We start from the raw sequence: 279,315 nt of genomic DNA, 5'->3' as shown, positions 1-279,315 counted from the left end.
ATTTTAAATAAATATGTAGTTCAATTATATTATTTATAATTAATATATGATATACTACATGTATTATTTACACGTAAGTGTATACATATATTACTTTGATAAGAAAAAAAGGGAAGGAAGGAAGAGAAACTGCAGGAAACAGAGTACTATTATTGAAACTGCCTTTGCAAAAACTGTAACTGAGGAAATTATGACAGTGAAAGAGATCAGACCTCACCGACTCCATCTTACATCTAACCTTTAAGGTGTCCTTGTTCATTCCTGGGCGTAGGCCGAACTAACCTTGGGAAGGAATTTAGTTTATAGTTTAACTCTGATACAAAATTGATAATAGCCCTTTCTCCCTCCCGCGGCCCCCCACTAAAAAAAAAAAAAAAAAAACCTTCTTACCTGGGAACCAGTCGGCCTTTGCAGGACTAACAAATTAGCTGCAAGATTACAAGATTAGAAATTACAATTCAGGGGCCATGCAGCCTCCAGCTGCAAGAGTCTGAACCTCCCCAAATTGCTCCCAGGAATAACATCACTGTTTTAAAACCTAAGATCACTGTTTGATATGTTTTGCAGACCCTGCATTCAGATGCACCAGCTTATGATACAGGAGCAGGGCAGGAAAGTGCTGGGCAGAGAAAGGCGGGTCCCTGGCTAGGGCTCCACCCTGGGGCCTGTGCCCATGGACCTAGGTGAGGATAGGCACTCCTGCCTTCCCACCCAAATGTTATATTCACCCCTAGAGGTTGCCATGGGGTCGGAGCCCCACAGCCTGCCCCTCTGCATGCTCCCCCTAGAGGTTGTGAAGCAGTGAGCCACTCCCGCTGTGGCATGCCCTGCAAGGGGGATAGGGGAACTTTCCTCGTTTCACTTACAGCACCCAGACCAGTAATCTGGCCCAGCCAGTTCTGCGATCCCACCCAGGAACAGAAGATAGCAAGAAAAACTCACTTAGAGCCCCCTATGATTCCATATCCAATTTGACCAGTCAACACTCCCCACTTCCCAAGCCCCTACCCGCCAAATTATTGTTAAAAATTTCAATCCCCCGAGACTGATTTGAGTAATAAAACTGCAGTCTCACCCACAGCTGGCTCTGCATGAATTACTCTTTCTCCATTGCAATTCCCCTGTCTTGATAAATCAGCTCTGTCTAGGCGGCAGGCAAGGTGAACCCGTTGGGCAGTTACACTGTCTGCTCCCACACTTTCCACTTGAGGTCCTGTGTGATTCCTTTTCTCCACAACTGCCTTGCCTCAAGAAAAAAGTTATTCTACTCTGATTAGTGATCCTTCGCTCTATCACTAGCTAATCTTTTGTCTCCTTCCAACCAACTACCCCCAAACAAGCTTCCATTCTGGCTTTCCTTGTCTGATGAAAGATCCTGAGTCCCAAACCAGGAAGTCACTTTAGATTCACTGCCCTCCATACGTGTCAATGAGACCAGGTCATGATCAGTCTATTTTCTACTACCTGCCTGCTCTTATTCTTACTGCCACTCTTTTTGTTCCAGCTATCATAATCTCTGGCCTAGATATCCACAATAGCCTACTAAGTGATTTTCCCACAGTGGCAGCTCCAAAGGGGTTGGGAGTGAGTGAGTTGATCTTCATTATTCATCTCATCCCCCAAAACATTTGACGTAATTAATATGTGCTCGCTTTCTAAAGACAGCTTTCAAATATGTCTTCCAACACCTACTGCCCCCGGGCTTCACCAGCCAAATTGGCCCCTTAAACCACTCTTTTATAAAAATGTACTGTCTCAGCTGGGCGCGGTGACTCACACCTGTAATCCCAGCACTTTGGGAGGCTGAAGTGGGCGAATCACCTGAGGTCAGGAGTTCGATACCAGCCTGGCCAACATAGTGAAACCTCATCTGTACTAAAAATACAAAAATTAGCCAGGTGTGGTGGCATGCGCCTATAATCCCAGCTACTCGGGAGGCTGAGGCAGGAGAATTGCTTGAACTCAGGAGGCGGAGGTTGCAGTGAGCCAAGATTGCACCACTGCACTCCAACCTGGGCGACAAAGCAAGCAAAAAAAAAATACTGTCTCCCTGTTGCTGCTGGTATCCTTTTCCCCCTCCTTCAAACCATCCATCCTCTCTAAAAGCTGCTCAAGTGATCCTTTATTTTAATTAATTAATTAACTAGTTTTTGTTGACACTGGGTCTCACTTTGTTGCCAGACTCAAACTCCTGGCCTCAAGGGGTCTGCCCACCTTGGCCTTCCAAGGTGCTGGGATTACAGGTGCGATCAAATTACTTTTTATCGTCGTTGTAGTTGTTGTTGTTCTTGTTGTTTTTGAGACAGGGTTTTGCTCTCTGACCCAAGCTGGAGTACAGTGGCACAATCATGGCTCACTGCAACCTCAACTTGAGTAATCTTTTAAACCACAAATCGGAGGAGACTACTTCTCTACTTTAAAATCCTCCCATAACTTAAGGAAAAAGTGTGTCAATACAAGGACCTTCAAGATCTGGCCTATAGCAACTCACGAGCTATATTTCTCTACCCACATTCACTACCTCACAAGCTTCATAAGGAACTGCTGATAGTTGCCTCAAAGTGCCAAGAGGCAAGAAGTAAGAAGAGGAAGGAACAGATAAAGAAGGGGAGGGGAGGGATGAAGAAGAAAAGGGGGAGAAGTGGGGAAAGAGGGAAGGAATAGAGGGGTAAGGAGAAGAGGAAAAAGGAGGAATAGGGGTAGGAGGAAGGGAATGGAAGAAAGGTAGTGGAAAAGGATTGAGAAACTAAATCAAATAAGCATAGATTCCAAATAATGGTGAATAGGGCCAATGTGCAGTGCATTCCTATTGTAAATCAAAAATAAAATACCAAGGTTCCTCAACCATTTGAATGTGCTTTCTCCTCGGCCAGGGCGCTCTTTAAAAATGTATCCTGAGTGACTTTCTGGCCATGACAGGAAGTAGGGGTCAAACATGCCTCATTATATTTCTCCAGCTTTAACATCAACACAGACCTTTAAATCTGATAAGAAGCATTTACATTCTATTCTCTCTGAACCTGCAGGCTTCATCTGCATGATTAAACTTTAGTCTCCACAACCTCTTATCTTAACCCAAACATTCCTTTCTATTGATCCTAGGTCTTTAAACTCAACCAATTGTCAACCAGAAATTTTTTCAATCTACCTATAAGCTGGAAGCCCCCTCCCACCCCCACTCCGAGTTGTCCCACCTTTCTGGGCCAAACCCATGTATTTCTTACATGTATTTGACTGAAGTCCCTTGTCTCCCTAAAATGTATAAAACCAAGCTGCACCCCAGCCACCTTGGGCACTTGTTTTCAGGATCTCCTGAGGACTGTATCACAGGCCATGGTCACTCCTATTTGGCTCAGAATAAATCTCATCAAATGTTTTCCAGAGTTTGACTCTTTGTTGACACTATATAGTCCAGCAGTTCAGATTCTGGTTTCTACCCAGGTACCTTTGGCTGCTTATTTTTCACATTTTTATTCTTAAAAAAAAAAAAAACCCCTTACATACATAGGAAGCGGAGGTCACTTTTTATTTTTGTTGAATTAATTTTTAAACATTTAATTGTAGGTTCTCTTCAGAAAGTGTGAACTAAGCTCTATTACTCACACATTCATTCAACAAATGTTTATTGAGCAGCCTTTCAGTGCCAGGAACTGTGTTGGACAGCAGGGATACAAACATCACTCTATTTCAGGTTCCACTGCCTGTCAGATGCTTCTGTCTTAACACCTCAGCTCCACTATACTCACACAAACATCAGCATTCCCTTTGTCTAGATCCCAACACATATATTTTTTTAACCATCCATCTCAGCAAGAAAAAGTAATACAGGCCCCCAACAAATCCTTTAATAAGTTTCCTTTTATGCCCTAAATTCAATCTAGTTACCTGTATCTGCAAACATACTCCTGAGTCTCCAATACTCAAACTGTCACTCGTAAGTTGCCTGCCCTTCTCCTCCACCCTTCCCTTCTTCCTCTTTTTCCATAGCTCACTGCTACTTCCCAGAGCTCCTTAAGTTTACTCCTACATACTGCTAGCAGCTCTTTTCTCCCCATTCCCACATCATGGCTTAAAATATCACAAAATGTTCTATTTAACAAGATTTAACGACTTGATTGATGAAAACTTAATGTGGGGACTTTCAGTTTACAATCCTACATATAAGGAGCTTAAAAGTCACCACTCCATGTTAACAATAAGTAAAAACCTGAACAAACTGAAAATCAACAATTAGTCTTAAATCCTTTAGAGAAGTGAGGCCACAGGACACACAGCTGCTGCCAGAAGTGGGGAGAGAGGCAAATACAGATAATGACAAGTTTCCAGACCAAAATTCCATGAGCAGAAGCCTCCCTGGGAACCGTTACCTAGGTAGAAAAACCTGAACTGTCAGAGGTATTTGAACCAGAGCAACTCCATCTTTAGTAGGGGCTGGGTAGAATAAGGCTGAGACCTGCTGGGCTGCATTCCCAGACAATTAAGGCATTCTAAGTTACAGGATGAGATACAAGGTCAGCACAAGATACAGGTCATAAAGACCTTGCTGATAAAACAGGTGGCATTAAAGAAGCCGGTTAAGACTCACCAAAACAAAGATGGTGATGAGAGTGACCTCTGGTTGCCCTCACTGCTACACTCCAACCAGCACCATGACAGTTTACAAATGCCATGGCAATGTCAGGAAGTTACTCTATAAGGTCTAAACAGGGGATGCATGAATAATCCACCCCTTGTTTAGCATATCATCAAGAAATAACCATAAAAATGGGCAACCAGTTCCCCTTGGGACTGCTCTGTCTATGGAGTAGCCGTTCTTTTATTACTTTACTTTCCTAATATCTTGCTTTCACTTTATGGACTTGTCCTGAATTTTTTCTTGCAACCACCAAAGGGACTATACTGCAGAAACACCTAACCCAAAGACTAACTTTGGGTAAGTGGTGGGGTCTAGTAACATCTTTTTGACAAACCTCGAAGGGACAATACTGAAGAAACAACCCGACGAAAAGGAAATAAACTGCAGCACTGATTGTCCCATTTTGGGTTAGTGGTGGGGTACCCAGGTAAAGGACGCGATTGGGTTAGAGGCCCAATTTAGAGGAGTTAAAGTCTCTCGTAAGACAGAGTGGGTTAGAGGCCCCTCTTAATAAAAGGCAAGGACACTTGACCAACCTTGGGTTAGAGGCCCAACTTAGGAGAATTAGGGTCCCTTCTAAGACTTAGGGGGTTAGAGGCTCCTCTCAGTAAATTCCCTTTTGGCTAAGAATGAGTTTGGCACTACAGGATGTTAACTGCTATTATCTTTGGAATAATCTGCTTTGCACCCTTTGCTGTGGGTGACAGGATTAGGCATGTACAGGATAGTGGGATATGGGGAACTTTTTTCTCCCCAAAAACGAGAAAGTTGAGAGCTGATGGGACTGCTGGAAAATATGCCTTCACAACTGAAAAGCGCCCATCTGAACTTTTGATTCAGTGTGGCTGCAAGGGGTGGGTCTTTTGCTTTACCTCCCTGAGTTCTTCACCTTCCCCACCCTGCCACAGGCAATGCTTTTCTTTCTCTCTTTTCTATTTCCTATCTTTTCTATTACTCAGGGTGACCATCTTGCTCAGAGACCACAAGTTGAAACTCCTGGTCAGAGGTTGGATTAATGATAATGGGGCCCAACCAGGGGCAAGTTTGGGCCTTGCCAGTTTGATATTGCACAGTGGCTAATGTCTATGTTTTGTCATATGTATTTTGCTCTGGCCAGAACAGAAAATGATAATTTTCCTTTGTGTTGCAGCTTGGCCCCCAGGGCTATGGTGCAGGAAGCTGGGTCACTAGGTTGAATCAGGGAAAGGAAACCCAGAAGCCTGGCATGCTGGCAAAAGGGCGAGAATTTCTTATGAGTCAGACTTCTGGTCTCTCTCTCTCTCCCCCCGCTCCCCCATGCAAACCAGTTGAAAGAATGGTAAAAATCACTGTTTATTTCCTGTGTAATGTTTGATTAATGGATAAAAAGGATTTATGAGGATTTGTGAGGCTAGTCTTAAGCTGTAGCAAATCTGGCATTCTTTGTATGTCTTTCTGTATTGTTCTGTCATAAAAGAGGAGTACCTTAGGATGGAACATGGCCCTAGGACCCCAGAGCCCACTATTCAAGATGGCCCAGAAAACTGGTTACAAACTTTGCTGCAGTTCCCTGAAAAAAACTGGATGAGGTTTCCCTCTTGCCTTTTATGTCCTTGGAAGCTTGACATTATAACCACGTGGCCATGCTTTCTCTTTTTACAATGGTAGCCCAGGTTCAGGTTTTAATTCCTGGCTTGCAGAATGAGTCCTTTATCTTCTGTCTGTCTGTATAATTATATGTGTTATGTGTGTGTAATATAAAAGAGCATTAATTAATTGGTTTAATAATAATAAGAGCTTAAATTAAATATTTTGTCAGAAAAGTAAAAGTATAATGCCTTTTATTTAGTTCATGTGACTTAATCTTTGGGAAATAAAGATATTTTTAAAGATTATTGGTAAAATAAAAATATCTTCAAAAATGTAAGCATTTGGTCTAAATTAAGCAGGTTAGACATTAAGTTTGCTAAATGCTTTAAGTCCATAAACTGCTTCTTTGACTTTTGAAAATTGTTCAATTTACCTAACTTGGACATTAGATTCTAGATAAGGCCTGGGGACAAGTTGAATTAGCCATGCTCCCTAGCTATGCAAAAAAATTATAAAGAAAAGACATTTTATAAAACAAAGGATGTTGTATGGTAAATTCTTGTCCTAAAGTAAAACGAACAGTTGTTTAACAAGAGCAATGTTTAGGACAAGTCAGAAAGTCCAAGCGTGTCATAGATGGTCTGTATAAGTCATGAAAGAATTTGCAAAGGGAATTTATGCAAGAAATGTGCAATTTAAAGGTGATTAGCCCTCCTAAATACTTCATAAAATGCCACTATGACTCTTAACTGTACAACTTGCCTGTTTTACAGCTAGGTAAGGCCTGGGACACATGAAGTTAGAGACTAGAAAGAGTCATACCTTATCTGCACTTCTATCTGAGTCCTAGGCTCCACATCTAGTACATAATTAAAATCCTAAACTTACCAAGGTTTTCATCGAAAGTAAAAATTGCCAAAAGTTAACACTGTAACATGTAATTAAGACTATTAAAGAAACAGTTCTACATGTAAGGCTTGTAAGGAAAGTGAATTGTGTTTTTGGTAAAAAAAAAAAAATTATAAAAAGTCATGGAAATGTGGATTTTTTTTTTTTTGCCAAAAGGGTTAAAGGATTGTTTTAAGTTATGATACAGCTAAAGGTTTAAGCAAGTTGTGGAAGGTTCATGAAAAACTAATTGTAAAAGAGATTCTGTATGTGGACATTGCCTAAAATTAAAGGAGTATTATTCAGTTTTTCTGTAAATTTAGCATTGGAATAAAAGCACAACAGGTTTTTCTTAGAGCAAAAACATGCTTATGATCTGCTCTTAAACAAAAATTTGAAAAGGGTATTAAAAGGTTTCTGAAAATCTTACCTTATGGTCAAACTGATTAAGATTGATTATATTTGTCTATAAAGTTTTATTAAGAATTGGGTTTGCATCATTCTCAGCAAACTAACACAGGAAAAGAAAACCAAACACCAAATATTCTCACTCATAAGTGGGAGTTGAAAAATGACAATGGACACAGGGAAGGAAACATAACATACCGGGGTCTGTCAGGGGGTGGGAGGCAAGGGAAGGCTAGGATTAGGACAAATACATAATGCTCGCAGGGCTTAAAACCTAGATGACAGGTTGATGGGTGCAGCAAAGCACCATGGCATATATATACCTATGTAACAAACCTGCATCTTCTGCACATGTATCCCAGAACTTAAAGTATGTTAAAAAACAATATAAAGTAAAATAAAATAAAATAAAACTGGATTTGACATCAATAATGCACTAATGCAATAGTGACATTTGGCTTATTTGGTGTAAAACTTATACAGGAAGCATTGTCAAATATGAAATGGTATTTGGCTTTCTTTGAGCTGTAATTCTATAAATGTGTTTTTGACATATGTTATAAAATTATGGAAAACTATAATTCTGATATGACCTTGTATATGTTATTAATAATTATATTTGTTACATAAAATCATTTTACATCACAGAGGTAATCAAATTTCTTTGTGAATTGTGTTATTGTATTTTATTTTATTTTTATTTTTTAAATATTCATTAAGTTCTGTGGTACATGTACAGAATGTGCAGTTTTGTTACATAGGTATACACATGCCATGGTGGTTTGCTGCACCCATCAACCCGTCATCTACTTTACGTATTTCTTCTACTGCTATCCCTCCCCTGGCCCCCCATGCCTGGACATGCCCCAGTGTGTGATGTTCCCCTCCCTGTGTCCATGTGTTCCCATTTTTCAAATCCCACTTACAAGTGAGAACATGCAGTGTTTGATTTACTGTTCTTCTGTTAGTTTGCTGAGAAAGATGGTTTCCAGCTTCATCCATGTCCCCGCAAAGGACATGAACGCATCCTTTTTTATGGCTGCATAGTATTCCATAGTGTATATGTGCCACATTTTCTATATCCAGTCTATCATTGATGGGCATTTGGATTGGTTCCAGGTCTTTGCTATTGTGAATACTGCTGCAATAAACGTACGTGTTCATGTTTCTTTATATTAGAATGATTTATAATCCTTTGGGTATATACCCAGTAATGGGATTGCTGGGTCAAATGGTATTTCTGATTCCAGATCCTTGAGGAGTAACCACACTGTCTTCCATAATGGTTGAACTAATTTACACTCCCACCAACAGTATAAGAGTGTTCATATTTCTCCACATCCTCTCCAGCATCTCTTGTTTCCTGACTTTTTAATGATTGCCATTCTAACTGGCAGGAGATAGTATCTCATTGTGGTTTTGATTTGCATTTCTCTAATGACCAGTGATGATGAGCTTTTTTCATATGTAAGTAGGCTGCATAAATATCTTCTTTTGAGAAATGTCTGTTCATATCCTTTGCCCACGTTTAGATGGGGTTGTTTTTTTTCTTGTAAATATGTTTAAGTTTCTTGTAGATTCTAGATATTAGACCTTTGTCAGATAGATAGATTGCAAAAATTTTCTCCCATTCTGTAGGTTGCCTGTTCATTCTGATGATAGTTGCTCTTGCTGTGCAGAAACTCTTTAGTTTAATTAGATCCCTTATGTCAATTTAGGCTTTTGTTGCCATTGCTTTTGTTGTTTTAGTCATGAAGTCTTTACCCATGCCTATATCCTGAATGGTATTGCTTAGGTTCTCTTCTAGGGTTTTTATGGTTTTAGGTCTGATGTTTAAGTCTATATTTCACATTGAGTTAATTTTTGTATAAGGTGTAAGGAAGGGGTCCAGTTTCAGTTTTCTGCATATGGCTAGCCAGTTTTCCCAACACGATTTATTAAATAGGGAATCCTATCCCCATGGCTTGTTTTTGTCAGGTGTGTCAAAGATCAGATGGTTGTAGATGTGTGGTGGTATTTCTGAGGCCTCTGTTCTGTTCCATTGGTCTACATATCTGTTTTGGTACCAGTACCATGCTGTTTTGGTTACTGTAACCTTGTAGTACAGTTTGAAGTCAGGTAGTGTGAGGCCTCCAGCTTTGTTCTTTTTGCTTAGGATTATCTTGGCTATGCAGGCTCTTTTTTGGTTCCATATGAAATTTAAAGAAGTTTCTTCCAATTCTGTGAAGAAAGTCATTGGTAGCTTGATGGGGATAGCATTGAATCTATAAAATACTTTGGGCAGTATGGCCATTTTCATGATATTGATTCTTCCCATCCATGAGCATGGAATGTTTTTCCATTTATTTGTGTCCTCTCTTATTTCCTTGAGCAGTGGTTTGTAGTTCTCTTTGAAGAGGCCCTTCACATCCCTTGTAAGTTGTGTTCCTAGGTATTTTCTGTTTGTAGCAATTGTGAATGAGACTTCACTCATGATTTGGCTCTCTGTTTGTCTGTTATCGGTGTATAGGAATGCCTGTGATTTTTGCCCATTGATTTTGTATCCTGAGACTTTGTTGAAGCTGTTTATCAGCTTAAGGAGATTTTGGACTGAGACCATGGAGTTTTCTAAATATACAAGCATGTCATCTGCAAAGAGAGACAATTTGACTTCCTCTCTTCCTATTTGAATGCGCTTTATTTCTTTCCCTTGCCCAATTGCCCTGGCCAGAACTTCCAACACTATGTTGAATAGGAGAGCTGTGAGAGAGGGCATCCGTGTCTTGTGCTCATTTTCAAAGGGAATGCTTACAGCTTTTGCTCCTTCAGTATGATATTGGCTATGGGTTTGTCATACATAGCTCTTATTAGTTTGAGATATGTCCCCTCATTACCTAGTTTATTGAGAGTTTTTAGCATGAAGGGGTGTTGAATTTTGTTGAAGGTCTTTTCTGCATCTATTGAGATAATCCTGTTGTTTTTGTCATTGGTTCTGTTTATGTGATGGATTACATTTATTGATTTGCTTATGTTGAACCAGCCTTGCATCACATGTATGAAGCCAACCTGATCATGGTGGACAAGCTTTTTATGTCTTACTGGATTTGGTTTGCCAGTATTTTATTGAGGATTTTTGCATCAATGTTCATCAGGGATATTGGCCTGAAATTTTCTTTTATTGTTGTGTTTCTGCCTGGTTTTGGTAGCAGGATGATGGTGGCCTCATAAAATGAGTTAGGGAGGAGTCCCTCTTCTTCTATTGTTTGGAATAGTTTCAAAAGAAACGGCATCAAATCCTCTTTGTACCTCTGGTAGAATTTGGCTGTGAATCCGTCTGCTGCTGGACTTTTTTTGGTTGGTAGGCTATTAATTACTGCCTCAATTTCAGAACTTGTTATTGGTCTATTCAGGGATTCAACTTCTTCCTGGTTTAGACTTAGGAGTTTGTGTGTGTCCAGGAATTTGTCCATTTCTTCTAGATTTTCTAGTTCATTTGCATAGAGGTGTTTATAGTATTCTCTGATGGTAGTTTGTATTTCTGCAGGATCAGTGGTGATATCCCCTTTATTATTTTTTATTCCGTGTCTTTGTTTCTTCTCTCTTTTCTTCTTTGTTAGTCTGGCTAGTGGTCTATCTATGTTGTTAATCTTTTCAAAAAACCAGTTCCTGGAGTCATTGATTTTTTGAAGGTTTTTTCCTGTCTCTATATCCTTCCGTTCTGCTCTGATCTTAGTTATTTCTTGTCTTCTGCTAGCTTTTGAATTTGTTTGCTATTGCTTCTCTAGTTCTTTTAATTGTGATGTTAGGGTGTCGATTTTAGATCTCTCCTGCTTTCTTTTGTGGGCATTTCGTGCTATAAATTTCCCTCTACACACTGCTTTAAATGTGTCCCCAAGATTCTGGTACATTGTGCCTTTATTCTCATTGGTTTCAAAGAACATCTTTATTTCAGCCTTCATTTCATTATTTACCCAGTAGTCATTCAGGAGCAGTTTTTTCCGTTTCTATATAGTTGTGCGGTTTTGAGTGAGTTCCTTATCCTGAGTTCTAATTTTATTACACTGTGGTATGAGAGACTGTTTGCTATGATTTCCGTTCTTTTGCATTTGCTGAGGAGTGTTTTACTTCCAATTACGTGGTCAATTTTAGAATAAGTGCAATGAGTTGCTGAGAAGAATGTGTAGTCTGTTGATTTGGGGTGGAGAGTTCTGTAGATGTCTATTAGGTCCGCTTGGTGCAGAGCTGAGTTCATTTCCTAGACATCCCTGTTAACTTTCTGTCTCATTGATCTGTCTAATGTTGACAGTGGGGTGTTAAAGTCACCCACTATTATTGTGTGGGAGTCTAAGTCTCTTTGTAGGTCTCTAAGAACTTGCTTCATGAATCTGGGAGCTCCTGTTTTTGGTGCATGTATATTTGGGATAGTTAGCTCTTTTTGTTGCATTGATCCCTTTACCATTATGTAATGCCCTTCTTTGTCTCTGTTGATTTTTGTTGGTTTAAAGTCTGTTTTATCAGAGACTAGGATTCGAACCTTTGCTGTTTTTTTGCTTTACATTTGCTTGGTAAATATTCCTCCATCCTTTTTTTGAGCCTATATGTGTCTTTGCATGTGAGATGGGACTCCTGAATACAGCACACTGATGGGTCTTGACTCTTTATCCAATTTGCCCATCTGTGTCTTTTCATTGGGGCATTTAGCCCATTTACATTTAAGGTTAATATTATGTGTGAATTTGATCCTGTCCTTATGATGCTAGCTGGTTATTTTGCCCGTTAGTTGATGCAGTTTCTTCATGTGTTGATGGTCTTTACAATTTGGTATGTTTTTGCAGTGGCTGGTACTGATTGTTTCTTTCCATATATAGTGCTTCCTTCAGGATCTCTTGTAAGGCAGGCCTGGCGATGACAAAAATCTCTCAGCATTTGCTTGTCTGTCAAGGATTTTATTTCTCCTTCACTTATGAAGCTTAGTTTGGCTGGATAAGAAATTCTGCATTGAAAATTATTTTCTTCAGAATGTTGAATATTGGCCCCCACTCTCTTCTGGCTTGTAGGGTTTCTGTAGAGAGATCCACTGTTAGTCTGATGGACTTCCCTTTGTGGGTAACCCGACCATTCTCTCTGACTGCCCTTAACATTTTTTCCTACATTTCAACCTTGGTGAATCTGATAGTTATGTGTCTTGGGTCTGCTCTTCTCAAGGAGCATCCTTGTGGTGTTCTCTGCATTTCCTGAATTTGAATGTTGGCCTGCCTTACTAGTTTGGGGAAGCTCTCCTGGATAAAGTCCTGAAGAGTGTTTTCCAACTTGGTTCCATTCTCCCTGTCACTTTCAGGTCCACCAATCAAACATGGATTTGTTCTTTTCAAATAGTCCCATATTTTGGGGGGGCTTTGTTCACTCCTTTTCATTCCTTTTTCTCTAATCTTGTCTTCTCACTTTAATCATTAAGTTGATCTTCAATCTCTGATATCCTTTCTTCCTCTTAATTGATGTGGCTATTGATACTTGTGTATGCTTCATGAAGTTCTCATGCTGTGTTTTTTTTTTTCTTTTTATCTCAATCAGGTCATTTACTTTCTTCCCTAAACTAGTTATTCTAGTTAGCAATTCCTCTAACCTTTTTTCAAGGTTCTTAGCTTCCTTGCATTGGGTTATAACATGCTCCTTTTGCTCAGAGGAATTTGTTATTAACCACCTTCTGAAGTCTACTTCTGTCTATTCATCAGACTCATTCTTTGTCCAGTTTTGTTCCCTTGCTGGCAAGGAGTTTTGATCCCTGGTGGAGAAGAAGTGTTCTGGTTTTTGGAATTTTCAGCCTTTTTGTGCTGGTTTCTTCCCATCTGCATGGATTCATCTACCTTTGGTCTTTGATGTTGGTGATCTTCAGATGGAGACTCTGAGTGGACATCCTTTTGGTTGATGTTGATGCTATCCCTTTCTGTTTGTTAGTTTTCCTTCTAACAGTTGGGTCCCTCTGCTGCAGGTCTGGTGGAGTTTGCTGGAGGTCCACTCCAGACTGTTTTTCCCTGGGTATCACCAGCGGAGGCTGCAGAACAGCAAATATTGCTGCCCATTCTTTCCTCTGGAAGCTTCATCCCAGAGGGGCACCTGCCAGATGCCAGCCAGAGCTCTCCGATATGAGGTGTCTGTCAGCCCCTACTGGGAGGTGTCTCCCAATCAGGATACACAGGCATCAGGGACCCACTTGAGAAGGCAGTCAGAGCTCAAATGCTTTGCTAGGAGATCCACTGCTCTCTTCAGAGCCAGCAGGCAGGGACGTTTAAGTCTGCTGAAGCTGTGCCCACAACTGCCTCTTCCCCCACATGTTCTGTCCCAGGGAGATGGGGGTTTTATCTATAAGTCCCTGACTGGGGCTGTTGCTTTTTTTTCAGAGATGCCCTGCCCAGAGAGGAGGAATGTAGAGAGGCAGTCTGGCCACAGCGACCTTGCTGAGCTACAGTGGGCTCCACCCAATTTGAACTTCCCAGCAGCTTTGTTTACACATACTCAAACCTCAGCAATGGTGGACACCCCTCCCACCACCAAGCTTGAGCATCCCAGGTTGACCTCAGACTGCTGAACTGGCAGTGAGAATGTAAATCCAATGGGTCTTAGCTTGCTGGGCTCCATAGGGGTGGGACCTACTGAGCCAGACTACTTGGCTCCCTGGCTTCAGCCCCCTTTCCAGGGGAGTGGATGGTTCTGTCTCACTGGCATTCCTGGTGCCACTGGGGTATGGAAAAAACCTCCTGTAGCCAGCTCGATGTCTTCCCAAACCACCACCCAGTTTTGTGCTTGAAACCCAGAGCCCTCATGGTGTAGGCACCAGAGGGAATCTCCTGGTCTGTGAGTTACAAAGACTGTGGAAAAGTGCAGTATCTGGGCCAGAGTGCATTGTTCCTCACAGCACAGTTCCTCACAGCTTCCCTTGGGTAGGGGAGAGTATTCCCCGATGCCTTGCAATTCCCAGGTGAGGCATCGCCCCACCCTGCTTCTGCTCACCCCCTGTGGGCTGCAGCCACTGTCTAACCAGTCCCAATGAGATGAACCAGGTACCTTAGTTGGAAATGCAGAAATCACCAGCCTTAAGCGTCAGTCTCACTTGGAGCTGCAGACCAGAGCTGTTCCTATTCAGCCATCTTGCCAACAAATCCTGTGAATCGTGTTTTTAACTGTGGCTGTATTAAGACATTTTGTCATCCACAAATGATTGTCTTGTTTTGGTCCTCTTTAGAAGGTGGTTTATAGTCAGCTATAGAACTCTAACAGGTGTTCTTAAATGCAGGTTTCTGATAATTTTGGAAATTGTGACATTAGAATAGAGGAAAAAACTTTCAGGACTCTCATGGAAAGCTGAAATATTCATGAATATCAAACAGAAATTAACTGCATGGACTAAACTGAGGAAGTTTTTAACTGTGCTTAAAATGTTGCTGGTTCTTTGTTTTGTTTTTCAGAGTCAAGAAAACTTATTTTGAGCTATTTACAACTTTAAGCAATTGAGTAAAGTATTCCTGTAAAAAAAAATTGGAACATTTTGTTTCTCTCTACCTAATTTCTCCACAACTTGGAAACTATTTATGAATATTCTTAATTTATGGCAATATAGTTATTTGCATAAGTGCAATAGAAATCTGTTTTCATTTGTAATGAACACAATTGGACAAACTGCTTATTTTTGCAAAGGCTTTGACTGGAATGGTCTGCTTTCCTTTAAGAAATCAATTTTGACTTGTAGAACCAATAAAAGCCCCTTGGGGAACTGGCCTCATATGTTGCATTTTAGGAGTCCCTGTACAGGGTTTCTGACCTATAGTAAGTAAAGAGTGTCACTTTCTCAGAAGCCCAGAAGCCCCAAGTTATCCTGTAACATGAAGATGAGAGGAATTTACTCAACTCATAGGTATTTAAGGACTCAAAGCCATGGCAGGACTTGGCTCTAAAAAAAGTCTTATCTAAGATTTTTTCTATGGAACAGAGTCCCATCAAAGCCAGTTAAAAAGTCTTTGTGAAAAATTATTATTCTTGCTGCACTTTAGACAAATAATCAGGCCTTGTATAATAAAGCACCTCAGTCTTACCATAATTTGTTTTTACCAAAAATGAGAAACTGGAAAGAGAAATATTATGTTTCAAGTACTATGGTACACTTGTTATTAAATTATAGCCTCATTAGTTTTGTTTAAGTTTGTTTCGGCAATTTAGGCTAACCCTGCTTATTCCAATGAATGAACCAGTGATCTCTGGCTGCTACTCAGAAGAAACAAGAGGGTTGGGTAATGTAAAAATCCGGATCAATATTCTAATCCTGGGCACATAATGGAATCATCTAGCAACCCCATATCAGCTTGGTGTCAACAGTTGCCCAGTTCATGGAAAACCTTCTAATTTAGTTTACTTGAAATAATTTTACTTATTTCTCTTTACTGTTGTGATATATATTGCTGTTGTAGTCTTTGTATAGGAATGCAGGATAAGCTTACTCAACATTTTCTTACACTGAATACTTATTAGATAGCACCTTTTGTCAAAACTCAGAGTTATGACTGGCCCTCACCATACTGATGCTTTCTGACTGAGCTCTCTACCCTGAACACAAGAGACCCTAATATTCAGGTAGGAATATCATTGCCCCTATTCAGCCTGAAGAAGTTACAGATAATGGATCTTCATCCCTCTGCAACTCTTAGAATTATGGATTCTCTTATAAAAGGGAGGGGAGAAATGTCAGAAGTGTTTGAACCAGAGCATCTCCATCTTGAGTAGAGACTGGGTAAAATAAGGCTGAGACCTACTGGGCTGCATTTCCAGGTGGTTAAGGCATTCTAAGTCATAGGAGGAAATATGAGGTTGGCACAAGATACAGTCATAATGACCTTTCTGATAAAACAGGTTGCAGTAAGGAAGCCAGCTAAAACTCATCAAAACAAAGATGGTGATGAGAGTGACCTCTGGTCGCCCTCACTGCTACACTCCCACCAGCACCATGAGAGTTTACAAATGCCATGGCAATGTCAGGAAGTTACCCTATAAGGTCTAAAAAGGAGATGCATGAATAATCCATGCCTTGTTTAGTATATCATCAAGAAATAATGATAAAAATGGGTACTGAGCAGCCTTCAGGGCTGCCCTGTCTATGGAGTAGCCATTCTTTTATTCCTTTACTTTCCTAATATCTTGCTTTCATTTTACGGACTTGCCATGAATTTTTTCTTGTGAGAGATCCAAGAACTCTTTCTTGTGGTTTGCATCAGAACTGCTTTCCTGTAACAGAACTATAATTGATGAGTTGCTGGAAGCTCTAAGTGGACAAGACTGAGAGTTAAAAACTCCAAGGAGACCAGGCATGGAGTGGAGAAGGGGCACCATTTTGTGCCCTCCAGGAACTCTACCAGCTCTGCCTCACAGTGAACATTAGAGAAAAATGCCATCTAGCTTCTGACAGGGGGAGTGAAAAAATCACTATTTTGAAACACATCAGAGTACTCCATTTTTGTTTTACTTAATAGAAGACGAAACTACAATTGACCCTCAGACAACATGGATTTGAACTGCACAGATCTACTTATATGTGGATTTTTTTTGGTAAGTATTACATATTGGAAGAATTTTTGGAGATTTGTGACAATTTGAAAAAACTTGCAGATGAACTTTATAGCCGAGAACTATAAAAAAAATTAAGAAAAAAGTATGTCATACACTATGGGAGGCCAAGGTGGGTGGATGACCTGAGATCAGGAGTTCAAGACTAGCCTGGCCAACATGGCAAAACCCCATCTCTACTGAAAATAAAATAAAATAAAATTAGCCAGGCATGGTGGCATGTGCCTGTATTCCCAGCTACTGGAGAGGCTGAGGCAGGAGGAGCACTTGAACCCAGGAGGCAGAGGTTGCAGTGAGCTGAGATAGCACCACTGCACTCCAGCCTGGGTGACAGAGTGAGTCTCCAAAAAAACAAAATGGTAAGTCATGAATGCACAAAATATTAATATATGTAGATACTAGTCTATTTTATCATTTGCTACCATAAAATATTCACAAATCTATTATTAAAGGTTCAAATTTATCAAAATTTACAAACATAAACCATACATGACACCATTCGCAGTTGAGAGAAATGTAAACAAATGTGAAGATACAGAATCAAATCATATCTGCATAAAATTAACTGTGTTACAATACTGTACTACTGTAATAATTTCATAGTCACCTCCTGTTGTCTTTCCAGTGGGCTCAAGTGTTTTATCACTTAAAATGCCCTGTGACACTAATTATCTCTGCATAAGCAGTTTATCTCTCCAGAAAATTGGATAACAAAGTAAAAAGTGATCTGTCAGAGTTCTCACTAATTTTTTTATCGTGCTTAGTGCAGTATTGTGTAACCACCCGACAAGTTCTTCCTGCCCACTGCACAAAGACCACAGCACTACAATAAAGAAAGAGTTTAATTGACATGCCACATCAGAAACTGAGTTATTACCCAAATCAATCTCCTGGAAGTCTCCTAGGTTAGGGGTTTTTCCAAGGCAGTTTGGGGGAAGGGGTGGAGGTGGCTAGGAAATGGTTGCCTGCTACTAATTGGTTGGAGTGCAATTACAGGGGTGTGGGAAATGATCTTTCTTCAGGCTAAATTTCTTCTGGGTAGGGCCACAAGAGCCATCATTTGGTGGGTCCAGGTGGAGCCATGGGTTTCAGACATACACAAAGCCTGAAAAGGTATCTCAAAAGGCCAATCTTAGATTCTACGTTAGTGATGTTATCTTGTGACCTCTGGAATAATGACTTGCAATCTTTTACGTCTACACCTTAGCAGAATTCAGGCTCCTTTCCTCCTCCTAGCCTAGTGGTCTCTCATTAGGTTTACAAAGGCAGTTGAGTTTCAGGGAAGGGCAATTATCATTTATACTATAACCTAAATGTTTTCCAAAGCTAGCTTGGCAGCTTGAAGGCTAAAGGCCAGAGGAGGGTTGGCTAGATCAGATCTCCCCCACTTCCATAATTTTCTCACTGATATAATTTTTACAAAGGCAGTTTTAATTGTAAACCTTGAATAATACCATGGGACCTATACAAAGTGCCAATAGCGATGCTGGAAGTGCTCTCAAGAAACATAGAAAAATAATTACATTAGAAGAAAAAGTGGAATTGTTTGATGTATACCATAGATTGAGGTTTGAAGCTGTGGTTGCCTACCATTTCAAGATTAATAAATCCAGTGTAAAGACCACAGTAAAAATAAAAAGAAAAGAAATTTCATGAAGCTGTTGCTGGAGCTATGCCAGCATGCATGAAATCCTTGCACTTTTTGCAAAATACCTTTTTATATTGTATTGAAAATACAGTTTTTATTTGGGTGCAGTGTTGCTATAAGCATTGCATTCCTACAGACTTCGATATGATCTAACAACTTAAAGCAAAAGGAAGGTGAAAGATCTAAAGCTGAAGAATTTAATGCCAATAAAAAATGGCTTGATAAACTTAGAAAGAAGTTTGCCTTCTAAAATGTTAAGATAACAGGAGAAGCAGCTTCTGACAATCAACAGACACAGAGGTCCCAGACATTAAGAAAATCATTGAGGAGAAAGGATATCTGCCTGAACAACTTTTAATGCAATGAATGTGCCCTATTCTGGGGGAAAAAGCCACAAATGATATTTATTAGTAAGAAAGAGAACCACCACCAGGATTTAAGGCAGGAAGAGATAAGCTAACTCTACTGTTTTGTGCAAATGCAGTTGGGCTTATGATCAGAACTGCCCTTATCTATAAAGCTGCTAATCCTGAGTAATGAAGGGAAAGATAAACAGCAGCTGCCAGTCTTTTGGTTGTACAACAAGTAGTCCTGGACAATGAGAACACTTTTTCTAGATTGGTTCTATTGATGCTTTGTCCCTGAATTCAGAGGTATCTTGCCAGTAAAGGACTTTTTAAAAAAGTTATTTTGATATTGGACAATGCTTCTGGCCACCAAGAACCTCATGAGTTCCACACCAAAGGCATCAAGGTGGTCTACTTGCCCCCAAACACGACATCTCTAATTCAGCCTCTAGATCATAAGATTATAAGGACCTTTAAGGGTCATTACACATGGTACTCTATGGAAAGGTTTGCCAATGCTACAGAAGAGAACCCCTATAGAGAAACCATCCAGAAAGTCTGGAAGAATTACACCATAGAAGATGTTATTGTTGCTATAGAAAGAGCCATGAAAGCCATCAAGCCCAACACAATATATATCTGCTGGAAAACAATGTGTCCAGATGTTGTGCATGACCTCAGGATTTATGACAGAGCCAATCAAGAAAATCATGAAAGAGACTGTGGACATGGCAAAAAAAATGATGGGGAGTGAAAGTTTTCAAGACGTGTATCATACGGAAATTCAAGAGCTAATAGATACCACCCACACCAGATGACAATTTGATGGAGATGAGTGCTTTAGAACCAGTTCCAGATTGTGAGGAAGAAGACTTAGAAGAACCTGTGGAAGAAAACAAACTGACATTAGACAATCTGGCACACAGGTTCTGATTACTTGAGACAGTTTTGACTTCTTTTACAATATGTACTCTTCATTATATGGGCACTGAAACTAAAGCAAACAATAGAAGAAGGATTGGCACCATAGAGAAACATTTTTAGAGAAATGAAAAAGCAAAAATGTCAGTTGTTTGGCTCTGTATCCCCGCCCAAATCTCATCTCAAATTGTAATCCCCATATATCAAGGGAGGGACCTGAGGTGATTGGATCATGGGGGCGGTATCCCCCATGCTGAGTTCTCATAAGGTCTTGAAACCGCCTTTGCAAAATTATAACTGAGGAAATTATGACAGTGAGAGAGATCAGACCTAACAGACTCCATCTTGCTTCTAACCTTTAAGCTGTCCTTGTTCATTCCAAGGCATAGACCGAACTAACTTTTGGAAGGAATTCAGTTCATAGTTTGACTCAACAAAATTGATAATTGCCCTTTCCCCCCAGAAAAAACTCTTCTTGCCTGAGAACCAGTCTGCCTTTGCAGGACTAACAAATTGGCTACAAGATTAGAAATTACAGTTTAGGGTTCATGCAGCCTCTGGCCCCAAGAATCTGAACCTTTCCAAATTGATCCTGGGGATAACATCACTATTGTAAAACCAAGAATCAGTGCTTCAGTATTTTGCAGACCTTACACACGATAAATCAGCTGACACCACTCAGAACAGTAACTTGGCTCCACCAGTTCTGCCATCCCACGCAGGAACAGAAAACAGCAAGAAAAACTCACTTCGACTCCCCTGTGATTCCATCTCCAACCTGACCAATCAGCACTCCCTACTTCCCCAGCCCCTACTCACCAAATTATCTTTAAAAACTCTGATCCTCGAATGCTCAGGGAGACTGATTTGAGTAATAATAAAACTCCAGTCTCTCACACAGCCAGTTCTGTATGAGTTACTCTTTCTCAATTGCTATTCTCCTGTCTTGATAAACTGGCTCTGTCCAAGCAGTGGGCTAGGCGAACCCATTGGGCAATTACAATCTGATCGTTTTAAAAGAGGCAGTATTCCCTGCATGCTCTCTCTCTCTCCTGCCATCATGCAAGACATGCCTTGCTTCCCCTTCACCTTCAGCCATGATTGTAAGTTTCCTGAGGCCTTCCTAGACATGCAGAACTGTGAGTCAAATTCAATCTCTTTTCTTCATAAATTATCCAGCCTCAAGTAGTATCTTTATAGCAATGTGAGAAGAGACTAATACAGTCAGGCAGAAATTATGATGTGTTTCTCTAAAGTTAAACAGGATATACCTGCCTCTCTTGCTTCACCTTTCATCTCCTCCACCTCTTTCATCTCTGCCACATCTGAGACAGCAAGACCAACCTCTCTTCTTTCTCCTCCCCCTCAGCCTAGTCACTGTGAAGACCTTTATGATGATCCACTTCCACTAAATGAATAGTAAATTTATTTTATCTTCTTTATGATTTTCTTAATAATATTTTCTTTCCTCTAGCTTTTTTATTGTAAGTATACAGTTTATAGCATATATATATACATAAAATATATGAAATATATGTTAATCAACTGTTTATGTTATCAGTAAGACTTCTCATCAACAGTAGGCTGAGTAGTTAAGTTTTGGGGGAGTAAAACGTTATACATCAGTTTTTTGCTGTCCAGATGGTCAGCACTCCTAATCTCCACATTATTCAAGGATTAATTTTTCTTTTCTTTTTATTTTTTTTACCAGAGCCTAACCTGCTAGGGTATTATCAGGGCCTTTTCTATCTGGAAAAAGGGGAATGCTCAACTCCAGCCCACTCTAGCCATCTTGCCCCACCTAAAGGGATAACCTAACTGAGAAGCTCTGTTGAAGTTCATAGTCCAGGAGCACAAGCTCACCAAAGACTGAGAGATAGTTATAGAACTGTAGAATTTCCCATCTTCCACACCTTATTTACACATTGTTAAAGTGAACTAAATAAAGCCTGAGAAGGACTCTGTGCTTCTATATTTGAGTCCTTGTGGACAAACTGCAACCTAACTCAATAGGTAGACAAGATTGAAAATCTAACTTAGGAGTATGCTCCTGTAACAACGGCTGAATCTTGGCCAATCCCAGCAGCCATACTTCAACCACTCATACACTGCTGAGTGTTCAAAGTGTATTCAAATAAGGCAAAATGCTAACCTGTAATCAATCCAGCTGTTTCTGTTCCTCACTTCCTATTTCTATATGTTACTTTATTTTTTTTGTCTATAAATTTGTTCTGACCACAAGGCATCCCCGGAGTTTCTGAATCTATGGTGATTCTGGGGACTGCCCAATTTGCAAATCATTCACAACTTAATTAAGAGCCGTTAAATTTAATTAAGCTGAAGTTTTTCTTTTAACAACATTTAATAAAGGCATATTTCCTGCAGTTCCTTTTACCCAGTACATCATGTCTCCACATTTCAACAAAAAATTAGAAGGCATACTAAAACGCAAGAAAAAAAAAACAGTTTGAATAAACTGAACAGATATGGAAACCAGAGGCAGATAGGGTAGGAATGTTGGAATTATCAGACCAGAAAATTTAAAATTATGATTAATATGCTATGGACTTTAATGGGAAAAAAAGCAGATGACATGCAAGAAAAGACAAATAATGTAAACAGGGAGATGAAAATTCTAAGAATTTAAAAATGCTAGAAAGCCAAGCCTAGTGGTACATGCCTGTAATCCCAGCTACTCAGGAGGCTGAGGAAGGAGGATTGCTTGAGGCAAGGAATTTAACACTGTAGTGCACTATGATTCTGCCTGTGAATAGCCACTGCACTCCAGCCTGGGCAACATAGCAATATCCCATCTCTAGTTTTTTTTAATGCTAGAGATAAAAAACACTGTAAAATAATTGAGCCCACAAAAAAAATTGCGGACTCATTATTAGAAAACACAGCTGAGGTAAAAACCCCTGAGCTTGAGGATATGACAATAAAAACTTCCAAAACTTAAAAGCAAAGCTGAAAAGACTGAAAAAAAACCTCAAAAGTCCAAGAATTGTAAGACTACTACAAAAGGTGTAACATGCATGTAATACAAATACCAGAAGGAGAATACATTGAGAAAAAAAAACAGATGATATATTTGAAGCAATATGACTGAAAGTTGCCCCTCTCTCCCAATTAATGTCAGATAGCAAACCATAGATCTATAAAGTTCAGAAAACAAGAAGCAGGATAAATGCCAAAAACTACTGTCAGGCAAACTATATTTAAACTTCAAAATATCAAAAATAAAGAAAAAAATATTGAAAGATGCCAGAAGAAAAACATACCTCGCCATGGAGGTACAAAAATAAAAGTTACATATGGCTTCTTCCCAGAAGCCATGCAAGCAAGAGTGTGGAGTGAAATATTTAGAGTTTTTGAGAAAAAAATACATCAACCTAGAATTCTGTTAAGAATTAAACATGACAATTTTAACATTGCTGTTACATCAGAAATAAACTTATGTGATGATCTGGTAAAAGAATTAATAAATACAGAAACATTGAGTGATACAAAACCAACATGTAAAAATCAGTTGAATTTCTATTTAATAACAATGAATTTTCCAGAAAGGAAATAAAGAACACAATCTCATTTACAATAACATCAAAATAATAAAATACTGAGGAATAAACTTAACCAAGGAAATAACTTACACACTGAAAACTGTAGACACTGATAAAATAAATTGAAGCAGACACCAACAAATGGAATTTTAAAAATACATACTTTAAGTTCTGGTATACATGTGGAGAACGTGCAGGTTTGTTACATAGGTATGTATACACGTGGCATGGTGGTTTGCTACACTCATCAACCCGTCATCTACATTAGGTATTTCTCCTAATGCTATCCCTCCCACAGTCCCCATCCCCCCACAGGCCCCGGTGTGTGATGCCCCTGCCTTGTGTCTATGTGTTCTCATTGCTCAGTTCACACTTATGAGTGAAAACATGTGGTGTTTGATTTTCTGTTCTTGTGTTAGTTTGCTGAGAATGATGGTTTCCAGCTTCATCCATGTCCCTGCAAAGGACATGAACTCATCCCTTTTTATGGCTGCATAGTATACCAAGGTGTATATATGCTAAATTTTCTTCATTCAGTCTATCTTTGATGGGCATTTGGGTTGGTTCCAAGACTTCACTATTGTGAACAGTGCCACAATAAACATATAGGTGCATGTGTCTTTATTGCAGAATGATTTATAATCCTTTGGATATATACCCAGTAATGGGATTGCTGGGTCAAATGGTATTTCTGGTTCTAGATCATTGATGGATTGCCACACTGTCTTCCACAATGGTTGGAATAACTTAGACTCCCACCAACAATGTAAAAGTGTTCCTATTTCTCCACATCCTCTCCAGCATCTGTTGTTTCCTGACTTTTTAATGATTGCCATTCTAACTGGCATAAGATGGTATCTCATTGTGCTTTTGATTTGAAATTCTCTAATGACCAATGTGATGAGCTTTTTTTCATATGTTAGTTGACTGCATAAGTATCTTCTTTTGAGAAGTGTCTGTTCATGTCCTTCAACCACTTTTTGATGGGAATGTTTTCTTTTCTTGTAAATTTGTTTAAATTCTTTGTAGATTCTGAAGGTTGGCCCTTTGTCAGATGGATAGATTGCAAAAATTTTCTCCAGTTCTGTAGGTAGCCTGTTCACTCTGATGATAGTCTCTTTTCCTGTGCAGAAGCTCTTTAGTTTAATTAGATACCATTTGTCAATTTTGGCTCTTGTTGCCATTGCTTTTGGTGTTTCAGTCATGAAGTCTTTGCCCATGCCTATGTCTTGAATGGTATTGCTTAGGTTTTCTTCTAGTGTTTTTATGGTTTTAGGTCTTACATCCAAGTCTTTAATCCATCTTGAGTTAATTTTTGTATAAGGTGTAAGGAAGGGGTCCAGTTTCAGTTTTCTGCATATGGCTAGCCAGTTTTCCCAACACAATTTATTAAATAGGGAATCCATTCCCCATTGCTTGTTTTTGTCGGGATTGTCAAAGATCAGACTGTAGTAGATGTGTGGTGTTATTTCTGAGGCCTCTGTTGTGTTCCATTGGTCTATATATCTGTTTTCGTACAAGTGCCATGCTGTTTTGGTCACCATGGCCTTGTAGTATAGTTTGAAATCAGGTAGCGTGATGCCTCCAGGTTTGTTCTTTTTGCTTAGGACTGTCTTGTCTATGTGGGCACTTTTTTGGTTCCATATGAAATTTAAAGTAGTTTTTTCCAATTCTGTGCGGAAAATCAATGGTAGCTTGATGGGGACAGCACTGAATCTATAAATTACTTTGGACAGTATGGCCATTTTCACAATATTGATTCTTTCTATCCATGACTATGGAATGTTTTTCCATTTGTTTTTGTTCTCTCTTATTTCCTTGAGCAGTGGTTTGTAGTTCTCCTTCAGGAGGCCCTTCACATCACTTGTAAGTTGTATTCCTAGGTATTTTTTCTCTTGGTAGCAATTGTGAATAGGAGTTTACTCATGATTTGGCTCTCTGTTTGTCTGTTATTGGTGTATAGGAATGTTTGCGGTTTTTGCACATTAATTTTGTGTCCTCAGACTTTACTGAAGTTGCTTATCAGCTTAAGAAGATTTTGGACTGAGATGATGGGGTTTTCTAAATATACAATCATGTCATCAGCAAACAGGGACAATTTGACTTCCTTTTTTCCTAATTGAACTCATTTATTTCTTTCTCTTGACTGATGGCCCTGGCCAGAACTTCCAATATTATTTTGAATAGGAGTGGTGAGAGAAGGCATCCCTGTCTTGTGCCGCTTTTCAAAAGGGATGCTTCCAGTTTTTGCCCATTCAGTATGATATTGGCTGTGGGATTGTCATAAATAGCTCTTATTATTTTGAGATATGTTTCTTCAATATCTAGTTTATTGAGAGTTTTAGCATGAAGTGGTGTTGAATTTTGTCAAAGGCTTTTTCTGCATCTATTGAGAAAATAATGTGTTTTTTTCATTGGTTCTGTTTATGGGATGGATTATGTTTATTGATTGACATATGTTGAACCAGCCTTGCATCCCAGGGATGAAGCCCACTTGATCATGGTGGATAAGCTTTTTGATGTGCTGCTGGATTCCGTTTGCCAGTATTTTATTGAGGATTTTCACACTGATGTTCATCAAGGATATTGGCCTGAAATTTTCCTTTTTGTTGTGTCTCTGCCTGGCTTTGGTATCAGGATCATGCTGGCCTCGTAAAAGGAGTTAGGGAGGATTCCCTTTTTCTATTGTTTGGAATAGCTTCAGAAGGAATGGTACCAGCTCCTCTTTGTACCTCTGGTAGAATTCGGCTGTGAATCCACCCTGTCTTGGACCTTTTTTGATTGGTAGGCTATTAATTACTGCTACAATTTCAGAGCCTGCTATTGGTCTATTCAGAGATTCAACTTCTTCCTGGTTTAGTCTTGGGATGGTGTATGTGTCCAGGAATTCATCCATTTATTCTAGGTTTTCTAGTTTATTTGCGTAGAGGTGTTTATAGTATTCTCTGATGGTAATTTGTATTTCTGTGGGACCAGTGCTGATATCCCCTTTATTAATTTTTATTGCATCTATTTAATTCTTCTCTGTTCTCTTCTTTATTAATCTGGCTAGTGGTCTAACTATTTTATTGGTCTTTTCAAAAATCCAGCTCCTGATGTCATTGAATATTTGAAGGGTTTTTCATGTCTCTATTTCCTTCAGTTCTCCTCTGATCTTAGTCATTTCTTGTTTTATGCTAGCTTTTGAATTTGTTTGCTCTTGCCTCTCTATTGCTTTTAATTTTGATGTTAGGGTATCAATTTTAGATCTTTCCTCCTTTCTTTTGTGGGCATTTAGTGCTCTAAATTTTCCTCTACATGTACTTTAAATATATCCCAGAGATTCTGGTACACTTGTGTCTTTGTTCTCATTAGTTTCAAAGAACATCTTTATTTCTGCCTTCATTTTGTTATTTACCCAGTAGTCATTCAGGAGCAGGTTGTTCAGTTTCCATGTAGCTGTGCAGTGTGGAATGAGTTTCTGAATCTTGAGTTCTAATTTGATTGCACTGTGGTTTGAGAGACTGTTATGATTTCTGTTGTTTTCCATTTGCTGAGGAGTGCTTACTTCCAATTTTGTGGTCAATTTGAGAATGAGTGTGATGTGGTGCTGAAAAGAATGTATATTCTGTTGATTTAGGATGGAGAGTTCAGTAGATGTCTATTAGGTTTGCTTGGTCCGGGGCTGAGTTCAAGTCCTGAATATCCTTTTTAATTTTCTTTTTCATTGATCTGCCTTATATTGACCGTGGGGTGTTAAAGTCTCCCACTATTATTGTGTGGGAGTCTAAGCCTCCTTGTTGGTCTCTAAGAACTACGCAAATAAACTAGTAAATGTAGAAGAAATGGATAAATTTCTGGACACATACAACCTCCCAAGACTAAATCAGGAAGAAATTGAATCCCTGAATAGACCAATAAGTAGTTCTGAAATTGGGTCCATTCCAAGATGGCCAAATAGGAGCAGCTCCAGTGTGCAGCCCCCAGCGTGATCAACGCAGAAGATGGGTGATTTCTGCATTTCCAGCTGAGGTACTTGATTCATCTCATTGGGACTGGTTGGACAGTGGGTGCAGCCCATGGAGGGCAAGCCGAAGCAGGGTGGGGCATCACCTCACCTGGGAAGTGCAAGTGGTCAGGAGATTTCCCTTTCCTAGCCATGGGAAGCTATGACAGGCTGTACCTGGAAAAACGGGACACTCCCACTCAAATACTACACTTTTCCAACAGTCTTAGCAAACAGCACACTAGGAGATTATATCCCGCCTCCAGCTCAGCGGGTCACATGCCCATGGAGCCTTGCTCACTGCTAGGGCAGCAGTCTGAGATCGACCTGCGAGGCAGCAACCTGGCAGGGGACGGGCGTCTGCCATTGCTGAAGCTTGAGTAGGTAAACAAAGCTACCGGGAAGCTCAAACTGGGCGGAGCACACCACAGCACTGAAAGACATTCTGCCTCTATAGACTCCACCTCTGGGGGCAGGGCATAGCTGAACAAAAGGCAGCAGAAACTTCTGCAGACTTAAACGTCCCTGTCTGAGAGCTCTGAAGAGAGCAGTGGTTCTCCCAGCATGGTGTTTGAGCTCTGAGAGTGGACAGACTGCCCCCCGAAGTGGGTCCCTGACACCTATGTAGCCTAACTGGGAGACACCTCCCAGTAGGGGGTCCACTGCCACCTCATACAGGTGGGTGCCCCCCTGGGACAAAGCTTCCAGAGGAAGGATCAGGCAGCAATATTTGCTATTCTGCAATATTTGCTGTACTGCAGCCTCCACTGGTGACACCCAGGCAAACAGGGTCTGGAGTGGACCTCCAGCAAACTCCAACAGACCTGCAGCTGAGGAACTTGACAGTTAGAAGGAAAACTAAGAAATAGAAAGAAGAGCATCAACATCAACAAAAAAGGACATCTACAGCAAATCCCTATCTGTAGATCACCAACATCAAAGACCAAAGGTAGAAGAAACCACAAAGATGGGGATAAACCAGAGCAGAAAAGCTAAAAATTCTAAAAACGAGAGTGCCTCTTTTCCTCCCAAGGATCACAGCTGTTCACCAGGAATGGAACAAAGCTGGACTGAGAATGACTTTGACAACTTGACAGAAGTAGGCTTCAGAAGATTGGTAATAACAAACTACTCCTAGCTAAAGGAAAATGTTCAAACCTGTGGCAAGGAAGCTAAAAACCTTGAAAAAAAGATTAGATGAGTGGCTAACCAGAATAAACAGTGTAGAGAAGACCTTAAATGACCTGATGGAGCTGAACACCATGGAATGAGAACTATGTGATGCATGTACAAGCTTAAATAGCCGATTTGATCAAGTGGAAGAAAGTATCAGTGATTGAAGTTCAAATTAATGAAATAAAGCAAGAGGAGAAGTTTAGAGAAAAAAGAGTAAAAAGAAACGAACAAAGCCTCCAACAAATATGGGACTATGTGAAAAGACCAAATCTACGTTTGATTGGTGTACCTGAAAGTGATGGGGAGAATGAAACCAAGGTGGAAAACACTCTGCAGGATATTATGGAGAAGAACTTCCCCAATCTAGCAAGGCGGGCCAACATTCAAATTCAGGGAATACAGAGAACACCACAAAGACAGACATTCCTCGAGAAGAGCAACCCAAGACACATAATTGTCAGATTCACCAAGGTTGAAATGAAGGAAAAAATATTAAGGGCAGCCAGAGAGAAAGGTCGGGTTACTCACAAAGGGAAGCCCATCAGACTGATAGTGGATCTCTCAGCAGAAACTCCACAAGCAAGAAGAGAGTGGGGGCCAATATTCAACTTTCTTAAGAAAAGAATTTTCAACCCAGAATTTCATATCCAGCCAAACTATGCTACATAAGTGAAGGAGAAATAAAATCCTTTACAGACAAGCAAATGCTGAGAGATTTTGTCACCACCAGGCCTGCCTTACAAGAGCTCCGGAAGGAAGCACTAAACATGGAAAGGAACAACTGGTAGGAGCCACTGCAAAAACATGTCAAAATAGCAAACATGATGCTATTAAGAAACTGCATCGGGAAGGAGCCAAGACGGCCGAATAGGAACAGCTCCAGTCTACAGCTCCCAGCGTGAGTGACACAGAGGACGGGTGATTTCTGCATTTCCATCTGAAGTACCGGGTTCATCTCACTAGGGAGTGCCAGACAGTGGGTGCAGGTCAGTGGGTGTGAGCACCTTGTGCAAGATGAACCAGGGTGAGGTATTGCCTCACTCGGGAAGTGCAAGGGGTCAGGGAGTCTCCTTTCCTAGTAAAAGAAAGGGGTGACAGACGGCACCTGGAAAATCGGGTCACTCCCACCCAAATACTGCGCTTTTCTGATGGGCTTAAAAAATGGCACACCGGGAGATTATATCCTGCACCTGGCTCGGAGGGTCCTACCCCACGGAGTCTCGCTGATTGCTAGCACAGCAGTCTGAGATCAAACTGCAAGGCAGCAGTGAGGCTGGGGGAGGGGCGCCCGCCATTGCCCAGGCTTGCTTAGGTGAACAAAGCAGCGGGGAAGCTCCAACTGGGTGGAGCCCACCACAGCTCAAGGAGGCCTGCCTGACTCTGTAGGTTCCATCTCTGGGGGCAGGGCACAGACAAACAAAAAGACAGTAGTAACCTCTGCAGACTTAAATGTCCCTGTCTGACAGCTTTGAAGAGAGCAGTGGTTCTCCCAGCACACAGCTGGAGATCTGAGAACGGGCAGACTGCCTCCTCAAGTGGGTCCCTGACCCCTGAACCCAGAGCAGCCTAACTGGGAGGCACCCCCCAGCAGGGGCAGACTGACACCTCACACGGCTGGGTACTCCAACAGACCTGCAGCTGAGGGTCCTGTCTGTTAGAAGGAAAACTAACAAACAGAAAGGACATCCACACAAAAAACCCACCTGTACATCACCATCATCAAAGACCAAAAGTAGATAAAACCACAAAGATGGGGAAAAAACAGAGCAGAAAAATTGGAAACTCTAAAAAGCGGAGTGCCTCTCCTCCTCCAAAGAAACGCAGATCCTCACCAGCAATGGAACAAAGCTGGGCGGAGAATGACTTTGACGAGCTGAGAGAAGAAGGCTTCAGATGATCAAATTACTCCGAGCTACGGGTGGACATTCAAACCAAAGGCAAAGAAGTTGAAAACTTTGAAAAAAGTTTAGAACAATGTATAACTAGAATAACCAATACAGAGAAGAGCTTAAAGGAGCGGATGGAGCTGAAAACCAAGGCTCGAGAACTACGTGAATAATGCAGAAGCCTCAGGAGCCATTGTGATCAACTGGAAGAAAGAGTATCAGTGATGGAAGAAGAAATGAATGAAATGAAGCAAGAAGGGAAGTTTAGAGAAAAAAGAATTAAAAAAAACGGGCAAAGCCTCCAATAAATATGGGACTATGTGAAAAGACCAAATCTACGTCTGATTGGTGTACCTGAAAGTGACGGGTAGAATGGAACCAAGTTGGAAAACACTCTGCAGGATATTATCCAGGAGAACTTCCCCAATCTAGCAAGACAGGCCAACATAGAGATTCAGGAAATACAGAGAATGCCACAGAGATACTCCTTGAGAAGAGCAACTCCAAGACACATAATTGTCAGATTCACCAAAGTTGAAATGAAGGAAAAAATGTTAAGGGCAGCCAGAGAGAAAGGTCGGGTTACCCACAAAGGGAAGCCCATCAGACTAACAGTGGATCTCTCAGCAGAAACTCTACAAGCCAGAAGAGAGTGGGGGCCAATATTCAACATTCTTAAAGAGAAGAATTTTCAACCCAGAATTTCATATCCAGCCAAACTAAGCTTCATAAGCGAAGGAGAAATAAAATCCTTTACAGACAAGCAAATGCTGAGAGATTTTGTCACCACTAGGCCTGCCCTAAAAGAGCTCCTGAAGGAAGCGCTAAACATGGGAAGGAACAACCGGTACCAGCTGCTGCAAAATCATACCAAAATGTAAAGACCATCGAGACTAGGAAGAAACTGCAGCAACTAACGAGCAAAATAACCAGCTAACATCATAACGACAGGATCGAATTCACACATAACAATATTAACTTTAAATGTAAATGGACTAAATGCTCCAATTAAAATACACAGACTGGAAATTGGATAAAGAGTCAAGACCCATCAGTGTGCTGTATTCAGGAAACCCATCTCAGGTGCAGAGACACAAATAGGCTCAAAATAAAACGATGGAGGAAGATCTACCAAGCAAATGGAAAACAAAAAAAGGCAGGGGTTGCAATCCTAGTCTCTGATAAAACAGAATTGAAACCAACAAAGATCAAAAGAGACAAAGAAGGCTATTACATAATGGTAAAGGGATCAATTCAAGAAGAAGAGCTAACTATCCTAAATATATATGCACCCAATACAGGAGCACCCAGATTCATAAAGCAAGTCCTGAGTGACCTACAAAGAGACTTAGACTCCCACACATTAATAATGGGAGACTTTAACACCCCACTGTCAACATTAGACAGATCAACGAGACAGAAAGTCAACAAGGATACCCAGGAATTGAACTCAGCTCTGCACCAAGCAGACCTAATAGACATCTACAGAACTCTCTACCCCAAATCAACAGAATATACATTTTTTTCAGCACCACACCACACCTATTCCAAAATTGACCACATAGTTGGAAGTAAAGCTCTCCTCATCAAATGTAAAAGAACAGAAATTATAACAAACTGTCTCTCAGACCACAGTGCAATCAAACTAGAACTCAGGATTAAGAATCTCACTCAAAACCGCTCAACTACATGGACACTGAAGAACCTGCTCCTGAATGACTACTGGGTACATAGCGAAATGAAGGCAGAAATAAAGATGTTCTCTGAAACCAACGAGAACAAAGACACAACATACCAGAATCTCTGGGACGCTTTCAAACCAGTGTGCAGAGGAAAATTTATAGCACTAAATGCCCACATGAGAAAGCAGGAAAGATGCAAAACTGACACCCTAACATCACAATTAAAAGAACTAGAAAAGCAAGAGCAAACACATTCAAAAGCTAGCAGAAGGCAAGAAATAATTAAAATCAGAGCAGAACTGAAGGAAATAGAGACACAAAAAACCCTTCAAAAAATTAATGAATCCAGGAGCTGGTTTTTTGAAAGGATCAACAAAATTGATAGACCGCTAGCAAGACTAATAAAGAGAAAAAGAGAGAAGAATCAAATAGACACAATAAAAAATGATAAAGCGGATATTACCACCGATCCTACAGAAATACAAACTACCATCAGAGAATACTACAAACACCTCTATGCAAATAAACTAGAAAATCTAGAAATGGATAAATTCCTCGACACATACACCCTCCCAAGACTAAACCAGGAAGAAGCTGAATCTTTGAATAGACCAATAACAGGAGCTGAAATTGTGGCAATAATCAATAGCTTACCAATGAAAAAGAGTCCAGGACCAGATGGATTCACAGCCGAATTCTGCCAGAGGTACAAGGAGGAACTGGTACCATCCCTTCTGAAACTATTCCAATCAATAGAAAAAGAGGGAATCCTCCCTAACTCATTTTATGAGGCCAGCATCATCCTGATACCAAAGCCTGGCAGAGACACAACCAAAAAGAGAATTTTAGACCAATATCCCTGATGAACATTGATGCAAAAATCCTCAATAAAATACTGGCAAACCAAATCCAGCAGCATATCAAAAAGCTTATCCACCATGATCAAGTGGGCTTCATCCCTGGGATGCAAGGCTGGTTCAATATATGCAAATCAATAAATGTAATCCAGCATATAAATAGAACCAAAGACAAAAACCATATGATTATCTCAATAGATGCAGAAAAGGCCTTTGACAAAATTCTACAACCCTTCATGCTAAAAACTCTCAATAAATTAGGTATTGATGGGACGTATCTCAAAATAATAAGAGCTATCTATGACAAACCCACAGCCAATATCATACTGAATGGGCAAAAACTGGAAGCATTCCCTTTGAAAACTGGCACAAGACAGGGATGCCCTCTCTCACCACTCCTATTCAACATAGTGTTTGAAGTTATGGCCAGGGCAATTATTCAGGAGAAGGAAATAAAGGGTATTCAATTAGGAAAAGAGGAAGTCAAATTGTCCCTGTTTGCAGATGACATGATTGTATATCTAGAAAACCCCATCGTCTCAGCCCAAAATCTCCTTAAGCTGATAAGCAACTTCAGCAATGTCTCAGGATACAAAACCAATGTACAAAAATCACAAGCATTCTTATACACCAACAACAGACATACAGAGAGCCAAATCATGAGTGAACTCCCATTCACAATTGCTTCAAAGATAATAAAATACCTAGGAATCCAACTTACAAGGGATGTGAAGGACCTCTTCAAGGAGAACTACAAACCACTGCTCAAGGAAATAAAAGAGGATACAAACAAATGGAAGAACATTCCATGCTCATGGGCAGGAAGAATCAATATGGTGAAAATGGCCATAGTGCCCAAGGTAATTTATAGATTCAATGCCATCCCCATCAAGCTACCAATGACTTTCTTCACAGAATTGGAAAAAACTACTTTAAAGTTCATATGGAACCAAAACAGAGCCCGCATCGCCAAGTCGATCCTAAGCCAAAAGAACAGAGCTGGAGGCATCACGCTACCTGACTTCAAACTATACTACAAGGCTACAGTAACCAAAACAGCATGGGACTGGTACCAAAACAGAGATATAGACAAATGGAACAGAACAGAGCCCTCAGAAACAACGCCTCATATCTACAACTATCTGATCTTTGACAAACCTGACAAAAACAAGCAATGGGGAAAAGACTCCCTATTTAATAAATGGTGCTGGGAAAACTGGCTAGCCATATGTAGAAAGCTGAAACTGGATCCCTTCCTTACACTTTACACAGAAATCAATTCAAGATGGATTAAAGACTTAAATGTTAGACCTAAAACCATAAAAACCTTGGAAGAAAACCTAGGCATTACCATTCAGGACACAGGCATGGGCAAGGACTTCATGTCTAAAACACCAAAAGCATTGGCAACAAAAGCCAAAATTGACAAATGGGATCTAATTAAACTCAAGAGCTTCTGCACAGCAAAAGAAACTACCATCAGAGTGAACAGGCAACCTACAAAATGGGAGAAAATTTTCGCAACCTACTCATCTGACAAAGGGCTAATATCCAGAATCTACAATGAACTCAAACAAATTTACAAGAAAAAACAAACAACCCCATCAAAAAGTGGGCAAAGGACATGAACAGACACTTCTCAAAAGAAGACATTTATGCAGCCAAAAGACACATGAAAAAATGCTCATCATCACTGGCCATCAGAGAAATGCCAATCGAAACCACAATGAGATATCATCTCACACCAGTTAGAATGGCAATCATTAAAAAGTCAGGAAACAACAGGTGCTGGAGAGGATGTGGAGAAATAGGAACACTTTTACACTGTTGGTGGGACTGGAAACTAGTTCAACCATTGTGGAAGTCAGTGTTGCGATTCCTCAGGGATCTAGAACTAGAAATACCATTTGACCCAGCCATCCCATTACTGGGTATATACCCAAAGGACTATAAATCATGCTGCTATAAAGACACCTGCACACATATGTTTATTGCAGCATTATTCACAATAGCAAAGACTTGGAACCAACCCAAATGTCCAACAGTGATAGACTGGATTAAGAAAATGTGGCACATATACACCATGGAATACTATGCAGCCATAAAAAATGATGAGTTCATGTCCTTTTGCAGGGACATGGACGAAACTGGAAATCATCATTCTCAGTAAACTATTGCAAAAACAAAAAACCAAACACTGCATATTCTCACTCATAGGTGGGAATTGAACAATGAGAACACATGGACACAGGAAGGGGAACATCACACTCTGGGGACTGTTGTGGGGTGTGGGGAGGGGAGAGGGATAGCATTGGGAGATATACCTAATGCTAGATGACGGGTTTGTTGGTGCAGCGCACCAGCATGGCACATGTATACATATGTAACTAACCTGTACATTGTGCACATGTACCCTAAGACTTAAAGTGTAATAATAATAAAAAAAAGAAACTGCATCAATTAACAGGCAAAATAACCAGCTAATATCATAATGACAGGATCAAATTCATACCTAACAATATTAACCTTAAATGTAAATAGGCTAAATGCCCCAATGAAAAGACACAGATGGGCAAATTGGATAAAGAGTCAAGACCCATTGGTGTGCTGTATTCAGGAGACCCATCTCACATGCAGAGACACACATAGGCTCAAAATAAGGGGATGGAGGATGATCCACCAAGCAAATGGAAAGCAAAAAGAAAAGCAGGGGTTGCAATCCTAGTCTCTGATAAAACAGACTAAACCATCAAAGATCAACAGAGACAAGGATGGCCATTACATAATGGTAAAGGGAACAATTCAACAAGAAGAGCTAATTATACTAAATGTATATGCACCCAATACAGGAGCACCCGACTCATAAAGCAAGTCCCCAGAGACCTACAAAGAGACTAACACTCCCACACAATAATAATGGGAGACTTTAACACCCCACTGTCAATATTAGACAGATCAACAAGACAGAAGTTTAAGAAGGATATCCAGAACTTGAACTCAGCTCTGCACCAAACAGACCTAATAGACATCTACAGACCTCTCCACCCCAAATCAACAGAATATATACATTCTACTCAGCACTACATCGGACTTATTCCAAAATTGACCACATTGTTGGAAGTAAAGCACACTTGAGCAAATGTAAAAGAACATAAATCACAACAAACTATCTCTCAGACCACAGTGCAATCAAATTAGAATTCAGGATTAAGAAACTCACTGAAAACCAAAGAACTATATGGAAGCTGAACAACCTGCTCCTGAATTACTACTAGGTACATAATGAAATAAAGGGAGAAATAAAGATGTTCTTTGCAAACAGTGAGAACAAAGACACAACGTACCAGAATCACAGGGACACGTTTAAAGCAGTGTGTAGAGGGAAATTTATAGCACTTAATGCCGACAGGAAAAAGCAGGAAAGATCTAAAATCAACACCCAAACATCACAATTAAAAGAAGTAGAGAAGCAAGAGCAAACAAATTCAAAAGCTGGCAGAAGAGAAGAAATAACTAAGATCAGAGCAGAACTGAAGGAGATAGATACACAAATAGCCCTTCAAAAAAATCAATGAATCCATGAGCTGTTTTTTTGAAAAGATCAACAAAATAGATAGACTGCTAGCAAGACTAATAAAGAAGAAAAGAGAGAAGAATCAAATAGACGCAATAAAAAGTGATAAAGGGGATATCACCACCGATCCCACAGAAATACAAACTACCATCAGAAAATACTATAAACACCTCTATGCAAGTAAACTAGAAAATCCAGAAGAAATTGATGAATTCCTGGACACATCTACCCTCAAAAAACTAAACCTGAAAGAAGTGGAATCTCTGCATAGACCAATAACAGGCTCTGAAATTGAGGCAATAATTAATAGCCTACCAGCCAAAAAGAGTTCAGGACCAGACAGATTCACAGCCAAATTCTACCAGGGGTACAAAGAGGAGCTGGTACCATTTCTTCTGAAACTGGTCCAATCAATAGGAAAAGAGGGAATCCTCCCTAACTCTTTTTATTAGGCCAGCATCATCCTGATACCAAAGCCTGGCACAGACACAACAAAAAAAGAGAACTTTAAACCAATATCCCTGGTGAACATGGATGCAAAAATCTTCAATAAAATACTGGCAAACCAAATCCAGCAGCACATCAAAAAGCTTATCCACCACAATCAAATCAGCTTCATCCTTGGGATGCAAGGCTGGTTCAACATACGAAAATCAATAAATGTAATCCATCACATAAACAGAACCAAAAACAAAAAAACCACATGATTATCTTAATAGATGCAGAAAAGGCATTCAACAAAATTCAACAGCTCTTCATGCTAAAAACTCTCAATAAAGTAGGTATTGATGGAACGTATCTCAAAATAATGAGTTATTTATGACAAACCCGCAGCCAATATCATACTGAATGGGGAAAAACTGGAAGCCTTCCCTTTGAAAACTGGCACAAGACAAGGATGCCCTCTCTCACCACTCCTATTCAACATAGTGTTTGAAGTTATGGCCAGGGCAATCAGGCAAACGAAAGAAATAAAGTGTATGCAATTAGGAAAAGAGGAAGTCAAATTGTCCCTGTTTGCAGATGACATGATTGTATATTTAGAAAACCCCATCATCTCAGCCCAAAATGTCCTTAAGGTGATAAGGAACTTCAGCAAAGTCTCAGGATACAAAATCAATGTGCAAAAATCACAAGCATTCCTATACACCAATAACAGACAAACAGAGAGCCAAATCATGAGTGAACTCCCATTCACAATTGCTTCAAAGAGAATAAAATACCTAGGAATCCAACTTACAAGGGATGTGAAGGACCTCTTCAAGGAGAACCACAAACCACTGCTCAATGAAATAAAAGAGGACACAAACAAATGGAGGAAAATTCCATGCTCATGGATAGGAAGAATCAATATCATGAAAATGGCCATACTACCCAAGGTAAGTTATAGATTCAACGCCATCTAGTTATAGATTCAAGCTACTAATGACTTGGAATAAACTACTTTAAAGTTCATATAGAACCAAAAAAAAAAGTCCACATTGGCAAGACAATCCTAAGCAAAAAGAACAAACCTGGAAGCATCACGCTACCTGACTTCAAACTATACTACACGGTTACAGTAACCAAAACAGCATCGTACTGGTACCAAAAGAGATATAGACCAATGGAACAGAACAGAGCCCTCAGAAATAACACCACACACCTAAAACCATCTGATCTTCAACACACCTATCAAAAACAAGAAATTGGGAAATGATTCCCTATTCAACAAATGGTGCTGGGAAGACTGGCTAGCCATATGTAGAAAGCTGAAACTGGATCCCTTCCTTACATCTTATACAAAAATTAATTCAAGATGGATTAAAGACTTAAATATAGTCCTGAAACCATAAAAACCCTAGAATAAAACCTAGGCAATACCATTCAGGACGCAGACATGGGCAAGTATTTCATGACTGAAACACCAAAGCAATGGCAACAAAAGCCAAAATAGACAAATAGGATCTAATGAAACTAAAGAGCTTCTGCACAGCAAAAGAAACTACCATCAGAGCGAACAGGCAACCTACAGAATGGGAGAAATTTTTTGCAATCTACCCATCTGATAAAGGGCTAATATCCAGAATCTACAAAGAACTCAAACAAATTTACAAGAAAAAATCAAACAACCCTATCAAAAAGTGGGCAAACGATATGCACAGACACTTCTCAAAAGAAGACATTTATGCAGCCAACAGACACATGAAAAAATGCTCATCATCACTGGTCATCAGAGGAATGCAAATCAAACCACAATGAAATACCATCTCACACCAATTAGAATGGTGATCATTAAAAAGTTAGGAAACAACAGATGCTGGGGAGGATGTGGAGAAATAGGAACGCTTTTACACTGTTGGTGGAAGTGTAAATTAGTTCAACCATTATTGAAGACAGTGTGGTGATACCTCAAGGATAGAAATAGAAATACCGTATGACCCAGCGATCCCATTACTGTGTATATACCCAAAGGATTATGAATCATGCTACTATAAAGAGACATACACACCTATGTTTATTGTGGCACTACTCACAATAGCAAAGATTTGGAGCCAACCCAAATGTCCATCAATGATAGACTGGATTAAGAAAATGTGGCAAATATACACCATGGAATACTATGCAGCCATAAAATGATGAATTCGTGTCCTTTGCAGGGACATGGATGAAGCTGGAAACCATCATTCTGAGCAAACTATCACAAGGACAGAAAACAAAACACTGCATGTTCTCACTCACAGGTGGGAATTGAAAAAAGAGAACACTTGGACACAGGGAGGGGAACATCACACAACGGGGCTTGTCATGGCGTGGGGGTCTAGGGGAGAGATAGCATTAGGAGAAATACCCAATGTAAATGACGTGTTAATGGGAGCAGCAAACCAGCATGGCATATGTATACCTATGTAACAAACCTGCACACTGTGCTCAAGTACCCTAGAACTTAAAGTATAATAATAATTTAAAAAGTTCTGAAATTGAAGCAGTAATTAATAGCCTACCAACCAAACAAAGCCCAGGAGCAGAAGAAATTTAAGCCAAATTCTACCAATAACAAGTACAAAATCTAAGCCATAATATAAAGTCTTCTACTAAAGAGAAGCTTGGGACATGATGGTTTCACAGCAGAATTCTACCAAACATTTAAAGAAGAGCTAAGAGCAATCAATTCGAATTATTCCAAAAAATAAAAAAGAAAGGAATACTTTCAAACTTCTGTTAGGCCAGTATTATCTTGATACCCAAACCAGGTAAAGATACATCAAAAAAGAAAACTATAGGCCAATATCTCTGATGAATATTGATGCAAAAATTCTCAACAAAATATTAGTGAACGGAATTCAACAATACATTAAACAGATTATTCGTTGTGACCAAGTGGGATTTCTTCTTGGGATGCAAGAATGATTCAACACATGCAAATCAATCAACGTGATATATCGTATCAGCAGAATAAAGGACAAAAAGCATATGATAGTTTCAACTGATGCAAAAATATCTTTTGATAAAATTCAACATCCTTTCATGATAAAATTTTTCAAAAAACTGGGTATAGAAGAAACATACCTCAACATAATAAAAGCAATGTTTGATGGACCCACAGATAGTATCATGTTGAATGGAAAAAAGCTGAAAGCCTTTCCTTTAAGATCTGGAACAAGACAAGGATGCCCACTGTCAGCCCTGTTATTCAACATAGTACTGGAAGTCCTAGCTATAGCAGTCAGACAAGAGAAATATAAATGGCATCCAAATTAGAAAGGAAGAAATCAAATTATACTTGTTTGCAGATAGTATAATCTTGTATTTGGTAAAACCTGAAGGCACCATCAAAAAATTCTTAGAACAGATAAACAAATTCTGTAAAGTTGCAGGATACAAAATCAACATACAAAAATTGGTAGCATTTCTATATGAAAACAATAAACAATCTGAAAAAGAAATTTATAAATTAGTCCCATTTACAATAGCCACATAAAATTAAATACCTAGGAATTAACCAAAGATGTGAAAGATCTCTAAAATAAAAACTATAAAACAGGCTGGGCACGGTGGCTCATGCCTGTAATCCCAGCACTTTGGGAGGCCGAAGCAGGTGGATCATGAGGTCAGGAGTTCAAGACCAGCCTGGCCAACATCATGAAACCTTGTCTCTACTAAAAATACAAAAATTAGCTGGGCATGATGGCATGCACTTGTAATTCCAGCTACTTGGGAGGCTGAGGCAGGAGAATTGCTTGAACTGGGACCTGGAGGTTGCAGTGAGCTGAGATCATGCCACTGCACTCCAGCCTGGGCTACAGAGTGAGACTCTGCCTCAACAAACAAACAAACAAACAAAAAACTTAAAACACTGATGAAAGAAATTGAAGAAGACACCAAAAAATGGAAAGATGTTTCATATTTATGGATTGGAAGAACTAATATTGTTAAAATGTCCATAATACCCAAAACAGTCTACAGATTCAATGCAATCCCTATCAAATTACCAATGACAGTCTCCATTGAAATAGAAAAAACAATTCTAAAATTTATATATAACCTCAAAAGACCCAGAATAGCCAAAGCCATCCTAAGCAAAAAGAACAAAACTAGAGAAATCACATTACCTGACTTTTTTTTTATCTCCAAAAAAGTTTATTAGCATGATTAAAAACATTTTTTTGAATAATAACAGAAACAATTTCTAAACATGAAAGAATATCAGCGGCTATACCTTAAAACCAGTATTCAGAATTGAATGGACAGCTTTATTGCCAGTCTTCAAAAAACAATCCATTGATTGGTCACTGCACAGCTGTAGCCACACAGACTAAGGGAACAGAATAGAGGACACTGATACAGACACAGACTAATGGAACAGAATACAAGACACAGAAAAAAATTCTCACATTTACACTGAACTCATTTTTGACAAAGGCTCAAATAATATACACTGGGAAAAAGACAATTTCTTCAATAAATTATGCTATAAAAACTAAATATGAATATGCAGAAGAATGAAACAAGGCCCCTATTTCTCACTATATACAAAAACCAAATCAAAATAAATTAAAAAGTTTAGGATCTTGAACTATAAAATTACTACAAGGAAACATCAGAAAAACTTTATAGGATATTGGTCTGGGCAAAAATTTCTTGATTAATACCTCACAAATACATGCAACTGAAGCAAAAATGGACAAGTGGGATCACATCAAGTTAAAAAGCTTCTGAACAAGAAAGGAAATTACCAACAAAATGAAGAGATACCCCACAGATTTGGAGAAAATATTTGCTAACTACCTATCTGACAGGGGATTAATAACCAGAATATAGAAAAGCTCAAATAACTCTACAGGAAAAAAATCTAGCAAGCCAATTAAAAAGTGGGCAAAAGATTCAAATAGACATTTCTCAAAAAATAACATGCAAATGGCAAAAAGGCATATTAAAATGTGCTCAACATCATTGATTAGAGATATGCAAATCAAAACTACAATGAGATATTATCCCACCTGACTTCAAAATGGCTTACATCTGGTGGCTTACAAGATGGCCGAAAAAGAACAGCTGTGGTCTACAGCTCCCAGCGAGATTGATGCAGAAGATAGGTGATTTCTGCATTTCCAACTGAGGTGCCTGGTTCATCTCATTGGGACTCATTGGACAGTGGGTGCAGCCCATGGAGGGTGAGCTGAAGCAGGGCATGGCATTGCCTCACCCAGGAAGCACAAGGGGTCAAGGGATTTCCCTTTCCTAGCCAAAAGAAGCTGTGAGTGACTGTATCTGGAGGAGCAGTACACTCCTACCCAAATACTGTGCTTATCCCATGGTCTTCACAACTGGCAGACCAGGAGATTCCCCTCCCATGCCTGGCTTGGCAGGTCCCACGCCCACAGAGGCTTGCTCACTGCTAGCACCATAATCTGAGATCTACCTGGGATGCAGGAGATTGGCGGGGGGAGAGATGTCCACCATTGCTGAGGCTTGAGTAGGCGGTTCTATGCTCACAGTGTAAACAAAGTGGTGGGAAGCTCGAATGGGGGAAGCCCACTTCAGCTCAGCAAGGCCTACTGCCTCTCTAGAATCCACCTCTGGGCACAGGGCATATCTGAACAAAAGGCAGCAGACAGCTTCTCCAGATTTAAACGTCCCTGCCTGACAGCCCTGAAGAAAGCAGTGGTTCTCCCAGCATGATATTTGAGCTCTGATAATAGACACACTGCCTCCTCAAGTGGGTCCCTGACCCCCATGTAGCCTCACTGGGAGACAACTCCCAGTAGGGGCCAACAGAACCTCATACAGGCAGATGTCTCCCTGGGACGAAGCTTCCCGAGGAAGGATCAGGCAGCAATATTTGCTGTTCTGCAATATTTGCTGTACTGCAGCCTCGACTGGTGATACCCAGGCAAACAGCGTCTGGAGTGGGCCTCCAGCAAACTCCAACAGACCTGCAGCTGAGGGGACTGTTAGAAGCAAAACTAAGAAATAGAAAGGAATAGCATCAACATCAACAAAAAGGACATCTACACCAAAAGCCCATCAGTAGATCACAATCATCAAAGACCAAAGGTAGTTAAAACAACAAAGAAGGGAAGAAATGAGAGCAGAAAGGCTGAAAATTCCAAAAACCAGAATTCTTCTTCTCCTCCAAAGGAACACAACTCCTCACCAGCAAGGGAACAAAACTGGATGGAGAATGAGTTTGATGAGTTGACAGAAGTAGGTTTCAGAAGGTTGGTAATAACAAACTTCTCTGAGCTAAAGGAGCATGTTTGAACCCAATGCAAGGAAGCTAAAAACCTTGAAAAAAGGTTAGATGGGTGGCTAACTAGAATAATCAGTGTAGAGAAGACCCTAAATGACCTGATGGAGCTGAAAACCACAGTACAAGAACTTCATGAAGCATACACAAGCTTCAATAGCCAATTCGATCAAGTGGAAGAAAAGATATCAGTGATTGAAGATCGAATTAGTAAAATAAAGTGAGAAGACAAGATTAGAGAAAAAAGATAAAAAGAAACGAACAAAGCCTCCAAGAAATATGGGACTATGTGAAAAGACCAAATCTACATTTGAATGGTGTACCTGAAAATAATGGGGAGAATGAAACCAAGTTGGAAAACACTCTGCAGGATATTATCCAGGAGAACTTCCCCAACCTAGCAAGGCAGGCCAACATTCAAATTCAGGAAATACAGAGAACACCACAAAGATACTCCTCGAGAAGAGCAACCCCAAGACACATAATTGTCAGATTCACCAAGGTTGAAATGAAGGAAAAAATATTAAGGGCAGCCAGAGAGAAAGGTCGGGTTACCCACAAAGGGAAGCCCATCAGACTAACAGCAGATCTCTCTGCAGAAATCCTACAAGCCAGAAGAGAGTGGGGGCCAATATTTCACATTCATAAAGAAAAGAATTTTCAACCCAGAATTTCATATCCAGCCAAACTATGCTTCATAAGTGAAGGAGAAATACAACCCTTACAGACAAGCAAATGCTGAGAGATTTTGTCACCACCATGACTGCATTACAAGAGCTGCTGAAGGAAGCACTGAACATGGAAAGGAACAACAAGTACCAGCCACTGCAAAAACATGTCAAATTGTAAAGACCATTGACACTATGAAGAAATGGCAACAATTAGCAGACGAAAAGACCAGCTAGCATCATAATGACTGGATCAAATTTATACATAACAATATTAAACTTAAATATAAATGGGCTAAATGCCCCAATTAAAAGACATAGATTGGCAAATTGGATAAAGAGTCAAGACCAATCAGTGTGCTGTATTCAGGAGACCCATCTCACATGGAGACACACACATAGGCTCAAAATAAAGAGATGGAAGAAGATCTTCCAAGCAAATGGAAAAACAAACAAACAAACAAACAAAAACAAGCAGGATTTGCATTCCTGGTCTCTGATAAAACAGATTTTAAACCAACAAAGATCAAAAGAGACAAAGAAGGCCATCCATTACATAATGGTAAAGGGATCAATTCAACAAGAAGAGCTAACTATCCTAAATATATATGCACCCAATACAGGAGCACCCAGATTCATAAAACAAGTCCTTAGAGACCTACAAAAAGACTTAGACTCCCACACAATAATAATGGGAGACTTTATACCCCACTATCAATATTAGACAGATTGACAAGACAGAAAATTAACAAGGATATCCAGGACTTGAACTCAGCTCTGAACCAAGCCAACCTAATAGACATCTGCAGAACTCTCCACTCCAAATCAACAGAATATACATTCTTCTCAGCACCACATAGCACCTATTCCAAAAGTGACCACATAGTTGGAAGTAAAGCACTCCTCAGCAAATGTAAAAGAACAGCAATTATAACAAACTGTCTCTCAGACCACAGTGCAATCAAATTAGAACTCAGGATTAAGAAACTCACTCAAAACCACACAACTACATGGAAATTGAACAACCTGCTCCTGAATGACTACTGGGTAAATAATGAAATGAAGGCAGAAATAAAGAGGTTCTTTGCAACCAATGAAAAGAAAGACACAATGTACAAGAATCTATGGGACACATTTAAAGCAGTGTGTAGAGGGAAATTTATAGCACTAAATGCCCACAACAGAAAGCAGGAGATATCTAAAATCGACACCATAACACCACAGTTAAAAGAATTAGAGAAACAAGAGCAAACTAATTCAAAAGCTAACAGAAGACAAGACATAACTAAGATCAGAGCAGAACTGAAGGCGACAGAGACACAAAAAAACCCTTCAAAAAAATCAATGAATCCAGGATCTGGCTTTTTGAAATGATAAACAAAATAGATAGACCACTAACCAGACTAATAAAGAAGAAAAGAGAGAAGAATCAAATAGAAGCAATAAAAAATGATAAAGGGGATATCATCACTGATCCACAGAAATACAAACTATCATCAGAGAATACTATAAACACCTCTATGAAAATATGCTAGAAAATCTAGAAGAAAAGTATAAATTCCTGGACACATACACCTTCCCAAGTCAAAATCAGGAAGAAGTTGAATGTCTCAATAGACCAATAACAGGTTCTAAAATTGAAGCAATAATTAATAGCCTACAAACCAAAAAATGTCCAGGACCAGATGGATTCACTGCTACATTCTACCAGAGGTACAAGGAGGGAGCTGGTACCATTCCTTCTGAAACTATTCCAATAAATAGAAAAAGAGGGAATCCTCCCTAACTCGTTTCATGAGGCCAGCATCATCCTGATACCAAAGCCTGGCAGAGGCATAAGAAAAAAAGAGAATTTTAGTTCAATATCCATGATAAACATTAATGAGAAAATCCTCAATAAAATACTGGCAAACCGAATCCAGCAGCACATCAAAAAGCTTATCCACCACGATCAAGTCAGCTTCATCCCTGGATTGCAAGGCTGGTTCAACATATGCAAATCAATAAACATAATCCATCACATAAACATGACCAACGACAAAAACCACACGATTATCTCAATAGATGCAGAAAAGGCCTTTGACAAAATTCAACAGCCTTTCATGCTAAAAACTCTCAATAAACTGGGTATCGATAGAACACATCTCAAAATAATAAGAGTTATTTATGACAAACCCACAGCCAATATCATACTGAATGGGCAAAAACTGGAAGCATTCCTTTTGAAAACCAGCACAAGACAAGGATACGCTCTCTCAACACTCCTATTCAACATAGTATTGGAAATTCTGGGCAGGGAAATTAGGAAGGAGAAGGAAATAAAGGGTATTCAATTAGGAAAAGAGGAAGTCAAATTGTCTCTGTTTGCAGATGACATGATTGTATATTTAGAAAACCCCATTGTCTCAGCCCAAAATCTCCTTAAGCTGATAAGCAACTTCAGCAAAATCTCAGGATACAAAATCAATGGGCAAAAATCACAAGCATTCCTATACACCAATAACAGACAGAGAGCCAAATCATGAGTGAACTCCCATTCACAATTGCTTTAAAGAGAATAAAATACCCAGGAATCCAACTTACAAGGGATGTGAAGGACCTCTTCAAGGAGAACTACAAACCACTACTCAATGAAATAAAAGAGGACACAAACAAATGGAAAAAGAGTCCATGCTCATGGATAGGAAGAATCAATATGGTGAAAATGGCCATACTGCCCAAAGTAATTTATAGATTCAATGTTATCCCCATCAAGTTACCATTGACTTTCCTCACAGAATTGGAAAAAACTACTTTAAATTTCTTATGGAACCAAAAAAACAGCCTGTATAGCCAAGACAATCCTAAGCAAAAAGAACAAATCTGGAGGCATCACACTATCTGACTTCAAACTATACCACAAGGCTGCAGTAACCAAAACAGCATGGTACTGGTACCAAAAGAGCTATATAGACCAATGGAACAGAACAGAGGCCTCAGAAATAATGCCACACATCTACAACGATCTGATCTTTGACACACCTGACAAAAACAAGCCATGGGGATAGGATTCCCTATTTAATAAATGGTGTTGGGAAAACTGGCTAGCCATATGCAGAAAACTGAAACTGGATCCCTTCCTTACACCTTATACAAAAATCAACACAAGATGGTTCAGAGACTTATACATAAGACCTAGAACCATAAAAATCCTAGAAGAAAACCTAAACAGTACCATTCAGGACATTGGCATGGGCAAAAACTTCATGTCTAAAAGACCAAAAGCAATGGCAACAAAAGCCAAAATAGACAAATGAGATCTAATTAAACTAAAGAGCTTCTGCACAGCAAAATAAACTATCATCAGAGTGAACAGGAAACCTACAGAATGGGAGAAAATTTTTGCAATCTATCCTTCTGACAAAGGGCTAATAGCCAGAATCTACAAGGAACTTAAACAAATTTACAAGAAAAAAGCAAACAACCCCATAAAAAATGGGCAAAATATATGAACAGACACTTCTCAAAAGAAGACATATATTCAGGCAACAGACATATGAAAAAATGCTCATCATCACTAGTCATTAGAGAAATGCAAATTAAAACCACAATGAGATACCATCTCACACCAGTTAGAATGGTGATCATTAAAAAGTCAGGAAACAACAGATGCTGGAGAGGTTGTGGAAAAATAGGAATGCTTTTACAGTGTTGGTGGGAGTGTAAATTAGTTCAACCATTGTTGAAGACCATGTGGCGATTCCTCAGCGATCTAGAGCTAGAAATACCATTTGACCCAGCAATTCCATTACTTGGCATATACCCAAAGGATTATAAATCATTCTATGATAGAAACACTTGTACACATATGTTTATTGTGGCACTATTTACAATAGCAAAGAGTTGGAACCAACCCAAATGCCCATTAATGATAGACTGGATAAAGAAATTGTGGCATATACACACTATGGAATACTATGCAGCCATAAGAAAGGATGAGTTCATGTCCTTTGCAGGGGCATGGATTAAGCTGGAAACCATCATTCTCAGCAAATTATCACAAGATCAGAAAACCAAACACTGCATGTTCTCACTCATAAGTGGGAGTTGAACAGTAAGAACACACAGACACAAGGAGGGGAACATCACACACTGGGGCCTGTGGGGGGTGGGAGGCTAGGTGAGGGATGACTTTAGGAGATACTCCTAATGTAGGTGATGGGATGATGGGTGCAGCAGACCACCATGGCACATGTATACCAGTATAACAAAACTGCACGTTCGGCACATGTAACCCAGAACTTAAAGTATATATAAAAAAGAAAATCAATAAATGTGATATATCACACTAACAGAAGCAAGGACAAAAATGATGACATCATTTCAAGATGCTGAAAAGCATTAAAGTTCAACATATCTTCATGATAAAAACCCTAAAAAACTAGGTATAGTAGAAACATACCTCAATACCATAAAGGCCATATATGACACACTTACAGCTAACACCATACTGAATGGGAAAAAATTGAAACTTTTTCTCTGAGATTTGGAACAAGACAAGGATACCCATTTTCATCACTTGATTCAGCATAGTACTGTATGTTCTAGCCAGAGCATTTAGGTAAGAAGAGGAAATATAAGGCATTTAAATTAAAAAGGAAGAAGTCCAATAATTCCTATTTGTAGATAATATTATCATATACATAGAACACCGTAAAGACGCCACCAAAAAACTATTAGAATTAATCGGTGTATTTAGAAATTTGCAAAAGACAACATCAATGTACAAAAATTAGTACTGTGTCTACACTGGAATAGCAAACTGTCTGAAAAAGAAATCCAAACTTTGTCATGAAATCTTTGCCAGGTCCTTTATTGAGAATGACATTTCCTAGGTTTTCTTCTAGGATTTTCATAGTTTTAGGTTTCATATTTAAGTATTTAGTCCACCTTGAGTTGATTTTTGCATATGGTGTCAAGAAGGGTCCAGTTTCAATCTTCTGCATATGGCTAGCCAGTTATCCCAACATCATTTATTGAATAAGGAGTACTGTCCTCATTGCTTGTCATTGTCAGCTTTGTTGAAGATTAGATGGTTGTAGGTGTGTGACTTTATTTCTGGGCTCCATAACTTGTTCTATTGGCCCATGTGTCTGTTTTTGTACCAGTACCATGCTGTTTTGGTTACCATATCCTTGTAGTATAGTTTGAATTCAGGTAGTGTGATGCCTCCAGCTTTGTTCTTTTTGCTTGGGATTGCTTTGGCTATTCCAACTCTGTTTTGATTCCATATGAATTTTAGAATACTTTGTTCTAATTCTGTAAAAAATGTAATTGGTAGTTTGATAGGATTGCATTGAATTTGTAAATTGCTTTGGGTATTATGGCCATTTTAACAATACTGATACTCCTACCAATGAACACGGAATGTTTTTCCATTTGTTTATGTCATCTCTGATTTCCTTCAGCTGTGTTTTGTGATTTTTGTTTTGGAGATATTTCACCTCCCTGATTAGCTGTATTCCTATGATTTTTTGTGGCTATTGTGAATGGAATTGTATTTTGATTTGGCTTTCAGCTTGGACATTATTGGTGTATAGAAATGCTACTAATTTTTGTACACTGATTTTGTATCCTGAAACTTTATTAAATGATGAAGAGTCCAAAAGCAATTTCAACAAAAACACAAGTTGACAAGTGGAACCTAATTGCACTAAAGAGCTTCTGCACAATAAAAGAAATAATCAAGAGGCAGACAACCTAAAGAATGGGAGAAAATATTTGCAAACGATGCACCTGACAAAGGTGTACTATCCAGAATCTATAAGGAACTTAAATAAATTTACAAGTGAAAAACAAACAACCCTTTAAAACTGGGCAAAGGAAGCGAATAGACACTTTTAAAAAGAAGACATTCATACAGCCAACAAATGAAAAAATGCACATCACTAATCATTCAGAGAAGTGCAAACGAATATCACATTAAGATACCATCTCACACCAGTAAGAATGGCTATAATAAAAGTCAAAAAATAACAGATGCTGACGAGGTTGCAGAGAAAAGGGAATGCTTGCTTATACACTGCTGGTGGGAATGTAAATCAGTTCAGCCATTGTGGAAAGCAGCTTGGCAATTTCTCAAAGAAATCGGTTTTATTCTGGCACAAGACGAAGATACCCTCTCTCACCACTCCTATTCAACATAATGTTGGAAGTTCTGGCCAGGGCAATCAGGCAAGAGAAAGAAATAAAGGGTATTCAAATAAAAGGAGAGGAAGTCAAATTGTCTCTGTTTGCAGATGACATGATTGTATATTTAGAAAACCCTATGGTCTCAGCCCAAAATCTCCTTAAGCTGACAAGCAACTTCAGCAAAATCTCAGGATACAAAATCAATGTGGAAAAATCACAAACATTCCTATGCACTAATAATAGACAACCAAAGAGCCAAATAATGAGTGAACTCTCATTCCCAATGGCTACAAAGAGAATAAAATACCCAGGAATACAACTTACATGGGATGTGAAGGACCTTTTCAAGGAGAACTACAAACCACTGCTCAAGGAAACAAGAAAGGATACAAACAAATGGAAAAACATTCCATGGTCATGGATAGGAAGAATCAATATGGTGAAAATGGCCATACTGCCCAAAGTAATTTATAGATTCAATGTTAGCCCCATCAAGTTACCATTGACTTTCCTCACAGAATTAGAAAAAACTACTTTAAATTTCTTATGGAACCAAAAAAACAGCCTGTATAGCCAAGACAATCCTAAGCAAAAAGAACAAATCTGGAGGCATCACACTATCTGACTTCAAACTATACCACAAGGCTACAGTAACCAAAACAGCATAGTACTGGTACCAAAAGAGCTATATAGACCAATGGAACAGAACAGAGGCCTCAGAAATAATGCCACACATCTACAACCATCTGACCTTTGACACACCTGACAAAAACAAGCCATGGGGATAGGATTCCCTATTTAATAAATGGTGTTGGGAAAACTGGCTAGCCATATGGAGAAAACTGAAACTGGATCCCTTCCTTACTCCTTATACAAAAATTAACTCAAGATGGATTAAAGATTTAATTGTAAGACCTAAAACCATAAAAACCCTAGAATAAAACCTAGGCAATACCATTAAGGACATAGGCATGGGCAAAGACTTCATGACTAAAACACTAAAAGCAATGGCAACAAAAGCCAAAATGGACAAATGGGCTCTAACTAAACTAAAGAGCTTCTGCACAGCAAATGAAACCATCATCAGAGTGAACAGGCAACCTAGAGAATGGTAGAAAATTTTTGTAATCTATCCATCTGACAAAGGACTATTATCCAGAATCTACAAATAACTTAAACAAATTTACAAGAAAAAGACAAACAACCCCATCAAAATGTGGGCAAAAGACATAAACAGACACTTCTCAAAAGAAGACATATATTCAGGCAACAGACATATGAAAAAATGCTCATCATCACTAGTCATTAGAGAAATGCAAATTAAAACCACAATGAGATACCATCTCATGCCAGTTAGAATGGCGATCATTAAAAAGTCAGGAAACAACAGATTCCGGAGAGGATGTGGAGAAATAGGAACGCTTTTATACTGTTGGAGGGAGTGTAAATTATTTCAACCATTGTGGAAGACAGTGTGGTGATTCCTCAAGGATCTAGAATCAGAAATGTCATTTGCGCCAGCAATCCCATTACTGGGTATATACTCAAAGGGTTATAAATCATTCTACTATAAAGACATATGCACACAGATGTTTATTGCGGCACTGTTCACAATAGCAAAGACTTGGAACCAACCCAAATGCCCATCAATGATAGACTGGATAAAGAAAATGGGGCACATATACACCATGGAATACTATGCAGCCACAAAAAAGATGAGTTCATGTCCTTTGCAGGGACATGGATGAAGGTGGAGACCATCATTCTCAGCAAACTAAGTCAGGAACAGCAAATCAATCACTGCATGTTCTCACTCATAAGTGGGAGTTGAACAAAGAGAACACATGGACACGGGGAGAGGAACATCAGACACTGGGACCTGTCGGGAGGTCGGGGGTTAGGGGAAGGATAGCATTAGGAGAAATACCTAATGTAGATGACGGGCTGATAGGTGCAGCAAACCACCATGGCATGTGTATACGTATGTAACAAAACTGCACGTTCTGCACATGTATCCCAGAACTTAAAATAAAATAATAATAAAAAACTGCATCTGTTGTTTTGTTTAATATTATACCAAAGCTATTTCCCATAATGACAGTGACAGGGATGTTGCTGCTAACATCCATGGTAGCAAACACATACAGAAAGCTTAATATGGACCAGATACTGCCTTTGTGCTTTCCTGGTATTGACTCATCACCCTGTATTATCGAACACAGTCAAGAGACCTCATGTTCAATCCACAAGCAGATAATGTCATCTCATAAATGCTGCTGGACACTTTCACCTGTCTTGTGATCTGGAGGACCATTCCACACTGCAGCGCATTTTAGAGTGTCAGGGTCGGATTGCATGTGTCTGTATACCCCTCTCCAGCCTGGGTACCAATCTGACTCTGCCCTTGCTGGCGAGGTGACTTTGGGCAAGTTCCTTAGTCTCTTAACGTGTCTCTGTTTCCTATTCCATAATGAGAGATAACATTAGTAACACACACCTGACAGTGTTGCTATGAGCACTAACTGACTGTTATTATATATACATATATATATATAATTTTAAAATATAGTATATATATACACACATAAATGGAGAGAGAGAGAGAGAGAAAGAAAGTGCGCTAAAACATATGGCTTAGAGTAAGTATCCAGAAGTGTGAACTTCTATTCTCAGATCTCTGAACTTCTGCTTTCTGCTCTTCCCCATTATTCCTCAAACCTGTCTGCCCCAGACCTCTCTCCCTGCCCTGCACACCTTCACCTCCCCTCCACACTCCACTCTCTTTCCCTATTGTCCATTTCCTCTGACTCTGGATCTGAATAAATTGATACCATCTTCTCATGACTTAGCTCAGAAAATATTCGTATCATTGGTCTTTTACTAGGTTACCAATGAATTTATTTTTTTGAGACAAAGTCTCACTGCCTCACCCAGATTGGAGTGTAGTGGCATGATAACAGCTCACTGCAGCCTCTACCTTCTGTGGTCCAGTGATCCTCCTGCCTCAGCCTCCCCAGTAGCTGGGACTACATATGCGTGCCACCATGCTAAACTAATTTTTAAAATTTTGTAGATGTGAGGTCTCGCTATGTTGTCCACGCTGGTCTCAAACTCCTGGCTTCAAGTGATTGTCCTGCTTCAGACTCCCAAAGTGCTGGGATTACAGGTGTGAGCCACTGCACCTGGCCTGTTTGCCCCCTCCCCTTTTTTCCTTTATCTAAGTCTTTGCTCCAGCCCAGAAAACTGATTTTTTCTCTTCCACTTGGAGGAAAGAGCAATCAAACTTTCAGGATTTTTGCCTACTCAAAATTCAGCTTTGGCAACATTCTAGTACTTTCTCCTTCTGCCTGAAGGAGAAAACAAAAGCCAAAGGCAGCACCTGGCTGCACCTCCCCCACCCCCTCCTCGCCACTGCATTATTCAGCATAGAACAGCGGTGCAGGGATCCAGTGGGCCAACTCTCTTGCCATTGGGAGGGATTACTGTGAAATGCTGTGAGTACATGTATTTTTCACAACAGACAAAAGAGCTCGGCTGCTGCTTCCTATTATGGGCAAATCCACAGTCTCCCAGGTGTTACAGCTTCGTCATGTCTGCTTCTTCATTCTTTATTCAAAGAAGTCTTTCAACATATTTTAGTGAGTCAGGGTCTTGCTGGTGAATCACACTGTTGCTGCCAGTGTGTCAGGGATCCCCAAGACCACCCTCACTTCCAGTGATTGTCTATGAGGACCCAATGTATAGGTGTGCTCATGACTAAGACTTATGACAGCAAAAGAATACTGAGCTAAATCAGTAATGGGGAAAGGCCACTGGGCAAAGTCTGGTGGGAACCAGCAAAAGCTGCCAAGAGTCCCTTCCCAATGGAGTCACACAATTTGTCTCTCCAGCAATGAATCATGACAACATGCGTAAAATGTTATCTACTGGGGAAGCTCATTAGAAACTCAGTGCCCCAGGTTTTTACTAGGGACTTGTCACAAAGGCACTCTCTGCCTAACAGGCAACAACATTTCAGATTCCCAGAAGGGAAGCTGGTGTTCAGCATAAAACATACTCCTTGAACAAACAGTTTCGGACGAGTAAACCACTCTTATCAGATGGATAATGGTGGGAAACATCCCAAAATCAAGTTCACAGATGCCAGGCAAGGGCCAGTCTTGCAAGCTGGCCTTTCTAAGGATAGTAGTTTCAGACCTGCTATATTACCTCTTTTTTGCACAGAACTCAACTACAAAGCTTTAAAATACATAATCAAATCAGACAGAACCAATGGAAAAAAGTCAGCAACATATAGATGAACTGAATGGTACCATGGACTATTTGGATCTAAGTGACACGTAAAGAAAACTCCTCATAACGACAGCAGACCATGTATTCCCTCATGGGTGGTTTTGAGGGGTTCGTGGCTCCAGTGGATGAAGTACCTGCCGATATGGTGGAAACAGCAAGAGAACAAGGGTGGAGCGTGAAGAGGTGATTCAACTGCTGCCATCTCATGATAAAACTTTAACCTGTGAGGAGTTGCTTCTTATGGATGAATGAAGAGAATAGTTTCTTGCGATGAAATCTACTCCCAGTGAAGATGCTGTGAACACTGTGGAAATGACAGCAAAGGATGAGTTGATTAGGTAATGGCAGGATTTGAGAGATCTGACTCCAATTTATAAAGGAGTTCTACTTTAGGTAAAATGCTATCAAGCAGCATTGTCTGTTACAGAGAAATCTTTCGTGAAAGGAAGAGTCCATCAATGGAGGAAATTTCATTGTTGTCTTATCTTAAGAAATTGCCACAGCCTTCCATGTAGTATTAGCTTGTTAAAAAGTAAATAAAAAAGAAAATAAATTGACACAGCCACTCAACTTTCAACAACCAGCACCCTAGTCAGTCAGCAGCCATGTACATCCAGGCAAGATCCTCTACCAGCCCAAAAGTTACAACTCAGTGAAGGCTCAGATGGTCTTTAGCATGTTTTAGCAATACAGTATTTTCCAATTAAGGTAGCAAACATATACAGAAAGCTTGACACATTGTACTTTTTTTTGACATAGTACTATTGCACAGTTAACAGACTATAGGGTAGTGTAAACTTCACTTTTATTTTATTTTTTTATTATTTTAAAAATATTTTATTTCAATAGGTTTTTGGGGAACAGGTGTTATTTGGTTATATGAGTAAGATCTCTAGTGGTGATTTGTGAGATTTTGGTGCAGCCATCACCCGAGCAGTATACACTGAACCCAATTTGTAGTCCTTTATCCCTCACCCCCCATCCCACCCTTTCCCCTGAGTCCTCAAAGTCCATTGTATCATTCTTATGCCTTTGCATCCACATAGCTTAATTCCCACTTATGAGTGAGAACATACTATAAACATCACGTTTATATGCACTAGGAAACCAAAAAATGTGTGTGACTTGTTTATTGTGGTCTGGAACAGTACAGTATCTATGATTTATGCATGAATAAATTTCTGAAGGGGATATGATTTAACATGTAAAAATCCATGATCTGGCACCTCAAAATTCATGTCCTTTCACATCTAAAATGCATTCACTTCATCTCAACATCCTCGAAATTCTTTCTAGCATCAACTCTAAATCTCAAATCTCATTCAAATATCATCAAAATCAGGAAAGGGTGAGATTCAGAGTATGTTGTATCCTAGGACAAAATTTTTTCCATCTGTGAACTTGTGAAACCAGACAAGACATTATCTGCTTCCAAACAGCATGAAGGTGCAGGCATAGGAGAAACATTCCCATTCCAAAATGGAGAAGATGGAAGAAGAAAAGGAGTCGTGGGGAACAAGCAAGTCTGAATCCTAGCAGGGCAAATTCCATGAGATTTTACTGCTTCAGAATGGTCCTCTTTGGCTTGATGCTGTGTCCTCTGGGCCTAGTGTGGTGGCATCTCTGCCTTCTTGGACCTGAGTGTTAGCCCTGTTCCCTCGACCCTGGGCAGAAGCCCTGTTCCCTGAAATCGAGGAGGTGGCTCTGCCATCTGGAGCTCAGGAGGAAGTGTCTGTATTCCTGTTCCCCAGGTTGCTGCTCTCTGGGCCTACAGAGGCAGTGGCAGCTTGCCAGCCTCTGCATCTGTAGCTCTCCTCTCAAAGTCACTCTTCCTTTATTTTGTCCCATTTCTGTTTCTTTTATTCCAGGCTGGCTGTGCTTCTTTTGGTATAAAATCCTCAAAACATGTTGGCCTCTGATATAATTCATGGCATCCATGCCAACAGACCCTGAGTCCTCCACAGATCTTTCCTGGATAAATGCATCTCCTTCTCTGCATTCTGCTGAGATGGTTGACTGGATCCATGACTCACATACCTCATCTCTTTAGCAATCAGTTGTCCCACTACACCCTTGGCCCTATTTCCAGAGCTTGCTATCTGGATAGGCTGAGAATCTTCTAAATAATCAAGGGCTGATTCCTTTTTGCTCAGCAGTTCTGTCGTTGATTTATTTCTCCTCCCTTGCATTTTGCAACCAGCAGCAAGGAGAAACCAGGCCACAACTTCAATACTTTGCTTAGAAATGTTCTTAGCTACATATACAATTTCATCACTTACAAGTTCCAATTTGCATCTAAGAGAATGCAATCTAGCCAAATTCTCTGCCACTTTCTTACAAGGACTGTGTGTCCACATGTTTCCAATAACGTGTTCCCCATTCCTGTCTGAGTGCTCACCAGAAGCACCTTCAACATTCATATTTCTAGGAATATTCTGTTCATGATGATGGATGTATTCTCTGAGATGACAGAAACTTTCTCTATAGTTATATAAACACCCACACAATGCTAGAAACTCTCCTCCATTTGAATGACCTCCTATAATGATTCATTCAGAGGAGAGAAGCGATCTGCTGGGAACTCTTAGAGCCTCCCAAACCCAGTTTGCCCATGCTTGCCCTGGCATTCTCCACCGCCTTTCTGCATACAAATGCTCCTAACTGATGCCAGCCCCTCACCTCAGCTCAGGATCCCATGCCTCTCACCTTCTCAGGGGCTTTGTTCCTACAATGATCATTCCTCTCTCCTGAACCACCAACTGCTCCCTCTAAATGGGATAATTCCCTAAGCTAAGGGGGAACTCACCTTCTTCCCCCATGTCCTCCTGTAGCCACTAACACATTTATCTGCCGCCCTTCAAAGGGAAACTGCATGAATTTATACAACCCACTTCATTGGAGTCATTTTTCAAAATTACATAGAAAGGAAAATGAACCAGAACAGCCAAAACGATTCTGAACTACAACTTTGGGGAACTCACACTACCTAATATCAAGAGTCATGCTAATTCTATAGTAATCCAGAGAATGTGGTACTGGGGAAAAATCAACAGATCAGAATGGAGTCCAGCAATAGGTTCACAGACATGATAAACTCATTTTCAAAAAAGGTGCAAAGGCAATGGAGAAATATTATCTTCTTGAGAAATTGTGTTGTTTTGCCCTGCTTCTTGGCCACTACATTCATTGTTCTTTACTCCCCTGGGTCTGTTCCCCGTGTTTCTCCTTTGTAGTTCAACTGCTCTTCAGTTTAACTGTCTGTCTTCCCCACCACAGTGTGGTAGCCTCCATGGAACATACCACGTGTGGTTCGTTGGTCTTCACATTTCCAGCATCCCAGATATTCCCTGCAACATGGCAGGCACCCATGCATATATAAATGAGAAAAAAGTGTGTATAAATATATATAATAAAATAATTTATTTCTGTCACAAAAGGTCTGAGACACATCCTCCACTCATGGTGACATGGGACTGTCCCCAGTGTTTCTGGATGCATGAGAATGGTAGGGCAAGAGAGAGAACGAAGCCTCTTAGTCCCTTTGCTTCTACTACAAACACCTTAGGGATGTGAGTCTGGGGACAGTGGGAAAACTCCGGCTGGCCTTGCATGTGCCTGACTCAGTGTGCACGTCCCTTGCTGCCCAAGTTCCTTGTTGTCCATGTGCCTTGCTGTCTGCCTTCTGTCCCTGCAGAGCTGTGCAAGGAGACATCATGACTTCCTTCTGTGCTGCTGACTAGGAGTCAGCCAGTGGGTCCGCAGATCAGTCCTCCCAGATTTGACGTGTGAGAGAGCGTGAGGAGGAGACCACAGGTGCGGTCTATGGCCTCCTAGGGGGAAGGACCCTGAGGTTCCCGTCCTTCTCCTAACAGGCGGTGAGATGCAGCCATGGCCTTGCTGCCGTGGGGGTCCCAGACAGGGGAGGAAGGAGGGCCATAGAGGGGAGGAGGACCTAATGAACATGGAATGAGTTTTGAAGGGGGAAACTATTTGTGGTATATGAGTCCCAGAGGCATATGAAACCTTCCACGGAAGACACATTCCGAAGTCTACAGCAGAAACCTGGGAGAAGGCAGAGGACTGCGCGGTGCGGGATGGGGTGGGGCGAGGAGAGGCGCCACAGCCCACCAGGCAGACACCGACCTCACTGCGCATGTTCACTGGGCATCTTCCCCTCGGCCCCTTTGCCCATGTGGTGAACGCCAGGGAGCTGTGAAGGCTTGAGGATCGCTTTCCTGCTGTCGGGACTTTTTCTGTGCTGCTGAGACGCAGCCGGTAGGTCCACAGGCCAGTCCTCCCAGGGCTTGAAGTGTGAGTGAGTGTGAGGAGGAGCCAGCGGCCGTCCTGAGTGTGGGGCAGGGTGGTACGTGGCCTCAGAGGCCGAAGGGTCTCAAAGTGCTCGTCCTTCTTCTCGTGAGGTGGCACCGCTGTGGGCCTTGTTGTGGTAGGGTCAGAACGAGGGAAGAAGGTGGACCGAGTAGTTGAGAGGGGTCAGATGAAGATGGGGTGAGTGCTGGGGGTGCTGGGGCAGGTATCTGAGTCCCTGAAACCCTCGACAGAGGACAGATTCCAGACTCCTCCGTGGCGACCCAGGAAGGAGCGGGGTGGGCATTAAGGAAGGGAACTGGGAACACTGCGGGTTGGTGACCATGGCCCTGAGGTCTGTAGAACGCCTGGCAGAGGTGTACAGTGAGGAGGGCCCAGTGCTGTGTGGCAACTTCTCAACTCCACTGTGGAGATTTGAATGGGTGGGGCTCTGCGTTCCAACAAAACTTGATTTTAGGGGGGAAATGGGCCTAGCAAATGGATGGGTGACAAAAGTCGTGGTCACTGCAGTTTTAATTCTCTGGCTGTATTTTCCTAAATGCCTCCACGGAGGAGAGTTCAGTTGTGAAACCAAACCTCATCGGAAATATCCTGTGTCTTTTGCCAGGAGCTATGAGACATTGCTCAGCTAGCTTGACCAACTTAAGTGACTTTGCGAGCATTTGGAAGGCACACATACTTACACTTACCCTGAGACTTAGTTCGAAAGTATTTACAAACTTTTAAAAAATGACAAGTTAACATTTGGTCATGGAAGTGGTCAAATATAGCTGTCCTTTCAAGTGCATTTACCAATTCACAGTATTCTGTTTGCAGTGTGAAATATGATTTGGAGAGTAAGATCAACATATAGGCCTAGACCAAGGAGAAGCATACCACCTCCTGAGCTGATTGGGCCTATGCTGGTGAGTGTCTTAACCTTTGATGTTTTCTATTAGCAGAAAGTTATTTTTGTAACTTGTTGTTACAAAACTATGTTTTGTAATTGTTGTTGAACCAGTATGGATTCACCAATAAAGGTCTTCCATGCTGATAAAAATGATCATGGCATCTCATGAAGGAAAGACTAATCCAAGAGGATTAAGTTCTTCTGTTGTCTGGATGGATGATCTTGTGTTCCCCAGATTTTGCCCATGATTTCCTTCTCATGCTTATTTGCAAAAGATTACACACATTCATCCCAACATAGATTAAAACAGCTTCCAGAGCCCTTGAGGGCAACTGTCTTAGAGTAACCTCTCTGTGGGAAGAGTAACTTTATGAAGTATAAGTATGTGGAAGAGTGTTGGAGAAATGTCTTTAGACTTATGATCAGAAATATCTATGTATTCTGTGTATTTATATTATTGAAATGTATTGATAACAAATTATCTGCACACACACACCCCTGGTTCCAGGAGCCCAGTGATGAGGAACCTCAGCAAGAGGAACCACCAACTGAAAGTCGGGATCCTACACCTGGTGAGGAGAGAGAAGATCAGGGGTGCAGCTGAGATTCAAAGTGCTGGGAAGAGAAAGAAAGAATATCTATGGTTGGGGGGTGGGCAGGAGAGGCCTATATGTGCATCATGCATTATGCCATAAACAGTAACAGGAGGAAAGAAAACATTAGGAAAGGATCCCAAACACTTGCTCAAAGTTGGCTGGAAAAGTGAAGAGTATAGTTTGCAGCTTCATGCCGTCCCTGGATACAATGAATCTTCTCTTTTTCTTCGACGTTTATTTTGCATGCTTGAAAATACAGTCCTTGCTAAATCAGATGAAACTCTTTAATGTGGTGTACAAAATTTCACTAGTTTGATCTTCTTAGAGTGTTGTCTGATCTTCTCAGCTGTGGTGTCCACAGTATTGTATGCACCCTTTAATAGCATGTAGAATGCCAAGTCACCCTACCTTATAACATCCTGAATAAAGCCCATTTGCATAGGGATATTAGCCCCATTTTATAAGTAAGAAAACTGAGGCTCTGAAATGGAGGCTTACCAAGAACACTTGACTCATGGAGAAGGAATTCATATTTCATTCCAAGGTTTGTGTTCTTCCTACCAACTGTGTTCGAAAATGTGAATTATTTTGCTTAAAATGTTCATACTCGAATGTGTCTCTACTGTAAGGTACTTCAGTTTTGGCTCAGGACAAAACACAGTTCAGTGAAGCAGGATAGCAACTCCAGAAAAGAGCTCAATGAATGACAGCCACTGTTTCCTTTGCTCTGTATTTTTGACAGTATGTTTGGTAAAAGTTGGATAATTTAGGACATTGGCATACAGGTAGCTATATTAGTATGATTTTAAGGGACTTTTTAACGGTTGTTTAAATACTTTTATAATTAGAAAACTCAAAGTATGATAAGATTATCATGAAACAGAAATTATTTCCTCAACAGATAGCATTTTGAAGTTAAACATTGACAGAATTTGGGTCATGGATTATTTTAGCAATTCACTGTTAAGGGGTTTCCAGAATATGACTGTCAACAATACCCATTAATTTTTTTTTCACTCAAGTTCCTGTACTCTCATGGAAGACAGTGATTTTGCTGTTGTATTTGGTATTTTTTTCTGAATGGGATTCATTTATGGAAAGTTACATATAGGGCCTTTGGACCTAAGTTTGTTTAAATTTAACCAAAAAATTTTCAAGTTACCTCAACAGGTGATGAGTGTCAGGACTGTAAGATTTGTCATAGGCTTACCAATACATTCAACTAATCTTTCAGAAAATTAAATTTAAGTTATGATTAAAATGCTATCCATTGAGCAGTCTTTAGATTTCCTAGACAGCTGATACTCACTGTTTATAATACACAATGGTAAAGTATAGGAAATGTAAGTGTGGTCTGATTTTTCCTCAGATTGTCATTTAAGATAAGATTTTATAATACAGGAAAACAAAGGTGGGACATCTTTGCATCACATTTATTACCACAGTAGCCTACAGCTTTTTATTTCACAACGCTGAGGAAAAGAATATTATCATTTCCTTATTTATCTTTCTTGTTTGCCTGCTTCAATCGATAACCTTTGTATTTTTAAGTACCTGACCTGGAAACTGATCTCCAGGAGCTGTCTCAGTCAAAGACTGGGGATGAATGCAGAGATGGTCCCGATGACAAGGGGAAGATTCTGCCAAAATCAGAGCAATTTAAAATGCCAGAAGGAGGTATGCTATCCATTAAGATGCAAAATTATACGCTTTCTGTTTTCCACAATATTATACTTTTGATAGTAAGAGAGAACATTACTACCCCTTTAAAATCAGAGTTCAAATGCAGACTTTCTTTGAAAGGTTGTTCAGACTCCAGTTGCCTGACCGCAAGACTTAAACACTGTCAGATACAGACACAAATTGGGTCAAAGCCATGTTGAATCATCAAATATGAAAGCATTTTCTTACTTCTGATTATACGCAACAACTAACAATTTTCAGATTCTTTTCTCATTTCTGCTTTTAACAAATACATAATGCATTTCTAATACCAGTTTGTGTGAAATATCCTGAGCACCCCAAGCAGATTCTAGTACCAGCTCTGACATTATTCGTGAGATTCTGGATGAATTCCATAAATTATACACCCATCTTTTGCTGTTATTGAAAATAGTAAATGCAAATCAAATATTTAAAATCTGTTTCAAAGTTGATTTCTGTATCCTCATGTTCTGTTGGATAGAATACAAAGATATGACTTGTTTTTCATAACAATCAGTTTCACTCCAGTTATAATATCTGAGTTGAAATTTCATGGTTCCTAAGAAAATGAGTGGGCAGGCCGGGCGCAGTGGCTTACGCCTGTAATCCCAGCACTTTGGGAGACTGAGGAGGGCAGATCAGAAGGTCAAGAGGTCGAGACCATCCTGGCCAACATGGTGAAACCCCGTCTCTACTAAAAATACAAAAATTAGCTGGGCGTGGTGGCGCATGCCTGTAGTCCCAGCTACTAGGGAGGCTGAGGCAGGAGTATCGCTTGAACCTGGGAGGCAGAGGTTGCAGTGAGCCGAAATCGCACTATTGCACTACAGTCTGGCGACAGAGCAAGACTCTGTCAAACAAAAAAAAAAAAAAAAAAAAAGGAAAGAAAGAGAAAACGAGTGGGCAACTTGCTTGATGAAAGTATCTTTTCCACACATTTTTCAACTTGGCGACTGTTAATCAGAAGAGCTTCTGAATTTATAGGAAGTATTCCATGTTTATGGAAGAAATTACCTAAATGATTTTACTCTACACTGCTGAACCATTCCATTAGACTATTTACATTGAAAGATAGTTTTCAGTTATTTCCAGGAGCCCGTTGGACAAGCCTCAATTTCATTCTTAGGAAGCTTATAGTCTTAAATGATTATCTTGTTAAAATAGTTAGCAAATTACATGAGAAAGGAAAATAATAAAAAATGAAAATAATAAAGAGCAATAGAATAAATCTAAGGGAAAAGGAAAGAGGTACTTACTAAAAGACAGCTATGAATCATTAGTAAAAGGAAATGTAATCCAAAAGTAATAAATTTAAAAGATTGTTCTTTTGAAAAATACTTGTGAATAGCATAATAGTTTACATACTCTTGAAGAAAATGGAAAAAGCTCAACATGGAATATGAACAAGACCCTAACAGATACTGAATATATGGTATAATCAAAAGTGAATACATTCTTGAACTCTAATATTTTCAAAATATGAATGAAATGATTGATATGCTAGGGACACATACATTAGTTAATCTATTCCAGTAATACCTGAATATCTAAACATCACAAAGACTGTGGAAGAACTTCTGAAACTTACCACTTATCCCTCAAAAACACTTAACTTTTAGAAACAAATATTTGGCTTTTCCAGATATTTTACTCTCCTTTTCTATTTTCCTCTCCCTCCATTTCTTTTTTTTTCTTTTGCCACACTGTTCATGATATATGCCTCTTTCCCATTTTGATGTTAAAAATAATAGTGATAGATGAAACCGAATCTGACCATGTAAGATTTTATTTTACCAACGGGAATACTTTCAAGTATAAAAAGAGAGACTCTTCATATTGATATCAGGATGATAGGTGAAAATCTTGGACAAATGGTTACCATACCTGAAAGACCACAGAAGGTAAACTAGCCCCAAGCAACATTTTTGCACTTGTGTGCAACAGAGAAAAAACAAATGCAGTACTGGGCTTTCCATTCACTGCACTTATGCAATTCCTAATGTGACATTAACTGTTTCCCAGGAGCTTGTTGAACATCCAGGCTATTATTTCAAGCCAAAACATTACATTACATTATACATTGTTTGTAAATTCCTTTTATTTCTTAGGTTTGTTGTGTGTTGGTTATATTTTTATTAAAACTATACACAATGTTTGCTTTTCACTTTCAGACACCTTTTAACAGGTTCACTTGATTTAATGTGTTCTGAAGTTGGACAGTTTTTGGTTTCTTTGAACTACAGGAAGCAGGGTGTTTTAAAAATGTTGCTAATGTATATGCTTGGGAGATTATCTTCAAGTCTCTACAGAGGTTTAACTGAATGTTAGCCATCAGGTTACTCTTAGGCTTCTGGTTTAATCCACGGTATAAAACCAAAATTTTGGTGTCCTTCACATACTTTTAATGTCATCTGAATACAGTTCTGCTACTAATGTTCCCCCGTTATGTTTCTATTATAGGTGACAGGCAACCACAAGTTTAAACGAAGACAAGCTGAAACAACACAAACTGTTTTTATCTAAGATATTTGACTTAAAAATATCTAAATAAACTTTTGCAGCTCTCTCCAAAGAAGTCTTGCACATCTTTTGTTCATTTTATTCCAAAATATTTGAAACTATTGAAAATGGTGGCCGGGTGTGGTGGCTCAAGCCTGTAATCTCAGCACTTTGGGATGCTGAGGCAGGAGGATTTCTTGAGCCCAGGAAACTGACACCAGCTTGGGCAACATAGTGAGATCCCCTCACTCCAAAAATAAGTGAATGAATGCATGAATGTATGCATGTACACATGTAGCCTTAGTCCCAGCTACTCTTGAGGTTAAGGTGAGAGGATCTCTTGAACTTAGGAGGTCGAGGATGCAGGTAGTTATGTTCAGGCCACTGCAACTCCAGCCTGGGTGACAGTGAGACTCTGTTCAAAAAAAAAAAAAGGAAAAGTATCATTTTTGAAATTTTGTATTCTGATTACACTGGTATACACACTTGTGATATTATGAAATATATAAATATATATTTGGTCCTCTACCCTGTATACTGGCATACAACTCTTAATATTTTTAGAATCTCCACAAAGTGATGTCTTTTTGTATGCTAATGAGTTGACTGACGCCTAGCAGCCCCTAGGTAGCTTTATGATGGGAGATTAGAGGGCTGGGACTTTCAGTCCCACCCCAAACCTTCAGGAAAGGGAGAGGAGCTGAAGGTTAAGTTGATTACCAATGGCCAGCCAGTGGTTTAATCGATCATGCCTGCATAATGGAAACCTCCATGAAAACCCAAAAGGACAGGGTTCAGAGAGCCTCTGGATAGCTGCACACATGGAGGATAGCATTTCCACAGAGGGCATGGCTCCCTGCCCCTTAACCCTTTCCTTATCCTATACATCTCTTTAACTGCATCCTCTCTAATATCCTGGGTTTTTTTTTGTTGTTGTTGTTGTTTTGTTTTTGTTTTTTTTGTTTTGTTTTGTTTTGTTTTGTTTTGTTCGAGATGGACTCTCACTCTGTTGCCATGCTGGAGTGCAGTGGTGTGATCTTGGCTCACTGCAACCTCCGCCTCCCAGGTTCAAGAGATTCTCCTGCCTCTGCCTCCCAAGTAGCTGGGATTACAAGCACGTGCCACCACACCCAGCTAATTTTTGTATTTTTAGTAGAGACAGAATTTCACCATTTTGGCCAGGATGGTCTCCATCTCCTGACCTCATGATCAGCCTGCCTCAGCCTCCCAAAGTGCTGGGATTACAGGGGTGAGCCACCGTGCCCAGCCCTAATACCTTGTTTTAATCAACCCATAAACGTATATGTTTCCCTGAGTAGTGAGATGCTTTAGCAAGTTAATTGAACCCGAGTAGGAGTCATGGGAAATTCAGTTTATAACTGGTGGGTCACAAACACAGTAAAACAACCCAGGGCTTGAGGCAATTGGCAGGGCCCTCTTGTGGGACTGAGCCCTCAACCTGTGCGATCTGATGCTATCTCCAGGTACATCCTATTGGAGTTGAATGAGAAGATACCCAGCTGGTGTATGCTGCAAAACTGATTGCTTGCTTGGTGTGTGGAGAAAATCCCCCATGTATTTGGTCACAGAAGTCGTTCATGTTACTGGCTGTAGGGCAAGAACAGAGAAAACACTTTTTTCCTCCACTCAACCCACAGGTATCATGTTTGTATATTGATTTTCTATGCAGTAAACTTGCTAAATATCCTCATTCCAAATTTATCTCTAAGTCCTTTCTGATTTTCAACATACACAATCATATCATCTTTGAATAACAACAGCTTGTTTCTGACATTTCAAACAGTATACTTTTTCCTTTTTCCTATTTTACAACATTGAACAGACCCACCCAATACAATGCTGATTAGAACCAGTAATTGTGGCCATCCTTCTCTTATACCTAGTAGGCACTGGAAATTTTTTTTAACATTTTACCACGTTTGCTGTGCTTTTTAAAATAGATACATTTTATTAGAATAGGAAGTTCCATTCTATTTTCCATTTGCTAAGACTATCTTGAATATATGTTGAGTTTCATGAAGCACTTGTAATGCATCCGTGTAGGTGATTACAGGACTTTTTCCTTTATTAATCTGTTAACATTGTGAATTACATTGGTAAGTTGCTATGTTTAAACCAACGTTGCATTCCTAGGGGGAACATTGGGTCATGACACGTTATCCTTTTTGAATAATCTATGTATTACTAATTTGTTTAGGATTTGTATGTGTGTTCTCAGAAGTGACATTAGCCTATATTTTTATTTTATGTAGAGCTGCTTCTCAAGTTATCATAGAATTATGTCCCAATAAATTGATAATTTATTGAAAATTTTCTAAGTTGAAAAGGCATTCAGTACACCTAACTTAGCAAACATCACAGCTTAGCTTAGCCTACCTTAAATGTGCCCAGAACACTTAACGTTAGCCTACAGTTGTGCAAAATCATCTAACACAAAGTCTATTTTATCATAACTTTGAATATCTCATGTAATTTATTGAATACTATCCTAGAAGTGAAAAACATAATGGTTATATGGCTACTCAAAGTACTGTTTCCACTGAACGCATTTCTTTTATCTGCCATTGTAAAGCTGTAAAATTTTAGGTGGGAGCATCATAAGTCAGGGGCATCTGTATTCTCTCTGTTGGACTTTGGTATCTAGGTTACACTATCTTCATGAAATGAATTGGGATATAAGTCCTCTTTCTATTCTCTGAAACTGAAATTTCTGCAAGACTGAATAACTTGGGGATAGCCTTTACCATGTTCTTTTGTTTCTGGATTGAATCTCCTTTTTACCTTTGGACCCTACTTAAAAGAAAGACAGAAGGGGCAGCTCTAGGTTCCCATGCCTTTGAACTTTATAATGCTGCAGACCTTGCTGGACTGAACAAAGGAGGATGAACACGGGCATAAAGACAAAGACAAAAGAGTATGTTTGGAAGAAGGGGTCAGGGGCTCCTTGCTTTTAGTGAACAAGGGCCCTGAGCTTCTAAACCCTTCGTATTTATTGAGTAAAGGAGATAGGGAGAAGTGGGTGGTTGTCAGTCAGCTGCTTGACTTAGTGCAGGCCTCCATGTCTGCATTCTTTGAACAGTAGGCTCCAGATGTTCCAGTAGATAACCTCAAGGAGCATGGCACCAGGGAGTGACTTCCCTCAGCATACCTTCTGGTGGCAGGTGCAGTTTGCTGTTTGATCATATAGCCTCCAGTGGAATGTTGCATTGGTCATGACTCTCAGACTTTTGGCTCCCAACATTATAAGGTGGCTGTCTTTCCTCCAATCATGCCTCTAATGATGCTGTCACTCTGAAAACTACCTGCTCCTTTTTCTGTACTGATATTAACCTCTGTACAAAAAAAGTTAAAAGTTGCCATTCTATTAATTTGCCTACATAAATTTTTTAAGAGATGGGTTCTCGCTGTGTTCCCCAGGCTCATCTTGAACTCGTGGGCTCAAGTGATCCTCCCTCCTTGGCCTCCAAACATCCTGGGATAACAGGTGGGAGCCACTGTGCTGGGCCTGCCTACATGATTTTGATCTGTGGTATGTGGTTGTGAATGGGTTGAATAACCAAAGGCGTGTATATTTATGACAATAGCTCCATTTATTGAGTTCTTTAGGAAAAACAGGAATAATAATAAGTCACATTTATATAGTATGTGTTATCCATTAGCCACTTCTCTGAGCTATGTTTCATTGTTTATGACCTCATTTAATCCTTTAAAAAGGTGAGTCAGAGTTTTCATAAAATTTACAATAAATGACTCTAGTAAGAAGCAGATATGGGGATTCAAGTTCTAAGTTCACAGTCTGCACTTTCTCGAAGCAAATGCTTCTGACAGCATTGAAGGTAGAACTGGTGTTGTATATGTTGACTTTAGTGGTAATCTCATTTTTTATATAAATCTGTGGTAATATATAAGATGTATATTTTTTCATTGTTAAAGATGAAAGGCTTTGTTCTTTTATTGAAGGAGGGGTTTTCCAAAATATGGCACATAGAGCTAACAAGCATTCCGAGATGAAACCATTGGTACAAAAACATTTTAAAAAGTAATGATAACATACCTATTTTATTGTGCTACAGAACAATATAACTTGAATACTAAAGTCATTTGGAATAGTTTGTGGGAGCATGGAGAGAAGAACTGATGCCTCATTCCCTATGGAAAATGCCACAACGTCTCCTGCAAACACATCTGACCTTTCTTTAAAAGTTATTAAGAGCCAGGGAAGGAGAAGCACCAAACTTCATTTTTTTTTAGAATAGTACACACATTTATTTAATATAAGTTTTACATAGGGAAAGGAAAACACAAAGAAGCAGGAAAACTTGTGTATATTTATTCTAGATTTGATGGAGAAGTGCATAGTGATGGAGAAGTGTGATCGGATAAAAACAAATGATCTAATGACAGTTAACTGGGGAGAACTCAGCTATGCCTGTTTGTTTAGACTGCTGTCAGTGACCTTGTGTTTTTGGAGATATACAGATGTTCATTTCCTCTGGGTATAGAGACAGCACCTGTCAAATGAGGATTTTATGACCTGCTTCAGGGAAGAAGAGTTGGGGGAAGGTGAGAGCTACCTTCCTGTTTCTGCTGTAAATACCCCCATATTCTGGGGTAGTGTATCCTGAACCCCATCACTCAAAACTTAGCACTGATTTTATATTTCTGTATGATATATTCCAAGTTTTCAACACGACATACAAAATTTCCTCTTTTCCACCCTCCTATGATCTTTCTAGTTTCAATCACCACCACTTTCCACCTTTCATTTTACATTCTATTGTCAAGGACTGCTCATACTTCTCATCCACATACAATGCTATTTTATTCCTCCCTGTTTGTATATATATATATATTGTCTTCTCTGCCCGGAATGTGCTTACCCCTCTTTCTTTACTTGAGTAACTCCCATTTATGCTCCCTTATTCTGCTCAGGTGTTACCTTCTCTATGAAGCCTTCTTTAATGTAGTTAGGCTGCTGAGCTTCCTCTTCTGTATTTCTAAAAGAAATTCTGCTTCCTCTTTAAATAACTTTTCATGTTTTTTTAAATTTTACTTTAAGTTCCAGGATATATGTGCAGAATGTGCAGATTTGTCACACAGGTATACATGTGCCATGTGGTTTGCTGCACCTATCAACCCGTCATCTAGGTTTTAAGCCCTGCACGCATTAGATATTTGTCCTAATGCTCTCGCTCCCCTTGCCCCTGACCCCCCCAACAGGCCCCAGTGTGTGTTGTTCCCCTCCCTGTGTCCATGTGTTCTCATTGTTCAACTCCCACTTATGAGTGAGAACATGCGGTGTTTTGTTCTCTGTTCCTGTATTAGTTTGCTGAGGATGATGACTTCCAGCTTCATCCATGTCCCTGCAAAGGACTTGATCTCATTCTTTTTTATGGCTGCATAGTATTACATGCAAACGTTATTTTTCATCTACATAAAACTCTATCAGTCTGACAGTCACCACATCTCATTCAGAAGCCCCTGAAGCTTCCTAGATCCAGCCTGATACCCCTCTTACTATACGTAATACAGGAATTTCAACTCTGAGCTCCATTTGTATCTTCATATCCACAAAGAGAATTCTGCAACAAAGGACCCTACTCAGAATCCATACTGCTTAAGGAGGGGAAGGAAATTATAATAAGCAATTATTTCTCCCTATTACAGAGATTGTAAAATTTTTTTTATCCAAAAGGACTGAAAAGCTAGGATTCAAATAAAAAGTGAGATTAAATGTAGGGGATCCCATTTGCCACAAAGTTTGTGAGAAGTTCCTAGGCTGCAGAGCTGGATGAAAGAATTAGGGCCTAGGTAGTAGACAGGGGAAAGTAACCAGGGCAACTTGCTGATGAGAGATGACTTGGGTCCTAGCAATATTGTCTCTTTATAGGCTATGGCATGAAATAGCCATGGGTTTCTATCCTGCCTCTCGCGCACTGGCCTTGAGAGGGTGGGCAAGATACTTATATCCTGTGGGACAGTTTCCCCATTTCTAAAGTAGAAATTAGAATATTTACACTAAATACTTGCTATGAAGAATAAATGAAATAATATAGGAAGTAAGCATTACATTGCAGACAAATTTGGTTTACTAGTTACATTTCTGCTTTTTGTTCAAAATCTATTTTTTCATTCAATTTACCTTTACAACTACATCTATAATAAAGTAATAACTGTTTTTGGAATGCGAGTAAAAATACCAAGCTACCTTTTAAAATGCATTTGGCTCCCAAAACTTATTTGATTTAAATAAATATGTTAATTAATTGTATCAGATATAGAATGAATTCTAAAGTCTGTTTGTGAATACCCAACTGAAAAGGCCAAACCTAAGTCAATGGTATGTGCTGAAAACTGCTTCTTGCTCCGTGTGATGCCAGGAGGAATTAGTCAATGTTCTGGCCAGGCAACACTACACACAATTCAGTAAAATCGTGTGTCAATTGCTCAAGCAGTTCCTAAACAGCCCTGTTGTGGCTAACATGGCTACAAGGTTCACCAGTGCTGTTGTTAGTTTGCCTTGTCGCATATCCATAGATTGGCCGGTAAGAAGAAAATGAGCCCAAATGGATCCAAGTGGTTGATTGCTTGCGTAGACAGCAAAAGCAAGATCAGCATTGTGTCAGCACTGTGTCCTAGTCTCACAGTATGACACTGAATCGGAGGTACTCAGTGACAGCACAGATGGTGGGTCTCTCTGCCTGTGAGGAGACCACAGTCATACCCTGTGGCCAAGGTTGAAATCACACTGAATACTAAACCCAAGATCACACCTAACACAGCTGCAACTATGGGACAGCAGGGGCAACCCAGCTCCTGATCATCCCAGGCACAACACCTGGGGATGTCATCCACGCTTTTGAAGTGGAGGAACTTGTGTCAATGACTACCCTGAACTGACTGCCTTCTGACAGTTCCCCTAAACCAAAGATGCAAATGAATTGTTTGGACTGGATAAGAAACCCCAGAGGGAAAGGTCACGCAGTGGGAGGCCACATTGGGAGCCTTGGCCAGCTCCTGCCTAACTAATGTATATCCTGCTGGGGGTACCCTAACAAGGGTAAACTCTTAGAGTCCAGGGGTATCAATTGTGCCCTCTGGGATTGTACTTGCATGTGCGCCCTGACTATCCTGACCCTGCCTGAACCCTGGAAGGCATTTACATCAGCCTCAGCTTCCTGGTCAGAATTGTACCGGGCCTGAAATAGAGGCTTGGGCTGGACAAAAAAGGTTAATATAGAATCTTAGGAAGTCACCTGCCTTTGTCAGATAGACCTTCACAATTAATAGGATTTGTATAAGATGGCTATGATGGGAAATCTGGTTTGTCAACTTGGCTCAGTCACGATCGAGACAAAATTGTTCACTTTGTCCAGGGTAGGTGTCTCTCTGAGGGTGTTTTTCAGCTGAGACTACAGTTAAATAAACAGACACTGGGTAAACTTAATTGCCCTCCACAATGTGGGTGGGCCTCATCCAGTCACTTGAAGGCTTTCAGAAAAGAAGACCGAAGTTCTCCTCAAGATGAAGAAATTCTGCCTCTACACTGCCCTTAAATTTGAGTGATCGCATCACCTCTGCCATGGGACTCCAGCCTGACATCCTGCTCTGCAAGGTTTGTACTTTCCAGCCCCCATATTTGCATGATCCACTTCCTCAAAATCAAGTTCTCTCTCTCTCTTTCTCTGCGTGCACGCGCGCGTGCACACACACACACACACACACACAGGGAGCCTTAACCAATAGGCTGCTTACATCTGGGACCCTTAAAGGGCATAACTGAGATCAGTACTGCAGGTTGGTCTCACTCTGCTGCATGGCTCCTAAGACAGAGGCCTGTGGCATTCTCCTCCCACCCTGTACAGACTGACATCCATGTGGCTCATCACTGTGACTCAAGGTTTGGTCTTCCAACCATGTAGAGATCACTACAATTCCACAAGTGTTCCCTGACTCCCTTATGCCTGTGAGGTCAACTATCTCATCCTGAAGACACAGGGATCTACTGAGTATGTTTCCAGCCTTCCAGAAGAGACCAGAGAGCCTGGTGAGGGAGATACACCTGCAAAGAGAACTTCAGTGCAGTAACAGCAACAGGCATAGCTGGTGTGTTCACCAAACTCATGAGAGATCACACTACCAACATCTCCCGCTTGATTTTCCCCATCAACTAACAGTTAATCCTGGAAACAATCCCTTTAGTAGGTAAGTTGGATTCCCCTCATTGTTTACCCCAGGCATGCAGAGCTACAAAACAAATTGATACTGGTATGTTGTGTCAGAGTGCAATCTAAGAATGGAATGCTCTGCAGTGATGTGATGGCCAAAGCAGTCAATAAGTCTTTGTGAGTTCCCAGATGAAGCAACATTTACAAGCTTTTCTCAGTTTACAGGGAGTGACATATATGGAAAATCCAGTTTATTTAAGACTCTGGAAAAAGTCATTTGCCTCCCTGTAACACTCAGTCCCCAAATGACAGTAGCCTCTGCCAATCATTCCAACAACCAAAGCTGCCCTCAAAAATTTCCTAAATGTCCCAAAATAGGCAATGATATTCTAGTTATAAATTACATATTTAGGACTGAAAGGAAGTACCCTCAATCTTCTTATTTACATCAAAAGAATAGGAATGTTGTGGTCAATACAGAGTAAATAGCTCTCTACCATGGAAAAGAACACAATGTTCCCCAGGAGGGGTTGCAGGCACCTTCCTCCTCTGTCTTACTTTCTGTGATAAGAAAGTTTTTCAGGACCAAGAGAGGTGGCTTAGCCCTCTAATCCCAGCACATTGGGAGGTCGAGGTGCGAGGACTGCTTGAGCCCAGGAGTTCACGATCAGCCTGCAAAACATAGGGAGATCCCATCTACTTGGGAGGCCGAGATGGGAGGCTGTCGTGATCTATGATTTCTCCACTGCACTCCAAGCTGAGCAACAATGAGACCTTGTCTCAAATAAGACAAAAAGAAAAGAAAGTATTTCAGGGCCAGCTGGGGTGTGTGGTGGAGCTTCATTTCACAGGTCAACCACTGCCATGGGACACTGATGCTCAGGATGGTTCTGTAGTAGTCATGGCTCTGGGATCCTGGGACTGGTGTCCTTCCCCTCGGTGAGGACAGCCCTCTCCAGGCTGGGACACAGGAGGAAGGGGACAGGCTAGGTCGTCAGGCTGCTAAGGACAGCTATCTGCTGTGGGATCGCAGATGAGACCAGGAGAAGGACAGCTGAAGGGAGGAGAGGGGAGACGAACTCCTCAGGTGAAGGGCTGGAGCCTGTTAGTGAAGGGAAGACATTGGCCTTAAGTCCTGACATTGCTCCAGGTTCCCATGGAAGGACATGAAGAATGAAACCAAGGCTGGAGGGAGGGGGACAATAGCTTCCATCACCTCCCATCCAATGTGTTCAATGGTCCCTGAGAATAGCCTATGCCCTTTTGTGATCTAAAAGGTCATTTCCTGACACCCCTCCATCCACTACCCATGAGGAGAAGGGATTTGAGATAAACTGAGTCCTTCAGGGAGAAAGGCCAGTAGGAGTTGCAAGGTCTTCTCATAAGATGCACTGCCTTACCGTTATGGTGACTCACACTGTGTTCATTTATCCTGAGTTCCTGTGTGCTCTGAGGTAGCTCTTCTAAACCTCCTGTCTGCCCTGGGAAGAGTGGGTAGCAAGAGTGCACACAGTCTTGCTACCTAAGGAATTTAATAAGGTTTCTGAAAGTTCCCTAGGCTGGGCGGTAAATTCCCAGATCCTAGGGCACCATTATGGCCACACTACATGAGATTCATTGGGTGTGAATCCTGGAGCCTGCATTTTTAAAAGATTCTGGGTTCCAACTTTCATAGAAACTTGTTTGAGAACTACTAGAGGAGGGGAATAGTCTCCTTTCCCAGCCACACAGCTTCTTTCTCCTTTGTGAAGGTACAGAAGGGACAGGTTTGGAGTGTTCTCTGATGTATAAACTCAGGATCTTCAGGTGAGGAGACCAATACTCACATGCTGCCTGTTACTCTAATGATGCTCTCAGGACACCGTCTCCAAATGATACCCAGACTAGTCCTTTCAAGCCTCCATCTCTAAATGATTTCTGAAGAAATCAAATTTCCATTCACTGTACAGTTCCTTGCTGTAAAATTATAAATATTTTGCAGTTGCCTTTGGGTCTTGTCCTTGATTGCATAAATATGTAAGCATAGTAGATGTTTTCATGATGCCTCTGACCCACGCGGCTCCAGCACTCACTGCTGGGTGACACTGAGAAAACTACTTAACATCTCTTGCCTCCTTTCTCCATTAGTTCTTTGGAAATAGTACTAGTAAAGTCATCTACTTCTTGCAGGCAGTTTAGAGCACTGACTATGTGAAGACAAGTACAGTTGTCAGAACAGTTCCTGGCATATAGTAAGTTTCCAATCAATTCTAGCTGTTATTTTTTTGCTGTTAATGTTGTTGCTGTTCCCACGTTTTCCTGGAGTGTGTTCCAGAGATACAACGTCAAGACTACCTTTGACCCCTTGGCTGATCTTTGGATTATCTCTTCAGCTCTTTAGGGACTCAAGGAACCTAAATGCTATGGTGGGGTTTAGTCATCATGATCTTGTGGGAAAAATCTGCATGGAAATTTCTCTAGGCAATTAGACCTCTAGTGACCTCTTCATTTGATTTGTATAATGCTTTGAGAAGTAAGTAGTCACTGGGTAATGATAGGACAGGTATATAAATTTAAAAACAGTATGAATTTTTTATTTCATAGTTTGTGCTTTTTGTATCCTATCTATCTTTGTCTAACATGATGCCACAGATCCTCATAAATTTTCTTCTAGAAGTGTTGTAACATTAGCTTTTACATTTAGTTCTATGATGCAGTTTTTAAAAAAAAAATTAGAGATAGGGTCTCCTTGTGTTGACCAGGCTGGTCTTGACCTCCTGGCCTCAAGCAATCCTCTTATCTCAGCCTCCCAAAGTGCTGGGATTACAGGTGTGAGCCACCGCGCCTGACCGCGCCTGGCCAATTTAAGACTTTTCTTCCTTTCTGATGTGAGTATTGAATGGTATACATCTCCCCCCATGCTTTAGTTTCATCTTGCAAAGTTTGATATGTTTCGTTTTCATTTTAAAATTTTCCCTACAATTTCTTCTTTTATCCCTGCATTACTTAAAAGTGTTGTTTAATTTCCAATATTTCATGGATTCCAGGTATCTTTCTACAACTAGTTTCTATTTCAATCCTTTTGTGGTCACAAAACATGTTTTATAAGATTTCACTCCTGTTGAATTTGCTGAAATTTGTTTTTTGGCCCATAATATGGTTTATCTTGGTGAACATTCCATGAGCACTTGAGAAGAACATGCATTCTGCTGTTGTTCTATGAATATCAATTAGTCCAAGTTGTTTGATAATGTTGTTTAAGCCTTTTGCATTTATATATCCTGGGGTTTTTTTTGTACACGTTTCCTACCAATTGCTGGGAGGAATGTTGAAGTCTTCTACTATAAATGCATATGTGTCTATTTCTTCTTTCTGATGTATTGGTTTTTTCCCTCATGTATTTCAAAGGTGCATACATACTCATGGTGTTTCTGTCTTCTGAATCAATGCACCTCTCTATGATTATTATGTAATGTCCCACTTTGTCTCTTGTAATAATCTCCACTCTAAAATGTGCTTTGTGAGTTATTAATTTAATACCTCCAGTTTTTATTTGATTCATATTTGTGGGGTTATATCTTCTTCTATCCTTTACTTATAACTTACTTATTTTTAAAGTGGGGTTTTTTCAAGATACAGATTACTGATAAATATATTGTAAAAATCAAGATCTTCTTGCAGCTGTGCCACAACAATTATAATACCAAAAAATTAGATGCAGAAGTTAATATAGAACTGAAGTGTTATGCAGAAATCCACAGAATAATTTGTTAGGTTCTGCAAAAGAACCTCAATCAAACTCTTTGGCAGCCTTTATAGAAAGATAACTTGAAACTAAAGCGATATATTTGTATAAAAATATCATTTTATCCCCCCATCTTCTGCAGTAGGGTTTTGGATAAAATTTCATTTTACAAAAGTGTTATCTGGCTAAAAGTTCTTTGAAAAATGACTATGTTGGTTGGTCTCTCAGAGCTCTCTTAGCTTTGACATTTTGGTGTTCAAATATCCTTCTGTAGATTGAGTGGGAAACGTAAAAAGAAGAACAATATCATGGGGGAGGGGAATATGTTGGTCTTCTGTATTTTCCTTTTCCTTTTTTTCCTAAACTAACCAGTCTCTGTTGGTCCTCAGCTGGGCTATTAATCCAGGGAAGAGGTACCCTTCAGGACAATACATGGATTCAATGGAACCCAAGGCAGGATTGAATCGCTCAGAAAAACCAGCCAGAATAACTTTTGAAAGGCTGTTTGTGATCCTCTGATTTATGTTACTTCTCACTCAAGTTGCTCAAAGTGCCTTCTTATCAGGTAGACACAGACACATTTGTTCAGCCCTGTTTTTCTTTTCTGTTTTCTTCTCCTTCTCTCCTCCCTCCATCCTTCCTTCCCTCCTTTCTTTCCTTCCTTCCTTCCTTAATAAAAAGAAATGAACTGATTTTTTTCTCAATAGAAAGATCAGAATATTTCACAATTTTTTGTGATTTTTTTTGAAACTTTTATTTTGCGTTGAGAGGTGCATGTGCAGGTTTGTTACCTAGGTAAACTTGTGTCACAGGGGTTTGCTGTACAGATTATTTCATCACTCAGGTATTAAGCCCAGTACTCATTAAATATTTTTCTGATCTTCTTCTTCCTCCCACCCTCTACCCTCCAATAGGCCCCAGTGTGTGTTTTTCCCCTCTATGTGTCTGTGTGTTCTCATCATTTAGTTCCCACTTATAAGTGAGACTATGTGGTATTTAGTTTTCATTTCTTGCATTAGTTTGCTAACAATAATGCCCTCCAGCTCCATTCATGTTCCTGCAAAGGATATGATCTCGCTTTTTTAAATGGCTGCATAGTATTCCATGGTGTATATGTACCACATTTTCTTTATCCAGTCTACTATTGATGGGCATTTAGGTTAATCCCATGTCTTTGTTATTGTGAATCGTACTGCAAAGACCATACATGTGCATATGTCTTTATAATAGAAAAATTTTTATTCCTTTGGGTATAGTCCCAGCAATGGGATTGCTGCATCAAAATGGTATTTCTATTCTTAGGTCTTTGAGTAATCGCCACACTCCTTTCCACAACGGTTGAACTAATTTATACTCCAACCCGCAGGGTGCCAAGTGTTGCTTTTTCTACACAAACTCACCAGCATCTGTTATTGTCGTTCTTGCGTTCTTATCCAGTCTTATAAACTCAGACAATTTTTTTTTGAGACAGGATCTCACTCTTCCTGTGGATGTGAATTCCACTTGTCTCTGAGACTTCCAGGGATTCCAGCTCTCTCAATTGCATATGTTTGGCCTTTATGAATTTGTTACATTTTCAGTTGTTTCCTTCTTACCCACTTTTATGACTGCCACTTCTTCCACACATTTTCTGCCAGAGGTGACGCAGTTTGTGTGCCTCATTTCTCCTTAGAGGGACTAGTCACCCTTTTGTATCAGTTCCCATGGCTGCCTTGTTACCTTGATGGTCTTTTTTAGATCATGATCTAAAAAATCCCCTGTATTCTTTCATATTATTAGGCTTTTTCTCATTTTCAGGGCTAGAGTGACTTTCTCTTGAGGCTTTCAAAATCTTACTTGGGGTATAACTCTCCTTTGTTAATATTTTGACTACTGGTACAAAAATACAGTATTCAAATATTTGAATTAAAGATAATCCAGTGACTAGCTGTCTGTGGCTTGAAAGTTAATTCCAGCCTGTGGCTTATTTTTGCATAGCTTTTGAGATAAGCATTTTTTTCTTTTTACATTTTAAAGTATTATTTCTAAAAAACACAACAATATGACACAGAAACTACATGGCCTACAAAGACTGAAATATTTATTATTGGGCCTGATAAAGAAAAATTTGCTGCAACTTCATATTAATTTAATATGTATTATTCTGCTTTGCATTATTGTATACATTTTTTCATCCATTATTTAATTTATTTACTCACAGATTGAAAAGTATGGATTACTTTCTTATCTTACTATATCCCCTCAAGAAATCATCCAGCTTTATGATACCATAGTTTCAGTCGGGGGAACTTGGCCCAAGGCTCATGTGAATACACAAACATGTACGTGAGGTAGGAGACCAGCAGGACTTGTTTTCTGGTCATAACCCTACTGACTAAAACAGGATCTGATCCAAACAGGATCTGATAGTGAAACTGGCAGAAACCAGCAGGTGGCTGTGAGGGTGATTTCTGGCTGCCCTCATTGCTTATTAGCATGGGACATTCCCACTAGCGCTATGATAGTTTATAAATGCCATGGCAATGAACCAGAAGTTCATCATAATAAAGTAAATAGCATATTGCTATTTATTTTATCAAAGATTTGTGATTGTATATTCTCTCTAAAGGAATTTAATATTAATTTTCTTGATGTAAAATATTTCTTTTCTAATTAAAAAGTAGTAGATGCTTTTTATAGAAAATTATAAAATGTGGACTAGCAGAATAAAAACTAACAGCCACAATTTCACAATGTGAGGTAAATAATTTGTTGCACATCTATCCGGTCCCTTTTATAACTCACCCATATCTTAAATTGTATACATATATCAAATTATTACACTGTTCCCCATAAATATGTGTAATTATTAGTTGTTAAGTAAACATTTTTAAAGAAGAAAAAATAATGAAAGGCATCAACAATTTTGAAACAATATATCAACAGAAAAATTATTCTTTATATAACGTGACAGAGTTAATATTCTTGGTACACACAAAAACTTTTGAGATGAAAAAATTTAAAACAGTATGGATATAACATGATAAATAAATATAAGAATAAAATGAAAAATTAGCACCAAAACAGTTCAAACTATAAAGATATAGAAACACTTATGCACTTTCTAGTAATTTCAGAATGAAAAATAAAGCAACATTTGAATTGAAACTTTCTCCATCAAGTTAGAAAACACTTATTTTTGAATAAACTAGGAATACCCATGGATATTCTTAATAATGCTGCAGTTAAATGGGCACTTTTATAAATCTCCCATTGCTGAGATTTTTGTTTATGATTTTCTGTGTTTTGTAATTTTTCAATAAGCAACATTAAAAACATGATATAAATGAATGTTTTTCACTATGTTTACCAAGAATTTGTATCAATGTAAATACATATTTATGTTATAATGCATACATTTACATAAACATGGGTCTAATCAAGAAGAATATAACATTCTTCCAGATATTTTCTAACTTACGTATGCTCTCTTTTTATTGAACTCTCAATCTATTTCCTAACTACTCATCTGAAAGACTATTCTTTGTTTCTACACATAATATTAGGAGTTTTTACAATTATCATTAATTATGGCAGATTATTACTCTATCAATGATTAATATACATTTGTACCTTCACTGACTAGCAGTATATCAATATATTAATCATATAAATAGATTTTTATTCAAAGTTACATCTAAAAATATTACCTATTATTGAAGGAGAAAGTTCACATGATAACCATGACTCCAAATGTTATGGCTTGTTTATAGTACTGATGATGTGTTATTGGTTAGATATGATGGTCACATAAGAATTAGCAGGATCACAAAGTAGTATAGGGATGCCAGAAATCTTGTTGGCATAGAATTTGGCTACTTGGTCTTCCTAAACATCCTAAGCTGAAACTGAAGCTGAATAGAAGATTTAGGCTAAGCATTTGTGAAAAAGCAAACTTTGAATGGCTGCATGCAATAAAAAATATGCTTGGAATGATTAAAGGGATACCTGATTTTAATGAGAAAGAAAATCCTGCATTCTCTTGTAGTTTTGAAGTAGAAGACACACAGGATTTAATTCCAGGTCCTGACAGGACTTAAATCATGGTCCCCACAGGATAGGGTGAAGGAACCCACATGAACCCGCAGATAGAGATGATCACAATCTTTAGCTGCCCTCATTGCTCACTAGCACATGATACTCCCACCAGCGCCATGACAGTTTGCAACTGCCATGGCAATGAACCAGAAGTTCACCCTCCTCTGCCTCCCTGCATTACCAGACAGTTCTAAATAACTCACCCTTCAATTTGCATTAACCCACCCCTTTACATGGAACTGAAAGTGAGTATAAATGAATATAAATACAGTTGTCAAGAGCCCATAGGTTGCTGCCTGCTGGCTCACTGCCTGTGGGTTAGCCCTGTTCAGAAAGGAGTCGTACTGTTCAGTAAAAGTATTGCTGTCTAACACCACCAGCTCATGCTTAAATTCTCTCCAAGGCAAAGCCAAGAACTCTCCTGGAATAAGCTCCAACTTTGGGGCTCACCTATCCTGCATGAGCTTCAAGGGGAGAATTTTCCTGATATTCCATGATTGTATATTTCTCAAGTTGATTTGTTAAAAATATCAAAATTTCAGAATCTTTCATTTTATGTCTTGGTCAATGTGTCATTTAAGCATAATGGTGACATAAAATCTGACATGTAATAATTGTTAGTCTGATGTACCTTAAAACTTAAAGTATAATAATAATAATAATAAATAAAATGCAGTAGGACTATTGTCCTATAAGATCTTTCATTGTTACATTACTGGAAGCATGGCAGAAAACTCAGAACCACAGAAAAAAGTCATTAATCAAACTATGTATAAAAATTGGCCAAGGTGGGAGGATCGCTTGAGCCCAGGAATTTGAGACTGGCATTGACAACATAGTGAGACCACTCTCTAAAAATAAATGAATCAATTGCCCAGGTGTGTCCACACCTGTAGTACCACCCACTTGGGAGACTGCAGCATGAGGATTGTTTGAGCCCAGGAGTTGGAGGCTGCATAGAAAGGTATGGTCATACTACTGCCCTCCAGCCTTGGCAACAAAGCAATATCCTTAGAAAAAAGCACGTGTAAATACAGACATAAAATTCCTTATTTCTGTCACAAAAGAAATATATCCTCCACTAAGGATGACGTGGGACTGCGTGTTTCCAGCGTTTCTCAATGCAGGAGATTGGGCAAAGAAACAAAAGCTCTCTTAAGTCCCCCCCTCTTTTTTTTTTTTTTACTAAAAAATGCCCTGTGGATGTGGGTACGGGTGATATGGGATCTTTGGGCAGTCGATTTTCTGGCTGGAAACCTCTGTGTCTGGTGGCACCTTTGTTCAAGTTCTTGTTAATGCATCCGGGAAGAATAAGGTATGCAAACAAGTGGAGGGTAAACAAGACAAAGAGGAGCTTTATTGAGTGTTAGAACAGCTCAGAGGAGATCCACAGTCAGTAGCTCCTCTTTAGGCAGGTCGTCAGGTCAAGTGTTCAGCTCTCAGCAGAGAGGAGGCCCTGAAGAGTGTGTCTCCTCTCTGCAGGCAGGTCTTTCCAACATCTGCAGCTCTCAGCAGAGACGAGGCCCTGGAGAGGGTAGCTCCTCTCTGCAGCTGGTTGTCCCATTGTCTCCCATCCTCTGCCCTGCTCTGGCTGAGTCCCAGGCATTTACGGACCTCAGAGGGGAGAAAGTGCATGTACATTAGTCCATGGGTGGGCCTAGAAAAGGCACCACAAGTCCATACTCTGGTCCCTGGGATTGGCAGCCTGGCCCATCCCTGGCCTGAAGGTGGGGCCTTACCTAGGACCACCCCCTTCTGCTCTGGACCCTGTCTGCCTCCCACTGCAGTCCATGGTGCCCAGGCTGCTCGCACCTGCAGAGCACTACCCAGCTGCCCTCAGCACCCCCTTGGCTTCCCCTCTCATGTTTCTTGGCACCCAAATTCAGGAGGGGTCTGAGGTGGCAGGGGGCTGGCATTCCAGGGCTGACCTGCCCATGTGCAAGCCCATCTGAGCTGTGAGAGTGCAGGGGCTCAGCCCACAACCTGCTCTGAAATCATAGTGGGTGCTGGGAGCAGGGAGAGACCAGGTAGTGGGAGCAGACACCTCTGAGCCTGCTCCCCAGGGACAGTGTCCCCAGTTCCATGCTCCCCAGGGACAGGTGGGGCCTTCCCAGGCTTCAGAGAGTGCAGGCTGCAGACACACCTGGGTCCTGCGCCTTGGAGGGAAGTTACAGCTGCACCCAAGGAGCTCCTGACCCGCCAACTCTGAAGGGTTGGGGCTCCCACTTGTCCCCAGCTCCTGGGTCTGCAGCCATGGATCCAGTGGCTACAGCTGCACCCAGGAGGGCAGGGATCCTGCCTGCTCCATAGAGCCAGAAGTCTGGGTCTTCAACTGCAGTTTGGGTGGCTGCAGGGGCACCCAGGGGCTCCCTCCCCAACTTGTAAAAGGTGGGAATCCCACTTGTCCCTGGCTTTTGCTGGCTCCACAGAGCATGCAGCTCTGGCTGGGCTTCCCTGCTGCAGCCACTATGATGGCAGTGGCTGCTGCTATCATGGTGACAGAGGGAAAACTCTGGCATTCCCTGAAAGTCCCTGGCTCAATGTGCATGACCCTTCCTATGCAAATTCTTGTTCCCTGTGGGCCTTGCTCTCTGCCTTCTGTCCCTGCAGAGCTGTGGGAGGAAATGTTGTGACTTCTTTCTTGCTAACTATAACACATCAGGTAGGTCCATAGATCAGTCCTCCCAGAAGTTGAGTGTGAGTGAACATGAGGGAAAGTGAGCAGACTTCCTATGGGTTTGGCCACTTGGTCCACGGCCTGATAGAGATCCTCATCCTTCTACTAGAAGTCAGCAACACCACCATGCACTTGCTCCCTTGAGGGGCCCAGACAAGGGAGGAACAAGGGCCATAGAGGGCAGGAGGGTCAGGTGAACACAGAGTGAGTTTTGAACGGTGATATTGAGATATTTGAGTCTCAGAGGCATTAAAAAAACACACAGGGAGGATGGATTCCAAATTCCTTAGTGAGGTCCTAGGAAGGGATGGAGGAAAGAGCAGGGGTAGGGGGAACAAGGAGGGACACCACAGCCCTTAAGGCAAGCACACATCTCACTGCGCATGCTCTTTGGGCGCCCACCTCAGTGTGCATGTTCACTGGGCGTCTTCTACTCTACCCGTTCGCCCACGTGGTGAATTCCCTGGAGCTGTGAGGTCAAGTTCCTGAGGTCTGGATTCTTTCTCTCCTACTGAGACGCAGCAGGTAGGTCCACAGGCCAATCCAACTGGGAGTTGGAGTGTGAGTGAGGGTGAGGAGGAGCCAGCAGGCTTCCAGAGGGTCATCAGGGGGAGGGAGACTCGGAGGGAGAAGGGCCTGGAGGTCTTCATCCTTTTCACATGGCGCCACAGCCAGGGGCCTTCTTTTTTGTCAGGGCCACAACTAGGAAGGAAGGAGGGCCTTGGCGTGAAGGGGATCGGGTTAAAATGGGGCACGTGTTGTGGGTGCTGTTGGAGGTATCTGAGTCCCAGAAATGCCTCAAACCACATCAGAGATATCCAGTGACTCTTGCCAGGAGCCTTAAGGCATTACTTGGCTAGCTTCACCACCTTAAGTGACTGTGCAAGCATTCTATTCAGAAGGCACACAAAGTTATACTTGCCCTGGGACTTACCTTCAAAGTATTTCCAAACTTTAAAAAAATGACAAGTTAACATTTGGCCATGGAAGTGCTCAAATATAGCTATCCTCTCAAGTCCATTTTCCCAATCACAGTATTTTTGTATTTTCTTTGCAGAGTGAAATATAATCTGGTGAGGAAGATCAACATGTAGGCCTAGACCAAGATGAAGTTTACCAACTCCTGAGCTGATTAGGCCTATGCTTGTGAGTGCTTTAACATTCGTTGTTTTCTATTAGCAGAAATTCCTTTTTGTGATAGTGTTGTTGAACTAGTATACATACACTGTTAAAGGTCTTCCAAGCTGATAAACAATGATCATGGCATCTCATGAAGGAAAGACCAATCCAAGAGGATTATGTTCTGTTTTTTGTTTTGTTTTTTTGGTTGTTGTTTTTGTTTGTTTGTTTGGAGACGAAGTCTTACTTTGTCGCCCAGGCTTGGCTACTGCAGCTTCTGCCTCCCGGGTTCAAGCAATTCTCCTGCCTCAGCCTCCTGAGTAGCTGGGACTACAGGTGCATGCCGCCATGCCTGGCTAATTTCATTTTGTATTTTACTAGAGACGGGGGACAGGGTTTTACCGTGTTGCCCAGGCTGGTCTCAAACTCCTCAGCTCAGGGAATGCACCTGCCTCGGCCTCCCAAAGTGCTGGGATTACAGGCCTGAGCCACTGTGCCTGGCGTACATTCTGGTTTTGCCTGGATGGATAACCCTGTGTTCCCCAGATTTTGCCCATGACTTCCTCCGTATGCTTATTCATAACAGATTGCACACATCCATCCCAACATAGATTAAATCACCTTCCAAAGCCCTTGAGGGTAATTCTGTCTTAGAGTAACCTCTCTGTGGGAAGAATAACTTTATGAATAATAAGTACATGGAATAGTGTTGGAGAAATGTCTTTAGACTTACTTATGATCAGAAATATCTATGTATTCTGTATATTTACATTATTGACATGTATTGATAACAAAACTTTTTATTTGTACACACGCAGCCATGGTCCCAGGAGCCCAGTGATGAGGAGCCTCAACAAGAAGAACCACCAACTGAAAGTTGGGATCCTACACCTGGTCAGGAGAGAGAAGATCAGGGTACAGCTGAGATTCAAGGTGCTGGGAAGGGAAAGAAAGAATGTCTATGGTGGGGAGGAGGCCTATGTGTGCATCATGCCTTACGTCATGACCAGTAACAGGAGGAAAGAAAACATTAGGAAAGGATCTCAAACACTTGCTGAAAGTTCGCTGGAAAAGCGAAGGGTATAGTTTGCAGCTTCATGCAGTCCCTGGATGTAACGAATATTTTCTTTTTCTTCACGATGTATTTTGTATGCTTGAAAATATAGTCCTTGCTAAATCAGATGAAGCAGTTTAATTTTATGTATAAAAATATGCAGTATTTCACTTGTTTAATGTGTTCTTCTTAGAATGTTGCTTTATGATCTTCTAAGCCATTGCATCAACAGTGCTATAAACACCCTTTAATAGCATGTAGAGTGCCAAGTCATCCTACCTTGTAACACCCTGAATAAAGCCCATTTGCATAGGGATGTTAGCCCCATTTTATAAATAGGAAAATTGAGGCTCAGGGATTGAGGTTTACCAAGAACCCTTGACTCACGGAGACAAAATTCATATTTTGTCCCAAGGTTTGTGTTATCCATGTTGTAATAAGAAAAGTCAGTGGTTTTGCTTAAGATACTTATTTGAATGTGTGTGTACTGTAAGGTACTTCAGTATTGGCTCAGGACAAAACACAGTCCAATGAAGCAGAATAGCAACTCCAGAAAAGAGCTCAATAAATGACAGCCACTCTTAGAGTGGTATCCTTTGATTGGTATTTTTTCAGGATGTTTGGTAAAAGGTGGATAATTCAGGACACTGGCATACAGGTCGCTATATTAGTATGATTTTGAAGGGGCTTTTAAAAGTTTCTGAAGCATTTTCATAATTAGAAAACTCAAAGTACCGTAAGTTGAATCAGAAGTTGTTTACTCAGTGGATACCATTTTCACACTAAACATTGGCAGAATTTGGGACGTGGATTATTTTAGCAATTCATTGTTAAGAGGTTTCCAGAATATAACTGTCAACGATGACCACTAATTTCTTTGCACTCAATTTCCTGTGCCCTCACTGGAAGACAGTTAGTTTCCTGTTATTTTGGTACATTATTCTAAATGTGATTCATTTATATAAAGTTACATATAGGGCCCTTGAACCTAAGCATAACGTTAACTAACTTTATCCAAATAATTTTCAAGTTACCTCAACAAGGGATGGGAGTTCAATTGTAAGATTTCTCATAAGCAGCCAAATACATTGATCTAATCCTTTAGAAAATTGCATTTCATTTATGATTAAAATTTATCCAGACTTCAGATTTCTTAGTCGATATTCACTGTTCATAATACACAATGGTAAAGTATGTGAAATGTAGGTGTGGTGTGATTTATCCTCAGACTGTCATTTAAGATAAGATCTTATAATACAGGAAAACAAAAGTGTGACATCTTTACATGACATTTATTAGCACAGTAGTCCACGGGCTTTTATTTCATAACACTGAGGAAAAGAATACTATCATTTCCTTATTTGCCTTTCTTGTTTGCCTGCTTCAATCAAGAACCTTTGTATTTTTTAGTGCCTGACCTGGAAACTGATCTCCAGGAGCTGTCTGAGTCAAAGACTGGGGATGAATGCAGAGATGGTCCTGATGTCCAGGAGAAAATTCTGCTAAATTTAGAGCAATTTAAAATGCCAGAAGGAGGTATGCTATCCATTAAGAGGCAAAATTACATGCTTTCTGTTTTTCACAATACTATACTTTTGATAATAAAAAGAGAGAATATTACTGCCCCTTTAAAAACACAATTCAAATGCAGGCTTTCTTTAAAAAGTTGTTCCGACCCCAAATGCCTGACTGGAAGACTTAAACACTATCAGATACAGAAACAAATGGGGTCAAAGCCATATTGAATCATCAAATATGAAAGCATTTTCTTACTTGTGACTATAACCAACAGCTAACAATTTTCAGATTATTTTCTAATTTCTGCTTTTAATAAATACATAATACATTTGTAATACCACTTTGTGTGAAATATGCTGAGTACTGAAGGAGGTTCTAGTACCAGATCTAACACAATTTGTGAGATTTTGGGTGAATTCCATAAATTCTACACCCATCTTTTTCTGTTATTGAAAATAGTAAACGCAAATCAGGCATATTAAAATCTGTTTCAAGGTTGATTTCCATATTTTCATGTTCTGTTGGATAGAATACAAAGTTATGATTTTTCCTAACAATCAATTTCACTCTGGTTATAATATCTGAGTTGAGATTTCATGGTTCCTAAGTGAGCAACCTGCTTGATGTTTTCTTTCCTGTATGGAGACCCAAATGACTGTTCTTGGATTTTGTTAAATTTTAAATTCTCTGGCTCTTAAAGAATAATTGCATTTCAAATCCTTTCTGCAGTGAACCCTTGAGTGACTGAATAATAAAATGGCAAGAGACAGTCAGGTTTCTGTGGCCGATGTAGTAGGGAGCATGCATGTAGGTCAGTGAGGCTCAAGGTGGGTGTAAGATGCCTGTGCTAAGCATGCTCCCTGTCTTCCTGTCAGTCTTCATGAGCTACTGTGTGTAATTAGATTGAAGGCACATATGATAGAATCATCTCTAACCCTATCATAGGTTACATATTACAGGTTTCTGCCTTGAGACATCAGATGATACAATTTAAAGTTCAAAGACCATAACGTCCTAATTCATGAGTAGTCGACAAAAGTATCTTTTACACATATTTTCCAAATTGCTGACTGTTAATTAGAAGAGCTTCGGAATTTCAAGGAAGCACTCCATATTTAAGGAAGAAATTACCTAAATGCTTTCACTCTACACTGCTGAACCATTCCATTAGACCATTTACATTGAAAGATAGCTTTCACTCTATTTCCATGAGCCTGTTGAAGCAGCCTCAACCGTATTCTTAGGAAGGTTATAGTCTTTCCTTTGTCTAGAATTAATTTCTTTTTTTATTATTGTGCTATAAGTTCTAGGGTACATGTGCACAACGTGAAGATTTGATACATAGGTATACATGTGCCATGTTGGTTTGTTGCACCCATCAATTCATCATTTACATTAGATATTTCTCCTAATGCTATCCCTCCTCCAGCCCCACACCCCCTGACAGGCCCCAGTGTGTGATGTTCCCCACGCTGTGTCCAAGTGATCTCATTGTTCATTTCCCACCTATGAGTGAGAACATGCAGTGTTTGGTTTTCTGTCCTTGTGATAGTTTGCTGAGAATGATGGTTTCATCCATGTCCCTGCAAAGGACATGAACTCATCCTTTTTATGGCTGCATAGTATTCCATGGTGTATATGTGCCTCATTTTCTTAATCTTGTCTATCACTGATGGACATTTGGGTTGGTTCCAAGTCTTTGCTATTGTGAATAGTGCCGCAATAAACATACATGTGCATATGTCTTTATAAGAGCATGATTTATAATCCTTTGGGTATATACCCAGTAATGGGATTGCTGGGTCAAATGCTATTTCTAGTTCTAGATCCTTGAGGGATTGCCACACTGTCAGGAAGGTTATAGTCTTGAATGCTCATCTTATTAAAATAGATAGCACATTACATGATAAAGGAAAATAATAAAAAATAAAAAAATAAGAGAGTAGTAGAATAAACCTAAGGTAAAAATAAGGAGGAAGTGAATAAAAGACAGATACGAATCACTAGTAAAAGGAAAACAAATCCAAAAGTAATAAATTTAAAAGTTTTTTGGGGGGAAATAGTTATGAATAGAGTATCCATTAGTTGACACACTCAGAAAAAAATGGAAAAACTTCACCGAACATGAACAAGACACAGATATTGAATACAGGTTATAACTGAAAGTGAATACATTATTGATCTCTAATATTTTCAGCATATGGATGAAAAGGTTGATATGCCAGGCATGTATACATTATTTGATATATCCCTATAATACATTAATACCTAAACATCACAAAGACTTGAAGAACTTCTGAAATTTGCTAGTTGTCCTTCAAAAACATTTACTTTCAGAAACAAATAGTTTTTTTTTTTTGATGGAGTCTTGCTCTGTCACCCAGGCTAATTTTTGTATTTGTTTTTAAAGATGTGGTTTCACCATGTTAGCCAGGATGGTCTCAATCTCCTGACCTCCTGATCCACCTGCCTTGGCCTCCCAAAGTGCTGGGATTACAGGCGTGAGCCACCGTGTGGGCACCCCACTGAGATGAAGCTTCCAGAGGAACGATCAGGCAGAAACATTTGCTGTTCAGCAATATTTGCTGTTCTGCAGCCTCTGCTGCTGATACCCAGGCAAACAGGGTCTGGAGTGGACTTCCAGCAAACTCCAACAGACCTGCAGCTGAGGGACCTGACTGTTAGGAGGAAAACTAACAAACATAAAGGTCATCCACACTAAAACCCCATCTGTACGTCACCATCATCAAAGATCAAAGGTAGATAAAACCACAAAGATGGGGAAAAAACACAGCAGAAAAGCTGAAAATTCTAAAATTCAGAGCACCTCTCCCCCTCCAAAGGAATGCAGCTCCTCACCAGCAATGGAACACAGCTGCATGGAGAATGACTTTGACAAGTTGTGAGAAGAAGTCTTCAGATGATCAAAGTACTCCAAGCTAAAGGAGGAAGTTCGAACCCATGGCAAAGAAGTTAAAAACCTTGAAAAAAGATTAGACAAATGGCTAACTAGAATAACCAGTGTAGAGAAGTCCTTAAATGACCTGATGGAGCTGAAAACCATGGCAAGAGAACTACATGATGAATGCATAAGCTTCAGTAGCCGATTCGATCAACTGGAAGAAAGGGTATCAGTGATGGAAGATCAAATGAATGAAATGAAGCGAGAAGAGAAGTTTAGAGAATAAAGAATAAAAAGAAACAAACAAAGCCTCCAGGAAACATGAGACTATGTGAAAAGACCAAATCTACATCTGATTGGTGTACCTGAAAGTGATGGGGAGAATGGAACCAAGTTGGAAAACACTCTGCAGGATATTATCCAGGAGAACTTCCCCAATCTATCAAGGCAGGCCAACATTCAAATTCAGGAAATACAGAGAACGCCACAAAGATACGCCTTGAGAAGAGCAACTCCAAGACACATAATTGTCAGATTCACCAAAGTTGAAATGAAGGAAAAAATGTTAAGGGCCACCAGAGAGAAAGGTCTGGTTACCCACAAAAGGAAACCCATCAGATTAACAGTGGATGTCTCAGCAGAAACTCTACAAGCCAGAAGAGAGTGGGGGCCAATATTCAACATTCTTAAAGAAAAGAATTTTCAACCCAGAATTTCATATCCAGCCAAACTAAGCTTTATAAGTGAAGGACAAATAAAATCCTTTACAGGCAAGCAAATGCTGAGAGATTTTGTCACCACCAGGCCTGTCCTAAAAGAGCTCCTCAAGGAAGCAAAGCACTAAACATGGAAAGGAACAACCAGTACCAGCCACTGCAAAAACATGCCAAATTGTAAAGACCATCAAGGCTAGTAAGAAACTGCATCAACTAATGAGCAAAATAACCAGCTAACATCATAATGACAGGATCAGATACACACATAACAATATGAACCTTAAATGTAAATGGGCTAAATGCTCCAATTAAAAGACAGACTGGCAAATTGGATAAAGACTCAAGACCCATCAGTGTGCTGTATTCAGGAGACCCATCTTACATGCACAGACACATATAGGCTCAAAATAAAGGGATGGAGGAAGATCTACCAAGCAAATGGAAAACAAAAAAAGGCAGGGGTTGCAATCCTTGTCTCTGATAAAACACACTTTAAACCAGCAAAGATCAAAAGAGACAAAGAAGTCCATTACATAATGGTAAAGGTATCAATTCAACATGAAGAGTTAACTATCTTAAATATATATGCACCCAATACAGGAGGACCCAGATTCATAAAGCAAGTCCTTAGAGACTTACAAAGAGACTTAGACTCCCACACAATAATAATGGGAGACTTTAACACCCCACTGTCAACAATAGACAGATCAATGAGACAGAAAGTTAACAAGGATATCCAGGAATTGAACTCAGCTCTGCACAAAGTGGACCTAATAGACATCTGCAGAACTCTCCACCCCAAATTAACAGAATACACATTCTTCTCAACACCACATCGCACTTATTCAAAAATTGACCACATAGTTGGAAGTAAAGCACTCCTCAGCAAATGTAAAAGAACAGAAATTATAACAAAGTGTCTCTCAGAAGACAGTGCAATCAAACTAGAACTCAGGATTAAGAAACACACTCAAAACCACTGAACTACGTGGAAACTGAACAACCTGCTCCTGAATGACTACTGGATACATAACAAAATGAAGACAGAAATAAAGATGTTCTTTGAAACCAATGAGAACAAAGATACAACATACCACAATCTCTGGGACACTTTTAAAGAAGTGTGTAGTAGGAAATTTATAGCACTAAATGCCCACAAGAGAAAGCAGGAAAGATCTGAAATTGACACCCTAACATCACAATTAAAAGAACTAGAGAAGCAAGAGCAAACACATTCAAAAGCTAGCAGAAGGCAAGAAATAACTACGATCAGAGCAGAACTGAAGGACATAGAGGCACAAAAAACCCTTCATAAAAATCAATGAATCCAGGAGCTGGTTTTGTTTTTTTTTTCTTTTATTATTATTATTATTATTATTATTATACTTTAAGTTTTAGGGTACATGTGCACGTTGTGCAGGTTAGTTACATACATATACATGTGCCATGCTGGTGTGCTGCACCCACTAACTCGTCACCTAGCATTAGGTATATCTCCCAATGCTATCCCTCCCCCCTCCCCCAACCCCACAACAGTCCCCAGAGTGTGATGTTTCCCTTCCTGTGTCCATGTGATCTCATTGTTCAATTCCCACCTATGAGTGAGAATATGCAGTGTTTGGTTTTTTGTTCTTGCAATAGTTTACTGAGAATGATGATTTCCAGTTTCGTCCATGTCCCTGCAAAGGACATGAACTCATCATTTTTTATGGCTGCATAGTATTCCATGGTGTATATGTGCCACATTTTCTTAATCCAGTCTATCACTGTTGGACATTTGGGTTGGTTCCAAGTCTTTGCTATTGTGAATAATGCTGCAATAAACATATGTGTGCAGGTGTCTTTATAGCAGCATGATTTATAGTCCTTTGGGTATATACTCAGTAATGGGATGGCTGGGTCAAATGATATTTCTAGTTCTAGATCCCTGAGGAATCGCAACACTGACTTCCACAATGGTTGAACTAGTTTCCAGTCCCACCAACAGTGTAAAAGTGTTCCTATTTCTCCACATCCTCTCCAGCACCTGTTGTTTCCTGACTTTTTAATGATTGCCATTCTAACTGGTGTGAGATGATATCTCATTGTGGTTTCGATTGGCATTTCTCTGATGGCCAGTGATGATGAGCATTCTTTCATGTGTTTTTTGGCTGCATAAATGTCTTCTTTTGAGAAGTGTCTGTCCATGACCTTCGCCCACTTTTTGATGGGGTTGTTTGTTTTTTTCTTGTAAATTTGTTTGAGTTCATTGTAGATTCTGGATATTAGCCCTTTGTTAGATGAGTAGGTTGTGAAAATTTTCTCCCATTCTGTAGGTTGCCTGTTCACTCTGATGGTAGTTTCTTTTGCTGTGCAGAAGCTCTTTAGTTTAATTAGATCCCATTTGTCAATTTTGGCCTTTGTTGCCATTGCTTTTGGTGTTTTAGACCAAAAGTCCTTGCCCATGCCTATGTCCTGAATGGTAATGCCTAGGTTTTCTTCTAGGGTTTTTATGATTTTAGGTCTAACGTTTAAGTCTTTATTCCATCATGAATTGATTTTTGTATAAGGTGTAAGGAAGGGATCCAGTTTCAGCTTTCTACATATGGCTAGCCAGTTTTCCCAGCACCATTTATTAAATAGGGAATCCTTTCCCCATTGCTTGTTTTTGTCAGGTTTGTCAAAGATCAGATAGTTGTAGATATGCGGCGTTATTTCTGAGGGCTCTGTTCTGTTCCATTGATCTATATCTCTGTTTTGGTACCAGTAACCATGCTGTTTTGGTTACTGTAGCCTTGTAGTATAGTTTGAAGTCAGGGAGTGTGATGCCTCCAGCTTTGTTCTCCTGGCTTAGGATTGTCTTGGCGATGCGGGCTCTTTTTTGGTTCCATATGAACTTTAAAGTAGTTTTTTCCAATTCTGTGAAGAAAGGCATTGGTAGCTTGGTGGGGATGGCATTGAATCTGTAAATTACCTTGGGCAGTATGGCCATTTTCACGATATTGATTCTTCCTACCCATGAGCATGGAATGTTCTTCTATTTGTTTGTATCCTCTTTTATTTCCTTGAGCAGCGGTTTGTAGTTCTCCTTGAAGAAGTCCTTCACATCCCTTGTAAGTTGGATTCCTAGGTATTTTATTCTCTTTGAAGCGATTGTGAATGGGAGTTCACTCATGATTTGGCTCTGTTTGTCTGTTGTTGGTGTATAAGAATGCTTGTGATTTTTGCCCATTGATTTTGTATCCTGAGACTTTGCTGAAGTTGCTTATCAGCTTAAGGAGATTTTGGGCTGAGACAATGGGGTTTTCTAGATATACAATCATGTCATCTGCAAACAGGGACAATTTGACTTCCTCTTTTCCTAATTGAATACCCTTTATTTCCTTCTCCTGCCTAATTGCCCTGGCCAGAACTTCCAACACTATGTTGAATAGGAGTGGTGAGAGAGGGCATCCCTGTCTTGTGCCAGTTTTCAAAGGGAATGCTTTCAGTTTTTGCCCATTCAGTATGATATTGGCTGTGGGTTTGTCATAAATAGCTCTTATTATTTTGAAATATGTCCCATCAATACCTAATTTATTGAGAGTTTTTAGCATGAAAGGTTGTTGAATTTTGTCAAAGGCCTTTTCTGCATCTATTGAGATAATCATGTGGTTTTTGTCTTTGGCTCTGTTTATATGCTGGATTACATTTATTGATTTGTGTATATTGAACCAGCCTTGCATCCCAGGGATGAAGCCCACTTGATCATGGTGGATAAGCTTTTTGATGTGCTGCTGGATTCGGTTTGCCAGTATTTTTCTGAGGATTTTTGCATCAATGTTCATCAAGGATATTGGTCTAAAATCCTCTTTTTTGGTTGTGTCTCTGCCAGGCTTTGGTATCAGAATGATGCTGGCCTCATAAAATGAGTTAGGGAGGATTCCCTCTTTTTCTATTGATTGGAATAGTTTCAGAAGGAATGGTACCAGTTCCCAGGAGCTGGTTTTTTGAGAAGATCAACAAAATGGATAGACCGCTAGCAAGACTAATAAAGAAGAAAAGAGAGAAGAATCAAATAGACACAATAAAAATGATAAAGGGGATATACCACTGAGCCCACAGAAATACAAACTACCATGAGAGAATACTATAAAAACCTCTATGCAAATAAAGTAAAAATCTAGAAGAAATGGACAAATTCCTGGACACATACACCCTCCCAAGACTAAACCAGGAAGAAGCTGAGTCTCTGAATAGGCCAATAACAGGCTCTGAAATTGAGGCAATAATTAATAGCTTACCAACCAAAAAAAGTCCAGGACCACATGGATTCACAGCCGAATTCTACCAGAGGTACAAGGAGGAGCTGGTACCATTCCTTCTGAAATTATTCCAATCAATAGAAAAAGAGGGAATCCTCCCTAACTCATTTTATGAGGCCAGCATTATCCTGATACCAAAGCCGGGCAGAGACACAAGCAAAAAAGGGAATTGTAGATCAATATCCCTGATGAACATCGATGCAAAAATCCTCAATAAAATACTGGCAAACCGAATCCAGCAACACATCAGAAAGTTTATCCACCATGATGAAGTGGGCTTCATCCCTGGGATGCAAGGCTGGTTCAACATATGCAAATCAATAAATGTAATCCAGCATATAAACAGAACCAATGAAAAAAACCACCTGATTATCTCAACAGATGCAGAAAAGGCCTTTGACAAAATTCAATAGCCCTTCATGCTAAAAACTCCTAATAAATTAGGTATTGATGGGATGTATCTCAAAATAATAAGAGCTATCTATGACAAACCCACAGCCAATATCATACTGAATGGACAAAAACTGGAAGCATTCCCTTTGAAAACTGACACAAGACAGGGATGCCCTCTCTCACCACTCCTATTCAACATAGTGTTGGAAGTTCTGGCCAGGGCATTTAGGCAGGAGAAAGAAATAAAGGATATTCAATTAGGAAAAGAAGAAGTAAAATTGTCCCTGTTTGCAGATGACATGATTGTATATCTAGAAAACCCCATCATCTCAGCCTAGAATCTCCTTAAGGTAATAAGCAACTTCAGCAAAGTCTCAGGATATAAAATCAATGTGCAAAAATTGCAAGCATTCTTATACACCAATAGCAGACCAACAGAGAGCTAAATCATGAGTGAACTCCCATTCACAATTGGTTCAAAGAGAATAAAATACCTAGGAATCCAACTTACAAGGGATGTGAAGGACCTCTTCAAGGAGAACTACAAACCACTGCTCAATGAAATAAAAGAGGATACAAACAAATGGAAGAACATTCCATGCTCATGGATGGGAAGAGTCAATATCATGAAAATGGCCATACTGTCCAAGGTAATTTGTAGATTCAATGCGATCCCAATCAAGCTACTAATGACTTTCTTCACAGAATTGGAAAAAACTACTTTAAGGTTCGTATGGAACCAAAAAAGAGCCCGCATTTCCAAGACAATCCTAAGCCAAAAGAACAAAGCTGGAGGCATCACACTACCTGACTTCAAACTATGCTACAAGGCTACAGTAACCAAAACAGCATGGTACTGGTACCAAAACAGAGATATAGACCAATGGAACAGAACAGATCCTTCAGAAATAATACCACACATCTACAACCATCTGATCTTTGACAAACCTGAGAAAAACAAGCAATGGGGAAAGGATTCCCTATTTAATAAATGGTGCTAGGAAAACTGGCTAGCCATATGTAGAAAGCTGAAACTGGATCACTTCCCTACACCTTATACAAAAATTAATTCCAGATGAATTAAAGACTTAAATGTTAGACCTAAAACCGTAGAAACCCTAGAAGAAAACCTAGGCAATACCATTAAGGACATAGGCATGGACAAGAACTTCATGTCTAAAACACCAAAAGCAATGGCAACAAAAGCCAAAGTTGACAAATGAGATCTAATTAAACTAAGGAGCTTCTGCACAGCAAAAGAAACTACCATCAGAGTGAACAGGCAACCTACAGAATGGGAGAAAATTTTTGCAAGCTACTCATCTGACAAAGGGCTAATATCCAGAATCTAAAAAGAACTCAAGCAAATTTACAAGAATAAAACAACCCCATCAAAAAGTGGGCAAAGGATATGAATAGACACTTCTCAAAAGAAGACATTTATGCAGCCAACAGACACATGAAAAAATGCTCATCATCACTGGTCATGAGAGAAATGCAAATCAAAACCACAGTGAGATACCATCTCACACCAGGTAGAATGGTGATCATTAGAAAGTCAGGAAACAACAGGTGCTGGAGAGGATGTGGAGAAATAGGAACACTTTTACACTGTTGGTGGGACTGTAAACTAGTTCAACCATTGTGGAAGACAGTGTGGAGATTCCTCAGGGATCTAGAACTAGAAATACCATTTGACCCAGCCATCCCCTTACTGGGTATATACCCAAAAGATTATAAATCATGCTGCTATAAAGACAGATGCACACGTGTGTTTACTGCGGCACTATTCACAATAGCAAAGACTTGGAACCAACTCAAATGTCCATCAATGGTAGACTAGATTAAGAAAATGTGGCACATATACACCATGGAATACTATGCAGCCGTAAAAATTGATGAGTTCATGTCCTTTGTAGGGACATGGATGAAGCTGGAATCCATCATTCTCAGCCAACTATCGCAAGGACAAAAAACCAAACACTGTATGTTCTCACTCATAGGTGGGAATTGAACAATGAGAACACTTGGACACAGGAAGGGGAATATCACACACCGGGGCCTGTTGTGGGGTGGGGGAGGGGGGAGGGATAGCATTAGGAGATATACCTAATGTAAATGACGAGTTAATGGGTGCAGCACACCAGCATGGCACATGTATACATATGTAACTAACCTGCAGGTTGTGTACATGTACCATAGAACTTATAGTATAATAAAATAAATAAATAAATACAAACAGATAGTTGGCTTGATCTTCAGATATCATCCTCTCCTTTCCGTTTTCCTATCCCTCTATATCCTTTTTTTTTTTTTTTTTGGCCACACTGTTCATGATATATAACAGTTTTTACATTTTAATGTCAGAAATGATAGTGATAGCTTAAAACTAATGTGATCATTTAATTAATTATATAAATAGGAATACTTTCTAGTGTAAAAAGGCAGTATTCATATTGACACTAGCTCTTTAGGTGAAAATTGGGAACAAATGATTACTGTACCTTAAAAATCACAGAAGGGTAGACTAGCCCAAAGAAACACTTTTGCACTTCTGCACAATAGAGAAAAAACTAATGCAATGAACTCTTTTCTTAAAAGACAATTTTCAGACTATTTGTAGGAGCCTATTGAACATCCAGATCACAGTTTCAAGCCAAAGCATTATATTAAACTTTTTTTTGGTAAATTCCTTTTGTTTCTTACGTTTTTTTTGTGTTGGTTATAGTTTTAGTAAAAGTATACACAATGTTTGCTTTCTACTGTGAACCACTTTTTAATAGGTTCACTTGATTTAAAGTGTTCTGACCTCGAACTGTCCTTTGGTTTCCTTGTGGCAGTAGAAAGCAGGGTGTGTTTAAAAAGTATTGATAATGTACATGCTTGGAAATCTATCTTCAAAATCTCTGCAGAGTTCTAGCTGCATGTAAGCCAATGGGTTACTCATAGGCTTCTGGTTTTAGCCTATTGTATGAAATGAAAACGTTGATGTCCTTTGCATACCTTTAATGCCACCTAAATACAGTTATGCTAGTAATACTTTTCTTCTATTATAGGTGAAAGGCAACCAGAGGTTTAAATGAAGACAAGCTGAAAGAACGCAAACTGGTTTTGTATTAGATATTTGACTTAAAAATATCTCAATAAAGCTTTTCGGGTTTCTCCAAAGAAGTCTTGCACATCTTTTGTTCATTTTATTTTGTTCTCACATATTTGATACTCTTGAATTGTGGCCAGGTGCACTGGCCCACGCCTGTAATCCCAGCACTTTGGGATGCCAAGGCAGGAGGATTGCTTGAACTTATGAGACTTAAAGGAGCCTGGGCACTAGAGCGAGACCCTCTGGCTACAAAATAAATGAATGAATGCATGAAAGTATGCATGTATGTATGTAGCTGTAGTCTCAGCTACTCCGCAGGCTGAAGTGGGAGGATACCGTGAGCCCAGGAGGTCGAGGTTGGAGCTAGTCATGTTCACACCACTGCAACTCCAGCCTGGGTGACAAAGCAATACTCTGTTTAAAAGAAAAAAATAAAACAAAACAACAACAACAACAGGAAAAGAAACTATCATCTTTGAAATTTTGTATTCTGATTGAGCTGGTATACACAGGTGTGATATTGTGAAATATGTATTTGGTCCTGGACCCTGTTTACTGGCATACAACTCTTACAGTTTTTAGAATCTCCACATAGTGATGCATTGACTGATGGCTGGCAGGTCTTAGGCAGCTCCAGGATGGGGGATTAAAGGGTTTGGACTTTCAGCCCCACCCCCGACTTTCAGGGAAGGAAGAGGGGCTGAAGGTTAATTTGATCATCAATGGCGGGCCAACAGTTTAATCAATAATGGAAGCCTCCCTCAAAACCCAAAAGGACAGGATTTAGAGAGCTTCTGATTAGCTGAACACATGGAGGGCAGCATGCCCATACAGGGCATGGAAGCTCCCTGCCCCTTCCCCCATTTCTTATCCCATGTATCTCTTTTTCTGCATCCTTTCTAATATCCTGTTTTAATCAATTCATAAACGTACATGTTTCCCTGAGTCTTGTGAGATGCTGTAGCAAATTAATTGAACCCGAGTGAAAGTCATGGGAAACCCAATTTATAGCTGATGGGTCAGAAGCACAGGTAAAACATCCTAGCGCTTGCTATTGGCATTATAACTTGAGGGACATATTGTGGGTATGTGTGCCAACCTGTACAATCTGACACTATCTCTAGGTAGATTGTCTCAGAATTGAATGAGAGGACACCCAACAGGTATGTATTGGGAAATTCATTGCTTGCTTGGTTTGTGGAGAAAAAAAAACACACATTTGGTCACAGAACTCTTTCATGTATTTTTTAAAATTATACTTTAAGTTCTGTGATACATGTGCAGAATGTGCAGGTTTGTTACATAAGTATACACGTGCCATGGTGGTTTACTGCACCCATCAACCCGTCATCTATATTAGGTATTTCTCCTAATGCTATCGCTCCCCTAGCCCCTCACTCCCCGACAGGCCCCGGTGTGTGTGACGTACCCCTCCCCGTGTCCATGTGTTCTCATTGATCAACTCCCACTTATGAGTGAGAACATGCAGTGTTTGGTTTTACATTTCTGTGTTAGTTTGCTGAGAATGATGTTTCCAGCTTCATCCATGTCCCTGCAAAGGACATGAACTCATCCTTTTTTATGGCTACATAGTATTCCATGGTGTATATGTGCCACATTTTCTTTATCCAGTCTATCATTGATGGGCATTTGGGTTGGTTCCAAGTCTTTGCTGTTGTGAGTTGTGCTGCAATAAACATATGTGTGCATGTGTCTTTATAGTAGAATGATTTATTATCCTTTGCGCATATACCAATAATGGGATTGCTGGGTCAAATGGTACTTCTGGTTCTAGACCCTTGAGGAATTGCCACACTGTCTTCCACAATCATTGAACTAATTTATACTCCCACCAATAGTGTAAAAGTGTTCCTATTTCTCCACATCCTCTCCAGCATCTATTGTTTCCTGACTTTTTAATTATCGCCATTTAAACTGGTGTGAGATGGTATTTCATTGTGGTTTTATTTGAATTTTTCTAATGACCAGTGATAATTAGTTTTTTTCATGTGTTTGTTGGCTGCACAAATACCTTCTTTTGAGAACTGTCTGTTCATATCCTTCACTCACTTTTTGATGGGGTTGTTTGTCTTTTTTCTTGTAAGTTTGCATAAGTTCCTTGTAGATTCTGGTTATTAGCCCTTTGTCAGATGGATAGATTGCAAAAATTTTCTCCCATTCTCTAGGTTGCCTGTTCACTCTGATAATAGTTTCTTTTGCTCTGCAGAAGCTCTGTAGTTTAATTAGATCCCATTTGTCAATTTTGGCTTTTGTTGCCATTGCTTTTGGTGTTTTAGTCATGAAGTCTTTGCCCATGCCTATGTCCTGAATGGTATTGCCTAGGTTTTCTTCTAGGGTTTTTACGGTTTTAGGTCTTAGATTTAAGTCTTTAATCCATCTTGAGTTAATTTTTGTAAAAGGTATAAGAAAGAGGTCAAGTTTCTGTTATCTGCATATGGCTAGCCCATTTTCCCAACACCATTTATTAAATAGGGAATCCTTTCCCCATTGCTTGTTTTTGTTAGGTTTGTCAAAGATCAGATGGTTGTAGATGTGTGGCCTTATTTCTGAGACCTCTGGTCTGTTCCACTCGTCTATATATCTGTTTTGGTACCAGTACCATGCTGTTTTGTTTACTGTAGCCTTGTAGTATAGTTTTAAGTCAGATAGTGTGATGCCTCCAGCTTTGTTCATTTTGCTTACCATTTTCTTGGCTATATGGGCTCATTTTTGGTTCAATATAAAATTTAAAGTAGTTTTTTTCAAATTCTGTGAAGAAAGTCAATGGTAGCTTGATTGGGATAGCATTGAATCTATAAATTACTTTGGGCAATATGGCCATTTTTATGATATTGATACTTCCTGTCTATGAGGAGGGATTGTTTTTCCATTTGTTTCTGTCCTCTCTTATTTCCTTGAGCAGTGGTTTGTAGTTCTCCTTGAAGTGGTTCTTCACATCCCTTGTAAGTTGTATTCCTAGGTATTTTAATTCTCTTTGTAGCAGTTGTGAATAGGAGCTCATGATTTGGCTCTCTGTTTGTCTATTATTGGTGTACAGGAATGCTTGTGATTTTTGCATATTGATTTTGTATGCTGAGACATTGCTGAAGTTGCTTATCAGGTTAAGGAGATTTTTGGCTGAGATGATGGGGCTTTCTAAATGTACATTCATGTCATCTGCTCTTATTATTTTGAGATACTTTCAATCAATATCTAGTTTATTGAGAGTTTTTAGCATGAAAGGGTGTTGAATTTTATTGAAGGCCTTTTCTGCATCTATTGAGATAATCACGTGGTTTTTGTCATTGGTTTCTGCAGAGAGATCTGACAGGCTTCCCTTTTTGGGAAACCCCACACTTCTCTCTGGCTGCCTTTAACATTTTTTCCTTCATTTCAACCTTGGTTAACCTGATGATTATGAGTCTTGGGGTTGCTCTTCTCAAGGAGTATCTTTGTGGTGTTCTCTGTGTTTCCTGAATTTGAGTGTTGGCCTATCTTGCTAGGTTGGGGAAGTTCTCCTGTACAATATCCTGAAGAGTGTTTCCCAGCTTGGTTCCATTCTCCCCGTCACTTTCAGGTAAACCAATCAATCGTAGGTTTACTCTTTTCACATAGTCCCATATTTCTTGGAGGCTTTGTTTGTTCCTTTTCATTCTTTTTTCTCTAATCTTGTCTTCTTGCTTCATTTTCTTAAGTTGATTTTCAATCTGTGTTATCCTTTCTTCCACTAGATTGATTTGGCTATTGATACTTGTGTATGCTTCATGAAATTCTCGTGCTGTGTTTTTCAGTTCCATCAGGTCATTTATGTTCTTCTCTAAACTGGTTATTCTAGTTTGCAATTCCTCTAACCTGTTTTCAGGGTTCTTAGCTTCCTTGCATTGGGTTAGAACATGCTCCTTTAGCTCAGAGGAGATGGTTATTACCCACTTATTGAAGCCTACTTCTGTCAATTCGTTAAACTCATTGTCTGTCCAGTTTTGTTCCCTTGCTGGCAAGGAGTTGTGATCCTTTGGAGGAGAAGAGGTGTTCTTGTTTTTGGAATTTTCAGCCTTTTTGCACTGGTTTCTCCTCAGCTTTGTTGATTCATCTACCTTTGGTCTTTGCTGTTGGTAACCTTTGGCTGAGGTTTTTGAGTGGACGTCCTTTTTGTTGATGTTGATGCTAGTCCTTTTTGTTGATGTTGATGCTATTCCTTTCTGTTTGTTAGTTTTTCTTCTAATAGTCAGGCCCCTCTGCTGTAGGTGTGTTGGAATTTGCTGGAGGTCCACTCCAGACCCTGTTTGCCTGGGTGTCACCAGTGGGGGCTGCAGAACAGCAAATACTGCTGCCTGTTCCTTCCTCTGGAAGCTTCATCCCAGGGAGACACCTGCCACATGCCAGCTGGAGCTCACTTGTATGAGGTGTTTGTCGAGCTCTGCTGGGAGGTGTCTCCCAGTTAGGAGGCATGGGGGTCAGGGACTCACTTGAGGAGGCAGTCTGTTTCTTAGCAGAGCTCGAGCACTGTGCTGGGAGATCCACTGCTTTCTTCAGAGCCAGCAGGCAGGAACATTTAAGTTGGCTGAAGCTACACACACAGCCGCCCCTTCCTCCTGGTGCTCTGTCCCAGGGAGATGGGAGTTTTATCTATAAACCCCTGACTGGGGCTGCAGCTTTTTTTTTCAGAGATGCCCTGCCCAGAGAGAAGAAATCTAGACAGGCAGTCTGGCTACAGTGGCTTTGCTGAGCTGTTGTGAGCTCCACCCAGTCTGAACTTCCAGGCAGATTTGTTTACACTGTGAGGGGAAAACCACCTACTCAAGTCTCAGGAATGGGGGACAACCCTCCCCCACCAAGCTCTAGTGTCCCAGGTCGAGCTCAGCCTGCTGTGCTGGAAGTGAGAATTTCAAGCCAGTGGATCTTAGCTTGCTGGGCTCCTCGGGGGTGAGATCTGCTGTGCTAGACCACTTGGCTCCCTGGCTTCAGCCCCCTTTCCAGGGGAGTGAGAGGTTCTGCCTCACTAGCATTCCAGGTGCCAGTGGAGCATGAAAAAAAAAAAAAAAAACTCCTGCAGCTAGCTCAGTGTCTGTCCAAACAGCTGCCCAGTTTTGTGCTTTAAACCCATGGCCAAGGTGGTGTAGGCACCTGAGGGAATCTCCTGTTCTGCGAGTTGTGAAGACCATGGGAAAAGGGTAGTGTCTGGGCCAGAATGCACCGTTCCTCAAGGCACAGTCCCTCATGGCTTCCCTTGGCTAGGGGAGATAGTTCCCCTACCCCCTTGCACTTCTCAGGTGAGGTGACACCCCACCCTGCTTTGGTGCTTTGTTAAATGGGTCCTGTTCATTGTGCCACCAAACTGGGTAAGACCCTCCAACAGGGGTTGTCAGACACCCTATACAGCAGCGTGACCTCGAGGGGCACCAACCTAATGCCAGTAGGATCGCTGCTGTATAGGGTGTCTGACAACCCCTGTTGGAGGGTCTTACCCAGTTTGGTGGCACAATGAACAGGACCCGTTTAACAAAGCACCTTGTCCCTTGTTGGAGAGGGGGTGTGTTTCGATGGGGGAAACCCACTTGTCTGGGCTGCCCAGATTCCTCAGAACTACCAGGAGGAGAGGCTAAGTCGGCTGGTCCACAGAGACTGCAGCCACCCCTCCCTCTAGGGGCTCAGGCCCAGAGAGATCTGAATTCTGTCCCTGAGCCTCTGGTTGGAGTTACTGGAGATCCTCCAGGGAAGCCCCACCCACTGAGGAGGATGGGTCAGGGTTAGGCCTGAAGAGGCACTCTGGCTGCAGACTGCCACAGCTGGTGTTTTGGCTTGTGGGGACAAATCTTTGGACCAAGCCGTCCAGCCTCCCAGGCTCCAGCAGGGGAAAAGTGCAGCCTGGAGCTATCAAATGGGTGCCTCCTTTCCCCCACCAAGGGAGCTTAGTGTGTTAGGCAGGTGTGAGTCCCAGTACTGGCTGCTGCCCCCAAGGAGCTCAAAGGGCTTAGAAAGCAGGCAGCTGCAGCAAGTGCTGGTCGCCCCTCCCCCTGGGAGTTCAGTAGGCTTAAGCAGATTCCAGCTGAGAGGCTGTAAGTATCTGTGCATTTCTGAGCTAGGAATCTAGGGCCTAGTGGCATGAGTTTAGGAGTGGGATATTCCTACCCATGGGTTGCACAGTTCTGTGGAAAAATCACAGTTTCCCCAGCTACATAGCATGCTCACTTACCACCCCCCTTGGCTGGCAGGAGGGGGTTCCCCTTCCTCATGTGGCTCTCAGGTGGTTCACTGCACCACACTGCTCTTCTCTCTCCACGAGTCATGCCAGTCTTCTAGTCAGTTTTGATGAGAGAACCTGGATACCTCCACTGCCTGCGAAGGCTTCATATGCTTATTATGTTTTTGTTTGTTTCTTTGTTTTTTTCTAGATCAGAGCCTCAGAGTGCTTTTGCTTCTAGTCGGCCATCTTGGCCCTGCATCTCTATATGGAGTTTGTTATGTTGAGGTATGTTTCTTCTATCTTCAGTTTTTTGAGGGTTTTTAAAATCATGAATTGATGTTGCATGACAAATAATCTTTCTAATATATTGCTGAATTTGGATGGCTAATATTTTGTTTAGGCTTTTTGCATCAGTATATTTTAGCTATATTGGCCTGCAGTTTTTGATGTGTCTTTGGTTTTGGTATCAGAATAATACTGGCCTCATAGAATGAGTTGAGAGGTATTCCCTCCTCTTCCATTTTTTGGAATAGTTTGAGTAGGATTGGTATAATATTAGTTCTCCTTTAAACGTTTGGTAGAGTTCAGCAGTGAAGCCATAAGGTCTCAGGCTTTTCTTTACTGGGAGAACTTTTATTATGGTTTTATCTTGTTACTTGTTATTGGTCCATTCAGATTATGGATTTCTTCCTGGTTCAATCTTGGTACATTGTATGTATCCCAAAATTTGTCCATTTATTCAATATTTTCCAACTTATTGCCATATTTTTGTTCATAGTAGTCATTAACGATGATTCGAATTTCTGCAGTATCAACTGTAATGTCTCCTCTTTAATTTCTGATTTTATTTATGTGGATCTTCTGTGTTATTTTCTTATTTAGTCTGGCTAAAGATTTGTCAATTTTGTGTAGCTTTTAAAAAACCCAACTTTTTGTTCCATTAATTTTTTTGTATTTTTTAATCTCAATATTATTTATTTCTGCTCTGATCTTTATTATTTCTTTTCTTCTCTTGTTATTAATCTCTAGTTTTAGTCTATTGTGGTAAGAGAAGATGCTTGATATTGTTTCCATTTTTTTGAATGTTTAAAGACTTGTTTTGTGTCCTAATATATGGTCTATTCTTGAGAATGATCCATATGCTGAGGAAAAGAATTTATATTCTGCAGCTCTTGGATAAAATGTTCTGTAAATATATAGTAGATCCGTTTGGTCTATAGTGCAGATTAATCTGAAGTTTTTCTGTTGATTTTCTGTCTGGAAGATCTGTCTAATGCTGAAAGTGCAGTGTTGAAGTCTCCTGCTCTTGTTTTATTGGGGTCTAGCTCTCTCTTTAGCTCTAATAATATTTCTGTTATATATCTAGGTGCTCCTGTATTCAGCATATATATATTTAAAATTGTTATATATCATTGCTGAATTGACCCCTTTATCATTATATAATGACCTTCTTTGTCCCTTCTTATAGTTTCTGTCTTCTAATCTATTTTATCTGATGTAAGTATAGTGACTTCTCCTTTTGTTTGGTTTCCATTGGCATGGAATATCTTTTTTCATCCTTTTATTTTTGGTCTATGTGTGTTTTTATAGGTGAAGTGTGTTTCTTGTAAGCAACAGATCAATGGGTCTTGTTTTTTCATCCATTCATCTCGCCTATGTCTTTTGATGGGAGAGCTTAGTCCATTTACATTCAATGTTATTATTCATAAGTAAGGAATTACTCCTGCCATTTTGTTATTTGTTTTCTTGTTGTTTTGTGGTCTTCTCTTTCTTTCTTTCTTTTTTCTTTCTTTCTTTCTCTCTTTCTTTCCTGTCTTCTGCTAGTGAAGATGATTTCCTCTGGTGATATAATTTGGTCTCTTGGTTTTTATTTTTTGTGTCTATATTGTATGTTTTTTGGCTTCAGGTTACCATGAGGTTTGCAAATACTATCTTATAACCCATTATTTTAGCCTGATAACAATCTAACACTCTTTAAATAGTCAAACAATCAAAAAGAAAATAAAAACTCACCTTGACTTTATTCCCTTTTCATTTTTTTGTTTTTATTTCCTATTGTACAGATTATGTCTTGAAAAGTTATTGTAGTTATTATTTTTAATCGGTTCATTGTTTAGTCTACTTAGGATAAGAGTAGTTTATACACCACAGTTACAGTGTTATAATATTCTCTGTTTTTCTGTGTATTTATTATTACCAGGAAATTTTGGACCTTCTGGTGATTATTTGTTGCTCATTAATGTTCTTTTCTTTCTGATTGAAGTACTCCCTTTAGCATTTCTTGTAAGATGTATCTGGTATTGATGAAATCCCTCAGCTTTTATTTGTCTGGGAAAGTCTTTATTTCTTTTTCATGCTTGAAGGATATTTTTACCAGATACACTAATATAGGATAAAAGTTCTTTTTTTTTCTTTTAGCCTTTAAATATGTCATGCCACTCTCTCCTGGCCTGTAAGGTTTCCACTTAAAAGTCTGCTACTAGATATATTGGAATGCTATTGTATGTTTGCCCCATAGCCACCACAACTGGTAATGTGACCAGTATCACCTGAAGCCAGAATGTCTCAGAGGCTCACCAAAGTTTTCGAAGTAGTACCTTTGTATCACTGCTGGTTATTCAGTGGCCAAGGGCTCTTCCATTAGCAGATGATAAATGCTGGCAGGACTGAGTTCTTTCCTTCAATGCAACAGGTTCCCTTCTGGTCCAGGGTGTGTCTAAAAAATGACATCTGGTAGCTAGGGCCTGGAATGGAGGCCTTATGACTCTGAATGGTGCCTTATCCTGCTGTGGCTAAGGTGGTATCCAAGAGCAAGACAAAGTCATTCCCACTCTTTCCTATCCTCTCATCAAACAGAGGGAAGGGTCTTTATTGGAGCCATGAGCTGCACCACTCACAGTTGGAAGAAATGTGATGTTAACAGTCCCTTAGCCACTCCAGGTGGTGCCTCAGTAGGTTTTGTGCCCCCCAGGTCCATTAGTTCTAAGTCCAGTTCAGGACTTTTCTAAGAGTTGCAGTTCTTGTTGCCTAGACTGCTTTTCATGTTTATGTAGAGCCCCAGAACATTTTAACCCATTGTGAGAACTCTTGCTGGATCTCAAGTTCTGACCACTGGGTTGGATCATTTCCCTCTGACTGAGGCTGGATTAAATACTCCCTCTGTGGGTGGGTGTCACTGAGTTCTGCCAGGTTTTGCTTTTAGCTGTATCAGGGCATCACTGACTTTAATGCAATGTCTCACAATTCCTGCACTCTCCCTCCCCTAAGTGCACAGTTTCCTTCTCTGTCATGCAGCCATTGTAGTGGTATGGAGGAGGAGTGGTGTGGGGATTCAAGACTGTCTTTTTTACTCTCTTCTGTGCCTTTTTCAGTGATGTGAAGTTAAAAGCAGATACTGTAAGTGCTCATCTGACTTTTGGTTCTTATAAAGGTGCTTTTCTTTGTGCAGATAGTTATCAAATTAGTGCCTTTGTAGTGGGGATGATTGGTGGAGCCCTGTACTTGGCCATCTTGCTGTGCCTCTCTCTCTCTCTCGGCCTTTTAAAATTGAGACATAAAAGTTGTATATGTTTATGGGGCACAATATAACATTTTAATATATGTACAAATTGTGGAATAATTAAATGGAGCTAATTAAAATATGTATCACTCCCATAGTTATCATCTCTTGGTGTTGAGGATGTTTAAAATCTACTCTTTCAGCAATTTGCAAGTTTTCATACATTATTATTAACTATAGCCACCATGTTTTACAATAGATCTCCAGAATTTATTCATCTTGTGTATTAGTTGATCCTCACACTACTAATAAAGACGTACCAGAGACTGAGTAATTTATAAAGAAAAACAAGTTTAATGGACTCACAGTTCCTCATGGCTGGGGAGGCCTCACAATCATGGCAGATGGACACAGACCAATGGAACAGAAGAGAGAGTCCAGAAATAAATCTGCACATTTACAGTTAACTGATTTTTGACAAAGGTGCTAAGAACACACAATGGGGAAAGAACAATTTCTTTAAAAAATGGTGTTGCAAAAACTAGATATCCACATACAGAAGGATGAAATTTGACTCATTCCATACTTCATATACAAAAGTCAACTTAAAATGAATTAAAGACTTAAATGTAAGACCTGAAACTGTAGAACTACTAGTAGACTCATACTTCAGGGTGTAATATTTGATACTTCTAACATGCTACACTATCCTGCTCCAAATTGTTCTATGACTCCCCATTGCCTTCAGACTAAGATGGCTACAATGCCTTTGAAGATTTGGCCCTGTTTACCTCTACAGCCTCAGCTACCATCACTACCTTCCTCATGTCTCCTAACTCAAACATTCTTAAACTACTTGCAGGCTGTAAAAGAGTCTCGCTCCTTTTCATGCACTGTTGCTTTTGCACACTCTTTCTTCAGCCTAGGATGTCTTAACAATCACATTGCTGCTTCTTATTTGTACTTCAATATTCAATGGAGACATGACATTCTCTCACTCTTTCTGCCCAGCTCTGATACCCAGAGGCTGTAGGCTGGTCTATATAACCTCCAAATGGGCTTAATTCTGGATAAATCTTACGGGATAACTAGTTTCTTATGCCTCTGTCATCCTAGTAAATTATATGGGTAATTTTTTTCCTGAGAAATTAAAAGGGATCAGAGTATGCTACTCCAAAACATGCCACTTTGGCATAAAAATTATTTTGAACTGAAAGCAGTGGAGAAACACCAGATAGGAAAATCTTTCTACTTCCACTTTCTGTTTTTGTGCTTAATGGTAGGACAAACATTTCCCTTTGTGAAAGTATCCCTCTCTCCCCTCTCACATACCAGGAAGGGAAGAATACCTCTTAATCACTGGAGATAACTCTTACTAGATTCTTTTTACTGAAGAAGACACTGAGTTGAGTTTGCATAACAAAACTTACTAAATAGCCTTTATGTTCCAGTAGTTTCTTTCACATATTTACCTTTCCACAAATTACCACCCTAGAAGCCCCAAACTCCTTTTCCTCTGTCTTATCACATGTCAACAACTCATTGCTTTTGTTAAAATGGTATATATTGTCTCAGGCCTAACCACTTCTTTGGGGATTTCTTCTTTTCTATAAAGCACCTCCCACTGTCACACATGAAAAATATGCACATCAAATAAAATTTACAAGCCTTTTCTTCCATTAATCTGTATTTTGTCACTTTAACTTGCAGGAACCCAGGTACTAAAAGTAAGAGCGTAGAGGAAAACGTTTTTCTTTCCCTAAAAAATTTTACCAGGAAACTAGAAGCAGATGTATGTAACATCTGTGGAAGGTAAAAGCTTCTATTTTGTTATGGTTTATATGGTGTTGACATGGCCCAAACTTCTCCAAAGACTGATGTTCAAAGTATGGAAAAAGGTGATTTTGTTATACACAATTCCCATTTTTTACAGAATTGGGCATAATGAATCAGAGGAAGTCATTTTGTTTTCATTATTATCTACTAATTATGTAATTGTTTGCAAATTCCTTATCCTTTTTCTTATCCTTCAGCCTCTGAACAAGTGGAAAAACATAATCAAATTCAAAGAAAAAACACAAATCATTGGCTAAAATTCAGTAACATATTGGGTTAACATGCCCTAAACCTTTGTCACTAGCCTTGCTAAAACTTAGGATTTATATTTGGCAGACCTATGAATATGGGCCTGAGACCATATTCCATGTCCACATTAATTGAATCCTTTCATAATCATGTCAATACTTAAAAAGGCTTCTCTCTCTCCTCTAACAGCCCTGAGAAATAAAATTACAAGAAACTGGAAAGATTAATCAGAAGAAATCTTTCATCCATATCAATCAAGAGATGTCATGTATAAAAAAGTATTCTGAAGAAAAAGATGGACTGCCACCACACTGGGAATAAACATACATACAGGTTTTTTTGATCACCCATACTACTATTAAGGTGAAATAACTCAACTAGATTTATGCTTTTCATGTGAAGACAGTACCTCAAAAATACCAGAGACTCACAAAGGACTTTGAAACTTAAATTTTTTAGAATACCTGACATTGGTAATGAACTTACCAGAAAAAGAGTTATTCTAATGAGCTTACTGTCACTCATATAGAAAGCTTTGATGTCATATTCAGATTACATAATTTTTTAATTCATTCTTTTGTAGTTCTGATAATTGCTTTTCTTTGTATTTTCCTATGGACTTGATGGATATTTTAATGATTGCAAATAGCATAGAGAAACATAGATAGGACAATGGCAATAATTTAAAAAATTATAATATTAATGTAGACTGTTAATGAAAGGGAAAATTATGGATGCAAAATGATCAAGCTCTCAAATCATAAAGGTAAGGTGATCAAGTTTTGTCTAATTAAGAGGAGGAAGGCCATCCCCTCTCCACCGTCTTTTTTAGTATGTCTCCTTGACATAATAGACCTAATAAGGTGCCCAACTTTTGAATTTTACAATGTAAGTTCATGGTCGTTCTGACTTTTGGAACTGTAAATACATACCTCCAAATTGAACTCTCTAACAAGGTATACAAAAGACAGTCATCAAGGTGTATCATTTGTATTTCATGGAGAAAATTTCAATTATTTGTATTGTTCTTTCTTCCACTTTACTACATACATAAATTTGTGTGAAGTTGTGTGCAGATTTTATACACATTTTCATGCTACCTTTATATATGTAAAAACCTGTAATGCATACTCAATAACAAATTGTGTTGGAGGTCTTTCGTTGGAAGGATTGTTTTATTTCCTCCAACAAGCTCTGCTAACCTGCTGCAAAATGCAGTTGTGTGACACAGTTCACAATTACCCATCACATAGTTTTCTCTGTTACACAGAAGTCATTTACTTTGGAAAAAGTTATAATTACTATGTGAATAAATATTACTTATGAGCAATACTTTTATAGAAATGTAACTGTGTGCATCTTTCTATTTTTCAAGGAAAAGGGTAGTTTTGTCCTAAAGGAATTTTTTTTGGTCTCCAAACCCCTTTGCACTTGTCAAGTTTATTAGGACCCAAGAGAGCTGTTCTGTGGGTTACATGTATTGGTATTTTTACCATCTCGAAATTTAAACAGAAACAGTTTGCATTTACTTATTGGTTTACTTGAATATAGCAATGATGAATCATGAATTCTATACATATTAATAACATTTTGGTAATATTATGAAATTAGTTCTGACCTTGTGGATTCACTGAGATCAATCCTAAAATAAATTATCAGTTTGTTTCAGAATATGAAAGACATGAATGAAATATAAAACTTCAGAGTGAATTTCACGTATTTCGGTTTATAATACACTACTTTGAAAAGCTATGCAATGTATTAAAATATTAGGAAAGTTTCCAATCAATAGAAAAATAGGGAATCCTCCCTAACTCATTCTATGAGGCCAGCATTATCCTGATACCAAAGCCTGGCAGAGACACAACCATAAAAGAGAATTTTAGACCAATATCCCGATGAACATCGATGCAAAAATCCTCAATAAAATACTGGCAAACAGAATCCAGCAGCACATCAAAAAGCTTACCCACCATGATCAAGCGGGCTTCATCCCTGGGATGCAAGGCTGATTCAACATATGCAAATCAATAAAAGTAATCCAGCATATAAACAGAACCAAAGACAAAAATGACACGATTATTTTAATAGATGCAGAAAAGGCCTTGGACAAAATTCAACAGCCCTACATGCTAAAAACTCTCAATAAATTAGGTAATGATGGAATGTATCTCAAAATGATAAGAGCTATTTATAACAAACCCACAGCCAATATCATACTGAGAGGACAAAAACTGGAAGCATTCCCTTTGAAAACGGGCACAAGACAGGGATGCCATCTCTCACCACTCCTATTCAACATAGTGTTGGAAGTTCTGGCCAGGGCAATCAGGCAGGAGAAGGAAATAAAGGGTATTCAATTAGGAAAAGAGGAAGTAAAATTGTCCCTGTTTGCAGATGACATGATTGTATATCTAGAAAACCCCATTGTCTCAGCCCAAAATCTCCTTAAGCTGATAAGCAACTTCAGCAAAGTCTCAGGATATAAAATCAATGTGCAAAAATCACAAGCATTCCTATACACCAACAACAGACAAACAGAGAGCCAAATCATGAGTGAACTCCCATTCATCATTGCTTCAAAGAGAATAAAATACCTAGGAATCCAACTTACAAGGGATGTAAAGCACCTCTTCAAGGAGAACTACAAACCACTGCTCAATGAAATAAAAGAGGATACAAACAAATGGAAGAACATTCCATACTCATGGATAGGAAGAATCAATATGGTGAAAATGGCCATACTGCGCAAGGTAATTTATACATTCAATGCCATCCCCATCAAGCTACTAATGACTTTCTTCACAGAATTGGAAAAAAACTACTTTAAAATTCGTATGGAACCAAAAAAGAGCCCGCATTGCCAAGACAATCCTAAGCCAGAAGAACAAAGCTGGAGGCATCCCACTACCTCACTTCAAACTATACTACAAGGCTACAGTAACCAAAACAGCATGGTACTGGTACCAAAACAGAGATATAGACCAATGGAACAGAACAGAGGCCTCAGAAATAATACCACACATCTACAACTATCTGATCTTTGACAAACCTGACAAAAACAGGAAATGGGGAAAGGATTCCCTATTTAATAAATGGTGCTGGGAAAACTGGCTAGCCATATGTAGAAAGCTGAAACTGGATCCCTTCCTTACACCTTATACAAAAATTAATTCAAGATGGATTAAAGATTTAAATGTTAGACCTAAAACCATAGAAACCCTAGAAGAAAACCTAGGCAATACCATTAAGGACATAGGCATGGACAAGAACTTCATGTCTAAAACACCAAAAGCAATGGCAACAAAAGCCAAAATTGACAAATGGGATCTAATTAAACTAAAGAGCTTCTGCACAGCAAAAGAAACTACCATCAGAGTGAACAGGCAACCTACAGAATGGGAGAAAATTTTTGCAATCTACTCATCTGGCAAAGGGCTAACATCCAGAATCTACAAAGAACTCAAACAAATTTACAAGAAAAAAACAAACAACCCCATCAAAAAGTGGGCAAAGGATATGAACAGACACTTCTCAAAAGAAGACATTTATGCAGCCAAAAAACACATGAAAAAATGCTCACCATCACTGGCCATCAGAGAAATGCAAATCAAAACCACAATGAGATACCATCTCACACCAGTTAGAATGGCAATCATTAAAAAGTCAGGAAACAACAGGTGCTGGAGAAGATGTGGAGAAATAGGAACACTTTTACACTGTTGGTGGGACTGGAAACTAGTTCAACCATTGTGGAAGACAGTGTGGAGATTCCTCAGGGATCTAGAACTAGAAATACCATTTGACCCAGCCATCCCATTACTGGGTATATACCCAAAGGATTATAAGTCTTGCTGCTATAAAGACATATGCACACGTATGTTTATTGCGGCACTATTCACAATAGCAAAGACTTGGAACGAACCCAAGTGTCCATCAGTGATAGACTGGACTAAAAAAATATGGCGCATATACACCATGGAATACTATGCAGCCATAAAAAATGATGAGTTCATGTCCTTTGTAGGGACATGGATGAAGCTGGAAACCATCATTCTCAGCAAACTATCCCAAGGACAAAAAACCAAACACCGCATGTTCTCACTCTTAGATGGGAATTGAAAAATGAGAATACTTGGACACTGGAAGGGGAACATCACACACCAGGGCCTGTTTTAGGGTGGAGGGAGTGGGGAGGGATAGCATTAGGTGATATACCTAATGTAAATGACGAGTTAATGGGTGCAGCACACCAACATGGCACATGTATACATATGTAACAAACCTGCACATTGTGCACATGTACCCTAGAACTTAAAGTATAATTAAAAAAAAAATTAGCAGAGTTTGTTCAATTTTGATGGCTATGTTTTCTTGGTTATAGTTAAGTGCCTTCACCTATAATATAAAGGATTATTGTTGTTCAGCGTATTCTGAATAGACAGCAAAAATTCTGTGTATTCCAGAATAATCTTCTATGGGATATATTGATTTTCTAATGCCCCACTTATTTAAGCAAACAAAAAAAAGAGCTAATGTTTTTAATAATCGTGTTACCTTCTATTTTATTTTTAACTGTTTTACTGTCACTTTGAAATGAATGGCAGAGTACAGTTTCTCAGGCACTCATAATCCAATTCCTGTCTTAAGTGTTCAAATCTGAAAAATTTTTAATTTGCATCTTTTCAACACTGAATCCTAAATGTCACATAAAGTAAAATAAAACTTTCATGGTATTTTTTGCACATAAAACTCGTATTCATTTACATCATAGAAAGGGAAGTGCTAGAAATAATTATGTTTATTTTACATGTTACTATTGATGAGTTGTTTGGAAAGAGCTGTCAGATCAGAAGTTTTGCTAGGTCTTCCTAAACTATTTATATTAACAACTTTACCCACAGCCTGTGTGTGGCTAAAGTTGTTAATATAAATAGTTTAGAATTGTATGCCATATGAGAAGTTCCTAGAGATTTGTTAATGCCCTCACAGTCCATCATATTTTTCTATGTACCAGTGTCCTGGTACTTTTTTACTTGACATTAAATAGCAATAGCATATTGTTATCTGTTTATTAACACATGAACCTATTCCAGACTAACTGAATCTCTTCACTTATGATTTATTAATTCTTGGTATATTATAATTATATGTTTGCTATATTCATGGTATGTCTCAGGATTATTATAGTTGGTATCTCAAGATGTTTTCCTCTGTAAAAATTGCTCATTCATTTACTTTTTTAATTATGGTAAAGTATACATAATATATAATTTAACATCAATCATTTTTAAGTATACAGTTCAGTGACATTGAGTACATTCACACTGTTTTGCTACCATCACCATCATCTGTTCACAGAACACTATCTTGCAAAATTGAAACTCGTACCCATTAGTTACTTCTCTCTAGCCCCTGGCAACCACCTTTGTACTTTCTGTCTCTACGCATTTGACTTATCTAAATACACCATGTAAGTGAAATCATACAACGTTTGTCCTGTCCTGACTGGCTTACTGCACTCGGCATAACGTCCTCAAGTTTCATCCATGTTGTAGTGTGTGTCAGATTTCCTTCTTCTTTAAGACTAAATCTTATTTGATTGTTATTTATATATCACATTTTGTTTACCGTTCATTCTTTAATGAACTCTTGGTTTGCTTCTACTTCTAGGTGATTGTAAATAATGCTACTATTATGAACACGGATATACACATAGCTCTTAGAGTCCCTGCTTTTAGTTCTTTTTGGTGTATGTATCCAGAAGTGAAACTGCTGAAACATCTAGTAATTCTATTTTTAATTATTTGAGCAACCCCCACACTGATTTCCTCAGTAGCTATATCATTTTACATTCCTACCAACAACATAAAAGGTACCTATCAACCCGTAATTTCAGTTTTAAGCCCTGCATGAATTAGGTATTTGTCCTAGTGCTCTCTCTCTTCTTGTCCCCCATCCCCCGACAGGCCCCTGTGTGTGATGTTCCCCTCCCTGTGTCCACGTGTTCCCATTGTAGAACTCCCACTTATGAGTGAGAATATGCAGTGTTTGGTTTTCTGTTCCTGTGTGTGTTTGCTGAGAATGATGCTTCCAGCTACATCCATGTCCCTTCAAAGTACATGAACTCACTCTTTTTTATGGCTGCATAGTATTCTATGATGTATATGTGCCACATTTCCTTTATCCAGTCTATCATTGATGGGCATTTGGGTTGGTTCCAAGTCTTTGCTATTGTAATTAATGCTGCAATAAACATATGTGTGCATGTGTCTTTATAGTAGAATAAATTCAGGAATATACTCATTAATGGGATTGCTGGGTCAAATGGTATTTCTGGTTGCAAATACTTGAGGAATCGCCACACTATCTTCCAAAATGGTTGAACTAATTTACACTCCCACCAACAGTGTCAAATCCTTCCTATTTCACCACACCATCACCAGCATCTGTTGTTTCCTGACTTTTTAATAATCGGCATTCTAACTGGTATGAGATAGTATCTCATTGTGGTTTTGATTTGTATTTTTCTAATAACCAGTGATAATGAGCTTTTTTTCATATGTTTGTTGGCCACATAAACGTCTTCTTTTGAGAAGTGTCTGTTCGTATCCGTTACCCACTTTTTGATGGGTTTTTTTCTTGTAAATTTGTTTAAGTTCCTTGTAGATTCTGTAAATTAGCCCTTTGTCAGATGGGTAGATTGCAAAATGTTCTCCCATTCTGTAGGTTGCCTGTTCACTCTGATGATAGTTTCTTTTGCTGTGCAGAAGCTCTTTAATTTGATTAGATCCCATTTGTCAATTTTGGCTTTTGTTGCCATTGCTTTTGGTGTTTTAGTCATGAAGTCTTTGTCCATGCCTATGTCCTTAATGGTATTGCCTAGGTTTCTTCTAGGGTTTTTACGGTTTTGGGATTCACATTTAAGTATTTAATCCACGTTGAGTTAATTTTTGTATAAGGTGTAAGGAAGGCCTCCAGTTTCTGTTATCTGCATATGGCTAGCCAGTTTTCCCAGCACCATTTATTAAATAGGGAATCCTTTCCCCATTGCTTGTTTTTGTCAGGTTTGTCAAAGATTAGACTGTTGTAGATGTGTGGTGTTATTTGTGAGGCCTCTGTTCTATTCCATTGATCTAGATATCTACTTTGGTACCAGTACTATGCTGTTTTGGTTACTGTAGCCTTGTAGTATAGTTTGAAGTCAGGTAGCATGATGCCTCCAGCTTTGTTCTTTTTGCTTAGGATTGTCTTGGCTATACGGGCTCTTTCTTGGTTCCATAAGAAATTTAAAGTTTTTTTTCTAATTCTGTGAAGAAAGTCAATGGTAGCTCAATGGGAATAGCATTGAATCTATAAATTACTTTGGGCAGTATGGCCATTTTCACGATATTGATTCTTCCTATCCATGAGTATGGAGTGTTTTTCCATTTGTTTGTGTCCTCTCTTATTTCCTTGAGCAGTGGTTTGTAGTTCTCCTTGAAGAGGTCCTTCATATCCCTTGTAAGTTGTATTTCTAGGTATTTTATTCCCTTTGAAGCAATTGTGAATGGCAGTTCACTCATGATTTGGCTCTCTGCTTGTCTATTGTGGTGTATAGGAATGCTTGTAATTTTTCCACATTGACTTTGTATCCTGAGACTTTGCTGAAGTTGCTTATCAGCTTAAGCAGTTTTTGAGCTGAGGTGATGGGATTTTCTAAATATACAATCATGTCATCGGCAAACAGAGCCAATTTGGCTCCCTCTCTTCCTATTTGAATATGCTTTATTGCTTTATCTTGCCTAATTGCCCTGGCCAGAACTTCCAATACTATGTTGAATAGGAGTGGTGAGAGAGGGCATCCTTGTCTTGTGCCCGTTTTCAAAGGGAATGCTTCCTGCTTTTGCCCATTCAGTATGATATTGGGTATGGGTTTGTCATAAACAGCTCTTATTATTTTGAGATATGTCCCATCAATACTTAGTTTATTGAGAGGTTTTACATAAAGGGATATTGAATTTTATGAAAGAACTTTATGCATCTATTGGGATCATCATGTGGTTTTTGTCATTGGTTCTGTTTATGAGATGGATTATGTTTATTGATTTGAATATGTTGATCCATCCTTGCATCCCACGGGTGAAGGCAAATCGATCGTGGCGGATAGGCTTTTTGATGTGTTGCTGGATTCGATTTGCCAGTATTTTATTGAGGATTTTTGCATCGATGTTCATCAGGGATATTGAACTAAAATTCTCTTTCTTTGTTGTGTCTCTGCCAGGCTTTGGTATCAGGATGATGCTGGCCTCATAAAATGAGTTAGGGAGGAATCCCTCTTTTTCTGTTTTTTGGAATAGTTTCAGAAGGAATGGTACCAGCTCCTCTTTGTACCTCTGGTAGAATTCGGCTGTGAATCCGTCTGCTCCTGGGCATTTTTTTTTTTTTTTTGGTTGATAAGCTATTAATTACTGCATCAATTTAAGAACTTGTTATTGGTGTATTCAGGGATTTGACTGCTTCCTGATTTAGTCTTGGGAGGGTGTATGTGTCCAGGAATTTACCCATTTCTTCTAGATTTTCTAGTTTATTTGCATAGAGATGTTTATAGTATTCTATTATGGTAGATTGTATTTCTGTGAGATCAGTGGTGATATACCATTTATCATTTTTTATTGTGTCTATTTGATTCTTCCCTCTTCTTTACTAGTCTGGCTAGTGGTCTATCTATTTTGTTAACCTTTTCAAAAACCAGCTCCTGGGTTCACTGATTTTTTGAAGAGTTTTTCATGTCTCTATCTCCTTCAGTTCTGCTCTGATCTTAGTTATTTATTGTCTTCTGCTAGCTTTTGAATTTCTTTGCTCTTGCTTCTCTCTTCATTGTGATGTTCAGGTGTCAATTTCAGATATGTCCAGCTTTCTGATGTGGGTATTTAGTGCTGTAAATTTCCCTCTTACTGGTTTAGCCATGTCCGAGAGATTCTGATACGTTCTCTCTTTGTTCTCACTGGTTTCAAAGAACTTCTTTATTTCTGCCCTAATTTCATTGTTTACCCAATAGTCATTCAGGAGCATGTTGGTCAATTTCCATGTAGTTGTGCGATTTTAAGTGAGTTTCTTAATCCTGAGTTCTAATTTTATTGCACTGTGGTCTGAGAGACTGTTTGTTATGATTTCCATATTTTGCATTTGCTGAGAAGTGTTTTACTTCCAACAGTGTGGTCAATTTTGGATTAAGTGCGATGTGATGCTGAGAAGAATGTATATTCTGTTGATTTGGGGTGGAGAGTTCTGTAGATGTCTATTAGGTCCACTTGGTCCAGAGCTGAGTTCAAGTCCTGAATGTCCTTCTTAATTTTCTATCTCGTTGATCTAATATTGACAGTAAGGTGTTTAAGTCTCCAACTATTACTGTGTGGGAGTCTAAGTTTCTTCATAGGTCTCTGAGACCTTGTTTTATGAATCTGGGTGTTCCTGTATTGGGTGCATATATATTTAAGATACTTAGCTCTTCTTGTTGCATTGATCCCTTTACCATTATGCAATGCCCTTGTCTTTTTTGATGTTTGCTGTTTTAAAGTCTGTTTTATCAGAGACTAGGCTTGCATCCTCTGCTTTTTTTTTTTTTTTTTTTTTTTTTTGCTTTCCATTTGCTTGGTAAATATTCCTCCATCTCTTCATTTTGAGGCTATGTGTGTCTTTGCATGTGAGATGGGTCTCCTGAATAAAGCACACCAATGGGTCTTGACTGTGTATCCAACTTGCCAGTCTGGGACTTTTGAAATTCGGACATTTAGCCCATTTACATTACAGGTTAATATTGTAATGTGTGAATTTGATCTTGTCATCATAATGCTAGCTGGTTATTTTGCACATTACTTGAAGCTTGTTCTTCATAATGTCGATGACCTTTACAATTTGGTATACTTTTGCAGTGGCTAGTACTGGTTTTCCCTTTCCATATTTAGTGCTTCCTTCAGGAGCTCTTGTAAGGCAGGCCTGGTGGTCACAAAATCCCTCAGCACTTGCTTATCTGTAAAGGATTTTATTTCTCCTTCACTTATGAAGCTTAGTTTGGCTGGATATGTAATTCTGGGTTAAAATTCTTTTCTTTAAGAGTGTTGAATATTGGCCCCCACTCTCTTCTGGCTTGTAGGGTTTCTACAGAGAGATCTGCTGTTATTCTGATAGGCTCCATTTGTAGGTAACCTGACCTTTCTCTCTTGCTGCCCTTAACATTTATTGCTTCATTTCATCCTTGGAGAATCTGACGGTTATCTTAGGGATGATCTTCTCATGGAGTATCTTAGTGGTATTTTCTGTATTTCCTGAATTTGAATATTGGCCTTTCTTGCTTGTTTGGGGAATTTTTCCTGGATAATATCCTGAAGTGTGTTTTGCAACTTTGTTGCATTCTCCCTGTCATTTTCAGGTACACCGATCAATCATAGGTTTGGTCGATTCAAATATTCCCATATTTCCTGGAGGCTTTATTCATTCCTTTTCATTCTTTTTTCTCAAATCTTTTCTTCATGCCTTATTTCAGTAACTTAATCTTTAATCACTGATATCCTTTCTTCCACTTGATCGATTAGGCTATTGATACTTGTGTATGCTTCACGAAGTTCTTGTGCTGTGTTTTTCAGCTCCATCAGGACATTTATGTTCCTCTCTAAACTGGTTATTCTAGTTGGCAGTTCCTGTAACATTTTATCAAGGTTCTTAGCTTCCTTGCATTGGATTAGAACATGCTCCTTTAGCTCAGAGGAGTTTGTTATTATCCAGGTTCTGAAGCCTACTCTGTCAATTCGTGAAACTGATTTTCCATCCAGTTTTGTGCCCTTGCTGGAGAGGAGTTGTGACCATTTGGAGAAGAGGCATTCTGGTTTTTGGAATTTTCGGGGTTTTTGTGCTGGTTTTTCCTCATTTTCATGAATTTATCTACCTTTGATCTTTGAGGCTGATGATCTTTGGATGCAGTTTTTTTGTGGGGGTCCTCTATGTTGATGTTGTTGCTTTCTGTTAGGTTTTCTTCTAACAGTCAGGGCCCTTTTCTGCAGGTCTGCTCCATTTTGCTGGAGGTTCATTCCAGATGCTGTTCACCTGGGTACCACCATTGGAGGCTGTAGAACAGCAAAGACTTTTGTCTGCTCCTTCCTCTGGAAGCTCTGTCCCAGAGGGGCACCGGCCTGATGCCAGCCGGAGCTCTTCTGTATGAGGTATCTGTTGACCCCTGTTGGGAAGTCTCTCCCAGTCAGAAGGCACAGGGGTTGGGGACCCACTTGAAGAGGCAGTGTGTCACTTAGCAGAACTGGTGTGCTGTGCTTGGAGAGTCCCTCTTGTCAGTATTAGCTGCCCTCTTCAGAGCCGGCTGGCAGGAAAGATGAAATCTGCTGAAGCTACACTCACAGCTTCCCCTTCCCCCAGGTGCTCTGTCCCAGGGAACTGTGGGCTTCGTCTGTAAGACCCTTACTGGGGCTGTTACCTTTCCTTCAGAGATGCCCTTCCCAGTGTGGAGGAATCTAGAGAAGCAGTCTGGCCTCAGCCACTTTGCCGGACTGTGGTGACTCCGCCCAGTTCAGGCTTACCACCTTCCTTAGCACTGTCAGTGGAAAACCGCCTACTAAAGCCTCATTAATGGTGGCCGCCCCTCCCTCCACCAAGCTCTATTTTCCCAGGTCAACTTCAGACTGCTGTGCTGGCAGTGAGAATTTCAAGCCAGTGGTTCTTAGCTTGCTGTTCTCCGCTGGGCAAGATCATTTGGCTCCCTGCAGCCCCCTTTCCAGAGGAGTGAAAAATTCTGTCTTGCTGGGGTTCCAGGCACCACTGGGGTACAAACAAACAAACAACAAAACCTGCAGCTAGCTCTGCCCAAACAGCCGCCCTGTTTTGTGCTTGAAACCTAGGGCCCTGGTGGTGTAAGGACATGAGGGAAATCTCCTGATCTTCAGATTGCAAAAACCGTGGGAAAAGTATAGTTACCTGGGTGGGTAGCACAGTCCCTCATGGCTTCCCTTGGCTGGGAGACAGAGGTCCCGGGCTTCTTCTTCCTAGGTGAAGCGATGCCCCACCCTGCTTCTGCTCACCCTCCGTGGGTTGGATCCACTGCCTAACCAGTTCCAATGAGATGAACTGCGTACCTCAGACGAAAATGCAGAAATCACCCACCTTCTGCGTTGGTCTCACTAGGAGCTGCAGGTCGAAGCTGTTCCTATCCGGCCATCTTGGCCCCTCCTTCTGGGAAATGCTTTTCCCTGGACTTCAATTTGGGCATATATGTGTGAATCCATACCACAGACAAGCCCTATGCGTGCCCCTTTTTGGTTGTAGTAAGAAGTTTGCTCAGTCAACTAATCTGAAATTTCACATTTTAACACATGCTAAGGCCAAAAACAACCAGTGAAGCGAGAAAAGACCCTTCTCGACCATGGGAACCATCTTCCAGGAGTGTAATTGGGAATAAATATGCCTCTCCTTTGCATATTATTTCTAAGAAGAATTTTAAAAGTGAATCCTACACATGTAAGGGACATATTTTGATAAAGTACTCATTAAAAAAAAACTTTAATGACATTGCTAAGATGCTCTATCTTGCTCTGTAATCTTGTTTCAAAAACACGGTGTTTTTACGAAGTATGGTCCCAACAGGAGGACAATTCATGAACTTCACATCAAAAGACAATATTATTCTTGTTTCTATACCGCTTTATTATAATCATTATTACACTTTAAGTTCTAGGGTATATGTGCACAACTTGCAAGTTTATTACATAGGTATACATATGCCATGTTGGTTTGCTGCACCCATTAACTCGTCATTTACATTAGGTATTTCTCCTAATGCTATCCCTCCCCCTACCCCCCGCCCCACAACAGGCCCCAAGGTGTGATGTTCCCTGCCCTGTGTCCAGGTGTTCTCATTACTCAATTCCCACCTATGAGTGAGAACATGCGGTGTTTGGTTTTCTGTCCTTGTGATAGTTTTTGCTCAGAATGATGGTTTCCAGCTGCATCCATGTCCCTGCGAAGGACATGAACTCATCCTTTTTTATGGCTGCATAGTATTCCATGGTGTATATGTGCCACATTTTCTTAATCCAGTCTATCACTGATGGACATTTGGGTTCGTTCCAAGTCTTTGCTATTGTGAGGAGTGCCGCAATAAACATACATGTGCATGTGTCTTTATAGTAGCATGATTCATAATCCTTTCGGTATATACACAGTAATGGGATCACTGGATCAAATGGTATTTCTAGTTCTAGATCCTTGAGGAATCGCCACACTATCTACCACAATGGTTGAAATAATTTACACTCCCACCAACAGTATAAAAGCATTCCTATTTCTCCACAACTTCTCCAGCATCTGTTGTCTCCTGACTTTTTAATGATTGCCATTCTAACTGGTGTGAGATGGTATCACATTGTGGTTCTGATTTGCATTACTCTGATGACCAGTGATGATGAGGCTGCATAAATGTATTCTTTTGAGAACTGTCTATTCATGTCCTTTGCCCACTTTTTGATGCGGTTGTTTTTTTCTTGTAAATTTGTTTAAGTTCTTTGTAGATTCTGGATCTGGATATTAGCCCTTTGTCAGATGAGTAGATTGCAAAAATTTTCTCCCATTCTGTAGGTTGCCTGTTGACAGTAGTTTCTTTTGCTGTGCAGAAACTCTTTAGTTTAATTAGATCCCATTTGTCTATTTTGGCTTTTGTTGCCATTTCTTTTGGTGTTTTAGTCATGAAGTCTTTGCTCCTGCCTATGTCCTGAATGGTATTGCCCAGGTTTTCTTCTAGGGTTTTCATGGCTTTAGGTCTAATGTTTAATTAATTTTTCTATAAGGTGTAAGGAAGAGATCGAGTTTCAGCTTTCTACATATGACTAGCCAGTTTTCCCAGCACCATTTATTAAATAGGGAATCATTTCCCCATTTCTTTTTATGGCCAGGTTTGTCAAAGACAGGTGGTTGTATATGTGAGTTGTTATTTCTGAGGCCTCTGTTCTGTTCCATTGGTCTATATCTCTGTTTTGGTACCAGTACCATGACGTTTTGGTTACTGTAGCCTTGTAGTATATATTGAAGTCAGGTAGCGTGATGCCTCCAGCTTTGTTCTTTTGGCTTAGGATTGTCTTGGCAATGCAGGCTCTTTTTTGGTTCCATACGAACTTTAAAGTAGTTTTTTTCCAATTCTGTGAAGAAAGTCATTGGTAGTTTGATGGCGATGGCATTGAATCTGTAAATTGCCTTGGGCATTATGTTTCAGGATATTGATTCTTCCTATCCATGAGCATGGAATGTTCTTCCATTGTTTTTGTCCTCTTTTATTTTGTTGAGAAGCGGTTTGTAGTTCTCCTTGAAGAGGTCCCTCACGTCCCTTGTAAGTTACATTCCTAGGTATTTTATTCTCTTTGAAGCAATTGTGAATGGGAGTTCACTCATGATTTGGCTGTTTGTCTGTTACTGGTGTATAGGAATGCTTATGATTTTTGCACATTGATTTTGTATCCTGAGACTTTGCTGAAGTTGCTTATCAGCTTAAGGAGATTTTGGGCTGAGAGGATGGGGTTTTCTAAATATACAATCATGTCATCTGCAAACAGGGACAATTTGACTTCCTCTTTTCCTAATTGAATACCTTTTATTTCTTTCTCCTGCCTGATTGCCCTGGACAGAACTTCCAACACTATGTTGAATAGGAGTGGTGAGAGAGGGCATCCCTGACTTGTGCCAGTTTTCAAAGGGAATGACTTCAGTTTTTCTCCATTCAGTATGATATTGACTATGGGTTTGTCATAAATAGCTCTTATTATTTTGAAATACGTTCCATCAATAACTAGTTTATTGAGAGTTTTTAGCATGAAGGGCTGTTGAATTTTGTCAAAGGCCTTTTATGCATCTATTGAGATAATCATGTGGTTTTTGTCGTTGATTCTTTTTTTGTGATGGATTATGTTTATTGATTTGCATGTGTTGAACCAGCCTTGCATCCCAGGGATGAAGCCCACTTGATCATGGTGGATAAGCTTTTTGATGTGCTGCTGGATTCAGTTTGCCAGTATTTTATTGAGGATTTTCTCATTAATGTTTATCATGGATATTGGATTAAAAGTCTCTTTTTTTCTAGTTCCTCTGCCAGGCTTTGGTATCAGGATGATGCTGGCCTCATAAAATGAGTTAGGGAGGATTCCCTCTTTTTCTATTGATTGGAATAGTTTCAGAAGGAATGGTACCAGCTCCTCTTTGTACCTCTGGTAGAATTCGGCTGTGAATCCGTGTGGCCCTTGACTTGTTTTGGTTGGTAGGCTATTAATTATTGCCTCAATTTCAGAGCCTCTTATTGGTCTATTCAGTGATTCAACTTCTTCATGGTTTAGTCTTGGGAGGGTGTATGTGTCCAGGAATATATCCATTTCTTCTAGATTTTCTAGTTTATTGTCATAGAGGTGTTTACAGTATTCTCTGATGGTAGTTTCTATTTCTGTGGGATTGGTGGTGATATCCCCTTTATCATTTTTTATTGTGTCTATTTGATTCTTCTCTGTTTTCTTCTTTATTAGTCTTGCTAGTGGTCTATCAATGTTGTTGATCTTTTCAAAAAACCAGCTACTGGATTCATTGATGTTTGGCAGGTTTTCTTGTATCTCTATCTCCTTCAGTTCTGCTCTGATCTTAATTTCTCGCCATCTGTTAGCTATTGAATTTGTTTGCTCTTTCTTCTCTAGTTCTTTTAATTGTGATGTTAGGGTGTCAATTTTAGATCTTTCCTGCTTTCTCTTGTGGGCATTTAGTGCTATAAATTTCCCTCTACATACTACTTTAAATGTATCCCAGAGATTCTGGTATGCTGTGTCATTGTTGTCATTGTTTTCAAATAACATCTTTATTTCTGCCTTCATTTCGTTATTTACTGAGTAGTCATTCAGCGGCAGGTCGTTCAGTTTCCATGTGGTTGTGCGGTTTAGAGTGGGTTTCTTAATCCTGAGTTCTAATTTGATTGCACTGTGGTCTGAGAGACAGTTGGTCGTGATTTCTGTTCTTTTACATTTGTTGAGGAGTGCTTTACTTCCAACTATGTGGTCAATTTTGGAATAAGTGCAATGTGGTTCTGAGAAGAATGTATATTCTGTTAATTTGGGATAGAGAGTTCTGTAGATGTCTATTAGGTCTGCTTGTTTCAGAGCTGAGTTCAAGTCCTGGATATCCTTGTTGACCTTCTATCTCGTTGATCTGTCTAATGTTGACAGTGGGGTGTTAAGTTCTCCCATTATTATTGTGTGGGAGTCTAAGTCTCTTTGTAGGTCTCTAAGGACTTGCTTTATGAATCTGGGTGCTCCTGTATTGGGTGCATATATATTTAGGATAGTTAGCTCTTCTTGTTGAATTGTTCTCTTTACCTTTATGTAATGGTCTTCTTCGTCTCTTTTGATCTTTGTTTGTTTAAAGTCTGTCTTATCAGAGACTAGGATTGCAACCCCTGCTTTTTTTGCTTTCCATTTGCTTGGTAGATCTTCCTCCATCCTTTTATTTTGAGCCTATATGTGTCTTTGCACGTGAGTTGGGTCTCCTGAATATAGCACACTGATGGGTCTTGACTCATCAGTTAATATTGTTATGTGTGAATTTGATCCTGTCATTATGATGTTACCTGGTTATTTTGCCCATTAGTTGATGCAGTTTCTTCCTAGCATTGATGGTCTTTACAAATTGGCATGTTTTTGCAGCGGCTTGTGCCAGTTGTTTCTTTCCATGTTTAGTACTTCTTTCAGGAGCTCTTATAAGGCAGGCCTGCTGCTCTCCCTCTCCCTCTCCCGTTCCCTCTCCCTCTCCCTCTCTCTCTCCCTCTCCCCTTTCCACGGGCTCCCTCTCCCTCTCCCCTTTCCACGGTCTCCCTCTCATGCCGAGCCAAAGCTGGACTGTGCTGCTGCCATCTCGGCTCACTGCAACATCCCTGCCTGATTCTCCTGCCTCAGCCTGCCGAGTGCCTGCGATTGCAGGCGCGCGCCACCACGCCTGACTGGTTTTCGAATTTTTTTGGTGGAGACGGGGTTTCGCTGTGTTGGCCGGGCTGGTCTCCAGCTCCTAACCGCAAGTGATCCGCCAGCCTCGGCCTCCTGAGGTGCCGGGATTGCAGACAGAGTCTCGTTAACTCAGTGTTCAATGGCGCCCAGGCTGGAGTGCAGTGGCGTGATCTCAGCTCGCTACAACCTCCACCTCCCAGCCGCCTGCCTTGGCCCCCCAAAGTGTGGAGATTGCAGCCTCTGCCTGGCTGCCACCCTGTCTGGGAAGTGAGGAGCGTCTCTGCCTGGCCGCCCATCATCTGGGATGTGAGGAGCCCCTCTGCCTGGCTGCCCAGTCTGGAAAGTGAGGAGCGTCTCTGCCCGGCCGCCATCCCACCTGGGAAGTGAGGAGTGCCTCTTCCCGGCCGCCATCCCATCTAGGAAGTGAGGAGCGTCTCTGCCCGGCCGCCCATCATCTGAGAAGTGGGGAGCGCCTCTGCCCGGCCGCGACCCCGTCTGGGAGGTGAAGAGCATCTCTGCCCAGCCGCCCCATCTGAGAAGTGAGGAGACCCTCCGCCTGGCAACCGCCCTGTCTGAGAAGTGAGGAGCCCCTCCACCTGGCTGCCACCCCGTCTGGGAAGTGAGGAGCGTCTCCCCCCGGCAGCCACCCCGTCTGGAAGGGAGGTGGGGGTCAGCCCCCGCCAGGCCAGCTGCCCCATCCGGGAGGGAGGTGGGGGGTCAGCCCCCTGCCCGGCCAGCCTCCCCGTCCAGGAGGTGAGGGACGCCTCTGCCCGGCCACCCCTACTGGGAAGTGAGGAGCCCCTCTGCCCAGCCAGCCGCCCCGTCTGGGAGGGAGGTGGGGGGGTCAGCCCCCCGCCCAGCCAGCTGCCCCGTCCTGGAGGGAGGTGGGGGTGTCAGCCCCCCACCCAGCCAGCCGCCCCATCCGGGAGGGAGGTGGGGGGGGTCAGCCCCCCGCCCGGCCAGCCGCCCCATCCGGGAGGGAGGCGGGGGGCTCAGCCCCCTGCCCGGCCAGCCGCCCCATCCGGGAGGTGAGGGTCGCCTCTGCCCGGCCGCCCCTACTGGGAAGTGAGGAGCCCCTCTGCCCGGCCAGCTGCCCCATCCGGGAGGGAGGTGGGGGGGCCAGCCCCCCGCCCGGCCAGCCACCCCATCCGAGAGGGAGGTGGGGGGGTCAGCCCCCTGCCCGGCCAGCCGCCCCATCTGGGAGGGAGGTGGGAGGTCAGCCCCCTGCCCGGCCAGCCAACCCGTCAAGGAGGTGAGGGGCGCCTCTGCCTGGCCGCCCCCACTGGGAAGTGAGGAGCCCCTCTGCCCGGCCACCACCCCGTCTGGGAGGTGTACACTACAGCTGAGAATGGGCCATGATGACAATGGCGGTTTTGTGGAATAGAAAGGGGGGCAAGGTGGGGAAAAGACTGAGAAATCGGAGGGTTGCTGTGTCTGTGTAGAAACAAGTAGATATGGGAAACTTTTCATTTTGTTCTGTACTAAGAAAAATTCTTCTGCCTTGGGATCCTGTTGATCTATGACCTTACCCCCAACCCTGTGCTCTCTGAAACATGTGCTGTGTCCACTCAGGGTTAAATGGATTAAGGGCGGTGCAAGATGTGCTTTGTTAAACAGATGCTTGAAGGCAGCATGCTCGTTAAGAGTCATCACCACTCCCTAATCTCAAGTACCCAGGGACACAATCACTCTGCCTAGGAAAACCAGAGACCTTTGTTCACTTGTTTGTCTGCTGACCTTCCCTCCACTACTGTCCTATGACCCTGCCAAATCCCCCTCTGTGAGAAACACCCAAGAATGATCAATAAAAAAATAAAATAAAATAAAATAAAATAAAAAAAAGGCAGGCCTGCTGGTGACAAAATCTCTCAGCTTAGTTTGAGGCTTAGTTTGGCTGGATATGAAATTCTGGGTTGAAAATTCTTTTCTTTAAGAATGTTGAATATTGGCCCCCACTCTCTTCTGGCTTATAGTGTTTCTGCCGATGGTTCTGCTGTTAGTCTGATGGGTTTTCCTTTGTCAGTAGCCCGACCTTTCTCTCTGGCTGCCCTTAACATTTTTTCCTTCATTTCAACCTTGGTGAATCTGGCCATTATGTGTCTTGGGGTTGCTCTTCTCCTGGAGTATCTTTGTGGTGTTCTCTGTATTTCCTGAACTTGAACGTTGGCTTGCCTTGCTAAGTTGGGGAAGTTCTCCTGGATAATATCCTGAAGAGTGTTTTCCAACTTCGTTCCATTCTCCCCATCACTTTCAGGTACACCAATCAAACGTAGATTTGGTCTTCACATAAAGACAATTCTTTATACAACAGTGTTAAAAATGGGACTTCTTTTCACATTGTTGTAAATACGAAGCTCACCTGTTGTTTACAATTTTTTTAATTTTGTGTTTTCCAAATGTGCATATTGTACACTTTTGGGGGATATGCTTAGTAATGCTATGTGTGATTTTTCTGGAGTTTGATAAGTTTGCTTGCAGTGCATTTTCTTTAAAAGAATGGGCAGCTACATGCATACTTCAAAAATATTTTCCTATAAAAAGAAGTTATATAGGTTTTGTTTGCTATCTTAATTTTAGTTGTATTCTTTGATGTTAACATATTTTGTATAACTGTATTTTATAGCTGTATTGAATCATGTAGTATCAAATATTAGATGTGATTTAATAGTGTTAAATTTAAACCCATTTTTAGTCATTTTTCCAAAACATACTGCCAGATGCAGATGTTCAGTGTAATTTCTTTGCTTGTTCAGTTACAGAAAAAGGTGCTCAGTTGTAGAAAGTATCGTACCTTTTAACACCTGATGCATACATCACATGTAACAGGAAAAGCAACAATAAAATATCAATCATTAAGAAAAAATACGGCAGAACAAGCTCTATAAGCACAGTCTTATTTTCTTTTGTTATCCAGAATTCTTATGATTCTTAAGCCTCCCAGAAATTGGAAGCTGAATAAAGCAACTCAAGTTTCCTTTATTTTGCACTCGATTACAGCAATTTATAATTTTTTTAAAAAGTTCCTCTGAAGGTATATCTGGATCATCTGACATTACTGAAGAAGCACTATATCCAGCCACTGCTTTTTTTCATGCAACTAGAGAGCAGAAATAACGATCAGAAAATATTGAATAGAGTTCAAAGCTCAGAGGTACCAGGTTGCAGCAGAAAAATCCAGGTCTAGTTCTTAAAATGAAAGCTTGCCTTGTTTGAGAAGTTTACAGACTAGGCATATTAGAAGTGTAGTTTGTGATAAAAATAGTCTCATTAATTTCACATCCAGCTCCTTTACTAGTAAGTGTTAATCTGGGAGAAAAATGAGAAGCAAATGGTGACTACTTACATGCAGAATATTTTATTAATTCCAAGGTATTCTGTTAACTTGGACTTTGCCTTATGATACAGAAGTAGCATTTACAATTTTTTTCAAAAAATACTGTTTGCATATGTTGTTTTGTGATTTAACCTAAATATACAATTTTGTATGAGATATAATACATCATTACAAAAATGTGAACTTTCAAAATAGTTACAATTATATTGAATTAATTGCTTTTGTAGCTTATAGGCGTTTTTGTACCCCCATTATGAAGGTTTTGCAACTAAATTTATACCTAAAAATCTATTTTCTCCTGGATATATGTTAATATCATTGAAGCAAAAAGCTATGCTTAAATCTGATAAACAAAAGTTTATTTGCATAGAAAAGATGTTAAAGATAATTTTGAAAATAGAAAAACAAATGCTGTAGTGTTTGTTGTTGCTGCTGGCTTGTTTGTTTTTTAGCAAAACTCCACTGATTTCTCTTGGCTCCCAAAAACCCACAAGATGAAGTCCAAACACCTAATAGTTTTCTCTTAGTCACTCACGGTCCTCATGTAATTAAGTCACACTGAACTTCATGCCATTCCCCCAAACACTCCATCCACTTTGTTCACATTGTTGTCTCTGTAATGCCTCTACTCCAGTTTACCATTTATTCTTCAAAACTAGCTCAAAATGTTTTTTTTCCAACGCCCTTTCATGTCTTTCCCAGGAAGAATGCCTCCCCATTTCCATGTCAATTTCTCACATCTGTTTCATCATATTTACATTATAAATATGTCTCCCACTAGTATCCCTCAGCCTTTTATCCTCAGCATCTAAGATGGACCTTGACACATTAGCATATCCTCCATATCCTCAATAAAATCTTCAGAACTAAAAATAATAGAAAATAAAGCTTTATCATCAAAAGGCTTGGGGTTAATACAGGAATATTTCACAGGACGTTAAACATACAAACTAAAAGTAGCTGTTTAGAATTATTTGTCGATATTGGAATTGGGTGACAAAGAAACAAGGCTTAGAAGTCCAGGGCCAGAAATAGAAAAGTGAGGTTCTGAAGGATAAAATGGTTTACTTAAAAAGGAGATGTAGCTGATGAATGGTAGAGGGGGAAACTTGATTCTCCATCACAAGTCAAATTCTCTTCACATGGCACTCGAGGTTCTCCATGGCTTGGCTCCATCCTGCCTTTTATGCTTTATATTCCACTGTTCACTTTCATGTGTGAAAATACTCTCTATAAACAAAATTCCTTTCTTTCACAAAACACACCCTTCTTTCCTTAGTTTCTATGCCATTGTTTCTAGGATTTTTTTCCTTTGCTCAAAATTTGGAAGAACAGCCACTCTCCTCGTGCGACTTTCCATGACTCTCCACCTGGATTTAAGTTCTGTCTCCCCTGTACCCACCTCTAACTTTACACCATTATTGTAACAGTAGCTAAAGACAGACTTGGCACCAACCAGGCTGGGTAAGTTTAGAGATTAATGAATGTCAGGGGATAAGTAGGCACAGTAAGGAAGGCAGTGTTCCAAAAGGGAGCAGTGGCATTTCAAAGATCAAAGAGAGAGGTCAACAACTCTGGCTGACTCATGCACTCTTGGATTCTCTCCCTTTGAGCAAAGGCTAAGGCACGAGTCTCCTCCCAAAAGCGGCGGTGCCCCTCCTTAGTGAGCTTCCAAAGGCAAGAGGGAGGTCTTGCATTATCTTCATCCTTAAGGCTGTCTGGCACCTTCTCAAAGCTGTCCAGGAAGCAGAGGTTGTAATGAATGGTGCTCTTCCAGCCATCCGGAGCTGTCCAGAAAAAGGGGAAATGCTGTCGGGTGAAATTGTAGATCTCCTGCACACTGAGGCCACAGTGGGGGTTGTTTCTTAATGCTAGGGCAATAAGGTGGCTACAATTGAGAGGGGGCCTTTGCCAGGACTTCTCTTGGCTGTTGATTTGCCATAGTTTCTGGCTCTGGAAACATTTCATTTCAGGGGACTGGAGGGAGTTGTTCTCTTGTTCCTCAGCCTCATCTTCTGTGAGCTCAAAGTCACTGGGGGAATGGATACCCTGCTTCTGTAAAGGAGACTGCTCACTGGAGGAAGATGGTAGAGACTCTACCACTTTGTCCTCTGAGCAGTTAGACCCTTCGTCTTTTTGTGGGGGCTGAGGGAAAGGAGAAATGTTTGTCAGATCCTCTTTTCCACTGGGCTTTGGGGCCTCCTGGCTGCCAAGGGGGCACAGGATATTGGGGTCCACCCACATCCACAGATTGGGTTCACAGGGAGGACCATCTCCATCAGGACTGGGTCTCCTCTTCTGAGGCATTTCTGGGGGCTTCATTACTCGGACTCTGTATTTGGCAAGGATTTGCTCAGCTAAAGAGCACTGGTCTGTGGTACAAGGCAGAAATAACTCATTCCTCATGTCCCAGTCCAGCAGCCCTGGGACCTGGCCATGGAGACTGTACCAAAATTCACAATCTTTTAGTTTTAAGTCCATCTTTACTGGAGAGATAGGTGGAGAGAGACTTCTGAAAGAACAGATATCTAGCAGGCACTTAAAGCTGTTGTTTGGGCATCATTTTTTTTATGCAGTGTATCTCATCTAGGGAGCTTATCAGTAGGCCTGCTAGAAGCACTGAAGAAAGAGGCACCAATGTCTCACTGATTAGTGGTCAGACCTGGAGAAACCCCAGCTTTCTGGAACAAGGCTCAAAACATGGAAGTAATAAAAAAGAGCTTTTGAGCAGAAAAACATTTTTAGGTGGAATTCTTGAGCTTTGATTGGAAGCAGAAAGTCACTTCAAGAGGAATCATAAACTGAATTATGTGCAAACTACGGTGACTTGCATAACAGGTGATCATCTGGCACATATTTAAACTCTTGATGAGTTCATTTAATGAAGGGACAAACATATGTATAGATCACATTATATTTCTGAGTCTTCCTTAATGGTTTTAAAAATCATTTCATTCATCGAGTGCCTTTGGATTTCTGTTAAGCGCTTTCACATAGATGATCTCAACTGATTTTCATCACAGCCCTGCAAGATAACATGGTATTATTAACCTCATGTCACAGACATGGCAACTGAGATATACAGACACGAGTAAGTAGGAGAAGTAGATCCACAGCCCAGATCTTTTATTTTCACTATACCCATTGCCTCTTGATCATACTCAACATACGATATACAACAGGCAGTAATACGTGCAACCTGAGTTTTATAGTAAGATGGTAACTATCAGAACATGGCCCCTATTATTCTCATACTGATACTAGAATCTAACCTTGCTGCCGTTTTCAATCCTTTTCTGGGAAACAGCTGGCTTTCCTCTCTCCAGGTCACCTTCTTAGGAAATGAGTTCTGAACTATACTCTGAACAGTAGGACCAAAATTTAGCCACGGTATGCAAGGTCCTGAAAGCCCCAGAGCTTCTATTTCCAGTAAGTTCACACCCAGGACATTTGTAAGAAAAATAAAATGGCAAGGTTTCCTTTAATTCAGTTTGCACAAAATCCATGTGTAAAGTATGCGATATCATTAAAATCACTACATAGGACTATGTTGCAAACATATCCAGCAAATGTCAGTGGGAGCTATTGGAGAGGCACTTTACTCTCCATATTGTTTCCATACTCTGATTCTCTTCTACTCTAATCTTTCATACAAGTGGCCTGAGTGGTCTTTCTACGGCATAAATACAAAAAATAACACAACAGTTGTACCAACTGTTAATTATTACAGAATGCTGTAAGCACTCTAACTCCAATCTTCAAAATAATCCTATGAAGTAGGTACTCTTATTATTCTTCCTTTACAGAGTAAAAAACATAAGGCACAAAAAAGCCTAAGTCACAGAGCTAGTAAAGGCCAGAGCTGACTTTCAAACATAGGCAACCTGACTGCAGAACACATGCTTTTACTCACTATACCAATATTCTCTATTTTGGTGTTATAACATAAAATCTTATAACTTAATGCAACATAAAAGGCCCTCCAAAATCTCACCCTTGCTTACCTTTCCAGGGTAACTTAACACCCTAGCTTTCTTGCTTCATACTTCACGTCCAAAAAGTACTGAAATGCTGGGATCTTCACCACACACCCGTTTTTTTTCTCATGTCCCTTTGCTCAAAAACATTCGCTTAAAATGGCTTACTACCCATTGCCTTGACTTAACTAACCTCTACTCATCTTTTAAGACAACAGAAAGCCTTCTCTAATAAAAACGCTGCTTCCATCTCCCCACAGGGAATTAATGGATCTCCTTCCCAGTGGGGCACTGATCTTGGAAAAGCAGGAGATTAACTTGAAATATTTAGCTTATTATGCCAACCACGGAGAGCCTGGAAGCATCTTAGTGCTCAGCAGTCTTTTATTCCTTAAATGGGGGCTCTAGTGTTACAGAATTTCTCCTCCATCTTCACCTGGGAGAGTGCTCCAATCCTTAGACATTGGCTAGTAAAACCAAGTTATCACTCTGTATTGCTTCTTTGGGCCTCATTTAGAAACATTCAATGTTTACGTATTGAGCATCCACCATGTTCCAAGAAGTATGTAATAGGTCTGGCAGATGAGTAAGACACAACACAAGAGGATATCACAGAGTAATGCGGAAAGACAGAGAAGTAAAGAAAAAGTTAAAATACAGTGTGATGAGTATTAGATACTTCAATAGAAGAACATAGAGAGGAATAACTTAACCCAGATAATAGGAATCAAAAGGGATCCCATGGAAGATATTATTTAAGCTTAAAAGACATGTTACCCAGAAGCAGAGATGTGGAGAACAGGCTAGCACATGCCAACCAGGTACACATTCAACACAGTATATGTACTATACAAAGCAAAACCCATAAAACTATATGAGTTTTAGAGTAAGATGGTAACCATCAAAAGATGGCCTCCGTTAATCTCAAACACATGTTAGAACCCAATCTTGCTTAAGTGTGCTCCAGGAAAGGAGACAGGGACATTTTGCACATGCTCTGGAAAAGTACTGAAACTCATATTTGTGGGTAGCCTGTTTCCCAGGTCCCAACCTATCCCGAGTGTTGATATAGGCAAAAATGTCAGCGGTTGATGAAACCATATGTTATAAGCAAAAAATGGCACAACAACATAATAAGTTGGAAAAAGTGGTGGGAACTCATAATGACCTTAGAAATACCTCTTCAGCATGGGCATGCTTATGCTTGCTCTCTTATACACATACACACACACACACACACACACACACGCAGTCCCAATGGTATGATTTGGCTCTGTCCCCCACCTAAATCTCATGTTGAATTGTAATCCCCAATGTTGGAGGAAGGACATGGTGGGAGGTGATTGTATAATGGGGATGAATTTCTCCCTTGCTGTTCTCATGATATATTCCCCCTTTGCTCTCTCTCTCTCCTGTTGTCATGTGAAGATGTGCTGGCTTCCCCTTCACCTTCTGCCATAATTTTGTTTCCTGAGGCCCCCCCAGCCATGCCTCCTGTACAGCCTGTGGAACTGTGAATCAACTAAACCTCTTTTCTTTATAAGTTATCCAATCTCAGGTAGTTCTTTATAGCAGTGTGAGAACGGACTAATACACCCAACAACAGGAGCAGCAGTAGAAGCAGTGCTTTTACCTGCCTTCAATTTTCAAAAGCATTCCTGTGCCCAGATTTTGGTCCCCGCTCAAAGGACTGATAAGGAGGGTAGCTGATACACATTTTTGGGCAGAAAAAAGTCAGCAATATTAATAAAGACTCTTGTTACAATAAAAATTCTTTCAAGAATGTCAGGAGGAGTGTTGAAAGGATGAAAAGTCACCTTAAAGGGGCTCTCACTACCAAATTGTAACTTTTTATTTTACCACATATGCTATGATTAATTGAAACTATTTTAGTCTGTTAAAAGCTTTAAGTACATGATGATACTCCTAAAAATAAAAAAGGTAGTTGTGGGCTGGGTGCAGTGGCTCATGCCTGTAATTCCAGTGCTTTGAGAGGCCAAGGCTGGAGGATTGCTTGGAGCCAAATGTTTGAGACCAGCCTGGGCAACAGAGTGAGACTCTGTCTCTATAATTTTTTAAAAAATCAGTTGTGCATGATGGCGTGCGCCTGTAGTTCTAGCTACTCAGAATCCTGAGGTGCGAAGATTGCTTCAGCCCAAGAGTTCAACGCTGCAGTGAGCTGTGATGGCACCACTACACTCCAGCCTGGTCAGTGGAATAAGACCTTTTCTCTTATTAAAAAAAAAAAAAAAAGGTACTTGTAATGAAAAAAAAAATGCGATAGGATATTTAAGATTTGTTGCTTTTATATATGAATACTTTTTTCATTTTAAGTATATGTCTTTTGTAAAGCATAGATATGTACTTGTTTCTATCAATGGGCAAACAGGAAAGAATACAGGAAAAACGATGAGTAAGCTATATGTGGTTCCAGAAAAACAGGTACAATACCAATGGCTGCTGTGTATAGTTGCATAAGTTGCATGCAGCCCAAGGGTGCCTGTGATGGTTAATACTGAATGTCAACTTGATTGGATTGAAGGATGCAAAGTATTGATCCTGGGTGTATCTGTGAGGGTGCTGACAAAGGAGATTAACATTTGAGTCAGTGGGCTGGGAAAGGCAGACCCACCCTTAATCTGGGAGGGCACCATCTAATCAGCTGCCAGTGCGGCTAGAATATAAAGCAGGCAGAAAAACATAAAAAGACTAGACTGACCCAATCTTCCAGCCTACATCTTTCTCCCATGCTGGATGCTTCCTGCCCTAGAACATCAGACTCCAAGTTCTTCAGTTTTGGGACTCGGTCTGGCTCTCCTTGCTCCTCAGCTTGCAGACGGCCTATTGTGGGGCTTGTGATAGTGTGAATTAATACTTAGTAAACTCCCCTTTGTGCGTGTGTGTGTGTGTATATATATATATATATATATATATATATATATATATATATAGCGAGACAGAGAGACAGAGAGGTGGGGAGACAGAGAGAGAGCACTCTGGCATTGGCTAATTAATCATGGTGTTCTAAAAGTGAAATTGATAGGAAGCCTACTGCATTCCTACTTAATTTATATAAGCAGAAAACTTCTGGGTCGAATGGACAAAAGACTAATTTGAATTATGAAAACAGAAAATCACGGCCTCTCAATTTCTAGACTTGAGCCAGTTTACAGACCCGAACCCCTTGAATGAAGAGGAGGCCGAGTCCCCTTGAGGAAGGACCCCATTACACTACTGACAATTTATGCTGTTAATCTTTCTCCCATCCTTCTGCAAGGAGACCTCCGGCCTTTTACCAGGGTAACTGTGCATTGAAGAAACGGAAATGATCAGACATTTTGGGGACTACTGGAAACTGGCTCTGAGCTGACACTTTGTGGGACCGAAAACGTCATTGTGGTCTTCCAGTTAAAGTAGGGGCTTACGGATGTCAGGTAATTAATGGAGTTTTAGCTCAGGTCTGATTTACAGTGGGTCCAGTGGGTTCCTGGACTCATCTTGTGGTCATTTTCCCAGTGCCAGAGTGTATAATTGGTATACACATACTTAGCAGCTGGCAAAACCCCTACATTGGCTCCCTGACTGGTAGGGTGAGGGGTATTATGGTGGGAAAGGCCAAATGGAAGCCATTAGAGCTGCCTCTACCTAGAAAAATAGTAAACCAAAAAGAATATCGCATCCCTGGAGGGACTGTGGACATTAGTGCCACCATCAAGGACTTGAAAGACACAGGAGTGGTGATTCCCACCACATCCCCATTCAACTCTCCCATTTGTTTTGTGCAGAAGAGATTGATCTTGGAGAGTGACAGTGGATAATAGTAGGCTTAACCAAGCGGTGACTCCAATTGAAGCTGCTGTACCAGATGTGGTTTCATTGGTTGAACAAATTAACACATCTCCTGGTACCTGGTATGCAGCCACTGACTTGACAAATGCTTTTTTCTCCATTCTTGTCCATAAGGCCTACCAGAAGCAATATGCCTTCAGCTGGCAAGGCCAGAAATATACCTTTACTGTCCTACCTCAGGGGTATATTGACTTTCTGGCTTTGTGTCATAATCTTATTTGAAGAGACCTTGATCACTTTTCACTTCCGCAAGATATCACACTGGTCCATTACATCAATGACATTATGCTGATTAGATCCAGTGGGCAAAAAGTAGCAAACACAGTGGACTTATTGGTGAGACTTTGGAGTGCTAGAGTATGAGAAATAAATATGACTAAAATTCAGGGACCTTCTGTCTCAGTAAAATTTCTAGGAGTCCAGTGGTATGGGACCTGTCGAGATATTCCTTCTAAGGTGAAGGATAAGTTGCTGCATTTGGCCCCTCCTACAACCAAGAAGAAGCACAGCGGCTAGTGAGCCTCTTTGGATTTTGGAGGCAACACATTCCTCATTTGGGTGTGTTACTCCAGCTCATTTATCCAGTGACCCAAAAGGCTTCCAGTTTTGAGTGGGATGCAGAATAGGAGAAGGCTCTGCAACAGGTCTAGGCTGCTGTGCAAGCTTGCTCTGCCACTTGGGCCATAGGACCCAGCAGATCCAATGGTGCTTGAGGTGTCAGTGGCAGACAGGGATGCTGTTTGGAGCCATTGGCAGGCCCCCATAGATGAATCACAGTGGAAGCCACTAGGATTTTGGAGCAAGGCCCTGCCATCTTCTGTAGATAACTACTCTCCTTTTGACCTGTTACTGGGCTTTGGTGGAAAGTGAACATTTGACTCTGTGTCATCAAGTCACCATGTGACCTGAACTGCCTATCATTAACTGGGTGCTTTCTGACCCATCTAGCCATAAAGTGGGTCGTACACAGCAGCATTCCATCATCAAATGGAAGAGGTATATTCGTGATTGGGCTTGAGCAGATCCTGAAGGCACAAGTAAGTTACATGAGGAAGTGGTTCAAATGCCCATGGTCTCCACTCCTGCCACCCTGCCTTCTCTCCCCAAGCCTGCACCAATGGCCTCAAGGAGAGTTCTCTATGATCAGTTGACACAGGAAGAGAAGACTAGAACCTGGTTCATAGATGGTTCTGCATGATATGCAGGAACCACCTGAAAGTGGACAGCTGCAGCACTACAGCCACTTTCTAGGACATCCCTGAAGAACACCGGTGAAGGGAAATCTTCACAGTGGGCAGAACTTCGAGCAGTGTAACTGGTTGTGCACTTTGCATGGAAGGAGAAATGTCCAGATGTCGGATTATACACTGATTCATGGGGTGTACCAATGGTTTGGCTGGATGGTCAGGGAGCTGGAAGAAGCATGACTGGAAAATTGGTGACAAAAAATTTGGAGAAGAGGTATGTGGATGGACCTGAGTGGTCAAAAACTGTGAAGATATTTGTATCCCATGTGAGTGCTCACCAACAGGTGACCTCAGCAAAGGAGGATTTTAACAATCAAGTGACTAGGGTGACCCGTTCTGTGGACACCACTCAGCCTCTTTCCCCAGCCACCCCTGTCATCGCCCAATGAGCCTATGAACAATGTGGCCATGGTGGCAGGGATGGAGGTTACGCATGGGCTCAGCAATATGGATTTCCACTCACCATGGCTGACCTGGCTACTGCCACTGCTGAGTGCCCAATTTGCCAGCAGCAGAAACCAACACTGAACCCTCAATATGGCATCATTCTTTGGGGTGATCAGCCAGTTATCTGGTGATAGGTTGATTATATTGGACCTCTTCCATCATGGAAACGGCAGAGATTTGTCCTCACTGAAATAAACACTTACTCCAGATATGGGTTTTCCTATCCTGCACCCAATGCTTCTGCCAAGACTACCATCCGTGGACTCACAGAATGCCTTATTCACCATGATGGTATTCCACACAGCACTGCCTCTGACCGAGGCACTCACTTTACGGCTAAAGAAGTGCAGCAGTGGGCTCATGCTCATGGAATTCACTGGCCTTACCATGTTCCTCATCATCCTGAAGCAGCTGGATTGATGGAACGGTGGAATGGCCTTCTGAAGTCACAATTACAATGCCAACTAGGTGACAATACTTTGCAAGCCTGCAGCAAAGTTCTCCAGAAGGCCGTGTATACTCTGAATCAGCGTCCAATATATGATAGTTTCTCCCACAGCCAGGATTCATGGGTCCAGGAATCAAGTGGTGGAAGCAGAAGTGGCACCACTTACCATGACACCTAGTAATCCACTAGCAAAATTTTTGCTTCCTGTTCCCACGACATTACATTCTACTGGTCTAGAGGTCTTAGCTCCAGAGGGAGGAACAATGCCACCAGGAGACACAACATCAAATCCATTCAACTGGAAGTGAAGATTGCCACCTGGACACTTTGGGTTCCTCCTATCTTTAAGTCAACAGGATAAGAAGGGAGTTACAGTGTTGGTTGGGATGACAGACCCGGACTATCAAGATGAAATCAGTCTTTTACTCCACAACGGAGGTAAGGAAGTGTATGTATGGAATACAAGAGATCCATTAGGGCATCTCTTAGTATTATTATGCCCCATGATTAAGGTCAATGGGAAACAACAACAGCCAAATCCAGGCAGGACTATAAATGGCCCAGACCTTCGGGAATGAAGGTTTGGGTCACTCCACAAGGAAAAAAACCCATGACCTGCTGAGGTGCTTGCTAAAGGTAAAGGGAATAAAGAATGGGTAGTAGAAGGAGGTAGTCATCAGTACCAGCTATGACCACATGACCAGCTGCAGAAATTAGGACTGTAATTGTCATGGGTATTTCCTCCTTCTTTTGTTAAAAACATGTTTGTGCATGTATACACTTGTACTAAGAAAATATCTTAATTTTATTTCCTTTTTCCTTTCTCATGTGACATAAGATTTATTGACTTCATATCAGCATTTAAGTATTGTTAACTTTATGTAATAGTATTTGGGTAGGGGATTGGTGCCTTTTCAGGTGTACAAAGGATAGTGGTATTATGTTAGTCATAATTATGACCTTATTTTTGTTTTTATTTGAAGATTACGTATGATCTCAGGAGATGTGTATGGGCTCAAGTTGACAAAGGGTGGACTTGTGATGGTTAACACTGAGTATCAACTTGATTGGACTGAAGGATGCAAAGTACTGATCCTGGGTGTGCCTGTGAGGGTGTTGACAAAGGAGGTTAACATTTGAGTCAGTGGGCTGGGAAAGACAGACCTACCCTTAATCTGGGTGGGCACCATCTAATCAGCTGCCAGCTCAGCTAGAATATAAAGCAGGCAGAAAAACATAAAAAGCCTAGACTGGCTTAGCCTCCCAGCCTACATCTTTCTCCCATGCTGGATGCTTCCTGCCCTTGAACATCAGACTCCAAGTTCTTCAATTCTGGGACTCGGTCTGGCTCTCCATACCCCTCAGCTTGCAGATGGCCTATTGTGGGACCTTGTGATGGTCTGAGTTAATACTTAATTTCCATATATATATATATTATATATATAAAGGATAAATATTATATATATAAAGGATATATATATAAAGGATATATATATAAAAGATATATATATAAAGGATATATATATATAAAGGATATACATATGTATAAAGGATTATATATATAAAAGGATACATATATATAGGATACTCCAGGTCTGTCACCCCAGCCAACACTGTAACTCCCTTCTTAGCCTGTTGACTTAAAGATAGGAGGAGCCCAAAGTGTCCAGGTGGCAATCTTAACTTCCAGTTGAATGGATTCGTTGTTGTTTCTGGCTGGCATCGTTCCTCCCTCTGGAGCTCTCTCTCTATATATAAATGATATATATATACATATATAAAGGATATATATATATATAAAGGATATATATACATATATAAAGGATATATATATAAAGGATACATATAAAAAGGATATATATAAAGGATATATATTTATATATAAAGGATATAAAGGATACATATGTCCTTTATATATATATATCCTTTATATATCTATCCATATATATATCCTTTATATATATATCCTTTATATATATCCATATATACATATCCTTTATATATATCCATATATATATCCTTTATATATATATCCATATATCCTTTATATATATATCCATATATATATCCTTTATATATATATCCATATATATATCCTTTATATATACATCCATAAACATATATATCCTTTATATATACATATACATATATATCTCTTATATACATCCATATACATATATCTTTTATATAAGTATATATATTTTATATACATATCCTTTATAAATATATCCTTTATATATATTTCCTTTATATATATGTATCCATATATATATCCTTTATATATATGTATCCATATATATATCCTTTATATATGTATCCATATATATATCCTTTATATATATATCCATATATATATCCTTTATATATATCCTTTATATATATGCTTTATATATATATATCCTTTATATATATATCCTTATATATCCTTTATATATATACCCATATCCATATATATCCTTTATATATATATCCATACACATATATATCCTTTATATATATACATATATATCCTTTATATATATATATCCCTTATATATATCCATATATTTATCCTTTGTATATCCATATTTATATTTATCCTTTATATATATAATCCATATTTATATTTATCCTTTATATATATACCCACCTTTATATTTATCCTTTATATAGATATATCCACATTTATAAATCCTTTATATAGATATATTAACATTTATATATACTTTATATAGATATATCCACATATATATATCCTTTATATATATCCACATATATATCCTTTATATATATCCATCCACATATATATATATCCTTTATATATATCCACATATATATATCCCTTATATATATATATATCCACATATATATCCCTTATATATCCACATATATATCCCTTATATATCCACATATATATATCCCTTATATATATATATCCACATAATAGACGCAATAAAAAATGATAAAGGGGATATCACCACCAATCCCACAGTAATACGAACTACCATCAGAGAATACTACAAACACCTCTACGCAAATAAACTAGAAAATCTAGAGGAAATGGATAAATTCCTCGACACATACACTTTCCCAAGACTAAACCAGGAAGAAGTTGAATATCTGAAAAGACCAATAACAGGATCCGAAATTGTGGCAATAATCAATAGCTTACCAACCAAAACAAGTCCAGGACCAGATGGATTCACAGCCGAATTCTACCAGAGGTACAAGGAGGAACTGGTACCATTCCTTCTGAGACTATTCCAAGCAATAGAAAAAGAGGGAATCCTCCCTAACTCATTTTATGAGGCCAGCATCATCCTGATACCAAAGCCGGGCAGAGACACAATCAAAAAAGAGAATTTTAGACCAATATCTTTGATGAACATTGATGCAAAAATCCTCAATAAAATACCGAATCCAGCAGCACATCAAAAAGCTTATCCACCATGATCAAGTGGGCTTCATCCCTGGGATGCAAGGCTGGTTCAATATATGCAAATCAACAAATGTAATCCAGCATATAAACAGAACCAAAGACAAAAATCACATGATTATCTCAACAGATGCAGAAAAGGCCTTTGACAAAATTCAACAACCCTTCATGCTAAAAACTCTCAATAAATTAGGTATGGATGGGACATATTTCAAAATAATAAGAGCTATTTATGACAAACCCACAGCCAATATCATACTGAATGGGCAAAAACTGGAAGCATTCCCTTTGAAAACTGGCACAAGACAGGGATGCCCTCTCTCACCACTCCTATTCAACATAGTGTTGGAAGTTCTGGCCAGGGCAATCAGGCAGGAGAAGGAAATAAAGGGTATTCAATTAGGAAAAGAGGAAGTCAAATTGTCCCTTTTTGCAGATGACATGATTGTATATCTAGAAAACCCCATTGTCTCAGCCCAAAATCTCCTTAAGCTGATAAGCAACTTTGGCAAAGTCTCAGGATACAAAATCAATGTACAAAAATCACATGCATTCTTATACACCAACAACAGACAAACAGAGAGCCAAATCATGAGTGAACTCCCATTCACAATTGCTTCAAAGATAATAAAATACCTAGGAATCCAACTTACAAGGGATGTGAAGGACCTCTTCAAGGAGAACTACAAACCACTGCTCAAGGAAATAAAAGAGGATACAAACAAATGGAAGAACATTCCATGCTCATGGGTAGGAAGAATCAATATCGTGAAAATGGCCATACTGCCCAAGGTAATTTACAGATTCAATGCCATCCCCATCAAGCTACCAACGACTTTCTTCACAGAATTGGAAAAAACTACTTCAAAGTTCATATATCCCTTATATATATATATATCCACATATATATGCTTTATATATATATATATCCACATATATACTTTATATATATATATCCACATATGCATAACCTTTATATATATATCCACATGTGTATATCCCTTATATATATATATCCACATGTGTATATCCTTTATATATACATCCACATGTGTATATCCTTTGTCTATATACCTCCACATGTATATACCCTTTGTCTATATACCTCCACATGTATATACCCTTTGTCTATATACCTCCACATGTATATACCCTTTGTCTATATACCTCCACATGTATATACCCTTTGTCTATATACCTCCACATGTATATACCCTTTGTCTATATACCTCCACATGTATATACCCTTTGTCTATATACCTCCACATGTATATACCCTTTGTCTATATACCTCCACATGTATATACCCTTTGTCTATATACCTCCACATGTATATACCCTTTGTCTATATACCTCCACATGTATATACCCTTTGTCTATATACCTCCACATGTATATACCCTTCGTCTATATACCTCCACATGTATATACCCTTCGTCTATATACCTCCACATGTATATATCCTTCGTCTATATACCTCCACATGTATATATCCTTTGTCTATATACCTCCCACGTATATATCCTTTATATATCTCCACATCTATATATCCTTTGTATATATATCTCCACATATATATCCTTTGTATATATATCTCCACATATATCCTTTATATATATATCTTCATAATATATATCCATATATATATCCATAATATATATCTCCATATATATATCGCCACATATATATCTCCATATATATATCCATATATATCTCCATATATATATCCATACATATCTCCATATATATATCCATACATATCTCCATATATATATCCATATATATCTCCATATATATATCCATATATATCTCCATATATATATCCATATATATCTCCATATATGTATATCCATATATATCTCCATATATGTATATCCATATATATCTCCATATATATATCCATATATATCCTTTATATATATCCATATATATATGTCCTTTAAATATATCTCCATATATATGTCCTTTATATATATCTCCATATATATATATCCTTTATATATATATCCATATATATATATCCTTTATATATATATCCATATATATATATCCTTTATATATATATCCATATATATATATCCTTTATATATATCCATATATATATCCTTTATATATATATCCATATATATATCCTTTATATATATATCCATATATATATATCCTTTATATATATATCCATATATATATATCCTTTATATATATATCCATATATATATATCCTTTATATATATATCCATATATATATATCCTTTATATATATATCCATATATCCTTTATATATATATCCATATATCCTTTATATATATATCCATATATCCTTTATATATATATCCATATATATGTCCTTTATATATACATATCCATATATATCATATATATCCATATATATCCTTTATATATATATCCTTTATATATATATATCCTTTATATATATATCCTTTATATATATATATATCCTTTATATATATATATATATATCCTTTATATATATATATATCCTTTATATATATATATATCCTTTATATATATATATATCCTTTATATATATATATATATATATCCTTTATATATATATATATATATATATCCTTTATATATATATATATATATATCCTTTATATATATATATATATATATCCTTTATATATATATATATATATATATATATATATCCTATTAGTTCTGTCCCTCTGGAGAACCTGACTAATACAGTGCCCAACCAGATAGCATGAAATTCAGCCTGAGCTCTGTTTTCCAAACCATGTACTCTGGTTCTGGGGCTGTGTCAATCCCAAAGTGGTATCTCTTTTTAATTCACTCAGAGGAGCCATTCAGTCACCATGTGGCTAAACTGTATCCTCCTAGACAGGACATCTTTATTCTAATTCACACAAATACCAGCCGCCATGTATACCAAGAACTAGTAAGACAGATTAATACTGATGGGCACAAGTAATAATCACATAGAAATAGGTCCAATAGGGTGTTGCAAGATTATTAACAACATGATTTAAAGAAAGGAACTACCAGCTGGGCACAGTGCCTCACACGTGTAACTCCAGCACTTTGGAAGGCCAAGGCAGGTGGATCACGACGAGGTCAAGAGATCGAGACCCTCCCAGCCAACACAGTGAAACCCCGTCTCTACTAAAAATACAAAATTAGCTGGGCTTGGTGGCACACACCTGCAGTCCCAGCTACTCGAGAGGCTGAGGCAGGAGAATCACTTCAACCTGAGAGGCGGAGGTTGCAGTGAGCGGAGATCACACCACTGCACTTGAGCCTGGTGGCAGAGCGAGACTTTGTCTCAAAAAAAAATAAAAAAGAAAAAAAAGAAAAGAACTACCTAAGAAAACTCAATCCCTTACCTTCTAAAAAATGAATCCTTTCAAAAGTCCTAATAATTATAACAAAATATTAATAAGGAATACATAAACCTTAGACTAGGTAATTATGGCAAGAAGACAGGACAGGATAATGGATACTACCAAACGTATAAATTAAAGAATGCTTCATTTTTGTTAAAGACAAGTTGCAAAAACAAACAAACAAACAAAAAAACAAACAAACAAAACAAAACCTCTGTGTGACAGACAGGGAATTAGTACCATGAGATAATAAATTAAAAATTGTTATCAAAAGGACTTCAGCCAATACCTTATGATTAAATCATTTTGAACTACTCAATCATGTCTTATGATCCCCTTGCCCCAAGAATCAATTTAGTCGGTAACCTGTATTCTGTTACCTTGGCATGTCTGAAATGGTATTTCTCTTTTCCTCTCAGTTGGCTAAGATTATTGAAACCCTAGGAAAATGTAAAAAGGAATAAAATTACTAAAATCCTGGGAAGATAAAATAAGTTAGCCCAAGGAAGAAAAATATGCAAGGCTGGAAATAAAGAGCAAATAAATTAAACCTGTGGTATTCATATTTTAGAGTAACTTTAAATGTAAGTGCATGGATATATTTTTAATCATTGTATTTGTGTAGATTTCATATACTAGTCAAGCTGTTTGAAGTGTTTCAGAAAAGGCCACGTCAAATTTGTAATTGCAGTTTAAAACTTTTAGGAAATTTAATTCTTCAAATTGGTAACCAATGTTTAGATGGTCAATAAAATTAGTTTTAAAATCTTTGTTTATAAGTTATTTGAATTTCATAAAATTGAGCAGTAGGCAAAGTACAAGTAGTAGTAAGTATTTATATCCATGTACAAAAGCCACTGGACACCCAAGAATCTATGAAAGGATTTATTATGTTAACACTATTTTCTTTAGCTTTTCTCTTTAGCAATCAGATTAACTTTTCGAGTTTCTGGAGAACTCCTCAGCGTTCTCACACGCACCAAAAATGAAATAGTTCAATTCTGGAAATGTTATGTTTGAAGTAGCTGTGCATGTAGCAAACTAAAGTAGGCTACTGGAATAAGTGATTGCTAACAGACCCAACTTGTTTCTGCCACACCTTACTAAGCTTCTTCATCTGTAAAATGAAGATAATAATAAGTCCTACCTCAATGAGTTATTGAGAATATCAAAAGAAATACTTTAATGTGTATCATTAATTTATGTATCGTGTATATCAAGGTCTAAGTTTAGTGTTTGACAATTATAGTGTTCCATAAATGTAAATTTTTATTATGTTATTCTAAGGGCAACACTGGTTCTTAAACTTGAATATATCACACAGATATGATAGTGACAAACAAAGAGGATTGATTTTAATAACTATGCATGGAAAGCTTACTTGGGAGTCTTCAGATTGAATTTTAATCCTTTAGGAGCTGCGATTTGAACTAAAATCCTCAATCCAACAAAATTTGGAGTCTTACTTTATTCCAAGGCTTCGAGAGTTTTGAATTTGCGGGAGAAAATTACCTTTTTATTTGGAATACTTTTTATCAAGTGTTCTGAGATGCTTTAAAAGGCAATAACCCCTTGTTAATTGTCACTTACTGCTTGTTTTTCTTTCCAAGGGTTCAGCCTCAAGCGCCTGGAAAGGGGAAGGAGACTGTCTGCGAAACAGAAGAAAACATAAAATCAGATAAAAACCTTGTGGAGATGGCTATATCCTGGGTCAAGTTTTGCACAGCTTAATGTAATGAATCTATTCTGCAATATGAATTAAACGGCATGTCAGGAACGTACAGAATACAGAGAGTAGAGTCAGGATTTTAGGTCCAGTACACGTTTCACATAATCTCAGCTGCTTTTTGTTATTCTCAGGACAAGCCACACCAACATACATATATTAAACACATATTATGGCCGGGTCAATTTGGTACGCTGATTTAATACACTTTAGGAACCCTCTTCTTTTTGCTCCAAATATATAAGGAATAAAATCACACAGATAGATAGACCATAAAAAAATCAAGCTCAAATATAAGGAAAAAAAGCATCTTACTAGACAAGAAAAAAGCAAAATAATGAGTGAAACTAAGCCATTGGATTGGTGGACTCTGGATTATCAAGCAGGAATTGAAAGTTCAGAGTTTTATTTTTTATTTTTTTTTTTTTTATTGGTGGGGGAAGAAAGGAGACCAAAATTCAGTGGCATTCTAGCCCCATCCTAGGGACTACCTCTGCTTGTGAAAAGAAGCTAAAAAAGTATTGCTGCCAAACCCTGGCAAACTGTAGGTCTAGGAAAGAAGATCATCACTGATGAAACCTTGCAACCAGAATTTGGGCCAAGCCCACTAGCTATTGTAACTGATTCTACTGGATCTGTAGTATTCTCTGTAACATCATGAGACAGTAACTCAGAAATTTCATTCTGAAATGTGGTAGTGGATTGAAGCCTGGAGTGCTGGGAGAAAGCAACCAAAAAGCCTCTAGAAAGGGTTGAGGGAACACAAGCTAATGAATAAAGGTAGGCAAGAGGTGGAGAACCAAAACTATCCATTCAAATCAGGCAGAAAACCAAAATCCCAAAAGTACATGAAGAAATTTAATAACAAGAAAAATTAAGTAATGAATTCACTCAAGAAAACAATAATGTTATACAGCCACATGGATAATAAAATAAGTATGATCAGTATAGTCAAAGCAACAAAGAGTGAATATAATAAAATATATGCAAGGAAAGCAATACAGATAGAAATAAAAAAGCAATTAAAAATGTTGAATACAAAATGTCACTGAAATTTAAAGAATGCAATAGATGAGACAAACAATTGGACATGGTCAAAGAGTAAATTGGTTAATTGGAAGATAGAGTACTAAAGAACATCCAACATGCAGTAGTCATAAAAATATAAAAATAAGGGCCTTTGAGAAGATGGCCAAATAGGAACAGCTCTGGTGTGCAGCTCCCAGAGAGACCAACAAGGAAGGCAGGTGATTTCTGCATTTCCAACTGAAGTACCGTGTTCATCACATTGGGACTGGTTAGGCAGTGGGTGCAGCCCAAAGAGGGAGAGTGGAAGCAGGGTGGGGCATCGTCTCACCCAAGAAATGCAATGATCTGTGGACCTCCCTCCCCCAGCCAAGGGAAGCCGCAAGGGAATGTGCTATCCGACCCAGATACTACACTTTTCTCACCGTTTTTGCAATCTGCATATCAGGAGATTCCCTCATATGCCTACACCACCAGGACCTAGGTTTCAAGGACAAAACTGAGCGGCTGTTTGGGCAGACACCAAACTAGAAGAAGGAGGGTTTTTTTTTTGTTGTACCCCAGTGGCACCTGGAACCCCAGCAAGACAGAACCATTCACTCCCCTGGAAAGGGGTTTGAAGCCAGGGAGCCAACTGGTCTCACTCAGGGGGGTCCCACTTTTACAGAGCCAGCAAGCTAAGAACCACTGGCTTGAAATTCTCACTGCCATCACAGCAGTCTGAAGTATACCTGGGATGATCGAGCTTAGTGAAAGGAGGAGCATCCGCCATTACTGAGGCTTGAGTAGGTGGTTTTCCCCTGACAGTGCTAAGGAAGCCAGGATGTTTGGACTGGGCAGAATTCACCACAGCCTGGCAAGGGGCTGTGGCCAGACTGCCTCTCTAGATTCCTCCTCACTAGGCAGGACATCTCTGAAAGAAAGGCAGTAGCCCAAGTCAGGGACTTATAGAAAAAACTCCCATCTCCCTGGGATAGAGCACATGGAGAAGGGACAGCTGTGGGCATAGCTTCAGCAGACTTAAGCTCCTGCCTGCCGGCTCTGATGAGAGCAGCTGATACTGACAAGGAGGATTCTCCCAGTGCAGTGCTCAAGCTCTGCTAAGGGACAGACTGCCTCCTCAAGTGGGTCCCTGACCCCCCTGCCTCCTGATGGGGAGAGACCTCCCAAAACGGGTCGACAGACACCTCATACAGGAGAGCTCCGGCTGGCATCAGAGCAGTACCCTGCAGGGATGGAGCTTCCAGAGGAAGGAGCAGGCAGCAATCTTTGCTGCTCTGCAGCCACCACTGGTGATACCCAGGCAAAAAGGGTCTGGAGTGGACCTCCAACAAATTTCTTCTGTTAGAAGAAAAAGATACAGAAAACAACATCAACATAAAGAACCCCGAAACAAAAACCACATCCAAAGGTCATCAGCCTCAAAGATCAAAGGTAGATAAATCCATGAAGATGAGGAAAAACCAGCACAAAACGCTGAAAATTCCACAAACCAGAATGCCTCTTCTCCGAATGATTGCAACTCCTCTCCAGTAAGAGAACAAAACTGGATGGAGAATCAGTTTGACGAACTGACAGAGGTAGGCTTTGGAAGGTGGGTAATAACAAACTCTTCTGCGCTAAAAGAGCATGTTCTAATTCAATGCAAGGAAGCTAAGAACCTTCATAAAAGGTTATAGGAACTGCTAACTAGAATAACCAGTTTAGACAGAAACATAAATGACCTGATGGAACTGAAAAACACAGTACGAGAACTTCGTGAAGCATACACAAGTATCAATAGCCAAATCAATTGAGTGGAAGAAAGAATATCAAAGATTGAAGATTAACTTACTGAAATAAGGCATGAAGACAAGATTAGAAAAAAAAGAATGAAAAGGAATGAACAAAGCCTCCAGGAAATACGGGAATATGTGAAAAGACCAAACCTACAATAGATTGGTGTACCTGAAGTGACAGGGAGAATGGAACAAAGTTGGAAAACACACTTCAGGATATTATCCAAGAGAACTTCCCCTAACTGGCAAGACAGGCCAACATTCAAATTCAGGAAATACAGAGAACACCACTAACATACTTCTCAAGAAGATCAATTCCAAGACACATAGTCATCAGATTCACCAAGGTTGAAACAAAGGAAAAACTGTTCATGGCAGCCAGAGAGAAAGGTCAGGTTACCTACAAAGGCAAGCCAATCAGACTAACAGCAGATCTCTCTGCAGAAACTCTACAAGCTGGAACAGAGTGGGGGACGAATATTCAACATTCCTAAAGAAAAGAATTTTCAACCCAGAATTTCATATCCAGCTAAACTAAGCTTTATATGCAAAGGAGAAAAAATAATCCTTTCCAGACAAGCAAATACTGAGCGATTTTGTCACCACCAGGCCTGCCTTACAAGAGCTCCTGAAGGAAGCACTAAATATGGAAAGGAAAAACCAGTACCAGCCACTGGATAAACACACCAAAATATAAAGACCAATGACACTATGAAGAACCTACATCAAATAATGTGTAAAATAACCAGTTAGTATCATAATGACAGGATCAAATTCACACATTACAATATTAATCTGAAATGTAAATGGGCTAAAGGTCCCAATTAAAAGACACAGACTGGCAAATAGGATACAGAGTCAACACCCATCGGTGTGCTGTATTCAGGGGACCCATCTCACGTGCAAAGACACATGTAGGCTCGAAATAAAGGGATGGAGGAAGATTTACCAAGCAAATGTAAAGCAAAAGAAAGCAGGGGTTGCAATTGTAGTCTCTGATAAAACAGACTTTAAACCAACAAACATCAAAAAAGACAAAGAAGGGCATTATATAATGGTAAAAGGATCAATACAACAAGAGGAGCTAACTAACCTAAATGTATATGCACCCAATACAGGAGCACCCAGATTCATAAAGAAAGTTCTTTGAGTCCTACAAAGAGACTCCCACACAATGATAGTCGGAGACTTTAACACCCCACTGTCAGTATTAGACAGATCAATGAGAGAAAATTTACAAGGATATACAGGACTTGAACTCGGCTCTGAAACAAGCAACACTAACAGACATCTACTGAACTCTCCACCTCAAATCAACAGAATATACATTCTTCTCAGCACCACATAGCACTTATTCTAAAATTGATCACATAATTCGAAGTAAAACACTCCTCACCAAATGCAAAAGAATGGAAATCATATCGATCAGTCTCTCAGACTGCAGTGGAATCAATTTAGAACTCAGGATTAAGAAACTCCCTCAAAACTGCACAACTACATGGAAAACGAACAACTTGCTCCTGAATGACTACTGGGTAAATAATGAAATTGAGGCAGAAATAAAGAAGTTCTTTAAACCAATGAGAACAAAGAGAAAAAGTACCAGAATCTCTGGGACACAGCTAAAGCAGTGTTAAGTGGGAAATTTATAGCACCAAATGCCTACATCAGAAAGCTGGAAATATATGAAATAGACATCTGAATATCAAAATTAAAAGAAATAGGAAAGCAAGAGCAAACAAATTCAAAAGCTAGCAGAAGACAAGAAATAACTAAGATCACAGCAGAACTGAAGGAGATAGAGACACGAAAAACCCTTCAAAAAACAATGAATCCAGAAGCTGGTGTTTTGAAAAGGTTAACAAAATAGACTGCTAGCTAGACCAATAAAGAAGAAAAGAGAGAAGAATCAAACAGACACAATAAAAAATGATAAAGGAGATATCACCACCAATCCCACAGAAATAAGAACTACCATCAGAGAATGCTATAAACACATCTATGCAAATAAACTAGAAAATCTAGAAGAAATGGATAAATTCCTGGACACATACATCCTTCCAAAACTAAACCAGGAAGAAGTTGAATCCTTGAATAGATCAATAACAAGTTCTGAAATTGATGCAGTAATTAATAGCCTACCAATAAAAAAAAAGCCCAGGACAAGACCAATTCACAGCCGAATTCTACCAGAGGTATAAAGAGGGGCTTGTACCATTCCTTCTAAAACTATTCCAAACAATGGAAAAAAAGGGACTCCTCCCTAACTCATTTTATGAGGCCAGTATCATCTTGATATGAAAACCTGGCAGAGACACAACAAAACAAGAAAATTTCAGGCCAATATCCCTGATGAACACCGATGTGAAAATCCTCAGTAAAATACTGGCAAAATGAATCCACCAGCACATCAAAAAGCTTATCCACGACAATCAATCGGCTTCATTCCTGTGATGCAAGGCTGGTTCAACATATGTAAATCAATAAATGTAATCCATCATATAGACAGAAACAATGACAAAAACCACATGATTATCTCAATAGATGCAGAAAAGGCCTTCAATAAAATTCAAAACCACTTCATGCTAAAAACTCTCAATAAACTAGAGATTAATGGAAAATATCTCAAAATAATAAAAGCTGTTTGTTGGAAACCCACAGCCCATATCATACTGAATGGGCAAAAGCTGGAAGCATTTCCTTTGAAAACCAGCACAAGACAAGGACGCCCTTTCTCACCACTCCTATTCAACACAGTATTGAAAGTTCTGGCCAGGGAAATCAGGTAAGAGAAAGAAATAAATGGTATTCAAAGAGGAAGAGAGGAAGTCAAATTGTCTTTGTTTGCAGATGACATGATTTTATATTTAGAATGCCCCATAATCTCAGCCCAAAAACTGCTTAAGCTGATAAGCAACTTCAGCAAAGTCTCAGGATACAAAATCAGTGTGCAAAAATCACAAGGATTCCTATACACCAACATTAGATAAACAGAGAGACAAATCATGAGTGAACGCCCATTCACAATTGCTACAAAGAGAATGAAATACCTAGGAATACAACTTACAAGGGATGTGAAAGACCTCTTCAAGGAGAACTACAAACCACTGCTCAAGGAAATAAGAGAGAAACAAATGAAAAAGACTTCCATGCTCATGGATAGGAAGAATCAATATCATGAAAATGGCCATACTGCCCAAAGTAATTTATAGATTCAATGCTATTCCCATTCCCATAAAGCTACCAATGACTTTCTTCACAGAACTAGAAAAACCTACTTTAAATTTCATATGGAACCAAAAAAGAGCCCGTATAGCAAGATAATCCTAAGCAAAAAGAAAAGCTGGAGGCATCACGCCACCTGTCTTCAAACTATACCACGAGGCTACAGAACCAAAACAGCATGGTACCGGTACCAAAACAGATATGTAGACCAATGGAACAGAATAGAGGCCTCAGAAATAACACCACACATTTACAACCATCTGGTCTTTGACAAACCTGATGAAAACAAGGAATGGGGAAAGATTCCCTATTTAATAAATGGTGTTGGGAAAACGGGCTAGCCATATGCAGAAAACAGAAACTGGACCCCTTCCTTACACCTTATACAGAAATTAACTCAAGATGGATTAAAGGCTTAAAGGTAAAACCTAAAACCATAAAAACCCTAGAAGAAAACCTAGACAATACCATTCAGGACATAGGCATGGGCAAGGACTTCATGACTAAAACACCGAAAGCAATTGCAAAAAAGCCAAAATTGACAAATGGGATTTAAACTAAATTAAAGAGCTTCTGCAAAGCAAACTAAACTATCATCAGAGTGAATAGGCAACGTACAGAATGGGAGAAAATTTTTGCAATCTACTCATCCGACAAAGGTCTAGTATCCAGACTCTAGAGGCATCTTAAACAAATTTACAACAGATAAACAACCCCATCAAAAAGTGGGTGAAGGATATGAACAGACACTTCTCAAAAGAAGACATTTATGTGGCCAACAAACTTATGAAAAAATGCTCATGATCACTGGTCATTAAAGAAATGCAAATCAAAATCAGAATGAGATACCATCTCACGCCAATTAGAATGGTGATCGTTAAAAAGTCAGGAAACAACAGATGTTGGCAAGGCTGTGGAGAAATAGGAACGCTTTTACACTGTTGGTCGGAATGTAAATTAGTTCAACTACTGTGGAAGACAGTGTGGCAATTCCTCGAGGATCTGGAACCACAGATACCATTTGACCCAAGAATGCCACTACTGGGTATATACCCAAAGGATTACAAATCATTCTACTATAAAGACACAGGCACACATATGTTTACTGCATCACTATTTACAATAGCAAAGACTTGGATCCAACCCGAATGCCCATCAATGATAGACTGGATAAAGAAAATGTGAAATATATACACCATGAAATCCTATACAGCCATAAAAAAGAATGAGTTCATGTCCTTTGCATGGACATGGATCAAGCTGGAAACCATCATTCTCAGCAAACTAACACAGGAACAGAAAACCACACCACATGTTCTCACTGATAAGTGGAAGTTGAACAATGAGAACAAATGGACACAGGAAGGGGAGCATCACACACTGGGGCCTGTTGTGGGGTGGGGGTCAAGGAGAGGGAGAGCATTAAAGCAAATATTTAATGCATGCGGGGCTTAAAACCTATATGACGGGTTGATAGGTGCAGCAAACCACTATGGCACATGTATACCTGTGTAACAAACCTGCACGTTCTGCACATACATCCCAGAACTTAAAAGTAAAATAAAAAATATATAGATGTATATATAAATACAAAAGAATAGTGAAGAGAAATTGAAGGTATACTGAGAAACTCCAACATTCATCTAATAAAAGTTTCAAAAGAATATATATAGAGAATTATAAAGGATTAATAATGAGGAAAAATTGCTAATGACTTTCCAGATTTGAAGAAAGACATGAGTTCTCAAATTAAAAAGTCCACTGAACAGGGTAAATACAAGTCAACCCACTCCAAGACACACTGAATAAAACCTTATAATATCAAGAATAAAGCGTCAGGGAAGGTGGGTGCTCGATACAATGGCAGTGGTGCTGAGTTGGGTACTGCTGGAGGTGTGCCAGCTTTCATAATCTCCAAGAAGCCACAGGTATTTTCTGTCTTTGATATATTTCTTACCTAAAATAATTTTCCCTCATTACTTCCAAGATTATTTCAAGTGCAATATGCCATAGAGATGCTCAAGCTTTGTTTTATAACCATTAGTATACAGACTTCAGATGTATCTTATCTGTGTGCCTAGCTATAGAAAAGAGAATTATAGCTATTGCCCCACAGCAGTGAGAAAACTGTAGATATTGTCAGGAGTAGGCTATTGCTGATAAGACTTTAACTGATAAAGCTACTGTGCAGACACAGAACTGCTGGCTCATCTGCAATAAAACAATAACACTGGAAATTTTTTAAAATTCAAACCTAGCTGTGCAATTTAGAGAAGATGAAGGTATAGATGCCATGCTTCATTCCTTTGAAATAATCGCCAAATGTTTCATATGAACTCTTCTGGGACCTTTGGTACAACGTGATGTTTGAGCAATTGGCTCTGCCTCAGAGGATGCTGAGAGCTTTTTGCAAGAAGTTTGCCATAAATTGCTGAAGCCCTACAGCATTAAAAATTAGAAATAATTCAAATACATTAAAATGCATAGAATGTACATATTCAATTTGGTCAACTTTGACAATTATTTATACCCACGTAACTACCATCCAGCATGAGAAGTGGAACATTTCTTTCACCCCAGAGGATTTTCTCATTCCCTTTCCAAACTTCACTCACCCTTGTAACTACTTTCTGTTGTCTATCATCACAGATTAGTTGTGCTTGTGTTTGCACTTTATGTAAAAAGAATTATATGACATTAATAATAAATCATAATAAAGCAACAATAAGAGCCACTAGAGGGGAAAAAGCTTTATTCTAAAGGAAGATCAACTAGACTGAGGGCAAAAAACAATGGATACTAGACATACTTATAAATGTTGAAGTAAAATAACTGTCACTCATAAGTTTGTACTCAATTATTCAAGTGTGAGAGCAAAATAAAGACATTTTCCGTCATCAGAGTTAACCAAAGATCATCACTACACTCACAGGTAAACAATGGTTTTTAATATGAGCAGTGAAGCCAGAGGGAAAATATAGGGGAAAGAGAAACAACAATGAAGAAAGAAACTAACAGACTATGTTTATTATGACTATAAAATTATAGTCATTTTTTTGTGTTTAAAAGGGTAAAGAAAAACAAAACTGTGTCCAAAAATAATAAGTAGGGGTTCAATGGGTAGTTCCAGAATACTAAGGCTTTTGCCATAGTTAAAAGGATAGGAAATATTCAGTAACCAAAGATTTTGTTAGAAAAATTAATTGTGTGTACATCTAAAAAATTTAAAGACAAACACAGTAAGAATATAATCTGCAGCATCCAAAGCAGCAGAGGAAATAAGGGACAAAGAAGCCAAGAAAAGTGATGTTAAACTGAAAACCTGGCCAGGCGCAGTGGCTCACGCCTGTAATCCTCCCACTTTGGGAGGCCAAGGCAGGCGGATCACTTGAGCCAGGAGTTCAAGACTAACCTGGACAACATGGCGAGACTCCAGCTCTACCAGAAATACAAAACTTAGCCAGGTGTGGTGGCATGTGCCTGTAGTCTCAGCTACTTGCGAGGCAGAGGTGGGAAAATCGCTTGTGCCCCAAAAGGTCAAGGCTGCAGTGAGCCATGATTGCACCACTGCATTCCAGCCTGAGCGACAGAGCAAGACCTTGTCTTGAAAAAAAAAACGAACAAACTGAAAACCCCCCAAAATAGTAAAAATGAGTCAAAATCTATTCATAAACATAATAATGAAAAAAGTTAACTTCATCTAATAAAGACAAGATAACCAGAATCATTTTTAAATAATCGAGCTATATAGTATTTCTAAGAGCTACATCTAAAAGAAAAAACATCAAAAAATTAAATATTGGAGAAAATAGAATTAAAGGCAAAAAGCATCAATAGAGGGACACTCCAAAATAATAAAAGAAATAGTGCATCATGGACTTGGATGCATGTCTCCAGGTAGCAACAAAACAGATAAAACAAAAACTGACAGAATTACGAGTTGACATTTATGAATCTACAAAAAAGACATAATTACACTCTCCTCTATTATATTAGAAACAGAGAAAAAATAAGAAGAATGGGAATCCTTTTCAAATTGATCCTCAATATTATAGGGAAGAACAGAAGCCCTAGAATACCCTAAAGCATATTAAAGAAAATACAGTGGGGCAATATTTCCTACCAAACACCAAGTCTTATTATAAAGCTACAGTAAATTAAGACCGTTATTATAAAGGGAAAACAAAAGGCCCAAAGGAAAAATAGAGTCAAGAAACAAACCCATATAAATTAAAAAGTCCCAATAAATAAACCCCAATAAAATTAAAGATTAACCTATATATAAAAACCTGCACCCAAGAAATAATCTCATTTTTTTCAAGAATTTGCAAAATTTACCATAAGTCTTAAAAATTTCAAATAATCTGTAACATATTCACTTTCTTTGATCACAACGCAATTAACTATGAAATACAGTAAAAATAAGAAAAAATGCTTACAAATTTCTAAAACTTTTTTTTTTTTTTTTGAGACGGAGTTTCGCTCTTGTCGCCCAGGCTGGAGTGCAGTGGCGCAATCTCGGCTCACCGCAACCTCCGCCTCCCAGGTTCAAGCGATTCTCCTGCCTCAGCCTCCCGAGCAGCTGGGATTACAGGCGCCTGCCACCACGCCCAGCTAATTTCTTGTATTTTTAGTAGAGACGGAGTTTCCCCATGTTGGGCAGGCTGGTCTCTAACTCCTGCCCTCAGTTGATCCGCCCATCTCAGCCTCCCAATCAAAAACCATTCTTTAAAATCTCATTTGTTAAGAAGAGTTCAAAATGAAAATTACAAGATATTCAAACCTAAACAGCAATGAACAGACTATATTCTGAAACTTGTGAGATGCAGTAAAATGACATTTAGAAAGGTATTTATAGCTACAAATGAACAATTGTAATCAAAAATACACTACAAATGATGTCTTTCACCAAAAATATTAAAAACCCAACAAACTTAACAAACCTTAATAAAAGACATATAATATGGTCTTAATAAATGAATAGATATACCATGCTAATATAATGAAATTCTCAGTTTCATAAATATATCAACATTCTGCATTTTACTTTAAAAATGGAATAGCATTCCAATCAAAATTCCAGAAAGAGTGTTAAAACAACTTTTCAAGTTGATCCTCAATATTACAGAGGGGAACAAAAGCCCTAGAATATCTAAGACATATTACAGAAAATACAGTTAGGAGATTTGTTCTACTAGGCACCTATACTTATTATAAAGCTATAGTAAATTAAAACTCTGTTATTAACAAAGGGAAGGCCCAAAGAGACAAAGGAGTCCAGAAACAAACCGCATCATCTGTACTCTCTATCCCTCTTTTTCTCCTTAGCACTTATTCCCTAAAATGATACACTATTCTATTATTTAATGGTCTTGTTCAATAGACTATAAGGTCAATAAAGACTGAAATTTTTGGTCGGGCACGGTGGCTCACGCCTGTAATCCCAGCACTCTGGAAGGCAGAGACGGGCAGATCACTTGAGGTCAGGAGTTCCAGACCAGCCTGGCCAACATAGTGAAACCCCATCTCTATTAAAAACACAAAAATTAGCCAGGCGTGGTGGCGTGCACCTGTAATCCCAGCTATTCGGGAGGCTGAGGCATGAGAATTGCTTGAACCCAGGAGGTGGAGTTTGCAGTGAGCCAAGATGCCGAGATCACGCCACTGCACTCTAGCCTGGGTGACAGAGAGAGACACCATCTCAAAAAAAAAAAAAATAGCCTGGGTGACAGAGAGAGACACCATCTCAAAAAAAAAAAAAGACTGAGATTTTTGCCTATATTTGTTCATTTGTTTTGATGAAGTACTCCCAGTGCCCAGAAGAATCCCTGGCTCAATAAATATTTATTGAATGAATAAGACCTAAATGTGAAAATCAAAACTGATATTTGCAATTTTAATTAATTAATTAATTAATTAATTTTTTGAGACCAGGTCTCACTCTGTCACCCAGGCTGGAGTGGTGTTCTAGACTCATTGCAGCCCCTGTCTCCCAGGCTCAAGCAATCCTCCCACCTCAGCCTCCAGAGTAGCTGGGACCACAGGTGTGTGCCACCACACCTGGCTAATTTTTGTAATTTTTGTGGAGATAGGCTTTCGCCATGTTGCTCAGGCTGGTCTCGAACTGCTGAGCTCAAATTGATCTGCCTGCCTCAGCCTCCCAAAGTGCTGGGATTGCAGGCGTGGGCCACCATGCCCAGCCTAAAACTGGTATTCTTTAGAATACAGGGGAATAAATACGATTGTGTCCTTGGAGTAGAGAAGAATTTCTTAGAAATACTAAAAAAATGGATTACATAAAACTTAAAACTCATGGACACACATACAGACAGAAGTAACAAACAAAGGGTAAAAACAAGCCACTACAGACTGCAGGAAGATTTATGAGACACATAAAACAAGAACACAAGAGGAATTCCAGTGTATCAACAAGAAAAGAGCAAATAACACAGTAGAATAGGCAAAGGATATGAAAAGGCTAGTTCACAGAAGAAAAACCCTAAATGGCCAAGAAAACACAAAAGATGCTCAACCTCAATAGTAATCAGAAAAATGCAAATTAAAACAAAATAAGGTTATGTTACACACCATCAGATTAGAAATAGCTAGTAAATTAAAAGATACTTAAAACTTACAACCTGGGGATTCTATTTTTAGGTTATATTCTAGAGAAATTCTTTCACATGTGCACACTGAGAAATATATCAGAAAAACAGCACTGTTTGAAATGGTAAAACAAATGAAAAATAGCTAACAGCCTAATGTCCATAGCAAATATAAGGATATGTAATAGACTAATTATTAGCATGTAAACCAAGCTACACATTTCAATATGAATTAATTTCAAAAAGAAAATTTTGAATGAAAAAAGCAAATGAATATATACCATATGCCATCATTTAAATGAAATTTTAAAGGCTGCAAAACAATACTATTTTAATTATTTAAAAATAAATAGGGAAAGTGTAAAACCATGCCAAGGGAGAAAAGAGAATAGGATTAGGGAGGAGTTCACAGGGAGTTTCAATTGAGGCTGTAATGTGGAAAAATACATCAATTATGAGATACCAATTCGCATCCACCATTTTGGCAAAAAAAAAAAAAAAACACAAAAAAGCATGCAAACAATAACATCGAGCTTTGACAAGAATGGAAGGAAATACTCTCATCCACTACTTCCAAGAGTGTAAACTGGTACAACCATGTTAAAGGCAGTTTGTCAGTGTTTATTACAAGTTATAATTTGAGTACCTTAACTTTCTGACGTTTTTACTTCCAGGCGTGTATTCTAGAAAACACTTGTAACTATGATTAAGGAAACAGGAGAGGGTGCGCCCCACACGACTGCTTGAAATGCTGAAAATAGTTAAAATATCCATCAATGTGGATGGTAACAGGGGACTTAAATAGCATAAAAACTATACTAAGGAGCACTATGTAGCTTTAAAAATAAAAAAAAAAGCCGGGCATGGCGGCTCATGCCTGTAATCCCAGCACTTTTGGAGACCGAGGCACTTTGGGCGGATCACCTGTGGTCAGAAGTTCGAGACCAGCCTGGCCAACATGGTGAAACCACGTCTCTACTAAAAATACAAAAATCAGCCAGGCATGGTGGCGTGCGCCTGTAATCCCAGCTACTCGGGAGGTCGAGGCAGGAGAATTTCTTGAACCCGGGAGGCGTAGGTTGCAGTGAGCCAAGATTGTGCCATTGCACTCCAGCCTGGGTGACAAGAGCAAAACTCCATCTCAAAAAAAAAAAAAATCTGTTGTAGGAAGACTGAGCGCAGTTCAGGAGAACTGTTTGGTAAAAAAAATCAAGTTGTAGGTTATCAGAATCTACCAGAGGAATTACTTGTATTGAGGAGAGGATTCAGGCATAGGTGATGATTACCAAAAGCCTACCTGTAGTGATGATAAGGACCCTGATGTCGCAGAATTGACCAGAAGACTGCCTCTAGAGAAGAGAAATACCCTATTATGGCGACACATGCGACCATCCGCCATCGCAAAAGAGTACCACACTCACGGGGCGCAGCTCTCCACAGGCCTTCCTGTATTACATAGTAACTTATGTGAATGAACTGACCCATGAAAAAGACAGACATTATGATGCTGGGTGGAGCTAACTGGAAGCCTGCCAATAGAAATGCGAGGTACTCTACAGTGGGTGGTTCACCCATATGTCGGCTTGTACGATAGAGGACCCTTATGTGGGAAGGGCTGTCCGGTGGGCTGCCTATAAATAGAAAATACATAATTGCCGTGGGCAGGCCTACTAAGATGCCTCCCAATATGAGAATACCACTCTGGTGTTGGTAAGATTGAGCATAGAACTGCCCGTGTGCTTATGGAAGAACCTGGTGTGTACTCAGACGAATAAAGAACTCCTTGCAGAGAAATATCCTGTAGTATAGGCAGGGATTCACCAATAGAAATGAGAACAACTTTTACGTGGGTGGAACTGCCTAGAGGCCTGCTTCTACTGAAAAGAAATACCCTGGGTTGAGAGGGAATGAACAAAAGCCTTTGAATAAAGAATAGAAGAACCTTGGTTATAGATGGGGTTAACTAGAAGCCTGCCAATCATAAGAAGGACTTGACGGGGATGGGGCTGTCCAAAGACTTGCCTGTAATGATGGTGGTGAAGACATTTATCTGGTTGGAGCTGGCAGAGGGGTTTGACTGTGTTAATAAAAAGGACTCTGAATTGGTTGCAGTATCAGAGACCTGTTTGTAACAAATTAGGAAAACCCCTGTGTGGCGAGATAAAATAGAAGCCCGACTATAGTAATAAAGAGGATCGAAAATGGGCAAGGGTGGCTGGGCGCGGTGGCTCACGCCTGGATTCCCAGCACTTTGGGAGGCCTAGGTGGGTGGATCACCTGAGGTCAGGAGTTCGAGAACAGCCTGGCCAACATGGCGAAACCCTGTCTCTACTAAAAATACGAAAAAATTAGCCAGACGTGGTGGTGCACGCCTGTAGTCCCAGCTACTCGGGAGGCTGAGGCACCAGAATCACTTGAACCGGGAGGCAGAGGTTGCGGTGAGCCAAGATTGTGCAACTTCGCTCCAGCCTGGGTGACAGAGCGAGATTCTATCTCGAGAATAAAAAAATCCAGATGATAATCATTTCTGTTGAAATTTCAAGGAAGACATAAGGACTAACTTAACATCAACAAATTAACAAGATGTGCCACTTCCTGTAGGCATAATGATGGAGAAACATAATTTCTGTAGAAACGCTTGTGTAAGTACTGTCCTGATGTATATTGGGAGCACCTCAGAGTTTGTATAGATGAGAACTGATTTGGAGAGTGAGGGTACTATTCTTAGTAGGGCACTGTTACCCTTGGTTGACATACTGACCATGACAGCCCCCTTTCTCCTACAGAGCTCCCCTCAGCCCAAAACCATGCAGTACTTTTTAATGAAGACTTATCCCTTACAGAATTGATTCCCTTACTATACTTTTCAGTTCTAGAATTCCCAGATTTTATTTGACTTTCAAAGAAGTGACTCATCAAGACAATTTTGGAATTGAGATAGGCCTCCACCATCCATTCACCTCAAATGATAGGTGCTCAGAAAAAAAGAGTGTTGTTCACATCCTGAAGGAATAACTTTGCTCTGGCAATGAAGCCACCTACATTCCTATTGTGACTACTGTTTACACTCAGTCACTGCTATGTCATCCTCCCCTTACAGCAGGGGAGTGCACCTACACTCCAGCAAAGAGAGTTCTGGTCTTTATCTAACTGTAGTCCCATACTCAGATAGTTATTTCCTCACTATCTTTGGGCTTGTACATGAAGGAGATGCTCAACAGCAGCATCAGAAGCTCACCATTAGATGGCCAAATACATAAAGAAATGGCCAAGGCTACAAATCATCCTACAACAGGGCATGACATTCAGCTGAGGAAGTGGGGTTTGAGGTAGAGATGGGGGGGGGGGCAGTGCTCTTATTCCAAAATGTCTAGTATTCTTGATACAACCAAAAGTTAGGAACCATTTCTGGACGTATCCTGGAAAAAAATAAATAAACTTGTTTGTGAAGTGTTGACCTTTATTGGGCCGGAGATGCCTTGTAATTTGTTGAGCATTCTCTAAGCAGTCTTTTAGTCTATTGGTGAAATTACACAATGGTCAAATTGATAGAAATTAAATGATTTGAGCCATTATTTATGAGTTTGATACAATTAAGAATTAGTAGAGAAAATCATGTAAAATTTTGTGAGTAGTTTGGGCTGCTTTTCACAATTTGGAGACAGTTTTGGTTTTGTGCTTTATTTGGTAATGTTATTTCTAGTCTATTGTAAACCAATTACTCCCATTCTTACATTTCATGATGTATATATTAATTTCTTAATTAAACATCATTTGAAAATGAATTTTATCAACCGCCAAGTTATTATTATACTTCATAACTCATGCATTTTATGTTGATGGGTAAACTACTGTTTCTCCTTTTTGGGGCAATGTTATGCTAAATTTTTAATATTTTATACAGACACTACATCATTCTCCCCTTTTAGAATTTACTCAGACCTTGAAGGAAAGTTTTTAGACTTGTTTCACCCGATGTTCTCCCAAGAATCAGCCTCTGGGTTCCCTCATCCCTTAGGGCGTGCACATAGAATTATGTGGTAAACAGACAATTCATAGCAGTCAACAGTCCCAGGAAATCAAATGCTCAAGCTCACTAGCATCAAACAACAGTAGATGCCAACTATGTCAGGGGACAGATAGGACTCACTGAACCCAGAGCACTTTACACTGCACATTGAGTTGTCAGTGGATAGCCCTTGCATGGGCTAGGGCTCTATCTTTTTGGGGGAGAAACGTCTGGTCTGGCATGGTTTAAGAAGGCTTCTCTGCATAAGCTTTAAATGAGAGGGTGGCAGTCTTTTAAATGGACTGTATCATTTAGTCAATTAGAAAAGTAGAATTTAAAAAATTGCGATTTTTATGAAATTTTAAAGAAAATTTTATAAAGCTTTTCCACTATATTTCTCTAAGGGTTTTTATAGTTTTAGCTCTTATGCATAAGCTTTTGATCCATTTCAGTTAATTTTTGTATATGGTGTTAGGTAAAGGTCCAACTTCATGTTTTTACAAGTAGATATCTAGCTTTCACAGCACCTTTTGTTGAAAAGTTTGCGTTTACCCCATTTATTGATCTTGACACTCTCGCTGAAAATCATTTGACCATATATGCAAAGGATTATTTATTAGCACTCTATTATATTTCACTGGTTAATATGTCTCCACCCTCTTTTTTATTAAACTACTTTATTGAGGCATGATTAACATACAAAATGCTATATATATTTGATATATACGACTTCATGAGTTTGGAGATAAGTATACACTCATGAAACCATCACCAAAATCTATGCCATAAACATATTCATCGCTTCTCAAAATTTCCTTCTCCTCTTTGTTATTTTGTCTGTATGTGTATGAAAAGAAAACATGAAATCTACCATTTAAGGAGTTTTAAACAATAAAATATGGTATTTTTAACTATAGGCATAGTGAGGAAGAGATCTTTGGGACTTACTCATCTTGCATAACTGAGACATTGTACTCTTTAATTAATATCTCCCATTTCCTTCTCTTCCTACCCGCTGGCAACCACCATTTTACACTCTGCTTCTATGAGTTTGACTATTTTAGATTTCTCATCAAAATGATATCATATAGTATTTGTCCATCCGTGTTTGACTTATTTCACTTAGCATAATGTCCTCTAGGTTCATCCATGTTGTCACAAATGGCAGGATTTCCTTCTCTTTAAAGGCCTAATAATATTCTAATGTATGTTTAGACAATATTTTCTCTTTCCCCCACCCATATTAACAAATAAAAATTGTATATATTTATGGTATAGAACATGATGTTTTGATATATGTTGTGAAATGATTACCATAATCAAGCTAATTAACATATTTTTCATCACACATAGTTATCTTCTCTTGTGAGGAGAATATTTGAGATCTACTGTCTCAACAAAATTGAATATACAACAGGGTATTATTGATCATTGTCATCATGATTTACATTAGAAATGCAGAATTTATTCATCCTGCTTAACTGAAACTTTGTACCCTTTGACCAACATCTCCCCACTTCATTTCCAGCCCCTGGCAACCACCATTTTACTCTTTGCTTCTGTGAGTTTAACATTTTTAGATTCCACATATAAGTAAGATCATAAAGCTTTTGTCTTTCTGTACCTCAATTATTTCACTTAGCATAAAGTTCTCCCGGTTCATCCACGTTGTTGCAAATGGCAGAATTTCTTACTTTTAAGGTTAATAATATTTTATTTTATATAAAATATATATATATATATATATAGTCATGCATTGAGAACGATGGTGATACATTCTGAGAAATGTGTCGTTAGATGATTTTGTCATTGTGCAGACATCATAGAGTGTTCTTACACAAACCTAGATAATATAGCCTACTACACGTCTAGGCTTTATATTATAGCTTATTGCTCCTAGGCTACAAAGCTGTACAGTGCACTACTGTACTGAATATTATAGGCAATTTTAACACAATGATAAGTATTTGTGTATCTAAACATGGAAAAGGCGCAGTTAAAATACAGTATTATAATCTTACGGGACCACCACCACATATATGGTCTATCATTAACTGAAACATCATTACGTGGCACATGATTGCATATAATCACATTTTCTTTATATATTTATCCATCAGAAAACACTTAGGTTGATTCATATCTTGACTATTGTGAATAATGCTGCAATTAACATGGGATGCAGATATTGCTTTAAGATATTGATTTCATTTACTTTGGATATATACTCAGAAGTAGCATTGCCGGATTATATGGTAGTTCTATTTTAAATTTTTAGAGAAACCTCCATGCTGTTTTCAATAACGGCTGCACCAATTTACATCACTATCGACAGTATTCTTGAAAACACGTATCTTTCCTTTTTTTGATAATAGCTATTGTAACACGTATCTTTCCTTTTTTTGATAATAGCTATTGTAACACGTATGAGGTGATAGCTCATTGTAGTTTTTATTTACATCGTCCTGAGGATTAGTGATGCCGAATGCCTTTTCATATACTTGTTGGCCATTGCTATGTCTTACTTGGAGAAATATCTATTCAGTTTCTTTGTCTATTTTTAAAGCAGGTGATTTTTTTTTTTCTATTAAGTTGTAGGTGCTCCTTATGTGTTTTGGATATTAACCCTTTATCAGACATATGGTTTGCAAATATTTTCTCTCATTCTGTAGTTTGACTTTTCATTTTGTTGATTATTTCCTTTGCTGTGCAGGAACTTCTTAGTTTGATGTAATTCCATTTGACATTTTTACTTTTGTTGTCTGTGCTTTTGGGTTAAAAAAATTATTGGCTCAGACAATGTCAAGAAGATTTTCCCTTATGTTTTAGTCCATAAGTTTTATAGTTTCCAATCTTATGTTAACACCTTTAATTCATTTTGAGTTGAATTTTGCACATAGTGTAAGATAAGGGTCCAGTTTTCCCAGCAAGTATCAAAAGTGGATTATCTTTTACCCATTGCATATTCTTGGCACCCTTGTTGAAGATCAATTGACAGTATATGTGTGAGCTTATTTCTGGGTTCTCTATTCAGACATTTAATATTATTTTTTAATCCACTAACATGATATATCTTTTTATTTATTTGTTTGTGCTTCAATTTGTTTCATCCATGTTTTATACTTTGCAATGTACAGGTCCTTCATTTCCTTGGTTAAGTTTTTTCCTAAGTATTTTATTCTTTTTGATGCTATTATAAATAGAAATGTCTTAATTTTCTTTTTGAATAATTCATTGTTACTGTATAGAAATACAACTGATTTTCATATGATGATTTTGTATCCTGCAACTTTACTACATTTATTTATTAGTTCTAACAAATATTTTGCAGAGTTTTTGCAGAGTTAGTGTTTTCTACACATAAAATCATGTCATCTTCAAACAGAGATAATTTCACTTCTGATTTGAATGTCTTTTATTTCTTTTTCTTGTCAAGTAGTTTTAGCTGGGACTTCCAATACTATTTTGAATAGAAGGTGTGAAAGTGGATCTCCTTGACTTGTTCCAGATCTTACAGGAAAGCTTTTAGTTCTTCACCATTGAGCATGTTGTTAGCTGTGAGCTTTTCATATACAGTCTTCATTGTGCTAAGGTAAGTTCTTTCTATAACTCATTTATTGAGAGTTTTTTTAAAAATCTTTAAAAGGTGTTGACAGGAAAAGAAAACCAAACACCGCATGTTCTCACTCATAAGTGGGAGTTGAACAAGGAGAACACACGGACACAGGGAGGGGAAGAACACACACTGGGGCCTGTTGGGGGGTGCAGAGTAAGGGGAGGGAGAGCATTAGGACAAATACCTAATGCATGCGGGGCTTAAAACCTATATGACGGGTTAATAGGTGCAGCAAAGCACCACAGCACACGTATACCTATGTAACAAACCTGCACGTTCTGCACATGTATTGCAGAATGTAAAATTTAAAAAGTAAAATAAAAAAAAGAAAAAAGGTTGTTGAGTTTTTTCCAAAGGCTTTTATTACATCTATTGAGATGATCATGTGCTTTTTCCCCTGCATTCTGTTAATGTGATGTATTATATTGATTTGCATATGTTAAAACATTCTTACACCACAGGGATAAAGAACACCTGGGTGTGGTATATAATACTTTTATTGTGCTGTTGAATTTGGTTTGCTAATATTTTATTCAGGATGTGTGTACCCTTGTTCATCAGGGATATTGGCCTGTAGTTTTCTGGTGGTGTCTTTATCTGGCTTTGGTATCAGGGCAATGCTGGCCTAATAAAAGGAGTTTGGAAGTGCTATTTCTTCTGTTTTTTTGAAAGACTTTAAGAGTGATTGATATTGATTCTTCTTTAAATATTTGGTAGATTTCATTTGTGAAGCCAGCTGGTCGTGGGCTTTTGGGAGATTTATGATTACTGATTTAGTCTCATTATTTGTTTTTTGTTGTGGCCAGGCTTTCTTTTTTCTTCTAGATTCAAGTTTGGTAGGATGTATGTTTCTATGAATTTATCCTTTTCTTCTAGGTTATCTAATTTGTTGGTTATAATTGTTCATAATAATCCTTTATGATCTTTTAAAAATTTCTGTAGCATTGTTTACAATGTACTCTTTTTGATTTCTGATTTTATTTATTTGAATCCTCTCTTTCTTCATAGTTCCAGGTGTTTGTGGACTTTATCTTTTCAATAAATCATCTCTTTGTTTCATTAATTTTTTTCTATTGTTTTTCGTCTTCTATTTATTTCTGCTCTCATCTTTGCTATTTTCTTCCTCCTGTTAACTTTGGGCTTTGTTTGTTATTTTCTAGTCCTTTTAGGTATAAAGTTAGGTTATTAACATTTTTTTCCTTGTTTAATATTGGTGTTTACCACTATAAACTTCTCTCTTGGCACTTCTTTGCATCTAATAAGTTTTGTTGAGTTGTATTTTTGTTTTCTTTTCTCTCAAGATAATTTCTAACTTTCCTTTGGGTTTTTTCTTTGATTTAATGGTTGTTCAAGAATGTGCTGTATAATTTTCACATATTTGTGAATTTTTCCATTTCTCTTTTGTTATTGATTGCTAGTTAGATTCCCCTGGGGTCAGAAAAGGTATTTGGAATGATCTTAATATTTTTAAATTTGTTGAGACTTGTTTTGTGACCAAGAATGTAATCTTCCCTGGAGAGTGTATAGGATGCACTTGAGAAGAATGTGTATCTTATTGCTGATTGGTAGTGTCTTAGTCCAGTCAGGTGGCTATAACAAAATACCATAGACTAGATGGTTTGCAGACAACCGAAATTTGTTTCTAACAGTTCTGCAGGCTGGGACATCCAAAATCAAGGCACTAGCTGATTCAGTGTCTGGTGAGAGCCTGCTTCCTTGTTCACATATACCTGTCCTTTCACTGTGTCCTTACATGGCAGAAGGGGTGAGAATGTATTTTATAAGGGCACTAATGCCATTCTTGCTGGCTCCAACCTCATCACCTAATCACCTCACAAAGGCTCCACCTCCAAATATCTTCACATGGGAATTAGGTTTTGATAATGAATTTTGGGGGGACACAAACATTCAGTCCATAGCAGGTGGAAGGAATGTTCTGTACATGTCTGTTAGGTCCATTTGACCTATAAAGTTGCAGTCTGCCATTTCCTTATTAATTTTATGTCTGCTTGTTTTTTCTATTATTTAAACTGGGATATTGAAGTCCTCTATGTATTCCTTCTTTTCAGATCTATAAATGTTTGACATAAACACATGTGCATGCACACACACATATATACTCAAATTGTTACTCTGATATTGGATGCACATATGTTTGTAATTGTTATATATTCCTTTTGAATCAATTCTTTATCATATTGTTACTCTGATATTGGATGCATATATATTTGTAATTGTTATATATTCCTATTGAATCAATTCTTTATCACTATGTAATAACCTTTTTATCTTTTCTGACAGTTTTCAACTTATAACCTATTTTATCTAATGTAAGTATAACAACTCCTGCTCTCTTTTGGTTACTGTTTGCATGGAATGTCTTCTTCTGTCCTCTTACTTTCAGCCTATATGTGTTCTTAAATCTAAAGGAGTCTTTTGTCAACAGCACATAGACAGGTTTTGGGTTTGTTTTTTCACATTAAGCCATTCTATATCTTTGGATTTGTGCATTTAATGCATTTACATTTAAAGTAGCTATCGATAGATAGGGACTTATTATTGCCACTTTGTTAATTGTTTTCTGTGTGTTTTGTAATCATTTTCGTCTATCTTCCTCTCTTGAAATCTTACTTTATGATTAGTGAATTTTTGTAGTGATATTCTTTGAACTTTTTTGTATTTCTTTTGTATCTACTATTGGTTTTTTTCTTTGTAGTTATCATGAGACTACATAAAATTTCATTTAGTTGTAAAAATCTATTTTATGCTGATAATAACTAAACTTTAATTGCATGTGAAAACGCTATACTTTTTATGCTCTCCTGTACCCAAATGTTATGTTATTGAAGCCAAAATTTAATTCTTTTTATATTGTGTATCCATTAACAAACTTTTATGGTTATATTCTAGGATTTAATGTGTTTTATGCACTACTGCTACAGTGAAATGATTATGTATTTGTATATTTAGCTTTACTAGTGAGACTTATATTTTCATATGCTTTCAACAAGTATCTGTTTAGCTTTTTTTTTTTTTTTTTTTTGAGATGGAATCTCACTGTGTCACCCAGGCTGGAGTGCGGTAGCACGATCTCGGCAGGCTTGGCTAATTTTTGTACTTTTAGTAGAGATGGGTTTTTGCCATGTTGGCCAGGCTGGTCTCGAACTCCTGACCTCAAGTGATCCACCCACCTTGGCCTCCCATAGTGCTGGGATTACAAGCATGAGCCACCGCACCCAGCCCCTTTATCACTTCTTGTAAGGAAGTGCTATTGCTGACAAACCCCCTCAGTTTCTATTTCTATTTTTCTCAGAAAGTGTTTGCTCTCCGTTTTTTTTTTTTTTTTTTTTTTTTTTTTGAGATGGTGTCTGTCACCCAGGCTGGAGTGCAGTGGTGCAATCTCGGCTCACTGCAACCTCCACCTCCTGGGTTTAAGCGATTCTCCTGCCTCAGCCTTCTGAGTAGCTGGTATTACAGGCATGTGCCACCGTGCCCAGCTAATTTTTGTATTTTTAGTAGAGATGGGGTTTTGCCATGTTGGCCAGGCTGGTCTCGAACTCCTGAACTCAGGTGACCTGCCCACCTCGGCCTCCTAAAGTGCTAGGATTACAGATGTTAGCCACTGCACCCAGCCTCTCCTTCAGTTTTAAATTTCTTTAAGCACTTTTAATATAGCATCACACTGTTTCCTGGCCTGAAAGGTTTTTGCTGAGAAATCCACTCAATTGTATGGACACTTTCTTATTTGCTGAGAAATCCACTCAATTGTGTGGACATTCTCTTATATGTGATGACTCATGTTTCTTTTGCTGTTTTCAAAATTCTCTCCTTATCTTTGACTTTTGATAATTTAATTATAATATCTATCTCCATAGACGTCTTTACATTCAACATATTTGGAGTCCTTTGCACTTCATGAATTTGGATGTCCATTTGCCTCACCATAAGTGGGAAGTTTTCAGCCATTATTTATTTAAATAAACTATCTGCCCTTTCTCTTTCTCTTACCCTTCTTTGAGTTCCATAATGTGTATATTTATTCTTTTGATGATGTCCCATATATCCCATAGTCTTTCTTTACTCTTTTTTTTTCTTTAAAGGCTAGTCAAGTGAAGCACTGGGAGTAGAGAAGGAGCAAAGAAATCTGTAATTGGATGTGATCAATTAGTTGTAAGCATCACTGCACTCAAACCAGCCTACTAATTTTAATTATATTTTTATATTGTTTCTTTGATTGGATAATTTCAAATAACCTGTTTTTGAATTCGCTGATTCTTTCTTCTGATTGATTGAGCTTGCTGTTGAAGCTCTCTGTTGAATTTTTCAGTTCAGTTACTGTATTCTTCAGCTCCAGGATATGTGTTTGGTTCCTTTTATAATTTCTATCTCTTTGTTGAGCATCTGATATTATTTATTTATTATTTTTTCTGATTTTTGTTTCATTTTCTATCTTTGTTTTCTTGTAGCTTGCTGAGCATTTTTAACATGATTATTTTGAATTATTTGTGGCCAGTTCATAGACCTCCATTTTTTAAATTATAGATTTAAGGAATACAAGTGCAGTTTTGTTACATGAATATATTGCATAGTGGTGAAGTCTGAGCTTTTATTGAAGCCATCAACCCAATAGTATACATTGCATCCATTAAGTAATTTTTCATCCCTCACCCTCCTTCAACACTTCCACCCTCCTGAGCCTCCAATATCTATTATTCCACTTTCTATATTCCTGTGTAGGCATCACTTAGCTCCCATTTATAAGTGACAACATGTGGTATTTGACTTTCTGTTTCTGAGTAATTTCACTTAAGACAATGGTCTCTAGTTCCATCCACACTACTGCAAGACATGATTTAATTTTTTTAACTAAGTTGTATTCCATGGGAGATATATATATATATATATATTTTTTTTCTTTATCCACTCATTCATTGATGAACATTTAGGTTGATTCCATATCTTTGCTACTGTGAATAGTGTGGCAATAAACATATAAGTGCAGTTATCATTTTGGTATAATAATTTTTTTTCTTTCAGATACATACCCAGTAATGAGATTGTTGGATCAAATTGTAGTTCTATTTTTAGTTCTTTAAGAAATCTCCACACTGATTTCTATTGAGGTTTTAATAATTTACATTCCCATTAACAGTATATAAGTGTTTCCTTTTCTCCACATCCTCACCAATATATGTTTTTTTAACTTTTTAATAATAGCCATTATTCTGACTGGTGTGAGATGATATCTCATTGTGGTTTTAATCTGCATTTCCCTGATGATTAGTGATGTTGAGCATTTTTTCCTATGCTTATTGGTAATTTCTATGTCTTCTTTTGGAAAATATCTATTCATGTCTTTTGCCCACTATTTAATGGGGTATTTATTGTTTTCTTATTGAAATGTTTGAGTTCCTCATAGATTCTGAATGTTAGTCCTTTGTCAGTTGCATACTTTGCATATATTTTCTCTCATACATCAGATTGTCCATTCATTCTGTTGATGATTTATTTTGCTGTGCAGAAGCTTTTAGTTTAATTAACTCCCATTTGCCTACTTTTGTTTTTGTTCCTATGATTTAGAGGTTTCAGTCATAAATACTTTGCCAAGGCTAATGTCCGGAAGAGTGTTTTCCTAGGTTTTTTCTAGTATTTTAATAATTTCCAGTCTTACCTTTAAATCTTTAATCCACCTTGAGTTGATTTCTGCGTATGGTGAAAGATAGGGATCCAGTTTCATTCTTCTGCACATGGCAATCCATTTATCCCAGAACCATTTATTGAATAGGGAGTCCTTTCTCCAGTGTATGTTTTTGTTGACTTTGTTGAAAATCAGTTGGCATTAGGTATGTTATGTGGCTTTATTTTTGAGCTTATATACATTGAACTATATTTATATTTTTATGTGAGTATTATGTTGTTTTGGTTACTATAGGCTTGCAGTATAATTTGAAGTCAGGTAATGTGATGCCTCCAGCTTTGTTCTTTTTGTTTAGAATTGATTTGGCTATTTAGGCTCTTTCTTGGTTCCATATAGATTTTAGGATTATTTTTTCTAATTTCTGTGAAAAATGATGGTATTTTGGTAAGATTTGCATTGTATCTGTAGATTGCATTGGGTAGTATGGTCATTTTAATGATTTTGATTATTCCAATTCATGAGCATGAGATGTTTTTCTATTTGCTTGTGTCATCTATGATTTTTATCATGAGTGTTTTGTAGGTTTTCTTGTAGATATCTTTCACCTGCTTGGTTAAATATACTCCCAGTTATTATTTTTTTTTTTTAGCTATTGTAGTTCAGATTTACTTCTTGATTTGGTTTCCAGATTGATTGTTATTGCTATATAGAAATGCAATTGATTTTTGTATATTCATTGTGTATCCTGCAACTTTACTGAATTTATTTATCAAATCTAGGAGTCTGGATAAAGTCTTAAGGGATTTCTAGGTATAACATTATATTATTAATATCACCAAACAGAGGTAATTTACTTGCTCTTTTCTAATTCATGCCTTCTGTCTTCTAAGGCTTCTGCTGAGAAATCACCTAATAATTTCATTTAGGGTCTTTGGTATGTATGAGTATCTTTTGTTGCTTTCAACATTCTCTCTCTTTATCTTTCGACAATTTGATTGTAATATGTCTCAGTGTGGGTCTTTTTGGGTTTTTCCTTTTTGGAGTTTGTTGAGCTTCTTGGATTTGATTATTCATGTTCTTCCTCAAATATAGGAAATTCTCTGCCATTATTTTTTTATATAGCCTTTATCTCTTTTTCTCTCCTTTTGAACTACCACAATGTATATACTGGTCCACTTGATCATGTCTCATAACTTCCTTAGGCTCTATTCACTTTCTCCTGTCTTTTTTCTTTCTGCTCCTTAGACTTGATAATTTCAAATGTCTTCTCTTCAAGTTCACCAATTCTTTCTTCTGCATACTCAAATTTGCTGTTGAACCCCTTAGCAAATATTTCAATCAATATGGTCATTATATTTTCCAATTCCAGAATTTTTATTTTTTCTTTTTTAAAAAATAATTTCTTTCTCTTTGTTGATATTCTTGTTTTTTATATGTTGTTTTCCTGAAAGCTTTACTTTTTTATCTGTTTTCCTTCAGTTCTTTGAGCATATTTATGACAGTTTTAAAGTCTTTTGACTAGCTTTATGCCTGTGCTTCCTCAGGGATTGCTTTTGTCATTTCATTTTTATCCTTTGAATTGGTTATGTCCTTTCCTGTTTCATTGTATACATCATGAATTTTTGTTGTTGAAAATTGCACACTAAAAAAATGTAGGGGAGGTGGTGGGAAGAGATTGGTCAACAGTTATGAAGCTACAGTTAGAAGGAATAAGTTCTGGTGTTCTATTACATAGTACTATGATTAGAGTTAACAATAACGCATTGTATATTTCAAAATAATTAGAAAATAGGTCTTTGAACATTCTCATCACAAAGAAATAATAAATGTTTAAGGTGATGGATAATGGTAATTACTGTGATTTCATCATTACATAATATATACATGTATCAAAACATCATGTTGTAATACATAAATATGTGCAATTATTATGTGTCAATTATAATTTTTTAAAGAGTCACCTCTCCCACTTTTCACAATTGGCTCTGTGCCAAAATAGTCCTTCGCTGATTAGCTAACCATGTTCTGTTTGCAACAGCCTGAGAGGAAAGCCTATGATCTTCTCAGTCTGGATATTTTATATAAATGTAATACAATGTGTGATCTTTATGTCTGATTCTTCCACAAAGCATATTTTCTTTTTAAAAATTTTCCTTTAGGTTCAGAGGTACTTGTGCAGATTTGTTATATAGGTAAGTTGCATGCCATGGGGTTTGGTGTGCAGATTATTTTGCCATCCAAGTAATAAGCATAGTACCTAATAAGGTAGTTTTTCTATCCTCACCTTCTTTCTTTCCTCCATCCTCAAGTAGGCCCTGCTGTCTGTTGTTCCATTATTTGTTTCCATATGTACTCACATGTTTAGTTCCCACTTATAAGTAGGAACATGTGGCATTTGGTTTTCTGTTCCTGCATTAGTTTGCTTAGGATAATGGCCTCCAGCACTATCCATGTTGCTGCAAAGGACATGATCTCATTCTTCTTTTATGACTGCATAGTATTCCATGGTGTATATGTACCACATTTTCTTTATCCAGTCTAGCACTGATGGCCATTTAGATTGATTCCACATCTTTGCTATTGTAAATAGTACTGTGATGAACATATGCATGCATCTATCTGTATGGTAGAATGATTTATATTCCTTTGGCTATAATCCCAGTAATGGGATTGCTGGGTGGAATGGTAATTCTACTTTGAGTTCTTTGAGAAATTGCCAAACTGCTTCCCACAATGGCTGAACTATTTTACATTCTCAACAGCAGTGTATAAGTATTCTTTTTTCTCAGCAACCTCGCCAGCATTGCTTTCTAATAATAGCCATTCTTACTGATGTGAGATGGTATCTCATGGTGATTTTGATTTGCATTCTGTAATGATTAGTGATGTTGAGCACTTTTTCATATGCTTGTTAGTCGTGTGTGTCTTTTTTAAAAAAATGTGTATTTATGTTCTTTGCCCATTGTTAATGGGATTGTTTGTTTGTTGCTTGTTGATTTGTTGCAGTCATTTATAGACTCTGGACATTGACTTTTGTTGGATGTGTAGTTTGAAAATATTTTCTCCCATTCTGTAGGTTGCCTGTTAATTCTGTAGGTTGCCTGTTAACTCTGTTGCTAGTTTCTTTTGCTATGCAGAAGCTCTTTAGTTTAATTAGGCCCTATTTGTCTAATGTTGTTTATGTTGTAATTGCTTTTGGCATCTTCATCATGAAATCTTTGCCGGGTCCTATGTCCAGAATGGCATTTCCTAGGTTGTCTTCCAGGTTTTTATAGTTTTAGATTTTGCATTTAGGTCTTTAATCCATGTTGAGTTGATTTTTGTATATGGTATAAGGAACAGGTCCTGTTTCAATCTTCTGCATATTGCTAGCCAGCTATCCCAGCACCATTTATTGAATAGGGAGTCCTTCCCCCATTTCTTGTTTTTGTTTACTTTTTCAAAGACCAGATGATTATGGGTGTGTAGCATTATTTCTGGGCTATCTATTCTGTTCCATTGGTCTATGTCTCTGTTTCTGTACCCATACCGTGCTGTTTTGTTCATAAAAGCCTTATAGTATATTTTGAAGTCTGGTAACATAATGCCTCCAGCTTTGTTCCTTTTGCATTTCACTTAGGATATCTTCGGTTCATCCATGTTTTAACATATATTAGTACTTCATTGCTTTTTATGGCTGAATAATATTCCAGTGAATGGGCATATTGTAATATATTGTGCTTATTCACTGTTCCAGTGGTGGACATTTAGATTGTTTTCACCTTTGGACTATTGTGAATATTACTGCTATGAGCATTCGTGTACAAGCTTTTGTTTGAACACCAGTTTTCAATTCTCTCAAAAGTATATCTAGGATTGGAATTACTGGGAAACAAGGAGATTCTAAGTTTAACCTATTGAGGAAGAGTTGTTTACACAGTGGCTGCATCATTTTACACTTTAACCAGCAATATAGAAGGGTTCCAATCTCTCCACATCTTTACTATTGCTTATTTTCTGACTTTTTAAAATTATAGCCAGCTTAGTGGCTATGAGGTAGTAATTCATTATGGTTTTGATTCGTATTTTTCTTAATGAATAATGATGGTGAGCATCTTTTCGTGTATGTATTTGCCATTTATATATCTTCTTTGGGTAAAAGTCTGCTCAAATCCTTTGCTCCATTTTTTAATAGAGTTGATGTTTTTTGTTTTGTTTTGTTTTTGCTAAGTTGAAGGAGATCTTTATAAAGTCTGGTTATTTGACACTTAACCACATATATGACTTGCAAATATTTTCTGTAATTGTGTGGTTTTTCTTTTAAATTTATTGATAAAATATTTTTCATGTGCAAAAGTTGAAGGTTTGAAGTCCAATTTGTCTATTTTTTGTTGTTTGTGTTTTTAGTGTCATATTTAAGAATCCATTATTAAATCCAAAGTTATACAAAATATACCCTTAGGTTTTCTTTTAATAGTTTTATATTTTTGTCTCTTATATTGAGAACTCTGATCAACTTTGACTTAATTTTTGTATATATTTTGTATATGGTGTGAGGTAACGGTCCAACTGCATTGTAAACAGTTTTGCATGTGGCTATGCAATTGTCGCAACATCATTTGTTGAGTGATTCTACTTTCCCCATTGAATGTTTTTGGCAGCCCTTTCAAAAATCAATTGATCAAAGATTTATGGGTTTATTTCTGGAATCTCAATTGTATCCCATTAATTTGTATTTTTATCTTTACATTAGTACCATGTTGTTTTTGATTGCTGTAACTTTGTAGTAAGTTTTAAACCTAAAATTTTAAGTCCTTCAATTTTCTAATTTTTTTGGCTATTCAGTGTCTCTTGAAATGCCATTTGACTTTTAGAAATTTTATTTTTATTTCAACAATGAATCCACTGGAATTTTGATAGGGATTGCATTGAATATGTAGATTGCTTTGGGGAGTATTGCTACCTTTTAAAAAAAGTTATTTATTTTTGAATTATTTTAATTACAAAATTATATGTATTTATGGTGTAAAACATGGTGTTTTGGAATATACATTGTGGAATGGCTAAATCAAGCTAATTAATATATGCATTACCTCATATATTTATCATTTTTGTGGTTAGAACACTTGACATCTCTTTTAGCAGTTTTCTAGTGTACAGTGCATTCTTTTTAATCATAGCCATCATGTTGTACAATTGATCTCTTGAACTAATTCCTCCTGTCTATCTGAAATTGTGTATCCTTTAACCAACATATCCCCAGTCCTCTCTTCCCCTAGCCCTTGGTAACCCTCATGCTACTCTCTGCTTGTATACGTTTGACTTCATTAGATAGATTCCACATATAAATCAAATCATTTTGTATTTGTTTTTCTTGCCTGGCTTATTTTACATCCAGGTTCATTTATATCATTGCAAATGACAGAATTTTCTTCTGTTTTGTCTATGTACCACATTTCTTTATCCAAGTATTGCCATCTTAACAATATTTAGTCTTCCCATCCATAAATACGTGTTATATTTCCATTTGTCATTTGCTTAGGTCATCTTTAATTTCTTTCAGCATATCATGTAGCTTTCAGTGTAAAAACCTTGCATTTCCTTGGTTAAATTTATTCCTAGGTATTTTATTCTTTTTGATACTATCATAAATGGAATTGTTTCTTAATTTTTTTTCAGACTGTCAATTTCTAGGATACAGAAATAAAACAGATTTTCGTCTGTTCATCTCATATCTTGCAACTTTGCGGAATTCATTGATGGGTTCCAATCATTTTTCATGGGATTTTTAGTATTTTTATACATAAAGTCATGCAATTTGAAAGTAGACATATTTTTATTTTTTTCTTTTCAGTTTAGATGGTTTTATTTTTCTTCTTTAATTGATTTTGCTAGAACTTACAGTACAATGTCCAATGGAAGGGATGAATGTGTGCACCTTTATTTTGTTCCTGATTTTATGGGGAGAGCTTTCAGTTTTTCATCACTGAAATTTTAATAAATGCTTTCCCATGTTGAGGAAATTCTCTTCTATTCCTAGGTTGTTAAGGGTTTTTATAATGGAAGCGTGTTCAAATTAGTCAAATGCTTTTTCTGAATCAGTTGAAATGATCGTGTGATTTTTTTCTCCCTCATTTTGCTAATGTGGTGTATTACATTGACTGCTTTCCATATATTGAAACACCCTTGCATTTCTGGAACAAATCTCACTTGGCAACGGTGAATTATTATTTTAATTTGCTTCTGGATTTTATTTGCTAATATTTTGCTGAAGATTTTTGCACATGTATTCATAAGTGTTATTTGTCTGTGGCTCTCTTTTCTTGTCATATATTTGGTTTGGTATCAGAGTAATGCTGGCTTCATAGACTAAATTAAGAAGTATTCATTCCTTTTCATTTCTTTGAAGCATTTTAGAGGGATCGGTAATATTTCTTTTTAAAGAGTTTGATAGAATTTACTAGTGAAGCCATATGATCCTGGGCTTTTCTTTGTTTGAAAGTTGTTGTGGGCTTATTCGGTCTCCTTACTAATAATAGGTCTATTCGGTCTATTTATCATTGTGTTCAGTTGTGATAGTTGTGTGTATCTTTGGAATTTGTACACTTTATCTAAGTTATCTAATTTTTTGGTGTACAAGTCATAATCATCTTGATAATGCTATTTATTTATATAAGGTTGGTGTTAATATCTGTATCTTCATTTCTTGTATTAAAACTTGAGTCCTTTTTTGCCTTAATCAGTCTAGCTTAAGGTTTACCAATTTGTTGATCTTTTCAAAGAATGAAGCTTTGGTTTCAGGTTTTTCTCTGTGGTTGTTCTATTTTCTTTTACATTTCTCTCATCTTTATTATTTCCTCCTTATACTAGCTAGTATACTAGCTCATTATCTATTTTTTCTATAGTTTTTAGTTGTAAATGTAGTTTATTCACTTGTAACCTCTCTTTTCTTTTATTGTAAACACTTAAAACTATAAATTTTTCTCTGAGCACTCCTTCTGCCATATCCTATTTGCCTTACTATGTTGTGTTTTCATTTTCATTCATCTCAAAGTATTTTCTAATTTCTCTTGTCATTTCTTTTTTGATCCATTGTTTGCTTACTTGTATCTTAAGTTCTAAAAATTTGGGGGAATTTCCAGCTTTTCTTCTGTTATCTATAGATGGTTTTATTCAGAGAAAACACTTTGTAAGGTTTCCATCTTTTGAAATTTATTGAGACTTGATTTGGTGGATTTTTTTAGTTACCATTTTGATTCTCTTCTTATTTTCTTTTTGTATATTTTCCAGTCATTTTCTTAGAACCAATGTGGGGATGAAAACTCACATCTTAAATTTATAGCAATCTAGTTTCAGTTGATACCAGCTTACCTTCAGCAGTATACAAAAATTCTCTGTCTATAAATCTCTAGCCCTCCCTTTATGTTATTGTCACAAATTACATATTTATACATTGCATGCCCATTAACATTTGTTTATAATATTGTTTTATGGACTTATCCTTTCTATTATATAGGAATAAAGAGACATTGCAAACACAAAATGAAACATGATTGGCTTTTGTATTTGCTGCTGTATTTTTATTTAATGATATACTTTCTTGTATCATATGGCTTTGAGTTAACTGTCTATCATCCTTCATTTCAGCCTAAGAGACTACTTTTGTATTTCTTGTAAGGCAGGTCTACTAGTGACAAACTCCCTCAGCTTTTGTTTGTGTAGGAATAACTTAATTTCTCCTGTATTTTTGGGGAAGTGTTTTACCAGGCATAGAATTCCTGATTGACAGGGCTTTTTCTTTCAGCACTTTAAATATTATCTGCTGCCTCTAGACTCCACAGATTATGATAATAAATTGGCTTTTAATGTTATTGAGGATACCTTATACAATACAATTCACTTCTCTCTTGCTGCATTTAAGATATTTTATCTCTGGTCTGATAATTTAATTATAACGTGTTTTAGTATGAGCTGCTTTAGTATGTGCTGCTTTGAATCTCAATGGGTTCTACTTGGAACCACTGAGATTCTTGGTTGTGTAGATTCATGTCTGTTAACAAATTTTCAAAGTTTTTTGACTTTATTTCTTCTTGTCTCTGCACTCTTACTTCTTTTTTTCCTTCTGGGGACACACTTATGGGTATGTTGGTAGGATCAATGGTGTACCATATGTATCTTAGAATCTTTATTTTCTTCATTATTTTTCTTTCTGCATCTCAGATTACATAATTTCAATTGACCCATTTGTATGTTTGCTGATTGTTTCTTTTCCTTGCTCAAGTCGTATGTGGAACCCTTCTAGTGATTTTTCTAAAAGTATCAGTTATTATACCTTTTAGCTCCAAAATTTCGATTTGGTTTCTTTTAAATAATTGATTTCCCTTTATTGATATTCTTTCTGTAGTGACATACCATTCTCCTGGATTACATTACATATTTTTGCCAGATTCTCTTGAGCTCTTTGAACATATTAAAAGCCATTTATTTAAAGTCCTTTTCTAGTAAACTGAATGTCTGGTCTTCCTCGGTGACAGTTTCTGTTAATTTTATTTTTTTATTTGAAAGGGCCATGATTTCTTGTCTCTATTTCTATCATGTAATTTACTTTCTTCTTTTTTTAAAAAAGAATTATTTTTATTTTAAGTTCTGGGGTACAGGTGCAGGATGGGCAGGTGTGTTACATAGGTAAACATATGTCATGGTCATTTACTGCACCTATCAACCCATCATCTAGGTAGTAAACCCAGGATGCATTAGCTATTTTTCCTAATGCTCTCCTTCCCCCCACCACCCCCCGCGACATGCCCCAATGTGTATTGTTCCCATCCCTGTGTCCATGTGTTCTCATTGTTCAGCTCTTGCTTATAAGTGGGAACACGTGGTTTTTGCCTTTCTGTTCCTGCGGTAGTTTGCTGAGGATAATGGCTTCTAGCTCCATCAATGTCCCAGCAAAGGACATGATCTTGTTCCTTTTGATGGCTACATAGTATCCCATCATGTATATGTACCACATTTTTTAATCCAGTCTATCATTGATGGAGATTTGGGTTGATACCATGTCTTTGCTATTGTGAATAGTGATGCAATGAACATACATGTGCATGTATCTTTGTAATAGAATGGTTTATATTCCTTTGGGTATATATCAAGTAATGGAATTGCTGGGTCAAATGGTATTTCTGGTTCTAAATCTTTGAGGAATTGCCACACTGTCTTCCACATGGTTCAACTAATTTACATTTCCACCAACAGTGTAAAAGCATTCCTATTTCTCCGCAACCTCGCCAGCATCTGTTGTTTCTTGACTTTTTAATAATCACCATTTTGACTGGCATGAGATGGTATTTCATTGTGGTTTTGATTTGCATTTCTCTAATGATCAGTGATGTTGAGCTTTTTTTCATATGTTTGTTGACTGCACGGATTTGAGAAGTGTCTGTTCATGTCCTTTGCACACTTTTTCATGGGGTTGTTTTGTTTTTCTCCTATAAATTTGTTTAAGTTCCTTGTAGAGTCTGGATATTAGAACCTTGTCACGTGGGTAGATGGCAAAAATTTTCTGCCATTCTGTAAGTTGCCTGTTCACTCTAATGATAAGTTTCTTTTGCAGTACAGAAGCTATTTAGTTGAATGAGATCTCATTTGTCAAGTTTTGCTTTTGTTGCAATTGCTTTTGGCAATTTCATCATGAAATCTTTGCCTGTGCCTATGTCCTGAATGGCATTGCCTATATTTTCTTTTAGGGTTTTTATAGCTTTGGGTTTTATATTTACTTCTTTCATTCATCTTGAGTTAATTTTTGTATAAGGAGTAAGGAAGGGGTACAGTTTCAATTTTCTGCATATGGCTAGCCAATTCTCCCAGCACCATTTATTAAACAGGGAATCCCTTCCTCATTGCTTGTTTTTGTCAGGATTGTCAAAGATCAGATGGTTGTAAATGTGCAGTCTTATTTCTGAGTTCTCTGTTCTATTCCATTGGTGTATGTGTTTTTCTACCAGTACCATGCTGTTTTGGTTACTGTAGCCTTGTAGTATAGTTTGAAGTCTGGTGACATGATGTCTCCATCTTTGTTCTTTTTGCTCAGAGTTGTCTTGGCTATATGAGCTCTTTTTTGGTTTCATATGAATTTTAAAATAGTTTCTTCTAATTCTGTGAAGAATGTCAATGGTAGTTTAATGGGAGTAGCATTGAATCTATAGATTGCTTTGGGCAGTATGGCCATTTTCACGATATTGATTCTTCCTATCCATGAGCATGGAATGTTTCTCCATTTGTTTTTCTGATTTCCTTGAGCAGTAGTTTTTACTTCTCCTTGAAGAGGTCCTTCACTTCCCTTGTTAGTTGTATTCTTAGGTATTGCATTCCCTTTGTAGCAATTGTGAATGGGAGTTTATTCATGATTTGGCTCTCTACTTGTCTGTTGTTGGTGTATAGGAATACTTGTGACTTCTGCATATTGCTTTTGTATCCTGAGACTTTCCTGAAGTTGGTTATCAGCTTAAGAAGCTTTGGGCTGAGATAAAGAAGTCTTCTAGACATAGGATCATGTCATCTGCAAACAAAGACAATTTGACATCCTCTTTTCCTATTTGAATACCCTTCATTTCTTTCTCTTGCCTGATTGCCCTGGCCTGAACTTTCAATACTATGTGAATAAGAGTGGTAAGAGGTTTTATCCTTGTCTTGTGCTGGTTTTCAAAGGGAATGCTTCCAGCTTTTGCCTAATTCATCATAATGTTGGCTGTGGGTTTGTCATAAATAGCTCTTATTATTTTGATCTATGTTCCTTCAATACCCGCTTTATTGACAGTTTTTCAGTTTTTAACATGAAGTGATGTTGAATTTTATCAAAGGCCTTTTCTGCATCTATTGAGATAATCATGTGGCTTTTGTTCTTAGTTCTGTTTATGTGATAAATTGTATTTATTGATTTGTGTATGTTGAGCCAGCCTTGCATCCTGGGGATGGAGCTAATTGATTATGGAGGATAAGCTTTTTGATGTGTTGCTGTATTCGGTTTGCCAATATTTTACTGAGAAGTTTTGCATCAACATTCATCAGGGATATTGGCCTGAAGTTTCCTTTTTTTGTTGTATCTCTGTCAGGTTTTGGTATTGGGGTGATGCCGGCCTCATAAAATGAGTTAGTGGGGAGTCCTTTCTTTTCAAGTGGAATAGTTTCAGAAGAAAGGGTATCAGCTTCTCTTTGTACCTCTGGCAGAATTCAGCTGTAAATCCATCTGGTCCTGGGCTCTTTTTGATTGGTAGGCTATTAATTACTGTCTCACTTTCAGAACTTGTTATTGGTCTATTTAGGGATTCTACTTCTTCCTGGTTCAGTATTGGGAGGGTGTATGTGTCCAGGAATTTGTCCATTTCTTTTAGATTTTCTAGTTTATTTGCATAGAAGTGTTTATAGTATTCTCTGATGGTTATTTGTATTTCGTGGGGTCAGTGGTAATATCCCCTTTACCATTTTTTATTGTGTCCATTTGATTTTTCTCTCTTTTATTCTTCATTAGTCTAGCTAGTGGTCTATTTTATTAATTTTTTCAAAAAACCAGCTCCTGGATTTGTTGATTTTTTGAAGGGTTTTTCATGTCTCTGTCTCCTTCAGTTTCACTTTGAATTTGGTTATTTCTTGTCTTCTGCTAGCTTTGGGGTTTGTTTGCTCTTGGTTCTCTAGTTCTTTTAGTTGAGATGTTAGGTTGTTACATAGATCTATTGAGTTCTTTGATGTGGGCATTTAGTCCTATAAATTTCCCTCCTAACGCTGCTTTAGCTGCATTTCAGAGATTCTGGTACCTTGTATCTTTGTTCTCATTTTTTTCAAAGAACTTCTTGATTTCTGCCTTAATTTCATTATTTACACAGGAGTCATTTAAGAGCAGGTTGTTCAATTTATATGTAGTTCTGTGGTTTGGGGTGAGTTTCTTGGTCTTGAGTTCTAATTTGATTGTGCTGTGGTCTGAGAGCCTATTCATTATGATTTTGGGGGTTTTTTTGCATTTGCTTAGGAGTGATTTAATTCCAATTATGTGGTCAATTTTAGAGTAAGTTCCATGTGATGCCAAGAATGTATATTCTCTTGTTTTAGGGTGGAGACTTCTATAGATACTTATCAGGTTCACTTGATCCAGAGTTGAATTCAAGTCCTGAATATCTTTGTTAATTTTCTGTCTCATTGATCTCTCTGATATTGACAATGGGATGTTAAAGTCTTCCATTATTATTGTATGGGAGTCTACGCCTCTTTGTATGTTTCTAAGAGCTTGTTTTATGAATCTGGGTTCTCTGGATTGGATGCGTATATATTTAGGATAGTTAGTTCTTCTTTTTGAATTGACCCCTTTACTTTATGTAATGCCCTTCTTTGTCCTTTTTGATGTTTGTTGATTTAAAGTCTGTTTTTTCAGAAACTAGGATTGCAACCCCTGCTTTTTTCTGTTTTCCATTTGCTTGGTAAATTTTCTTCTATCCCTTTATTTTGAGTGTATGTCTGTCTTTGCAGGTGAGATGGGTGTCTTGAATACAGCACACCAATGGATCTTGACTGTTTATCCAGATTGCCATTCTGTGTCTTTTAATTGAGGCATTTAACCCATTTACATTTAAGGTTAATAATGTTATGTGTGTATTTGTTCCTGTCATCATGATGCTAGCTGGTGATTTTGCACACTTGTTTATATAGTTGCTACACAGTGTCATTGTTCTGTGTACTTCAGTAGTGTTTTTTGTTTGTTTGTTTGTTTGTTTGTTTTTTGAGATGGAGTTTTGCTCTTGTTGCCCAGGCTGGAGTGCAATGTCGTGATCTCAGCTCATTGCAATCTCTGCCTTCTGGGTTCAAGCAATTCTCCTGCCTCAGCCTCCCAAGTAGCTGAGATTACAGGTGCCTGCTACCAGGCCCAACTAATTTTTGTATTTTTAGTAGAGATGGGGTTTCACCATGTTGGCCATGCTGGTCTCGAACTCTTGATCTCAGGTGATCCACCCACCTTGACCTCCCATAGTGCTGGGATTACAGGTGTGAGCCACTGCACCCAGCTCAGTGTGTTTTGAAGTGGCTTATAATGGTTTTTCCTTTCCATATTCAGTGCTTTTTTTTTCAGGACCTCTTGCAAGGCAGGCCTGGTGGTGATGAATTCCATCAGCATTTGCTTGTTTGGAAAAGATTTTATTTCTCTTCCACTTATGAAGCTTAGTTTGGCCAGATATGAAATTCTAGGTTAGAAATTCTTTTCTTTAAGAATGTTGAATATTGGCCCCCAATCTCTTTTGGCTTTTAGGGTTTCTGCTGAGAGGTCTGCTGTTAGTCTTATGGGCTTCCTTTTATAGGTGATCTGGCCCTTCTCTCCAGCTGCGCTTAACATTTTTTTCTTCATTTTGACCTTGGAGAATCTGATGATTATGTGTCTTGGGGTTGATCTTCTCATGGATTATCTTACCGGAGTTCTCTGTATTTTCTGAATTTGAATGTTGACCTGTCTTGCTAAATTGGGGAAGTTCTCCTGGATGATATCCTGAAGTGTGTTTTTCAACTTGGGTCATTCTCTTCGTCTCTTTCAGGTACCCCAATCAGTTGTAGGTTCAGTCTTTTTACACAATTTCATAGTTCTCAGAGGTATCGTTTGTTTCTATTCATTCTTTTTTTTTAATCTTGTCTGCCTGCCTTATTTCAACGAGATAGTCTTCAAGCTCTGATATCCTTTCTTCTGCTTGGTCTTTTCAGCTATTGATATTTGTGTTTGCATTGTGATATTCTCATGTTGTGTTTGTCAGCTCTATCAGGTTATTTATGTTCCTCTCTATACTGGTTATTCTGGTTAACAGCTCCTGTAATGGTTTATCATGCTTCTTAGCTTATCTGAAATGGGTTAGAACATACTCCTTTAGCTCAGCAAAGTTTGTTATTATCCATCTTCTGAAGCCTACTTCTGTCAATTTATCCATCTCAGCCTCTGCCCAGTTTTGTGTCCTTGCTGGAAACAAGTTGCAATCATCTGGAGGAGATGAGGCACTCTAACTTTTTGAGTTTTCAATGTCTTTGCATTGATTCTTTCTCATTTTCATGGGTTTATCTACCTCTGATCTTTGAGGCTGCTGACCTTTGGATAGAGTTTTTGTGGGGTTTCATTGATGTTGTTGTTGCTTTCTGTTTGTTTTTCTTTTAGCAATCAGGCCCCTCTTCCGAAGGGCTGCTGCGATTTGCTGGGGGTCCACTCCACTCCTTACTTACCTGGGTCCCTCCTGCACCTGGAGGTATCTCCAGTGGAGGCTGCAGAACAGCGACGATGTCAGCCTACTCTTTCCTCAGGGAGCTCTGTCCCAGAGGGGCTCTGACCTGATGCCATTTGGAACGCTCCCATGTGAGGTTTCTGGAACCCCCTGTTGGGAGGTCTCACCCCATCAGCAGGAACAGGATCAGGAACACACTGAAATAAGCAGTCTGGCTGCCCCTTGGTGAAGCAGGTATGCTGTGCTGGGCGGAATCTCCCTGGTTCAGGCTGCCTTGACTCTCCAGAGTCAGGGGGCAGAAAAGTCTAAGACCAGTGATCCATGATACTGCAGCTGCCACTCCTCCTAGGGGCTCCTCTCAGGGAGATCAGAGTTCTGTCCATAAACTCCTGGCTGGGGATGCTGGAAATCACACAGGGAGGCCATGCTCAGTGAGGAGGAATGGGTCAGGGTCCCACTTACAGAAGTTGTCTGACCACAAACTGTCACAGCCACTATGCTGCACTGTGGGGAATTGCTCCCAGTGCAAACTACCCAGTCTCACTGGCACTAGTGGCAAGGGAAAATGGCCGACAGGAGTCGCAGTGATGACAGCTGCCCCTCCCCCTGCAGAACTCAGTCTTCTTAGGCAGTCTCCTGACTGCTGCACTGGCCAATGAGGATTCCAAGCTGGTAGGTTTTAGCTTGTGGGTTGCATGGAATTGGGGACCGCTGAGCAAGGCTGATTGGCTCCCTGGCTTCAGCCCCCTTCCCATGGGATTGGACAGATCTCCTGCCTGACTGGAGTTCCTGGAGCGGGAGTATGCAAAAACTCCTGTGTCTCAGTGCCTGCCCCCATCTACTGCCTACCTGACCAGTTGCTGTGAGTCTGCACAGCTCTATGCTTGGGACCCAAAGCCCTGGTGGCACGGGCTCACAAGGAGATCTCCTGATCCAGAGGTTGCAAAGATCCATAGGAAAAGCATGGTTTTCAGGGCGGGGTAGCACAATCCGTCACCACCCTCCTTGGCTAGGGGAGGGAACTGCCTTCACCCCTTGCAGCTCCAGGGGTGGGGCCCTCGCTCCACCTTGCTTTTCCTTGTTCTCTGTGGGTCACACCAGCTGACTAGTCAGTCCCAGTGAGAGAACCTGGGTACCTCAATCAAAGATGCAGAATTCACTCGCTGTTTTTATTCTCCATGGGAGCTGCAGACTGGAGCTCTTTCTATTCAGCCATCTTGGCTCCTCCCCATGTCATTTATTTTGTTGCTGAAAACTAGTCATCTTGAATCATATAATGTGATAACTCTAGAAACCAAGTTATCCTCACTCTTCAGGGTTTGTTGTTGTTACTTCTTTTGGATTAGTTTTTTGTTTTTGCAGATTGGCTCTGTATTGAGGAATTTCTTCAAAACATAGCCAAGGAACTAAAAATTCTTCCTTAGCCTTCACTTTCTGCTTACAAGGAGCCTAAAATTCAGATTGAAATGTAAACTTAGGGTTTTCTCAGGTATTTTCTGAGCATGCACCTATCTATAGGCATTTGCATGGCCTTCTGAATTCCGTAGGATTTGCAAAATCTTTTCCAAGCCCTTATACCCTCCTCCCTTAAGTATCTCATTCCCCAGCATCTTTTCTCCTAAGTTTTCAATCTGCCTGTTGCTTGCCCCCAGTGTTGTCCCTTAACTCAGGCAGCAGAAGTTAGTATTTACTTTTAAATGTTTTTGTAAAATGCTGTCTGGGAGGATCATCTGGCCCTGAGTTCTAAGGGAGACAAAACCAAACCAGGCCCCTGAGTTAATGCCTCACGGAGACACCAGACAAATCAAAATCCACAACCATAATTCTTTGTAAATGATTGCCCCCTCTGATATCAGTAAGCCACCCCAAAAAGTGGACCACCATCATCATGGCCACTGCTTGACTGGAGAGTGGAGGGTCATAGGTAAATAATTTAAAATGCCCTAGTATTCTATTAAGAAATTTTGCAGCCTCTTTCTTCATTAAACACTCTCCTTGTTGTCGTAAGTTTTTAAAAATACATATTTTAGCATTCTGAAAGAGTTGATTCTGATAGTTTTAGTCAGTTTAATGGTTGTTTGTATGGAATAACAGATCCCTGGAGCTCTCTGCTCCACCAGTGTCAAAGATAGCGCTCATTAATTTGTTTTTAAGAGGAGTTCACATTGTTCAAAATGAAAAAAAGTATTTACTTCTGCAGATAGATTCCTAAGCAGCTATAATGAATACTTCTTGTTGCTATTGTTGTTATTGTTTTAGGAAGTGTATGTAGTCTCTCTAAATATATGATGTCCATCAGCAGGTGGCCATGAAGTATTTGAAGCTACAGTTACAAATAGACACAGCTAAGTGATTCCTCATACTGAGCTGAGATATTATAAAACTCTCCACTCTTGGAGACTTGGACTCATCTGACTGACTCCATGTTGAAGATTCCCTATGCAGCACATCAGGAAAACTTATAATTGGTTGAATTTTTTGCCAAGGATTATTAAAACATCCCAGAAGCTTCCTCATAAAAGAGGAAAGAAGTTCCTCATAAAAAGGGAAAAAACTTCACAGAGTGTTATTGAAACTCTATGACTGTTGAACTATTCCCAAGTTCCAGGATACATCAGTACTAGTCAAAATGTGCTCATTGGTCCAGCTACATCATTATTACCAGAGAATAAGAAATGGAAATGTATGGGCCCCATTCCTGACCTATTCAAGAAGTATACCAGGAATTTATGTTCTAATAAGCTCTTCAGACTATTCGTATGAACAGTAATGTTTGGCAAGCATTGTAAAATACAATTTTACCTACACATTCCCATTATTCAACCACCTATTGTCTCCCAAATTTCACCAAGCAGGTGATGATCTGGGCAGAAACGAATCCTGGGATCAAATAATTAATTTCAGGTTTTTTTGCTCTCTCTATATTTTATCAGTGGGAAAATATTGTAAAATTGTAGGATTTGGGTAGAACTTAATGTAGATAAACTTTATCTCTATGTATGAATATTCACTTTGTTTCGTGGTTATTACCTATTATTGGTGTTTGTAGGTATAATTTCAAAAGTAATTACATTAGTAGGATAATAATTATTTTGAGGATATATTGGACAATTTTTCCGTTTTCTAATTTGTGATCTTCCCTTTAAAAATCCCCAAAGAAGCCACCATTCACCATAGTTTTGGCAACTGAAATGTAATGTTATTTAAAATAGCTTTTTCTAAATGATTCTAACATTATATGGTCAAGTGAGTGGTCTGATGCAGTTCTCTAATAATAGGTTTAAACCTGTAGAAACCATTATGGGATGAAAAACCTTGCAAGCAGAATTATACTAGCTTCTTTTATATTCAATCTGTCATATGCATTATATTTACATAAACATCAATATGACTCAAATGTGGAATGACTTATTTTATGATATATTCCAACAAATTATTCAATCTTTATCTGTGCATCTTACATACCCTGGGAGGAGATTTTTTCCTCTTTCACTTAGGGAGTGAAGAGTTTTCTTGAGGGGTAGGGGAAATAAAAGCATCTAAAAGGACAGATTGGATTCAGCACAGAGGACAGATTGGATTCATACTCTAATAGCATGAAGAACTGGCAAGGATGCTTAGCTGAAGCAGCAAAACTTGAGTTTGTAAAGGTAACATCTCAAAGCTGATGGAGAACCTGAATGGGTATTACATTGTCATGTTTGTAAAGAAGCTGAGGATATGAAGACTTTTTCTGTGCCTCCATAGCAGCTATTCCCCTGTCCTTGGATACTGGTGAGTAACCAGGTAATAAAGCATAAAATTACAGCCAGGAGTATAGGTTCAATTAGTTATCTGCTTGGAAGGGGATGGCATCAAAGGAGATAGTGGCCTCAAGAGGATTAATTATAAAATGATTTAAGTTAACCTGACATGCTGAAGGGTCCTGTAACTTTGCCCTTTATATGGTTGACTATGAGTTACTTGAAGGCTATTCCCTGGGATGCGTAGTTTTCCATGATTGATGTGATGGGGGATGAGGCAGTGGGGCAGGTGCAGGACAGATTAAGAATAAGTGCAGTGATATTTTTAATGTGAATGTAAATTAGTACAGCCATTATGGATAACAGTATGGCAGTTCCTCAAAAAATTAAAAATAGAACTCTTATGTGATTCAGCAATCTTACTACTGGGTATATATCCAGAGGAAATGAAATCAATATGTTGAAGAGATATCTGTACTCCAATGCTTATTGTAGCATTATTCACAACAGCCAACATATGAAATCCACCTAAGTGTCTAACAATGAATGAATGGATAAAGAAAATGTGGCATATAGAGGGAGGAGCCAAGATGGCCCAATAGGAACAGCTCCGGTCTACAGCTCCCAGCCTGAGCGACGCAGAAGACGGGTGATTTCTGCATTTCCATCTTAGGTACCGGGTTCATCTCACTAGGGAGTGCCAGACAGTGGGCACAGGTCAGTGGGTGCACGCACCATGCGCTAGCTGAAGCAGGGCGAGGCATTGCCTCACTTGGGAAGCCCAAGGGGTCAGGGAGTTCCCTTTCCTAATCAAAGAAAGGAGTGACGGACAGCACCTGGAAAATCGGGAAAATCGGGTCACTCCCACCCGAATACTGCGCTTTTCTGACGGGCTTAAAAAACGGCGCACCACGAGATTATATCCCCTACAAGGCTCGGAGGGTCCTACCCCTCGGAGTCTCGCTGATTGCTAGCACAGCAGTCTGAGATCAAACAGCAAGGCCGCAGCGAGGCTGGGGGAGGGGGGCCCACCATTGCCCAGGCTTGCTTAGGTAAACAAAGCAGCCAGGAAGCTCGAACTGGGTGGAGCACACCACAGCTCAAGGAGGCCTGCCTGCCTCTGTAGGCTCCACCTCTGGGGGCAGGGCACAGACAAACAAAAAGACAGCAGTAACCTCTGCAGACTTAAATGTCCCCGTCTGACAGCTTTGAAGAGAGCAGTGGTTCTCCCAGTACGCAGCTGGAGATCTGAGAATGGGCAGACTGCCTCCTCAAGTGGGTCCCTGACCCCTGACCCCCGAGCAGCCTAATTGGGAGGCACCCCCCAGCAGGGGCACACTGACACCTCACACGGCAGGGTATTCCAACAGACCTGCAGCTGAGGGTCCTGTCTGTTAGAAGGAAAACTAACAAACAGAAAGGACATCCACACCAAAAACCCATCTGTACATCACCATCATCAAAGACTAAAAGTAGATAAAACCATAAAGATGGGGAAAAAACAGAACAGAAAAACTGGAAATTCTAAAAATCAGAGCACCTATCCTCCTCCAAAGGAACGCAGCTCCTCACCAGCAACGGAACAAAGCTGGACAGAGAATGACTTTGAAGAGCTGAGAGAAGAAGGCTTCAGACGATCAAATTACTCTGAGCTACGGGAGGATATTCAAACCAAAGGCAAAGAAGTTGAAAACTTTGAAAAAAATTTAGAAGAATGTATAACTAGAATAACCAACACAGAGAAGTGCTTAAAGGAGCTGATAGAGCTGAAAACCAAGGCTCTAGAACTACGTGAAGAATGCAGAAGCCTCAGGAGCCGATGTGATCAACTGGAAGAAAGGGTATCAGCAGTGGAAGATGAAATGAATGAAATGAAGCGAAAAGGGAAGTTTAGAGAAAAAAGAATAAAAAGAAACGAGCAAAGCCTCCGAGAAATATGGGACTATGTGAAAAGACCAAATCTACGTCTGATTGGTGTACCTGAAAGTGATGGAGAGAATGGAACCAAGTTGGAAAACACTCTGCAGGATATTATCCAGGAGAATTTCCCCAATCTAGCAAGGCAGGCCAACATTCAGATTCAGGAAATACAGAGAATGCCACAAAGATACTCCTTGAGAAGAGCAACTCCAAGACAAATAATTGTCAGATTCACCAAAGTTGAAATGAAGGAAAAAATGTTAAGGGCAGCCAGAGAGAAAGGTCGGGTTACCCTCAAAGGGAAGCCCATCAGACTAACAGCGGATCTCTTGGCAGAAACCCTACAAGCCAGAAGAGAGTGGGGGCCAATATTCAACATTCTTAAAGAAAAGAATTTTCAACCCAGAATTTCATATCCAGCCAAACTAAGCTTCAGAAGTGAAGGAGAAATAAAATCCTTTACAGACAAGCAAATGCTGAGAGATTTTGTCACCACTAGGCCTGCCCTAAAAGAGCTCCTGAAGGAAGCGCTAAACATGGAAAGGAACAACTGGTACCAGCCACTGAAAAATCATGCCAAAATGTAAAGACCATCGAGACTAGGAAGAAACTGCATCAACTAACAAGCAAAATAACCAGCTAACATCATAATGACAGGATCAAATTCACACATAACAATATTAACTTTAAATGTAAATGGACTAAATGCTCCAATTAAAAGACACAGACTGGCAAACTGGATAAAGAGTCAAGACCCATCAGTGTGCTGTATTCAGGAAACCCATCTCAAGGGCAGAGACACACATAGGCTCAAAATAAAAGGATGGGGGAAGATCTACCAAGCCAATGGAAAACAAAAAAAAGGCAGGGGTTGCAATCCTAGTCTCTGATAAAACAGACTTTAAACCAACAAAGATCAAAAGAGACAAAGAAGGCCATTACATAATGGTAAAGGGATCAATTCAACGAGAAGAGCTAACTATCCTAAATATATATGCACCCAATACAGGAGCACCCAGATTCATAAAGCAAGTCCTGAGTGACCTACAAAGAGACTTAGACTCCCACACATTAATAATGGGAGACTTTAACACCCCACTGTCAACATTAGACAGATCAACGAGACAGAAAGTCAACAAGGATACCCAGGAATTGAACTCAGCTCTGCACCAAGCGGACCTAATAGACATCTACAGAACTCTCCACCCCAAATCAACAGAATATACATTTTTTTCAGCACCACACCACACCTATTCCAAAATTGACCACATAGTTGGAAGTAAAGCTCTCCTCATCAAATGTAAAAGAACAGAAATTATAACAAACTATCTCTCAGACCACAGTGCAATCAAACTAGAACTCAGGACTAAGAATCTCACTCAAAACCGCTCAACTACATGGAAACTGAACAACCTGCTCCTGAATGACTACTGGGTACATAATTAAATGAAGGCAGAAATAAAGATGTTCTTTGAAACCAACGAGAACAAAGACACAACATACCAGAATCTCTGGGATGCATTCAAAGCAGGGTGTAGAGGGAAATTTATAGCACTAAATGCCCACAAGAGAAAGCAGAAAAGATCCAAAATTGACACCCTAACATCACAATTAAAAGAACTAGAAAAGCAAGAGCAAACACATTCAAAAGCTAGCAGAAGGCAAGAAATAACTAAAATCAGAGCAGAACTGAAAGAAATAGAGACACAAAAAACCCTTCAAAAAATTAATGAATCCAGGAGCTGGTTTTTTGAAAGGATCAACAAAATTGATAGACCGCTAGCAAGACTAATAAAGAAAAAAAGAGAGAAGAATCAAATAGACGCAATAAAAAATGATAAAGTGGATATCACCACCAATCCCACAGAAATACAAACTACCATCAGAGAATACTACAAACACCTCTACACAAATAAACTAGAAAATCTAGAAGAAATGGATAAATTCCTCTACACATACACCCTCCCAAGACTAAACCAGGAAGAAGTTGAATCTCTGAATAGACCAATAACAGGCTCTGAAATTGTGGCAATAATCAATAGCTTACCAATGAAAAAGAGTCCAGGACCAGATGGATTCACAGCCGAATTCTGCCAGAGGTACAAGGAGGAACTGGTACCATCCCTTCTGAAACTATTCCAATCAATAGAAAAAGAGGGAATCCTCCCTAACTCATTTTATGAGGCCAGCATCATTCTGATACCAAAGCCGGGCAGAGACACATCCAAAAAAGAGAATTTTAGACCAATATCCTTGATGAACATTGATGCAAAAATCCTCAATAAAATACTGGCAAACCGAATCCAGCAGCACATCAAAAAGCTTATCCACCATGATCAAGTGGGCTTCATCCCTGGGATGCAAGGCTGGTTCAATATACACAAATCAATAAATGTAATCCAGCATATAAACAGAGCCAAAGACAAAAACCACATGATTATCTCAATAGATGCAGAAAAGGCCTTTGACAAAATTCAACAACCTTTCATGCTAAAAACTCTCAATAAATTAGGTATTAATGGGACATATTTCAAAATAATAAGAGCTATCTATGACAAAGCCACAGCCAATATCATACTGAATGGGCAAAAACTGGAAGCATTCCCTTTGAAAACTGGCACAAGACAGGGATGCCCTCTCTCACCACTCCTATTCAACATAGTGTTGGAAGTTCTGGCCAGGGCAATCAGGCAGGAGAAGGAAATAAAGGGTATTCAATTAGGAAAAGAGGAAGTCAAATTGTCCCTGTTTGCAGATGACATGATTGTATATCTAGAAAACCCCATTGTCTCAGCACAAAATCTCCTTAAGCTGATAAGCAACTTTGGCAAAGTCTCAGGATACAAAATCAATGTGCAAAAATCACAAGCATTCCTATACACCAACAACAGACAGACAGCCAAATCATGAGTGAACTCCCATTCACAATTGCTTCAAAGAGAATAAAATACCTAGGAATCCAACTTACAAGGGATGTGAAGGACCTCTTCAAGGAGAACTACAAACCACTGCTCAAGGAAATAAAAGAGGATACAAACAAATGGAAGAACATTCCATGCTCATGGGTAGGAAGAATCAATATCGTGAAAATGGCCATACTGCCCAAGGTAATTTACAGATTCAATGTCATCCCGACCAAGCTACCAATGCCCTTCTTCACAGAATTGGAAAAAACTACTTTAAAGTTCATATGGAACCAAAAAAGAGCCCGCATTGCCAAGTCAATCCTAAGCAAAAAGAACAAAGCTGGAGGCATCACACTACCTGACTTCAAACTATACTACAAAGCTATAGTAACCAAAACAGCATGGTACTGGTACCAAAACAGAGATATAGATCAATGGAACAGAACAGAGCCCACAGAAATAATGCCTCATATCTACAACTATCTGATCTTTGACAAACCTGAGAAAAACAAGCAATGGGGAAAGGACTCCCTATTTAATAAATGGTGCTGGGAAAATTGGCTAGCCATATGTAGAAAGCTGAAACTGGATCCCTTCCTTACACCTTATACAAAAATCAATTCAAGATGGATTAAAGACTTACATGTTAGACCTAAAACCAGAAAAACCCTAGAAGAAAACCTAGGCATTACCATTCAGGACATAGGCATGGGCAAGGACTTCATGTCTAAAACACCAAAAGCAATGGCAACAAAAGCCAAAATTGACGAATGGGATCTAATTATACTAAAGAGCTTCTACACAGCAAAAGAAACTACCATCGGAGTGAACAGGCAACCTACAAAATGGGAGAAAGTTTTCGCAACCTACCCATCTGACAAAGGGCTAATATCCAGAATCTGCAATGAACTCAAACAAATTTACTAGAAAAAAACAAACAACCCCATCAAAGAGTGGGCGAAGGACATTAACAGACACTTCTCAAAAGAAGACATTTATGCAGCCAAAAAACTCAAGAAAACATGCTCACCATCACTGGCCATCAGAGAAATGCAAGTCAAAACCACAATGAGATACCATCTCACACCAGTTAGAATGGCAATCATTAAAAAGTCAGGAAACAACAGGTGCTGGAGAGGATGTGGAGAAATAGGAACACTTTTACACTGTTGGTGGGACTGGAAACTAGTTCAACCATTGTGGAAGACAGTGTGGAGATTCCTCAGGGATCTAGAACTAGAAATACCATTTGACCCAGCCATCCCATTACTGGGTATATACCCAAAGGACTATAAATCATACTGCTATAAAGACACATGCACACATATGTTTATTGCGGCATTATTCACAATAGCAAAGACTTGGAACCAACCCAAATGTCCAACAATGATAGACTGGATTAAGAAAATATGGCACATATACACCATGGAATACTATGCAGCCATAAAAAATGATGAGTTCATGTCCTTTGTAGGGACATGGATGAAATTGGAAACCATCATTCTCATTAAACTATTGCAAGAACAAAAAACCAAACACCACATATTCTCCGTCATAGGTGGGAATTGAACAATGAGATCACATGGACACAGGAAGGGGAACATCACACTCTGGGGACTGTTGTGGGGTGGGGGGAGGTGGGAGGGATAGCATTGGGAGATATACCTAATGCTAGATGACGAGTTAGTGGGTGCAGCACACCAGCATGTCATATGTATACATATGTAACTAACCTGCACAATGTGCACATGTACCCTAAAACAAAGTATAATAATAAAAAAATAAATAAATAAATAAATAAATAAATAAATAAAAAGAAAATGTGGTATATATACACAATGGAATACTATTCAGCCTTTAAAAAGAATAAAATCTTGTCATTTGTGACAATGTGTATGAATCTGAAGGACATTATATTAATTAAGCCAGGCACAGAAAGATAAATACCACATGATCTAATTCATATGAGGAATTTTAAAAAGTTGATGTCATAAAATGAGAGTAGAATGGTGATTGCCAGGAGCTGAAGAAATTACTGGGGACAGGTTAGGGAGATGTTGGTCAAAGGATATAAAATTTTAGTGAGATACTAGATATAAGTTCAAGAAATCTCTTGTGCCACTTGGTGACAATAGTTAATAACAATATATTGTGTTCTCAAATGCTAAGAGAGTAGGTGTTAATTGTTCTCACCATAAAAATGATAACTATATGAGGTAATGCATATGTTAATTATTATATTTAGTTATTCCACCATGTATATTTACTTCAAAACATTATGTTGTACGTGATAAACACATAGAATTTTATTTGTTGATTAAAAAAATTTAAAGTATAAGTACAGTGAAGTGGGGTACCTAATTTGCTGTAGGAAGGAGTGCACCCTTGTATTACTTATCTATGGCTGCAAAATAAATTACTCCAAAACTTAGCAGCTTAAAGCAATAAACATTTATTATTTTATAGTTACTTTGGGTCAGGTATCAATGCATGGCTTAATCGATGATTCTGCATCAAGTTTTCTTTTTCTAATTTTTTTTTAAATAGAGACAGGGTTTCACCATGTTGGCCAGGCTAATCTCCAAATCCTGGCCTCAAGTGATCCACCTGCCTCAGCCTCCCAAAGTGCTGGGATTACAGGCGTGAGCCACCACATCCAGCCTGCATCTAGTTTTCATTGAATATTGGTGAATTACCAGATTTTTCAAGAAAGCATGAAGTTACAGCCAGGAGTATCCATCCAGTTAGTTCATAAGACTGCAATTAAGGTGTTGGCTAGGGCTACAGTCTCATTTCAAGGTTTTGCTGGGAGAGGATCTGCTTCCAAGCTCATTCAAGTAGTGTATGGAAAGATTCAATTTGTTGCAAGCTGTTGAGCTTAGGGCCTCAGTTCACTGCTGATCATTGGCCAGAAGCTGCTCTCATTTCCTTACAACATGCACCTCTCTATAGGGCAAAATACAACATAAAATATAGCTTCCATCAGAATGAACAAATAAGAGAACAAGAGAAAATGAGGACAGAAGTCAGAGTGTTTTTGTTACCCAATTTCGGAATTGACATCCCATTACCTCTGCCATTAGAAGCAAGTCATTAAGTAGAGCTTATTATACTAAAAAGGATGGGGTTACATAAGACATGAATAACACAAGACAGGATCATTGGAAACCATATTAAAGGCTGCCTGCCATAATACCCATTGTGGGAGATATTCCATACAACTTCCCACTTTTCTGGGCTTTGCTGTCAGTGAAAATGAGATCTGTACTGGAAGCACATTACTTAAGACAATTCTACATCATTACATAATATCAGAATTTTTGGTACAAAATGCTTTCATTCTGTTGTCAATAAAAGGGAAAGACACTACCTAGAGGTAGGGCTATGACTTCCCCCCAGGCAGAAAGAATCTGCAATAAAAACTGAGCTCTCTTAATCAGCATATCAACCCCATATTATTCTCTTCTGAGAGTAGGTCAACCCTAACATAGAAATAGAGAATTCCCTCCTGTCCCTACACCATCAGGTGGGCCCCAACCCTATTCCGTAAATTAGCCTTCACTCAGAAACCTCTCCTCATATCCTCACACCTACTGATAACCACTACAATGGTAAAAAACCTTATTTTCCACGTTCTTATCATAAAACAGTGTCTTCTGAAATCAATATTTTTATTTCTATTTTATGGAAATCCAGGCGACCCTCACACTGACCAAGTTGCAATGCACGTTTAATAAGAGGCAGAATATGCCAGGCAAGAGTAATTATATATTATGGATATATAAAGATTACCCTAAGTTATAGGAAATTAAGCACAAGAAAAATTTAAATAGAAATGTAGGACTAAATGGGTAAATTAATTTCATACTAAAAATGATTTTTAAATCTACAAAAGCAGATATCATACTGGAAAGCCAACAAAACTAAAGCAAATAAGATGTAAATCATAAATCATGTGTCTTTAGATAAAATTTAAAAATATATGCTGGTGACATTTTAAAGCAATTAAAAATAAAAATTATTAAAATATTGGCAAATGAGGAGAATATGCATAATGGGCTAAAATGAGTCAGAAATAAAATTTAAAATATCACAAATTATTCAAAGAATCCCAAATGATGAAAATGCCTTTTCTCATCAAAGTTGATCTATGATACAGAAAAGTTACCAATGAGTAACAAACCACCCACAAGGCATATTTGTTTTCTATAAATTAGATGTGTAAACCAAATTTAGTGTTAACTAAATATTTCCTTCTGAAACATATTTTCTTTCTCATTAATGCACATTACCTGGTACACAGCTGAATCTAGTTCATTGTGTCTCAGACCTAGAGGCTGAATTCCTATCTCTACTCTATGTTACTCCATCACAGACTCATGACACACATACGCTCACACACATATGTGTATGCACATATACACATGCACATACATAATCTCACAAAGCCTCTAGGCATCAAAAGCACAGAAAATAATACTTGACTCCTGAATACACCATTCAATCATGACACATCAACAAGTACTGAAGAGGCAGATTTTGTGGGGCCTGAAGCTTATATGATTTTCTTTAAGAAAAAATACAAAGTTACAAATACAAAATTAAGTAGGAAAATAAATACTCATTTACAATAAGAAATGACATTACAATATTTTACACTTTCTAAAGCTGAGAAACTTGTTAAATGCTACCAAATCTAGAAAAAATACCATATTTATTATTACCTAACTCATCTCTAATCTTTATCCTATGCTTTTTAGCTGCCTACTCTTTGATTACCGCTTCATATAACAAGGGTTTTGTAATATATTTGATTGATCAAATTTATTTTTTAGTTATAAATAGTCGGGATGCATAAGTAATGCAAATTCACACATATGTATGTGTTGTCTGTTACAAATCTGTCCCCTGTGAACCCAAGGATTCTGATGAATTACTTTTCACCCAGTTTCTATCAAAAGCAAACGAAAATGTGTGGTACATGCATAATTGAATAAGCTGCATTATTAGTATGGTCCTTTCAGGCAAGTCCTTTTGTTTTTTCTAGGCATAGATGAGAACCAAATTTAAATTATAATTTTACATATCTGATGATTTGAAGATTTTTCCACAGATTACTATCTTGTTTAGTTCCTTTCAAACTCTGTTTCTCCTCCTTTGCCTACATATTTCTCAAGCCATAAACCTTCATGTCAAGACACCAAGTGAACTGGCACAATTGGAAATAGGAGGATTCCTGGAAGCCATTTCTATATCAAGACAGTTAGCAATAAATTAACTACATGGAAGCAACTGCAAACCACTTAATACTCACCTTGCCCTTTGCCAGATCCCAAATATGCTTGCTAGCATTCCATTGCTGTCTGGCAGAAGAGATAGTATGATGGAGGGGAAGTCAGAGTGGAAAGCGACAATAGTCTTAACCAATTGCTGTCAAAATACCTTAGCTTTCAAATTAAAAAAAGGCATAAAATCACGTTAGCATGTTTCTAACGACTCTCTCAGGGCCTTGGAAGGGGCCTGTGCAACTGACAGACACTGAAGATTAATATTCCTTAGCTTCATAGTAGATGCACTTCTGCACCACATCTGATACATCAAGTCTAGAACTCTTAAGGTTAATAAGTGGTTGACCCTCCAGTAGTTGTGCTGGTGGCCCAGTCCAGCACTGTTGACTAATACAACTCTCACGTGTATTTGCAAACCTCCTAGAAGTCTTTCTTAGACAAGTTCAATCACTTCTCCTCAAAGGAAAATTTTCTGGATTTGTCATTTAAGATGGCAAAGATGTATTTGTCTCTTGGGAATTGCCCCTAAACAGAAAGGAAAATGAGACTTAGTAACATAAACTCTAACATCAAGAAAACAAGAATATATTTAGATGTATAACCTTGAACCACAATGAGGAAAGAGGATTAGTAGCTTACTTAGCAGAGCAATAGAATGTAAATTTAAGTGTTTTCAGAGAGGCATAGAAAAAAAGATGGAAGCCCATTTACTCCAAAGACAATTAGAAAAGTTTTTGGAATTTTGGGCACCAGAAACTGTGGAAGTGGAGGTATGGCATTGGGATGAAAACTGGAGTGTTGCTAGAAATTCTAATACTTAGAAATTCCACACCATCTTCTAGTCATACCTAGACTTTCAAGGTGATCTTAGTTCCACAGCATCTGTCTCCACTGCCTCTATGACTGTTACAGTAAGTAGAGCCCTGTGCCACAGAGTCCTCCCAAAGCTCAAAGCTTGAATTCTTTGTGACTTCTTTCATAGTGGTATATAGCTTGCCAAAGCTTGAGTGTCTTTTATCAAAAAATAAGGGGAAAGAATGTTCGGGAGTAGCTTTCAGACTCTACATCATGGTTATCCTTGGCAATTTGCCTTTTAATTGCTCTTCAGCTAGTGAGATCAGCTATTATGGAGGATGTCTGTGCACAATTAGTGACAATTAGTTTTCAAGGTTCGTTAAACTTAACTGGTATTTCCAGTTGTGATCCTCCAGTTACAAACATGGTGATGCCATTTGACCCCTGTGTTGCTGATGAGTCACATTTTATGTAGATTAGTAGTTTTAGAAGTCAGCAAGCAGTATGAAATCTTATGTAGTCAAAATAACTCTGGATATCTATTAAGTTGTGAACAAGCACAATATACAGGATTTTGTGCACAAAATGAAGTAACATCTATGTATAATTAAATAATGTATACTATGTAATAAAGAGAACACATTTAATATAATTTAATGCCATTTTAATTATATAGGAGAAAGAAAATAATTAAATGTCATGTCTGTGAGCATACATATTTGAAATCACTTAAGGTATATGTTTGAGGGTAGAGTTTTATTTATTTGGATCAGAACAATAACTAGAACAGAAACGCTTATTCAAGGCAGTAAAAGTTTTGAGAGCCAGAGAGAATAGCCAAGTTGTATTCCCATAGGGATTAGATATACAAGCACCAAAAAACCTATTTTAAATACCAAAGTCCAAAGAGCTAAAGCAATCTCAAAGATGGTGATGCACCAACTTTTGGGATGCACTTCGGCAATTTCCCTGACTGCTCTTATGGTTCTTTCCCTTACCAGGCATCAAGTATAGGATCTTTTGTGTGCCAAGGCCAGTTTCTTTCCATGCATAAAGCAAGTCTCCAGCTCAAAGTTTCCCTCCACAAAATTTTGAATTGGCTGCATAAATCACCTAAGGTGCATTATCGTTGGAAAAATTAGGAATTCTTGTGCCAACCTCCCTTGCCTGTTGCAAATTAACAGCCTTTTATGTAGAAGTAGCCTTCACTGCCCTCTGACACTTTGGGAGCCACAATGGTGATTCAGTTCTCAGCTGAGCACAGGCAGCTGTATGGATCAAATTGTTTGTGTTTACACCTCAGTTACCTTCAACTAAGGCTGAATAGGAAATATTTAGGCTAGAGAGCCTCTCAGAGCAGAGCACTTCCCACACATGTTCCCCATATTTCATAATGTCCAACACAACGTTTAATGGGAGCTCTAGACATAGGAGAGTAGATAATTTTAAAATGGAATGACTAGATTAAAAAGGTGCATGCCATTTAGTGTGAGCTGAATTGTATGATTTCCTTAAACTCATCCAAGATGCATTGATCAGATTTTCAGTCAACAGGTACTGGGCAACTTCAAACCTGAAAGGTCAATATATGTAATCTGAAAAGGGATAGTGTCTAGCTCTGCCTGAAATAGCCACTTTGGACAAAAGATAGATGTATTTGTTCATTCTCATGCTGCTATAAGGATATACCCGAGACTGGGTAATTTATAAAGAAAAGAGGTTTAATTGACTCACAGTTCTGCATGGCTGGGGAGGCCTCAGGAAACTTACAATCATGGAGGAAGTTACCTCTTCACAGGGCAGCAGGAGAAAGAATGACAGCTGAACAAAGGGGGAAAAGCCCCTTATAAAACCATCACCCCCATGATTCAATTACCTCCCATGGGTTTCTCCCACGACACATGGGGATTATGGGAGTTACAATTCAAAATGAGATTTGGGTGGGGACACAGCCAAACCATATCAACAGAGGAGTGGGTATTGTTACTAATCCTGGGATTAACCCTGTGGTAGGATGGTCAGTACATCTGTTTTGAAGGTGCTTCTGGGTTCCTATTTGTGGTGAGTTATGGCAGTTTGGGGTAGGGTAGACCAGGTGAGCAGGGTTTTAAGTTCTTGGAATAACATTGTTACAGTCAGAGTTCAGGTAAATATACTCCCTGTGGGGACTTAGTTTGTAAGCCAAATACTTCAAATGCAAACTTGGGAGCTGAAATGTGCATGTAGTACCTGACTAAAACCAGGGAGGTGATGGGGATATCAAATAGGACAAAACCTCAATCCTCAAATTGGTCCAGCTATGTCTAGAAGGCTGCTTTCCATTCCTTTTCCTACTTAAATCTGGATAAGGATGCACATATTTCTCATCACATGGGCCCTGTTTCCTTTGAACTCTTTCAGGAACTCAAGGATTAGTTAATGAGAAGAGGGATCTCACATGGCTACTGGATCAAGGCTTTGCCTCTAGACAGAACTGGAGCCCTTGGTTCCTACTGACAAAGAGCACAGAGCTTCTGCAAGGCAAGTGAAAAGTGTTGTCTGCAGGCAATGACTGCAAAAGAAGTTGAAAGGTAGTATGAAGGTTCAACAGAAAGACCAGAGTATAAGCATTCTAGCTTATCTGACACCAACAAGGGCAGTGGTAACGTGAATAATCAGTCATAGTCCTAGCTATCTCTGTTTCCTTCTAGGAGATACAGTATCCTACTTCTCCCCAACACCAAGGCATTGTGGGACTCGCTAGGTGCTTTCTAGATGAATGGAGGTCATGCACCAGAGCCAACAGTTCCCTTGTTAGTGACATAGTCATAAGGTACGCTGACAACAGAGGTGACACTTCCCAGCCCTTCAAAGGTGAGTAAAACTGCCCATCTCACACAGATGGATTCACAGAAATGCCTGTTCTGGAACCAGTTGTTTAGAGTAGTCATCTTACCTCTGCTCTTTCATTTTTGTTTTTCTGGTAAGGAAAACCTTCTAAACTTCTTTTATACCAAGCTTATTTATTATATGTAGGGGTGGGCATCTATTTTATAATTACTCCTAGGCCTCAATCAGTGAATATAAAAGCTAAAATAAATATCTTTCATAATAAAGTGTGTTATAATTAATCATCCATAACAGAGTTGGGGAGATATTGGCTAGAGAAATTATGTATGTTAGTATATGTAAATTATATTATCATGAATTTTATTTCAGAATGACAAAGAGCATGTATCAGGATAAATTAGATTGTCTCTGGTATCAAATGACCTTAAAATTTCAGTGCATTTCAACTACAAAGTTTATTTCTTGCTCATGCTATCTGATTTGTTCCAGCCAGCTATGACTCTGCTCTGTCATTGCCTTCACCCTGGGACTGAAACTGAAAAAGCAGTCTCTATCTGAGAACTTGCCAATCCTGGTGGCAGAGGGAAGAAGGGAATAGAGCAAGCCACATCCTATCTCTTAAAGCTTCCACCCAGAAAAGACACTTGTCTCCTCTGTGCATATATTGTTGGTTAAAGCAAATCACATGGCCAACCCTGCCATAATTAAGAAGAGGAACTATAATACTTGCTCAGGGAGGAAGAGCAGATCTTTTTGAAAAATAAACTATAGAGTGGGCATTACAAAACCTTGTTGTATAAACACAGCACTGGGTCTGAAAGCATTAGAAACTAATGAAAAGCAGAAACCTGCACATAACGTATGGCCCTTTCCCTTCAGAAGTAGAGGAATAAGTGCTTTCAATCACAAGAACGTTAGTCAAGCTGCTGAGACCTGAAATATCAAAGTGAATTTTGGGATCCTTTAAATCATATGCAAAATAATGTATATAATATGAATATGTGTATGGACTGAAGTGTCTCCTCCCGAAACTTGTAACTTGAAACCCTAATCCTCAACGTGACTATGTTATGTGGTAGGGACTTTAAGGAGGTGACTAAGCTTAACTGAGGTCATAAGAGTGGGGCCCTGTTCCAATAGGACAGGTATCTTTATAAGATAGATTAAGAAGAGACATCAGGATTTTACACGCACAGATAAAAGGACAATGTAAGGACCATGCAGGCTGTATATCTGCAATCCAAGGATTAGGATAAAGAGGACTGTGAAGGTCAATTGGAATATCTTTCAGCTAGTCTTGACATTTTGGAAAAAAAAAATCTGTCTCTCCTTTATAGAACATATTTTTAGTTAAACTTCTTTATTTTAAAGTAATTGTAGATTAACACACGGTTGTAAAAAAAAAAAGATTTCATGGATATCCCATGCCTACTTTACCTAGTTTCCCTCAATTATAACATCTTGCAAAAGCTACAGTACAATATTACAACCAGGGTACTGACATTGATAGAATCTACTGATCTTATTCAGAGTTCCCCGGTTTAACTTGTGTGTGTGTGTGTGTGTGTGTGTGTGTGTGTGTGTGTGTGTGTGTGTGTGAGATTTAGTTCTATGAAATCTTGTAGTACATTTAGGCTCAGATCACCACCACCACCATAATTGAGACAAACAATGACAACAAAAACCGTGCCATCACCACAAGGATCCTTTCTGTTGTCCTTTTATAACCACAATGGCCTCACTCTTGCTTTGCCCTTAATCGCTGGCAACCACTAAACCATTCTCCAATTCTACAATTTTGTCTTTTCAAAAATGTAATATAAATGAAATGCAATAGGATAATTTGGGCTGAGATGATGGGGTTTTCTAAATACAGAATCATGTCATCCGCAAACAGGGACAATTTGACTTCCTCTTTTCCTAATTGAATACCCTTTATTTCTTTCTCCTGCCTGATTGCCCTGGCCAGAACTTCCAACATTATGTTGAATAGGAGTGGTGAGAGAGGGCATCCCTGTCTTGTGCCAGTTTTCAAAGGGAGTGCTTCCAGTTTTTGCCCATTCAGTATGACATTGGCTGTGGGTTTGTCATAAATAGCTCTTATTATTTTGAGATACGTCCCATTAATACCTAATTTACTGAGAGTTTTTAGCATGAAGTGCTGTGGAATTTTGTCAAAGGCCTTTTCTGCATCTATTGAGATAATCATGTGGTTTTTGTCTTTGGTTCCTGGCAGAAATTCTATAAGCCAGAAGAGCGTGGGGGCTAATATTCAACATTCATAAATAAAACCATTTTCAACCCAAAATTTCATATCCAGCAAAACTAAGCTTCAAAATGAAGGAGAAATAAAATACTTTACAGACAAGCAAATGCCGAGAGATTTTGTCACCACCAGACCTGCCTTACAAGATCTCCTGAAGGAAGCACTAAACATGAAAAGGAACAACCAGTACCAGCCACCACAAAAACATGCCAAATTGTAAAGGCCATCGAGGCTAGGAAGAAACTGCATCAATTAATGGGAAAAATAACCAGCTAACATCATAATGACAGGATCAAATCCACACATAACAATATGAACCTTAAATGTAAACGGGCTAAATGCTCCAATTAAAAGACACAGACTGGCAAATTGGATAAGGAGTCAAGATCCATCAGTGTGCTGTATTCAGGAAACCCATCTCACGGGCAGAGACACAGGTAGGCTAAAAATAAAGGGATGGAGGAACATCCACCAAGCAAATGGAAAACAAAAAACGGCAGGGGTTGCAATCCTAGTGTCTGATAAAACAGACTTTAAACCAACAAAGATCAAAAGAGACAAAGAAGGCCATTCCATAGTGGTAAAGGGATCAATTCAACAAGAAGAGCTAACTATCCTAAATATATATGCACCCAATACAGGAGAACCCAGATTCATAAAGCAAGTCCTCAGAGACCTAGAAAGAGACTTAGACTTCCACACAATAATAATGGGAGACTTTAACACCCCACTGTCAACATTAGACAGATCAATGAGACAGAAAGTTAACAAGGATATCCAGGAATTGAACTCAGCTCTGCACCAAGTGAACCTAATAGACATCTACAGAACTCTCCACCCCAAAATAAACAGAATATACATTCTTCTCAGCACCACATCACACTTACTCCAAAATTGACCACATTGTTGGAAATAAAGCACTCCTCAGCAAATGTAAAAGAATAGAAATTATAACAAACTGTCTCTCAGACCACAGTGCGATCAAACTAGAACTCAGGATTAAGAAACCCGCTCAAAACCGCTCAACTACATAGAAACTGAACAACCTGCTCCTGAATGACTACTGGGTACATAATTAAATGAAGGCAGAAATAAAGATGTTCTTTGAAACCAATGAAAACAAAGACACAACATACCAGAATCTCTGGGACACATTTAAAGCAGTGTGTAGAGGGAAATTTATAGCACTAAATGCCCACAAGAGAAAGCAGGAAAGATCTAAAATTGACACCCTAACATCACAATTAAAAGAACTAGAGAAGCAAGAACAAATACATTCAAAAGCTAGCAGAAGGCAAGAAATAACTAAGATCAGAGCAGAACTGAAGGAGACAGAGACACAAAAAACCCTTCCAAAAATCAATGAAACCAGGAGCTGGTATTTTGAAAAGATCAACAAAATTGATAGACCACTAGCAAGACTAATAAAGAAGAAAAGAGAGAAGAATCAAATAGATGCAATAAAAAATGATAAAGGGGATATCACCACCAATCTCACAGATATAGAAACTACCATCAGGGAATACTATAAACACCTCTACACAAATAAACTAGAAAATCTAGAAGAAATGGATAAGTTCCTGGACACAAACACCCCCCAAGACTAAACCAGGAAGAAGTTGAATCCCTGAATAGACCAATAACAGGCTCTGAAATTGAGGCAATAATTAATAGCCTACCAACCAAAAAAAGTCCAGGATCAGATGGATTCACTGCCGAATTCTAACAGAGGTAGAAGGAGGACCTGGTACCATTCCTTCTGAAACTATTCCAATCAATAGAAAAAGAGAGAATCCTCCCTAACTCATTTTATGAGGCCAGCATCATCCTGATACCAAAGCCTGGCTGAGACACAACGAAAAAAGAGAATTTTAAACCAATATCCCTGATGAACATCTTTGCAAAACTTCTCAATAAAATACTGACAAACTGAATCCAGCAGCACATCAAAAACTTATCCACCATGATCAAGCGGGCTTCATCCCTGGGATGCAAGGCTGGTTCAACATACGCAAATCAACAAAAGTAATCCAGCATATAAACAGAACCAAACACAAAAACCCCGTGATTATCTCAATAGACACACAAAAAGCCTTTGACAAAATTCAACAGCGCTTACACTAAAAACTCTCAATAAATTAGGTATTGATGGGACATATCTCAAAACAATAAGAGATATTTATGGTAATTCTGTTTTAAGTTCTTTGAGAAATCGTCAAACTCTTTTCCACAAAGGCTACACTAATTTACATTTCCACCAAAGTACACTAAGTGTTCCCTTTCCTGCGCAGCCTTGCCAACATCTGTTATTTTTTTCCTTTTTTTTCTTCTGTTACCTTAGCTTTTTTTTCTTTTTTATTTATTTATTTATTATTATTATACTTTAAGTTTTAGGGTACATGTGCACAATGTGCAGGTTACTTACATATGTATACATGTGCCATGCTGGTGTGCTGCACCCATTAACTCGTAATTTAGCATTAGGTATATCTCCTAATGCTGTCCCTCCCCCCTCCCCCCACCCCACAACAGTCCCCAGAGTGTGATATTCCCCTTCCTGTGTCCATGTGTTCTCATTGTTCAATTCCTACCTATGAGTGAGAACATGCGGTGTTAGGCTTTTTGTTCTTCTGATAGTTTACTGAGAATGATGATTTCCAACTTCATCCATGTCCCTACAAAGGACATGAACTCATCATTTTTTATGACTGCATAGTATTCCATGGTGTATATGTGCCACATTTTCTTAATCCAGTCTATCATTGTTGGACATTTGGGTTGGTTCCAACTCTCTGCTATTGTGAATAGTGCCGCAATAAACATACATGTGCATGTGCCTTTATATCAGCATGATTTATAATCCTTTGGGTATATACCCAGTAATGGGATGACTGGGTCAAATGGTATCTCTAGTTCTAGATCCCTGAGGAATCACCACACTGACTTCCACAAGGGTTGAACTAGTTTCCAGTCCCACAGTGTAAAAGTGTTCCTATTTCTCCACATTCTCTCCAGCACCTGTTGTTTCCTGATTTTTCAATGATCGCCATTCTAACTGGTGTGAGATGGTATCTCATTGTGGTTTTGATTTGCATTTCTCTGATGGTCAGTGATGGTGAGCATTTTTTCATGTGTTTTTTGGCTGCATAATTGTCTTCTTTTGAGAAGTGTCTGTTCATGTCCTTCACCCACTTTTTGATGGGGTTGTTTGTTTTTTTCTTGTAAATTTGTTTGGGTTCATTGTAGAATCTGGATATTAGCCCTTTGTCAGATGAGTAGGTTGTGAAAATTTTCTCCCATTTTGTAGGCTGCCTGTTCACTCTGACGATAGTTTCTTTTGTTGTGTAGAAGCTCTTTAGTTTAATTATATCCCATTTGTCAATTTCGGCTTCTGTTGCCATTGCTTTTGATGTTTTAGACACGAAGTCTTTGCCCATGCCTATGTCCTGAATGGTAATGCCTAGGTTTTCTTCTAGGGTTTTTCTGGTTTTAGGTCTAACATGTAAGTCTTTAATCCATCTTGAATTAATTTTTGTATAAGGTGTAAGGAAGGGATCCAGTTTTGGCTTTCTACATATGGCTAGCCAGTTTTCCCAGCACCATTTATTAAATAGGGAATCCTTTCCCCATTGCTTGTTTTTCTCAGGTTTGTCAAAGATCAGATAGTTGTAGATATGTGGCCTTATTTCTGAGGGCTCTGTTCTGTTCCATTTGTCTATATCTCTGTTTTGGTACCAGTACCATGCTGTTTTGGTTACTGTAGCCTTGTAGTATAGTTTGAAGTCAGGTAGTGTGATGCCTCCAGCTTTGTTCTTTTCGCTTAGGATTGACTTGGCAATGCGGACTCTTTTTTGGTTCCATATGAAATTTAAAGTAGTTTTTTTCCAATTCTGTGAAGAAAGTCATTGGTAGCTTGATGGGGATGGCATTGAATCTATAAATTACCTTGGGCAGTATGGCCATTTTCACGATATTGATTCTTCCTACCCATGAGCATGGAATGTTCTTCCATTTGTTTGTATCCTCTTTTATTTCACTGAGCAGTGGTTTGTAGTTCTCCTTGAAGAGGTCCTTCGCATCCCTTGTAAGTTGGATTCCTACATATTTTATTCTCTTTGAAGCAGTTGTGAATGGGATTTCACTCATGATTTGGCTCTCTGTTTGTCTGTTATTGGTGTGTAAGAATGCTTGTGATTTGTGTACATTGATTTGTATCCTGAGACTGCTGAAGTTGCTTATCAGCTTAAGGAGATTTTGTGCTGAGACAATGGGGTTTTCTAGATATACAATCATGTCATCTGCAAACAGGGACAATTTGACTTCCTCTTTTCCTAATTGAATACCCTTTATTTCCTTCTCCTGCCTGATTGCCCTGGCCAGAACTTCCAACACTATGTTGAATAGGAGTGGTGAGAGAGGGCATCCCTGTCTTGTGCCAGTTTTCAAAGGGAAAGCTTCCAGTTTTGCCCATTCAGTATGATATTGGCTGTAGGTTTGTCATAGATAGCTCTTATTATTTTGAAATACTTCCTATCAATATCTAATTTATTGAGAGTTTTTAGTATGAAGCATTGTTGAATTTTGTCAAAGGTCTTTTCTGCATCTATTGAGAAAATCATGTGGTTTTTTTCTTCGGTTCTGTTTATATGCTGGATCACATTTATTGATTTGCATATATTGAACCAGCCTTGCGTCCCAGGGATGAAGCCCACTTGATCATGGTGGATAAGCTTTTTGATGTGCTGCTGGATTCAGTTTGCCAATATATATATATTTTTTATTATACTTTAAGTTTTAGGGTACATGTGCACATTGTGCAGGTTAGTTACATATGTATACATGTGCCATGCTGGTGCGCTGCACCCACTAACTTGTCATCTAGCATTAGGTATATCTCCCAATGCTATCCCTCCCCCCTCCCCCCACCCCACAACAGTCCCCAGAGTGTGATATTCCCCTTCCTGTGTCCATGAGATCTCATTGTTCAATTCCCACCTATGAGTGAGATTATGCAGTGTTTGGTTTTTTGTTCTTGCGATAGTTATTGAGGATTTTTGCATCAATGTTCATCAAGGATATTGGTCTAAAATTCTCTTTTTTGGTTGTGTCTCTGTCCGGCTTTGGTATCAGGATGATGCTGACCTCATAAAATGAGTTAGGGAGGATTCCCTCTTTTTCTATTGATTGGAATAGTTTCAAAAGGAATTGTACCAGTTCCTACTTGTACCTCTGGTAGAATTCGGCTGTGAATCCATCTGGTCCTGGACTCTTTTTGGTTGGTAAGCTATTGATTATTGCCACAATTTCAGAGCCTGTTATTGGTCTATTCAGAGATTCAACTTCTTCCTGGTTTAGTCTTGGGAGGGTGTATGTGTAGAGGAATTTATCCATTTCTTCTAGATTTTCTAGTTTATTTGTGTAGAGGTGTTTGTAGTATTCTCTGATGGTAGTTTGTATTTCTGTGGGATCGGTGGTGATATCCCCTTTATCATTTTTATTGCATCTATTTGATTCTTCTCTCTTTTCTTCTTTATTAGTCTTGCTAGCGGTCTATCAACTTTGTTGATCCTTTCAAAAAGCAGCTCTAAGATTCATTAATTTTTTGAAGGGTTTTTTGTGTCTCTATTTCCTTCAGTTCTGCTCTGATTTTAGTTATTTCTTGCCTTCTGCTAGCTTTTGAATGTGTTTGCTCTTGCTTTTCTAGTTCTTTTAATTGTGATGTTGGGGTGTCAATTTTGGATCTTTCCTGCTTTCTCTTGTGGGCATTTAGTGCTATAAATTTCCCTCTACACACTGCTTTGAATGTGTCCCAGAGATTCTGGTATGTTGTGTCTTTGTTCTCGTTGGTTTCAAAGGACATCTTTATTTCTGCCTTCATTTCTTTATGTACCCAGTAGTCATTCAGGAGCAGGTTGTTCAGTTTCCATGTAGGTGAGCGGGTTTTGAGTGAGTTTCTTAATCCTGAGTTCTAGCTTGATTGCAGTGTGGTCTGAGAGATAGTTTGTTATAATTTCTGCTATTTTACATTTGCTGAGGAGAGCTGTACTTCCAACTATGTGGTCAATTTTGGAATAGGTGTGGTGTGGTGCTGAAAAAATGTATATTCTGTTTATTTTGGGGTGGAGAGTTCTGTAGATGTCTATTAGGTCCGCTTGGTTCAGAGCTGAGTTCAATTCGTGGGCATCCTTGTTAACTTTCTGTCTCATTGATCTGTCTAATGTTGACAGTGGGGTGTTAAAGTCTCCCATTATTATTGTGTGGGAGTCTAAGTCTCTCTATAGGCCACTCAGGACTTGCTTTATGAATCTGGGTGCTGCTGTATTGGGTGCATATGTGTTTAGGATTGTTAGCTCTTCTTGTTGAATTGATCCCTTTACCATTATGTAATGGCCCTCTTTGTCTCTTTTGATCTTGTTGGTTTAAAGTCTGTTTTATCAGAGACTAGGATTGCAACCCCTGCCTTTTTTTGTTTTCCATTTGCTTGGTAGATCTTCCTCCATCCATTTATTTTGAGCCTGTGTGTTTCTCTGCAGGTGAGATGGGTTTCCTGAATACAGCACACTGATGGGTCTTGACTCTTTATCCAATTTGCCAGTCTGTGTCTTTTAATTGGATCATTTAGTCCATTTACATTTAAAGTTAATATTGTTATGTGTGAATTTGATCCCGTCATTATGATGTTAGCTGGTTATTTTGCTTGTTAGTTGATGCAGTTTCTTCCTACCCTTGATGGTCTTTACAATTTGGCATGATTTTTCAGTGGCTGGTACCAGTTGTTCCTTTCCGTGTTTAGTGCTTCCTTCAGGAGCTCTTTTAGGGCAGGCCTGGTGGTTACAAAATCTCTCGGCATTTGCTTCTCTGTAAAGGATTTTATTTCTCCTTCACTTATGAAGCTTAGTTTGGCTGGATATGAAATTCTGGGTTGAAAATTCTTTTCTTTAAGAATGTTGAATATTGGCCCCCATTCTCTTCTGGCTTGTAGAGTTTCTGCCGAGAGATCCGCTGTTAGTCTGATGGGCTTCCCTTTGTGGATAACCCGGCCTTTCTCTCTGGCTGCCCTTAACATTTTTTCCTTCATTTCAACTTTGGTGAATCTGACAGTTGTGTGTCTTGGAGTTGCTCTTCTCGAGGAGTATCTTTGTGGCATTCTCTCTATTTCCTGAATCTGAATGTTGGCCTGCCTTGCTAGATTGCAGAAGTTCTCCTGGATAATATTCTGCAGAGTGTTTTCCAACTTAGCTCCATTCTCCCCGTCACTTTCAGGTACACCAATCAGACGTAGATTTGGTCTTTTCACATAGTCCCATATTTCGTGGAGCCTTTGTTTGTTTGTTTTTATTTTTTTTTCTCTAAACTTCCCTTCTCGCTTCATTTCATTGATTTGATGTTCCATCACTGATACCCTTTCTTCCAGTTGATCGCATTGGCTCCTGAGGCTTCTGCATTCTTCACGTAGTTCTTGAGCCTTGGCTTTCAGCTCCATCAGCTCCTTTAAGCACTTCTCTGTATTGGTTATTCTAGTTATACATTCATCTAAATTTTTTTCAAAGTTGTTAGCTTCTTTGCCTTTGGTTTGAATTTCCTCCTGTAGCTCAGGGTAGTTTGATCATCTGAAGTCTTCTTGTCTCAACTCGTCAAAGTCATTCTCTGTCCAGCTTTGTTCCATTGCTGGTGAGGAACTGCATTCCTTTGGAGGAGGAGAGGTGCTCTGCTTTTTAGAGTTTCCAGTTTTTCTGCTCTGTTTTTTCCCCCATGTTTCTGGTTTTATCTACTTTTGGTCTTTGATGATGGTGATGTACAGATGGGTTTTTGGTGTGGATGTACTTTCTGTTTGTTAGTTTTCCTTCTAACAGACAGGACCCTCAGCTGCAGGTCTGTTGGACTTTGCTAGAGGTCCACTCCAGACCCTGTTTGCCCGGGTGTCAGCAGTGGTGGCTGCAGAACAGCGGATTTTCATGAACCATGAATGCTGCTGTCTGATCATTCCTCTGGAAGTTTTGTCTCAGAGGAGTACCCGGCTGTGTGAGGTGTCAGTCTGCCCCTACTGGGGGTTGCCTCACAGTTAGGCTGCTCGGGGGTCAGGGGTCAGGGATCAGGGACCCACTTGAGGAGGCAGTCTGCCCATTCTCAGATCTCCAGCTGCGTGCTGGGAGAACCACTGCTCTCTTCAAAGCTGTCAGACAGGGACATTTAAGTCTGCAGAGGTTACTGCTGTCTTTTTGTTTGTTTGTGCCCTGCCCCCAGAGGTGGAGCCTACAGAGGCCGGCAGGCCTCCTTGAGCTGTGGTGGGCTCCACCCAGTTGGAGCTTCCCAGCTGCTTTGTTTACCTAAGCAAGCCTGGGCAATGGCGGGCACCCCTCCCCCAGCCTTGCTGCCACCTTGCAGTTTGATCTCAGACTGCTGTGCTAGCAATCAGTGAGACTCTGTGGGCGTAGGACCCTCGAAGCCATGTGCGGGATAAAATCTCCTGGTGTGCCATTTTTTCAGCCTGTCAGAAAAGCTCAGTATTAGGGTGGGAGTGACCCAATTTTCCAGGTGCCATCTGTCACCTCTTTCTTTGACTAGGAAAGGGAACTCCCTGACCCCTTGTGCTTCCCGAGTGAGGCAATGCCTTGCCCTGCTTTGGCTCACACATGGAACACTGCACCCACTGTCTTGTGCCCACTGTCTGGCACTCCCTAGTGAGACGAACCTAGTACCTCAGATGGAAATGCAGAAATAACCCATCTTCTGTGTTGCTCACGCTGGGATCTGTAGACTGGAGCTGTTCCTTTTCGGCCATCTTGGCTGCCAGCTGTTATAATCCTTAGATTCCTTGGTTTGGGTTTTGACTTTCACCTGTATGGTAATGACCTTTGTTCTTATCCATATTCTGAATTCTATTTCTGTCATTTCAGCCATCTCAGCTTGGTTAAGAACCGTATTTCGGCAACTAGCGTGGTCATTTGGAGATAAGAAGAGGCTCTGGCTTTTTGAATTGCCAGAGTTCTTGCACTGAATCTTTCTCATCTTTGTGGGCTGATGTTCCTTTAATCTTTATAGTTGCTGTCCTTTGGAATGTTTCTCTTGTATCCTATCTGATGTCCTGGGGGTTTGACTGTGGTATAATGTGACTTCGATCAACTGGCTTTTTTTCTGGAACTGTTTTTGAAGGCCAAGGCTCATATATGAACTCCTGGACTGCATGTTTTAATTCTGGGGGCTTGGTATTGACTGCCTGGCTTTGTTTTCTGGTTCCTCAAGGTCAGGAACCTGCTGTGCTGAAGGGGCTGATGTGTTACTGAACTGCTGGTCACAACACTCTGATGGGTGGTACCAGCCAAAGTGCTTCATAGGTTGGTGGCTGTGTGATACATCCTCTTTCACATGTGCCAGCAGCAGTGGCAGCAAGGTGGTGTGCGTGCTCATCAGCTGTGGCAGGGTGCTGTTGGTTGCAGGGGTGCCAGCCTCCATGCAAGTATTCACAGCGGCTGTGATGGCAGCATGATGAAGGGAACAGGGGACCATGCCAGCATCAGTCCATGCATTTGTGCTGGTGGGTGTGTGACTATGTACCTCCTCTGTGCATGTGTTCATGTGGGTGGCAGTGTTTAGTAAGGATGTGTCCATTGGTCTCCTTGCATAGTTTCATGCCGGTAGCAGTGTCAACATGGGGGCAGGGTGCTGGCAGGTGCTAGTCTGGTGGTCTCTGTGCCCATAAATTCTCTGATGACAGTGGTGGCATGGTCTGTGCAGTGGGGTGCACTCACGCAAGCAACAGTGACACAGTGGGGTGCATGTGCATTCATGCTCTGGTAGAAGAGGGAAGGCAAGTTCTGTCCATGCACATACACACCAGCAAAGTGATTTGAGGGTTGGACATGGGAAAGGGCATGCAGGGAAAGCAGCACAGGATAGGCTGCAGTGAAGGGAGAGCGCAAGTGGGCTAGTGTGTATCCGTGGAGGCTGCTCTGCTGGAGCTCTCTACCTGTCAGGCATTGGCTGCCAGTGCAGAAGCTATGATTTGGGCCTTCAGGAGACACCCTGCCTGGGCATCTGAAGCTGCAACGCAAGCAGATGTGGCTGGGCTGGGGTCCTGAGAGATGTGAGCACACTGAGGGGTACTCAGGTCAGATTGTCCCTGTCTCATGGGCAGTTTGCCCTGTTCTGTTCAGGTCCAACAATTTCCCTAGGGTTAAAGTCTCCTGGGGAACATGGTGAACAGGGGGATGGGTGTCCCTGACCATGCTCTATACAGATGCTGCCACACCAAATGCCCTGGGCTCCTCATTGGCTGGAGTTCTGCACCTATCTCTTCTGTAAGCAGCTCTTCCTGCCAACTCTAGTATGCACAGGGGTCATGGGGTCTCCTGCTGCCAGTAACCAAGAGGACTGTAGCAAGAGAGGGTTGCTTCTTGCCCGCTCAACCCACACCTTCCCCAGGAGTTTTTTGGGACCAGGAATGAATCCTGGTGCATGGTAGCAGGTTTCCTACCTTCCTCTCACTTCAGCTCAGCATCTGCAACTTCCCTCCACTCACTCTCAATGCCTCCCCTCTGAAGATCTGTTAGAAGTGTGCCAGTCTTCCTGATGTCCCGGTCCCTCCGTGGCAGATGTTCCTTCTGGCTGTTTCTAGTCAGCCATCTTGCCTCCTTCCAGTGATTCTTTCTTCTGTCCTCCCCATCCCACTGTTAAACATATTCATTGAGTTTTTAATTTTCAATATTGTATTTTTAAGTTCTTTTTCAAATTATCTATTTCTTTGATAAGACATTCTATTTCATTGTTGACACTTTCTATTTTTCATTTGTTCTAAGCATGTTCATAATTGCTCACTGATGCATTTTTATAATGGCTGCTTTAAAATCTTTGCCAGATAATTCTAACACTTCGTCATGTTGGTGTTGGTATCTATTTATTGTCTTTTTTCTATTCAGATTGATATCTTCCTGGTTCTTGGTCTGAAAATGGTTTTTGATTGACACCTGACATTTGGGAGTTTATGTTATGAGGTTCTAGATCTTATTCACACCTTCTGTTTTAACTGGATTTCTTTGACATTACTCTATCAGTGGATGATGGGGTAACACCTTGTTATTACCAGGTGAGGGTAGAAGTCCAAGTTTCCTACTTAGCATTCATTGACACTTGGTGAGGGGCTCCTCGTTACTGGTGGATAAGGTTGTATGTTCCAGCTTCTCCCTCAGACTCCACCGCTACTCACTCCCTGACCTCAACTAGACCACCAAAGGGGTGGGTAGCCTCACTACTGCCCTGTGGATGTGATAGTCCCAATTTTCCATTAAATATCTTGCAGCACAATAAAAGTAGGGAGGGAGAGGGATACTTTAATATTGCTAAGTGGAAGTAGAAATTCAGATTCCTTATGTGGTCTTTAAGGACACCAAGACGGTGGAGGAGCTGATTATCACCCTATGGGGATGAATATCCTGTATCTCTACTGTAACTTGTCTGACACTACCTTGGTTGTGGAGAAGAGGAGCCTGAGCATCTGTTTCAGCCTTAAGAGAATGGAAGTCTAGGCTTGTACCCTGCCTTTGCCAGTGTAAATGGGCCTGGGGTCAGAGTCTTTTTTTTATGAAGTTTGGCTTAAGAAGAATAATTACTGTCTAAAAGTTTTTGGTATGTTATGTTGTTCCTTTCCAGGTCCTTTGGCTAGAGTAAGCAGGTTTTTCTGGGAATCTTTTGTGTGGATAGATTGGCTTTTCTGAGTTGCCACCTTTTCCAGTACTCAATCTGGGATATTTCAGACAAAACAAAAACTTATGGAACTCAACATCATATTGTTCCCCATGACCTGGTGTCCATAGCCAGTCTTCCTTCTCTCTACCTTTCAAGGCCTTCTTATGTTTGTTTTGTGCATAATATCTGGTGTTTTAGTTTTACCTCTTATAATGAAGAATATGAAAACTTGTGTATATATTATCTTCCCAACAGCAGAAGTCTCATAATTTTTATGCTTGAAAAGCTTTGGGAAAAAATGCTCAATGGAGATATCTGCCAGAAATGTCATAAAACACAAAAGTATTAAGCACTTAAATTTAAGATTAAAAACAATTGCATATTACCTGATTGTTATTTTCATAACATTATCTGTTTTGACTATGGAAAACTTAATGTTTTCACTCATATACTCAGCTTGAGGAAGATAGGACTTCTACCTCTTTTCTAAAGACAAGCTTGCAGAAACAAGTGAAAATAAGGCAATTTCTTAATCCCATACATAAAGTAGGCCTTCCCCATAGCAGGGCCCTCATTACTGCTATAAATAACTCAAGTCATTCTTGCACAGATTGGGATCCTCATTTTTGACCCTCACATAAAACATCAGATTAAGACTAGACCTCACCACTTCAATGCTATCTTGCTTACTTCAACAGTGCCAAGACCTAGCTGCTGAACCTGTGGCTTATGCATTAAGTATTGGGTGATATATACAACAATTGAGGGAGAAACTAGATGAAAGCTAAATGTTTCTACACAGAAAAGTAAGAAATACTGAATGACTTCTGGGAAGATTCCAAGAAAAAGATAAAAGCTGTTGCATTTAGAGGAGGTTTAGTGAAACAGTAGCTAGAAAGGAAAGATCTGGTGGCTGAAAGCTAAAAAAAAATTTTTAGGGAAGAGATATGTTTAAGAGCATTTCTACTGTGGGGGAGTAAACCCACTGATGTTTCTTTGAAATTGTTAGTAAAATCCACATTCTTCACTCAGAATTTTCTGTGAGTGGAATTTTCTTGATGGGTGTGAAAAAGCCACTCTTCCATGTTGGAATGGTGTTGAGAATTTCTGTAGACCCTTGGAAATTGTCCATGTTAATTATATGTAGTCTAATAACATTACCTATATATGACTAAAAGAAAGTGTTCTCATGAAAATATCAAACATCCTCATGCTAGGCAAGCAGGCCATTTATGTCCAGGACAGGGCCCTCACCTCTGCCCCTAACACAAGGAAACAGACCCTGGCCAGATTAGGGAAAAATACCCTAATTCTAAGAGAAAAATACAGAAACCTTTGCACTGTATGATATAATTATTTTAAATAAATTCTCTTTAAATATAAAAGGAATAGTCAATGAAAAAGTGCAAACCAGGCTAAATAGGTAAAATATATACTACTCAATGGAAAGGAGCTAAAATAAAACAAAACTATTAAAAATGACTTGCAAAAATGTCTAACATAGGTGTGAACTCGACAAACAGTAGTATTAAGTTGTAAAATGTAAAGTGATGTTTTTCAACTAACTTGTAAAAATGATTTTTTTTCTCCCTCAGCAATATGTAGAACCAATGGGCAGAGAAAAGTAAAAGTAAAGCAATCCCTCACCCCCTTAGTATATCAAGTGGGCATTTTCTATGCCAAGCTCTCTGTGCCACTACATACACTTCCAATAACCCCTGTTCGAACTCAGGCACACATCATTGCCCATCACACCAAGACACAGCATCCTGCACTGAGGTCTTTGCAAGAGTTTGCAATAGGTCTTTAATATAGTTTCCTTACTTGGGGTCTTTGCAATCCTTAAATATGCTTGATCCATTAGAATACTTTTATGAGCCAGCTACTGACCATGTGGCTGAACAAGGTATTCCAGATATGATGAAACAACAAAGTCAAATCTTCCCAAACCTAGTTCATATCCTTTGCTAAAGAAGTTTTGTCAGAAAAGACCATTTCCTTTTCCTTTTTTCATAGGAAATGATCTGCGCACACTGCACTTCAGCTTATAGCTCAACTACAGAAAGGCCAAAAGGAGGAGATGAAGGAAGAGAGGTGGATTAGAGATGGGGAATAAATTGAACAAGAATGGGGACTATTCTTGCTAAGATATGGGTTCATTTTGAATGCAGAGGATGGAAGTTATGAGTGACTGCAAGTCCATTTCACAGTGGGGGAGGTGGGCTACACTGGCCCTGTGGGATAGGCTCCCCTAAAACATCTTTGCTAATTCTATTTTCCATCTGACTACTGGGCTCAGATTTCTAAGGAATGAACACAGGGTTTTTAATGGAACTGTCTAAGGAATGCTCCTGTATAATCAGCCCATGGTGGGTGGAGGAGAAAGCCTACAGTCTCAAAGAGTATAGCCAGTAATTAATCAAATAAGCGATGAAGTTTTCCATAAAATATGGCCACATTCTTGGAGGAAGGGTTCCTGAAGGTAAAAATTAAATTTCTTGGCAAACAGAAAAACTAGACTTAGTCCCCTGCCTGAAATAGCCCCCACCCCAAGTTCCCACCACACCATTGGCTTCCCCCATCCAGATTAGGGTTCTTATTTCTGTTCTACACAACTCATGCAGTCTCAAATCTTACCCAGCACGAACTGATAATTAACACCCCTTGAATAGGCTTTGCACATATATTTTTACTAAAACACCTTGTACATTCACGGTAGCCCTACTATGGCAAAGAGACAACTCAACACAATCACAGCACTACATTCTGTATTGCATAGGTGTCTCTCATGAAGTCTTCAGTACAAGGAACTCCTTGCACTGTCTCCAGAACCTATGCACTGTCCACATACTAGAGTAGGTCCTGCTCTGAGAGGGTACCTTGAAATCAGTAGTCATGTTGCCCATATGCCAACCATGGCACATATTTCAAGACTTTAACCACCCCTTATGAATTCTAGTGAGCCCCACTGTGACCACAACTTGTACATCAGCTCCAAAAACCTAGCTTATTTTGTGCCCAATATGGTATATGTCCTCACCTCTGCTGTCTTACTTGAGCCTGCTCCACTTCTCTTTAAGTGCATACATGGACATGCCACACAGCTTTCTTACTCATTGCAGCCATCACAGTCCAACCCATTTTTAAGGGTGCCATTTTAAGTTCAACCCATTTAAGGGTGCCATTTTGCCTATCTGAATGCACATACCAACCAACCCTCAGTTTGAAAGAGTATCTGGTAGTGCTAATGTGAGGGAGAAAAATCTTACCTGTTTCCTTCCCTGGATGACACCCACTGTTTATAATGCTTGTTAGTCATGACCTTTTCCTTTCTCTGACCTGCTGATCCTATTATGCAGCACATAGCTCCTTCCTGGACAATATAATGTCAGGGTGATAGGGTGAAGATATGACTAAATCTGTGCTCACTGAGTGACAGAGTTTGAGGATAAATACTGGATGAGATTTCATGAAGAAGTTTAAGTTTTTTTAATTGATGTGGAGGTTCTTGGTCTGAAAAGTTTTAATCAGGAAGTCAGTTTGTGAATAGGAAAAGCTTCAACTAAATATAAGGTCTCAGTTTCATAGGCTGATGGTTTTCTTCTGGAAAAAGGCAGTCATTTTGGAAACTAGAAATTCCTTACCTACCTTAGTGTCCTCACCATAGGCCCACAGTCATCAGTATAGCCCATGCCCTAATCCTAATCTCTGAAGCTTCCACTATTTATAAAACAAACATAATATGGCATAATGTCCTCAGTTTGATAACAAAAGTACATGGTATGGAAAATCATATTAAGTTTTGATATAGTTTCCTTACTTGAAAGCTGAATAAGATTTAATGGAATATACAACTTGAAAATATCAATGCCTGATTCCACTGAAAATGGCAAGGTGGAGAATTCTAAAACATTATCCATCCACTAAATCAAACATTAGCCTGACCAAAAAAAAAAAAACTTGTCAGAACCAACTTTTTCAGAATGCTGGAATCTAATTTTAAAAACTTACAACAACTAAGGAAGTGATTAAATCTAGTAAGGGAATATTGTGGCATTTTAACTTATCTGCCTACCATTCCCTACCTCCCACGCCAGTCATGGCTATGGAGATGGTGGCTTGTGTTCCTGATGCAGCTTGCTTATGCCAGAGAAAGCAATATAGACCTTGTTTTCAAAGTATTGTGGTTTTGTATTTTGTCCTGTCTGGTGGCTTCCTGAGGGATAAGCTAAAGGGCTTGCCTTTTCTTCACCAGCCATAAAATGTTCTCAGGACTGAAGTGGCCTCCAGGGCAATATTTGTTGAAAACAATTTTAATGCAGATATACTAGCTGCATCTGTCTGGGTCAAGGAATAACAGAGCGGGTAAGCTGCTAACAGACTGAAAAGCCTAGGAAAAAAAAGTCTGGGAAAAGAGATATATGACGAAATAAGTGCTTAGAAAAGTTCACGCAAATACCAAGAAATCTAGAAGTCTGTGGACATGTTCAGGAAATGACACATGTTCAGAAAATATCTGAGAAGACCCAAACCTTTTACATTTGGCTGACCTTTGTGCTCCACACATGCAGGAAGTGAAGATTAATGCAGAACGTTTTAGTCCATTCATGTTGCTGTAAAAGAATACCTGAGGCTGGGCTGGGTAATTTATAAAGAAAAGAAGTTGATTTGGCTAATTTTTCTGCAGGCTATAAGAAGCATGGAACCAGAATCTGTTTCTGGTGATGGCCTCTGGAAGTTTCAACTCATGGTAAAAGGTGAATGACAGCCACATGTACAGAAATCACATGGCAAAATGGGAAGCAAAGAAGAGGGGGAGGGAGGTTCCAGGCTCTTTTTAACAACCAGCTTTTGTAGGAACTAATATACCAAGAATTCACTCATTACTGTGAGGACAGTGCCAAAACATTCATAAGGGATCCATCTCATGACCCAAACTCGTCCCATTAAGCCCCACCTCCAACACTGGGTACCAAATTTCAACATGAAGTTTGGAGGGTCAAATATCTAAACTATAGCACAGAATTATAAATGGCCTGATTAAACCTGAAAGAACACTACTACACAGAGCCAGCCAGCAAAGACCAAGAGAGCCTGTTTTATGTTGTTGTTCAAGGCCCTCAAAAAAATCTCTGTCAAATCATTAGCTGACCACTAAGCTAATGCAACATAGACTTTAATGATCACACATGGCAAAAAAGACAGACTTTACAAAACCAATTTTAAAAAGTTACTAAATAAGCAAACAACAACAATCCACAGAAACAAAAACACACTCTGGAAGGGTAAAATCTTATTTTGAGTTATTGCATAATAATATTTAAAAGTCTACTTTTCAATAACAACATAAATAACAAGTTAGGCAAAGATCAAGAAAGTATGGCTCATGCATAAGGAAAAAGGTATTAACAGAAAATATCATTGAGGAAGCTGAGACATTGCACTTAGAAGACAAACAGTTTTAAACAACTGTCTTAAATATGCTTAAAGAGCTAAAGAAAAGCATGGCAAATAGAGAAAATCAGGAGAACAATGTTTTAGCAAATGGAGAATATTAATAAAGAAATAGAAATTATAAAAAGGAACCAAATGAAAACTGTGGAGCCAAAAGTACAATAAGTGAAAAAAATTACAGAGCAAATCCCAAAGCAGATTTAAGCAGTGTAGAAACAATTACTAAATCTGAAGATAGGTCGATTGAAATGATCAAGTCTAAGGAGCAGAAAGAATAAATTATGAAGAAAAATGATAAAGCCTGACAAAACTGTGGGAAACCAGAGCATATGAGCATACACATAATGGGAGTTTCAGAAGGAGAGGAAAGAAAGAAATAGGCAGAGAAAATATTTTTTTAAATAATTTGCCCAATCCTTTGCTAATTTGATGAAAGGCATGAATCAACACATCCAAGAAGCTCAACAAAATGCAAGTAGATAACCTCAAAAAGAACCATACTGAAACACATTATAATCAACCTGTCAAAAGCCAAAGACAAAGAGAGAACCTTCAAAGCAGCAAGAGAGAAGCAATTCTCTACCTTTTAATTGGAGAGGTTATACCATTTATATTTAATGTGAATACTAAAAATAAAGTACTTGCTTCTGCCATTTTGCTATTTAATTTTTATGTCTTATATCTTTTTTGTTCTAAATACAAGCAGTTCTAAATAACATTAACAGCCAATTTTTCATCAGAAACCATGGAGGCCAGAAGGCAGTGGGAAGACATATTTAGGCATAAAAGGTAATAATAAAGCCCTTCCATCCACATATTTATGTCTGGCAAAAATCTCCCTCAAAAATTTAGAAAAATTAAGACAACAGATAATGCCTGTGGGAAATTTTCACTGTAAAACTTTCTTTTTTTATTATTATTATTATACTTTAAGTTTTAGGATACATGTGCACAATGTGCAGGTTAGTTACATATGTATACATGTGCCGTGCTGGTGTGCTGCACCCACTAACTGGTCATCTAGCATTAGGTATATCTCCCGATGCTATCCCTCCCCCCTGCCCCCACCCCACAACAGTCCCCAGAGTGTGATGTTCCCCTTCCTGTGTCCATGTGTTCTCATTGTTCAATTCCTACCTATGAGTGAGAACATGCGATGTTTGGTTTTTTGTCCTTGCGATAGTTTACTGAGAATGATGATTTCCAATTTCATCCATGTCCCTACAAAGGACATGAACTCATCATTTTTTATGGCTGCATAGTATTCCATGGTGTATATGTGCCACATTTTCTTAATCCAGTCTATTATTGTTGGACATTTGGGTTGGTTCCAAGTCTTTGCTATTGTGAATAATGCCGCAATAAACATACATGTGCATGTGTCTTTATAGCAGCATGATTTATAGTCCTTTGGGTATATACCCAGTAATGGGATGGCTGGGTCAAATGGTATTTCTAGTTCTAGATTCCTGAGGAATTGCCACACTGACTTCCACAATGGTTGAACTAGTTTCCAGTCCCACCAACAGTGTAAAAGTGTTCCTATTTCTCCACATCCTCTCCAGCACCTGTTGTTTCCTGACTTTTTAATGATTGCCATTCTAACTGGTGTGCAAAAATCCTCAATAAAATACTGGCAAACCGAATCCAGCAGCACATCAAAAAGCTTATCCACCATGATCAAGTGGGCTTCATCCCTGGGATGCAAGGCTGGTTCAATATATGGAAATCAATAAATGTAATCCAGCATATAAACAGAACCAAAGACAAAAACCACATGATTATCTCCATAGATGCAGAAAAGGCCTTTGACAAAATTCAAAAACCCTTCATGCTAAAAACTCTCAATAAATTAGGTATTGATGGGACGTATCTCAAAATAATAAGAGCTATCTATGACAAACCCACAGCCAATATCATACTGAATGGGCAAATACTGGAAGCATTCCCTTTGAAAACTGGCACAAGACAGGGATGCCCTCTTTCACCACTCCTATTCAACATAGTGTTGGAAGTTCTGGCCAGGGCAATCAGGCAGGAGAAGGAAATAAAGGGTATTCAATTAGGAAAAGAGGAAGTCAAATTGTCCTTGTTTGCAGATGACATGATTGTATATCTAGTAAACCCCATTGTCTCAGCCCAAAATCTCCTTAAGCTGATAAGCAACTTCAGCAAAGTCTCAGAATACAAAATCAATGTACACAAATCACAAGCATTCTTATACACCAACAACAGACAAACAGAGAGCCAAATCATGAGTGAAATCCCATTCACAATTGCTTCAAAGAAAATAAAATACCTAGGAATCCAACTTACCAGGGATGTGAAGGACCTCTTCAAGGAGAACTACAAACCACTGCTCAATGAAATAAAAGAGGATACAAACAAATGGAAGAACATTCCATGCTCATGGGTAGGAAGAATCAATATGGTGAAAATGGCCACACTGCCCAAGGTAATTTATAGGTTCAATGCCATTCCCATCAAGCTACCAATGACTTTCTTCACAGAATTGGAAAAAACTACTTTAAAGTTCATATGGAACCAAAAAAGAGCCCTCATCGCCAAGTCAATCCTGAGCCAAAAGAACAAAGCTGGAGGCATCACACTACCTGACTTGAAACTATACTACAAGGCTACAGTAACCAAAACAGCATGGTACTGGTACCAAAACAGAGATATAGATCAATGTAACAGAACAGAGCCCTCAGAAAACTTTCTTACAAGAAATTCTAAAGGGAGTTCTTCAGGCTGAAAGGAAAGGACACTAGATAGAAACAAAACTCTATGAAGAAAGGAAAACATTGTTAAATATAAATGCATAGGTACATATAAAAGCCAGTATTTGTCTATGTTTCGCTTGTAGCAACTCTCTATATGACTTAAAAGACAAATTAAAAAAACAATAATTAACAAAAAAATTAACAAAAAATAACAAAAATCTATGTTAACAGGCACATGTATAAAGATATAATCTGTGACAATAACTATATAAAGCACAAAAGAGGAAAATGTACGGGAGGAGAATTTTTGTATACTAAATTGGTGTTAATTCAAGCTAGATTGTTATAAATTTATGATGTTAAATTGTAATCCCTAGGTAACCACTAAGAAAATAACTAAACATATATCGAGAAATATAAATAAGAAAAGAACAAAAATGGAACAGTAAAAATCAATTAAACATAAGACAAGAGAGTGGTGGAGGGATTAAGGAACAAAAAAGATATAAGACTTAAAAATTAAATATCAAAATGGCAGAAGCAAGTACTTTATTTTTAGTATTCACATTAAATATAAATGGTTTAACCTCTCCAATTAAAAGGTAGAGATAGGCATAATGGATACAAAAAATTCTCACCCAACTACATTCTGTCAACAAGAAACTCACTTAAATCCAAAGATACATATAGGCTGAAGGGTAAATGATGGAAAATGACATTCCATGGAAATAGAAAGCAAAGGAGAGCAGGGGTGACTATAACAATATCAGACAAAATAGACTTTAAGTTAAAAATTGTTACAAGAACAAAGAACATTGCATATTGATGAAAGGGTCAATTCATCAAGATGATATGACAATTATAAACATACACACCCCTAATAACAGAACCCCAAAATATATAAAGCAAAATAAATAACAATTTAATGGAGATATAGAAAATTCTAAAATAATAATTGGAAACTAAATTACCCCTCACATTGATTGATGGCTAGAACAACCATACAGAAACCAATAAGGAAATAGATGACAGAACAACTTTATAAACCAACCAAACCTAACAGACATATAGAGAACACTGACCCCAACAACACAGACTACACATTCTTCTCAAAATCACATGAAACTTCATCCATAATAGACCATAGTTAGCCCACATAATAAGTTTCAATGAATTTAAAAAAATTGAAATCATACACAGTGTTTTCTCTGAATGAAACTAGATATTGATAATGGAAGGAAAACTCACAAATTTGTGAAAATTAAACAATACACTCCTAAACAACTAATGGATCAAAGAAGAAAAACACAAGAGGAATTGACAAATATTGTGAGAAGAATTAAAATGAAAGCACACAAAACCTATGCAGTACAGTGAAAAAAATGCAGACAGAGAAATTTACACATGTAAATGCTTACCTTAAAAGGTGAAAAATAAGTCAAGCCAATAAGCTAACTTCTTTTTACCTTAAGGACCTAGAAAAAAGAAAATTAAATCCAGTGCAAGAAGAAGAAAGGAAATAATAATAATAAAGATTAGAGAGGAGATCAACAAAATTGAGGAGCAGTAAACAATACAGAGAATCAACGAAACCAAAAGTTGGTTCATTGAAAGATCAAAAACATTGTCAAATGTTTAGTCATGACTGAAGAAAAATAGAAGAAACAGAAATTACTATTACCAGAAATGAAAGTGGGAATAATATTACTGACTTTACAGAAATAAAAAAGATCACAAGAGAATATTATGAACAACATAAATAAATTTGATAACCTAGATAAAATGAATAAATTCCTGGAAACACACAAACTACAAAAAATGACTAATGAAAAAATAAAAAGTCTGAATAGGCCTATTACAAGCAAAGAGATTGAATTAGTAATCAAAAAACTCCTAACAACAACAACAAAAAGCCCAGAAGTATATGGCTTCACTGATAAGGTCTGCCAAATGTTCGAAAAATTAACATCAATCTTTTAAAACCTATTTCAAAATGTAGAACATAAAGTAACACTTTGTAACTCATTCTATGAGGCCAGCATTACTCTGATACCAAAGTCAGAAAAAATATATCTTGAGAAAGGAAAACTGCAGAACAATATTCTATATGGACATAATGCAAAAATCCTCAACAAAATACCAGCAAGACGAATGCAGCAGCATGTAAAATGGATTATGCACCATGACAAAATGGGATTTATCCCAAAAATCCAAGAGTGGTTCAACATACAAAAATCAACCAATGTAGATGACTTCAAAAAAATGTTGGAGTAAAACACTTAAAGAATCAGTTTCTCAACTAAAACCTCCTTGATCTATCAAAGATTGACTTAATGTTTTTGGAACTCTGGAGTCTAATGAGAAATTTGCTGCAACTGGACGGGGCTGCTTAATGAAGAAAAGAGCATCAAGTAGGAGAGCACTGTGGCATTTTTTCTCGCCTGCCTACCAGCTCCCATTTTCCAGTGAAATAGCAGCTAAGGGGGGATGGAAACCCATGGTTCTCATGTAGATTGCTGATATCTGTAAACAAATATGGACCTTTTTCTTAAAATGTTGAGGTTGTGTATTTTGACCTTTCTGCTGATTTCCTGAGGGACTGGCCACAGAGGCTGTCTTTTGCCACCTGCCCCCAACTACTGCTTTCTGGGCAGTAGTGGCATCTGTTGAAATATATAATCATGCACATCCCATTCTTCCCTTAGGAAAAGGACTGCAGATAAGACATGCAGCTGAGAGAATTTAAGAGCCCTGAAACAGCAGGTTACAAAGCAAGGTTTTACTCAGGAAAACAGAGTGAAAAATACATGTGCATGTACAGGGGAGAATGCATACTTAGAAAGTACCTGAGTGATACCTAGGATTCCAACTTCCAGTGGATCTGTGAACTCCACACTAGTAGAAGTTGAAAGGTAAAACAAAATCCCAAGCATCTTGGTTTAGCATAGAAGGAACACCCCAGTACAGAGCTAAGCTTCAAAGATTGGGAGAGTACTATTTTTTTTTAACCATGTGGCTCCAAATGTTTAAAAGTTTCTGTTGGATCATTGATTGACCATTGAGATAATGGAACAGAGACGTTAGTGACCACACATGACAAAAAATACAATCTTTGCAAAAGTAGTTTTAAAAATTCACTAAACAAGTGGATGACTGAAGCCATCAAAAATCAACAAAAGCAAAGCCAGAGAGTAAGGAAGAGAATCTAATTTCTAAAATTACCACACAATAATATTCAAAATGTCCACAATTCGACAAAAAATACAGGGTACACAAAGAATTAGGAAAGTATAGTTCATTCACAGGAAAAATACGAATTAACAGAAATAATTCCTGAGGAATTCTAGATATTGAATTTAGTAAAGGTGTTAAATCAACTGTCTTTAAAATTCTCAAAGAGCTAAGAGAAAATATGAACAAATAACTAAGGGAAATTAGGAAAATAATGTGTCAACAAATAGATAATATCAAAAAGAGACAGAAATTATAAAAAGAATCAAATAGAAATACTGTTGCTGAAAAGCACATTAACTGAAATTTTAAAAAAATTTACTAGAGCAACTCAACAGCAGATTTGAACAGGCAGAAGAATCAGCAAACTTGAAAATAAGAAAATAGAAATTACCCAGTCTGTGACGCAGAAAGAAAAAGAATAAAAGGAAATAAACATTGCCTTAAATACCTATGGGACAATGTCAAGCATAACATACACATTACAGGTGTTTCAGAAGGAAAGAGAGAAAGAAATAGGCAGAAAAAATATTTTAAAAATAATACTCAAAAACAAAATTTGATGAAAAACATAAATGTACATATACAAGAATCTCAATTAACTCAAAATAGGGAAAATTCAAAAAGATTCATACTGAGACACAATATAATCATATTGTTAAAAGCAAAACAATGGAAAAATACTGAAAGCAACAAGATGGAAGCAACTCATCACATACAAGGGATTGTTGAGAATATTTTAAGAGCTGACTTTCTATCAGAAACCATGGAAAACATAATGGAAGGGGGTGGGTGCTTTTTTGACAAGTTAGGAAAAAAGCTTCTCTATCAAAAATTTTATGTGTGGAAAAATTTTTCTTTAAAAATGAAAGATAAGTTCAAACATTCCTCAGATAAATAAAAACTACAGGAGTTTGATGTTAGCATATTTGTCTTACAAGAAACGCTAAAAAGAGTACTTCATGCTGAAAAGGAACAACATTAGAGAGTAACTTGAAGAAATAGAGGACATCAGTAAAATTAACTATATAGGTGAATACAAAGACAGTATTACTGTATTTTTGGTTTGTCACTCCACTTTCCATTTCCTACAATATTTAAAAGACAAATGCATAAAAATTATGTCTACAGCAATATGCACACAAAGTATAAAGATGTAAGTTGTCACAACAGTAGCGAAAAGGATAGTGATGTATGATAAGAGATTTTTTACGTTATTTTAACAAAGTTGGTATCAATTCAAATGAAGTTCTTATACATTTAAGATGTTAATTGAAATCCTCATGGTAACTACTAAGAAAATATCTAAATAATATCCACATAGGAAATGAAAAGGTAACCAAAGTGGTACCCTGCAAAAACACAGTTAAACACAAAAAAAGACAATTTATGGAGAAAATAAGGAATAAAAAAACTATAAAACACTCAGGAAACAAATAATAACATGGCAGAAGTAAGTAATTCCTTATAAGTAATTACTTTAAATGTAAATGATGTAACTTCCCAATCGAAAGGCAGAGGTTGGCAGAATGGATTTTTTAAAAATTTAATTACACATTGTCTACAAGAAACTCAGGTTAGATCCAAAAAACAAATGAGGTGAAATTTAAAGGATGGAAAAATATATTTAATGTAAACATAGTATATAAAGAGTTCTGGGTCACTATGCTAACATCAGACAAAACAGAACATTAGTAAAATAAATTTTACAAGAGACAAAGAAGGATGTGTCTGTGTGTGTGTACATCATATCATACTTCATAAATATATATCATTATTATTTTTCAACTAAAAACAAATATGGAGAAGATGCTTCAAAGAGAAGCCAATACACTTCAGCCAAAGACAAAGTTGTTGAAGTTTTATAAATAAATGCTTTCTGTTAAAATTGTCCTTAAATGCAAAATGAGAAAGAATACTTATAGAATTGAAAAACTGAAGGGTTTTTTACATAAAACTTTTTATTGTTTTGTACCTTTAATTGCAAAAGGCAACTGTTCCTGCACAATTATGCCCAAATATAAGAATGTAAAAGACTGCACAAACAAAACACAAATTGTGTTCACATTAGCTCAAATAAGAAAATAAAATAGTGTTTGCTTGACCACTCTGCTGATGAAGATATGAGAAGAACTTTGAAAAGCAATATAATTTTTTCCAAAGGCATCACTTTCATGTCCTGTAATCTTTTAACATTCAGAAGGATTTCATATATTAATAAAATGATTAATTAACGGAGAATATATAACAATCACAAGCATTTGTACACTGAACCAAAGAGTCCCCAAAATTTGAAGTGATAACTATCGGAATTTAAGGGAGAAGTGGACAGTAATACAATAAGAGTTTAGAACTTCAATATCCCATACCCAGTAATGGATATAACATCTAGACAGAAGATCAATAAAGAAATAGAAGACTTGAACAAAACTATAAACCAATTACATCTAACAGATATGTAGAGAACCCTCCTGACAGACACATAAAGAACACTCAATCCAACAACAGCTGAATACATGTTCTTCTCCAGGGCACATGGAACATTATCCAAAACAGGTCATATGTTAGGCCACAAGATAAGATTCAATAAATTAAAAAATATTAAAATTACACATCATATAATCTTCAACCACAATAGAATGAAGCTAGAGTTTAATAACAGTAGGAAAACTGAAAAAAATCACAAATATGTAGAAATTAAACAACACACTCTTATATTACCAGTGGATGAAAGAAAAAAATCACAAAAGAAATTAGAAAACACAGATAAATAAAAATGAAAACACAACATACAAAAATTTATGGAATGCAACAAAAGCAGTGCTGAGGGAAATTTATAGCAGTTTGCACCAATATTAGAAAAGAAGAAAGATCCTCAAATCAGTAGCCTAACATGACACTTCAAGAAACTATAAGGAGAAGAGCAAATTAAAGCCAGCAGAAGAAAGGAAATAATAAACATTAGATGGGAGACAAACAAAATAAAGAATAGACAAACAAGAGAATTAATAAATGAAAACATGGTTCTTTGAAAATAATCAAGAAAATAGACAAACTTAGCTAGACTGACAAAGAAAAAAGAAGATTCAAAATACTAAAATCAGAAATGAAAGAGTGGACATTACTACCAATCTTACAGAGATAAAAATGGTCAAAAGAAAATACTGGCGAGTCAAGATGGCAAACTAATTGAAGCCAGAAAGAGCTTCTCCCACTGAGATCAAGTAGACTAGCTCACTCCAAACAGACCCCCAGAAACAAGACATTGAGAGTGGACAGGCCAGACGCGGTGGCTCACATCTGTACTCCCAGCACTTTGGGAGGCTGAGGCAGGCGGATCATTTAAGGTCAGAAGTTTCAAGAGTTCAAGACCATCTTGGCTAATGTGATGAAACTCCCTCTCTACCAAAAATACAAAATTTAGCCAGGCATGGTGGCGAGTGCCTGTAATCCCAGCTACTTGGGAAGCTGAGGCAGGAGAATCACTTGAACCCAGGAGAGGGAGGTTGCAGTGAGCCGAGATGATGCTGCTGAACTCCAGCCTGGTGGACAGAGTGCGACTCCCTCTCAAAAAAGAAAAAAAAAAGAGTGGACAGAGTGAGGATGCAGACACCAGACTGAAAGGAGAGGAAGCTGAGAACCCTGCACACGTTTGCCAAGCACCAGGACTCATTCCTGGCCCCAAGTGGTCCCCAGGGAAGAGGTGAGTGAAGAAGGCATGGAGTGGCCCATTCTCACCATGGACCTCTGGGATCCTAGCTGTGGGAGATCCCGCAGCCCTCAGAGAAATCTGAGCTGGCAGGGAGAACTGCCCAGAGAGTTTGCAGAAACAGAACTCCAGCGTGCACAGAGCCCCAAGCATTTGGCATGGGAATGGCTTTCAGTGGAGCATAGCCATGTGTGCCTAGCCCCCAAGGCTCACCATCCTCCTCTAGGTGGCTGTAGCCCTTGTGAGCTTGGCTGCCAGATCTAAAGAGAGCAGGGCTGTCTTGCCCATAGGACAAGACCAGTGTGATGTGAGTCCCCCCCAATCTGTTGGCCTCTCCCAGGGACCTTACCTGATGGCACCTGCTTGCAGCACAGCCTCAGCTTGCCAGCATACATTGCAATAGCTGTTTCACCTGCAGAACCCACCTAACCATTGGAGTACTTTTGCAGACAGACTGCCACCAGTGCACACCTGTCAGCAGCATTCCCTCACTGATGCACACCTGCCCACAGCCTTCCCCCAGTAGCATGAACCCACCCACCCTCAGCATTTACCCACCAGTGCACACTTGCCCATAGCCTCCCTCCGCTGCCTTCCCAGCACACACACATGCAGGGACCCACTGCCACCACCCACCACCAGCACGCAAGAGCATGGAGACCCCTACAGACCCACCAGTGCATGTGTGGGCACAGACCTGCCGTTACCTTGCTGGAGCGCTTTTGCCAGAGGCCTCCATTGGAGTGTTATTGCTAGCAGACTGGGAACATCTTGGCTCCTTCAGTCCAGCAGATGCTTATTTCCAAATGACTGCATGAGTTCCACAGTACTTGTTCTTAACTTGGCTGAAATGGCTGAAATGACAGACATAAAATTAAGAATCTGGATGGCAAGGAAGCTCATTGAGATAAAGGAGAAGGTTGAAATACAATCCAAGAAACACAAGAAAATGGTCCAAGAGTTGAAAGACAACACAGCCAGATTAAGAAAGAAAAAAAAATCAACTCAAGATGGATTAAACACTTAAATGTAAAACCTGAAACTATAAAACCCTGGAAGATAAATGGTGGGGAGGTGGTATGACCATGCAATGATAGCATAAGAAAGTATTTGGTAGTGATACATCTGTCCCATACTCTAATTGTGGTAGTAGTAACATAAATCTACATAAGCATTAAAATTTATAGAATTTTACTGTAAAATAAATCAGTTTTACTCTATGAAAATTTAAAAAGGAAAAAGTCTGTGCAATGCCACTAATTCGGTACTTAGGGGAAATTTTATAGCATTACATATACATCAATATCAGAAGTAAAGAGTGGTCTCAACATTATGATTTCAGCATCCACCTTAAGAAAATGGAAAAAGAAGAGCAAATTAAACATAAAGTAGGTAGAAAAAAAATCACAACAAAAATCAGTGAAATAGAAAGCAGAAAATAGAGAAAAATCAATGAATCGAAAAGTTAGTTTCTTTGAGAAGTCAATAAAATTGATGAATCTCTACGCAGATGATCAGGAAAGTAAGACAGAAGACAAATTATCAATGTTAAGAAAGAGAGAGATGGCATTATTATAGACTCTAGAGATTTTAATAAGAGAAGGGAATGTTATGAAGACCTTCATGCCAATAAATTACACAACTTACATTAAATGGAAAAAATCCTTGATAGGTACAAACTAACAAAGCTATCTCAAGATGAAATAGATAGCTTAAATAATTCCACATCTAATGAAGAAATTAAATTTATAGTTTAAAACTGTATCACAAAGGAAACTACAGGCCCAGATGGCTTCACTGTTGAATTCTACCAAATATTTAAGCAAGAAATAATGTCACTCCTAAAAATTCTCCCAAAAGCTTGAAGGAAAATAACTGCTTCCCAACTCATGCTAATCCTAGGTTCAAAAATATTCTAGAACAGGACGAGGATGCCCACTTTCACCACTCTTACTCAATAGCAATCAGGCAAGAGAGAGAAAAAAAGGGCAACCAAATTGAAAAAGAAAAAGCCAGTTATCCCTGTTTGCTGATTATATCTAGAAAACCCTAAAGTCTCCACCAAAACACTCTTAGACTTGATAAATGAATTCAGTAAAGCTTCAGGATATAAAATCCACATACAAAAATCAGTAGCATTTCTATACACAAATAACAGTCAAGCCAAGAACCAAATCAAGAAGACAATTCCATTTACAATAGCCACAAAAAAATACCTAGCGATATATTTAACCATGGAAGTGAAAGATCTCTACAAGGAAAACTACAAAACACTAATGAAAGAAATTGTAGATGACACAAACAAAAGGCAAAACATTCTATCCTCATGAATCTGAAGAATTAATATCATTAAAATGGCAAAACTGCCTCAAGCAATTGCTTTAGATTGCTACAGATTAAATGCAATCCCTTTCAAAATATCAATGTCATTTTTCATAGAACTAAAAAAAAAATCCTAAAATTTGCACGGAACCAAAAAAGAGCCCCAATAGCCAGAGTGAGCTTAAGAAAAAAGAACAAAGCTGGAGGCATCACATTACCTGACTCCAAATTATACTATATACTACAAGGCTACAGTAAATGAAAAAGCATGATAGTGGTATAAAAATAAACATGTAAATCAATGGAACAGAATAAAGAACCCATAAATAAAGGCACATATTTAAAGCTAACAGATTTTTTACAAAGCCACAAGAACATATACTGGAGAAAGCACACTGGGTTCAATAAATGGTGCCGGGATAATTGGATTGCCATATGCAGAAGAATGAAACTGGACCCCTATCTGTCACCATATTAAAAAAATCAACTCAATAATGATTAAAGACTTAAATGTAAAACCCAAAACTATAAAAATACTAAAAGAAGGCCTAGGGAAAACTCTCCTGGACTTTGATATAGGCAAAGAATTTATGCCTAATATCTCAAAAGCATAGGCAACAAAACCAAAAACAGACAAATGGGATTTAGTTACACTAAAAAGCTTCTGCACAGTAAAAGAAGTAATCAACAGGGTGAACAGAGACAACCTGTAGAATGAGAGAAAATATTAGCAAACTATGCATCTGACAGGAGTCTAATATTCAGAATTTACAAGGAACTACAATAACTAAAAATAAATAAATAAATAATAATTCTATTAAAAAAGTGGGCTTGCCGGGCACATATGCCAGTAATCCCAGCACTTTGGGAGGCCGAGGCAGGAGGATTCCCTGAGGTCAGGAGTTCAAGACCAGCCTGGCTAACATGGCAAAACTCCATCTCTACTAAAAGTACAAAAATTAGCTAGGCATGGTGGCAGGTGCCTGTAATTTCAGCTACTCAGGAGGCTGAGGCAGGAGAATCACTTGAACCCGGGAGGCAGAGGTTGTAGTGAGCGGAGATCATACCACTGCACTCCAGCCTGGGTGAAAAGAACAAGACTCTGTCAAAAAATAAAAAATAAAAAATAAATGCTAAGGACATGATGAATAGTTATTTTTTAGTAGAAGACAGAAATGGCCAACAAGCAAAGGAAAAATGGTCAACGTCACTAATAATCAGAGAAATTAGAATTAAAACTGCTGTGAGATATCATCTTATACCAATCAGAATCGCTATTGTTAGAAAGACAAAAAATAACAGATGTTGGAGAGGATGTGGAGAAAAGGAAATGCTTATACGTTGTTGGTGAGAATGTACAACCTCTATGGAAAACAATATGGATATTTCTCAAAGAAGTAAAAATAAAACAACCAATCTCAGTACTGGGTATCTACCCAAAGGAAAAGGAACCATTCACAATAACAAAGATATGGAACCCAACTTAAGTGTTTATCAACAGATTACTGGATAAAGAAAATGTGGCACACACACATACACACAAAATAGAATACTATTCAGCCATAAAAAGAATGAAATCATGTCTTTTGCAGCAACATGCATGGAACTGAGGCCATTTTCTTAACTGAAACAACTCAGACACAGAAAGACTAATACTGCATGTTCTCACTTACAAGTGGAAGCTAAATAATGTATACACATGGACATAGAGAGTGGAATGATAGACAATGGATACTTGGAAGAGTTGGTGGATGGGAGAGGGTTGTATGATCAGAAATTACTCAACGGGTACAAGTGATTTTTTTCCGGTAATGGATACACTAAAAGCCCTGACTTCACCACTATGTAATATATCCATGAAACAAAATTACACTTGTACCCCATACATTTACACAAGTAAGAAATAATGTCTTGTTTATGTCATCAAAGGCATAATTCATAAAAGAAAAAAGGATGGTAAATTGGATTTCATCAAAATTAAGAACTTCTTCTTTTTAAAAGACATTGTTAAAAGAATGAAAAGGCAAACCATAGACTGGAAGATAATATTAGCAAATCTGATAAAGCTCTTTCATCCAGAATTTGTATTCCACAAAACACTAAAAACTTAATAATAAGAAAAGAAGTTACCCAATGAACAAATGGGCCAAAGATTTGAATACATATTTCACCAAAGAAGGTATTTGGATGGCAGATAAGCACATGAAAAGGTGCTTAACATCATTCATCATTAGGAAATACAAATAAAAACTACAATGAGATAACACTTCACACACTAAGATGGCTATAATAAGATAGAAAATAATAAATGTTGGCAAGGATTTGAAGGAACTGGTATTTTCATACATTTCTGGTAGGAACGTGAAATTTGACAATAGCTTTGGGAAATATTTTGGAAATTTATTTAAAAGTAAACGTACACCTGCTATACTATCCAGCCATTCCACACTTATTTACCCAAGATAAATGAAAGCATATGTTCATACGACTTGCACACAAATGTTTATAGTAGCTTTATTTGTAATAGTCAAAAGCTGTAAGCAACCCAAATGTCCATCAACAGATAAATGGATAAGCAAATTGTGATACATCCATACAATGAGATAACAGAAAAAAAGAATGTTTGATACACACAGCAGCATGAACGAATCTCACAATAATTAAGCTGGGTGAAAGGTGCTAGATTGAAAAACAAGAGTACCTATAGTATGATTCTATTTGTATGAACTACAGGAAATACAATATAATCTATTTTGATAGAAAGCAAATTGGTGTTTCTCTGGGGTGAGGGAAGGGAAATGATATAAAGAGGAAGATTACAAAGGGGCATGAGGAAACTTGATGATGAAGGATATGATAATATCTTGATTATGGTGACAGTTTCACAGGTATATATATATATATATAGGCATATGATAAGCTACATATATTTAAGGTGTACAGTTTCATAAGTTTTGATGTCAAAACTTATATATGTAGTTTAAAGATATGTGGTTTATTGTATGCCAATTACACATCAAAAAACTGTTAAAAGCAACATTAGGGAGATATGGTGTTTCATTTATCTGATTACCAATTTGTAACATGCTTGACAATGCTTAAGGCAAGTACAGATGTGGTCATATAGTCACTATCAGTTCACTGCTGGTGATACCATGAAATGACACAAACATTCAAGAGAGTCAAGCTGGATACATGCACCACAGTTTAAATGTGCACAGCCATCTGAATCAGAAATTCCATGACTGGAAATATATTATAACTAAATAAATGGACAAGTGTAAAAATGTGTACAGGATGAGGGCAATAGCATTGCTTCTAAAAGCAAGTAAATACATATTCAGCAGTAGGGTTATGGTGGAATAAATTATGCACAGCCACACAATGTATATAGTATTATGGCCTAAAAATTATGTGTGCCTCCAGATACTCGGGTCACACAGGAAATAAAACTTGACTCTTAGAGAGAAAAGTTTACAATCACCAAAACTCTTATAAGTGCCTGAGTTCATTTTGGCTTCCAGGTCCTCAAACATGCTGTTCCATTTGTATGCAACACTTTCCCTCACTCTTCTCCTAGCTAACTCCTACCAAACTTTGCGTCTCAATCTAGACCACTTACTTACTCATATATACCTTCCCTGACCACTAAAAATTAGGCTGATTCCCCTGATTCATGCTTGTATGCATCATTCAAGATTTTCCTAATCAAAGGCAGCACCTGTTATACTCACCTTTCTAAATTCCCTGTTTGCTCTAATAGACTGAGACCTCATCCTTAAAATCCCAATGAGTGGACCAGTGCCTAGCATATAATAAATGTTCAGTAAATTTGATTCTTAAATGAGTAAAGTATCTGGCACATAGTAGATGTTCAATTAGTGGTAGCTAGCCATTGTTATTGCTACAACTAGAGCTGGCAGCCCGAGTGAAGAAGAATATTTGGAAAGGAGTCTGAGCTTGGAGCCAAAAGTTAGGTCCTAGAAACTGTCCCTGGAGGGACAAAGAGCTGAGAGTTTTCCCTTTCCTTCCCCCACAGGTTTTGTGATAATTTGGGAGTTTTGTTGTTTTCTTTTTTCCCTTCTGCTATACAGTATGAACTATGTGATCACAGTTGACAATGCTGACAAATAAAAAAGAAAATCAAAGGCATTCAAAATTTCAATGCCAGCTTTCATTTCTTTAATAGCTCATATTTTGGCTGTAGAACCCTCATTCACTTAGAAGCACTTCTCTCAGTCTCCAGTACTGTGAGAAAATAAATTCCTGTTGCTTAAGCCTCCTAGTCTGTGATATTTTGTTGTGTCATCTCAAGCGGACTAAGACAATGTAGGAAAAGTGCCTGAAATGGGAAATCATGATTTAGAAGCATCTGATATCCATGGGACTGAATTAGGAAATTTTTCACTACTAGAAACAAAACTAAAGAGCTTTACTCACTTGAGTACAGTGTAACCTAAAATATTGCCTTACTAAAATAGAAAAGTCACCTGTTTTTCAGAGTTTTAAAAGTCAACTTCTAAATGATTTTCTGCATAGCATCTTACCAGGAGATTGCTACTTGAATACTGAAAGAAAATTGACTCTCTTTTAAATATGAAATGACTTTTAAATATATTTTACTATTTAACTATTTTAATCTTAAAATGCTTTCTAAACACTGTGCATTCTCATTTTCTTCTTAAGCCTTAAATGTTAGACTTGCTTATGTCTATGCATTCTCTCTAGGTAAGCTCATCCTCCTTCTTTCATTTGCCATCTGTGTGTTGGTGATTCCTTAATCTCTAAATGTACCCTGGATGTCTTGAGAAATCCCACACTCCTTTATTTAGCAGCCTGCCTAATGGGCTTCTCCAGTCAGATGTCCCAGGGTACCTCAAATGAAACCCAAACTGAACTCATAGTCATTTCCTCTCTAAAACCTGCTCCTCCTGTTTTATGTCTCAGGAAATGGTACCACCATCAAATTATCAATGGTCCAGAGGAAAAACAAATGCCCTTTGAACTCATCACGAACTACTCTCTTCCTTTTCTTTGTCATAGCAAGTTGATCATCAAGTCTAGTCTATTCCACCACATGAATATCTCTACCATCTGTCCACTTCTCTGCATCTCTGCTGCCATTATTATACTCAGCTATAAAAGGATATTAAAGGGGGATATTAAAAGGGGATATTAACAAATTCACCATGAATTTGTTACCTGAGGTCCAGACATCTGTGTGCTAAAGAGAGCCATCAACAATCATAGACTAACATTACATTGCAGGGCACGCTAAGCGCTGATGCTAACCAATGGTAAAAGTTTCTCAAGCCACAGTGTCCCTTCTAGGAAGGATAGTGGCTCATTGCTGACAAGAAAAGGAATGTTGTAATAGTGAAGTTGATTCCCTTTTGTAGCTTCCAGGTTATAAAGATTTTTATTAATCTTGAAGTGTTGACTTCTGACAATTATGGAGGAGGTGGAGATGGCCTGTAGATGAGCTCTGGCCTCAGAGCCATTCAAGACTCTCAGTCCTCTGGAGGGGGAAGGGAGGTTTATGTCAGCTGGGATATCTGCCATTGCCTTGTTACACATCCCCACCCTTCACACACACCAGTCCCTACTCCTTCAGTCTACTCCCATACCCGACACTTGGCTTTGTCATAAGGGTATGGGATATGACATCAAACAAACCTGGGCTTGAACCCAGGTACAAAACTTAACACTGATGTTGAACAAGTATTTGTTTCTGTTATGTCCCAGATGCCTCATCTTTAGAATTACAGGAATAATAGTAACTATATTATAAGTGGAATATGCAAAATGCCTGGCACAGACAAGCTGTTCAAGAAATGGTCGACGTTTTTATTGATGTTCTGCCCCCATTCCTCTCCTGTGTCCATACTTCTAACTAAGTAAGGAACCTCCATGCCAGGCTTCCACCTGCAAAAGAGAATGAGAATGCCCACTCTTCAGTAATGTTGTGAAGGTTCGATAAGATAAAGTATGCCAAATTTTGAACAGACAAGCACTGAGTAGATGGTCTATCTCAGAGGGACTAGCGTCAGAACCTTCACACGGAACCAGAAGCAAGGATACAGGTGAGCAAGCAAATTCTGGTGCCCTAGGGGGCTCCCCTGCCTCAGCCTATGTGCACACAGCCATGCAAATGCACAGAGGGCTGAGTCTAACGGTCTCCCCCGCTTGATCAGTATGGGCTCAAGAACTGGGAAAACCTCAGGCTGAAGGCCAAACACACTAATGGCTCCAACTGAGAGATGTTAAGGAAGGAAGATACAGTGCCTCATTTATTCATTTGTTCGTTCATTCATTTGATCCATCATGTCTTAATTTTGAGGATTTTCTATGGGCCAAACCCCATTGAGCTAGCAAGGCCCACAACCCAGCACCTAAGGAATATAGACTAGTGATGGGAAACAAGTAAGAGCCTCCTCAGGAGGATCATCTTGTGACCAAGAGGCCCTTGGATGAGGAGAGGCTGGAGGTGAGGTAAAGAAGAAGAAGGTGCCTGCTGCATAAATCTACACAGACAACCCTGTAAGACAGGGAGGGTGATGGTACTGGGAATAGCATTATTAATGACCCACAGAGGGAATGAACATGTCTGCACCATCAGGGGAAGTGTATCAAAACTCCTGACTCCATCACCTGTCAGGGATTTGATACCAGGTCTGTTATTGTGCCAGTCACAGCCTCAGATGCCTCATATCTACATTGGGCATCCAAATGACAGTGACCACCTAGAGATAATGCACATGAAGAATGGCAGAACAAGTTATCTATTCTTGATATTATGAATATTAATAATATGGATTTCAGATATATGTTGCAGTAGGAAATGCAACCACTGTTCATTGCCTAAGAATAAGTGATGCAGCGGGTAACACCTGGGGAAACTTTAATGTAATTGAGTACTTTTAAAAATTTTTTTGAGGATGCAGTTATCCCATGTCTGCCTCCAGATTCATTCCCATTCCTAAAGAGAAAGAATGAAGGACTGGTGGTGTTCCCATTAGGAAAATGTATGGGCATGTCCAAGAGGAGCAAAAAAAAGCTACTCTAAAGGCACCAGTGTTAGGCACTGAAGTCGCAGAAGAGCATGCAGCCTTATTTAATGCGTTGAATCATTTGGCTCCTTTTGTTCAGATTACCTCTGATGTCACTTGGGGCATGTCCGCACCCTGAGATGCCAGAGGACCCCAGGATGCATTTCGAGAAGCATCATCATACCTGTGATGATGGGCTCAATTTGGGGTTCTAAGGACAATTGTCATTCCGAGAAGAGTCCATGGGAAACCGAGTATGGGTTTACTCATGCTTAAAGAGAGAATCTTCTCCAAGACACAAATGTCATAGGCAATGTCTACTCTCCCACAATTCTGCAGGCAGGCTGCACCTTGCTTTGCTCTGTGACTGTGTGTTGTGGGAGGCCGAGCATTAGTATGGCTTAAGCAGTCATTTAAAATCCAATGATACTTCAGTAGGACAAGGCACCCAAGAGAAGCACAAGGCAGCTGACCTGCTTCTCCTCCTGTATTCTGAATCTCATCTCCTACCCAAGCCAGAACCTGGATGTCCCACTTAACCTGTTTTCTCTCCCTCACTGCCAAGATCCAAGAAATCCACAAGGCTTATTGTTGCTGTCTTCTAAATGTCTCTCATATTCATTTCCTTCTCTCCATCCTCACTCTATTTCAGGTCACCACTATCTGTAGCCTGGATGAGGGTCTTCCACTCTCCCTTTTCCCCTCCCACATAGTCTGTTTTTCTCCATACTGAAGCCAAAGAGATTTTGCTAAACCACAGATCTGATCTCCTCAGTTCCTTGCTGGAAAACATTCAGTGATGCCCCATCCAGTGCCTTTGGGGTAATGTTCAACAAACCTTATACACTGCAGAATTACGTGGTCAGACAAGCCTCTGCTCTCTATTAAAGATTCAGGAAAAAGCCATAAATTATCTCTATTCTGACTGAAGTAAGAAGGAAGAATTTTAAATCATTCATTAAACATCCTGAAGATAAACTTGGGTCTCATACTCAGTTGGAAATATTGCCCATTTGAGAAAATTCTAGTAAACTAACAACAGAACTTTTATTTCAGCATTGTTTTTAGAAGGTTAAATAAGTTGGAAATACAGTACACCCTGCCAACAGGCAGATGCTTGAAGATATTATGGGAAATCAATTGCAAGGAATATCATTCAGCCATTAGAATGAAAGAATTAGAGGTATAAATTGAGGGGATTTCATTATTTATTAGGAAAAAGGTTAACCTGGAAATTCAATATGGAATGGTCTGATTTTTATAAATCAAACAAAGTAGAAAGTCGTGTGCTCTATCTAAACATATACATGCCAACACATCAGTAACCCTACTCATTGATGCTGATCCTAGAGCAATGCATGCACATATTCACAGGGGACATGCACACAAATATTAATAAGAGTATTATTTTGTTTTGGAAAAATGGGAACTGCATAAGTGTGGGTCATTAGGAACAAGATAAACTGAAAATGATGAAATGTTAAAAATTAAAATAAATGAACTAGAGTTCCATGTATCTACATGGGTAAACATAAAAAATATAAACTTGAGCTGGAAAATCAAAGTGCTGAACAATGTATACAATATAGTGTGCTTTAAATAAAGGAAGAGATCCCATGTTGTGTATGGGCATATAAGTAGGTGGCAAATATATACAAGTCTCCATGGGTATAATGATTGCTGACTTCATCATAGTGGAGCACAGTGGGGAAGGAGAGAGCAGAATGGGTCAGGGAAGACATAAAAGGAGTGTTTTACCATATCCAGTATATAAAAGATAGACAGTAAGTAGGGCCTAATATTTAAATTTTACACAACTAGCCATTGGTGTTTATAATATTAATCTCTCTTCTTGTCCCCATGTTTGAGATTAATTCACAGCAAAAATATTTCATGCTAAAAACAAGCAAATAAGCTGCAAAGGTACTCCCACCACTTTTGCTTCATGAGGGTAGGAGTGTACATGCTATGGACTTCCATGCAAGATCCAAATTCCTGGAAACTGTAAAATACACCCATACTTGCACTGAAAAACATTTCAGAGCAATTATCAGTGGACTAGAAACTCTAAGAAGACTCAGAATGTGGGACAGCAGATGGAGCCAGACTACTGGTTGGAGTAAGCCGTGACCCAGAACGAGTGCAAAGGTAATCCCAAATGGAGGGCTGGCTCAAGAGTGCACTATGTCCTGGAGAGGTGCTTTCTTTCCTGAACCAAATTGGTCTATTGCTAGACTTACCCAATAGGAGGACTCGGTAGGCTCTAATTATAAAGAAAATTGCAGCCAGACAGGCATAAAGTATTCATTTGTTTCTTAAGAGTTCAGTAAGGAACACCTATAAAATATTTTCCATCATGCATTCCTTCAGCACGCATTTATTAAATGCCACACTCACATACCATTTGAAAAACCTTGAGAGGCAAAGTCTGTGCTTACCATGTAATAAATGCTTTTCAGTTATTATCTCATTTAATTCTCACAACCTATGAGGCCAGTACTTTAATTAACCCCACTTTACAGATGGGAAAACAGCTTAAACTATTACCTTGAATGACATAAGAAAGATACAGAGTGCTAGCTATAGGGCTTTCCTCAATGGAGTAAAAAAGGACTCATTACCCTTTTGGACAGATCAAGACAAGCTTCAGGGAGAAACAAGTCTGTGAGCAGCCAGATGGAATTTAGCTAGTTGGAAAAGGCTGAGAAGGCAGGTCAGGCAGAGCAAACAGTGAGCAAAAGCAAGCAGTGGATAAAGTTCAGAGTATGCTCTGAAAGAAGCAAAATAAATCAGGAGTCCAGGAAGACTGGAGCCTAGAAACCTTAAAGCCAACCTGCACTCCGTCACCCCCTCCCCTACTTATATGGACATATAAATAGGTAGCAAATATATACAAGTCTCCATGGGTATAATGATTGCTGACTTCATCATAGTGGAGCACAGTGGGGAAGGAGAGAGCAGAGTGGGTCAGGGAAGACGTAAAAGGAGTGTTTTACCATATCCAATATGTAAAAGATAGACAGTAAGTAGGACCTAATATTTAAATTTTATACAACTAGCCATTGGTGTTTATAATATTAATCTCTCTTCTTGTCCCCATGTTTGAGATTAATTCACTTCATCCATTCTGTCTGCAAAGCCCTTCAATGCTCACCTTTAAAATGCCTTTCTGCCTCTCCATCCCCATGGCAACAGCCTTAAGGCATACTTTAGTTCCCAGTGCTTTTTATTCTAATTGCTTCCTATGTGGTCTGCCAGGAGATAGTCTGCTCTTCTGAGAGACTGCACAAACGCAATTCTTCTGATCCTGTCAGTGCCCTGCATTTTTATATACATATATATACATACATATATATGTGTACACACACATATGTATATATATACATATATATGTGTGTACACACACACATATACACATATACATATACATATATGGCATGCATATATCTATCACATTTTAAAGACTCTGCACCTCTTTCACCCTGCTTGTTTCCGCAGTCCCATCTCCTCACATCACCCAGCATATCTGCCATAACAATATTATTTAGTTCCTACACGGGACCACGAATTGATTAGTATACACATAAATGCCTTCTGGAAACAGGGCGAGTGAATGAATGCTCTGTGTAAGCCAAGACAGGAAAAGAAGGCTGGGACAGCTGATTCCTTCCAAGAATACACCCTCCTGCCACACCTGGCCTCCCAACCCCCCAACCACACACACAGCCCGCCTTCAGTATGAACGGAGTAGATTCTCACTACTTCCTTAGACCTGAGAGCTATTATAGAATGCAAGGATTGGTTGCCATCCTCTTCTCAACTCCTTTCCCTGCACCCTCCTCCCTTGGCTGACAGCCTCCCATTCTCAACTGCAGACCACCCATCTCCTCTGCAGGAGTCAGAGGTGGGAAGTGCTGGAAGTGGGGCGGACAAAGTCATATGAGGGGAGCCCTGTGACGGGAGGCTGCTGGGAAGGAAGTCTGGAGGGCTGTAGGTAGGCGTGGTTAGTCAGGAAGCTGCAGCACGGAAACCAGCTACACAATGGGATAATGGTGGCATTTTACTGCCTGCGGTAGAGATCACATTGTCAGTGGCAGTAGAGGCGTTGGCCATGGCCGGCCGCAGCTGTGGCTGCAGAGCTAGGGAAGGTGGAGGGGCTGAGGCAGGAGGCAGCAGTAGAGAAAGTAGAGACAGTAATGATAGAGGCAGTGGTGGCAGCAGTGGGAGTAATATCAGCTGAAGCGACCAGTTTCTAAGGCTGCACTGTAGTACGTTACTCCCTCCTGCCCTCCAGGCTACTATGGTTTGTATGTACCCATCTCTGACTTACGTGCGTGAATCACATCCCCCATTCTCCCTACACTTCCCCAACACCACTGCACACAAGCTCTGAGGATAGAATAGTGAGTCTCTTCGAAGCTCACAGGGTGTAGGAGAGAATGAGGTGCCAGCAGTGATATACAGGGCCTGATGGCTTCACAAGGCCCAGGGACTTCCAGGACCTTCAGAGTCTTCTTTGGTCCAAGCACCTTGGGGATGTCAAACAACCTGGAGACTTAGAGTCCCTGTTCACTTTGCCCCAACACCTGGAGGGGCATGGGCTGGGTTCCTAACATATTGTGGAGGCTGAGTTCTTCACAAGGATTGGGTACTTCCTGGATGGGCCCAACAATCTGGAGGGATCCCACAGCTTAGCAGAGACTGTTTGGGGGACTTCAACCTCCTGGCTGGACCCAGCCACCTGGCAGAACCTGAGGACCTGGCAATGTCCAAGTGCCGCTATAAGTCCCAGCATTTGGCAAGGCCTGAGTACCTGGCAGGGCCCTCATCCCTCAGAGATCCAGAGCTGTTGGCTGGGCCCCAGCACCTGGCAGGCCCCTGACAATTGAAGGGCCCAAGGACTTGGTAAAGCCCTAGCACCTCCAGGGGCTATGGTAATCCACAGGGCCAGAGGACATCTGAGACTCCCTAGCACTATGTGGGTACCAAGCCCATCTTGGATCCCAAGCACCTCCTGGGGCCCCACTCCTTTAAGGGGTCATAGCAACTCCCAAGTTTGCAGCAGCTCTCATGGCTGGAATAATTCTTATGACTGCAGCACTTCTCAGGGTCAGAGCACTCCTAGGAGACCCAGTGTCTCTGAGATTCCTAGTACTTCACAAGGCTTGGGTGCATCAGAGACTCCAAACACAAACACTTACTGGGACCTGAGCACTTTGGAGACCCCAAGCCCTTCGCAGGGCCTGAGTAACTGGGAGGCCCCAAGCACTTCCAGTATACCAAATGCATCCATAGCCTCCAGCACATCAAGGAGCCCAAGTACATCCAAGCAAAGTATATCAAGTGACCCCAGCATCTTAGAGGTTACCAGAACTTCTGAGGTCCCAAGAACCTTGAAATCTCAGATCACCTTAAAGGATCCTGGCATCTTGAGGGCTCCAAGAGTTTCTAAGGGCCTCAGGACCTCTGAGGTCCCTAGTGGTTCAAAATCCCTGAGCATTCTTGATATCCTAAGAACCTTAAAGGCTACCAGCATCTTTGAGGCTTCCTGTACCTCAAAGGACCCCAGAATCACTAGGGCTAGAAGCACCTTGAAAGGGCCCAGCACCACTGAGGTCCCAAATACCTTGAAGACCCTGAGCACTTTAAATGTTCCAAGCACCTCAGAGACAGTGAGTACCTCAAAGGCCTTAAACGTCTCGAAGGTCTCAAGTATCTCACAGTCCTCCTTAGAAGACTCAAGCACCTCTAAGGCCACCACCACTTTAAAGACCCTCAGCTCCTCAGAGGCTCTAGGCGTGTCAAAAGTCTGGAGGGCCTTAAAGGGTCTAAGCACCTTCAAACCCTACAGAACCTTGAATTGCTTGATCATGTCCAAGGTTCCCAGTACTTCAGAGGCCCCTAAAATCTCAGAGAAACTCAGCACTTGGGAGATCCCTAGATCCTCGGTGGTTTCAGGCATCTCTCAGAAGCAAAGAACCTCAAAGGCTTGGGGTACTTCAAGGGCCCAGAAAATGTCAAAGTCCCAAAGCACAATCAAACATGAGAATAATTTCAAAAAAAGGTCTCCTAACTGTGATATTAGGCATCGATTTCATGGTGCTCACTTGAGCTAAGGAAAGCCTCATCTGGGAGGTTCTGCGAAAGTTAGAAGTGAAACTGAAGGAGAAGTACAGAATATTTGGGCACCCGAAAAAGGTAATCACCGAGGAGTTTGTATAGCATGGGTACCTGGATTATAAACTTGTGAACTATGACAATCCACTGGGGTATGCATTATTTTGGGGTCCCAAAGCCAACCAGAAAAACGGTAAGGTGGAAATTTAAAATTTTGTGGCCAAAGTCTTTACAAGGGACCTCTGGGACTGGCCATAACAATACAGTGAAGCTATGAAACAGCTGAAGGCCAGAGACACAGCCAAATACAAAGCACTAACTGATGTCCAGGCCCAAACCCATTCCAGAGTTCCAGCCCCTGCCAGATCCTGTACAAGTTCCAGTTCCAATTTCAGCTTCCTTCAAATGCTACCATCAGCAACTCCTCATGCAGCTAGTGAAGTATAAGTCACAGCTATCACTTGGTGAGGAGGGGCAACTAGAAGAGCCAGAGTGCCCCAGGACAACGGGTATTACTGATTTGGAAAGAAAGGAAATGAAGAGAAAACAAAATATTTGGTGTTAGTGTTTGTGTTTCTGTGGGTAACATTATGATTTAGGTCTTATTTCAATATTGCTGCTTTTCCTCCCTTTAATTACTGGATGTTCACAAGTTATATTCATCATAAGATTTTGGTAAAAGAACACATTCTAAGTATTAATAAGTTTGTGAGGACTTGTTTTCCTGTTGCCTGTACAGGTTCCTCACAAGAGTTTTAACAGTTTTTTAAAACAAAAATCATTTTCATGATATTCTATTCTATGAAATGTATAGTACATAGGATTTCAATTGAGTGCACTTTAAATACTTGAATGGATTCTTCAGTAAAATAGCCAGGTCATAAAAGGGAAAAACATAAAATAAAACAAGCTCATCTGTATAATCCTCCTGCATTTTTGTGTATGTTATATAAAGACTTACGCGTTCCATGATTGTGCATTGTGACTACAGAACACAGAGAAAAATAAAAGCCTAACGAATAGTACATCTTGCGCATTTTCTGACCACCTGTTATGTGAGGCACCAGTCTAGATTCTAGGGATACTCCCTAGTACATATCCTCCAGGTCCAAAGAATGTTCTAGATTATGTGGGAAAGAAAAATAGGTAAACTGGCAGTGCAGTAAATGCTGGGATAGAGAACGAGCCTAAAGTGCCATGAAAATGTAAAAAACCTTATGTGACCTGTCTTGGGGAGTGGGCCGGGGAAGGGAGCATCATAGGATGTGTGAAAATTCAAGAGACACTTAAATAAGTTTGGGGGGGACTGAAATATACGATCAGAATATATGATGAAAATATTATGTATTAGATATTTGATTGGATACTCCACCCAGCATAGGAGAGGGAGCACTGGCAAAAAGAAGGGGACATCACAGGGTGCCTGCCACGGAAGTAGAAAATACACATAAATCATCTTGAGAGCAGGAGGGCAGAGAGAAGGGGTGGTTGCAGGGGAAAAGGTTGTCATGGGGTACTTCAGAAATAAAAAAAGATGAGACCGTCAGAAAATCTTGGTGAGGGGACAATCTGAGGTTTGGAAATAATAGAGAAGAAGGGGAGGGAGTAAAAATGGAGGCACTGAAGGTAGCGTGGACATTTGGAAATAAACTCTTCACCGAACTGTTAAGGTTATATGAAGGGGAAAGTGGAGAACAAGGAATGAGGCAAGGGAAGAAGTGAGCGGGGCAGACCCTCAAAGGGTGGGTGTTGTGGCTGACTTTAAACTAATGACAATAAAAATGATTAATAATAACAACCCTGAAATAATTCGAGAAAAGGCTATAAAAAAGCAGAGCTTCTGAGATACTGGATGAGCCAGAGAAAAGCCTCCACCTGTGGCATCTCCGAAAGGTAACCTTGCACTTCTCTCAGGAACTATGGTTCGTTAGGGTGCACACATTGTTTAAAAGTGTGTGTGTCCAAGGGGGCAAAGGGGCAATGGAGTAAGTCTGGATTGGTACCTGGCATGATGGCCCATGCTATACTAAGTCATGTGGGATCAGGCGCAAATCCTACCACCTTTTCTCCAAGAGCTAAGCACTGCATGAACTAGGTCCCCTGCTGGGGAGCACTAGTGACAAGTGCCCAACCTAGCCCCGTGGGGCTCATGGTAGCAGCTATAACACACAAAAGAGTGGTCAGGCTACCTTCTTCCTTCTTGACATCCAGGCTTACGCTGCTTCCAGCTGTGTGCAAAGTAACGTCACTAGGTGCAGGGTAGGCTAGCAAATGACCTTCTGGAGAAGGCCCAGGGACCCACTCTCCTCAGCTTGCAGGCCAAGGAGGCTTCAAACAAAAGTAGTAACTATGACCCCATCAGCAGCTCCAAATTCATTCAGCAAGCCAGAAAATGGTGAGCGCCTTCTGGGATTCAGACAGCGTGTTAGAAACTGGAGCTGCAGAAAATCAAAAGGCCTGTTCTTTGCCCTGGGAGGAGTTGTATTTATCAATACCATCTCCAGAGGTAAACGAGGTGGGAATCTGAGGTCCAGGTTCCTCGGTGACTTTCTCATCTAGAGCCACAGAAGTGGCAAGAGAGAGATCCTAGACAAGACCCTATGTCCATTCCCTGCAAACCCACAGTGCTTTCCTCTAGGCCACCCTGCTGCCGGTCTCTGCCTGCTAGTGCACTCTCAAGGTCTCTGTCCTCAAAAGAAACACCACGTGAAGGCAGGGGAAGAGGTGTGAGTAACCCTGGCCGCGGCATCCAATCCTTCTGGGGACCAGGCCAGATTACATTCCTCCCCCCACCCGCCCTTTTACCCAAGGGGGCTTACAGCAGTCAGTCAGCCCCAGGTCAGTCAGCTAGTAAGTGGGAGAGCTGCAGAGTAAAAAGATTTGTTGAGCACCTGCCTGTCCCAGAGGCATGCCACATATTATCTCTGCCAGGCCGGTGTGATTACTGCCCATTTAACAGGATGCTCCTCCGGCTAGCTCAGGGGAAGAGGTAATGTCTTCCCCAACCCTGTCTGAATCCATGCTTTCTTTGGCTCTGGTGGCAAGTTATCATCCAATGGTCTAAAATGGTTCTTTGCAAGTACGGGCCAAGAAGCTTAATTCAGTCAGAGAACCAGCAGTATAAGAGGAGAAAGACTGGGAGAATACCTCCAGCTGCCCTGTCAGAGAGATGACTGCTGGAATCCTGAAGGCCTCAGGCAGGAGGCTCTGCAGGGGATTGGGAAACAAGGGATTGGGTGACAGGTGACCTGCCCTAGCGCAAGAAGGAAGCGATCAATGGGCCAGGCTTATTCTCTTGTGGCCTGGGGGTTCAGTCTCCCTAACACACTACAGGAGTACTGCAAAGAGTTAAACTTCCTTTGATTAGATAAAGGCTGAAGAAGGGCGGGACTTCCGGTGGCTGTGAAATGAAAGACAGGGGTGAGGGAGAGGCAGGGAAAGGGGCTTCTGGAAGGTGGAGAGAAAAAGAAAACATTCACCGTGCCATTTACAAAACTTCTTTGAGCTTTGCGGGGCATCCAGATGAGACATCCAGGTGCAAGCCTCTTGCTGAGTAAATCTGAAACCTAAACTGGCCCCACCCCAGCGGAGGTTCCACAAAGCAAGTGGGAAAGCTGCAGTTTTAGGTGCGAGGATGCCTCTGAAAAGCGATTGAGTTTCTGGGTCCTAGAACACTCCAGTTGTTAGGATAACTCAAGGATAGAGAGCCCCAAGCTGCCCAAAGCCTAGCAAACTTGGCAGCTGGCATTTACCAAGTGCCTAAATTGTTCCAGGCACTTTGATTGCTGTTTTCATGCATTGTCTCTAACTTTGCAGTAGTCCTGCAAGGGAGATGCCACCAGGCCAGGCCGAGTTTACAGAGGAGAAAACCCCAACTCAGATCTCACAAGCAAGTTGCCAGGATCAGCTGGCTGGTCACTGGCAGCCTTGCAGGTGGACCCAGGGCCTGCCAAGTCTGAAGCCCATGCTGCTATGCTACAGGGAAAGACTCCATCTCCAGGACAGCTGGGGCTGGGAAAGTCTTCTGTTTTCAAACTTGGACACATCGCAGGGTAGGAGTGACAGGGAACATGCCGGGGTCAGGTGAGGAGGTGTGGGAAAATAAAATTAATCTGCACTTTCAGGATTAGCTGTGGCAGTCTGTCCCTTTATTTGGAAGGGCTGGGGCCATATTGCCAGGCATCTTTGAGGGATCATATGTGTGGAGTGAGCATTTCCTTCCAAGACAAGTGGACTTCCCCATCACAACACATTCCCCAGAAACTTAACTACCCAGCACCCTCCATCAGTCCTCAGAATCCTAGGTCCTGGCTTTCCCACGGTGAACCAAACAAACAACAATGTTTCTGAGCCTGTGACATTGCTCCGATACTGTTGCCAATGCAGAAGGTACTGGCAGACCTCTTCCCTTGAGCAGAGCAACCGGGATAAGATGCTGACAGACAGCAAACAGTGGGCATCTGCCCATGAAAAAAAAGACAGGTTCCAGGGCATCCTCCTTGGGCCCAGTGTTGCGGCCTTGGCCCCAGCAGGCAAGTGCAGAGCAGACAATGGCCATGATCAAAGGGAGATTTGGATTCGGCCTGGGCTCACGTTGGCTCCTGTGAGGTGGGTAGCGGGCAGGATCCCCCCGACTCTTTTCTTTGGCAGAAAGGTAGAATTCTGGCCTTCTGGAGGAAATTATTTTGGAGTCGTGGTGGAGGTGGAGAAGGGTGATTCTTACGAAGATGTACTGAGACCTGTACACAGATTCCTCCAGGGCTCGTGAGCCATGGAACAGTTAAATGTCAAAGAGCAGATGGAATTTCTTTGAAAATCCCTGTGAGGGCACTTTGTCAAAGGAGGGGCTCAGCTCAGCCAAGACTACATAGAAGAATAACTGGAGTAATCTGGGGCTCAGAGATTGGAGGAGAAGTGGGCTCTAGGCTTGCACTGCTCATCATGCAACAGGCTTGCAAAGCTCACAAGGGTGATTTGTAGGGGAAGGCAGAGTCTATACACAGATAGTGAAAATCAGGCCCAGTTCTTGACTGGTCGACTTCCGCCCCAGTTCCTGTGGCAAATGACACCAGTGTTGCCAATGTTATCTCCAGATGTGCAACGCATGAGAAGTGATTGAGATTCCTCCTGTAACTTGGACCACGGAGGCCTGTGTAGTCTCAATAATAATGTAGCCTATATTATTTTGCATGTTGTGATTATCCAATGATTCATCCACTCACTCTTTCAACGAGTGCTTATTAAGGTCTACTATGTGCCAGTCATGAGTCTAGTCAACTGGGATTCGTAGGTGAACAAATCTCAAGCACCCTGGCCCTCGTGAATGGTACATACAAGAGCAAGGAAACAGAAAATAAAATGCAAACCTTTTACATTACTAATTATATAGAAGGGTAGAAGGAGACAATCACTTTGGGTGGGGCAGGTGGTGGTGGTGGTGGTGGTAAGCTAACACACAGCAGGGTAGGGTGCATTCGGGTCGTTGAGAATGGGAGAAGAGAAAGGGAGTAGAGCATTCACTGCCATATGCAAGGGTATGCAGGTAGGCTTCATTGGAGGGGTGACATTGGAGGAAAGAAATGAAGAAGGTGAGAGGGTTTGCCTTGCAGATATATAAAGAAAGTACTGTCCGGGCAGAAGGTCCAGCTGGTGCAAACGCTCTAAGGCCAGGGAGTGACTACCACGTTTGAGAAATGGCAGAGAGGCCAGCGTGGTTGCTGTAGAGTGAGCCAAAAGGACGAGAGCAGGAGATGAGGTCAGAGAGATTAACAGAATCCCACATTATGTAGGGCCTGGGAGGCCGTTTTAAGGACCTTGGCTCTTGCTTGGGGTGAAATGCCGGGGGAAGAAGGAGGGAAGCAGTGAGGGGTGGAACAGAGGAGTCATGTGATCTGACACACGTTTGGAAGGGATCACTTTGATTACTTACTATGCCGAGAATAGAGTGAATTCAGGCGAGGGTAGTGGGAGCGTGGAAACCAGGTAGGAAGCTACTGCTGCAAGCCAGGCTAGAGATAATGGTGGTTTGGACCATCCTGGTGTCTGTAGACATGGTGAGAACTGCACAGGTTCTGGATACATTTTGAGGTAGACCCAACAGAATTCCTGATGGTTTGAATGTGGCATGTCAGCGAGGACCAAGGCTGACTCCAGGGGTTTTTTTTTTGCCTGAGCAACAAGTAGACTGGGATTGGTATCAATGCCAGTCTACTGGGGAGTGCTGCAGTGAGCATAGGCTTTGTAGGTGGGGAGGGGTTCAGAAATTCAGTTTTGTACACATTGAGTTAAGCTGTCTCTCTGACATCCATGTGAGTCAAGTAGGCAGTTGTATATACAAGTCAGGAATTTGACTGAAAGATCTATACCTACATATATGTGGATGGCGCTTAAAAGCCACGAGACTACATGAGCTCCGCTAGGGAGGGAGAGCACACAGAGGAGGGCAGAAGGTCACGAACAGAGCCCTGCAGCATAAAGGGATCAGAGAGAAGAGGAGACACCAGCTGAGGAGATGGGGAAATTGGCACCAGTGACGCATGGAGGAAAACCAGGAGTGTCCTGGGAACTATGTGAATAAAAGTGTCTCAAGAGGCATCCAGCGGTCCACTCTGCTCAAACTGCTGATGTCAGGGGAAATAAGAAGAGGAGTGAGAATTAACCATTGCATTTAGCAATGCGGAGGTTCCTGGTGACCTTAATAAGAGCAGCTTCTTTGGGGGACTGTGTGAAAAAGCCTGCTTGGGACAGCTTTAAGAGAGAATGGGAGGAGAGGAATCAATGAGTATGGACAAGCTTCACAAGGAGTTTCGCAGCAATGGGGAGCAAAGAAATCAGGCGGCATCTGGTGGGGAAAGAGGGAGTCAGGAAAAGGTTTACTTCAGGTGGAAGAAATACCATTGTGCTGAAGGCAAGCACCCGGTGGAGAGACATGAAATCAATAGCACAGGGGTGGCAGAGAGCATCCTTGGAGCGGCAGCTTTGAGTAGGCAGGAGGGCGCCGGGAACTTGTATCAAGGGGAGAGCTGGAGCATGCAGGAGGAGTTGCAAAATAGGGAGTTACTGGAGTGGGTAGATGTCAGCTAGGCATTCTGGCCCTCCTGAACTCTTCTAGCTGAGGTTAGGCACCTGCCTATTTGTTGATTCTGCATGTCTGTTGAGTATCTACTATGCATGAGGCACACTTGTGGGCACTTTACTAACATTTAACACTCCAAACAACCCGTTAGGTGGGTTGTGTCATAATACCATGCTACCTGTGAGAGGTCTGCCGCTCAAGGAGGTCAGCTGGACTGGCCAAGTTCACTTAGCAAACAACTGGAAGAGTAAAGCTTTGAGAGACAGCCTGCCTCTCCAGGTAGGCTTATAAAGCTCACATCTGCTGGCAAGTCAGAGTGTGGGATTACTCTTGCATCCTCTTACACTGGTAACAAGCCTGCCCACTGAACCACAGAAGCTTCTGATGACCACATGGAAGCCACAGTCTCTATGTCTGGGCACCTGCCTCAGTTTCCTGTGTGCCACTGCTACTTCAGTGTACATGAGCTCGATTCTGAGTCTGAGGCTGAGTGGCAGGGCCTCTCTGTGACCTTGTCTTGCTTAAAACAGACCTCTCCTCTGAAGGCTGGCTCAGCTCCAAGTGGAACAGACACTCCAGAACTACAGAACTGCCCTTCCACTGACTTTTTAAACACCCTTACTACCCGAAGGCCTGCTTTCTCACCAAGTCAGAGAAGTAAGGGCCACTGAGCCCACTGAGCCTCGTGGACCATTATCATCTAGATTGATGGACACACACACACACACACACACACACACACACACACTCCACATGAATGTGCATGTGATCTGTTCTCATTAGACCTCTGTGTGTGTGTGTGTGTGTGTGTGTCTGTGTGTGTGTGTGTTTGTGTGTGTGTGTGTGTGAGAGAGAGAGAGAGAGAGACAGAGAGAGAGAGGGAGAGAGACCCTACTTCATTCTGTCCTCTTCCTGCTTTTGGCCCAACTTGCTAAGGAATGATCCTATCAAATGAGACCCCCAAAGAAATAAGCTTTATGGTGTGTGGAGCCCCTTCTGCAGGGTAAGCCTGGGTCCAGATATGGCTTTTGCAGGGTTGGGTCTCAGGGTACAGGGTCCAGGCCCATCCTGGGAAAGGAATAAACATTTTGCTGTTCTGAGCCAGTGAGAATGAGGCCGGAGACCACGAGAAGAAAGGAACAGAGAAGAGAATGGCCACTGGGGCCATCCAAGTCTTAAATCGGGAGGGCAGATTATTTTATAAATGAGCTTCTCTAAGGCACACACACCTATCTTCTGCCCACTCCAATAGCCCTGATGACCCAGAAACAGCAATCAAGGACTTTGGGTACCCACCTCCCTCCAGATGGACATTTAGTATCTTTTGACTCTGTTTTCTCTTCATACACTGCTTTAGATAACATGCTTGAATGTGTCTCCCTCTTTTCAGAGACGAGCTCCACCAAGATGCTTCAGAGCCCTGCTGCAGTGACTTCCATAAAGGCTGCTGAACTGCTCTGAAGGCATCACTGGCCCACATGATGTGGGGAAGTGAAAAGCCCCACCACGGTTGGATTATCTGCACTTTGGAAATCCTGGTAAGTAGCCATTGATGTAAACCATGCATGTTGTGGGGAAGTATGCTGGTCCTGAAGCCAGAGTGTCTACTTGATCAATAGCTTGGGGACCTGGTCGAAGTTATCTCCCTTGGGCCACCTTCCGTTTACATCTCCAAATACATGAATAATGACTCCTGCTTTATATACATGCTGCAGAAAATACATCAGCTGAACTTCACGAAGCTCCAAACTGTTGCTTCTTGAGCTCTCTGTTGTAAAGGAGAAGCATTTAATTTTTTTTGTACATCAATCACTCATGGATCAATACATTCCTGTAACACAAGGAAAGTGAACGAACGACTAGAAAGAAGAAAAATATAGCAAAGACATACAAAATACAAGCCCTGATTATTTCAACATCCAAATGATTCTCACTGCATGCTATAAAACTTTCTAAACATATATTCTTACGCTATAAAACTTCCTAAACTTATACTCTCAAATGCTGTACTTACCGCAGAGAGATAACAAACTTTTGCGAAGCGGCAAGAGTCCATGGACTGCTTTCGTCAGTGATGCTCTGGCTCGGCAGCACCTGACCCATCACATTCATTGACTCGGTGGTTACTGTTGCAAGGGAGTTATTACAAAATATGGTTCTTATCATGAAGGAGCTTCAACAACAAGAAATTGCAACTAAAGAGTAGAAGAAATGCCAAAATGTTCAACTGCTGCCTGTCATGAGAGCTGTGAGCCCCTGAAGCAGCACAGGAGTTCAAAAAGCATATATCACAGTGTGCATGACTTCCGTTGGGCCTTGACGATCAAGAAAGGATGGAACTTATTTTGTAGTGTTTTGTATTCTGTGATTGCAGGAAAGGAGCTTGATCATTGCACACATTTCTGCAAGCCCTAGAAGAATAAGGTGGCTGGAAAATATTAAGCCTAATCCCAAGAATCAGAGTTTACCTGTGCTAACATTTATATGTACACCTTCGATGCATAGTCAGGAATATTATAATAATGATAATTATTATAATAACTATATATACATATATATACTGCTCTACACACCATGTGTTTGCAAATATTTGTACCAGTTTTCTGTACGCTGATGCAAACAATTACCTTGACTCAGAGCTCACACTACTGTGAGTTTGACTCAGAGCTCACACGGTTGACATCAACACGACGTTGATGAGATTCCCACAGTAGTTGTGTCTGGGAGTGCCCAAAGGGCGATACAAGTCACTAACAAGGGCAATCTGCACACTACAAGCAGCCCCCTGAGAGAGCCTCACTGTAGCCTCCACCCTTGTGATGTTGACATTACCCCTGATCAGCTCACAAAGCTGCCAGGACCCAGGTGCCCGAGCTGAGCTGCATTCTGCGTGGAGGTACATGGAATGGCCCTGTCCTCACCCCGTATCCAATCATGGACTCTGAAGCAGCTCTGCCAAACCCACACTGTCCCTCTCAGGAAGGCAAGCTCCTCACCACCTTCCTTCCAATCAAGTTCATCTGCAAACAAATCACCGTGTACAACACAGGTTTGCAGGCAGTATGGCTGAAGATTCACACATATTACTTAAAGTCACATAGGAAGCATGTCAAATTGGCCCCATTTTACAGGCTACAAAACCAAAGTTCAAGGAGGTTTCTGATAAGAGATGGAATCTCAGAAACACTGACCTGGTAGCTTCCAACATCACGCATATGCACAGTTTAGTTTCTCTCTCTCTCTCTCTCTGTTTCCTTCTCTGTGTCTTGTCCCCCACTACACACACAGACTACTGAAAGAATCTTGGAAGGGGGCAACATGGTCCCCAGCCCTGAGGAGCAGTTACAGTGAGTGGGCGGCACCCACAACCTCCCGTGAGTCTTGGGCACAGAAGAACTCAGTCCTTGACCCCAGCCCGAACAGCTCCAAAGTCCAGAGTCATGGCCCCTGCTTCTCAGCTCTTTCTTTTCACTGCTGCCTCTTCCTGCAGTGAGGCCTCCCTGCCCCCTGACATGGCTATCTTAGAATGTAGCTGCAGGAGGAAAGCAGATGTATCTGTTGTTCTGCTCAACCAGTGGTCTCAGGAATCCCAGCTCAAGAGAAGACAAAACGCTCATGTGCAAGACGGATGAAGGAACACAAACAACCTACATACCATAACAGGGAATAGAAGATTAGCATGCAAGGCAGTGGCCACATATCTGGGAGCAAGGAGAGAAATGAGGAGGGAGGCCAAGGGAATCCTGCCCTGTGATCCAGTGCTGCCCTCACACAAAGTTTTCCTCAGGACTCACAACGAGTCTCCCAGCAACCCCTTCCTCCTTCCAGCTCTGGAAAATCAGACTGCTTGCCCTAGCAAACCTCAGTCCATGGCATGCCAAGCTTTCATATGAGGCTTGGAACCTGTAATTCACAAATACGTAGACTGAAAACTCCTGAAGAATGTCAACACCAGACTCTGGCCATCCACAGGACTCAACCCAGGACTCTGCTGAAGCAGAGGAGAAATGGCCTCTCCCTCTCATCATCATGTGGTTAACAACCCCAAAGCCCTCTGCCCTTTCTCGGTAGACTCCGACAGGGCAGGGTACAGAATTTTGGAGGTTGGGAGGAGGACGCCCACATGGACCTTGTGGTCCAAGGGCCAGGAAAACCATGGTGCCCAGCATTCCCCAGACAGGCTCCTAATCAGAACACTTGTGTCTCTCCAGTCCTGGCAAGCAATGTGTGGATGTGTGATGAGGTTGTGTGAGACTAAGTCTAGGAGGTAGATTTTGAAAAGTGTCTCTGAATGATCAGTGTCAAGAAAATTGTCAGAAGTGGGCATGCCAGGAGAGTGGAAGGTGCTGGGCTTAGAGCAGGACCCAATTAGACCTTTATGCTAGGGTTTCCGTCAAAGCAGCCCCACCGTCTGTTCCCATCAGCATTCGTGTTTTCACATGTATGCTGAAAATAGTCCCATGAGTGCAAGTGGCAGCAAAGTGGAGATGGGCAAGCAAAGGGGGAACTAGAGAAATGCACTGTATTTACCCTGCAAAGAACCTGTGGGCAGCAGTAGCCTTCCCCTTCTTCCGTACCCTACTGCGTACTGCACCCTACTGTTGCAGTAAGGAATCACCACCCACAAGCCATGTTCATGGCCTTTGGACACCACCAGTGGGAGCAGTCTCAGGGGCTGCCATGTCCCTGACCTAAATCAGAGAAGCAAGTTTGGACTGGTTGTGGCATGCTGCTTCTCCATATCAGCCCCTTATTCCCACCCCAGCCCTGGCAGACTATAGAGGGTGCTCAACTCGAAATGAGGATAGGGATAGAAAATGAGTATCTTTCCCTTTTCCATGTCATCAAGAGTGTGGACCTTGCTGCCAGGGAGATCTGTGCACAGTGAGCATAAGTAAGCCTTGGGCATATCAGACACTGCGGTGCTTGAGAAGGGAGGACCTGGCCCATTCATCCTGCGAGTGGTGGATTCAACCAGCAGGCCAGCACATAATGGTACTAATCCCCGGGCTGTGGAAGCACCATAGATTGCACTGAGGCAATTGTTCTTCATTCTTTGAAAAACTCTCCTTCTGTGACCAAAACAGGCACAGGACCATGCGGTGTGTGCCCGCGCACGCACACACTCTTTTTTCTTCTCTCTCTCTCTCTCTCTCTCTCACCCTGCACACCGTGCTTTGTGATCATCCATTTTCTCAGGCCTCATTGGGTTGGAGCTGCCTTTACTAGCTATGCCCTGAGAAACACGGATGGGATTTGGAATCAGAAGATATGGCTTCCTCCCCATCTCTTGGCTGTGTGATGCCTGCCAACAGCATGGCTAGGAAGATTAAATGAGGTACAGTGTGTGCAACTGCTTTGTAAAGCGCAAGGGGTGGCTATGCAAATATGATACTTATCACTGCCAAATACAACAATAGATAAGCAAGTTCAATGGAGTTGGTCACGTTCCTACCAAGACAGGAAAAGATTGTCTATCCTGTCTGGTTTCTCTGGAAAATACAGCAAAGTCTGTGGCCAGCAAGTCGGTCCATGGTTCTATCCATTCACCATTATTTTGCTACAATGTAAGCTTCACGGGATCAGAATCCTGCTTGTTAGCACACTTTCTTCACTGATGTGCCCCTAAAGCCTAGGACAGTACCTTGTGCATATTAAACGGTCAAAATATGAAGTGTGTGGGTGAATGAATCTTTTTGATCATCTACCAGAAAGGACGTCAAGGGTAATGACTGTAAATATTTTCAAGTGGGCGAGGTACTCACACAAAAATATCAGCTGACAGCAGAATATTACATCACTCATCTTTAAGCGAAGGATACCAAGTTATTTTTAATGACAAAAACCACTGAAGCTCAGGGATGGTGCGTAAAATGATCCTAAAGCCAGGGCTACATTCTGTGGTAGCACAGCTGGAAAACGCTGTGCTAGGTTGCTCTGGAGGTGATACAGAACCCTCCCCTGATCCTGGGGGCAGATTCCAGAATGGAGCAAGAATGTGAATCTTATCCATAGCTTATATATATATATTGAGCACCTATTTTGTCCTGGGTATATAGTCATATCATTCATCTCAGCCTCACCACAACCCTAAGTGACAGGAATCATAGTCCTCCTTTTTCCAGATGAGTAAACTGGGAATCAGAGAAGTTAGGTAGCTTACACATTGCCATGTGAGACTCCTATTAAGCGGCAGAAGTAGGATCTGAAACTGGTCTCTCCAAGTCCAAAATATACACTTTGCTTTTAAACATTAGATGGCATTGCCTTCCATTATCTGCGGGCTGGTCCAAAATGCTAATATGAGATACGTCCGTTTTTAGGTGAAGTTCTAAACCACTAGAGGGATATAGACACCATAAATTGAAAGGGAGCCACATGGATACAAACTCTCTTGCTAACAGGAGCTCAAAATTTAATACAGCATACAGTATAGGTTGTTGTGGAAATACAAAGAAACTTGTTTGCTTTCCATAAATAATCCTACTTTCTGAGTACACAATCCAATGGTTACTACAGGTGAGCAGGGGTGACCAGTTACATTTCTCCAATGAGTTAAACATTCTTCAGCCTCTTCCAGTCTGGCTACTCTCTTTCAAGCAATCATTGAGTCAATTCTAAGATCTATGGACACCTCCATCTCCCTTTATAAAATCATGTCTGGGGATTGGAGGAAGGGGTGTGACATAAGCAATAGTAGAGAGGCTTTGCAGCGGCGGTCGGGGGGAGGCCCCCAGTTTGAGTGCTATGCTCTGGATTCTGCTGATACGTGTATACAACCTGTGTGTTCCTTTCCTACTGAACTTTTTTTTTTCCTCTTTCAAATATTGTGGATCCATATGAGATTTGGTTGCAACTCAGAGTTGAGACTTCAATGTGGGTGCTCAGTGCACATTTGCTGTGGCAATGGTCTCTGATCATTTTTCATCAGACATTGTACTGGATTGAATGATGTCCCCCCCCAAAATACATGTCCACCCTGAACCTCACAAGGTGACCTTATTTGGAGACAGTGTCTTCACAGATGTAATTCATTAAGAGGAAGGCATACCCGATTGGGGTGGACCCGCAATCCAATATGACTGATGCCCTCATAAAAAAGAGTAGAGAATACACGGAGACACAGACACACGAGGAGGAGAACACCGTGTGAACATGAAGGCAGAGATTGGAGTGAGGTGTCTACAAGCCAAGGAACACGAAGATTGCCATAAGCACCAGAAGCTGGAAGAGACAAGGAAGGATCCTCCCCTGGAGGATTCAGAGGTAGCATGGTCCTGCCAATACCTTGCTTTCAGATTTCTAGCCCCCAGAACTGTGAGAGAATACATTTCTGTTGTATTCAGTAACGGAGTTTGTGGTAATTTGTCACAGCAGCACCGAAAAACAAATACACCAACAGTAATAAAAGATGTTGAGCCCACACCTGCAATATATGTATCTTCGTAAATTTACAAATTATATACTGGAAACGCTGTATAAATATGGAATTCTCAGTACAAAACACACACCAAAATTAGACTTTTAAAAGAAAGTAATAAAAATGAATATGCATAGACTTGCTAATGTTTCCTTCCCATGCCTCAATGGCTCTTCTTGCCATCTCTGCATGTGCACACCTCATTTTGTAGAACGAGGCGCTCCAAGATCTCCTCACCCTGATTAGGGTGGCCATGGAGTGCTTGCCAGAAAACATTCAGCTGCCTTCTGGACCCTTCCATCAGGCTGGTGAGACATTCTCAATCTCTTCTAAAGCAAATGGGAGCTGAGGAAAGCTCAGGAGTGCAGACGTGGGTCCAGTCTCTCCAAATCCACTCTGATTGACGTGTCTTCGCACAGACTGCAACAAATCTTTCCTCTTATAACAGTCAGAACGGCCCCAGTGTGGACAGCACATGGCCCCCTCTATATCTGGCTTTCTCATCCATCTAATGCCTCCACCTGTAGGATTTTTCACAAGATTGTTTCAGGTCACATATAGCTAAATAATTTCAATCTCTGTCTCTGTCTCTGTCTCTGCCTCCCTCTCTCTCTCCATGTATTCCACCCTCTTTCTGTCTCACTTCCGGGGAGGGGGGAAGCATTGTGTTTTACCTCTTTTGTCTAATTGCCAGAGACTTAATTCTCCCGTATAATGTTACCCTTTTCCTCAAGGGGATATCGTCTGGGGCCATCAGGGCTGTTGCAAGGCAAAACATTTATGGTAGAAGAATCAATAATACTCACATTTATTATTTCAATATAGCATCCCCGTTATACAGCTTTGCTTCTGGAAAGTACCCAATCCTGAAAGCAGCAGAGGGTGAAATCCTCACCCCCACGACCCCTGACCTCTGTCACCTGTACTGATATAACTTAGATGAGAAGCATCAAGGTGGGACTGCTCCTCTCTTGAATATAAAGCAAAAGGAGAGGCAGGGGGTGGGGGTGATCCTCACAGGTGAAGGTGATAGCTGATACCCTAGGCTCAAAATTCTACTGCTATTCCCTGGGGGACCTAGTAAGATCTGAATGGAGTGTTTCAAAGGGGCCTCTATTTCAAAGGGGGCCTCACCCCTCTATAAAGGGGCTGAGGGTTAGGCAGGCCTTTTTCTCCCAGAAGTGGGCAAAGGGACAACCCATCTAAGAACCTTTACCCTTGGGTAGGGGAGAACAACCTTTCCAAGGGATCCTGCCAGATCGACCACTCTCCTGGTGCACTAGTGGTAAGGAGAGAAAGTAACCCACTGCTCGAGTTCCCTAGACCGGTGTGTATGTTTTGGGGTCAAATATTGTTGGGGAGAGATGGCCTCTAATTGCCATGAACAGAATGTGGAGCATGTACCCCTTCCACAGTGACAATTAAAGCCTTTCTTTGTTTCTATTTACTTGCCCATTTTTTCATTATGAAAATTTTATTCATGAAACATATTAAATTTTGAAAATGGAAAAAAGAAGAAGAGAGTCACCCAAAAGCTGCCCAGGCTCAACCCTGTGGCTCAAGGATCAAGAGAACCATGACTGCCTTTATCTTCCAGCCAGATTTGTAAACCGGGACCCGTTTGTTTCCCCAGTCCTGGCAAGAAGTGAGCAGGTTATATTTTCTTGAACAAAGAAATGGCCCAGAAACAACAAGGGGAAAGTGGAATCTATCAAAAGACTCTAAGAGACACTGAAAATTACATGCAATGTGTGGAACTTTTCGGATCTTAATGGGGTCACATGAACTGGAAAAAATCTTTCATGAGACAATTGGGAAAATGGAAAAGGTACTGGAGAGTAGATGATGTTCGGTCAGTCTTAGTCTTTTCTAGGGTATGATATTGTATCCTGCTTATGTTAAAACAGGCCCTTACCTATTAAAGTCTATTTCTGGATGAAAAGATTTGATGTCTATACTTGGCTTCTCTGTACTCGGAAAAGAAAAATTAAAAGTATGATGGAGGATAGATGAAACAAGGATTGAAGAAAGTTAATGATTGTTGAAGTTGATGGCTCTTGAAATTAATGGGTACATGGAGTGCATTCTAACATGCTTCCTGCTTTTATGTGTTTGAAGTTTTCATAATAAAAAGTTAAAAATGACTTGCTTGCATTAGTGAGGGTAATGTGGGGGCAAGAGATTAGGAAGAAGAAAGAGTCATGTTCATGGAAACAATAGCAAGAGAAATATGAAAAATACCTGTGAACTACATATTCATAGACCTCATGCCAATTGTAGATTCTGACAGAAATAAGCCACCCTTGAACAAATGGTTCCGAAAATGGCTCTGCAACATGAAACAGTGTTTATTTTCCCAGAGAAAGAACATGGATGGAAGGCGTTGTCTTTTGGATTTCTTAATCAATCATAATTTACTTTTAAAGGGCACCGCTTTGCTGTTGTTGTTGAAGAACGAATGTACAAATTATTTATAAAATAACATGGACCCTTGGTAAGAATATTGAAGGCGTCCTGCTTGAGATTTTCTTACCTATAGGAAACCAGGTGACAGAAGGTATGAACTGTCTCATATGTGAGCTTGGTAGAGAAAGTAATCGAGATCCAGAGAGACTTAGGAGTCAGAAGCATGGGCTCATGTCTTTACCAAAGTCAGCGCCATTTTCAAGACAATAGCAATATAACAAAGGAATCTTGCACTATTTAGAAACTTCTGTTTAGGGGATCCTCTGTCTCTGGGGATCCATTACACCGGGGCAGGAGGTGGCAATCTTACCAGAGTGCCCCACCAAATATCACACCCCTGTTCACTGCTGCACTAATGGTAAGGTACAGAGTGCTAAGTGAGAAAAGTTCAGAAAAGTGTGTGATTTTGTGTGTGTTTGGGGGGGGGCATGCAGTAGTGTTTGTGCAAGTGTGTGTGAGTGTGTGTGTGTGTGTGTAAAGGCAAATCTTGTGGAGATAGGATGGACTCTTACTGGAAAGGGGAGATGAGAAGTTGTCTCATTATACATTAACTACATTTTAAAACCAAATGTAGAGGAAAGTGATCTGAAAGAGGTTTTATCCTTATTTTTTAATTTTTTTTGTCTTTTATAAAACACACCACATTAGTACATTATAATGATTTTTGGAAACAAAGAAACACAAAAGTCACCTATTATCTCACCATCACAAATTCCCACCGTACGCATTGCAACATATGCAACCCCCCTCTTCTATGTATATTTTAGGTGGCTAAGATAATACCATAAATAGGTTTTATGTCTTGTATATCTTTTTACTTGACTCCATCTTGATTTGTGAACGTAGGCATGTGAGTCCTCATGAAGATATAAAAATTCAATCACATTTGCCCACACATTGAACAAATTGCAGTTTTCATAATGATACAATTAGATGTAATCAGAGCTGGCCCTGAAAATCGAGAGCATTTGATCTCCACAGGCCTGATTGGCTCTAACGGCAGATGGAAGGAGCCTCAAGTCTCTCAATCACTGTCAAACTGTGAGGTGGGGCCTGACAGGAGCAGTGGGGGAAAAGGTGGTTTAAGGTCGCCACCCAACACAGGAGTCATTTGCCCTTTCTACCATGCAGCTCACACAAAGTGGATCAACCACTGCTCCTGGGCACACAAACTGGTTTCTAAAAAAACAGAGCTGCAGTAGGGCAAATCCCAGTGGAGAATCAGGAAAGCAACTGAGAGCTGAAGAGAATCTACCCTGGTGTCCAGAACGCCTTCCACCCCTAAAAGAGGGCCGGCAGAGGAAAGAAACCTGGAGAGCACACACAAATGAGGATGGTATTCACAATAACTTACAAAGGGTATGGTAATATCAATCAGTACATAAATCAGCATATCAATGAAATATTGAAACAGGTTCTTTATATCCCCTCAGTAAGTGATTTCTGACAAAACTATGTAACACAGGATTAAATTTGTAGCTTAACAGCTGATTTCTCTTAAAATGCTTATACATTGCTTGATAGAATTTCCAAACTCCGTTTTTTTGTTGTTTTTGTTTGTTTGTTTGTTATTGTTTTTGTTTTTGTTATTTGAGAACGAGTCTCGATCTGTCACCCAGGCTGGAATGCAGTGGCGCAGACCCGGCTCATGGCAACCTCTGCCTCCTGAGTTCAAGTGATTCTCCTGCCTCAGCCTCCCAAGTAGCTGGGATTACAGGCATGTGCCACCACACCCGGCTAATTTTTTGTAGTTTTGTAGTAGAGACAGGGTTTCACCATGTTGGCCAGGCTGGTCTCGAACTCCTGACCTCAGGTGATCCACCTGCTCAGCCTCCCAAAGTGCTAGGATTACAGGCGTGAGTCACCACGCCCGGCCAGAACTTCCAAACTCTTTTGCAGCTGCAGTGATATAAGGAGCTGACTGGGTCCAGGGATTCTTCATACTTTCATTATTTCAATTTCTAGCTTTTCAGAATGTTGCTGCTTTCTGCAGGTTACTTGAAGTAAGATGGTAAACACAGTTTATTGAGAAAAGACTTTCGAATATTTGCTTTATATCCTTTATGGCACCAGCCAGAGATAATTGAACATGATGACTTGTCACCAAAGTAAAACATTTGCAAAATTATCTGAATCATTGGCTAAAATTTCAGACTTTCTTCCTAGCATTCCATGGTCAACGCCTTTCAAATTCGAATACATGTTCATCTGAGTGTTTTTGCATTAACCTCATTCTCTCAACCCATTCTTATGGCTACACACAGCATGTACGCATAAGGTTTGGTACATGATTTCAGATGAGATTTCTCCCAAATTTCACATTTTAGATAAATTTCATTAGGCTTTCCACTGAAATAGTTGAAGTTGACTCTCCTGACATGAGCACTGAGATTCCTGTGTCCTGGAAACCTCTCTGAGGGACATGCAAAGACACAGGTTTCACAGATGGGTGTAGAAATTTGGGGTGGGAGGAGGGACAGGCTTCTTACAGGTGGCCCCCAATATAGGGGCTGAAAGTAACCCTGTTTTTAGTGTGAAATGGACACCGCACAGATTATCCACTTTCCATGTTTCCATAGTTGTTGTTGTTGTTGTTTTCTTTTTCTTTTTCTTTTTTTTTTTGAGATAGAATCTCGTACCGTCGCCGGAGCTGGAATGCAATGGCCTGATCTCGGCTCACTGCAACCTCCACCTGCCGGATTCACGCGATTCTCCTGCCTCAGCCTCCTGAGTAGCTGGGATTACAGGGCCCCACCACCACGCCCGGATAATTTTTTTGTATTTTTGGTAGAGATGAGGTTTCACTGTGTTGGCCAGGCTGGTCTCGAACTCCTGACCTCATGATTCGCCCGCCTCGGCCTCCCAAAGTGCTGGGATTACAGGTGTGAGCCACCGTGCCCGGCCTCCATGGTTGCTTTTATCCCCTCACTGCTGATATTGGCAACTATGATTTGGGGCCCCCAATAATGGATTATACACGGTGACATTCTGATGTGAATTTAGTGCGCAACTTAAGCATGTTGTATTCCTGAGCATTAGCACTCTGTCTGTGGATCGACAGTTGTGACCTGAATTGCGATAGTGCTGGTTTAACTTTTAACGTTGTGAATACAGTGAATTCACTGTACATTGTGAGTACAGATCTAAGAATTCACATCATGAAAACGAGAATGATGACAATACCACTGCCAGCATGACCAAAAAAAAAAGACAGACAAATTATTGTGTTATTTTAGTGACGGATGGAAGAACACATAAGACTGAATCCAGGGAGGTAAATGACAAAACCAGAAAACACTACGCAAAATGCAGAAATAACCTGGGGTCAGGTATGGTGGAGAAGGGGATGTGAAAGCAGCCAAAAGACTCCCAAAAAAGTCACCAATGTCCCATTGAAAACGGAGCCTGCTGAATTATTGTGGGCATACCACACTGACCCCACACACATTGTGCTTCCATTTCCTTGATTGCTCTATGAAGCTGAGTGAAGTTACATTCAGAGTTTGCAACAAACATGTTCTGTACATGAATAAGAGAAAGTTTGATCACAGATGTGCTGGGACCTTAGAATGCGTGTAGAGCTTATTCTGTCAGATCTTACCAACTATCATGCTTTCTAGAGTGTATCAAGTGATGTGTCCATCCAATGGAAATGACCAAAACATCTCCCCCAAGCTCTTATGTAATTCGATTTGGAAAATGCAGTTGCAAATAGTCTTCTTGATTCCTGTGAAGATTTTAATGAAACCGCAGACACATAGAGCAAAAGATTGCTGATACCTTCCCAAATGCAAACTCAGCTTTGCTCATCGATCTGCATAGTGGAAAGACAGAGCAAATGTACAATTTGGCAGAATCCATCCAGCCTACAAACTTCCTATCAAAGAAAATGAAAAGCTCTTACCTGTTAAATGTGCTGCACACCATGTACTCAACACTGATGAGAAGAAAAGTGTGATTTGCTTACCTGTGATTTTGAGACCTATATAGTGAAGGTTTGTTGCCACTTTTTAGTTTCCTCAAACATGCAGAAGTAAGTAATGAGGTTTGACAGAGACATGAGACTATAAGATGTCTGTCATTGCTGCCAACCATGGAAAAGATGTTAAGATGTCCAGCTGCCCATAAAATCATATTTTCAAAGTGTGAGACACGAAGAATATCTTTCTCTTATTTGGAAATATGCTGAAGATAGGAATAAAGAAAAGGATTACAGTAAAATGGAGACGAGAGATACAGTAAAGCAGAAATGTATATGCCATTTCTCCAAAACTGTGCGAAGGTCCTTGAAGAGGCCATAAAGAGCTTAAGAACCTATCAACTGACTGCCCCTGAATTGTTCCATGTTATGTGTAGGTTGCGAGGAAAACTGACGTGGCAAAAAAAAAGACACTTTTTTTTTTTTTTGGCAAAAAGACTGCTTGAGAAATCAAGAGAAAAAAAGGTCACCAGCAAAAGGCTTCCACATCAAACAGGACTTTCTCAACTTCTTTGCTAATAATTTAACTTATAGGAAATCCAACTTCAACAATGCAAGTTCAAATTACCCTTGATCTTTAAAAACCTTTTTCCCAAGAAAGAGTGATGTGACATACAATGACATCCAGTGTGCTTCAGAGTGTTTAAGAATTATGGACACTTTAGCCATGAACAGTCTATAGGAGGAATCATTGATACAAAGGACCCGATTGACTGACAAAGCAAGCCTTATGTATAGAAAGGAAATGCACATTTCTGGAAACCTGGAAATCAATTTCTACAATCTAAAACCTACTGTAGGTAGAAGTAAAATCCATGCTCAAACGCTTTTGTTGAGAGGATATTTAGTTCAATGTCATTACATTGGACCGATGCCAGGAGGCAATCTAATGTGGCCTTGGGAAGAGGAGAACTGGATATGTCTAAGTAAATTATAAGTCTGGTTGAGTGCTGATTAGCCACTGCACAAAAGAAAAGAAAAAAGGAAGTTCTAACACGGCGGGCAGTTCAGAGAAGAGTTATGACAGAAAAAATAAAAATATCTTAATATGTTGGTGACAGAATGAAACCAGCCAGTGGGTTTTTTTTTTTAATGTAGGTAAATATCTGTGTGGTTATTACTGCTGTTTCTGCATATGCCTTTTAAAAAGTCTTCTGGTTGTGTATGATAAAAAGTAATGATATAGCCAACAAAATTTTAAAATCCAATAAGAATTTTTCTAAAAACAGTTACCATAAATTGCCGTGTCAAAAGACAGAAAGGAACATTATGCTATACCGTTATATTTTTCACATCTATTGTGTAAATAGTCCATTTATTTACTACTATTTGCCACTGTAAACTAGTCCCATTGTCACCTTGTTTAAACAATGGCATTTATGAAACCAAAGAAAGAAATACGGAATGATATGTAATTGTAAGTGAACTCTTATTTTTCTTATTTTATGTTAAAGGAATAATGCATACATGTACTACTAATTATGACACAATGCTTTCTTGTCTCCAATGGATATATCCAAGGTTGATGTTCCCAAATTTTGGTCACCCCAACCTTCATTTTGTGATTTGTAAGATTTCTAGAAGGTTGCCTTCTCATTTCAGTAGACAGGTATCACAGGCGAGACTGAATTTTAATGACAAAGACACAGCCATCATTTTATTTCTTTATGAAGTTCCATTAATATTTCATGGCCCAAGTGATTTTTCATTATACAGAAGATATTCCTCAAAATTCTGATATTTTCTGAGCATTTTTTCATTTGCTCTTTGAACACTGGGATAAAGTATTTTTGAATTTTCTGATTTCACATGCATGATGGCATGGAACTGATATATGCTGATCGTTTAATTTCTTCATCATCAATGACAGGACATTTTACTTATTTGAAGCACGAGCATAACAGAACACAATTGTCGGTCTTTGAAATGTCTGTGTTTAGCAATTTCAACTTTTAGATCTGACATTTGAGGGCCATTTGCATCCAACATTGAAATCACTTGCAAACACAGTACACTCTAGTTGGAGAGAGGGATGTTGTGTCTGAGTGTGGAGGTTCAATCCTGACTCTACTATCTATTAGCTGTATGACATTATTTCACCTCATCTGTAAGATGAGGATGGTAATAGTAAGCACCTCTTCCAACTATTTTTTCACTTAGTCGACAGACCATTCTGAAGGTTCGCTATGCTTCTAATAGGAACCAAGGCTATTGCAATAAGCAAAAAAGAAAAATTGCCTTCCCTTGGGCCACTTTGATCCTATTGGAGGAGACATCACATGCACATATATTATAAAGTGGGAAATAAAGTCAAATAAAATGAATAAAGGGAAATAAAATGCCCTTTATTCCCTGAGATGGTGGGCTGGGGAAGGCCTGTCTGGGTGATATTTAAGCAGAAACCTGAATGAAGGCAAGGCAAGTCATAGGGAAAGACAGTTCCAGGTAGAGGAATGTGTGAAAAGATCCTGAGAGGAAACTAAGCTAATGCTTTGAGAGGGAGCAAAGAGCTTACATATATTTCGCCTTCACTACGTGTCAGGCTCCGCCCTATGCACTTGCTATTTCTGTAGCTATTGAATTCTGTCCACATCTCTCAAAGATAGGTGGTACTAGTATAATCAGCCTGGTTTTTACCAATGAAGGATTCAAGAAACATTGGGGAAGCTCTGCGGGACATTGGTCTGGGCAAAGTAATAATTCTTGAGTAATAACCCACAAGCGCAGGCAACCAACGCAAAAATGAACAAATGCGATCGCATCTAGTTAAATAGCTTCTGCACAGCAAAGGATACAATCAACAAAGTGAAGCGACAGCCCACAGAATGGGAGAAAACATTTGCAAACTGTCCATCTGACAAAGGATGAATAACCAGAATATCTAAGGAGCTCAAATGACTCAATACAAAAAAGTCTAATAATCTGATTAAAATATGGGCAAAAGATATGAATAGACATTTCTCAAAAGAAGACATGCAAATGGCAAACAAGTATGTGAAAAGGTGCTCAACGTCACTGACCATCAGAGAAATGCAAATCAAAACTACAATGAGACATCATCTCATCCCAGTTAAAATGGCTTTTATTCAAAAGGCAGGCAATAAGGAACGCTTGCGAGGGTGTGGAGAAAAGGGAACCCTCGAGCACTGGAGGGTGTGGAGAAAAGGTAACCCTCGAGCACTGTTGGTGGGAATGTGAATTAATACAGCCACCATGGAGAACAGTTTGGAGGCTCCTTGAACAACTAAAATTAGAACTATCATATGATCCAGCAATCCCACTGCTAGGTATATACCCAAAAGAAAGGAAATCACTATATTGAAGAGAGATCTGCACTCCCATCTTTATTGCAGCTCTATTCACAATAGCCAAGATTGGGAAGCAACCTAAGTGTCCATCAACAGACAAATGGATAAAGAAAATGTGGTACATATGCACAGTGGAGTACTATTCTGCCGTAAAAAGAATGAGATCCTCTCACTTGCAACAACATGGATGGAACTGCAGGACATTATGTTAAGTGAAGTAGAATGATGGTAACCAGATGCTGGGAAAGGCGGGGGCTAGGGGAAGTGGACATGGTTAATGAGTACAAAAATATAGTTAGGTAGAAAGAATAAGATCTGGTATTTCGGGCTGACTTATTTTTTTTTTTTTTTTTGAGACAGAGTCTCACTCCGTCACCCAGGCTGCAGTGCAGTGTCACGATCTCGCCCCTCACTGCAACTTCCGCCTCCTGCGTTCAAGCGATTCTCATGCCTCAGCCTCCCGAGTAGCTGGAAATTACAGGCCTGCGCCACCACACCGGGCTAATTTTTGTATTTTTAGTAGAGACGGGGTTTCGCCATGATGGCCAGGCTGGTCTCGAGCTCCTGGCCTCAAGTGATCCGTCCGCCTTGGCCTCCCAAAGTGCTGGGCTTACAGGCGTGAGCCACTGCGCCTGGCCCAGATCTGGTATTCGATACCGCAACAGGGTGATTACAGTCAACAATAATTAATTGTACATTTAAAAAGAACCAAAAGTATAATTGGAATGTTTGTAACACAAATAAATGATCAATGTTAGAGGTGATGGATACCCCATTTATCCTGATGTGATTATTACACATCGTATGCCTGTATCAAAATATCTCTTGTACCCCATAAATACATACAGCTACTATGTACCCATAAAAGTTAAAAATAAAAATTTAATATTTCTGTTCTTTAAAAATTATCATAAAGAGAATGAGAAGACGACCAAAGACTGGGAGAAAATATCTGCAAATCATATATCTTATAAAGCACTTTTATCCTTTCATTCCTAGTTTTCTAATATTTTTGTTAAGTTTTAGTTAGGAATGTAGATTAAATTCGGAAAAATACTTTTTTTTTCTGAATCTGTTGAGATGATCACTTTGTTCTGTTAATGTCATGAATGAATTAGCTTCATTCCTGAATGTTGAACTAGCCTTGTAATTTTTAATGAATATCACTTCATCGTTATATAACATCCTTTTATAGCTTGCTTGATTCAATTTGCTAATATTTTATTGAGCATTTTTGGATCTTGGTTCATGAGGGACATTGGTCTTTTCTGGTAATAAAAGACCAATGTCTTTTATTGGTCTTTTATCTGTGTCAGGTTTGGCTCTTTCTTCTTTGACTCGTGAGTAATTTAGAAATGTGACTTTTTTAAGCACCATATAATGGAGACTTTTCTATGTATCTAAATATTATTGATTTCTAATCGGTTGTGAACAGAGGATGTACTCTGTATGATTTTCTTCCTTTGGAATTAGTTAAAACTTGTGTTATGGTCCTAGAATATAGTGTATCTTAGGGTTGGCAAAGTATGCCCTGTGAGCTGGCAGCTTGTTATTGTCAGTTAAGGGTTTTTTTTCTTTTTAATACGGTCACACCCATTTATTTATACATTACTTATGGATGCTTTTATACTAAAACGTCAGAGTTGAGTAGTTTACAAAACCTACAATATTTACTATTTTTCTAGGAAAAAGTTTCTCAGTTCCTGTATCTTACTGAATACTAAGCACATTTCAAAAGATGTGTACAGTCAGCCCTCCATATCTGCAGGTTACACATTTGTGGATTCAACCGTCAATTGAAAATACTTTAAAACATAAAACAGAAATAAAAATGACAATACAATAATAAAAAGTAATAATACAAATTAAAAAAATACAGCATAACCATATTCACATAATCGTATTAGGTATTATAAGTTGTCTAGAGATGATTTAAAGTACACGAGCGTATGTGCATAGGTTATATGCAAATACTATATACCATTTTATATAAGAGACCTGAGCATCCAAGGATCTTGGTATTCACGGGAGTCCTGGAACCAATCCCCTGCAGATACTGAAGGAAGACTGTATTTTATGGGGTATGTTAGCGGTGTATTTCATAACTATCGATTACCACAAGTTGGTTCACAGTGTTGTTTAGTCTTCTATATCTTTATTGACTTATGGCCTTTTGTTTTATGAATTATTGAAAGAGCAGTGTTAAAATATCCAACTGTGATTGTGGGTTTTCTATTTTTTTCTTTAATTCTGTCAGTTTTAAGTGTTAACACATTTATGATTTTGAAATAATGCTCTTTGTTTTTGTATCACTCCTTCTTCATAAATAGGGCATACCAAAGTTTTGTGGGAAAAAAGAAAGAGAAAAGAGCACACGATATGCACTTAATAAATGGTCTGTAATTCTTTGGCCCACTAAGCAGGCAAAGTGCTCAGGGCATCGTAAAGCAAGCCTAGTCAGAGAGAGGTCTGTGCATGTGTGTGGGGAAAAGAGCTGCGCCTTTATTTTCACCCACCTCTAACTTACAGTGATCATGTCCTAAAACTATGAGCCTAGGCAGGAAACTCCATTGATAGTAGTACTACATGTGACTGTGTCGCCAACAAAAATTTCGGTATCACATTACACTTCTTTCACATTTCTCAGAGTATCACCTATGCTCAGCACTACTTTGAAACTATGGTAGTTATTATACCCATCTTGTGATAGTTATGTAAGGTTTAATAAAAAAAAATTTCCTCATATCACAATGTCTTTCTAAAAGTACAAAATGCCATCTCCATACAATGCATTTTTATAATCCCGTGTGTTTAGTTATATATATTTATGTTAAAAATATCATTGTCTTAAGGGATCCACTGGCTGTACCAGGATATCAAAGGGATCCAAGGCACCAAAAGGCTGAGGATCCCTACTGTGATGGTTAATATCAGGTGTCAACTTGATTGGACTGAATTGAAGGACGCCTAGATAGCTGATAAAGTATTGTTTCTGGGTGCATCTGTGAGGGTGTTGTCAGAGGAGACTGACGTTTGAGTCCGTGGACCGGGAGAGGAAGACTCATCCTCAATGTGGATGGGCACCATCCAATTGGCTGCCAGCACGGGTAAGGCAGGGCAGATGGAAGTAGGTGGGACAAGCTGGCTTGCTGAGTCTTCTGGCTTTCATCCTTCTCCCGTGCGGGATGCTTCCTTCTGTTCCTCCTGTCCTCGGACATCAGACTCCAGGTTCTTTAGCCTTTGGACTCTTGGACTCACACCAGTGGTTTGCAGGGGGGCTCTCGGGCCTTGGGACACAGACTGAAGACTACACTCTTGGCTTCCCTACGTTTGAGGCTTTTGGACTCAGACTGAGTCACTACTGGCTGCTTTCTTCCCCAGCTTGCAGACGGCCTATCATGGGACTTCGCCTTGTGATCATTTGAGCCAATTCTCCCTGATAAACTCCTTTTCATATGTATACATATACGTGTGTGTGTGTGTGTGTGTGTGTGTGTGTGTGTGTGTGTGTGTGTGTAGGATACATATATCCTATTAGTTCTGTCCCTCTGGAGAACCCCAACTAAAACACCTACTCTAGGGGATGTTTTGAAATGAACATCCAAGGGCAAAGGGAAGGCAATGGACTGACAGGCCGGATGTTTTCACATATGTAATCTCATGTGCACGGACAATACAGAGGCTTCTGTGGTTGAAGTGCTGGAGCCCACAAAAGCAGAAAATGAAGCTGAGGTTGGACCTACTCAGGGGTGGGGGTGGGGGGGAGTTGGAGTAAGTTGGGCAGTTTCCATTTTAACCAAGAGACCACAGGGAGTCACCATGGGTCTGTGGGCAGGAGAGGGCACACTCCAGTGGTGTCTGAGGCTGTTGCTTCAGAAGGTTGGAGGCAGACCAGCTACGAGCTGGAGCACAGGAAGAAAAGGAACAGAAGAGGGGATCCATCCAGTGAGGGGGCAGGGGCAGGAGGCTGGGCAGACAAATGTGG

At 39.5% G+C, this 279,315-nt stretch overlaps 1 protein-coding gene and 2 pseudogenes across 2 annotated transcripts; 2 read left to right on the top strand and 1 right to left on the bottom strand.

The window, feature by feature from the left end:
* The first annotated feature begins 59,737 nt into the window (after positions 1 to 59,737).
* LOC101148213 (X antigen family member 3-like) lies at positions 59,738 to 64,609 on the top strand (annotated as a pseudogene).
* Positions 64,610 to 84,339: 19,730 nt separating this feature from the next.
* Positions 84,340 to 98,332, top strand: LOC109024661 (X antigen family member 3-like; annotated as a pseudogene).
* A 32,125-nt stretch (positions 98,333 to 130,457) lies between these two features.
* Positions 130,458 to 260,238, bottom strand: FOXR2 (forkhead box R2). 2 transcript variants are annotated; one of them, XM_055376211.2, is made up of 5 exons: positions 260,172 to 260,238; positions 236,302 to 236,448; positions 148,800 to 148,858; positions 147,590 to 147,649; positions 130,464 to 133,483 (listed from the first exon to the last, which is right to left on the bottom strand). In XM_055376211.2, exon 5 carries the CDS (start codon positions 132,937 to 132,939, stop codon positions 132,004 to 132,006), a length of 936 nt encoding a protein of 311 aa, XP_055232186.1. In that variant the 5' UTR covers positions 132,940 to 133,483; positions 147,590 to 147,649; positions 148,800 to 148,858; positions 236,302 to 236,448; positions 260,172 to 260,238; the 3' UTR covers positions 130,464 to 132,003. The 2 variants fall into 2 exon arrangements, with proteins under 2 accessions (XP_004064302.1, XP_055232186.1); XM_004064254.5 differs by lacking the exons at positions 236,302 to 236,448; positions 260,172 to 260,238 and adding an exon at positions 162,867 to 163,042 and having other exon boundaries at positions 130,458 to 133,483.
* Between the last annotated feature and the right edge of the window lie 19,077 nt (positions 260,239 to 279,315).

This window comes from Gorilla gorilla, chromosome X (assembly GCF_029281585.2).
Source record: "Gorilla gorilla gorilla isolate KB3781 chromosome X, NHGRI_mGorGor1-v2.1_pri, whole genome shotgun sequence".
In the NCBI taxonomy this organism is placed as follows: Eukaryota; Metazoa; Chordata; class Mammalia; order Primates; family Hominidae; genus Gorilla; species Gorilla gorilla.
The sequence above is the reverse complement of the archived record's forward strand: the minus strand, read 5'-3'. Positions and strand labels throughout refer to the sequence as shown.

Coding starts and splice junctions, on each gene's coding strand:
- FOXR2 (XM_055376211.2), bottom strand. CDS start 132,939: ATGGACTTAAAACTAAAAGATTGTGAATTTTGGTACAGTCTCCATGGC.